This window comes from Erigeron canadensis, chromosome 9 (genome assembly GCF_010389155.1).
Source record: "Erigeron canadensis isolate Cc75 chromosome 9, C_canadensis_v1, whole genome shotgun sequence".
NCBI classification, from domain to species: domain Eukaryota; kingdom Viridiplantae; phylum Streptophyta; class Magnoliopsida; order Asterales; family Asteraceae; genus Erigeron; species Erigeron canadensis.
This window is the reverse complement of record NC_057769.1, coordinates 6,258,883-6,546,337: the sequence shown is the minus strand read 5'-3', so window position 1 is coordinate 6,546,337 and position 287,455 is coordinate 6,258,883. Positions and strand designations below refer to the sequence as shown.

Genomic DNA, 287,455 nt, shown 5'->3' with positions numbered 1-287,455 from the left:
TAATGTTGTATAACCCGTGTATTTGACACGAGTGTAAAATCTAGTTAGTTATTATGGCATAGGCGGTTTAGCTCGGTATGAACCTGATAGTAATGGCATTATGGCAAAATGTTATATAAAAAGACGATTTGTCAACCTCAAATGCTTTTAAGATGTTATTGTTGTTGATTATAAGTTTGGCCGGTAAAATGACAATTGACAAACGGGTGAATACTGAGTAATGTACTACGAGAAAACTATAGTATACCATATTGTGTGCAGTAAAACTATTTTACCAATTTTAGCAATATGCTTAAAATCTTTGTTTCCGCATTAGTTTTGTATATTTTTTTTAAAAACATATTCGGCCATTGACCATTTGTTCAGTGGGGTCCTAATTTTATTTTATTTTTCATTTTATGGTTTTCGTTAATTAATTTGCTTTTAGCTATCAAACTCATAAATCCAATTACACATTTACACAAACGCTTAGGCATCATAACACACCCAAAGTATGTTGATCGAGCCGTCATTCATGCATATACATGTTTGTTACCAAAAATTCTTTTCTATACTATTAGAGATCATTTCGTCGATAAAAGTTGAGCACCTTATTTCAATCCGAAAAACAAAGCAAGCCATCATGTAAATTAAAAAAAAAAATGGTTCAAGAAAGAAGTAGGAATCTGTCATGTAATATACAACTCTATCACCATTACTATGGTAAAAGAGTATTAGACATATATGAATCATATCAAGATTAAAATCTTCGTATTTTATTATATAATAACTACTTTTCTATAATGATTATATATGTCGTTACTTGTTCTTTGTATGTCTATCGTGATCCTAATTTATTCATAAATTAAGAAATAGAATCTTCTTTTTTCATTATCGATATACAAAAAGCAAAAACAAAAAAAAATAGAAATCAACTTGAGTTGTTCGAATTGAAATTAACTCATTTACACAAGTTAATATTCGTTTTTCTTGTGAATACTTTTACATTGTTGCCACCCTTCGATTTATAGAGAGGGGACAAGATTATCAACGCAATCATGCATATACTAATACTCTAACCACCAACTTTCAAGAAGCTAGCCGCACAACCGTCCCAACGTTTTTTCTTTTCTCTTTACTCGACTAACCAACACCTTTTTATATATATCCATAAATAATATGCTAATCCGAAACCTAATTCTACTCCTAATCCTAACTAATTTATCATACAATATGCACAATATATTATTAACATAATACTCTAATACGTGTATCATTTTAACTAACACCGACAAATTAAGGAGACAATTAGTCAATTAGTTGGAGAAGGGGATTCCCTCAAGTTGGGATCAACAACATATATACCTCAACTCAACCATAGTGTTATTGATCTAATCCAATTTTATCTTTGAAAATATAAATGATGATTACATGAATTTATTTTGCATATATCTCAAGAATATAATATATGGTGCCATCCTTATATATTATAACCATTGATACAATTTTGTAAATATCCTACTCAAAACACCCCTATTAATACACCCCTACAATAGTGAGAAGTAAGACTCGAAGCTAGCTGTATCCTTCCAAGATAAAAAACCTTATCAATAAGCCATTAATCCGATTGACATAACCATTGATATAGCAGTGGATGATAAAAAAAAATGTAAAATCAAAGAGTCACATATATGGTTTCGTAACCTAATAATTCCATTCACTCCAGCAGTAAACCCTTTAAATGTCCTTGGTTAATAGATCAAGTGACATTATTTGTAGGATAAGGATTAGTGATATCATAAGTCATAAAGTCTTAGGGTTCAAATATTTTCCATAATTATTGGGCTCCCTGTTCAATTGGGATGATCGTGTGATGACATCGATAATACGTTGATTCTCTTGTGGTATATTAGCGATTTAAATTAGCCTCTAAAAAAAAAACCCTATAAATAAAGTCATTAAGCAAGGTCACAGGAAAGACCGAATTACTCAAAAAAAATAATCCTTAATTACATAGTTTTTATTCCAGGGATTTGAATTCGGGGCCTGTAAAGAAGCAAAACTTTCCACCTCATCCTTGGATTACTATATCAAAAGCTCATTTACAAAAACTTAAAACGTGGAAATTGAAGCTTATACTCATTCTTTCAACAATAATATTAATTACAAACCCGGTTTCAATATATACTTGTACATATACAACAAACCATTACCTTCAATTCCAAAACAATCACACTACTATATATGTATCACAAATAATTAAATGGGGATTGTTCAATGTTTTTTCTATATCTATTTAAATAATACTTTATATACCTGATTAATGTAATCAAAACACAACTAGAAGAAGACCATGCCATTTTCCTCATGATTGTCATCTCCAAGTTCCATTGGTGAAGGGATGATAAAATCAAAACCAAGGTCAGAAAACAAACCAGATTCTTGATCTTGACACTTGGTGTTCGAGCATACAGTACTCTTTTGGTTTGTAGATTCTAGTAGTTGTGGTAGAACATAATTAAAATTATTGTTGATGAATTTATCATGGTGGTCGTGGAGCAATGGACTTTGATGGGAGGTGTTGGCGGTGATCTGGTGGTAGCAAGCACACGCGGGTGGTTGGTTATCAGTCATATGAAGAGGATATGAGTCTGTATTTGATGAAGTAACATTGTTTTGTGACTTGAATTCGTTGCTATTATCCCCTTTAGCCTTGTAAAATACTCTACATAACACCCAATCTTCCTGCCAATTGAAATTCAACCAAACAAAAAGCAAGAAAAGATTGTTAGTTTTCTCTCTATTTTCAAATATAAAGATACTTTGAAGTTAGAAATGCACAATTTGTTACGTACTATCAAATCTTAATCATGAATTGTCTAGTGCTAATTAAGTTACAGAAAATGCAAAATACAGTCCTAACGTATATAAATTGTACATCCATATCAAAAGTCACTACAAACAATGTGGTATTTGTTCACACTTTTAGTTAATGTAAATAAATAAAAATTTTTGTCACGCTTTTATGTGTGTAAAAATATATAGTACTAAAAGTGTGTAGAAATTTCTCCACACTAAAAAGTGTGTAGAACTAAAAGTTCACACTTTTTTGTGTGGACTTTCACAATTATTTTGTAACACCTCATTTGTCCACGGTAATTAAAAAGTTAGCGTGGACAAATGAGGTGTTACAAAATAATTATAAAAGTCTACACTAAAAAGTGTGAACTTTTCTTTCCACACACTTTTATTTCTATATATTTTTGCACACATAAAAGCGTGACAAAAATTTTAATTTGTTTACGCTAACTAAAAGTGTGAAAACATGCAACATTATTTGTAGTGAGTCCACCTCTTAATTTTATGGTAAGTGCGTATTTATTATTTTATAGACGTTAACTATAGCTTTATTTAACAAGATCCTAGTTATTAATTAATGTGTTATTTCTTGAGTACTTTGTGACTTGATTGGTGTTCACATAGAAAGTGAATAGCCTATCTAACGGTATTAACCTACCAATTGATTATATTATATATATATAACTCAAATACCTTTATTAACTACGTATAAACGTTATCAAGAATTGATCGATGCAAACCTTAGGAGGAATATGAGGGTTTTCAAGGCGAAATTCATGCATGATCCAACCAGTTTTAATCCCATTTGGAGCTCGGTTCTTGTAAAACACTAATGTCTTTCTCATCCCTACTACAACACCAGTATTAGGATCAGAAACCGTTCTATCTTTCCCGGTAGCCTTCCAATATCCGGTTTTTGTGGCCCTATTAGTTCGATATCCAGTTGCATACTTGCGATCACGAAAGCTAAAGAAATACCACTCGCTTGAATTCAGTTTCGCCACCTCTTCAAACCATCATAAACATATAAGATAAAGATATATTCCATAAGAGTCCCGGAAGAAATAAAATATATACATATATGGGAATTTAAGTATCATTATCAATAATATATGTTTATATATGCTAAACCTGAAATTAAGGAAAATAATTAAAATGCCTAAAGTGGCAAAAACATCTTAGTTAGATAAGGAATAATGCAAGTAATTCCATTTTTGCAAAAGAGGATTCAAATCAAAGACTAAAAATAAAGATGCAATTTGGTTTTAAGTCTATATCAGAAGTATATCTTAACTTTTTAGCAGTAGTAGTAGTACTCTTAACGCGTATGTATATATGTGTGCACCTAATTAATGTGTATATACGTTATATATATGTTTGTACGTGTTTAATGATCTTGTAACAAATTTGTAGATGTTGTACAAATGTATACGTACACCAAACAAATCATATATGCATTATTTCATCCAAAAACTTTTTATCATTATTATTATGGTGATCTATCGATATATCATATATATGTAATCCATTATTATTTCACATGGGAATATTTGACTCTATACCATATATGAAATCAATCAGTATGCATTTTGAGGGTGCTTAATTATCAGGTTGCTTAAACGAAAGAATTGTTTTTCATTAGGCTTATACGTACACATCACATGTCTTTACAATTATTATTATACGTTGTTTTTAGAAAAATGGGCGGATGACCAAAAAAGAAAATATATTTCTTTATGCAAATTACCTGGAGAGGCTAGCTAATAATAATTAAAAAACAAGATTAATTTCTTGATTGCAATCTAAAGAGAAACAAGGTGATTTATTACTATACATACAACATACACATATGTATTTTATTAAGAGGATTTATCATTTATCATTTACCATATATATATATATATATATATACTATTTATTTATTCTATAAGATTAGAAGGGGAGTATGCATGGTGGCAAACAACTGAAAGGTGATGGTTTTTAGCCTTTTTAATTATATGTTAGCCAAAGACTTGGGCAAGCTAGCTAGCTAGCTAGTCCGGTTTTCCAAAGATAGATCTTCGACTTTTATGATTCGACTTTTATTGAAGGAAATTGATCGAAGTTTTAATTAATTAATTACCAGGAAGTTGCCATGGCTCACAAATATGAAGATCAATCTCCTCAAGAGTAGTACCCTTTAAAGCATCTTGATCATTAGCAATAATCTTGTTGTAAAGATAGTGGCAAACCAACTCTTCATCACTTGGGTAGAATCTAAACCCTGGTGGCAGCTTTGCACCTATATCACTCAACCCCATATTAATTGATCAAGTGTGTAGTGTATTCTTTCCCCTAAAGAATTGAAGAATCAATTATTGGTAAATCTAATATAAAGTATCATGCATGAAGAAAAAGCTATATCATATCTTATATAATTGATATGTATAGTTTGAGTATGCAAACAAACTATTGGAATTTGGTGAAGAGGGAATATAGCTATAGTTCAATCTAAAGCTTTATAGTAATGTGGATTTATTGGAATATAATATTAAAGAAGTCTTGTGAATTGTGTATATATATATATATACATACTCATACATGTATATGCATTAAGAGAGATAATGGTTGAAAGGTATTTTGCCACCTATATCATTCCTTGACAATTATTTGAAGTATAATTCTAACTGTTTATGATTATGCTTCTACATTGAGTTATTGTTATCAAAGGGGGAACTTCCAAGAAAAACCAAAGTCACAAGGAATCCTGTACATACTTTTGTACATTGTCAAATTTTATAAGTATTTTAATTTTTTTTTTATATGGCGTGTACGATTATAAAATATACTAGCTAGCTACAAAGATTAGGTTTGTTACTGATATAATCTAATTGCTCAAAGGATGATTATTATATGTTCGATGTGGGGTTATAAAATAGGAGTATTGCCAAAAGTAGATTGGGTGATAATTGGCAGAAATTTCATTTTCATGTTTTGGTTTTAATATTTTATAGAACATCTAAACGGTTGACACCAACATATCTTATTCCTCGTAATTTAAACCGTTAACGATAATATGAATATAAATAATTAAATATCCATGGCGACAGTTTTTTCCCTCTATGGCAACACTTTGTTATAAATTACTATTAAATAATACACACTATACGCATGCTAGTGTCCCAATTTTATATGAAGGAGTCCTATTTAAATGATAATGAATCCCGTTTTTAATACCAGATCTTTTTAAACTACAACCGGATCCTTTTAGACTAATAAGACCGCCTCTTTCTATTATAACCCGTTTCTTTCTTGGCGACAACATTTGCACCATTTTTCTACTATTTGTAGAGTATTGAGAGAATGAAAACCATTTTCATTTCTTAATTATTGATTCTATTTTTGGATGCAACCAAACAAGAAAAACACTTTTCATTCTTTTTTTTCTTTTTCCATTTTATCATATATCAAATCTAAAAATGGGATTTTCAAGTAGCTCTTAAGGTGCAGTGTGTACCTGTGCAAATTACTAATTTAGAACTCCTTCCGTCCCACTAAATTTGTCTGTTTTTAAATTTTTACTTTGATCATAAATATATTTATTTGTGTTATATTGTGGTTGATAAAAGTTATATCAATGACAAACACGTACATTTAAAATACAATTAATTTATATAATTTTCATCAAATATTATATAATACAAACAAAAGTTATTTATACTCAAAGTTTATATTACTTGACTTTGAAAATTTAATAGTGGACAAATATAATAGGAATTTAATAGTGGACAAATATAATAGGATGGATAAAGTAATTAATTTATAGCTCGTATAAGACAAATTTGATGATTAGTTTATGATTGCTACAACAGATGGCCAAGTTCATGAATATATATACACAGAATCTTAATTAAGCCTATCAAATCCACTATATAATATTGATTATGCTTAAGCATCAACCTCAGTGACGAATAATTAATACTAATTATACTTTTAAAACAATTATTTTATATACTTTAACTACCACTCATAAGACTATGTCTATCTATAACCATATATAAAGCATATTGTCTCCTCCTCTCTATAAATTTTAAGACTTCAACTTTTAAGTTAAGACACGATCTTAGCTGTTTCATCTCTAATATGATAGATCAAGATCATTCATTCTTATCTTGTACTAAGAATAATATGAACAATATGGTCATTTGACACACTGATTGCATAGTCAAAAACATGACAAATGGTCTCTATGATCCTTTCATATTTCTCTCTCTTTATTTTAACGACTAAAAGCTTCATCGAAAGGCTAAAGCTCCTGAAACACAACGTTTCATTTTGCAAGTTTTTTTTATTCAAATAAAAGCTAAAGTTAGTTGCATCCAAATAAAGTTTTTAACACAATAAAAACTTTTTTGTTTAAAACTAAAAGTTAAATCTCTCTAAAATTTCTTTAAAAACTCTTGCCAAACATAACCACAATCTAGTCCGAATCCCTCGTCTCAAATAATAAAATAACAAATAAACCATATACACATGTACTTACATGGGCTAACACAACTCGTCCAAACCAAATCCAAATGTGGATAGAGGGGACGACGACGAGCTTAAAAAAGGATGGTGCCTATGATGTTGTCCCCGTCATGGATGAAGGTGGGCATGACAACCCATAAGAAGTACTATATTAATTAAGCTTACAATTTTCAATGATAATTAATTTATATGCTTATCAAGATTAAAATCGGTAGAATTTTTTTGTTACATTATTGACTATTAGGCTTATTTTCGACAGCCTCAAATTTCTTATGGTTTTTTTTTATATATTTGGAGTCGGCTTTACTAATGGATATAATAATTAGATAAGTTTTATTTATGGTACAATTGGAAATGGCAATATTAGTATATTACTGGGTGACATGTGAGGTTGGATAAAGGGTGACAAATTAATATTCCTTTAGCTTTTACCACGTAATAATACATATCTAGCTTTAATTTAATAAATAAATACGCGTCTATTTAGTTAACGTACGTGATTTACTTCCATAAGTTATGGGCAATCTTATATCTCGACTGGGGACACTTTGCCCCACAAACACAAAAGAAAATCCTTTCAATCACCATTCGCCTTCTTCTTAGCTAGATACTCGCTCGTATATATATTCACAAGAAAGATTAAGTTTTATTGACTTTAAGCAAAAAGGAAGATAAGTTTTAAATATCGTACAATACAACCCTAGCCTTTCTTAAAAATTAACAAAATGAAAATAAGAGCTATCAAGTTTTATATACTGAAGAAGAGTTTTTTATTTCTAGAAAACAAATAAAAATTAAAAAAAAAAAAGGGTTCAATTTTTTTAGTAGAATAAGATTTGTTGCTAGAATAAAGTATAAAGGACAATACCCGCCAAGAGCCAAGAGGACCCAAAAGGTCACAGTAACTAGTGCCATGTTGTTATCGTTGCTCAATCTAATTTTTTAGTATGGACAGAAAACGGATATAAAATGTTTACATGACTATAACGATCGAGTTAAACCACAAACACGCCCTACCTGGGCAATTATAAGAGGAAGACCACACGTATTATTTCATTAAAAACACAAATAAAAGCTTGTAGTAAACCTATAATATAACATCAAACAATGCAAAAAATTTAACTACAAAAATAGAGGGGTACCGTTTGCCATACGATGGCGGCGGTATGTGGTGGTAGCGACTCGTGGTGGCAGAGGCGGTATCAAGAAAAAATTTCAATGTGGGCCAAATTAAAAAATATTTAAAAAATAAATATAAAATGGGTCAACATGTTAAGAACCTATATAAAATTTTTAAAAATTGATAAATATGCATGATCAGATGGGATGATTGATGATACCACTGATAGTACGATAAATATTCTAGTAGTGTATCATTAATCCTTATTAATAGTTAATAAAACATTTAGTAGCACCAAAGTCTCTTTAAATTTCCCGAATTGCAATGATGCTTACATGTACCAGGTATGAAGCCGACAGAATGATAAATATATATACACACTAATTAATAATATACACCATTATGATTGGGGCTATGAAAACTGCATCACATAACGCCCGAGGTTTCTTGTCTATACAATTTGAAAAATGTAATGTCAATGTGATCGGGAGAAAATTGCTTTGAGATGAAATGATTTCACTTGCTACTACCTGATTTCAAGATTATCCAATCAATGGGAATGGGATTAATATGGATAATGTTTTAACATTTAATTAAAAATAAAATGCTCCCTAAATTACTACGTAACTATACCTAAATTATACGTCATATATTTGAATTAAAATCAACAATAGTTGTTCGATCTTTATCAAGAACACGACGTTATCTGATCTAAATATTTCATCGTATAGGTCATCATCTAATTTAATTTTATTCAATCATTAACGTTGGTATTAATCAAAAATAATAATGATAGTAAAAATAATCATTAATTCCCCGTCACCCTCATGTGACATCCTTAATTAGTTTCAATGAATATTTCGACATGACTTGTACATTGTTGTAACAACAATATGTGTTTCTTTAAAGAGTTACGAAGTTTTCACAATTCTATATTTTCAAGACGGGCTGCATATTGATGGTCAGACCATAATAGATAAAAAAAGAAATGCCAATTGAATTATTTTTAGAATTACATGCAAAAAATAACATACATATTACCATTTCGGTTTTAAAAGAAAGAAACTATTTGATTATTTGACGATTAGTAACTTTGATCGTTATGCTACTTAATTAATCACTCATATACATAAATGACACTACATTTTTATTCAATACATACAAAGAACTTTTATATTAAAGGTTGATTTTTTTTAAAAATGTGAGTCATATGCTCGCATAATGCGGCGGTGATGATGATAGTGCCACGGGGTGATGGTGGCGGTGTTGGGTGGCGGTGGCGGCATGTGGTGACGGGTGGTGGGCGGAAATGGTGATGATTGTGAAAGTAATCTATACTTTTATACTATATAATAAAAGAAATAGTCTCCCTGGGATGAAATGTACAAACTACCATCCCCATAAAAAACAGCTCTAAATCTAAAACATGGCAGCCATCAAAACTCTCTTTTTTACACACACCGGCTCCCTTACATGATTTCACACAAACCGTTCACACATAAGCTTGTACTATGATATCCCGCTGCAACACGCAAGTACCATGCTAGTTGATGTTAAAGAAGATAATGTTGTTATATTAATGATTGATAGATTCATGTTGTAAATTATTTAATTAAGGATATTATAGATATATTAAATAGAAATATTTAAATTAATGAATAAAGTAGACGTGTATTTTTAACGTTACAATTCCTTAAATGAGAATTGAAAAAAGAGGTTCCTATATAGTATTATAGATAAAACTATAAAATATTAGTATTTTGATATGAAACTAACTTCGGATAAAAATTGTTTTAAGTATTTTCATCTTTATTAAGCATCTGAATCCAAAAAAAAAAAAGAAAAAAAAGAATCAAGATTCAAAAATTATGTATATATACTGACCATTGATTATAATTTAATATTCCTTTCGAACTATTTTAGCTGTCCACTATTGACTAAAGTCTTTTTACTTCAACTTTAACCGTAAATATTTTGTTTGTATTATAATACTTGTTGAAAATTATATCATTGAAAAGTTCGTTTAAAATCAAATTTATTTATAAATTTTATGGTCAAGTGTTATAAAATATAAATAAAAATATTTATGGTCAAAATTGAAGTAAAAAAAACTTAGAAAGTCAGTAGTGAACAATTAAATTGGGACAGAAGGAATAATTAAAATTTCTAACTTTATTAGTTAAATTAAGGTGGGATTCCCTCAAGTTCTACAACTTGACTGGAAAATCTTCACCATTGAACTTTAATCAAAGGTCAAGATTAAAAAATCATCTTTAAATCTTAAACATTGATTATAATCTAATGGTTAAGATTTCTTTAACTTGCCTAATCAAATTGAAACCAACTTGAGAGAATGTCCACCTTTAAATTAAATTAATCCATAAACTTTATGGTGTAATTAAAAAGATCGACAAGCATTTTCACAAGCTTTGACTCTAATACACCCAACACCCAACAGAATAAAACCATGTACATCAAAGTCCCTACTTAAATTGCTTTTTGACAATCTCACACCTAGGAATCTATGTTTTCATTCAAATGCATGCTAAATTAACTTATTTATTCTTAAATTAATTTATTTATTGTTCGACAAATAACCTATAACACTATGTTTTTCATTTATATTTTTATCATTAATTTTGTTACGTATGTTCTGCTCTATTGTTAGAAAATCTAATTTAAGTCCCATGTATAATTATTAAAACAGTAATTAACCGAATAATTTTAGAGTTTTTTAAACCTAAAACTAGCTTCTAATATTGCCATATAAGATTTACTCCTATGTGTAATACTCATATTCTTCATACAATTACATTATTAATATTTATTATATATATCAAAAATTGAAACAAAATTATTGTGAAACGGATAGGATAAAAAAAGATTTGGCAACAAAATTTTAAAAATTATTAAAAAAACATACCATACGTATATGAAAAAAATATTAGTAGATTATATGTGACAAAACAATTTTGTTGTTCCTCTCATTCGTTCCCTTGGCCGAAACACATAAAATAAGTAACCAAAATTAATTGTTATTTTAACCACAAAACAAAGTCTATTATATAATGATAATAAAAGTTACGTTTGATTTGTTGTAGGGTTCATCTATCAGGTGAATATACTTTTACGCCATTTATGACTACACAAATGATGTTGTTGATGATATCAAAATTAGGTTAAATGTTCCGAGAAGGGTTGTGTAATCACTATAGTAGATTAAGTGAATGTGATATCGACATGCTTGAAAAGACAAAAGGTGTCTAGAACAATCCATGATTTAGGAATTAACCATAAACTATAACATAATCAATTTGTTCATAATAAACCTATAGAATAGCTATTTACTAATGCATAAAATAACCTTTATAGCTAGTCGTGCATCGCGCGGGGTAAAATACCTGGTATATATATATATACTAGTGTCCACACCCGTACAATGGATGGGTAGTCTTAAAATATATTAATCAAAGCTAAAAAATAAAACATAAAACGATTCAAATAAGGTAAAAAGTTGAAAATGTAATGCGTAATAAACCAATCTTTCGGGGAAGACCTACCATACATATCGGAATCATACTTGTTATTAAAAAAATAAAGAAGCATTGCGTACGAAGATCAAATAGTAATTCTTAATGGGTAAATTTTTGCTTCAAAAATCTCTATATATATTCTTAGTAAATTGATTCTTGATGACAACTTTTGATTATAGACGAATTAAAAATTTACACAGTAACGATATGATTCGAGCAACCATCAATATGACCAATATCACAACTTAATCAATACGAAAGCTAAAAAAGAAACATATGAAAATTAACTCCATATAAATATTGATTCTAGTTTACCTTTTTTTTTTTTTCAACTTTAGTTAAATAAAAAACATTACAATTCAATGTTAAATAATAATAATAATGATTAAATGTGAACAAAGTATATAAATAAAAAATTCTTTTTGGTAGTCGATTGTCGGTTGTTTTTTTTTTCCTATATTTTTTTTTTTTGATTGAGAATATGTAAGGGTTTTTTCTAGGTGGTATATAATAATAATAATAAATTGATTCCAGTTTACTCCTTTTTTTTTTCAACTTTAATTAAATAAAAAACATAAGAATTCAATGTTAAATAATAATAATAATGATTAAATATGAACAAAGTATATAAATAAAAAACTTTTTTTGGTAATCGATCGTAGGTAATAATAATAATAAAGATTTTTTTTATTAAAGGTCGGACATTATTTATTAAATAAATATTAAAAAAAAATAGAGGATTAATAAGAAGGGGGTATTAGACTAAAAGAAGGGATTAGAGGTGCCAAGTGTACCCCAACCCCCTCTTTTAATTATATTGTAGATATATATATATACGAGAATTGATAATCATATCATAAATTTTACTTCCCCCGTCCCACTAGATGTGTCAACTTTTAAAATTATAAAGTCAATTTTTTATAACCTTGACCATGAATATCTTTGTTTATGTTGTATAATATTTAATGAAAATTATATGAATTAATTGAGTTTTACATATGTTTATATCGGTATAACTTTCATCGAGTATTATATAACACAAACAAAGATATTCAAAGTCAAAGTTAGAAAAAATTGACTTTAAAAACTTAAAAGTTGACACATTTGGTGGGACGGATGGAGTAATTAATTTATCATACTATATAACTATGAGTATAATAAATTTATTAAAAAATGTCGGTACTCATACCCTCTCCATATATATATATATATATGAAAAACTTACCTAAATTTTTTTTACAGAAAAATAGTTTCAACTTTAATTTCAAAACGACCAAAATTATATATTAAAACAAAGTGACTAACTAGCAAGATGCTCAAATATGCATTAATTACACATCTAAATCCTACTCGGTATGTTATAACATTTTTAAATGTTGACACATTTAAAGTATTTTATTCGTAAAAAGCTTCAAGGGTCAAAAGGAGCTCATTGTTAAACACTCATAACTTTTAAGGCGCGTTTGGTTCACAGAATATTTTTGTAAGGAATGAAATTTCATCCAATAATCTTAAGGAATGGAGATTTCATCAAATGATGAAATATTTACATTCCAATGGAATAATATTCCATCATCTTTTGACAACCAAACGTACTACAGAATAAAATTCAACTCCAATTCCATCAAAATCTGTCAACCAAACACCAAGTTTTTAAAAACCTCCCAAAGCTCCTTGTCAACCAAACATTAATAGTGTCCAACTGTCTATCTACACACACCCTTCACCTTGTCCCTTCTTTTAAGTATTCATATAGTGATATCTACTACTTATAGGAATGAATACCAGTACTCCCCATCCAAACATACTTTCAAGTACCTATTACTTGCAAAACCCGTTCAAATTAAATGCATGACTTAAGCTTTATAGTATAGTGACACATCTGTTTTTTATACACTAAGCAAACATCTAAATGGCAAAAAAATTTATGGAATTGGTCCAAGCAAGTGAATGAACATGGAACACCAGAGACATGGACGGTACAGGCTCTATTTCACTTTCACAGAGGTAGACAAATGTCGTACATACCTGAGGCAGTTAAGAGGATACCCCATTCTTGACATATTCCTGTCCGTTAATAATGCGATACAGACTTGACTCATTCTTAGCTCAAACAAGTTTCCGGGCCCTTATCTTGCATAACGACATGTGGATTAGTCGGCTTTGGTAATAATACTTGATGGCCAGGTTGGTTGATGTTAGATATTTAATTAATGGGTCCTTAAATCATTGAGAAGACATGGATAGTGTAGAGCTGATATAATGCAGAGGTCATATATTAATAAAACTGTGCCAGATATCCTGTCATTCTCAATACGTTAATCTCAACTCTACAACATCCTAAAGCAGTTCGCGGTCACTTCCAACCCAGGCCCAAAATCCCATTTTGCTTTTGTTGATCTTTTTTGTATGTTCCAAGCATTTTGATTAATCAAAAAGAGATGGCTATCATGCACATTAACTTGACACTCATTCTGTAAAACTAATATAGTTAAGTTTTGTGATTTTGGAACTGTTGATCTTGCATCAACATATTTTCAAGAATCTATATATACCTATCTCTAACTTTAACTAAATGAAACTAATTAAGATTTCAAACTGACAATAACCATGACAAAACACAAATTTAGTCACTACTACAAACCAACTCTTCAGATACAAAAATTAGGGGAACGTTTTGAACTTGGTAAATTTGGGAAAAGAAAAATCAAGAAATTTGTCATCATAGACCAGAAAATGTTGGGTTTGTCCAAAATCTAAAGTAAACTATTACAACACGGCATTTCAGTTTGATGAGTCATGCAACCCAAATGATGTCTTGTTCCACATTCATGGCAGAAAAAAAAAATCAGAATGAATCACATGAGGATGGTCATCATGTCTGAATGTTTTGCAAAATTTAGATTTTGGGAACATGGATGGAGCCAAAAACAAGTAGGGCCGATTAAATAATTGGGTATACAGAATTACCGAAACAGCCTACGGACACATTTTGTTCAAGATTCCAAAAACTTGTAATTTTTATGAAACTTTTACATGTAAAGAATAAAACATGGATTAATGACAATGGACTGTTTCAACTCAAGTGGTCTTTGTTCTGAAAACTCTTTAACTTGAGTCTATAGCCGTGAATACATCAATCTGTATATTTTACGAGAAAGAAGTTACCCGTAAGCTCATGACACTACAAGATGCCAGCTCCATCATGACATCTGAAGCATTCCTGTAATTACAGTAAACGGCTCATTATTCAAGTTGCATCCAACAATACAGTCAACAACATCATCAAAACAGTATAATTTCACAGGCTATTCACAGGGTAGAGATTGTTCCAACAATACAGTCAACAATACATCATTCGTGTGGATAAACAATTATACTTCGGAATTCTGATAATATGATTATCTAGGTTTCTGTAATCAGTCTTTATAGCTAGTTTCATTACAGTTGCAACAAAACTAATAATATGCGGGCAAAATAGATAACTACTTACTGCTTCCTTAAACGTAGTTTATAAGTGTTTTAGTCCTGGTTCATAAGGGGCAGTTGCTTTCCAAAGAAAAGTCCTATTTAGTCATCTGACTCATTAACTTGACCATATCCAAACATTTCTAGAGTCAATTTATTTACACATGATTATCCAATTCTGATAGTTTAATATCCCACGATCACCTTAAGAACACACACTTTAGCACCCCCTCAGGAGTCAAGTCCACAACTTGGAAAAAGCGTGTTATGTAAGACCTTTTACATTTGAAATGATTCCATAGGAAAAGGATCATACATGAGTGGCTGTTTGTCAAGGCTGAGACCACCTAGGGGTAAATAGAGCTACACGCTGCATTCAATATTAGGCAAATACACTTGTAAACAGACCCATGTTAATATGATCCTAATTAATCAGTAGTTTCTCTAACATTTAAAGTCAACACTCAGTAAGACCACCAGTAACAACGGACAATGGAGGCATTTTTTTTAAGTTGTCCCCTTTTATTTAATGCCTTTCTCTAAGTTTTAATGTTGAAATGTTACATTCCTTACTATGGGCTACATCCTCATCATTACATCAAATAATTCACTTCATGTAATCAGGAGGCCCCATTACTCATGATTACAATAGTACAACTTATAGACGCTACCGATTTAACTAGACAGATTTTATTTTGTCATTATTTCAAAATCTTTACAGACTCGGATGAATAACCAACTACCTAAAATTATAAACGTTGGTATTTCTATGAGATGGAATATTTATATAACTTATAAGTAACATCCAATAATAACCGTTTGTAAGATTTATATAATCTACAAACAAGTAATCTACCATCTTTGTCATCTGATGAAGGGCTCCACCTGAAAGGCATATTCTCACTTCTCTTTCATCTATAAGCTATAATGGCACTATCAAAAGATTTAAATGACTTAATACATTGTTTAACCTATTTAAAGTGCTTAAACTTTTTATTTGATCACAATACAACACCTACGACATTCCTAAACAACCCATTGTACCCCTGCACATTGATGCTTACTAAGATCGATGTAACGCAACAAAAGTGAACAAACAAAAATGACATTAATAGGCAAACCTGAATTACCATTTATTTTTGTAAAAAGTGTACTTGTTTCCTCCCGAAAAATAACAGTTTTTATATTCCGTAGTTTCAACAAAAACTCAACAATTCCTTTACGAGTAAGTTATATAATCGATACTTTTTCCCCATTAGTATTCACACTAGAAGTAGTAGCCATTATTTGCATTAGGGTAGCACACGATTCAAACTTCTAAGCTAATGATGTTATTCTTGGATTGTATAACTACTAAACTATTTTAAATTTGGTTCTGATGGATGAAAGTGTTGGTGTGAGGTTTTAAAATTTACTCCCTCTGTCCCAATTTAATTGTCCACATTTCTTTGTTTAAGTTGTCCAAGTTATAATGTCCACTTCAAAAAGTAGACAAGTAAATCGCAAATTTAATTTAAATCATTGTTTACAAAAACAAGTGTAATTTTCAAGTATATTATATTCAAACACTTTTAGCGGAACTGCTATTTGGTGACCTGAAACAATTACTATACCTTTCTTTAACTTTGTGCTAAGATGGACATTTATTTGGGACAAAGGGAGTATTATATTTGATTATTCGAAATGAGCTTCTTCAAACTTTTCATACACATTCAAGATTTTCGATTCGATCTCGAATCCACCTCAAGCAAAGCTCAAGCCTGCATCATGAAGGCTGGTCGAACTATCAAGCAAAGTTCAAGCTTAGCCTAAGTATGTAAAGCTGAGTTCCACCTTGCCTAGCTTAAATCAGCTCACATGCAGCCGTAGTGATCCACAAGTTATTTTTATTCTGTCCTTACTATGAAGCATTTTTATATCTAGCAAAGGTTTAGATCGACGAAGAAGCATTTTGTATATCTGATCAGTAGCCAGCCATCCTACAGAACTACAAGTTAAGTCAAACATGGTAATTCATGATAGGACAAAAGGAGCCAATAATCATTTAATCTTCTACATTTTTAACACTGCTCATTAAAGTGTATATATATATATATATATATATTGCCTATTTAACTCCCGCAATACTTTTTATTAGGTTTAGCTTATATACAAAGACCAAAATTTCAGCATGAATCAAGGAAAAGGGAAAAAAAATCACAAATAAGAGCTGAAGACGAAAACCAATATAGAAGCATTTAAGTTTAAGAAATATGCAAACTGACAGAATAACTATGTTTGCGTAAAAGGAATCAAGTACACTTATAGAAGACGTAGAGTAGTGTGCTTACCTAATTTTAATCCTTCACGGCTCGAACGACTAACCCACTTGGTGTGTGGACAGTTTTGAGGTGACCGGAGCCTAGAAGATCACGAAGATGAAATCTTATATCCAAAGGCGATAGACGCAGACGTTTTTTCTCAAGAAGAGCCAACATCATCTCTTTGTATTTTTTACGGTTGAGTAGAGACAACAGCTCCTTTCTTCCCTATACGCACCATGATCCATTTCCAAATTAGAATAAATTTCCCAAAAGGCATAGCCTAACTTTAATATCAATTGTGGATCCGGGATTTACTGAAAAATGTTCCTTCCATCCTCATGTATATAAATAACCATTATCATTTGTAGAAACTGCTATCATACCAAATGGAGAATAACCAAGCATTGAAAGACGTTTGCTTTTTCCAACTTCCTTTGACAGTAAATATTTAAGAGCAATAGGAAGCGACAGTTCATATACAGGATTGGCTTGTAAATTCAGAAAGAAAGTTAACTAAACGTTGCTGATCATTTTGCTAAGTTTTAAACCATATGAGGTGTTTTTTAACAGAGATTTTATTTTCCAAATCAAACATTCAGATATTGAAACTCCATCAAATTCGATGATACCACTAGATGGAAGTATAAGCTAATGAAATTTACATACAGGCAACCACCACATACCTGCGTGAGGGCCTTCAGAAGTGACCCAATATTTGGAATTGCAAACCAGTACATATCAGGATCAATAAGCTGGCGAGTCTGGAAATGGCAAAACAATTAAAGACAGTACATAAAGACAGCTATCAGTGTTTATGTCACTTACCAATGTAAGATACCATTAAAACACATAAAACGATACTATATGCAAAACGCCTGACCGAAAATACAGCCCACTACTGATTTATGTAATACACTCAATGTACAGTCAGCATGGATTTTCTGCTAAGATTAATAGTTCAAGATTTTCTATAACATGTTGACTCACAGTTAAGAAATATTGTTATTTAATCTATGACAAAGCGATACTATATGAAGAGATAGTTGGTGTTTTGGTGCAAAATATAACAGCACTTTGGGGTCAGATAGAGCATAATATTATAGTATAGCATTTTTTACTACCAAAGCAAAAATTCAAATATGAGATCTCATGTATTATAAAGTAACATTTGAATCTCCATAAATAAGTAAATACACCAGCATGTATTTCATCCTCCTTCCTACGATGTAGATATTAGGATGATAGTTGTTCAAAGCATGCCTCAGGTGTGCATAGGCTCAGAGGCCCATCAGGCTCTGAAATGTGACGCATTTTCATGTTGAGGCAAGGGACACTCAAGAGACTCACCCAAGTGCAGCACCTTGGTTGTAAAACCCTTAAGGGCATAAGCATACCAGATGAATATTTGGGTCATTGAGCTCTTGTTGACTAACATGAGCAATATGGATTTTATTAGTACTCTTAACTCTGACAATCCTATTAGGGCCCAAAGGGAAACAAAAACCCTAGAATATATGTCCTCCATTATTATCATATCATTCTTAAATGAGACATCCATCACAAGTTTTGGTTTCTCATTTCTCAAGCTTTCTGACTTCTAGAAAATAAGAGCGAATAATGGACCTCATGATGATGATTGGGATTTAATGATCTTGATTGATGGCTTGATGTTTTACTCTACTTGTTTCTTACGTTCTTTAGCTTGTGCATTTTGTCATACTACGGAATCGAACTTTTTCAATATTATAAGTATAGATTAAATTATTTTTCGACATTTCAAGTGTTACAATACTTGTGAGTCGTATATTTATACTACAATAAATTTTGATATGATACCCCTCAGAGTCATGAAGCCCGCACCTGGGCCTCCATTTTTATGTAAGCCACCTCAGGAACCCCTTTGCACCTTGACCTTAGTACACCTTAATCCTTGAACAATTTAGCCAAGTAATACTAGAAAGTGGAAAGTTCAACCCATTAACTTATTAATGGGTTGACTCAGGATGTGGTTCATCTCTAATGAGTCAAATGGTAAACTAGATTTAGAATACAAGCACATTAGTTTAGAAAAAAGAGTCTAACAAGTTAAAAAAAAAGCGTCTCTTTTAATTCATAAAACCTCCTGCATCATTCAATTCAAAAATTAGAGTGTTATTGAGATGATAGAATTTCTTCAATCATATTTCACATCCTACTTATTCAATATAAAAATTAATGTGTTAAGTGCCCGTATGCAACCGACCCATTACTCGACCTGCCCCATTTGCTGTTTGCCCTCAACTTTAGACACAAAAATGAAATTAAGTAGTTGAGGATCACCAAATTGACTTACCAGAAGACCAGCGTTCATCAAAAGAGATATATCTTCATCTTTTACCTTTCCTCCTATTGATAGAAGTGAACACTACAATGCAGCACAACCAACTCTAGTCAAGAATAAAAATCAATATCCTATATTAGAGGAGTGCTCAGATAATTACTCATAAAATAAACGACTCAACAGAAACTATGATATGTGCATACATTATTTCTCACCACTCGTTTTATGACTACTTCTCACTACTCGTTTTATGACTACGCGTAAATATATAGTAAACTTAAAGTATCATAAACAGAGATCAGGTCATCCATAACTCATTACTCACTAGCTCTTGATGACCTATACAAGGTTCAGGCTTGCTATGAATGACATGCACTTCAAACCACTCAAAAACTGCAAAACCACTTTGCTTTTTTGTTTCCATGCTTTTAACAGCCTGTTTCATCTATCATGAAAGTAAAGTTTCGTTATTTAAGTACTAAAAGTGTAATGGTACTAGACGATTACTACTTTATCCAAATTTCACCAATAACATCCCCTCTATCCAGTAATCTACAGGTAGATAAACTATATATACTATGTAAAGAATGTTTTGTGCAACAAAATCAATACCATGTGACTGACCTGTTTCAAATAATCTTCCATGAACATTACAGCATGATCATCCTGTCCGCTGTTTAGTTTGAAAATACGCAAAACTTTATCCCTCCTCAATAACTGATCATAATGCGGATTTTTTAATCAATGGTGTAATTTCAGTTAGGCACGACAGACCTCAAGAGAAATAATAAATAAAATATAAACACGCATACGTCCTGTCTAAATTAAGTAAAGTAACAATTGTTAGATAGATAAAGCATAATATTCCCCACGGTATCTTTAGTAATCTTACTCCTTAATTTTAAAGAAACAAATTTACTCTTCCAGGATGTATCACAACATGAGGAAACTTCCTTCATAATAATTATTAATAAATATTGATTAAATCTGTGAGCTAATGCTTGTATCAGAGAATACACTAGATTGTTAAAATTCATAACATGACAGTAAAACAAACCTCCAATTCTCTATCCACTTGTGTCCTATCTTTGACACTGCTGTACAATTGTGATCGTAAGATAAACGGCTCAATGGTAACCTACAAATGTAACAAGAAACTACATTGAGATAACAATCGATGGCAGTAGCCAATAGTCAATCACTTGATTTCAAGTAAGCAAAAACATAAAAGTTCAGTTTCTAACAGCATACATATCAGTTCAGGAACGTTCCATGTGAAAAAAAAAACAATAATACTCGTATATCAACTAAAAGTATAAAACAAGAAACAGAAAAAATAACCACAGGCAAATAACTTATTGGGCGCTACACTCCTTTTTCTTGTTTACATATGTGAAGTACACAAAAATGTATAAAACTATCCCAGTTTTGCTATTGTATGTATTTCACTTTAACTTAAATTTTAAGGGCTAAGTTTAACAAGATGTACCCAACTTGTCGCATATGCTATTGTTGCGTATTAAATTTCCAAACGGTCTATCACTCTATTGTATGCACCAAACTGTCAAGTATTGCTACTGTATGTACGCATCTGAAGTCTGAACTATTATAACGTCACCAAATAAACCCGGTGAACGCAATATCAAAATTGCATACATACATCGCAAAACACGTTTAGAAGAAACCCTGCATTTTGAATCGTATATGGAGGTGGTGAATGGTTCAAAACTATAATTGAGAATACATATCTAAACTAAACCCGAGGTCACGCATTAAATATATAATAATTTTTATAGCAAAATACATAAAGTTGAATACATTTTCAAAGAATTATCCATAATTATTATTAAAAACATATATACCTTATCAGAATGAGGAAACTGGGCACGCATCATGTTAAGAGCAACCATTGTGTCACTGAATATAAGATTGTCTTCTACATCATTTAACATTAAATAATTTCATCATTATTTATAATTATGATTATATATGTATCTATTATATTAATTAACTATATAATTTTATTAAAAAAAAATTGGAAAAAGGGGGAGAAACTAACCAAGGGAAAGAGATTGAAGAGAATCATCATGTACGGAATTATCATCTGCATCGTCTCCTCGTTGTCTTTTTCGTGATGTTGATGAATTATTATTATTATTATTTGTTATTTCCATTTTATTTATTTGCTTGCTTAGGGAAAAAAAAAAAAGGCAGGCTGAATTCCAGAAAATAACTAGGTTCCGCTAGAACTAGAGAAAGCAATGACGCTGTTTGAACGGGAAAACAAATTGAGTTTTGAAAATTAAAACAGTTCGGTTTTGGTTTTTTTTTATGGTTTGATTTGATCGGTTATGTCCTATTCTGTTTTTGGTTTTGAGTCGGTTTTGACCATTTTTTCAAAGTTGACTCTAAAACCAACGACCAGATCAAAAATATCCAATTGATAAGTTACTACGGTTTTCTTAGTCGGGGACGATTTTTGCACATTTTCCTTTGCTACATAAGTACGTAATGATCAGAGCTGAATCGATTAAAAACAGAGGACAGGCGATGCCCATCATCAAAAATTGGCACTTTATATATAATAAGTCTGATTGCTACACAAGTTTACAAAAACACAAACCCACTACATATTTCAAATTCAACATATAATACATCAACACTACATGAAACAGAAACTTAATATACTTTTTGACCTCTACTCACTTGATGGAAGGAACGGAAACTTATAAATTCAAATTTTAGAGCTTCACTTGTCTATCAAAAATCCAGCTGAATGATATGGTTGGGCCTTCTTTTGCCCTTGCTGAAGCCCTCTCCTCGAGCTTTCTGATTCTCGAGGGCAGTCCACAAACATAGTCTTGGGCTCTACGCCCTTCACCAGATAGCCCGGTTAAATCTGCTACTTTCCACCGACCAACCAGGAATTCCAAAATGTCTGCATAGTCTTTGGCAGTATATACACCCAGTCTTTGGGCAACAGCCGAGAAATGATCAAAGAGGTAGTCATCACGCCCATCATACATCAAGTGGGCGGGCATGGCGATCTTCTTTCTCATCATGTCAGCAAAACAAAGAACAGTGCCATCAGGGTCGATCTCAAATAACTTTTCAACTATTTTGGTGTAGGCAGTTTCATGCCGTTTCTCATCAGCTGCAATTATACCACAGATTTGAGCCAGTTTTAAGTCCCCGTGCTCCTTTGCATGCCTGGCAGTGTTCCCGTGGGAGATGAAGGTGGCACGTTCTTGAAAAGACGTGTAGATGAACCCAAGGTATGGATTGTTTTCTGTGCGGGGATCCTGGAAGTGCATGCAAAGAAATATATATACATCAAGATAAAATGCTACAAAATTGTCGTATGTTGTGATTCAGTATGTTGTTAATTAACCGACTTGAAAGATGCTTAAAGTGTAACAAATTATTTATATTAAAAAATAAAATAAAAATTGGACGCGAATATTTCAGGTCTTGCCAGACCTAGCCATTGGAGTGACCAAAACCCTTTTTGGCTTGTTAGCCAACCCGCCCAACCTCCCCATATGCCAACTCAATGATTCACAGCAAAAGATAAAGAGGGTAAGATTTATAATAAAAGCGTAAGCTGAAAACAGGAAACTTACCATTCCAGACCCAATCAGATATTGGGTTGTCACATCAATCTGTCTCATGTCGACCCGCCCAGAAAGATAGAGATACTGGTGGAGGAGGTCACCATGTCTGTTTTCTTCAGCAGTCCAAGCCCGTGTCCACACAGCCCAAGGAGTAAGGCTGGCCCCTGTTTCATCCCGAACACCATCTAGGGTATTAAGCATAGTTTGGTAAGTAGGTAGGGCTTCCTCTGTAACCATATCTCCAACCAAAACAACAAAGTAATCATCAGGAAGTTCCTTTGCCCTCTCTCTTAGCTCATTCACTTCTTCAAAAAATCCATCAGATGCAGAATCTGGCAAGAAGTCTGATGCTTGCCAACATTTCTCCACTGGCTTGAGGAGAGTCAATATATTCTGCTCGGCCCAACCCTCTATAGATTTAAAAATCTCCAATTTTTGTGGTGGCATAGAGTGTGTCACTTGAACGTGAACCTCCCGTGGAGGGGTAAAGGGCTTTTTGGTAGTTTCAACCCTGTATAAGAGATTAAGAGATGGCCAAATGAGTATCAGCCCAAAGAAGGAATTACAGCTTCCATATTGACAAAGAATCCCTTTTATAATTTGACATGTCATAACAGTAGAAAGATCAACATAAGCACTACAGAAGCTCAATTTACCCATAAGTTTACTAAAAGAATCACAAACAGAACATATTATAATAAGACACATGCTAGTTTGATTGACACTTGCCGGCTATCTCACTGGAAACTTCTGATATCTACCTACACGAGGATACTAGTCATAAGATAAGAGCAACATGAACAAAATGGACACGAGCTTTTGGATTAGTTGAAGCCCAAATTTTTAGTATAATCGCTAAAGTATGTAGCCTGACAATCAGGATCAGTGACTAACGTAGAAAGGCTATAATCAATTAAGGAAATAACAATTGCGAAACGAAACGAATATTTGTATTGAACAAATTTTATAACTATGTACAGAAGTTTAGCAAACTATCATAACCCAGTTCCCAGTTACATAGATTGATGTGAAAATCAATTATTTAAGAGCATATATAAATTACCATCTACATATCTTACAAGTAACTAGGCTATAAGAGAAAGCCTAAAGATTTCAAAATAGACTTGGATCAAGTACATTCTACCCATTTCACGATGATCCGTGAAAAAAAAAAGGCCTCGGCTAAAATTCAATAATTTAAGTTATAGCAAAAGAACACTTGAATTCACTTGTATCGGAAGTAAGATGAAATAACATTGGTAAATCTTTCAGCATAATACGCAAAAAAAAAAAAAAAAAAAAAAAAAAAGACAGAGAATATGCCTCCATATCATGAAAAAATGTAACACTTTCAAATTCCTTACGCTTTATTTTTATTAAAAAAGAAAAAGGAAACCGGCACAATAGTTACCCGCGTAATGACTAACATGAAAAGGAATTGCATAACACTATGGTTAAAGGAACATGCGGACAAGATTTGGATAGTGACATCCAATTTTACATTGCATGTCCGCCACCGTTACACTACCATCACGCAAACACATTTGAGCTTATAAATATTTGGAAAAAAAAAAAAAATACATCCCTAAATAACTAGTTAAACTAAGCCAGATTAAATTTGTATTTTTGAAAATAACATCAGAATATCAAAGATATTTGAATTAGGTATTTAAAGGGATTTTTAAAAAAAAATCATACGAGATATAATCCAAATGTTGAAAACCACAAATATAACAAATAAATAAACTTTAATTACAATCACAATCACAATAAATATATACAGATACATATATAAGTATTTTATGTATGTATGACTATAATATACTACTAGTAATAACTAGAGTAGTTCCGTATGAGAAACAAATTAACAATCAAACACATTTCATGAGATATATATATATATATATATAGGGGTGGGTTATTTATAATACAAGCATTTAAAAAAGTACATGTCTAAGTTAACTTACACATGCTTGTTCCTTCCATCTCCGACCACCACCACCACCACCATAATCATCTCCGACCACCACCATGATTCTTCGGCGACGGCGACCATCTCCGGCGAGACTTACACATGTGTAACTACAACTTACACATGTGTAAGTTAACTTTCCGGCGAGAATCAGGTTCGTTTTCGGGTGGATACGGTACGGGCCAGAGGCCAGAGGCCCTCATCCGTTCTAAGTTGACCGTCAAGGGACGCATATGGGAATCATATGGATTTGATGGGCGGCGATCCAAGAGATGGTGACGGTTTGATACGGTACGGGCGAAAGCCCTTGATGCCGGCACCGTGGTTGGGGTGGTCGGAGATGATGGTGGCTGGTGGTGATTGTCTCGCGAAGGAAAAAACCAGGAAATTTTAGACCCTAAAATGCTAGAAAAAAAGTTGTACTTACACATGTGTAAGTTAGTTACACATGTGTAACTCTCGCCGGAGATGGTCGCCGTCGCCGGAGGATCATGGTGGTGGTCGGAGATGATCATGGTGGTGGTGGCGGTGGTCGGAGATGGAAAGAAGAAGGAAGAAAAAGGAGGAAATACCTTGTACTTTTTGTAACTCTTGTACTAAAAATAACTTTCCTCTATATATATATATATGTATATGGTAACACTCTGGTGAGAACGGTGATAACACTTAAAAATATCATTTTGATGTATTAAAAATCCATATAACTAACATAGTGCATAACTAATTATCATTATTTAAGTGTTTAACAAGACATTGATCCGTCAAAATCAAAAAAATCACGTTTTTTTTTTTTGATGCATCATTTTGAAGAATATGCATCCAAGATGGATGAAAAAAAAAAAACATGATTTTCTTTCTTGATTTTGACAGGCCAATGTGTTGTTATACACATAAATGATAATTAGTCTAACACCATGTTAGTTTTATGGACTTTTAATGCATCAAAATGATGTTTTTTTAAGTGTTGTCACCGTTGTTATTTTAAGAATGTTCTTAGAACACATATTAAAAAATGAAATATATAAATTTGATTGATTATATATATAGATAGATAGATATATAAATAAATGTAAAAACTTACTTAGGGGCGGAGGAACCAATGGTAGAAGCCATGGTGAATTTATGATGAGATCTTAGATGATTCGCTGGTTTCTGAAACGAAAATGATCGGTACTTCACCGATGGCATCGTCGTCACCGGAGGATTGAATCGTATCGCCATTTCTTTATGATTTCTTATTTTGATTTTGATTTTGAGATCAGTTGTGTGTGTGTGTGTGTGTTTTTGAGTGTCCGTGCTTTTTGTAATTTGTGCTTACTGTGCTTTCACACTCAACTAATGTTTATTTATTTATTGACAAACTATTTTATATATACGAGCATTATTTTATGTAGTACTAACTTAGACCACATAGTTATTTTAGGACAACATTTGTGGAATTTTATGTACCAAATTAATTTTGTTTTTTTTACAATGATTAAATCTATGAAGTTTTTTGACTCATGCGTTCTGATGGGCATTTTTATTTTGGAACTCATTTTATTTACTTTAAGTCCGATTAAAACAATATAGTTTATATTGAACGATGTTGTTCATGGGTCGAAGGTGTTTTACAATAATTAATTTTACTTCAGACTTTTGTTTAATTCAAAGCATTGGATTAGTGTTAAACACTTTAGCTTTTGAAGAAATAGGTCATGGGTTCAATCATCATCCCATATAAAGGTTGGATGATCCTTTCTACTATTTAGGTGAAAAATGAAAACAACATTCCTACTTATAACCCGTAAAAAATGGCATTGAGCAAAATCTTTCTTTCCTTACTTTTGTCTAATTCAATACCGAAACGGCTGAAAAACAAGTAAGAGCGGTGGGCAACAAAGCAACAAGCCAAACACGCCAATAGGCTATGAAAATGACACAACATATTCCACTTGGTTATTCCTCTTTATTTGCCAACTCACCCTTTCTACTCTCTTTCTCTGTTATCACGACATTTGCCTATTAATGTTGGATTATATATATTCATGACACTTGTAATTGATGCTTACGTGGTTACTACTTCAAGACCAAACTCGGAAGTTTGTAACATTTGTGAGTTGTGAGAACACTCCCAACTCCCAAGAGTGATTTATTAGACTGTTACTAATACTATCTCAGCATTTCTAAATTGACACACATTAGCAAATAGTAGCAATAACACGTTACTTCTTTTATCACATTATTTTACATACATACATGCAATGTAAAGGTTCAATTGAAAATCAAACATAGATAATATTAAGTATAATCTGTTCATATGTGAACGAATTTGCTCACATGTAGCTATCACATATTGAACATGAAGTTATAATATAGTGGTTATCATAGTTCTTACAATTAAAATAGTTCTCACATGAAGTCATGAACTATATATATATATATATACACAAAGAAGATTGATTCCTAAAAACAACTAACGAGCACAAGTGAAGAGGCGGTGTGAAACAAAATGCTAACTATGGATGGCAAAGAAACCTGTACCCGATGGGGAAATCCAAAACCCAACATTTTTGGGCCAAGTTCGGGCCCGAGTAAGTGGGTCTAGGGTCGGGTATCGGGATGATTTTAAATTTTTTTTGCGGATTCGGGTCCGGGGATGTTTTTAGATGAAAACTCACATACCCGAAACCCGTCACAAACCCATATACCCGACCCGTATATAATAATAAAAATCAAATAATGATAATGATAATAAAAATGATGCTAATAATAACAACAGAAGGCTCCTTTTTATATTTTAGTGCTTCAAATCATATATTCTAAAATACAGTAATATATTGGTAGCAAATTTCAGTATGGTTGTATGCCTCTACAAATCTATACTCTCTATATAAACAAACTACCCCCTCCCCATTTCAACCATCTACTTTTAAATTATCAAATATACCCTCTACATTTAAACTACCACCACACAATGCATCATGCAAGTACCGAAATTACCGTTAAAAAAAGGTGTTATTTATGTATTTTGACTTATTGATACTAATCCATCGTTATAAATTTTAGTACGCATCTGCCTTACTTTTAGATAAACAATTGTTATGATGATAGCTTCATATAGATTATTGTTTAAAACATTTGCGTTAATGAATTTAATAACCCATCAACATATAAACCCCTCCCCGCAAACAACGGCGGTTTACATCTTCAGCCGGACTAAAAAACACATGAGTTGAATAGCACATTTATGTAATAACATAGTATCACCACTTAATCACCATTTTTTTCTTCAGGTTTTGCCGCATCACGCGGGTACCACTCTAGTAAGTATACAAAGACACTAATGGTGTTAAGTTAAGATGTTATTTTAATAGAAGCTATCAAGTTATTGGATTGCTTTATGGCTGGTCGTTGTACACTGGTATTAAGGTCAAGTTTGAATACTTACTTTTTAATTTTATCATTTACAACATAATAATAATAATAATAATAATAACGGATCTCCGTTTACTTGTGAGGAAACTCGTTACCCGACGGTTAGTAAATAAACGGGGACTCGTCAGGTCCGGGTCCGGATTTGGGATGAGGATTTTTAATTGGGTCCGGGTTTGGGATTTGCAAAACCCGGACCATACCCGGCCCATTGCCAACCCTAAGGCTAAGCGTTGGAAGAGATTAAGCTCATCTGTTGACATCTTTAAATTATTTTAAAAAACTCAAACAATGTCATTTTTCATAAGAACTTTTGTTTGTAAACCTAATATTCCTCTATTTAAACGGTACACAATTAGTCGTTACAACTTTCAACACGGACTAATCACAATGACATAATAGCTTTATCTAGGGTAAAAGCCATCCAAGTTAAACAAAAAACAGAACGAACACCCAACCATGGCAATAATAATATTTGATATCATTTTCTTATAATCATGCTGCATTAGACTGAACAAAAGGTGTGCAACTACAAGTCTACAACATGTGACACCGTCAAAAGAAGGACAAAGGACAACACTCTGGAACTACGGCTAATAAAATTTAAGTAGCGGAAACCTGAGCTAAAAACATACATGATAATGATTTTCAAGAGTGGCAGATAGAGATCTACTCATCAATACTTCCTGGGTGGTTGTTGAGTCGGCGGTAATACAAAACACTTCTTCAAGAGAACTCTTTGTCTAGAGAACTTGTCATCAGGTGAAAAACGAGCTGCAGATGAAACAAAAAGTTAGCATTACATAAGGGGTGTTTGGATATACACTTAACCAGATGAAATATAAGCATATAAAAGTTAAATGAGGTATAATTTTATTGACATTGTGAGATTTTGATGATCCACTGTCCGAGCGTTTGAAACACCTTAAAGTTAGATTGATTCATACAATTACAGAATCAACTAATGTTAGCATGGATCTTGTAACTTTAACTTAGATTTATTGATTTTTTGAAGTCTATCTTATTTAACATGAACAGAACATACCCGGATGAGCAGATTGTGTGGCCAACCCAAGTGGTGATTCTTTCTGCAAATCAAAGGGAGAGCATGGTAAATACTTATGAGTAAACATCGATTTGGTTATGTACTAACAATCCAGTAAACAGAATACGTTAACTTAGTATTCCAGGGTAGAGATACTGTGGAAGTGTAGATCTTAATAGCCAAATGTAATGTTTATACTTTATAACATGTCCAGATTACACCAAATCATGAGTACAAAGTAAACACAAGAGGAATGAAGTAAAAGAAAGAAAAAAAAATAGAAGTATATTATGATACAACCACTTCATAATCATATCTCTACTGGTTCAAGTTTCTGGGCACTTAAATGTCTTAGAGGGTGTTTGGGAATACGTTTTGAATTGATTATCTGATTATTACGTTCGTAAAACGCAGATAATCTGAAAAAGTGTTTGTGTAAAAAAGTGATTATCTGCTATGAAAACGTAGTTTTAAAGAAGCATGTACGTACATGTTTTTTCAAAACGCATAATTTATTTTGAAAACGCAAAATCTGCTTTGCAATCACAATAACAAACACCCCCTTACACACAAAAAGTACTGACCACCGCAACCAAACAACACCCCCATCAGTAACCACCACCATTAAGAATCAGACACAAAAAGTAAAACATAAACCAAACAAATTGTAGAAATGCAAGTATGCAACTAAGCCGATAGCAATGAACTACATTGGAAAGAGTATTTAAGCAAAAGCAAGGCCATTTAAGTTGGCTTGATGGTGGAAGCGTGTATCGTCATAAGTATGCAGTACGACATGGAGATGGAGTGTGGACAAACGGATATATTTACCTCTTTATATATAGAGGCATATATTACTATGCCATCCCCTTAGGTACATACATACATGTGATAATACACCCTGCACCCACCCTAATTACAAGACATATGTTGTTTTTCATTTCAATTTTTCGAGTAATAGGCTTCGATGATAGCTTGGTAGTTGCAAAATGTTTTCGACAAACGATTTAGTTGCATAAAGGCAATTGACCGGTGGTATTCAAGTTATAGTTTATGGTAATCCTTAAAAAAAAATAACATGTGTTTTACAATTGCATTTTTGAACATATATATAGACTTTAAACACGTTATCTATCTATAATCTATAATCTATATCTATAATACATAATAAAGCATCTAACTCCTTTTTAATCTCAATTAAAGAGTTGAAGTACCTAAAATACCACTCTCCTTTATTCATTAATTTAACCTAATATACCTATAATACCTTTAATTAGATAATTTACAACATAAATCCTTAAATCCTTAAAATAACTACACTGCCTCGATTACTTTTACATTCACCACCATTGCCGCACCCACCACCCATCACCGCCGTCACTCATCACCACCGCCGTCACCCATCACCACCGCCGCCACCTCGCTATTACCTCCATCGCCACCACATTACGCGGGTATATGACTCGTATCTTATAAATACAACTCAAGACTCAGCCAGTCAAAATGACTAACCAAATTTACAATCTTGAATGACTATACACATATCTATCGAAAGTCGAAAGACAACGTGTAAACTTTGTCACCATTATCATTTATGTAAAACTGGAGATACATTTTTTTATCCGTACAAACTATTCAAACCAAAAAACAAAATCTAAAAGTTAATAATAATATATAAAACAATAATAAACCAACAATTATACTATAAATGTCATATTAGCTGAATAACAAAAAAAATAAAATAAATTAATATACTTTTTTTATAAAAGTGGCCGGAAAATTTATTGGGTTCCTTTGTTGGCTGCAAGTAGAGTTTTTTCTCTTTGGGTTTTAGGGGTTTCTGTATCTCATATTCTATTGATATGTTTAAAGAAGTGTAAATACCTTATACTTTAGATTGTTAACAGTTTGTGCCCTTCTTCTTTATGGTTAGAACATAACGCCCCCAAAGCTTTGCTTTTTCTAAGAAATATTTTTAAGTTTATATTTACGGGGATAACAGTAACAAGTATTCTGCTAGAAACATCATATTTTTATGATTTTGTAGGGGGGGGGGAGATTTTGTATTTATACATGTGATTTTCATGGGGGAGTTTGTGAGGGGAAAACATGTTTCTTCCCCGCTGTTGTTAGCATATTGGTTTTTCCCTATATTTATATATGGTTTGGTATCTAGTTACATATCTACAATCTAGATACTAAAGGCCTTAAAAAACCTTTTCGCCGAAATTGTTCTTGGACGTTTTCCGTCACCATTGATATCATTTTTGGATCAGCTTTATGTCGTTACGATAAATTGTGTGTTATTAAATTGTAAGTTGTGATAAACTTTAATAATGTTTAATTTAATAAACTTCAACATGTTTGCAATATGGCTGATATTCACATCTTTGGTAAGAAAGTTTTTGCAAAATCATATTCGTTTTTTTTTCCGCCGTTTTAAATCCAAACCCAATTATATTCAAGTCGTTAATTGAGTTACATACACAAAATCATGGACTTGTAGCTTTAGCACTATATACCAACAGAAATGATTAATAAATTGTTTGAATACGTATTTCTCATATACCACTCTTTGGTTGACTTGGAGTTACTCAAATCTTTAATCGAGTCAGATAAACATTTAAAATCTACAGGGTCTTGGTCTTAGTCTTGGTCTTGCCGTCTTGGTCTAGAATGAGTTGGGCTTCTTATATGAGATACAATATTAATTGGTCTTGGGTAAAAGAATAAAGAATATCGCGTCGGGTTAACTTAGTTAGTAGGGCCTCTTGTCTCTTGGATAAAAGTTCAAGATCCAACCCTAACATAAGATATTTAAGAATAGAGTAGAATTGTCATTCCAAAAGAAAAAAGAATATGATTGTAGTAATTAGTGTCAAAACATTTGCATACTACATGCTACGAGTATGAATGAGATGATTTGGAATTCGGATTGAAGTTTGGCTTCACAAAAGAAGCAATACTAGACAACATTCTTGGTAAGACCGTGTGAAAATATTGGTGTAGTTATCTATCAACAAAATATATCTGTGTATAAACTGTATTTAACAAAGTGTGGTAATATTGGTAAAAGGATTCTTAAAAAAGAAAAGGTAATGGAGGGAACCATAGCCCCGGTACCACAATGGATACCATCGACTAACCTCGTATGAATCATATGATGCCGGTACAATAGTTCCATCCTAATCCCCACATGATATACTTAGCTAAATACAATTATTAATTTAGTTGCATGACAAATACAATTTATAAGTTGTATAATCAATATAAAAGCTAATCAATATATAAGTTTATCATCGGACAATTTGTGAAAATTCTCGGTTCTTATATATATGTTCCTAAGTTGTATATTGCTTATAGGTCAAATTACTTAAGCGACAATATATATATATATATATATCTGTTCTTCTTAACTTAAGAGACTTTGATATATATGCTTAAATTTTCATTGTTACTACTTACTAGCTAGCAATATATAAAAACAGTATCATCATTTCACTTCACTTTATAATATTTATACTTAAAAACTTTACTTTTCATATATAATACGTACGTGCGTAGATCATATATATCATCAAAACTTCGTTTTGGCAAGACCCTAAATGCCGTAGCTAAAAAGTAAAACTTTTGGTCGTCAAACCATTACGCGTAAATAGAATATTCAAACCCAAAACCTTACGCTTTATGCTCTAACTAGGTTAAAAATGATGACAAATTAAATCAAACGAATCGGTCTACTTTCAAGAATTGATTTGTTAATATTAACATAATATCGAATAAATAACATCATAATCAAAAGCAATTGATATAAAAAGTATTATAAATCACTACCAAAACCAACGTGGAGTGTTTGTCCATTTGTAACTTAACTTGATGTATATGTCCTAACTCTAAACTATGCCGGCCATGGCTGCTCTTTACTTACTTACATCCCTTATTAAACTAATCTAGCTTTAAATAGTCACCATATATTCTTATAAGATTTCATATATATACACATAGATATAGATTCTTCATTTGGCCTGCAATTCCCATTATATCTATTGGGAATTAAACCATTTATGCATTTTTTCTTTCTTAATCACTCATCTTTCTAGCATAAGATATTTTTACATATTGATCACCACAGACAAAATGAGAGCAGGTTTTGATGTGGTTCAAGGTGATCTTGAGTTGATCCAACCCCATGAACAATGGGACTACAGCAACACTCATGGTCCTTATGTCACAAGTACTAATATAAATTCTAGCTCGGTAAATGGTTTTAGTGATTATAGTTCAAAGCCGCATGTGAACTTAGAGCGACCGAATGAGCTATCTGAATGGGTTGAGCAAGTCACTAAAACACTCATCGAAGACATGCCAGAATCCAACCCCGAAGAGAGCTTCCAGACGGATGCTGACGTGCCAACTACTTATGGTAGTAGTGTTTCCCCTCAAATGTGTGAAACAAGACCACGAAAGATGGCAAGGATGAATAATTGGTCGGAGGAGGTTCAAGTTGGTGATCAGCAAGGTAATCAAGGGTTGAGTTTGATAGCGCTTTTGTTTGAGTGCGCTGTTGCTATTTCGGTTGATAATTTAGGCGAGGCTCATAGGATGGTTCTAGAGTTAACCCAAATGGCTTCCCCTTATGCACCATCTTGTGGGGAGAGGGTTGTTGCTTATTTTGCAAAGGCCATGGCTAGTAGGATTGTAAACTCATGGCTAGGCTTTTGCTCACCTTTGACTAACCATAAGCTAATTCATGGTGCTTTTCAAGTCTTCAATAATATCTCTCCGTTTGTCAAGTTTGCTCATTTCACTTCTAACCAAGCCATTTTGGAGGCCTTTCAACGTCGAGAAAGAGTTCACATAGTGGACCTTGATATTATGCAGGGTTTGCAGTGGCCTGCATTATTCCATATTCTTGCCACACGAATGGAAGGCCCGCCACATGTCAGAATGACTGGAATGGGCGCTTCCATGGAACTCCTACTGGAGACCGGAAAACAACTCTCAAACTTTGCCAAACGTCTCGGGATGTCATTTGAGTTTCATCCCGTGGCAAAGAAATTTGGAGACATAACTGATCTCTCCATGCTACAAATTCGAAGAGGAGACGCGCTAGCAATACATTGGCTTCAACATTCACTTTATGACGCCACAGGAACCGATTGGAAGACCATGAGACTCCTTCAAGAGCTTAACCCTCGAATCATCACCTTAGTTGAACAAGATATATCTCATGGAGGCTCATTCCTAGACCGATTTGTTGGTTCTCTTCATTACTACTCCGCTATATTTGATTCTCTTGGGGCGTTCCTCCCTAGCGAAGACACAAGCCGTCATCGTGTAGAGCACTCGTTGATCCATAGAGAGATCAACAACGTTCTCGCGGTTGGTGGACCGGGAAGGAGTGGGGATGATAAATTTAGGGTATGGAGAAGTGAATTAGGAAGAAACGGGTTCTTGCAAGTGCCAATGAGTGGGAATTCATTAGCACAAGCTCAGTTGATTCTTAATATGTTTCCACCAACACATGGTTATAGTTTGGTTCAAGTAGATGGGACACTTAGATTAGGATGGAAAGAGACTGCTTTGTATACTGCTTCTGCTTGGACTTGTCATGTTTCAAGATAGGATGTTAATTAGTTTAACTATATGTTGAATATCACTTGATTTAACGTTTGATTTGTTGTGTAGTTTGATAATTTACTTTACTAAATAGTAGTATCACTTTTTATCGTTGGATTGTGACATGACAAATACGTATTTTTAGTGAATGCATGGGGTTTGTTAACTTATTATTCATACACAACTTATATATGTTGTATATAATATATTAAATAGTTATAATTGTTGTGTATATAAAATATCCAACACACTTTTATATATATATTAGAACGATAACTGTGTAATGCAGGGGTGTAATGGCTGCGGTAGTGGTGGATAACGGGTGGTGGTGGTGGAGCCGGTGATAGTGATGGCAGTGACACGCGGCGGCGATGATTGGTGGTGGTGGCAATGACGGCTAATAGTGTAAATTGTTTATGTGATTTGGTTTTGATGAATTGTTAGAAACTTTAAATTTAATGTAGAAAGTTTAAACTTAAAATTCCACCACCTAAGTTTACTAGTACGTATATAAGCTATTCAATATTGCCATTGTACAAATCACATGAATAAACTATTTGACGCAACAAATTCTTTTATTCTGAATTGACTTCACCTCAACACTGTTAATTAGCATGTTGGTTGCTTCAACAAAAAAGTTTAAACTTAAATATGTTGTCGGTGCCAAACCGCCGTCGTACCATCGGAGGTTGCGCAGCTAAGCGACTATAAGAGGATTTATTATTACCTCTTGAATCTGTGGGTAGGTGTGGTGTTTATGGTTGTTGTCGGTGGTGTTTGGTGCCCCTTTTTTTTATTGCTATATAGATGTGGTTTTAAATGTTGTTGGCGCCGGTGTTATTGATCTAGATAACCTTTGTTTGACGGATCTCCGTCGCCGCCGCAGCGGTGGTTGTTACCTGTGGTGGGTGTTCCGGGTGGTGAAAGGAAACACACCGCTGCTCCCGTTAATTGTAACCGGCGGTTGTTGATCGGTGATTGTCAACTGCGATGGAAGCAAACGATAGTGGTTACAACAACTACTGATGTTGGTTGTTCTAGTGATTGTTAACTTTGATTGAAGGAGACCGGCGGTGGTTACCGGCGATGGTTACCGGCGGACAACGGTGGTTAACGAAGATTTGGTGTTTTACATTTATCTGTATTGATATGCATATGTATATGGGTATGCTATATAAGTTGTACTTGCCGCTTTCAAAGTGTAAATAAGCAATGTTAAAAGTGTGTTGTAATTTATGCATATGTGTTTGTACCATTAACCAACCAAGCCAGTTAGGGTAACTAAGCCGACACTGTAGCTAACCGAACCGCTACTGTTGCAGTCCAAATTCGGATTGTTATATATATAATTAAATCAAACTTTTAAAAAATTATTTTAAAAATTAAAAAAGAAAAACACATATTCACATTAATGAAGCCCTTAAATGATAGGAAGACCATCAATTCTCATCATGATGATGTTTTTCACCCCAACCATTGTTAATTTCATTGGAAATGGTCTAACAAAGTTGCAATTTTGTTACAATTACATCTTACATTATTATCTCATGATATAGGTTATATTTCATACCTTCTTGACCTCCACATGTCCCTAAAGTTTAAACGTATTTTAAAAGTTATTTGTTTAGTTTGATAAAATAATTTTTGGATTGATCAGAAGATCTTTTCAATCGGCCAGAATCCTTTACTTAATTCCCTAAAGTTTAAAAGTGTTTTAGAAGTAATCTTTTTCGTCTCATGATAGTCTTTGTAAAAGAAAAAAAATGGTATTCAAATAATCGAAAATAATCGATTGAGTCCAGTAAAACTATTTTTTTAAATAATATTCTATTGGTTTCATGTACTTGGATACTTAAGCATTGTCATAGTTCTAGTAAGCCGTGGTCTTTATAGAAGTCTAGCCTGATTTTTGTGTATCTAAGATTTTCGGCATGTACCTGACTTTTAATATATTAATAAAAACTTGTTAAAAAAAAGAGGAATTTTTCTATGTTTATATACTTGTGAAAACTAATAGTTTGGCATGGTTATTATTTTATTAATTTTTAAAATTGGGACACACAAAAAGTTAGAATAAGACCGTTTGGATGAAGTCCAAATGTTCGACTAACAACTCCAACCATATTCTAGCTTTCAATTATCTACCTTTCTTTTCATAGAAAGTGATATTCTATACGAACAAACATATCGAATGTTATCGAGTAGATAAATATCAAGTTAAAAGTGTATATAGCCAATACTGTGATATATAAATTTACAACTTGTGGTTTTATCGGATGAACATTAAGATATTAAAACATGCATGTTACACACTTAACATATAAACTAAACATTTTAGGCTTAAAAGATTCACATTCTATGGAAGTACTTCCAATTGGAATCTAACCAAACTAAAACCAAGAATTAAAAATAATGACACAAAAGTTGAAATAATATGAAATACGAGTACTTAGTAAGCAAATAATAACAAGACGGGTCAGACGCTTAGTTGACAAGGTCCGAGCTTGATTCATTTTGTAACGTGTTTTAATGTTAGTAAAATTCAAAGAAAAATAAATATAAGAGACATCAATATGTCGTACTAAATATGAGTGTGTGGTACTGAACGCACTTTAATAGAAGCTTCGATACAACTATCAAATATATAGATTTATTAGTTTATTACATTTATTATCCATTGATGATTGATTCCGTTGAAAATAGCTCCATAGTCATTATGCTTTAAACCTTTAACCTTAATCATAATGCACAACACGATGTAAGGTGTGTTAAAATGATGATTATATCAAAATAGATGATTAAAACATTACTTGTATTGACCATTAACAAGTATGAAGTATCTCAAAAACTTTTGTATTGGAAGTAAAATAAATAAATAAAAATTACCTGAAGCATGGAGACAGAAAGGTAAAAAAAAGAAAAAAGAGAGAGAGAAAAGTGAAAAAAGACAGAAAAAAAGCAAAGCAAAATATTGACGCCTGCTTTTCTTTTCTTTCTTCTTCATCAACAACAACAACATCTTCCTCTCCTCACCTTTCCTTTTTTTCACCTCTCTCTCTCCCCCAATTCTTCTTCTTTTTCACGTTTCTTCAATTCCTCTTTATTACACACACACATATACATATATATACATACACCCCAATTTTCATTATATATCTACATATTAAAAGAAAATACTCTTTCTTTCACATCACATCAAATCCTATTATTTTTTCTCATAAAAATCTTGTCTTTTTTCTATTGCAACAACACCCACATAAAAAAGACAATTAATTTATGTATTTCTTGATCATTAAGGGCTAATTATGGGCTTAACTTTTAGTGGGTGTTGAAGAATTATGTAGCTTTTGTTATCAAAATCAAGATTAGGGCTTTTTTTGTATCTGGGATTTTGGAGAATCTTGAAATTTTGATGCATGGGATGATATATTTTGATTTTTGGATTAAATTATGAAATGGGGTTAAAGAATTTTTAGACCCTAAATTGAGGTGTAAATAAATTGAGGTAATTTATATATATATATAGATCTGAATTTTGGGCTTTGAAGAAATATAATCATGGATCATATTGTTGGTGGAAAGTTTAAGCTTGGAAGGAAAATTGGAAGTGGATCTTTTGGTGAACTTTATTTAGGTATCTTTTTTATTTTTGTTTGGATTTTGCTCACAATGGTTGATCATAATTAATGAAATTAACTCTAAATGTAATATATTGTGTATATATATAATTCAATTATATTTTGTATATATATATATGAATGATATTGTGTACTTTTTGTATGTTGATGAGATTTTTGGTATATTGTAGGTGTTAATATTCAAAGTGGAGAAGAAGTAGCTATTAAACTGGTATTATTGACTTCTATTCTTGCTACTGGTTTTTGGTGTTTTTCCCATTTGTAAATCTTGTCTTTTGTTGCAAATAAAGGAAATTATGTATTTTGCAACAGTGTAAAAAGAATTCACTATAATTTGCAAAAAATGTGCAAATTTGGACTTAAAGTGTGAAGTACCATTGCATTTATGATATTACTGTTTTGCCAAAATTGCTCAATCTTGCATGCATTTGTGTTAGTTTATAATGTAATGTATATGCAATGAAAACTAGGTACACTGATTAAGAAAGTGAGTAATGATTGAATGATGTTTTCATCTTAAAGGTAAATATTATATGAGTTTAAATTAGAAATAATTAAAAATAATATATAAGATAATAATGGTACATTTCTTATGGTTTGTGCTAATAATGCATCTATTTGTACTATGACTTTTTTTCTTTTTTTTTTTATCTATCATTGTATATGTATATATATGACCGATCACGGTGTTGATAAGTCAGTCATGGCTAGTTTATATCATGATACTTGTTAAGATTAACTGTCACGTATGGAGTAATAACTGTTGATGTGATACGTTCATCTGTAGTTTTGCGATTCACTTCAATGTCTGGATATCTTGATGTACAAATAACTTAAGCGGTTTTCTTTGCAGGAACCCGTCAAGACGAGGCATCCTCAACTTCATTATGAATCAAAAATATACAGGCTACTCCAAGGAGGAAGTGAGTTTATCTTTTTCTGTTTATGGATTTTTACATTTATTTGATTAATGAGTATCTCATCAGCTTCTCCAAAGCTAGATTATAACCCTAACAAAAAAAAAAAAAATTTAATCGGAATCATATTTACTCAGTCAAACACTCAAAATTGATTATTAAGTAATCGTGGCACAAACAGGCAGTTCGGGAAGGTTTGACATGGGTTAAACTGGTTTGGATCAGATGTGTCTGGTTGGTCCTGAATTCTTTTTTAGTTTAATTTTTCTACTTTAAGAATTTCTTTAATATCGATTTTGCCCATTTGGTCGTTAGAGATATAACATAACCTTAATGAACCCATTAATAAGTAATCGACTAATTGGTTAAAATGTCACCTCTTGTGATCTCTCAATGACGCAATAATCAATATATACGCACAACCAAACGCCCCCTATGTACCTTGCTGGTATGGTTGTATATATATGATATGACTGTTCTTACAAGTGTTAAATAATTAATCGTATCATTTTTTTGTCTTGTCAATGAAGCGGGAATACCAAACCTCAAGTGGTTTGGCGTCGAGGGCGAATACAATATTATGGTTATTGATCTTCTTGGACCAAGCCTAGAAGACCTCTTTAACTATTGCAATAGAAAGTTCTCCTTGAAAACGGTCCTAATGCTTGCAGATCAGTTAGTAAGTATTCATGGTTACACTTCTTTAAAATGCTAATGCCTTAAGTTTATAAATTATTTATCATACATGTTTACAATGTCACAGATAAATAGAGTGGAGTACATGCATGCAAGGGGTTTTCTACATCGGGACTTAAAGCCTGACAATTTTCTTATGGGACTCGGTCGCAAAGCTAATCAGGTAATTTTTGAACTTTTAGTGTTGTCCTAGCTTTGTTCAGCTTCTTTAACTCTCTTAATTATGGTGTTTGGCTTTGTCTTCAATTTGGTTCTTAGTGCTAGCTAATAGTATTTTATCTTCTTCATATGATAGGTCTACGCCATTGACTTTGGGCTTGCAAAAAAATATAGGGATCTTCAAACTCATAAACACATACCGTACAGGTAACGTCTCTGTCTTCAAGGTTCTTTATTTCATGTGGTGCTTTTTTGACCTTAAAGATTGCAATCTTTGACCCAGTACATAGTCTAGAGGTGACAAAATGGGCAGGTCTGAAGTAACCCGTCAAGATGGGTAAATATTAATAGGCTTAATTTGGGCATGTTGGAGTTGACCCATCTACACCTTTTGTTCATTTCAATTTTGTACATATTTAATATATAAAATATGGTTACAAAAGCCATTTTTTTGGTTCTAAACATTTGAATACAGTTAGTTAGATTTTAGGTTTTAATGTATTGTCAATGGGTCAAATGAGAAAATTTGAGAATTTAGTTCAAAAAGAAATGGGCTGGACAGTCTAAAAGTCACCCAACCTGTAGTTAAATGTTTACAGTATCTGAAATTGTTGTAGTAAAATAGTATGGCTTTTTATTTGGTAACAGTTTTATAACCATACATTATGAAGTGATTAAAAGCAGGACAACTATTGTCTGGTCAAACCAACCAGACCAAACCTGTTTCTTGTTTGACTTATGTGATATGTGTAATTCAAATTCGAGTGCTTTTTTAATGAGTTAATTTTGTTCACGTCATAACATTGATCAACTGATTCATGCTTTATGTGTTCACTTCTTAAAGTAATCTCTGTTTGCACTCGTTAGAGACTATTGTCAGTTTCTCAATGAACACGAGCTTATTTTAAATTTTTGTCAGGGAAAACAAGAATCTCACAGGCACTGCTCGGTATGCTAGCGTTAACACGCACCTTGGAGTCGGTAAGCGGTTCATCTCTTACTTCTAAGTATCATAATGAAAAGCCAGTTTTTTTAAGCTTTGATATCTTGTAAAAATTCAATCCTATTGTGAACATGCAGAACAAAGTAGGCGGGATGATCTAGAATCTCTTGGTTATGTTCTTATGTATTTTATAAGAGGAAGGTGAGTTGATGACATGCTGTTTTTTTGTCAGCAATTTATTTTTATCTTACACGCTATCTAATTCCATGCTTGCTTTTGTGATAGCCTTCCTTGGCAGGGACTGAAAGCGGGAAACAAGAAGCAGAAATATGACAGGATTAGTGAAAAGAAAATGTTGACTCCAATAGAGGTATCGTGAATATGTTTCATCCATAAATATTACCTTTTGAAGTTATCTAATAATTTATCTGATTATTACAAATTGTAGTCACAATAACCAGCATTTGATGTCTGGATAAACAGATCCCGCTTGTGAGTTAGGGATTAAACAGTCGGTTCAATCCTGGCCTCATCAAAACTAATTATAAAATGGCAAACTGGAAATAGTTAGTTACCTCTTTAACTTAATAAGAGACTTTTAATCTTAGCTCATAATACTTCTTCTTTGCCAAAAATCCAGAATGTCCTTTCTGGTCATTTTCATGATTTGTTGAATAGGCATTTTTCCCCCACAATTGCACTTCTAAACACAATCTTCTAAACGCAATTGCATTTTCATGATTTGGTGTATCATTTGTGTTTATGATTAATGTGCCACTAAAAAAGCATTTGAAATTTCTCTTTTGTTCTAAACTTAACTACATTTTTCACAGGTACTTTGTAAATCATATCCATCGGAGTTCATATCGTACTTTCACTATTGTCGATCATTGAGATTTGAAGATAAACCAGACTATTCGTACTTGAAGAGGCTTTTTCGAGATTTATTTATTCGTGAAGGTGCTCCCTTCAAATACTTTTAAATTTGGAGTCATTTCACCGTCATTAATCATTTTATTTACACTCTGTTTATGCTGCAGGCTATCAATTTGACTATGTATTTGATTGGACTGTATTGAAGTATCCTCAGATAGGTTCCAGCTCCAGAGGACGGGTCGGGCCCAATTTTGTATATTTTGTATGCATGTATGTCGGCTTTGCAAAGCATGTATTCACCCCTTCTGTTTGTTTTTGCAGCATCTTAGTGGTAGTGCAGGGTTAAATGCAGGAACATCGGCCGAAAAGCAAGGAAGAACCTCGGGTATTGCTTATAGCCATCTTGAGACTTGTTGGAGTGTACATATGCATATTCATATATGAACCGCTCTTTGCTCTTGTACAGCTGGACAAGATTCCCGTGCATTAGAAGGATTCCCGAGAAGAAATCCAGCTACAGCTGGGCGTTATGAACATTCAAGACACAGGACTTCTGAAGACGTGCCTTCATCAAGGGATGTGGTAAGTGGCAAAATGGGGGATTCAGGCGGGTTGGGTAATGTGTCAAAACAGGCAATTTAGGTATGCTTTCAAATATTTGATAATTTGAATTTGGGTTAATCTGAATTACTTGTTAGCTAAATCTGAAGTTACATATAACAAGCTAGTTTCTTATGGCTAATATAAGTAATATGCTATTAAGATTTTATGTTATTGGCTTATTTTGGGCGACTTTCTAGCATATGACCTGTTTCTTTTATAAGCTCCCTATTGTATTTTACCAGCCAACTGTTAGAGGTAGAGCACAACTAAAGTTGACCTATTCACTAAAATTGGGTCGAAATTGCAACTTCTTGTTATATATTATTTTTCAATTTATATGTTTGCACATCTACTTGTGTTGTCTTACTGCGATAATTATGTTCACAGCAAGCCGATTCTGAAAAAGTTCGATCATCTCGAAATGGGAGCTCTTCGAAGTTTCCTGGTCATTTGGGAACCAGACCAAGCTCGTCTGGTGAACGTACTGAAGGCCCCTCAAGCCGGATTGTCTCAAGCATTGGGGGTCGCACATCTACTACTCAAAGAGCACAACTTGGCCACGAGACCAAACCATCGGGATTTCCTCGTGCCACAAAGGTTGGTCGAGAAGATCCGCTCCGGAGCTTTGAGTTTCTCCAAATCAGGAAGTAAAGGTAAAAAGAAAATTAAAGGTATTTTTGTCAAAATGGGTAACTTCTGCCCTTCTGGTCTTCGTTTCTATATTTCAGAGATTTGGGTCAGTTGTGACTCGAGCACTCATTATCGTTATAAACACTATTGTACGGTTATATTTGAATACTACGGTGGTTATTTACTCGATTTTGCGTGTTTGAGTGATGTTTTGTTGATTCTTGAGAGGGTCATTTCATGTTGTTTGTTGCGTATTTTTTTGCTTGAAAATAAACTAACGATATGTGTATTTTGTACCAACTTCAGAAAACAACATTTCTGAAACTTGATATTCGACTAGAGATTGACCCTCAAACTGGATCTTGGGTACCTGGTAAGCCTATTTCAACACCCGAGTGTTCAACATGAAAGTTTACTCGATTAGTTGGCTGATCTAAACAAAGTCCATTTATTTTTATTTTTTGGTTTGAGCTCATTTCAATTAGCTTGTGAGCTTGTTGGACCCAGTTATAACCAAGGAACATTCCTAATCTAAACTACATTTCGGTGTTACCTAATCCTGTCATAGCAGGGTTTTGAGGATGGAATGTTGATGGTCGTGGATTTGTGTCAATGATTTTTTACAGTTGGCAATTTGTTTTGGTTTTTGTTGACGGGTTTATACCTAGGAGTGAAGGCAATTTCGGATATCTGATTTTAAGGATAAAATCGGATCGGATTTTCAGATTTTGTTATGGAAAGGATTGTAGTTGGTCAATTTTTTCCATGACTGCGTGAGTATTACGACTTTACGAGTAGTAACCAATGCCTTTTGGGCCATAACTTTTGATAAATATATTGCTCTGTATAGTTTTTAGTTTTGATAACATGAACATGGTAAGGATAAATTAATCAAAATATATGGTATTTTTATCAATTCCTAATGCTTTTCATGTTTCTAAACGTCTCAACTATTAAAAAAAAAAAAAAAAGGGAAGAAGAAACTCATGCAAAGCCTTGTTTGTAGACAAATTAACCCTTGATGTCACGTTTGGTAAGATAGAATTAGAGAACGTTTGGTAAGATGGAATTAGAAATAAAATGTAATAAATTATTCGTTGAGGATGAAAAACATGTTGTTTATTATTATAGTTTTTGAAATAGAATTATAGAACGGTCAACTAACAGAATGCCAAAATGACCCATTGCTTAGTTGGCAAATACAACCGCATGGAGCCCTTAAACGTGTCCCAAGTTACTTCATATGTAGGGAATATATTCAATAACTAGTCTGTCTATAGGTAAGTCTTTCTATTTTTCCATTTGAGCTCTTATATTTTAAAAGATGAAGTTATACAAGATCAATTAAGTTGTTCACTATATATTTTTTTATTTCTATTTTTTAACAATCTATCTTACCTTTACTGTTAAACTACACATATGTATATGATGCAACCTAAGACTTCCAAGTTCCAACCCCACCCAATAACCCACCTCCACATTCATGAAAATTGTCCAATGTCAAAGATCTTAGTAATGTGTCAGTGTGACACCAACCGTATCAACAAATTGTTCATATATTTATTTGAAACCCATTTCTTACGCCATTTAATCCACCCAAACTATAGTAAAACTTCTAACAAACCTTTTTGAAATTGCTCTATGAAAATCTGACTGAATGACCTATTTATTCCAAAAGATGTATAACCCGTTGATCACTAGATATTATATCACATGACCATTATTGATGAGCATGCAATCCGCTCTTCATTATAGTGATTGTATGTTTTTCTCTTGCATTTGACTTCTTTTATACTTCTTGTTTGTTTTATTCAAGTTCAAAATAAAATTTGTTTTTGTACTTGTTTAATTAATTTGAGAGTTTTGCTTTTACATGAAACAAAAGTTTATCTATATTTATATGTCTACATAGATATAATTTACATATATTTTTTTAATACTTTCTATAATAATCATGGAGATTGTTGAGAATCTTTTCATATTTTCTATTTATCTATTCGTACCTTCTTATATTATTACAATTATGATATGATTACTATTAAACCTCATGTGATCTATAATCATTAATACTTGTTGTTGCCTTCGTAGATGGGTAAAACCGGTTTTTTTAGAAACCGTCAACGTGATCAAAACCGGTTTTGACCAAATTGAAACCAGTTTGGAACCGGTTTTGGTCAACCTTTTGACTTTTTTTTTCTAGTTTTTTCTCAAAATTCGAAACTGAACTGATTTGGTAGAGATATGTATGGATTTGTCATTATTTGTTAAGGGTTTATTTTGTACTTAGATGATAGTTAGGGTACAATAATGTAGTTAATTAATTATCTTTTGTATTTAAGCCACTTAATGGCCTCACTTCCATGGTTAATGAAAATTTAATCATTCACCATTTTCTCTAAATTCCTTCATATTTCTCAGCTAAAATTCTGATCCATCTTCATTCATATTCGTAATACAAAGACTATTCAATTTGTTGTCTTTGAATCAATATATATCCATTTGATATATTGCCACCATCGATTCATTTAAATCATTCACCGTCCATTCATTTAATTTCTAGAATCACTATCCATTCATTTGAATCAATTATTCCATATATGATTTTGTGTCGAATTTTTTTTCTACAATTCCAATCTCACAGCCGCCACTCAATTCAATCTAAACCCCTTTATCATGTATCTGATAAAGCCTTTCTATACGTAGGTATTTCCTATACGATAGAATTCTTTTACTTCCCAAATTTCTTTACGTTGTTATCTCTATACGTAGTTGTAGCTGTGTTTCTATACGGTATTAATATCCAGTTTCTATAAGATACAATTCTTATACTTTCCCACCCCTATACGTATTCTATACGACTTTGAATCTATACGGGCTTCTTAACACTCATATACAATTGCATTCAAGATGAGTACGGGAGACAAGTCAGGTGAAGACAAAAACAAAAACAAGTTGGGTGATGGTGTCGATGCGATCAATGTTGATCATGAATTGTATGTTCATCAGAATGACACATCTGGTAATTTCTCTCTCGCAACGCAAAAATTAAATGGGGACAACTACAATGAATGGAAACGTTCTGCTGAGATTTTTTTGGGAGCGAAAAACAAGTTAGGCTTTGTTACGGGAACCTGTGCTCGACCCGATACTACTTCTCTTCTGTTGGGTGCGTGGGATAGATGTAACAATTTGGTCATCTCATGGATTCTGTACTCTGTGGAACCAGACATTCGCATGAGCATACTTTATTTTGGTACTGCAGTAGAAATTTGAAAAGATTTGAAAGAACGGTTTGCACAATCCAACATTCCTCGCAAGTTTCAGGTTTACAAGTTCATCACTACACTGACACGGGGAACTAATTCTATTGCTACATACTATACTCAGCTGAAAACCGCTTGGGATGAGTATATGTCTCTACTTGCTATACCAACTTGTACTTGTGGGACAAATAAAACTTTCTTGGAAATATGCAGTTTTTGATGGGTTTATATGATACATATATACCCATTCGTGGATCAGTTCTTCTGAAAAGTCCTTTGCCTTCCCTCAGTGAAGCGAAGAATCTCAGCGTAAATGCAACTCTTCATTTGTCGTTGGCGTTGAGTCCATTGCACTGGCTGCTCATAAAGGAAATTCTTCTAAACAACCACTCTCTTCTGGACAATCTAGGTGGAGCAACACTACCACTAATTCTCAAGGAGTTACATTTGGTATTGCACCGAATGGAAAGCGTTCAAGATTCCACGTGTAACATTTGAGGTCACAGCCTTGAACGATGTTACAAAGCCAACCCAAGCTTGCGTGAGAGGAAGATTGTTAATTCAACGCAGGTAAATGTTACTGAGAATTCAACTGTTGCAGGTACTTCTAATGCATCTGGCCCCGCATTCACCAAAGAGCATATGGCACAGTTAACTACGATGCTTGCCCAACATAATCTTACCCCACATAGTGGGACACCAGCCGGTATCTCTTCTGCATTTATGGCGGGTAAGCGTTTTTGTTTCATTTCTACGTGCTTATATAATCTATGGGTCATGGATAGTGGGGCTACTGATCATATAACGCTACATCTTCACATGTTTCTTGAATACAAGGTTGTTGACAAACCTTGTTTCATAGAGTTGCCAAATGGCATAAGGCTAAGGTTCATCATATTGGTTTCGTTCGTCTAAATAACGATATTGTTCTTAACAATGTTCTCCATGTCCCCGACTTTCATTTCAATCTGCTCTCTGTATACAAGATCTTGCTTCAATATAACGCATCCCTCACTTTCACTCTCACTTCATGTGTTCTCCAGGTTCCTTCCATGGAGAAGCCACTGGTCCTTGGTAGTGTTCGGCAAGGCCTTTATTTTGTTGCTCAAACAACCGCATGTGTTCCCACACCTACCCTACCTTTTTCTGCATCACCAAATAAGTGTTCTGCACAACTTTGGCATTCCGTCTAGGACATTTACCTTTTGATAGGATTAATTGTATTAGCTCCTTGCAATGTAATCCTTCTATTACTGATGTAATATGTGATACTTGTCCTAAGGCTAGAATGCATAGACTTTCTTTTCCCTCGAGTAATATTAAAACTTCTGCTATTTTTTAAAGAGAAAATAACCTCAATACCCAATTTTTTATAAAAGTTTATCAATTTACCCAAGTTTTTTTAGATTATCACAAAATACCCACAAAAATCGCAATAAGTTTGGAAAATCGCAATAAGATTATGAAAATCGTATAAAGATGATGAAAATCGCATAAAGAACATTGAAAATCGCATAAAGAACTTTGAAAATCTCATAAAGAACTTTAAAAATCTCATAAAGAACATTGAAAATCGCATAAAGATTTTCAGAATCGCATAAAGAACTTGATAATCGCATAAAGAACTTGATAATCGCATAAAGAACTTAGAATCTCATAAAGAACTTCGAATGTTACAAAATCTTTACGAGATTTATAAAATCTTTATGCGATTATGTTAAATCTTTATGCGATTTTGTTAAATCTTTATGCGATTTTGTTAAATCTTTATGCGATTTTGGGAATCTCATTGCGATTTTATATAATCTCGTTGCGAATTTGGGAATCTTATTGCGATTTTATGAATCTCATTGCGATTTTTGAAAATTATTGCGATTTTGTTGGGTATTTTGTGAAAATCCAAAAAAACTTGGGTATATTGGTATATTTTTTAGAAAAATTGGGTATTGAGGTCATTTTCTCTTTTTTAAATGATTCATGTTGATTTATGGGGACCTTATTCTCGTCCAACACACAACGGTTTACGCTATTTCTTAACTATTGTGGATGATTTTTCTCGCACAACTTGGATTCATATGCTTGCTACTAAAGGAGCAACTTTCCAGACACTTGCGGCTTTTATTGCTTACATTGAGACACAATTTCATGCTGCTATTAAGATAGTAAGATCTGATAATGGCATTGAATTCAAAGATACTAAAGCCACTGTTTATTACTCTAGCAAGGGTCTTATACATCAGACTTCATGCAATGCAACACCTCAACAAAATGGTGTTGTCAAGCGCAAACACAAGCACCTTCTTGAAACTGCAAGAGCCCTTTTCTTCCAAACCAATCTCCCTATTTCATATTGGGGGGGATTGCATCCTTACTAGATTAATTGTTTTCCATTGTCCATCCTAAAGAATAAGACACCTCACGAGCTTTTAACAAACGAAGTGCCCTCATATGAGCATATTCGTTCTTTCGGTTGCCTTTGTTATGTTTCAACATCTAAACATGCTAGGAACAAATTTGAGTCACGATCTGAACCATGTGTATTCTTGGGATACCCATTCGGCAAGAAGGCCTACAAATGCCTTAATCTTCAAACTCGAGAAATCATTTATAGTCGTGATGTCATTTTCCATGAGCAACATTTTCCTTTTCATTATTTGCCAAAACATCGTGATACGATCGTTTTTCCTTTTACCTCTTGATGATCATTTTTACAACTTTCTCCCTAAAGCCACCATTCCCACTACACCATCTGATTCAACATCACCACAAAACAACAATGATAACCTTTACAAGATGAACTATATGCATCTGTTTTCCCAGACAATCCTACTCGAAATACTTTAGATTCCACAAATGCTTCCGCACCTGTGACTTTTGCACCATTTAGCCAAACTAATGCTGAGTCAGATCCTGTTTGTCGTTCTGAGCAAATTCCCAAACAACCTGCTCATCTGAAAGATTTTGTATGTCCCAAATCTACTACTCCCAAACACTGGTGTAATCTGGTTTCTTTCTCCAGTTTGCCAGTTTCACATCAAGCTTTTTCAGTTCATGCTAGCACTTTTACTGAACCTAGATTTTATAATGAGGCTTCTAGAAACCCTATTTGGGTACAAGCAATGGATAAAGAAATTGATGCTCTTTAAGCTAATGGCACTTAGGAAGTGTGTGATCTTCCTCTTGGGAAGAAAGCATTGGGTAATCGATGGGTTTACAAGGTTAAGCTTAAACCTGATGGTTCATTAGAACGTTTCAAAGGCAGATTGGTTGTTCAGGGTAATCATCAATGCGTAGGCGTTGATTATTTTGATACTTTTTCTCCTGTTGTCAAAATGGCAACTGTTCGCAGTATTCCTGCTATTGCTGCTTCTTAGCATTGGAAAATACATCAGATAGATGTCAATAATGTTTTTCTCCATGGTGATCTTTTTGAAGAGGTTTATATGAAGATGCCTCTCGGTATTCCTAATCCTGTAAACAAGGTTTGTCAACTTCGAAAGTCTCTTTATGGTCTCAAACAAGTGATTCGACAATAGTTTAAGAAACTTTCCGCTGCACTTCAAGATCAAGGTTTCACACAGTCCAAAAATGATTATAGTCTTTTTTCTCAAGATCGTTGATGGTCAAATGACAATTGTCGCAATTTATGTTGATGACATCTTGGTTATTGGTTCAGATCCCACTTCTGTTTCTCAACTGAAGACTTTTTTACATAAGCAGTTCACCATTAAAGACTTGGGTTTTCTTAATTATTTTCTGGGGTTAAAGGTTCATTATCCTAACGATGGGATCGTTCTGACTCAAAGGAAGTATACTCAAGAATTGCTCGCTGAAACAGGTTTCTTGGATGCTAAACCTGTTGTTACTCAACTACCTCAAAATATGAAGTTTTCTGACCCTTGCAGCCCTTATTTAAAAGACCAGTCTACTTATCGATCATTGATAGGTAAGCTTAATTTTTTGACTTACACACGTCCAGACTTGGCTTTCGCGGTTCAGACTTTAAGTCAATTCATGAAAAATCCACAACAGATTCACCTGGACGGTGTTCATCATTTGTTAAGATACTTAAAAGGGACCAACGAGAAAGGTATTTTACTCAACGGTTCAACAAACCTGAGTCTTCATGCTTACTCGGATTCTGATTGGGCAGCATGTCCCGTTTCTCGTCGTTCCGTCACAGGCTATGTTATCTTATTCGGGGGTTCTCCAATTAGTTGGAAGTCCAAGAAATAATCTACCATTTCTCGTTCTTCTTCAAAGGCTGAATATCGTGCCATGGCCAGTGCTGCTGCTGAACTTACATGGTTGGTTCGTTTATTGGAAGAGTTGGGTGTTAACAGTTTAAAACCAGTCACTCTTCATTGTGATAACCAGTTTGCTCTTCACATTGCGAAGAATCTTGTTTTTCATGAGCGTACGAAACACATTGAGCTTGATTGTCACTTTACAAGAGAAAAAGTCATGGAAGGATTAATTGAGCTCAGCTACCTACCAACACAAAATCAACTGGCTGATGTTCTTACTAAAATTTTGCCTTCAAATCAGTTTCAAGAGCTGTTATCCAAGCTGGGGATGTCAAAATCCCATCCTCCGTATTGAGAGAGAGGAGGGGGGGGGGGTTGTAGAGATATGTATGGATTTGTCATTATTTGTGAAAGGTTTATTTTGTACTTAGATGATAGTTAGGGTATAATAATGTAGTTAGGTAATTATCTTTTGTATTTAAGCCACTTAATGGCCTCACTTCCATAGTTAATGAAAATTTAATCATTCACCATTTTTTCTAAATTCCTTCATATTTCTCAGGAACCGGTAAGGAACCAAAACCTAAAAACGGTTCCAAACTGACAGTACTTCTAAAATCGGAACCGTTTTTTTCCCGGCTTTTCTCCATTGTTTTTTCTTTTTTTAAAACCGTTTTTTTTCCCCATATAACATGTTAGTATATCCCAAAAAAGCCCAACTCCATTAAAAAAGGCTCGGATGGGCTAATCTTATTCCCAACAATTAAAATTCAATAATAAAAGCCCAAAACTGAAACAGGCCCAATGAATAGCCCGAAAATACGGGAGACAAAAACCCTAAACCAAAATTTAACTTCCAAGTAGACAACGTCTCACTGTTCGCTCATCCTCCTCGGCGCTACCTCTGCAATAAAAATGGTAAAAAAGAAAATGTAACATCATAATTTTTGTCTCTCTCTCTCTCTATATATATATATATATGTTATATGATATGATAATAAAAAAGGAATGAAATTGTGTTGTGTGTGTAGCCTTTCAAGAGATACGTTGAAATCGGAAGAATTGCACTTGTTAACTACGGAAAAGATTATGGAAAGCTTGTCGTCATTGTTGATGTCATTGATCAAAACCGGGTATTCTTTTTCTTTTTCTTTTTCATTATTATATATCTATCTATCTATTAATTATGTATACATCTTTGAGGTAATTATTTATGGCTCATTTTCTTGGTAGTTGAAGTTATAAAAAGTAACAATAAGTTTTTTTTTTTTTTTTTTTTTGGGGGATTATGTGGTTATGAACTTGAATAATAAGAGCTTATAACCCACTGAAATTGAGCTTATTGGCATTAAAAAATAAGTCATAATCAACTAAAATGAGCTTATTGAGATCAAGAATAAGAAGCCCATAAGCCACTAAATTTGAACTTTTTGGAATTTTGAAGTTTTACTAAGCTAGAAAGATTCGCCAAAAGAAGTGTGGTTTCCGGTGAAACATCCGAGTTTAAAGGCAAAAAAGTGGAAAAAAAAACCCATGTAAATATTCATATATTTTTGTCATTTGATCATGTTGTAAGTTTTATACTTTTATTAGTCGGTTTCAGAATGTAAGTCTGATTGCCCAGTGAGTAAATAATATTTTAAGAAAATTTTTGGCAACTTAAGTAGTTGAAACTTGAAAGTTTCTACTACAAATTTGGGTTGAAACTATGGAATTGTGGCTAGTTTGATGAGTTGTTTAAGTATGAATGTGATGCAAATGCATTCTGTTTTGACATAACTTTTCAATGACTGGCAGGCTCTTGTTGATTTTCCCGACATGGTGAGGGGGCAAATGAACTTTAAGAGGCTAACACTTACCGACATCAAGATTGATATTAAAAGAGTTCCGAACAAGAAAACTCTCATTGCTGCTTTGGAGGCCGCAGGTAGGTATCGTGATATTAGACTGATAATGGTTTATATTTTGCTTGTTATTGGTTTGATCGTTGGGTTTTTGGCTGTATGCAGATGTCAAGAACAAATGGGAGACCAGCTCTTGGGGACGAAAACTCATTGTTCAAAAGAAAAGGGCCTCACTTAATGATTTTGATAGGTTCAAGATTATGTTGGCTAAGATAAAGGTCAGCATCTGTTTTATTCTTTTTTATTGATGCACATTCACTTTATGATTTTTTACACAAATATAGAACATTGAATTTGTATGATTTTTTTATGCTGGAAAATTTGAAAAACAAGGATCAGGTCTAAACGTAGGTCAAATTGAGTGTTTTTTTTATCACATAATGATATGTGTTTGGCTGGGTTGCGCTACAAACAACTATTCCTTTTGAAGTTTTCTTAAAGCTACTTATGATAGTAGTCAAATACTACTGGTGTTCGCTTTCTTGATGACCTGTTGTTTTGGCATTTCACTTTTCTTGGTTTGTAAATTGGTTATTGCATTCTGACCCTAGTATCGCGAATAGTGATGCTACTACCACTTTTTTCAAGCAACGGAGTTTGACAAAATGAAACTGTATTTATGTATCGTTGAGACTTTCAATCAAATGTATAAATTTGATTTTATATCATGAGTAGACATTTTGACATTGTGATCAGCAGTTACTATTGCATGCACTAACTTAAGAAGTGTTTCTTGGGTGTTTGTATCAAACGAGGCAAAGGTAGCAAATTGTTATATATCTGATCCATGTTTAGCCACAACCCTTTGTTATATAATCAGACCTCTTAAATGTATATCAAATATATAACCATTTGCCTCAAATGGAATTCTTACTTTGGTGAGATGAATTTGAGAACAACTGCCTGTCACGATGCCTATAGGTCGTACATCATAAGAATCACCAAGTTTACACATTCAGTTACTATTTCAAAATACAAATTCAGTTCATCTTAGATGCTGGAATATTACAACTGGGAGTGGTCAGTGAATACTTATGTGCGAATATGGTTATATATTTTTACCCTTTCGATCTAGTAATATAACACAAACCAAAATAACCTTCTTATAAGGAAATCAGTAGAAATCCACTTTTGTAAGTTATGTTTTTCATGATGTATCTTTTACTTTTTTCACGTGTTTATTGTATGTTGTTTTATTTAGAATATAACTTGTCTTTATGATATATTTGTGTTTGGGTCTTGCAGAAAGCAGGAGTTGTTGGGCAAGAGCTAGCCAAGCTTAAGAAGGAGACTACAGTTTGATTTAATACAAACATTTAGGTTTTGCCGCAGTTTGTTGCATTGTTGTTCACTAGACACTGTTGATTCTATGTCTGACTTTTCACAAGGGATTTATAAAATTATATGTAATCCAGTTTTGAACTTAATGTTTTATGTTGTGCTTACAAGTTATGTGCCATTGTGTTTACAAGTTACCCCTGATCACCTCAAAGCTTTAACTCAATATGTAAGCTGCAGTATTTTTGTAGTGTAGTTTGTTTTCATCTTGAAGGTAAATTCTGATACCAAAACATTTATAAATTTTAATATTGGGAAACAGTTATGTATTACCTCATTCGTACAATCGTACTACTGATACTAGTCAGTAGCCACCATTAGAAGTTTGTAACTACTTGGGCAATCTCTAACATGGCGTGCCCATGGTGTTTTTCCCTTTTGCGCCCTAGTGTGGTGCACTCCGGGTCTGCCATCCTGGAAGCGTCGGGTGTGAAGGGGAGCATGGTAGGGAGTTGCAAAATTTTTTTCTTTCGTTAATAATTGTTTTTATGTCAATCATTATACATCAATTATCTACACCACTCGACGTCGACTCCACCAACAACAATCGTCTCTACCACAACACCGTCGCTGCGCGAGGACGGTACTAGTTTATATTTGTTTATTCATGCGTACTCTTTGTTATATTAAACGAAAGAACTCCTGTGGTCAACTTGGTATTTTTGATAATACAGGGGTCTAATGTAAAGACAGACAAAAAACACACACACACAGGCACACAAGAAAAACAGCAATTTTTGGTTTTTTTTTTGTTTTTCTACAAGATTTAAACCATTTGAATGTCTAGACATAAATTCATTTCATTTCATCAAATTTCTATTTACAAATTTGATCCTTGATTCTCAAATTTCTGGCTATCATTCCAAAAACATTTCATTTCATCGGAAAACATATTTTATCATTATATCGCCGGCGGGCTTTATACATCTCTTCAAAATTTCTATTCTTTATTTAAATTAATTAAAGGTACACACACACACACACACACACACACACACACATATATATATGATAAATTTATCTTATTATTATTTCACTATGTTTCCATATTATTTATGTACTGAATATCTGAATGGTTGTGATACTGTGTAGATACTAGAATTTATTTAGTATTTTTAGCATTTTTATTTGTAGGGTTTTATTAGTTTGTGGATTGGTGCTGGTGGGTCTTATGTTGAGGATTATTAGTAGTAATTTTCATAGTAATAGTAGTAAAAGTGAAAATGGAGATATGGAATCCTTTTTTCCGGTTAGGCCCGAGTGCCGAGAACATGTTCCGAATACCCGGTTTAAGCCTAAGGTTTGTCCGTGAAATAAAGTTAGTTAATTTCTTGGAAAATTGCATCAAAATGTAACGAACTTTCACCAAATTGACATTGTGTGTAATGAACTATTTATTTTGACTGTTTGATGCAACAAACTTTTATTATTCCGTTAAGTAACCTACCATAGCAGATGAAGAAATGGTGAACCGCCATGTCATCGGTCTGCTATACAAGGTCACTTACTTACATACATTCATAAAAGGATAATAAAAGTTTGTTACACCAAACGTTCGATATATAAAAGAAAGAGGCGGTTCATTACATACAATGCCATTTTTTTGGTGAGAGTTTGTTACTTTTTGGTGGAATTACAGTTTTTATGACTAAAACTTGGGGATTGTTTAATGTTTTAGGTTGGGAAAACATTAAGTGAAAGGAGATGGAATGCTGCATTTGATAAAGATGGTCGTTTGGATATAGCAGGTGTGCTTAGGAGAATACAAAGAGGGGTACAGTTGTTCACTTTCTTATTATAGTGTTCATTTTGTTTATTGATATGAATTTTCCTATTTTAAAGAGAATGATAATTGAGAATCGGGATACGATCAAAAATGTGGTTGTTAATGACAACCCTTGTGTGGTCACACCAGTCTACCCGTGGGAGAGATATACCTAGTTCGAGTTTGTGCGGCAGTGGAGTCAGGCCTCATGGTAAAGTTGTCCAGAATAAACTAATAGCCTGCTTTTAATCATTCCAGGGCATTCATCCATCAATTAAAGGGGCAGTCTGGGAATTTTTGTTGGGTTGTTATGATCCCAACTCTACCTCCGAGGAACGAGATCAACTAAGGCAAAAGAGAAGGTAGCAGTCTCAGCTAAAAGTTTTTTGTTATGTCATGTATTTATTTATATACGGAGTATAATACTAAACATATATATATATATATATGTCCCACCATTCTGTTTTACTAACTGACTTTTTCTAAAAGTAAGTATTAGAAAATTCAAAAAACACCATTATATGGAAGCGCAGTATCATTATATATTTATATAAGGGGTAATGATCAAAGTCAAAAAAATATTAAAAGATATAATTTTGTTTTAAATGAATATCTCCACGGTTCCACCACTTGATATTAGAGTACTCAAATGTACAGGACTTAAATTTGTGTGTGTGTATATATATATATATATATATTTGTTAGAAAAATTGTAACCAAGTACCAAATATTATGTTCTTAGGGAACAATATGCTTCATGGAAAGAGCAATGCAAAAAAATTGTGCCCATTGTTGGTAGTGGGAAGTTTGTTATGACACCGTTAGTGAATGAAGATGAAGAACCGGTAGAAGATAATGTCATTGTCGATACAAAATCTGTTGATGATTCAGACGAGAAAGTAACTCGGTGGAAACTGAGCTTGCATCAGATAGGTTTGTTAACTCGACTACAAGTTTCTTTTCATCTATGCCCTCTTGAGTTAAAATCCTCTTTGTCTTAGCTGATTCAAACGTAATTATATTTTCATTTTATTATGTCTTTTATAACTTTCAGTTAATATCTTTAATTATAACAATTAAGTGTAGGTTAATATTAGATTATTAGTTCCAAGAAAGCAGATAAAGTAACAGGAGATTAGTGGTTTGTGTGTTCATAGTAGAGGAGGCGAAATGGGAGGTTGGGTAACAATGAAAAAACTAGTTCTTTTACATGTTGAATTGGGTCAGGTAATCAGGTTGGGTTCACCGGAAATGTATTTTATCTAAGCTTTTATCGTGTACAACAGTACAAGCAGTTCGCTTGTCACGTAAGATTAAGGTATTTAATTGTGTTATTAGTTTTATGGATTTTTGAATATAACTTTAGGAACTTCTTATCCCTTAAAATTTCACTTTGGCTGACCCTTACTCGTTTAGCATTTTATGCCACCATTTTGATATGTTAGAGAAAAAAACCCAAATAGATCCGTTCATTAGTAATGGGTCAAAATTGTCGTCTCTAGTAGTTTGTGTTCTTAGTAACTATTACCACAACTGATAGTTCCTTTTGCAGGTCTGGATGTTGTACGCACAGATCGTTCTCTTGTTTTTTATGAGAATGAAGCTAATCAGGCCAAACTTTGGGATGTTCTTGCTATATATACTTGGGTAGATGATGATATTGGTTATGTTCAAGGTGAAGTTTTTTCTTGTTATAAATAATTTAAGATCTAAAGCATTTCAATTGCATGTGCTTACTATCACTTCTGTTGTTTAGGAATGAATGATATATGCTCCCCGATGGTTATTCTTTTAAAGGATGAAGCTGATGCTTTTTGGTGCTTTGAGCATGCAATGCGTAGAGTGGTATGCAGCTATTATTATGCAACAGACCTTTACATCTCATTTACTTATAAATGGGTCATTTTGGGTTTTGTTTGATCTCAAAAGGGTCAAATGAAAAAATTAGATAGAAGGGAGCTTATCAAAGTGGTTGCTTTGTTATCAATATCATTACTATTTTTTATGCAATCATGATTAACGCATTTATTGTTTACAAAAAGTGTGTGTGGTTCATCCAACCCAACGCTTACCAATTTGACCCCTTACTTGACCCATTTGTATCGTCAGCTCTACCTAGAAAACATCTTAAGAAGAAATGTTTTGTTGAATTGTATACTGAATTGAGCTGAATTGTACTTCCAAAGGTTTGCTTGTTATGAGTCTGGTTATTTTCTTTGGTTTCTTCAATATGCTTCATCTAAATGCTGAAAAAGATTGTCTAATAGATTGCATTACCACCAGTCTGATGTCCTGCTACTTTTGTATTCTCATGTAATGAATTGCTTAGCATGATATATTTCCATATGTAATTTATTGCTTATGTGATATTGTATTTCTCTAAAATGATGTTTATGTGGTTCCCGCAAAAATGATGGAGCTTAAAACCACAAGCGTGGTGGCTTAGTGGTAAACGTTTGGTCTATGTGGGTGAAAATATGTAATGGCCCCAAGTTTAAATCCTAGGAACAAAATAAATATACCCCCTAGTGGCCACGGTGGTTTACCCGTGATGACTCCTTTGCTACCTGCATAGTGGGTGGTCTCCCTTGGGTTAGTTGGCTCGCAAAAGTGGGCCGGATACTTATGTTAACAAAAAAAAAAATTGATGGGGCTTAAAATTTAAATTAGCATCTAGTGTAGTCTTGTGAGGCCAAGTGGTCTGACTCTTGACATGTTTATTTATTGATATGATCGTATACAACTCCTGTTTCCTTTATGAAGAGGGAAAATTTCAGGTCAGATGCAACTTCTATGGGAGTGCAGTCACAACTCGGCATACTTTCCCAAGTTATGAGAGTTGTCGATCCGAAGCTTCATAAACACCTTGGTAAGTTGCCTTATTCTTAGAGTTTTCATGCATACATGTACTGACTCAGGATTTACTTGTATTTAATGGGTCAAATGAATGTTTTCAGTTGCTAAAATGGAAATACATTGAACTGGTGGAAAGTCATCCAAATTGTATTTTTTTTTAAAAAAAGGGGTGGGTTGGGGGGGAAATGGGGAAGAACTTGCAATGGTACTCATTATGAAAATTGAGCATTAGGGGGGATATTTAGAATATTTACTGCTCATCTGAGGTAAGGAGAGTTGCTCTAAAATGAGTACATTATCAGGTTAATTTATTCTTAGATAGAGGTTGCAAGTTCGACCCATTTGCTTATAATAGTGTCGATTTTTGTATTCTAAATCTCAAATATGTTGGACAAAAACTTCTTTGAAAAAGGAATGTGCATTTTTGTTTGTTAAATATACTTAAATCTCAATGTTCAACTGGAGAGATCAATGATTTGAACTTTATTAACTTGCACAAAGCATGCATAGACTCTTTATTGAAGTATCACCTTGGCTTTAAATTTTAGATTTATAGCCAATGTTCTTATTTTATTGACTTGACCAGAGGGCTTGGATGGTGGAGAATATTTGTTTGCAATTCGTATGCTCATGGTACTTTTTCGAAGGGAATTTTCCTTCATAGATGCATTATATCTATGGGAGGTAAAAGAATTGCCCCTTGCTTTCAACTTAAATCAGCTTTTTTCTGTATTTCTCCCTGGTTTGCAATCTAGTAATTTCTTCAAAATGTAAAAAACAGGTTATGTGGGCCATGGAATATAATCCAAATATGTTTGCTGATTATGCTTCAAATGGTTCTCATGAAGTTGTAACAACAAAATTAAGCAAGAAAGTCCTCCAACAGTATGGAAAATATGAGCGGAAAAATGTAAAGAAGGGACGGACGGACCAAAAAAGTCTTCTTGCTGTTTTTTTGGTTGCGGGTGTTCTGGAGACCAAGAACAAGAAACTCCTAAACGAGGCCAAGGGCCTAGATGATGTTGCCCAGGTTTTTCCAGTAGTATAATCACAACAGCTTTCTTTTCCTTTTGTATAGGGGGCATAATGGATGGGTTAAACACATTTGGCCTAAAATAGTTTTTAAAAAATGATTATGTATAGTTAGTGATTTGTGTGTCAAATGCAAGTGTATTAACTAGATTACTACAATAGGATATGTATTCTTACATATAATGATTTATGTGGTTTTGTGGATTAAGACATTCCGCTTTTGGGCGACTTTCAACCCACTTGGTCTGCTTTTTTTTACGCTTGATCCTTTTGATTCAGTACTGATAAAACATGACCTGTAAATTAATGCGTTGTTTCACGGAGTTTAATATGGTTATTGTTGTAGATCATGGGTGATATAACTGGAAGTTTGGATGCAAAAAAAGCTTTGACAGAAGCACTGAGGATTCACAAAAAGTACCTAAGCAAGGTAAGCATCACATTTCTGAATATTTGTGGTTCACACACGTAGTCGCCTAAATTGGAAAACTAATTTTTGGTCAATTATGTTTATGATTTCAGGCAAGAAATCGATGAAAGTTTAGCTCTTTAAATGCCTTCAGACTCCAGGCAGGCAGCTGTCACCGATTCTTTTTTTTTTTTTTTTTTTTTTTTATCAGCTTGATTCTTGACCTTCATATCTATTCATTAGACGATCATCCTTTGGTGCTAAATTTTCCCCGAGTTAGCATACTATCTTAGGACTACAACAGTGACCCATATGTGGAAACGCTCGTGGGTGTTGATGTGTTCATGAATCTTCATTATATTACCCATATTGGGTTCAAATGCTATGTGATTATAAGTGCAGTATCAAAACTGACAGTATGTTTGTGCATTGGAAATGAGTTATTGTGATTCTTTGTATGATTGTATATTTGTAACCTTAAGCTGTAGATTGAATGGATGAATTTGGTACGCCCAATTTGGTCTAAGCTTAACTCTATTTGTGCTTTAGGAAAATTATTGAGAAAAGGATCCGTGCAGTTGAAAATGATCCATGAAAGATAGGTCTAAGAAGCAAATAAGGGACCAACTGTTGTAATACAAGTTATGGAGTATAATTATTATGTGATTAATGTGTATATTTGGTTAAGGATGATTAAAAACATGTATAAGTTGAAATATACTAGAAAACAAAACTGATATAAGTTAGGCCCATGTATGAGCGGGTCTGATCAAATAAACCTTGGGTGTATCCTTATACGCGCTTAAAAAAAAAGTAATTACACAGATATAATTGCTTCTTATTGGTAATTTCTTACCAAAGTTAACTAACAATATGCCATTTAGGTGCTTAGCCCAAACGGAACGAAGCCCAAAAAACGTCAAGAACGCCTTTGGAATACCTGCTACATTCCCCCCAGGAGCGTTCCTTGCAAATAAAACCTCCTTCCCGTTCGATTTTGGACGCCCACTTGCTTCTTCATTTTCTCATTGGTCCTTTTTTTTTTACTTATATAATTAGGGGTTATGGGGAACCCCTCACTTGAAAGGAACCCTGGGGAAGGAACTCCACATGTGATGAAACTAGGAAAAAGAGGGGTTCAAGCCCTCAACCCCCCCCCCCCCCCCCCCCGGCTTTTCATATATGATATACTAGACTGATGCCCGCGGATGCGGCAACGATAGTTGTGACGACGAAGGTGTGACGACAGTGGCAGTGGTGTTGGCGATGTGCCGCGATGACGGTGTTGGTGGCGTCGTGGTAAATGTAATCTAATTGATGTAAGAGGGGTTAATATGGTTATTAATTAATAAGGGTGGAGGATTTATGTTATAATTTATTTCATTAAGGGTGTTATAGATAAATAGGTGAAGATGTTTAAATTGGTGAATAAAAAAGAGGGGTAATATGATAATTTCAAAGTCTTAATTACTTAGAGGGGGAATAGTAATCTTTATATATAATAAAGAAATATTGTTTTTTAAACTATTTTTAGAAACAATTATGATGTGGCATGTATACAAATTTTTTCAACATGTTTTTATTTTATTTATGATGTCATATCTAATTAATAAAATTTTAAAGATAAATAGTCCATTAAATATTTTCAAAATATTTTATTTATTTATGATGTCTACAAATTTATTCTTTTATTAGAAAACAAAATAAATACTTTTTTTATATAATATCATAAATGTCATTTTATGTTTTATTAATGCAATAGGTACTAATATATAATTATTGTGTTAATCAATTTAATTAATATCTTCAAGCTGAGTTATAATATATCAATAACAAAAATTATATACATTTTTTTAGATTTTTATTGTTTTTAAAATTTTATTAAAAATGTCCGAGTTGAAGCCGAACTGATTAACTAGTTTGCTTTATAAAGTAATATAGATATAGATATAGATATAAATATAAATATAAATATGTGCTCCTGCAATTTTCCTTCTTCCAATCTTCCCTATAGTTCCATTATCATTATCATACACAACATATACTTGAATACTCTAACAAAGCATCCTTCTCCACTTACTTGCACTCCTTTTTTTAAATGCATTCTTATTTTCCAAGATAGTAATAATTGTGACGACTCAATATATAACAATTAGTTGTGATATGCACGTTCTCACACACATCTCCTTAGTGTGAATAAGAAATTCAAAATTAACCAGTATACATAATTATAGGTTTTAGAAAATGATTTGTGTTATAAGTTTTTTTAAGATTTTGTTCACAGTGAGTTCAAGTGTGGGACTAGCAACACTCATGCTAGATGATGGTGCACCATCTATGATTTTATCCACAATAATTTTTTTTATGGTTAAAAGGTATTGTAAACTTATCACTATCCAACATAAAAAGATAATTGATGCAACACACGTGGTCACTGATATGGATAAGAAGTTACAACAGAATGAAAGTCAGGGGGTTAAGTGTCGTTTTTAGTAATTAGTTAATTAACTATAATAATGTTTTTTTGGACAAGTTAGGTCTTTTCTGGTAGTTCTTTAAATAAGGCTGATAGCCAATTGTTTAGTTCGTGGAGAAATTATTATTATTGTTCTTAGGAATTAGGGCTACTGAGACATTAATCCAAAATAGGGAGCTACTTGAGCTATTTCTATTTTTTGCACTATCGTTTATCATACAGCTTCCGTGTTCTTCGTGTTATCACTGTCTTATCATTCTTTTCAGTTATAATCAACTTGGTACATATCAGTCACACATTCACAATAACTGTATCTTCACACATTCACCATCTATTTAACCTGAATAATATTTAAAATAAGGTTAATAGGTTATAGGTATGATCCGTACATTACTTTAGTTATACATAATAAAACATGCTTTGAGGTTTTGCATTATACAATAATATGAAACATGTTTGATAGTGTACGGCTAAAAATATGTATGGTAAAAATCACCGCCTCGTAAATTATGTAGATTCAAATGTTTATATTAAAATATCAGAGGGGTCTGAGTGTCAAAATTGAGAAACCAAAAGGACTTGTAAGATATTATTCTAAACTGTATTCTTATGAAAGCTATAAGTAGAATCGGTATTGACTGTTATCAGACTTCACACAAAAATCACAGCGTCCCTTTCAGGCCAATTTTCAAAACCTTCAAAAAAGGTTAATCCAAACTATAAATTCTTCTACTTATATATATATATATATATTGATCTGTATCTATATTTATGTTGATTAATCATTTGTGTATCAGATCTACTTTGCATTTTTTATAGTTACATTTGAGATTTAATTTTCATAATTTAGTTCAATCTAGGGTTTCGTATCGGATTTATACAGCTATGTATGTATATATATCTGTGTATATAGGTTTTTGTATATATATATAGGTTTATGCTAATTATTTTTGTTGTTGATCCGCATGTGTTTTACTTTAATTATATAACTCTTTGAACCGAATTTGTGAAATGTGATTCAGATGATCTGAAGTTTCTGTAGAATTCTGTGATCAAATGAGGTGATAATTTGGTTTCGGTGATGTGATTTTTGTTAACTGTTAAGTGGACGATCTTATGCTGTTATTTAGTTGTTGTGAAATTTGAAGTTTTTTAATCTGTAACGACTATTTCGGTATTTATCGATTTTGAAATGATGTTATATTCTCGTATACCATCAGAAAACTTTGATAATGGTGATGAGATCTTATTAGTTATCGATCAAAGTTGATTTCTGGGATAAAGTTTGATAATGGGCCTTGTACCTACATAAAGCAGCAGATTGTGTTAGTTTACGGCTGTTTTTGTAGGATTTTCATAGTGGCTGGAGATAGCCAGCAATGGCTTGTGGTCGTATAAGGGAGGGGAGGATATAGTGTTTGGTAACATGGATATGAAGAAGGATGAGAGGGCACAATATATCTGGTGGTGTTGAATCTTTACAGGTGGGGGGATGGGAGTGGGTAAATACTTTATAAGAGTAGTGTCGATTTTTCACCTGCTAATCAGATGGGTGTGTCATGTGTGACTTTGTAGAACCATCAACCATTTAGATTAAGCGTGTTTGCGAGGCATATTTTTGTATTTTGTATCCAAATGCTTACGATTAAGTTACTAAAAAAAGAAAAGAAATTTACACATTTTATCTTATCCACTGTTATCTTACTATTGCAGTAATCTCGACTGTTAGGATGGAAGGGACTGTGTTTGGTCCAGCTTTAGAAGGAATGAAACATGTCAAATCTGAAGAAGGAGAGATGCTTTCCAAGCCTTTCTTAGATGTCTGCAAACAGATATTACCCGTTATTGGTATGGTATTGCTTTTTTGCCATTAAGTTTTTATTGTTCTTTAATATAGGCATGAATTGTAAATTAACTAGTTATCAAATTATGTGGCATAAACAGATTGTATGCATTCTAAAAGAAGCGTCTCTACCCTCGGGTAGACGTATGACTGTCTACATCTCACCTTCCCAGGCCTTTGACGGGATTGAGTGTCGTTGTAAATGAAATGAATGCGTTGTTGGTGTCAATCTTTTAGAAAGCCCCGTAACTCTGTTTTATTGTACGGTATACAAGATTAATTCATAAGAGGAAAGCATCAATAACGCATATGAGGAATGCCTTAAAAGTATATACTCCGTACATGATAACAGAATAGTCTCTACTCATCAACTTCTATGTGTGTACTAATACAAAAAGTCAAAGAGTCAGTCACAGAACTAGTTGCTCACTTAATTTGTCTTTATTTCAACTATCTCAATTGGTTACAGCAATAGACGGGCCATCTGTCAACTTGACAGAATTACACTACGAGGCAGTCTGACTATAGGAACAATTTTAAGGATACAGAAACCTAATGTCAACTTGGTGAAGGCTTTTCTCTCGTATGCTAAAAGGCTCTTTTGTTGTGAACTTACAATCATCTTTCTTATTTGACCCTAGACAATTTTGGAGCAGCCATGGCACTTGTCAAAACTGATGTTGGTGGTAATATAACAGTAAGTAAAGTGTTCCTTCTTTATCTTCATTTGGATGTCATCTTTGTTTCCCTGTGATGAATTTGTCAAGCATGCTTGTCTCATTGCATTCCTTTTTTTTTAATCAGAGGAACATGCATGTTCTTGGTTATACGTATATCTTTATAGGTTATATTATGTCCAGTATTTGATATCCTCCTCCTTGCATATGCCCCCAAAATCATTTTTTCAGCTAATAATCTATTGATTAAATAAACATAACTTAATATGTGCATATTCATCTCTTTTTCAGAGGTTGGAGAACAAATATTTGTCCAACCCAGCTGAATTTCAGAACCTATATAGTATGGTTCGAGTGGAGGTTGAAGCAAAGAAAGCAGATGGCTCTTCAAGTTGCACCAATGGTCTTCTGTGGCTAACCAGGTGAAAATAGCTGATAGTCTGGCACTTCTACGGTCCTACCCTCACGGTTCTTACAACAAATAATAAAATCCAATACATCCCAGTATTCCATGCTCAGAAGTTGTATTCTTACAGGGCAATGGATTTCATAGTAGAATTATTCCGTAACATAATGGAGCATGAAGATTGGGCCATGTCACAAGTTTGTTCTGAAGCCTATACTAAAACACTGAAGAAATACCATGGCTGGTTAGCCAGTTCAACTTTCACGGTAGGGGCATTATTGCTTAACTTCTAGTCTTGATGGTATAGTTGTGGTCTTAGTTCGTCTTATAATCATTATAAACTGTTGCTAATGTAAAACAATGTTAACACTTTTTGCTCATTTTCTTGTAGGATAACTAATGTATTAAATATGATTTGAGTCACTACTTTACTGTATAAACAACATAATTTTTTCTAAATAGAACTATTTAGGAAGTTCTAAGCATATTGGAATACACATTTTATACTTCCGAACTTTTGTAACGTGTTTCAACTTCCAAATCTAGCTAGCCTTTAAATATTTGCAAGTCTGTCTTGTTATGAGTCAATTACAATCTAATATGACCCATTTTAATATACATGGGCTGAAATTGCCACTTATGTTTTCTATAACAGAGAAACTGAACCATGTACTTGTTTTGTATACTTCCATTAGTTTACTTCCAATTCTTAGAACAAGCTATGCTCTATTTTTCTTACTCCGAAATAACTGTCTGCTTATTATATCATACCGGATTCACAGATGGCAATGAAGCTTGCTCCAGATAGGAAGAAGTTCATGGCTGTTGTGGGTGGAAAGGGTGACATCAAGTCCGATATTGAAAAATTTTGCGCTACTTTCACCCCTCTTCTTCAGGAGAATCACAAGTTCTTGGTGAGATCATCTCATGAGAAAGCTCCCATCTTTGGTTGATTTATATTTATCTCACAAGTGATATGATTTTTGCCCCAAGTTAACTTCTGTTAATCGCTGTGTCTATCATGCAGGCTAGCCTTGGTCTGGATGAGATGAAAGCAAAGTAATGAGCGATAAAGATACTGTTTTCACTTGTTAAACTTCATGGAGGATGTGCTATGCACCAGATACCAGCTCTTATGTGTACCTTTTTATATTTCACAAACTGTCAGAACTTATATCAACATCTATATAATCTGTTTGGTTGGTAATGAATTTGTTCCTGGTTATACCCCAAATGTGTATGAAGTTGTTATTGCATTAGACAATATATGTGTTATCGACCTGTCGGCTAACTTCTTGATTTTATTTGGGTTCATCTACGTGGACCATGCCCACAAACTATTGTGCACAACCTTAAAATAGACAAGCTGCCCTTGATGGAAAAAGGCCAACCATAGATGCATAGAATACAAGCCAAGGAACCTGGTATTCTCTTTCCATTTCAACCACCTCTCTTTTGCATATAAATTTTGTCCACTAGTTTAAATTGGTTTTAATAATATCAAAGGTGATATTTTATGCTTCATACATGCATACATTTCCATCTTCGTTTTCTTTCTGTTGATTTTTCTTTTATTATCTTTTTCTTTTATCGTTTCTATCTTTATTGTTTCTGGTTTCTCCCACACCCAATTCATCTATCACGATCTATCTGGTTTCTGGTTTATATTTTATTTGAGTTTCTTCCAACATTTTGTGGGGTCAGATCATCGGATGATCTCATAATGATTCAAAGCAAAACTCCTTCAAAGATGAACACCTATAAGGTGAAAGGCCTTCTTAAAGGCCTCAGATATATATCTCAAGTTTTTGGTCAGTATCTCTCTCCTTCATTGTAAATGTGGAGGCACATGTTTATGTTAAAGCATTTAAGAAGCTCTTTTCTGCAGATGAAGATAAAAAACAAGAAATACAGATTGGTGCACCGACAGACGTGAAACACGTGGCTCATATTGGATGTGATGGACCATCTGAAGACTCTCCCAGCTGGGTATGTTTCTTGCCCTGTTAACTCCGATGTTGAAATGGTTCATTCATACTATGATTAATGCTGTATCTTTTGTCCCTCTTTTTTTTTGGGGGTACAGATGAGGGAGTTTGGTACACCTGTACAATGTCAATCTACTACATCATCGCACGCATCTGAAGCCCCAAGCGATGGCCATGAATGGGTTTCTGAAGGTTAGAGTAATATAAACTTCTTCATGCCAATAAATACATACAGATCATGGTAACAGTGTTAATGGACATCGACTCCTGTCTAAGAAAACCCATAATCATGTACGTAGATAGGAGCCATTCTTATGACAAAATATTCCCAAAATTAATGAATAGAAAGGAAATTACAATATGCGGCAAATGTGCCAATATCGACGTATTTACATATGTATGAGTCCCTTGGGGTTATGTTTTATTTCTAGCTGGTCAATTGGGTAAATAACAAATTTAGCTTATAAGAAAACGGGTCAAAGGGGTTAAGAGTCATTCAATGATTATTTAATGGATAAATCATCCTGTTTAATTCTATTTGAAAATTTAGGCGAGCATTGAAATAATATGAATTTTGCGATCATATTCGACACACGAATGATTAATACCAAAAATTGGACAAAAAGTTCGTGTCAACCTGGGCCCAGTGTGTTAGGATTTAGGATACGTAAAATATTCGATTTGACCCATTTCCCAGCCACCAGTTTTGCTACGTATATGCCTGTAACCATAAGACATTAATGCTGGATTTCTTTAAAATCAAGCTCCTGCAGCATTCTTACCACTATGGGCCCAGTCTGTTAGGAGTTAGGACATGTAAAAAATCGATATGACCCATCACCCAGCCACCAGTTTTGCTACGTATATGCCTGTAGCCATAAGACATTAATGCTGGATTTCTTTAAAATCAAGCTGCTGCAGCATTCTTACCACTATGAGGGTATGGGACTGTGTCGGTCCATTTGTAATTAGTTGATAACACCAATCCTTGGTTGCACTTATATTGATTTCCAATCTTTTAACGAAGTTTTTATTGAGCCTATAGAGTATAGAGGAACAAGGTGAGGTTCACTCACCTCCTAAGTTTGTCGGGACTCGGGCCATTGTAAATTGGTGTATACGTTGTACTTTTTTTTTTGGAAGATCATTAATCTCTCCTTTAAACTGTACCAATTGGCATATTCGATTTGAAAACCTTGAATTAGCAGCTAGTATTCCTATCATGATCATGTTTTAAAGTCATTGTTACAGATTCGGGCCAAAAGATGTCTCGAAGAGAGCGTCAAGACAGGATAAAATCCAGACATCGTCGTCATCGTTCTGTGGAAAATGCTCCGGACCCCGATTCCCAAACCAAACCAAGGCAACCAAGAAGACACCATACCAGGGGTGCTGAGGGACGGTGTTCCAGGGATGAGTCACTGCCAGAGGCCCAAAAAAGAACCCGGAAAAAGAAACCTAAGGATGAATTGGGTAAGGAGTCATCTAGATTGTCGAGGTCTAATGCAGACGATTCACATGAATCCGGACGCTCGGATACTGAAAAATGACATGAATGCTATCTATTACATGTGATTGTCATGATTTAGCTTAGACTACAGACACTCTTTTTAATTTTTGTTAAAACTACAGGCAATTTTTGTTACTTCCAACATGATCAAGTTTCATTGAAGATTGTACATCCAGCCATTTGCTGCTTATATCTTAATTTTTATACACTTTTTTTTTATATTACTCCATTATTATACAACACTCTGCTTCTTTATGAGATTAAGAACCCTCTCTCTTCCCATCTTGTCAAAAAAGTTATCAGTAAATTTGACAATTTCGTTGACACAATTTCCTGCTATATTAATATGCATTTCCCTTTTTAGAGTAAGTTTTGTTTTAAAAAATCTTGTGGGTGTTTCTCAAAATCTGATTTACTTTTATCTTGAATATGAAAACTCCCAATTAACTTTGTAAAACATTACAAACATGATTACTGCAACTTCCAACAACGATAGCCAATTTTACAGCATATCCAAATTATCCATTTTTCAAGAAGGGTGCACCTATGAGGACTTTGCCAGCGAGTAATGCCTAGGATTCAAGAGATGGTTTAGAATGGTTTTTAGTGTAATTACATCATCTAACATCTTTACTGGTTAATCATGTTTGTTGATCAAGATAATCAAGTTTATGGATATTAAGAAAGAGATTGTTAAAAGGGAGAGAGAAAACAATTATTAGGATAAATGCATAAACTAACATGTAACATCTATAAATTTGATTATCAAAATCTTCAAATCGCAATATTGAGTTCAAATATTGAACAAAAATATTCCAAGTAGACTCTACAGTCTTCAAAATAACCCAACTCTATAACTTTGAGAAGTTTAATTACATCATTTCCTTTCCTTGAAGGTAGCATGACAAAATGTGTTAGTTTCTATCCTTAACTACATAAATCATCTCTACAATAACAATATAAACAAAACCAATAGACAATAGACATGCCCACTATTTCTAGTTGAAGAACTAGTCCCATATAAAAAGGCATATCTAGGATCTTCAATCTTGCTGCATACCTTCACTTGACCCAAATAACCACTAACTTTATTAAATGACTTGATTACCCCTTCATCCATACACAACTCAAGGTTTCCTTCTACCTTTAACTTTTTACCAACTTTAACCATAAACTCTTTAGAAAATGGTAACTTTCCACTCAAACTATTGTTACTTAAATCCAACTCATTTAACATGCCTAATTTCTCAAACTCCTTTGGCACTTCTCCTATTAGATTGTTGTTATCAAGGGCCAAATAACTCAAATTCCCCAAATATGCCCCCATTGAAGTTGGAATCACACCAATAAGCCCAACCCCTGATAACCCAATTCCATTGATACCCCTCAAGTTTTCCCATATGTCAGGAATTACCCCTCCTAATTCATTCCCACTCAAATACACCCCCTTTAATTTACTCATGTTACCTAAAAATAAAGGCACCCCACAACCAACAAATCTGTTGTAACTTAAATCCAAAAACTCTAAACCCCTTAAACCCTCCATTTTCGCCGGAATCTCGCCGGAAAATTTATTATAACTCAAATCAATTTTCAGCAAGTTTTTCAGCCCATCAATTGACCCGGGCACTTTTCCGGTGAACCCATTTTGACTAAAATCAAGAATTTTCAACTTTTCCAACTTTGACAAATTTCCCGGCAAGACTCCGGTGAACCCATTTCGAGAAAGTGTAGCTTCTTCAAGATTTATCAACTCACCAAACCCCACCGGAATCTCGCCGGAGACATTACTTCCGGTGATGATCAACCGGCGTAGTGACTTCATTCCACCAAAGTTGTCACTTAATGAACCAAAAAGACCCGGGTTATCAATAAAAACAAGCTCCTCAAAACCCGACCCGACCCGGTAAAAGTCGGGTAAAGAAACAGGTTTATGAGTGAAACATTGATAGAAGAATAGTTTTCTAAGATGTGGAAAATTTGAAAACAAAACCGGGTCGGGTAATGTTGAGTTTGGTGTACAAGTCGGGTTCGGGTCAAAATCTGATACAACCCCGAAATTTAGCTCTACAATATGTAAAGTTTGTGTGATTGTAATGTAGTCACAAACAACGCCGTGCGGGCCAGATAAACATAAGTCATCAGGGAAAAGCGACCGCCATGAGATGTTTGAGTTAAGTGACTCGAGAACTTGATAGACCGATTCTTGCTCGACTGAGTTGAGAATCGGTTGTGAGTTACCGAGTTGGAGAGATGTGGTAGTGAGTGTTGTAAACAAGAAAGTGAAAGTGAAAGTGAAGCAGAATGTGGGTGTTGAAGAGAATGCCATTTGAGTGTTGGAATGAAAGATAGTGAAATGGATTTGGGGTGCACTGAAATGTATATGTATACATATATAGTGTGTTTGTATTTTTGAGAGCATGTGTTTGTATGTTGTATTGATTTGACCATATTTGTTTGTCTCACAAGAGCTAGCAAACAAAAGTTGTTACATTTTTTATAGTACAAATTTTGTTTTTTCAGTTTGATTCTTATTTGTCTAAATTAATATAAAAATAAGTTAGCTTTTTAAAGAAACTTTACAATTTATTCATAATCTGTTATTTTGTTGTTTTTGTAAAACAATTTATTACTCTATTGTAATTTTAATTAACTTTATTCAATAATGTATAACTACAATAATCCTTTCAAAAATAAAATAGTGTACAATAATAATATGTTCAAAAAGTACATTATCATTAAATCTTTAATAATATCAGTAGTTATGAGCCCATTTAATAGTATTTATTGACTCCAATAATACATAAGTACAACGGTACCACTATTATTGCAAGTTTACATTGTGTGTTTTGTGGATGGATTAGGAAGCAATTCATTCCATTAAATCTTATCTTACTCTTCAAAAAGGAAAAAACAAATGGAAAGCAATTCATATTTAAATGGAAAGCAATTCAAAAAACAAAGGTAAACACTTGAAACAGTCCAGAAGAGTTTTTTCTCAAAATATCGAAACAATAACTAAGTCTATGCAGTATGTTGACATTTTTGAACATATTTTAAATAGGGATTTGCTAACTAGTGCCCCTAGTGCATTAGTTAAGAAGCATTTAATGAAGTCCAATTTTTTTAAAATATGAAAATATGTATTAATTATTTATTTAAAATTAAAATTGCTAAGTTGAATTAATACACATTAAATACAATTTTTGATTAATAAGGAAATAACAAGTAATCAAATGTTTCTTAACTAGTGCACTAGGGGCACTAGTTAGCAAATCTCTTTTAAATAACTAGTTATTGACATAACTTTCTTTTTAAATATTCAATTATGAATTATGATATAACATCATGAAAATCTTACCGTATTATAACATATTGTCTATCCAATATGTGACATTTTTGAACATATTAACTTAAATAACTAATTATTGACAATAATTTTTTTTTTTAATATTCAGTCATGATACAATATCAAGAAAATCTCACTGTATTTTGGTAAAATTTTGCATTATCTTATAGAGTGAGATGTTGAACATGTTCAATTAATCCTTGACTTTCATTTATTTTTCAATTAACATGCGTTTTTGGTGAAGGAATAAGTGAGGGGAAAAAAACAAAAGTGGGTTTTGGTTTTTCGTTAGATTTTTCCTTTTGCCCTATTTTTTAATTATTTCTTAAAAAAAGTTATTTCATGATTTAAATAATTTTTATAGGAAAACAGTCTTCAAGATAGGTAAAAATTTTCTAAAGAAAAACATATGCATCCTAAATCACCTAAATCTTTTAAATACGAAAGAAAAGGTGACTTGAAATATGTAATTATAGTTAGATAGCTTTAAGTTGACAAAAATTATAGCTTTATGATTTATTGATTAATATTATTATATGTGATTAGATAGGGAAAAATAAATATAAGACTGTTAGTTATCTAAGTTTAGGTGTAAAACTTCCCGCATACAAATTTTTTAATATATTTTAATTAATAAATAAATATTTAGACCTCATTAATTTTATAAATTAAAAAACCAATATGTGAGTATTTTACAACCAACCAAATTTAAGTACCTAACAACTTTATATCACATCCTCCTATTATTATATATATAAAAGAAGTTATATAGTTGACTCAAAAAGTTATGTAGTTATAAAAAAGTAACAACATTTTATATACTCGTATTATTTTGTGGATATGAAAGGTGGGTATGCTTTAAAAAGAAAAAAACAATGCATTGGGTGGAAAAAGGAAAGACTGGAGGGAAAAGAGAAAACCGAATCAACGTGGTCCCAACATATGCCCGCCGTCGCCGCCGACCATAACTGTCATTCTTTTCCTGCCTGCCATTTGATAGCTACGTTTCCTATGAACTGGTCTAACTTTACAGTCACCTACATCTCTGTGACACGTGGCGTTTTCCGATTTGGTTGTGATATAAATGGGTGTTTGTTTGTACTTTGTTTGGGTAGAGGCAAAACAAAAGTAAATAATTTTGTTTTTACTCCATTTATTAATTATTTTTCTTGACAGTTTTTTACTAAATTACTGGGCAGGATGAAATTCGCTTGTCGGGTACCATAGACACCTGCCTACTTTTCTTTTCTTCTTTTCCTTTGTCAAAACAAAAGGTTAAAGAAAAGCTTTGGTATCCTATACAAAATAACCTCAATACCCAATTTTTCTTAAAAATATATGAATTTATCCAAGATTTTTCAGAATTTCACAAAATATCCATCAAAATTGCAAAAAATTTTAAAATCACAATGAGATTTATAAAATCGCAATAAGATTTCCAAAATTGCAACGAGATTATACTAAATCGCAATGAGATTCTCAAAATCGAGTAAAGATTTAACAAGATCGCATAAAGATTTAACAAGATCGCATAAAGATTTAACATAATCGCATAAAGAATTTTATAAATTTCTTAAAGATTTTATAAAATCTGAAGTTCTTTATGTGATTGTAAGTTCTTTATGCGATTATCAAGTTCTTTATGAGATTATGAAAATCTTTATGCGATTTTTAATCTTCTTTATGCGATTTTTTATGTTCTTTATGATATTTTCATCATCTTTATGCGATTTTAACAATCTCATTACGAATTTTCAAAATTATTGTGATTTTTGTGGGTATTTTGTAAAACTTTAAATTTTTTTGGGTAAATGGATATATTTTTTCTTAAAAATGAGTATTGAGATTATTTTCTCTATTAATTAAGGATGGATATGTCATGTGTACACTATCTATATTTGTTTTATACCACATGTATCACTTTATAAAACATAAATTGGTATTTGTTTTCTATAAACAAAAATAGTTATATGTATGTCACCACTGTTTTAGAATGGTGTGGCAATTCTTATACGAAGATATTACAAGACTCGAAAATTAACAAATTTTAATTGGACTTAAAGAGTTTCGAGCTATCAATAAGTCGATATAATTAGTATATTAAATAAGTGGGTTGGATTTGAGTTAATTATCTAAATTTGTTTACAATTCCTTAACTTGTTAAAACCATTAATAAAAAGGTTATGATATAAACTCAATTGATAAGATTTTTACTTATAGGTTTACTTATGTTTATTACATATTACCAGTAACTAATATGTATCTTAAAATCACTTTATGTTCAATTGTTTGTGTACTTAATCATGACGTTTATCATTTCTATAGGTATTATTTGAAGGTTATACCTGTTGATTTCATATAGGCGGTCAACAGGCCGGTCGACAATAGTAATTTGTCAAATGTATTGCAACTTTTAAGTTTTAACCATAACTTGCAACTTTTTAACCTTAACATGACACGATTATCATCCATGATAAACAACTTCAAATGACAATATTTGTGTCTATAAGTTTATGCTCACTGGAGTGAGGCGGCTCAACCCCCCCCCCCCCCCCCCCCCCCCCAAGACGCTCAAGAGTTGTCCACTACATTACCACCTTAAGTGACTTGAAGCTTGTTGAAGGCGATCAACTGACCAAAGTAATCTCAGTTCTACGCCAAATCATAAATTCGACTGAAGTTATGTGTTTTGGGGTTTGTACAATTTTTGTTTTGCGTAAACCTAACTAAAATATCTTTTTTTTGTAAATGTTTTAAGTTCATCTTTCATTTTCACTTTCTTAACTCTTAATTAGGGGGGGCGGAGTGGTAGTATGAAAATTTATCATACCTCCCAAATTCCACCAATAAAATCCTTACAACTCAATTTAACCTTCCAACCCTCCCAACCATACCTCCCAACCCTTTTTACTGGCGGCCGATAAATTCTCATACCTCCCAAATTATTTTTTTTCTTTTTCATTTTTTTTTCTAACTTAAACAATTTAACAATAATACATAACATTTTATTTAATATTTAAAGAACATAACATTACATAAACTAGTAAAAGAAAAATACGATGCAACATTTTTTTTAAAACTAAATAAACTACATAATACTAAATTAAATCCTCGATCGGTGGTGGTTGAGCTGCTGGGTCATCGAGGTATGCCAAATCCACTGTCGATACATGCTCCATTAAATCATACCGAAGACGATGATGGACGTTTTCGTCATGTAACTCCCGTAGGGGGAAACGGAGGGGGAATGATAAGTTCATCGGAAGAACTTGAAGACATTTTTTTGGTGAAATGGTTTTGGGTTTGAAGAGATATATGTTTTTGGTGTATATGTTTTGTTTGAGTTTTAATAGAAGTATGTGTATATATAGATAAAAAGATGGAAAAGGTGGTTTTTTTTTGGTTTTAATGCCTAACGGCTAGTCAAACACGTCTGGGCCCACCATCCCCCCGATCCTCCTTCTTTCTCTCTCCATTTATCACTAACGGCAATATAGCCTGCTCCCCATGCCGTTCAACCATGAATTCATAGGCGGCGACGGTGTTACCGCCGGTATGAGCTCCAAACCGCTGGGTTGGACACCCCACTCCGTCCCCCCTTATATCCATTTTTATCACTATCACTACTGATATCTATCATTTTATTAATGGTAATAGTTGTTACTTCTATACATGCTTCAATCTTTTATCGATCTTTCTAATTTTAATTCATGTATAAAGCAAGTCACGTACAACTTTACTCATTAAATTATTGTTTAATTTTTTATTTTATTTTTTGAGTTATTTCAAATTTCAATATTTTTCGTATGTTTGAAACTTAAGTCATGAATTTATTATTTACATGTACATTTTATGGGTTTATGTTGAAGTCTCTCTCATTTTTTATTTGTACAAGTACATATGCATTAGGTATAACACAAACAAATTTCATCTATACTACTCCAATTAATAACTTTTAGCCCTCTCACATTTTGTACTCTTCACTATTTTACATTTTTAAATGCAACTAGATTATACCCGTGCGTTGCACCGGGCTGAGAAAAAAAAACTCTGATACAAACTTGACGATGATATAGCAATAAAACAAAATATTTTGTACGTTGCTTTAAGTATAGGACACAAATGTATTTTACTTCATACATAAAATAACTAATCCACATAATAAATAGCAAGTGTGAAATGTTCAGTCCCAGCCACATCATTTTTACTATCAAATTCATGTTTTAGAAGTCAAAGTTACAAGGAACGCGTCTATCAAAGTTGAAAAGGTAATATAGTTGATACATAGTTTATCTTGCTTACCAATACGTTTTATAGATATACTCATATATATATTCTTATGGGAGCGTCTTGTGCTAAATGCAACCCTCTACCAGTATACAATTCTCGAGTATGTTCAACTGTTTGTGCCATCAAAATATCAAATATGTACACCATAACATTAACACTTTAGGGTAACCTTCTTAATTCCCATATAACGGCAATAGGTTTCTCCAATGTTAAATCACAGTTGCCAACCCATGAGGATCCACCATGCATCTGATATTAGACAATGATTTGTATGAGAGAAAAAAAATACATCTTTGCATATAATAAGTTATCAAATTGAGCATGAATCAGTACATCACAAAAAAAAATAATAATAATAAAAAATAAAAAAAAACTACCACACCAGAGCGAGAAGTCCAAAAAAAGTGCATACTAATTTATTATTCGTCACCAAACATGTACACCTAAATGTATACTCGTTTTAGATTAAACATATGTGGTGAACATAAAATCTACCCCAATTTCTTTAAGGTGAAGGGTAAAAGAGGCCAATTTGTCTCTAAAATCACAAACTAAACCCCCATATGCTATTATATTATCCATGTAAACTGATATATGGTAGGGATAACACAAAAACAAACCTTGGTCACCTACCAGGTCCACTGAATAAAACACACTAAGCCATTAGACCCCAAAGCACAAAACTTGCATTCTAAAACAGCGGCAAGAAAACTCCATTTCCTATTTCATGACACAAAACACTGCCTACTAACTAAATAGAAAGCAACATTAGAAACCAGTCTTCTAGACTGATCAAGATGGTGTTCCGCTAATTAAGGCTTGTCTAGCTCCAGCTAAAGCACTCGAGGAAAACCTGTATAACCATCAGAGATATTACAAGATCTTGAAACTGGCATATATTGATAAACATTCAGATTATAGTCTCAAGATTAATAATAACATTTACCCTCAACCCTAACCCTATTTATTTTGTTTCGGGAAGTCCCGCCCCTAATCTAAACCAAGTTAAAACATTACTTAATACTTCAAAACAACATTATACATCATAGATGATTAAACTTATTCAGAAATATCAAATACCTTTTGAGGTCTCCTTGAAGATTGTGATCCACCAGATCCCCATTCCTCATTCCTTTCATGATTCCCTTCCTAAACATTGACACACATAAAACATTGGACAAACTTAGCAACCTTTTTGCTTTTGCAAGTCTGCATCAACTTATGATATATAAAAGTGACTTAAGTATTCCCTTAGTCCAACATACTATATTAACATCTTTTGTTTCCAACAATTCATTAAGGTTTATTCTGAATAAGAGTAACTTACTGCAAATTTAGTTAGTTTGTTTTTTTGGTGAAAAATATATATACTAATAGTCAAATTAAATATGTACAATTGTAAAGAAAACATCAGTCCCAATTCACACAAAAACAATACTAAATAAAGACCATGTACCAGCAACACAATACAGTATATCGATCAGAGTTGAATGTACTGCAAATTCATTTTGTATAAACTATGTATATGTATGTAATCAATAAATGATCTATATAATTAATGATAAATTGAAAAGGCATTAACTAACCTTATATCAGAGTTGCGAGTCGTTAATATCTTCCAACATATCCATTAACAATATGTTTGATTGCCTACAAAAACACACAGATATCATATCTATTGGTTTATTCATAAACAATATTTTAATAATCACAATACAACTAATTACATTCCTTACCGCTGCGACATTTAGAACTTTGTAGACCTTATCAATTATCACTGGAATTCCATTGATAGCCATAGCGATTCCGTTGGTAGCGACAGTCTTGGCTCAGCCAAGCACAAAAGCACCAGCAGCCCGAACATCAACTGCACGAGTTAGGTTAGCGAAAAGAATGGAAGCCACACTGCCATTAACTACATGCCAATGATGGATATAAGATGTTCGGCGGTTATTATAGCAATCCTCGAGCAATTTCTTATAAAGACGAACTTGTTTAATCTGATTCTCAAGGCTAACTACATTTGCTTTCTCTGTTAAAAAAAAATGATCTATTAATCATTTCCTCAATATAGATAACGATTGAACTCCATAACATCATGACAACAATAAAAGAAATAATTACATAATTAAAAAAGACAGATAATCAGACACCTAGCTACAACGCATTACAAAGATACATTCAAACAAACAAACAGGTCAACTATCTGTATGATAAAACATACCTGGAACAAAGGATCAAAAATATGCGATTGACATTGGAAATAGAAAAACAACGCTATATATATAGTGAGTAAATCCACCCTAATTAAAACCCTACATCCATGAAGTTTTGGAATTATCGTCTCCAACTGAATTGATGGGAAATAATATAGGGGTTTATTTGCTTCGTTAGTAAATGGAAATAAGATAGGAAGTGAAAATCAAATTGTATGAAAAATGTATGTATAGGGATGTATGGAGTTGTAGGTATAAGAGATGGGAATTGATTATTAACTGTGGGTTTTCAACTATAAAACAAAACCGCTGGTTGATCAAGCGGTAAATTGTTTATTCACAGCAAATTCGCTGCATTAATTTTCAAACTCATAAGAACATGATTGTCTTCATATGTAACAACGTGAGTCTCTTCATATGTGTATCTCTCTCTATATATAACAATATTCATGATTTATATTTCTAAAACCCATACCAATATAAATCGAATATAGATACAAACTTACAAATAACGATTCAACTAATATATAGATACATTCAAACAAACAAACATGAGGTCGATAAAATATACCTGGAATAAAGGATCCAAAGTAGCGATTGACAGTGGATATAGAAAAACTCTGGATGCGGACTATATATATATTAGATCCACCTTATTTAAAACCCTATTTTTTTAAAAGTTTAGGGATTTGAGATATCATCTCCAACGTTTGTTTCCTGAAATAACAGATTACCAATTGGAATTCAAATAGTCTGGAGATGTATATATGTATACAGGATTACGGATGTATGGAGTTGTGGACATAAGAGTATGAGTTTGTTTATGAAACGTGGCTTTCCCCTTCAGAAACAAAACCTATATTGGTACAAGTGGTAGACGTGCCCTCACAAGAATCTAAAGGTCTCGGGTTCGGACTCGCCTCTAGAGTTTTTTTTACTAAAAGATGGTTTACTGTATATGGCTAAGTGGCATTCCACATCAGCTTAGAACTTGCCTACATCACAAATGACTTGACACGTTAAATCATTCTAGTAATGACACGTAAAAAAATGCTGATATGGCGGACTCAGGGATCGCCACGTGAGCGATTTCTGATAGCCTTTTATATATATATATATATATATATAGATTTATACAACGTTTTATGTGCAAATCTAGCTAACAATATACGCATCTATCTATTATATCAATAATGGTGGTAGATGTTGCGTACTTTTCATTTACTTCAATCTTTTAATTCTAATTTATTTACAAAGAACAAACAAGGTATAATTTTACTAAGGGGGAGGTGTAGTGCCAAGGATTTGGCTAATTGGCAAATTGACAAACTTTTTAGCCAATCGTAAAGTGATACGCGTCCGATCCAAAATTAGCCAAAAACTTGTCAATCTATATGCTATAGTGCAAATTTTTGCCAATTTGCCAATTGAAAAAAATTTACAAAACAAACCTTAAACTTTAATTAAACTTAAAAAACACAATACAACTAATTAAAACATTGCATTTATTTAAAACATAAAACACACAAATACTTAAAATTAAAAAACAAGATCACTAAACATCGATATCTAGCTCTCCCACTACCTCCGTAATATCACGACATAACATTTAATGCGTCTCTTCGTTACGTAAGAATATGCAGTGTCTTCTTCTAAGGCTGCAAGAGCAACAGACGCCAAAAACTCGAAGCCGCCAGAAGACGACGACGACGACGACGAGAATCCAGGAATTATATACACGGGTAGTTCATCGTCAGACATTTTGCTTTATGAAATTTGATGGTTTGGTGTTTGATGATAGTATAGATGTTTGTTGTTTGAAATGGTAAATATGTAATAAATGTGTATGTATATATAGAAGTTGAAAATGGAAAAAATAAAAATAAAAATAAAATCATAGACGCTCAACGTTCACATGTATGCAAGTCGATCACATGTAATCATAGCAATATTCGTGCACATGTGATCAAGAATCCAAATCTCCACATAATTGTATAACGGATGATAATACATGCCTCCAAACAATTATAAACTTCAAAATTACACATAAGTTATTCAGAAAACAATCAAAAAACAATTTTCATGTAAGGAATAATCATCGGTTGGACTTGATTTGAAAAGTTCTCAAAGGTTCTCGCAAAAAAAAAAGTTTCTCAAAATAACTTTTCAATATATATATATATATAACTTAGCATATTTCTATGATGCATATATATTTTGTTTTTAAATTTGAGAGCATCTTATTTTGTAGTAATGCTATAGAATTATCGGCTTTTTCGAGATGAACTAAATAGTGTTTGTAGATATGAAATTTGTTGTATTTATATCTTTTGAGTTCATATTTTTCATCCAATCTATTACTTTCTCCTAAAATAAACAAGACGAGTTTATGAATTTAATGTACAAAGTATGTTTTGCATCGACACAATGTTTAATTTTTTTTTTTTTTTTTTTTTTTTTTTTTTTTTTAACTAGTATGTTTTGGATTTGCGTAAAGACAAAGTTTGAGTATTTGACTAGAAATGTTTTTTTGATAAAGTACTCATGAATTATGATTGTTGTTTTTTTTTTCTATACAGGAGGGATGATATAGGCATGTTTGAGTTCTTTTATTTACGAGTATTTTTTAAGAAAAAAAATAAAAAAGATAAGAAAATTTAACGATTTCAAGTCCAAAGGTTTTTATTTTTTTCTTTTTGAAATTGACATGATTTTTTTCCGAACATTCAGTCAGTATGCGACATCAGGGAAACCTCACCATATAATGGTGAAGTCTTGCACGTACCCCAGACAACGAGATATTGATCAAAAGGATGGAAAAAAATATATAAATATATTGAAGATTTCATCCTTAATCTATATTTAATTCTTTTTTTAGTAATGAGATAATTATAAAGTATAAATTTATACCTATTCTTTTTGGTTTCCTTTCATCTATATTTCTATACTCCTTTATAATAACTATTCCACCATTGATTTTTGAAAAGTATTACATAATAATTACATTCGAGAGTATGAAATTGACTTTAATAAAAACCCATATGAAAAGAGTTATCAGATATTACCAAATTTGTTGTCCTTAATGAATTAAAATACAATCAACAGATTATTAGGATGTCATTGTCGATTTCTTTCAAACTCGATAGCCGATTCCGTGTCCCGTAACAGATACGGTATTAGCATAGATGGTGGTTCGTGTAGGAAAACGCATTCATCGGATTGTTTACCGCCCAAGTGTGCTAAGACATCCGCACATTGGTTCCCATCTCGTCTTGTATGAACTAACACACATTTTTGCTCCACCTTTAACGTATCAATATCTTCCAAGACCTTCTTCAGCGGATGATCCCTGTCCAGCGACTCGGGCCGAAGCCTTAAAATCGTTTCACAGTCGGTCTCGATCAATATGTTTGAAAGATTCTTGTCTTTGATTAAACACAATCCTTTATAAATGCTCCAAACCTCGGCGTCTAAACTCGTGTGAGACTTTCCTCCTTCCATCCTGCCCATATAACCCCATACCCATCTTCCTTTCGAATCTCGGATCAGCCCCCCGAAACTCGACGGGCCAGGATTCCCTTTGGAACTGCCATCCGTGTTCAGGATTCCCTTTATAATTCTGGCTTGGTTGCGAACTTGCGAATGAATTGATAATAATGATGAAAATTTAGTCGAAAGTGTAATGTAAGGGTTTTAACTAATTGGAATGAGGCCGGGTTTACTAGATCACTATCTATACATAACTACGAATTACTCGAGTCTCCACCGACCTTTCAAAACTAATATATGGAAACAAGTTTTTTGCTTGGAGATCGAACACTAGTTAAATATTTATGGAAACAGTTATGTATTCTAGTTCTCATAAGGAAACAAATTATAAAAAGTACTAGAATAAACCGTACCCCAACGTATACATAGATGCAAATTTTTCAGATTAAAAATAAAAATAATAAATGAGAATATCGAAACACTTATGAAATCATATATATTTTGATTTAATTTAATTTTAAATAGACAAAAGATGATTATTACAAAATAGATTATTTTTTTAAGAAAAATACGGTTAGATTCTAATATAAATTACTCGTATCTTTTTTTTTCTTTTAAAAAAAATGCTAAACAAAGCTCTTAGGACTTCAATTAACGTGCATAACAAAATTGTACATTTCCATATTAAAAGTTAACCCCTTGAATTTTATGGTAAATGTACAACTAATTAATGCACCTTAATGAAAGCTCTTAGGCCTTCGTTTAGTAAAACCTTTTTTTTTTAAAGGTTAAAAGAAATTACTGATCGAATATTACAATGGAGGGTATAGACTATGTTGTCTTAAACGAATCCACGTTAGAGAGCCCTCTCACCTACTATTTAATTGGAGGAAAATCTCCTAATAGTCCGCCTAAAGACACAAAAACATATATTAAAAGAAAACTTGTCTTCAAAGATTTGAACTTAATCTCCCAAAATCCAAACTCTCATTGAAAAACTTTCTTACTGTTAAGTTTTGTGCAAAAAAATTATTAATAAATTAAAAAAGTTTGATAGTCATTAAAGTTATAATAAAATTATGTCGACATAAATTGTCACTAAATATTATTATTATTATTATTATTATTATTATTATTATTGTACATAATTACATCTCATGTAAGTGAAAACTTTGTAAATTTGTTTAATAATTAGGGTCATATAAAATTGAGAAAAATCTATAAAATGATAATATTTTTACACATATTTCATATTAAAAGGAACCTATTTAATTTTCGTATTTTTAAAGGATCGCATTTTTAAAAATTTTGCAATACAAGAAACGTTGTTATTTTTTAATGTCAGTCCTCCATTAAGTGTCACATCACCACTGCCACACATCAACGTTGCATATTTGACCCTTACATCAAGTTGCATATTTGACCCTTGACTTTGACTAAAAATACATATATATATATATGTGTTTTATATGAGAATACATCTCAAGTAAGTTTATATATGTTATGTTAGGTTGCCGATGAGTGCTATTATTTTGATATCAAGTTGTACATCTAAACGGAGTTTGTTCACTTTATTGTATTTCTGAAACTCAAGTAAAATACTATCTCATCTTGTTGTAAAATATAACAGGTTCATTCAAGTTGTAAAATTATAGCCAAAAATGCAAAGATAAGCAATAATAGATAACTATATATCGATCAGAAAGATGCTTCCTATTTTTTGAAAAAAAAAGCAAAATGATAAACAAAATTCTTAGGACTTCACTTAACGTGCATAAAAAAATTGCATATTTCCATACTAAAAGTTCACCCCTTAAATTTTATAGTAAATATACAACTAATTAATGCAACTTAACAAAAACCTTTAGGGTTTCGTTTAGCAAAAACCAAAAAAAAAAAAGAAAAAAGATGCATGCTTCCTAAAATACATAAACAATATTTAACAATTATTTCAAGTTGTAAAACTAATACATATTAATGTATCAGTCATGGTTCACCTATGATATCATAGTTATTCAATGTACAGTTATTCAATGTTGTAAGAGGCTACTCAATGGGTAAGACTCATCCCTCAAGTATTAATCATTGTCAGCGTCATATCAGCAAAAAACACTACAAGGACTAACCCCCTAAAATGAACCCAATGTACTCATCCCTCAAGGACTAATCTTGGACCTACCAATTATTTAATTCTACCAATTTATCTAAACTTTACCCTTTTAACCTTTCAAAATTATAACAAACTAAAACATACACAAATTAAAAACACTTCATTAAAACTAAAAACAACCACAAATTTATTTAAAAAATAAACACAAAAAATGTCTAGTAAATTTATACATCATAAATTTTCTAGTAGAACATAATTTTTTTTGAAAAAACAAATAAATTTATACATCATAAATTTTCTAGTAAAAAACCACAAAACCAAGATTTAAGATTTGACCCTGTGTACATCAACACTAATCTCAAGTAGGGATGTGTATGGTCATAATGCAGTCATACCCGTATAAACTCGGATGCACTAAAACGGGAACTGTGACCCGACTCGTTACCCATTCCGACGGATCGGTTCAGACAGGGTTTGGGCAGATTTCGGTTCGGTTATTGGGGTTAAGAGACTTTTCTTCATTTACGTGTCAAAAACCGGCTGACCCGACCCCTCCCGAAACCCGAAAATGCACCAAAACGAAACTGTGACCCGACCCATTACCCTCTTGTCCGGGTCGGGTTCGGGTTCGAGCGGGTCAAAAACAGGTCGTGGATTTTCGGGTTAATTGTACTCCCCTACTCTCAAGCCCATTGATCTGGGCTAATTATGACATATTGTACTCACTTTTAAGAAGAAAAAAGAAAACGAAGTCAATAAAGAGACATAAAGTCATTTGAAAGTACTTTTCTCAAAGGAAGCTATATCCCACCATATATAAAAGAGAGAAGAGAAGAAAGATGCCAAATTCTGTAACTACTTTTTGAATCCGTTAGATTTACGCGGGTTTTATTCAGATCGTCGATTTACACACACACACACTCTCACGCAATCTGTTATACAAATAATTGGTGATCAGCAGGTGGACCGGTTAAGGATCCATGGCGGCTGCTATGGCTGGTTTATATAGGAGAGTTCTTCCATCACCACCTGCCATTGACTTTTCTTCCTCTCATGGCAAGGTCTGTTTTTCTTTTTGTTTTTTACTCTGCATTAAAACATTGGTAATTTGTATTGTTGTTTTGTTTTTTTGGAGAATAATAGGATTTGAATTTGTATAAGAACAAGGTTTGACAATAAAAAATAAAAACTTAATAAAGTACTTATGAATTATGATTGTTATTTTTTGCTTTTCGGGAGGGATTATTTAGGTACAACTATTACTATATACTGTAAAAACTAGTAATGTATAATCGTGGTATATAGAATCAAAAGTTGTGCTAATTATATCACCTCCTTGGCATCTTAGGGGGTATTCGAAATTGCGTTTTGGAGAGATTATCTGGTTATTGTGTTTGGAAAAAAAAAATAAGCAGGAAAAAAGGAAACAACACATAAGTCTTGAGATGATGATAACTTCTATATGTACTTAGTGTATAAAAAAATAAGGTGCCGTACAAAATGTGGGGCCCTAGATTTTACAGCTTTGACCTTCAGAAGCAGCTATATCAATAGGGTCTAATCATGTTTGAAGAATGAAAGAAGTTGCATTAAGGGGCAAGGGTGTAATGCCAAATTTTAGCAAATTGGCAAGTTTTGGATCAATAGAAACATGTCATTTAGTCTTCAAAAAATTTAACAAAACTTACCAAAAAGTGCCAAATGGTGAGGGTGTAAGGGAATCGATGTGCCAAAAGGCCAAAACATGCCAAAACACAAAAAACAAAAAGGAAAGAAAGGGTGAAAAAGGAAACCGATGTGAGCCTCAATCGGCTCCACTAGGCTGATGGAGTCCTTGCCACAAAGTACCGAAAATAAGGGTGTAAGGGAACCAATGTGCCAAATTGAACCGATGGAAAATACTGATGAAAAGAACCGCTTACACCCTTGCTCCTAAGGAAAAAAGAAAGAGAAGTAAGATTAGCTGTAAGCCTGTAAGTATTAACATTGAAGAAGAAAGTTATAAGTTATATAGTTATGATTTTCTTAAGTTGATTAATTTCGAAAGGTACATCTTATGATCATAACTAGCTGTTTAAAGTACATTGTTGGTTTATTGACTATATTTTGCTTTATGGGTTATGAATTTGCAGCAATTGTTCATGGAAGCTATTGATGGTGGAACCATGGAAGGTTTCTTTAAGCTGATCTCTTACTTTCAGACACAATCCGAACCTGCATACTGTGGATTGGCTACATTAGCCATGGTCTTGAATGCACTTTCTATTGATCCCGGGAGAAAATGGAAAGGTAACTTGTTTATTACATTATAATGTATTGCATTTACGTATACACATAGTAACGTGATGTATATTAGCACTCCATATACTAGGTCGGAATCTTCTTTTGGCAAACCGTCTCCAAAATTTTGAAATTTGCGGATTCAGTTCCTGTTATAACTGTATTACTAATTTATCCTAGTGTGGAGAAAAAGAGACCATATTTTCCCATTAAGGTTGTTCTTCGGCTTCATTTTAGTCCTTGAGGTGTTTGGATGTACGGTTTGAAAATCGTTCTGTATTTCTGTATATCTGACATCGAAATTAGCAGCTTTAATAAACATGATAGAGGAGATACTATTTGGATGTGCTTATGCTGTTTGAAATTTGTGTAATTAGATGTTCTAGTGTTGACATATTCTGTGGTTTAGGGATAAAACAAATGTTTAATATGTGATAATAAAAAGTTTCACATCTGGTGTTTTCTCCCTGCCATTCTACATGATATTGCTTGATAATATAAAGTTTAACCATTTTTATATATTTGCGATTTTTAGTTATTTGAGATTCAACTTAACGGTTAAGCGAGGTAGGATCTCTGCTTGTGTGTGTGTGTGCGCGCGCGTGTTTGTTTGCTGTTGTTACCAACTGTTTCTGTTTATCCAGCATTAAAAACCAACCAATCTGATCATCAGTTGCAAAATGCAAAGCCATTCACCCCCTGAAGCACGGATTTCACACTTGTATGATCCGCAGCCCCATGATGACTTTTCCGTTCGACATTATTTATTTACAGGTCCATGGAGGTGGTTTGATGAAACTATGCTTGATTGCTGTGAGCCATTAGAAAAGGTAAAGGCTGAAGGAATTTCGTTTGGGAAGGTTGTGTGCTTGGCTCATTGTGCTGGAGCAAAAGTTGAAGCTTTTCGGACAAATCAGAGCAATATTAATGAATTTCGAAAGCATGTCATTGCATGTACCAGTTCTGAAGATTGTCACCTGATCTCATCGTATAACCGAGGCACATTCAAACAGGCCAGTTTAAGCTCTCATATTTTTTATGTTTTCTCATCTATTGTGTTGTGAACCATCTTTATTGGAGGTGGCAAGCTGGACAGGTGTAATGGGTCAAAACAGTTTTTTGGTTGAAACATGCCGATGTTTCACGCATCAAGTTCGATTAAAAATCATTGACGTGTTAATCATGATCATGAATATAGTATTGTTGTCATAATAGTATAATTCCTTAATAAAATGACTAAAAAGATTGTATTGTATGCATTAAAACTAGACTTTGGGTGGGTTGACTACTCAACATGTTGACCCGTTTTATAAGGTTGATTCTCCAGAAACTCCAACCGACTCATACCAGATGGCTGGGCTAACCAATTGATCCAATCTCATTAGGAAGTTTCTGATGCACTAGGTTTCTCCTTAGCTCAGCTAGGAACTGAACCTGGGTGTATCCTCAATTCTCCTCATTCCTTTTCAGCTAACTTTTTTTTTTTTTATCCCATTTGGGACTAACGAAATCCAATTCAAATTCTAGATATTTGTATCTAAATGAATTACCACGTCTAATCTTTGATATGTGATGAAATTGATTTTCTTTTGATTTTTTTATAATGCAGACGGGTAGTGGGCACTTTTCACCTATTGGTGGTTATCATGCTGGAAAGGACATGGTTTTAATTCTGGACGTTGCACGTTTTAAGTATCCACCTCATTGGGTTCCACTTACACTCCTGTGGGAAGCCATGGATACCATTGATGATGCTAGTGGATTTCGTAGAGGGTAAGTTATGCAATATTTTCTCTCCTAGTAATTTACTGAATTGCATACTGTAACATGTTGTATACGGGTGTTTCTTCATTGACCTTGACAAGTTTTATATTTACTTTCGCATTTTGTGTCAAAAAATCAGCCTACCCTTCATTTCTGTTCATCGATAATATCTTGTTTTTGTTTCAAGATTCATGCTAATATCCAGGCTTCACCGTTCACCAGCACTACTTTACACCCTGGTACGTTCCGCGATACATTTCTCATTTAGGAGTTTAAAAGGAAAGTTGGGTGGGTTGGGTAACAGGTCATTTAGGGTCCCTGTGCCAGTCAGAATAGGCCGTGTGTGCTTTATCGGAATACATTATGTCCAAAACCTTTAAAATTTGGTGATAGTTAAAAATACACTTCGAGACTTCAGACCTTTTTTTCTTTTCAGCTTTCTTTTCTTACCCCCCTGACCCGTTAGTGATAAAACTTACCCAGAATTAACTTGTTCAAAACTGAGTGGATTGAAATTGACACCTCTCTACAGCAGTTTTACCAGTGATAGACATCTGATCAAATAGTACTTTTGCAACAACCTTACACTGCCTAAAAGAACAGTTTTTGATCCATTTAGTTGCAATAAAGTGTATTACAACCGGAAACCTTCTATACTTGTTGCTATATGCAATTATATTGGCACTTTTGGGTTTTGTTGCAGAGCTGTAAGCATGAGAGCTGGGCCAACATTGCAAAGTATTTGCTTGAAGATGTGCCAACTTTGTTAAGTTCAAAGAATGTGAAAGATGTGAAGGATGTTTTCTCCATCATTTTCAGTTCTTTCCCATCAAAGTTTCTTGAATTTATCAAGTGGGTTGCAGAAGTTAGACGTCAAGAAGATGGTGGCCAAGATCTAAGTTTAGAAGAAAAGCAAAGAATTGCTATCAAGGTATGTTATGAGGTGGAGATTTCGACTTGTTTAGGGACGATCAGGTTACAATTTCTCTATAACAGGTCAAAATGGAAAAATAAAGTAGTTTGCTAGTGGATCAGGTTACATATTTGTAGTACTTATTAACTATAAAAATGTTAAATGCAACTGTTTTGAACTAACAAAACAGAGACTTCTATTGATATATCTTGTTCTGTAGGAAGAGATTCTGAAACAAGTACAAGAGACTCCTCTATATAAAAACGTGACAGAATTGCTGTTTCTTGGAAAATCATGTTCATGTAAAGATTCTTGTTTGACCGATATTGCAAAAAGTGTCTGTTGCCAAGGTGCAAGATTGTTAGAAAGAGTTAGTGAATCTTCCTCTGCGAATGGATTTTGCTGCCGAGAAACATGTGTAAACTATCTTAAAAGCAACGGAGACACTCCCGTTACAGTAGTCTCAGGGACAGTGACTAATGGCATTGGCATCCAACAGGTGGATGTTATTGTCCCTTCATCTGGATTAAGTGGTTGCGTCGGGATGCACCCAACAAGTAATGATGTTCTCACGGTACTTTTACTGGCGTTGCCTCCACAAACGTGGTTTGGTATCAAAGATGAGAACCTTTTGCAGGACATTAATACCCTTGTATCAATAGATAATATTCCCGTTCTGCTTCAAGAAGAGGTACCCTTACATCTGCTTTGTGCATCTTTAGTAATTGTCACGAAATTGGTAGGCTTATAGGGTTAAATTGGGTGGGCAGTGGTGGCAAAGTGGCAGGTTGGATAACGGGTTCTATGTGGTATGTCTAAAATAGTAGACATTGAAATAACTTGGTTAGGTACACGTGGAAAAATGACGTGTTGGGTTCAGCTCAAAATGGGTAGTTCTTTGGTCTGGCTTGATACGGGCCCAGTTGGTTCAACCTAAAATCATGTTACCAATATTTTCTTCTAATTTATTTAACAAATAGTGTGTCAATATGATTACAGACATCGTATAATTTCAACATTAATAATTATAATAATGTAGCTTTTTGATCAAATTGATATAGGAGGTTTTATACATTAAGAATAAACTTTTTTTTGGCTTTCAACGCGTTTGCCATGTTGGCTGTTTGCCATATCTAATTTTACTTGTTTGACCCGTTAGGGAAAAAACGCAACCTAAATCAGACAAATTATATTCTGACGGGCTGAACTGCTCACTAATCATCAGTTTTAAGTACTTTACATGGATGATCTCATGAAATTGGCAAAAAAGTTTTATCATTCATTGATTGTATAAATCCTGCATCTTTTATGTGAATGCATATCTGTATTGCAGATTATGCACCTGCGTGGTCAACTTTATATTCTCAAGCGATGCAAGGATGATGAGATAGAGGGAGACTTCAGCGCACCACTCTTGTCTCACTGTGCTTCATAAATGCACCATCTCCATCCAGTATCTTGTTATACATTGTTAATACATTGATGAACCACACCCTTCATTAAATAAGCTCGGGCTACCTAAAGAACATACATTTTCGTGTATGTTATGTAACGATAATTTAAAAACTCTACGCTCTCTGAGATTTATAGAAACATTATTTATATTCTTTTTTTTTTACTTCCTCACACGCTCCCTCCATTTTCTCACATTTTTCCGCACGACACAATTTCAGATGACGTCCCAGAAAATTTCCAAGCCAACCCCTTTTTTCAGAAAATGCCCAGGAAACGGACGAGAAAACAAGCTGTTGGGTTAGACTTGATGTAATAGCAATATACATGATTTAAATCATGTATGTGTTACCAACATACATGATTTACGTACTTTTACTTGATTTTATTTTCCAATATGAAGCCACATATAAATTATAAAAGCTGCAATGAAAAGTTAAGGGGGCGTTTGGTTGCGGAAAACACCTCTTGTTTTTCAAGAAAACATGATAAACAGAATACACGTTCTAATCATAGTTTCTAAGAATGTTTTCCAGGAAAACAAAAAACAATATTTTCCACTTTTCAACAGAAAACTTGAAAACATATGAGTGCGTTTAGTTGTAAAAAATGTTTTATAGTTTTTCATTTTTAAATTCTCTAGAAAATGGAAAGAGTTTTCAATCTCTTGAAAACAAATAAAATTTTTGAAAATGTGTTCAAAACTAGAAAACATTATTTTCATTTCCCTTATTAAAGAAGATGTTATAATATACTTAGTTAAGTGAGAGGTTTGGAATCGGGTGGGGGGGAGGGGGTAACGGGGTGGGAGCGAGGGATTGTTGGGGGGGGGGGGGGCATGGACGGGGGCGTAGGTGAGAGTTAATATAATTTTAGGATTTCAAAATCAAGAAAATGGAAAATGAAAAGTAAAAAACAATAAAAAGGTGTTTTCTAATTTCTCATATAATAGTGGAAGGTTTTAGGTAAAATAAAATAACTATTAAAGTAAAACAATAGGTTTCCCTTCCCTAGAATCAGTGTGCATCATGAAAATTATCGTGCATCAATTGCTTCGTGAATCTTCGTTCATCAATTTAACAATGATTTAAGGGTCAAAATCTTGTCTTATTTGTTTTACTTTAATACATGTTTTACAATACCCAACCCCATAGTGGAAAACCATGTAAAGAAAACAGTTTTGGAAAACAATGATTTGAACGCGTTGAAAATGAAAATGAATAACAATGAGTGTTTTCTCAAACTAAATGTGCCCTATTTTTCTTGTTTTCCATATTCATTTTCCATTTGCTTCCTCTCCCTCTACTCACATCTCTAACATGTATTCTAGTTTTCTAATTAGAACGCGTTTCCATAATTTTTATTTGTTTTCTAAAATATAAAAACCCCTTTTATTTTCTTAAAATTTATATTTGAAAAACTAGAAAATATTTTCTAGAACCAAACGAGCCCTAATCTCCCGCATCGCCGACTGACGCAGTTATTGATGGTGGCATTAAATAGAGAGTAACGAGTTATTGTTGTTTTTGAAAAAAAAAAGTATTATCTTATTAAAATCTCATACTTTATAACACAAAGATAAGTAGATAACCCATTCATGAGTTGTTTTTATTGTGACTTCCATTAGATATACGTGTAGTAACGATCACGTTCTTGTCTTTTTAATTAACATAAGTGTTTCAAGTTTTAAGGTCTTGTAAATACTAGCCTACAATGTTGTTTCCATTTGAGACATTATGTTTATAGTACACAATATATCTTCAATTCTTTCACTTATTCAAATTAGCATGTTTAAATGTCTATACATGGAATGTTTTACCCATGCTGCGCTAAGTGGGTGTTGCTAGGATCTTTCAAGTAAGCCATGAAGGTTGAGTGTTAAAGATGTAACTAGATATACAATAAGGATGAAAAATGAAAATTAGAATACTGATGAAAGATAGTTAGATAGGTGTAAAAACTCAAAAAGTATTGAATTTGAGGGGTTAATATAGGCTAATGAGACAGTCATGGTAGTTGGATATTTTAAAAACCGGTTAGAATTCGTTGGTTCGACGGGTAAACCCAAGGGTTCTATCGACCGGTTTAACTTTAGGCGGTTTTTAGTGTATCTACACAATCAGAAAACCAGTAGATTTTGGCAATTTCATTCATTTAACAAGTGAATTGAAATATATTGTTTAGTTACTAATGTGACTTAATAATCAAGTATTTTGATGTATTAATATTGGAATAATGGAAGCACAAAAAAGATTTGTAAACGACTAAATGGTCAAGGCTCATAAGAATTATTATAAGGGATTAGTGCGCCGGAATGCAACAAACTATGCCCAAAAGGTTATAATGTGCACGAACTAACGTTTTTTTCTATTATATGCATAAACTTAGTAAAAATGTTCAAATCATGCAATGTGAATACGTGGCAGCCCGTATGAGCTGCCACGTGTAAATTATTATTATTTTTGAACAGGTCATGTTTAAGGTTTTTATTGGTCGGTCACAAAAAGTTGCATGATATAAACTTTTTTATTAAGTTTATGTATACAATAATAAAAAAAATGTTAGTCCGTGCACACTATAACCTTTTAAGCATAGTTTATTGCATTCCGGGGCACTAAACCTTTAATGTCATTAGGCCGCGTACATCGCCATCAATGAATAATCCAAAAAGAATAACCACCATTTGTCTTTTAATATATTGTTTGGCAACATACTTTAAATTGGCTTAGCAAAAAATAAACTATTGTCTATTGTATTTAAGGAGATGCTGGTAACCACCCCATCATATTATTAATGACATATTACCAAAAAATAATTAAGATAAAATGCTCCAAAACAAACAAATTTTTACAAACACTACTTACAAACTGATGTAAGCTATATATATAACATGCAAGATAGCAAGCTAAATTCTAACAAAGAACACGATATTTTCATAAGCAAACAACTATATGGCTGAAGAGCCAAGACACAGGCCTCATCCGTTGTTAAGAGGAGGAAGAAGAAGCGGCTACAAGTATACGCATGGTTTCTCATCTTCTCAGATCAAATCGTTGGCCGCAATTTGTGAAGCTTTCATTCCTCCGGTTCCTCTGCCCCCTAATTCTAACTCTAACGATGCCATCCGTTCGTTTTATGCTGCTTCTGGATCTCAACATCCTACTCCTCAAGAGGTTCAATCGTCGTTTCATATAACCATTGTGTTTGTTCTTTATACGTGAATATATAAACGAAACGTTGTGTGTGTTGAGTTAGGTTGCAGAAAAGATGGCAAAGAGATACCCATCACAAGCGTTGTTCGTTTTGAAGTTGATTCTGACGCTACTCTCTACGAAATTGGGAAGCCTTTTGTTCTGTGGGACAGTTTGTTTCGACACCAAGTGGCCATTTATTCACAGCTTTTGTGATATGGGTTGGAACAAGAGAGAAAAAATTCTTCAAAATTGGTCAAATACACCCAAATGGTTCATCCCTCAGCTTAGACTTGTGTTTCTTATGTTCAAGTCTATGTGCCTCTGCGTTTTCTTCTCATTCGTAAGTACTTAAAATAGGGTAATGATTCCTCCTAATTATTCATAAACCTAAAAAAGTTGAAAAATCAAGAGGTAAAATTAATTAAGAAAAGGAATTCATTTGTCACATTCATATGGTTAGTAAATTGTGCCCAAGAAAATATATGTCACGCTCATTTTCTGACCATTTAAGTAATCTAAGAAACTTTTATTATTTTTAGCCCCAAATCTACTCTAATTACTCTTAAGTAGCCCAAAAAATTCTAAACCACCCCATGTCGGAGAATCGGGGATTGAAACCAATACTTGTCATTTCATACCGAACTATCCAATTAAATTATGTGTTGATAGCGGAATTAAAAAAAAAAAAAAAAAAAGTACTAACATTTAATGGTGCATGAAACATTTGAAAATTGTGAATATGTTGTATGGATCAAAAGAGCCAGCAACCATAATATATATATTTTTAATATTTTTATTTTCAGACAGATGAAAATTCATATAACCCATCACTGGAAGCGATCGGGTATGACCATGTCGAATCACGATCCAATGACTCGGTCAAGTCACATAAAGCGAGACCGTTGGATAAGGGTGTGGTCGAAACCGGAAAGGAGAGTGATGCAACGTTCATGGAGTTGGTTAAAAGCAAAGGTCTTGAAATTGAAAATGGTGAAAATGGGGTTTATAATATCAAATGTGATGTAGTAATAGTCGGGTCGGGTTGTGGGGGTGGTGTTGCTGCCACGGTTCTATCTCGCTCTGGCTACAAGGTCGTGGTAGTTGAGAAAGGTCATTATTTTGTATCTGATGATTACTCGCAACTCGAAGGGCCGTCCATAGATGAGTTATATGAAAATGGAGGGGTATTATCGACTTTAGATGGGAAAATTACGATTTTAGCAGGGTCGAGTGTTGGAGGTGGGTCGGTCGTAAATTGGTCCGCTTCCATCAAGACACCGGATGATGTTATTGAGGAATGGGCGGTTGATAAAAAGATTCCGATGTTTGGAACAAACGAGTACCAATTAGCAATGGAAACTGTGTGTGAGAGACTCGGTGTTACGGGGAGTTGTAAAGAGGAAGGATTTCAGAACAAAGTGCTTCGAAAAGGGTGTCAGAAACTCGGGTTGGATGTGGAAGTGATTCCTCAAAATGCGTCGCAAAATCATTATTGTGGTTTGTGTACTTATGGATGTAAAATGGGAGATAAGAAAGGGACCGATTCTACTTGGCTAGCTGATGCTGTCGAACGTGGTTGCGTCATATTCACCAGTTGCAAAGCCGAGAGGTTCATGTTTGAGGAACGCCATGGTCGTAAAAGAAGTCAGGGCGTGATGGCTATTGCAGAAAGTAAAGCCATCACTAGGAAATTATGTTTCCAGGCACGAGTAACGGTTGCAGCTGGCGGTGCCTTATTGACACCGCCATTATTGGTTTCTAGTGGGCTCGGGAACCAACACATAGGCCGAAACCTACACCTTCATCCTGTTTTATTAGCTTGGGGATATTTCCCGTCAGTTTCAAGTGAAATTGGCGGGAAGAGTTACGAGGGAGGAATCATAACCTCCCTTCATAAAGTCAAATCTTTTGATAAATTATCAACGAAAGTCCGTGCAGTTATAGAAGTCGCTGCTATTGGACCTGCAAACTTTGCATCTTTCTTTCCTTGGGTGTCCGGGGTGGACTTAAAGGAGAATATGGTCAAATACCCAAGAATCGCGAAGATTTTCTCATTAGTAAGAGATCAAAGCTCTGGCGAAGTTCGAGAAGAAGGGAACATAAGCTACGATTTAAATGAGATCGACAAAGAAAATTTGAAAGCCGGTTTACGACAAGCTTTGAGGATACTAGTGTCTGCAGGAGCGGAAGAAGTTGGAACATTAAGGAACGATGGCCAGCGAATAAAATGTCGTGGCCTTAAAAACTCGGATTTGGAAGAGTTTCTTGATTCTGTTGGGGCGATTGGTGGGCCGACATCAGGAGAAGATTATTGGACAGTTTATGGCTCGGCCCATCAGATGGGAAGCTGTAGAATGGGATGCAATGAAGATGAAGGCGGGGTGGATGTAAATGGAGAATGCTGGGAAGCGGAAGGGTTATTTGTTTGCGACAGCAGTATACTGCCTTCTGCGGTCGGCGTAAACCCGATGATTACTATAGAATCGACTTCATATTGTGTATCAAACAAAATAGCTCAGGCACTTGACAGTGGGAAGTATACGGATTGATAGGACAATATTGCAAGTTAATGAGTACCAAATTGGGGTAATTTGGTTTTATATGCATTCATGTGTTGTGAAATTATGTAATAAGAAACTATGTGATATGTAATATGGTAGGTAAATAAGCCTCAAAGTGAATATAAATTTATGAATAACACATGTTAAAATTGTTAGTTTAGTTTATGACCTGAAATTATAAGTGACCTGAAGCATACTTTTTAAGGTGTAGAAGAAGTGAGGGTAAAGTCGTAAAAACATTTGCTAGTAAATACTCGTATTATTTTCTCTGTTTTCAAATATGTCAAACTATATATACAATTTATTTGTTTGTAACTTTGTACTGTCATGTCATGTTGAATGTGATGCTTAATTTGGTTTCAACCCTAAGGCTATTAGGCCGCGTCTTTGGCATGCATCCTTGACCACCTGGATGCTGGACGCTATAGACATCGAGCGTCCAAGTGCTTGCGTCCTCCATTTCAGTCCTCCGCAAGAAGTTCACGGGCGCTCTTATGTGGGGTCCAACAACGTATATGTAGACCAACTTTTTTAAAAAGAAAAAAAAAAAACTGTTTTCTTCTTCTTGTCAAATGCAACGACTACAGAGACCAAAATTGTTTTTTTCTTCTTTTGTTTCATTTTAAACCAACCGAAACCAACCTTCAATCTCACAACCATTCATTCTCACATACAATCAAACCAACACCATGTCTAAAAAAAACACCCAACACCAACATATAAAAAACAACCAAAATGTTGCCGACGACATGCTTCAAAGCCTTCTTAACTTTCCTCCTCCACCAACCGAATATGTTTTATCGTTATGTTTTTTTAATTGTAACTTTTTTCAAATAAATGTTGTGTGTTTTTCTAATTTTAATGTGTTTTTTTAAATGTGTTTTAATGTTAAATAAATATTTTGGTTAAATATATTTAAGAAGAAAATAAATGGTAAATTATTTGATGAGGTGAAATTCCAAAAATCTTGTTTTATAGATTGGAAGAGTCCTGATGAGAGTCATGAATGATGTGATACTAATATGGCACCTGAAGAAGTTCAAGAAACTTAAAGTGTGAACTTGGACCCCCGATCTTTAAGAATTAAAGAAATTTTTTTTTGCGAGAACCTTTGAGAACTTTTTAAATCAAGCCCAACTGATGATTATTCTTTACATGAAAATTGTTTTTTGATTGTATTCAGAATAACTTATGTGTGATTTTGAAGTTTATAATTGTGTGGAGGCATGATTATCATCCGTTATACAATTACGTGGAGATTTGGATTTTTGATCACATGTACACGAATATTGCTATGATTACATGTGATCGACTCCCTCGTTGATAATTTTTGACTTCCTTCTCTTTTTTTTCCCCACCTTTTCATCTACATTGAGGCGAGTTAAATTAACCAGAAAATCTAACTGAGCTTTAATATATATAGTTGTATATATAAACATCTACGGAGTATAACATTTCAGTCTTGTTGAGGGCCCACTTCAATGTTTTAAGCCCTGATAATGGTTGTGATTTCTTTGTTTGGCTTGATACTTACTGTGTACAATATGATCCGAATAATAAAATGTATGTAAATCGATAAGTTGTGAAAATTGTGAAAATATAACATTGATGAATTACATTGACAAGTGAGTGTTGTGTGTATACGTATGAGAGAAAGGGATTTTCTAAGGGTGTGTTAAAGGGGCAGTACTAAATGGGGGCAAAGGGGGTCCAATGGTCCATTTCAAATTTAAATTTTGTCATGTATTTTTAAATTTTTCATAAAATTTTAAAAATTTTCTATAGGTTTTTAACATTTTGCCACCTTTTAGATTTATTTTTCATAAGTTTTCTAAGTTTGCCCCCTTTAAAAATTTTTCCTGGTACCGCCTCTATGTGTTTGGTAAGATGGAAAGGAAAGGAGAAAAGAGAATGAGAAAGGCTTCCCTTGTTTTGTTGCACTGGAGAACGAAATCGAAAATGGAGAAGTGGGAATGGTTTTCATTCTCTCTATTAATTAAAATTTTATATTTTTCTTATATTCATTCTCTATTTGTACCAAATGACATAATCTAATTTTTTTTCAAATACTTATTCTTTTTTTCTGCTATTTTCATTATCTGTTACATTTTCAATCTTTATGATTATCTCATACCAAATACCCCTAAGTTCTAACATGTTACAACTAGGCACATGTTCAGACACATTTAATAAGCTACTCGTAATATTTTTATACTTGCTTATAAATACATTTAATAAGCTTTGATAAAATATAAACTTTACCATTTTAGGATGTTAGATTTTTATATTTTAAAAAACATTATGTATCTAGACATGTACTTTGTAGACACATGTTAGAAAGTATCTTCTTATTATTGGAGTGGTAATCACTTAATCCTAGCTTAATCAAATAAATACGATTTCAATAAAGGATGTGGTATGGTGAGAAAGATTATTTAAGATCCGCTTAGTGCGGGACTTTTTCATTGTGCGATTAGCACACATCATACGTGTCTGGGGTAAAATTTACTTTTCAAAAAAATACGATATGCATGAACATCCCAATATTTGCATGCAAATCCGGTTTTTACAGCTCAATTCTCCACGGAAAGTAAGATTATATATATAGGAGATCTCTTATCATATACACATTCTAGCTATATATAAGGATAAGGTTATTATCAAACAGAACACTCGATAACATCGGCTGCCCGATTGGAGATCCTAAATTAACATCCCTCAATAAGATGTGTTATGATAAACATTGATCCCATGTTATTTGTTGGTTTTGCAACAAAGATTTTATCCAATCTCCGGTGGTTATTAAACTAAGTTATTGATAATTGATTATGATAATATAAATTAAATAAAAATTTTTGTTAATTATAGCCCCTGAATGGTTTATGTATAAATGTAAAATGTTGTAGAGAACATAAACATTTTTTTAAAAAAATAGTTTTCCCATAAATGTTATGATTAACAAACTAAAATAATAGTGTAGATTTTGAACCAAAAAAAAAAAAAAAAAACAGTAATAGTACCTTCTAAACTGGGATAATAAAAAATCCAAGAAAGTCAAAATAGGACTACTGTATTGAAACCAGTCAAAAGGGGAATAAAAACGCACATTAGTCACAAAAATATGGTGACTAGCAGAAGTCACGAGACAATACTGTAACATTACCTTAATCATGGTTTAGCCAGTAGTCACGAATTCGGTTAACAAACGGTGTTGGACTTTTCATTTTTGCCACTGTCGAATTGACATATCCTTTAGAACATGTAAGAAATGCAATACTAACCATTAATTTTCAAACAAACTTACAAGACAAATCATGTACCGTTTTGGTACCAAAAACTAACGCCGCATAGAACTCATACTCAGTCAGTCAACATCCTCACACATGAATCATAATATATAGATTATTCACTTGCCTTTGATAAGTTTTGAACATACGATTTCTAACTTTCATTTATGGGCTCACGTAGTCACATGATGTCATGGTACCACTGTCAAACAAACTTAGAGTACGTACCATAATTAGAGTTGTTTACTAAGGTCTTAAATTTTTACAAGTCCTTAACATTACTAAAATTCCCAAATTTATATTATAAACGACATCAAATAAGAAAGTAGATGAAATAAATGTTTAAAAGTCCAAAAGGTTGTAAGATAATATCATTTTATCTACTCGTATGTTACAACCATTTTAGCAATATATGAAAGAAGTTTCTATGTATTTAATAGAATTTTTCGTGTTCTAATGTCCATCTTATGATATCCACTACTTCACTAGACCTCTAAAACCATCGGCCGGCCACTTGTGTTTGGTCACTTAATTAAATGTTTTGAATTGAGACTTGTTCAAAATACTCCGCATTAGCAATTGTTTAAGGCGACGTTGTCTTTTGTTTCGTCCGCTTTAGGAATAAATACAAATTAACCTAACCATGCATGTTTGTCTTCAAAAATTTGGTATAATTAATAGGGAGCTTGCAAATGAAGCCAATGTTGGGGAAATTCGTGAATAACGAACAGATAACCGGATACAATTAAACTCTGAAAGGCGTGTAATCACTTTCAGATTGAATCAATTTGGCGGTTCACCCAAACTATTCAATCGGATACAATTCAAAGAATTAAGAACGTTCTGTGTGTTTATTATTTGAGAAAAAAGAACCAGAAAGAAGGAAGAAAAAGAATGATCAGAAATCTTGTTACGGGTTGTATAAATCTACCAGAAGGCAGTTATTTGCAAGGTTTCGAAATTGCCATTTTTAGTCCCTCAAGTTCCGAAAATTAATTTTCGAAGGGATTTTTACTATAGCAACTTAATGGAAATAATTTAATTTTCGACCCCAGCCAGGGGCTCTGCCCCTTGGACCCCGCTCCCAGGGGCGCTGCCCCCGGACCCCCGTACGCCCCTAAGGTCATAATAAATTCAAATAGGCGTGCACTATGCACCATCAATCCTATATGATGTATTATTATGACAATACTGATCAAACAAGTTAACCCAATTACACTAAAATATCCAACAGCCAACATAGTTAGCGAATGCATTCAAAATTAAGCTTCATTTATGGGTTATGAGTTTGATACGTGGTGGACGGTGGTGGTATGCTTGTGATAATTTTATGGAAATGTTACTTAATTTGTGATAGTTCACGTCCAGTTAAAACAACTTAGTCTATTTTGAGTGATACTCATCATTATTAATTATATAGATTTGTTAGAGTGTAATTGAAATGCCTTTTTTTAAAAGAAAAAAACTAAATCTGAAAGTTATTTGGATATATCTACAAATAGATTATATGATACCGTAATGATTATATTATATAACTAGATTTTAGACCCGTATCAAATAGATGGGTTTATAGCATTATTAATATAAAAATTAGTATATGAAACAAAAAATATACTTATACGTTAAAAAGTAAAAATATACTTAAAAAATTAAGACATATAAGATCAAACATACTATTATTCTGTTGAATATATATTAGCTATTATTTGTTATTTAATATATTAAACTCATTAGTTATTAAAAAATGTAATTAAATAGTGTAAATTAAAGGTGGAAAATAAAAAAGTATAAATTAAAATCAAAATTATAAAAATAAGAGTCAACTTAAATAAATCAAGAGTTGTGATTGGTATCTAGTATATTAAAAAGAAAAATTAAGATAAGATAAGATAATAATAATAATAATAATAATAATAATAATAATAATAATAAATAATAATAATAATAATAATAATAATAATAATAATTTGTTTTACGTATCATCATCATATATGAATATATTATGGTGTTTAGAATTATTTATTTATTTATTTATTATTATTATTATTATATCAAGATTTTTATTAATACATAACACAATTTAATTGCAATGTTTAATAACTTAATTTAGAAAAATTAAGAGTTATAATTGGTCAATTTTATTATATTTAAAGATAAAGATAATGATAAAGACCTGTAAACATATATATCTGCAAATAGATCTATAATATAAATCTGGAAGATTGGATATATATCGCTTATCATAAGTGACCCGTGATGAACTATTAAAAAAAGTTATCATCACTTCAATATTGACAAGTTAATTGATTATGATTTTATTGCATATTAACTTTATTCACTTATCATATAGTGTTTTTAAGTTTTTAGATTTTAATCTAGCTATCGAACACTTCATTGCTTATATTTTATCTTAGTATCATATCGATCTGTAATACTGATAAACTAATTGCTGTTATTTTATTGCATCTTAAGTCTTAACTACTTGGTGTTTTTAAGTTTTTAAATTTTAACCTTTCTATCGAATATTTTATACTACTTTAAATATATTAAAATAAAAGTTAGACCATTCAAACAGATTATATGATATACTTTAAAAAACTTCAATTTTGACAACGAGAAAAAGTTCGTGAATAACACTAAAATCTCGTATAATCGTTCTTCGTTCTGATATAAAACAGGGAAATGATTAATCCTCCTAACTAAATAAACTAATAATCCTTAAAAAATTAGAGAAAAAGAGAATTATTTTAATAGGTTATGAGGATTATTAAATTGTTTAGTTAAAAAATTTATCATTTTCCTATAAAATAATCTCCAAACATATCCTCAACCGATACAAACTCGAATCATTGATGACATACAATATTTTATTGTCTGACCCAATACGAATACAATAAAGATTAGATGGGCCCCTTGACAATATATTCATCATTCCTTAATATTTAATATCTTTAAATTATAAATACAACGTCTAAAGAGAACAAACTCCATATTTTCCGATTCACAATTCTAAACACAACAACAACAACAAAAAAAACAATGACAGGAGAAGATGCAACAAACCATACTAATACTAATACTAATCATCATTATAATTATCATCCATTGTTAAGTGGAGAAAAAAGAGATGATAAAAAGTATACCAATAATGTTTTCTCACCATCTCATATCAACTCTTTGGAAGCAATTTGTGAAGCTTTTATCCCTCCTCTTCCTGTCCCCCTTGACTCGAATCCTAACGAAGCGATTCGTTCGTTTTATGCTGCTTCTGGATCTCAACATCCTTTTCCTCATGAGGTTAATTTGGCTTCTTTTTCTTTACTCGACGTTTGGTTTGGTTTGTGATATTTATGTTTTTGTTTTTTTATTTTATATATATATCTACTTGATGGATGATGCTGACTCTATATAAAATATGTTTAGTTACACTTTCTTATTAAGAATAGCGCATACACAAAATGGGTAGATATATGATTAAAACTATCGATTTTGCACATGTCATCTTAACAAGAATTAACTACAAGGATCGTTTTGTACGTCCTTTAATTTTCTCAGCTACACCTTTAAAGGCAAACAAGAATTTATTTTCTGTAAGTTTGGGCCAATTAACTTTGAAGCAGACTAATATATATAAAGATTTATAGACAATGTAGAGAATTGCTTGTGGCCAACTTTTGTCTCCTTATGGCTACAAGCCTACAATGTTACTATATACTAATAAAGTCTATCAACTTTAACTAATATATTTTAAAAAAGGCAATCCTACATAACAAATTTCTAAAATTGCTTATACTTGCTAATTGTGCATATATGATTTTTGTGGTTAATATATACTATAATAGAAGCAATTACTGTGTTCATCTAACTGATTTTTATTTTTTACATATACTAAGATCTAGAAAACCTTTGAATTCAAAATTGATATAGTTAAAATGTATTATTGATGCTTAGAATAGTAAGTCCATTGAGATGGCCAATAAAAGTCTTTGGCTACAATTGTCGTATTCATCTAATCTTAACTTATTCTTTGTATTACCGACATAGTTAATGAATTCAGGCAAATGAGTTTTTAGTTTATAATAATGGTTTAAAAGATTAGTGGGAAGTTTTGTTACCCCGATTTAAACTTAAACATGAGTATTTAACCTTTAATTGTAAAATGCCTTCAATTTTTAGTTATTGGATTGATTTTAATGAAATTTGGCGTTAAGGAAAAAAAAATTTATACTTTAAAAAGTATAAAATGAAACAGCTTTTAATACGAGGCAGTACGTGTACCGTCTCACAAAGTCATATACATGGGTAATATTATATCCCATGGTGCCTAAAATGAAACAGAGTTGGGATGTTGATTTACGCCTAATATTGATTGATTTATATGAATGACATACTTGTGATTGGGCTTTGAATAAATCCATGTCAATTTCACGTGATGAAGACTGAAAGACTTTTATTGAGATTGTCATTCCTATTCTTGAAACTATCGGTGAGCCTATCATTGTATTTTAGCTTTTATGGTAAATAATGCAAATAACATGATATAAATGGAGCCAACGATGATCAGTCCAGCTGGTCAGAAACACTTTCGATTTTACTTAAGTTTTTGAGTTTGATCCTTAGGGATAATAAGTGTTGGAGTTTTTCTTTCAGAATACTTGTAACGGTACATGGTCAACATTTCATTGTTTAAGATACGTGCAAGTTTTACCATTTTACGATGAGATTTTCTTGATGTTATATCCCGATTGAATTTTCGGAAAAAATTAAGAATATAAGTTTATTTTGTTGGCAAAATTTAGGGAAGACATTAAATATCTTAAACATTTATATACATCATTGAAATATTTGGCGGTGGTTGTAAAATTAACAAAACTTGTGACAAAATTGATCACGTGGTAAACCACTAGTCAGCAACTAAAACAGTAAAGAGAGAGTACTGATGTCGACGTTTTAAGTTAACATACGAGATCAATGGACTCGTGTCACGCATGAATTGTACAATGTCGTATATAATGATAAATGAAGATTAACTCATAGCCTAAAAATTAACCTAATAATAGGTGGCATATTGGCATGCGAAAGAATCAAAGGATAAAATAAGAAAATAGATTTAGTGGAATCTACGTGTCAAATCCTTAAGGTTTTAGATTGATTTTTAAACCTAAGGTTAGGTTGATTTAGCATTTTCCAAATTTTTCAAAAATAAATGTACTCATTTGAGTCATTTTTTAGACATATACATTCACACACAAAACTTTCTTGTTTCAATATGTAGTCATTCGAGTCATATTTGGGTACGAACCTGGTTATTTGTTACGTAATACTCCTGACAATGTATTCTCAATATATTTGATTGGTTTGTAGATATGAAATAAATTCATCTAACTGCTTTGACATTTTCACTCACCCTCTTATTACGACTCATCAATTTGGTGCATCATGATTTGTTAGACATCATAACAAATTAACACACTTCTAAGATTTTATTCTTAGACATTAGCTTCTTGTACTCAAGTTATTAATGAATTTATAAAAAAAGTTATTATTAGCAAGTAATGATAGAGTTAAGAAATGTACATTCACACAAGTATTATATTTGGGACTTAGATCTTGCTTGGAATAGAAGTGCTTCGAGCTTATATGTAAATTGTTGTAAATGTCACATTCTATATTCTAAGAAGAAATGTCACTGCTCATTTTCCAAAGATGTGGCTAGTTATGTCATATATTTTCTTTCACCTAGCAGATAAAGAGGTGTACGGATCATTACCCATTATGAAACTATCTGATATTTGGTCGGAATTATAACTAGCAAAATGAACTTGCACTTTTAACTAATGTAAATTGTTGTTTTGATATAGGTTGCAGAATTAATGGCTAGGAGATATCCAAAAGATGCAGTGTTCTTGCTAAGATTAATTCTGAAGTTACTCTCTACAAAAGTGGGAACCTTAATGCTATGTGGGTTTGATTGTTTTGACACCAAATGGCCATTTATTCACAGTTTTTCTGATCTGAGTTTGAACAAGAGAGAAAAAATTCTTCAAAAATGGTCAAATACGAACACATCTGTCCTTCCATTAAGAATGGTGTTTGTGATGATCAAGCTTATGTGCTTCTACATTTTCTTCACATTGGTATGTTTTTAAGAACTCTCATATTCTTGTTTGATAAATTTAGACTGTTCAAGATTCGATTTTTTTTAATTCTTGTTTCTTGTTTTAGACTGATGAAAATGGAAATAACCCGTCATGGGAAGCGATTGGATACAATGTGAAACCAGAAAATGATGCCTTGAAGAAAGCACGAAAAGTGAGACCGCTTGATAAGGGTGTGGTGGAAACCGAAAAGGAAAGTGATGATGCAAAGTTCAAGGAATTGGTGAAAAGCAAAGGACTTGAAATTGAAGATGGGGAAGATGGGATTTATGATATAAAATGTGATGTTGTGATAGTTGGTTCTGGTTGTGGAGGGGGTGTTGCAGCCGCGAATCTTGCTAGCTCTGGTTACAAGGTAGTGGTGATCGAGAAAGGTCGTTATTATGTCCCTGAGGATTACTCACTTCTAGAAGGTCCATCAATGGATGAGCTATACGAAAATGGTGGAATATTGTCTACTTTGGATGGCAAAATAACGATTTTAGCAGGGTCAACTGTTGGTGGTGGTTCTGCAGTGAATTGGGCTGCTTCCATCAAGACACCAGAGGATGTTCTTCAGGATTGGGCCGTGGCTAAAAAGATTGGAATGTATGGGACCTCAGAATACCGATCAGCAATGGAAGTCGTGTGCAAGAGAATCGGTGTTACAGATAATTGTAACGAGGAAGGTTTTCAGAACATAATACTACGACAAGGGTGTGAGAATCTAGGGTTGAAAGTGGAGGCAATCCCACAAAACGCACCAGAAAATCATTATTGTGGTTCGTGTTGTTATGGTTGTAAAACGGGAGACAAGAAAGGAACTGATTCTACTTGGCTTGTAGACGCTGTTGAAAACCGTGCAGTGATTTTTAGCGGTTGTAAAGCTGAGAGGTTTGTATTTGAAGGTGAAGATCATCAGAAAAGGTGCCGGGGAGTGATTACCACGGTGAAAAGTAATGGTATTACAAGAAAACTCCAGTTCAAGGCACAAGTGACGGTTTCAGCTGCTGGCTCCCTCTTAACACCACCATTGATGGTGTCAAGCGGGCTCACAAACCGCCACATTGGAAGGAACCTACACCTTCATCCTGTTTTACTCGCTTGGGGTTACTTTCCACCGGTTGGAACAGTTCCAGCCAACGGAAAGAGTTATGAAGGAAGTATCATTACCTCCATTCACAAAGTCAGGTCAACGGGAGAATCATCAAACCGTGCAATTGTAGAAGTTGCCTCTATGGGACCTGGAGCGTTTTCGTTGATGTTTCCATGGGTCTCTGGAGCCGACATGAAGGACAAAATGGTGAAATACCCAAGAATTGTGAAGCTTTTCTCATTAGCAAGAGATCAAGGCTCAGGTGAAGTTCGGGAAGAGAGAAAGATAACGTACCAGTTCAATGAGATCGACAAAGAGAATCTAAGAGTTGGTTTAAGACAAGCATTGAGGATTCTGGTAGCTGCTGGAGCTGAAGAAGTCGGAACATTCAGGAATGACGGCCAACGGATAAAAAGCCACAGCATTAAAAGTTCTGATTTGGAGGAGTTTCTTGATACTGTGGCAGCAGATAGTGGGCCAAAATCAAAAAGAGAAAACTGGACAATATATTGCTCGGCGCATCAGATGGGTAGCTGTAGAATGGGATGTAATGAAGACGAGGGAGCCGTGGATGAAAATGGAGAAAGCTGGGAAGCAAAAGGCTTGTTTGTTTGTGATGGCAGTTTACTGCCCACTGCTGTTGGCGTAAATCCGATGATTACTATAGAATCAACTGCCTATTGTGTTTCCAAGAGAATAGTTCAGGCACTTGACAATGGAGAGTTTTCTGACTAAATAAAGATTGCGATTTGCGAGTTTGATTTCAGCTGTATTATATTTTATGAAATTACAGAGAATTTGTTGTATAGATACATTATTTGAATCAAAACATATTCTTATATAATACGACTGTTATTACCACTTCACCACAAAAGAATACAGAACGCAATAATCATGTATACAATTTTGCATCTTTCATCCATGACGGTTTTCTAGCTTTGTAGTAAAAATGTGCTATCATCTGCACCAACTCATCTGCTGTTCGAATCTCTGCAAACCGCAAACCACAAACCAAACAAACTCGTCTAAATCAGAACTATAAACAGATCACCAAGATTGTTTGTCACTTTTTTTTTGTTTTAACCATAAAAATGAACAACTGTCTTACGTGGTTCCCTATAAATGATTCTGTTTCCTCGTAAAAACAAGAGTTGTGGACATTCCCTAATCTTGAGTGCATATGCAAGGTCTGTCTCAATGTTCATATCAAGCTTCACCGTCTGCACTCACAAATTATGAAAACCTGAATAACACAAACTGAATGATAGAGATGACAAACTCGACTTAGTTACCCACGAAGGAGATGATTTTGGTTATATATCTCTAACGAGTTGAATGGGTAAGCCTATTAAGTTTAGCTAACAAAGATATGGTTCAAACAGGTAAGCTTATAAATTTATCAAAAACAAAAAAAAGTGTCAATCACCTAAAATGTATTCAAATACAATCAGCCTCCTAAATTGCTTAAATTAGAAACCATATCGTACTAATGCATAGTGTTAAAGAATGACAGATGTGCTTTTGCGGGTCAACAAATCTGATTTGACCCAGGCAAATTATTACCCAACCTACCTAAACCCAGTGGTAAAAACAATTTGCATACCCGAGGTGGCAGCCGATCTTTTGCATTCCAGTACACCTTGGCAGCCTTCTCTAACTCCTTTAAGGCCCTCCAATTTTCGCTTGCCCTGTAAAACCAATGAAGAGAGTGGCAAACCAGCATTAATACAACTGCATTAACTATGAAAAAAAAGACCGAGTCTACTTCAGGAAAACAGAGAGCTTAAAAAGGCAATGCTCATCAATTTCCATGCATAAACTACTATAACAAAAAGTATTTATTAATCATTTGATGTAGTTTCTTAACGTTAATGTGATCCAAGTAACTTAAAGGGTATTTAGATGCAGTGTAAAACTGATTATTAAGTCTATTAAGAGTCACATAGCCTGAAATTTGACAAAATCAGCTTAGTTTGACTTTATAAGATAAGATTCTCTCCATTAAGCCTAATCCTAATATTCAGTGACTTGTTAATCAAATTAAGCATAATAATTAATGACTCTTAATCCCTATTTATAGAGTTTCCTAACTCTACACCTTCCTAACTTCCTTATTGAAATAAACCTTCATAATCGCTATCGATAGTGTCCCTGCTCAAAACAATCCGTTTGAAATGTTAGTCCATATGTGGTCCTAACAAGATACTTGCACAATATTATCGAGGATAAATCTACCTATACCTAACCTTTAATCAAAAGAAGACTATCTCTACTTTGTAATCTGATTATTAATTTATTATTCTTGAAGTCGCAATGATAACTATTAAGCGTACATCCAAACCCCTCCTAAATCTATGCATGTATAAACCAATCAGACAAACACCTAATTAGGAGAAAACTACAGTTCCATCATTTTATTTTACTTTTTGAATGGCAAAAGTTCCATCATTTACCCTGTTGTCTTTCCTTTTTCATTCTCAATATATGAGATACAACTCATCTTAGTTCTCTTCATGCCATACCAATTTAACCGATAAACAGAATTTAAACGCTAAAAAGGAACAAACTCTATATTTCTTCATCTTGGGCATCTGAATATCATGGATCCCTCTAGGGTATGACTTAACTTTATCAGAACACTCTAAACTTACTAATGGTTTCTACAACCATGATGGTCCGTTTAAAGTCCTTTCCATTGTTAGAATTAATACTGTTTTAGTAAAGTATCATTAGAAAGATCATGCTTTTGCATTACATAACTTGCGGTGCATCGTACGATTATCATCCCACAATAAGTCACAAAATCTTCTTTGCTTGGACCATGTCTTCAAGTTCACTAATTTTATCAACTGGTCTCTCTTTGATAAAAGAACCCATTGTTGTATCACATTGGTCATATCCATCACGAGCCATTCAAAATAACATTTGGCTTGCAAGAAATCGTACCTATGATAATTGAAAGAATTCTCTCTAGTTTATAGTTTCAGAGCATTAAAACACACCTCGAAGCTTTAAATAGAGAAGTCATTAAATAGTTGGGTTATCATCATTCATCATCTAACAGCGCGATGTCTATACCAAATCTACACATCGATAAGAATTATATATCCTCACTCCGTCCTACAATTTTCGTAGTCTAAGCTCTCATTGTATACCCAGGAATTTCAATCTGAGCTGTTTTATACTTTTATGATGAGAATAAGTTGTGCCAGATTCTGGTAAGCCACGTGATCTCAAGTGGCCAAGTTAACCGAGTCAGGGTCTGAAGTTAACTGTTTTTTTCAAAGTTAAAAGTAACATCCACACCTTTATAGTTCAGGGTAACAGCCACACCTTTATACTTCAGGATACTAAAATACCTGATTAGCCAAGTTCAGGACACTAAAAAAAACATTTTAGCCTTTATACTATCTTAAGATTAGAGTTATAATATATGTTACGAAAGTTGTAGAGTCAAGCATCTGATGGGATGCGAGGATAATGAATAATAGCATGTTTAGAAAAGGTATCAAGATTCAAAAATAACATATGTCTGAGTAGGCTATGCTTGTCTTTGTCTCCTCCTGTCACACCAAGTCCTTGTTGAAAATCTCGGCAATCGGGACTCACCGTGAATAACAAACATTTGCTAAAAAAGACAAGGCACAAGATAATATTGTTTTAATTTTAACTTGGAAGCTTGGTTACTACTTCCCGTCGCATTCAGTTCACTACTTAATTTATTTGTTAAATGTTTCTCTTTATTCTTAGTAAATGTTTTAAGCGTTTACAATGTTACACATGTTAATGAGTTATTGGTTTTTATTAGTAATTTAACTGGTGATTGAGTTAATGGAAATTTTTTTACTTGTCTAAGTTTTTTTGGTATTCTAATCCTAGTGTTTAACAAAAGGCAGTAACCTGATTTAAGTAAAACATCATACATCCATACGGACGTGTTTCATTAATTTTTTCTTTGGAGCTGGCAGATGGCAGTTTCCTTGACTCATTTAGTTTTGGTGCCGTTATTTGTACAACAGATTTACGCCTTGGCTACTATGCACTGAATTGAGTCAGTTTTGTAAATAAAGGTTACAAATGTAAATGTTAGATAACCAGGATGACAAATACCTAAAGCTGTTTGGTTTAGTGTTTCATTTCAGATGGTGAGGATGAAGAGTGGTGTGAAGATGAATCATCATAGAATGATTCAGACCTGACCTAGACAGGGAATGGCAAAGACAAAAATTCCAATTCAATGGCTTATCCTCGATGCATATACAAAATCCATACATCTAATATTGTGTCACAGTTTTGTTTAATTCTAATCATCAAATAGATTGGATATCGCGATGGTCTTAACCTTATAGCAGGAAAAGAAGCTTCATTACAAGAAGGTTTCAATGTTGGCTTTAAGGGGTCTGTAATTGTTGGATTTAACTTAGGTCTCGTCAGAGGTGTTACCAGGTACATTCCTTTTTATACTTCTGTATTCAACTAAAATGTGAGTTATACTATTAGGAGAGGATTGAAAAAAAACTCTCCTTATGGTAAAGAGTGTAGGAAGTATTCTGGTACTGGCGGGTGTCCGGTCATTAAACACATATCTATAATACCTCCTAAGAAGTTGCAAACCATGGTTCTAGTATTATCCTGTCTGCTTATTATTTATCAATACCCCTTTATACGCCCTACCAAATCCATCTATACTATAATAAAAAATCCTACCAACAAAAATGTAAAGAGTTATGATATAAATCGTTGAAACCAATATAAACAAACTCTGCAAGGCATATATAAGACATTGCATATGCACATTTCTATTGAATATATAAATAATTCAATTATGTATGCATCATTTAACATCTAACTTACAAATACACATAAAATTATAAAAATCAATCATTTATCATCAAAACCACAATTCTTCAACTTGAATCAAGATTTTAACAAACCACTAGGCACTAGCATTATCTAATAACTAAGAATATACTAAAACAGCAATATGGATACTAATTTTGGGTCAGGACAGAGTATAACTTACCGATTGTAACGTTCAAAAACGAGCACGATCAACGGACTAGGATGAAAAGCAAAACTCTCCCATTCCAAACAATTAATCTCCTTAACCAGATTATCATCCAACTCACCTTCCCAATCAATCTCAACCCCATCTTCCCCAATCACATTCTTAATTGGGTGCTTTTCAAAATACTCTGAAGCCCGAATTCCCCACCCAACTTCCGCATCCAACGGCCAATTTGGATCGTCTTCTTCCACCACCATCCCCTTTTTCTTCTCATCATCCTCATCCTCATCAAAACCATCATCAATCTTTTCCTTAAAAACACTCTCATCACCACTAAAAACCTCGTTATTTTGCTCGCGAATCGCCGCAAACGTTTCTTCCAACGAATTCCTCATAAAATCTTCAACTGCAGATGCTTCACTTCTTCTTCCTCTTCTGGGTTTTTTTGGGATTGTTGTAGGAAATGGTTTTTGGTCATCAAGTTTGGAACTTTGTGGTGTTTCAGTGTGTAATTTAGGTTTTGGTTTGTGGGTTTTTTCGGGTTTTTTGTTCTCTTCATATACTGAATCAGAATCTTTGGAAAGTGCAAGTGGGATTTGAAGATGTGGGGTGTGATTGAAGTTTGAGATAAATGTAGATATAGATACAGGGTAATGAATTGTATTTGTTTGTGTGGATAATTGAGGGAGATGGTGGAAATGGAAATAAGGGTTTAAGGCCATTTGCAGGGTTCAATGGAAGAGAGAAATTCACGAGATTTTAAGCTTTGTCCCATTTGTAAGAAAATTTCTATTTTGGTCTTTTCTTTTTTCATGTATTCTTCGCGGATTTTTGTTTTTCCACACTTAAAAGTTGAAACGATTATACTCGTAATACACAATCTATCTTTCCTTTCTCAAACTACTTACAATTAGCTATCAATAATCAAATTCTAATTCAATGCAGGGTAATGAACTGCAACTTTATGAGATTAATTAGTTATTAAGATAGTTTTGGGCCCCAACACAAGGCCCCTAACTTTTATAAATTTTGAACTTTTATATATACAAGAAAAAATAAAAATAAATAAGCGGTAGTCATAAAAATAAAAGTATGGGTACGAGAATTGAAAAATTTTCATCACTTACATAGTCACAACTCACCTCCTTGAAAATTAAAAGCCACTAATTTTTTCTTTCAATATGATGATTGATGGCAACGTTCAACTTTTGTGATTATGGAGCCTAATACATTTGTTGTAAGTTTGGTAACTGAATCTCACAATAAGCCTAAAAAACCTATAGTTGATCATCAATAAGTATAATTTATTCTTTGGGAAAATCCATTTATGTGTCCTTTGACTTTGATAATTGATGCTATTAGTACCGGCAGTAATACTTTCAATTGTGGCTTTAGAAGAATATCGACACCATTATAGAGTGTGTTACAAAAGACATCAAATACTAATTCACTACAACACTTTGTTTTAATAATTAAATAGCAGGTAACATTTCAATTATTAAAGGAGGAAGCAGGCGACCTCTAGGAGGTGTTGACGCCAGCACAAGATAAAAGGCAGTAGCAGCCGTGGTCCTTCACCATAACATATATCTTTTTTTTATTATTATTTCTTTTCTGTTTACGTTACTTTATATGCTAATAAATTAGGAGTCTACAAAATTGATCTCGTTTAAAGCCACTATAAAGCTTAAGCCGACACCTCCATCAATATACATGAATTATACCTTAATGAAACACCACACTAACTCAAATTATCCAAAACTTAGAAAAATCAAAACGTCACTATAAGCTGTTGATTATGTATCCAAAAACAACATCTTAGCCTCTTCAACGACCTTCCATTAAATGCAACATCAATTCTTCCCTTCCAAAAACTATATAAATAACCACCTATTTTATCTACTTCGACCTTATTAGATGTTTGAGAAATCTACCAACGAAATTAAAACCTCAAGTGAAAATATTAGGTCGGCACAACTTAGTTGACCAAAATATAACTCGGACAATCAAGGAATTTTGACTCCACTTTCCTCATTAAAAACAAACAAATCCCATCGATTTATCTATCTATCTATATATACCAAACACCCCCCTTATTTTTATTCTTCAATTTTATTTTTTTATTTTTCCTTTCAATTTTCTTCTTCTGGGTTTCTAATTTCATCTCATAAACTTCAATTTCATCACTCTACAGGTAACTTTTATTCCCGAATTTCTCATCTGTAACATTTATTGTTAATTAAATCTTGATTATTATTATTATTTTGTGTTTACTTCACAATTTTATAGTTCTGATTGCAAAAAGTTTCGATCTTTATTGATTATTTGATTGTTTGATCGTGAATTGAGTATTAATATATCGATCTAATGTTTAATTTTATAATCTTTATTGGATCTTAAATTATATTTGTTTAACAATTGATCTTAGCTAATTTTGAGCAAAATTGGGGTTCTATATGTTGAATTCATTTTTTTTTAAAAAGATAAATTTAAATGATAGTGAATTTGGATGTTTGGATATGTGATTTTAAAGTGATTATTTGTAAATATTAGAATTAGAATTAGCTATTATCAATAAAATGATGTATCTTGTTTTTTTATGAATTTATCTCAATTTGATTGTTCCAAGTTAGTTATTTATGAAAATTTGAAGCAATTTGTGGTTTTATAGTAGATCAAAATGCATTAAATTTGTCGGGTTTTGCGGGTTTTGCTATTGGGTATCATAACTTTCAAACCGGTGTATTTGTTGACGTGACATCCTTTTAGTTTGTTACACAATCAAATCAGTGCCAGTTTATCGGTTTGCAGCTCATAAGCGATTAGATACATATACATATACATACACATACATTTTGGAAGTAGGATACACACGATAGCAATACGTGACAAATTTAATGCTTTTTCGTGCGGTTAGCCATGTTGACTTATACATTTATCTATATTCGGATGTTGATATATTTTGTCGTGGTATGTAGGTGTATAAGTAGGGTAAGAAATGTTAGAGCAGTTACTGATTTTCACTAGAGGGGGGTTAATCCTCTGGACCTGCAAAGAGCTTGGAAATGCTCTAAGGGGATCACCAATTGATACGTTGATCCGATCATGCCTTTTGGAGGAACGATCTGGTGCCGCGTCCTACAATTATGACATCCCCGGGGGGTCGTATACTCTAAAATGGACGTTTCACAATGAGCTTGGGCTTGTCTTTGTTGCGGTGTATCAAAAGATTCTCCATCTTTTGTACGTAGATGAGCTTCTTGCTATGGTGAAACGTGAGTTTTCTGAAATTTATGATTCGAAACGGATGGTTTATGATGATTTTGATGAGACGTTTAGGCAGCTTAGGAAAGAGGCAGAGGCTCGGGCTGAGGAGATGAAGAAATCAAAGCAGGTGATGGCTAAGCCGGTTAGTAATTTGGGGAAGAAACAAGGACAACAAATGCAAAAATCAGGGTTTGAAGGAGGCAATAAAAAAAAGAGTGGTGGTGGGGAAACAGGCAAGGATGGTGAAGATAGTGATGATAATGTAAAAAATGGTACTTTGGAAAATGGTCATTCCAATGGGGAGGTGACTAGTAGGGGTAGAGTTAACGGTAAAGAAAATGGTAATTCCAACACTAACGCTGGAGCTTTTGATGTAAATAAGCTACAGAAGCTCCGGTCTAAAGGTGGGAAGAAAGCTAATCCTGTTGTAAACAAGGTTTCCAAAGAGGAACCAAAGAAAAAACCAACAAAAAAGAATAGAGTTTGGGATGATAAACCAGTGGAAACTAAATTGGATTTCACTGATCCGGTGAGCGAGAATGGTGATGGTCACATGGCTGTTGCACAAGTTGTTGAAGGGGAGAGTATGATGGACAAAGATGAGGTTGTCAGCAGTGATAGTGAAAGTGAAGAGGAAGATGAAGCAGAGACGGGTAAGAAGGAAGACTCGAAGAAGAAAGGATGGTTTACATCCATGTTTCAGAGGTAATTAATGTTTCTAATCTTTTTAGTTTTTTCAAACTTATTATTTTTGCGACCCCTCTATATAACAAAGGAGAGTTCAGTATTTTTTAATTGAATTAGTCATGGTCTTGTTTTCATTAGTGTCATTGAGATGAAGCTATTCTCTATAATTGTCATTTATGGATAGATACAATTATACTTGTCAATGTTTATTCTACATGCATCAGAAAAGGAAGCAAAGTTACGGGGTGTCAATCATATTACCATGCTTTGTCTTTAAGTATAATTAAATCATAAATCCAGGAACTAAGTTGTCATAGATAATTGTTTCACAATATTGAATTATATTTCTTTATTCAGTATTGCTGGGAAAGCAAATTTGGAAAAGGCAGATTTAGAACCAGCTTTGAAGGCTCTGAAAGACAGGCTGATGACTAAGAATGTGGTATGTTGTATATTCGTTCTCATATCTGTTGTTGCTCTTTTTTTAAAATTTCTTGATAAATCGTGAAGAGTTTAATTACCTGAACTTATGGGTTTTGCTTTGTAACATAGGCTGAAGAGATTGCAGAGAAACTGTGCGAGTCTGTAGCAGCAAGCCTTGAGGGTAAAAAGCTTGCTTCGTTTACTAGGATATCATCAACGGTGCAGGTGAGTGGACTTTTAGCAATCTCTTGGGAGAATAGTATTATTCTTTTCTATTATTTGATTGAACAAACTACTGCAGACTGCAATGGAGGATGCTCTTGTTCGTATTCTAACACCACGGCGTTCTATTGACATTCTGAGAGATGTTCATGTTGCTAAGGAACAGCGCAAACCATATGTTGTGGTTTTTGTGGGAGTTAATGGAGTTGGAAAGTCTACTAATCTGGCCAAGGTAAAGATCAACCAATTACTTTTTGGTTGATGTGGCAGTTTTTGACCCGAGTACCCACAAATGGGTCAATTTGGGTTCTATTTATCTATGAAAAAGAAATGGGTTAAGCTAAAGGATTTTATTTCTAATAAATAAAACTGATTCATATGGGTCCGTTCTGTCGAAAGGCATTCGAAGTGTATGTAGATGCATAAACCTCCAAAGATGAAGTTCTGTTAAAACAAAATTGAATTAATTTATCAAACTAACAAAAAGGATTATAAAAAAATGAAGAAGCCTGGGGCAGCCCTGGCCGACCTGACCCACCCGTTTTGACTATGGTAGACCTATTCGGTTTACCCCCTCTGCCTTTTCGCATACATACATATGTTCATAAAGCTATGGTTTAATCTTGAATACAACTTTTTAGGTGGCTTACTGGCTTCAGCAGCATGACATAAATGTCATGATGGCTGCATGTGATACATTTCGTTCAGGAGCAGTAGAGCAACTGCGTACTCATGCTCGTAGGCTCCAGGTATAATGACTGGACTAAGCTCTTAGAGTTGATGTTGTTCTTACCTCGTAAAGTCGTAATGTAATGCTAATGTATGTATTCTGCTTTCAGATCCCTATTTTTGAAAAGGGTTATGAGAAAGATCCTGCAATTGTTGCTAAGGAAGCAATTCAGGAGGCCACCCGCAATGGATCAGATGTTGTTCTTGTTGACACAGCTGGTCGAATGCAGGTATTTTTTATGTTCTAATTTGGATCATCTGCTCCAGATTAAGTTCATTGATAGTTCATAAATATCTCTTTTAAATTAGTCAATGTTTGTTATTCCTACTCAAACATTGGAATATATGAATACATGCATTGTTATTCCCGCATTTTTACTTGTAAAAAGGCATGTTTAGGCATATCAGTATTGCTGTAACCCCCTATATTTTTTGTAGCGTCAACATGTTTAACTGCATCTTATGCTTTTGCAGGACAATGAACCATTGATGCGTGCACTATCCAAGCTTATATACGTCAACAGTCCAGATCTGGTACTTTTTGTTGGGGAAGCATTGGTCGGTAATGACGCCGTGGATCAACTGTCAAAGTTCAACCAGGTACAGAGGCTGCTTTCATTCTTGATGCATCATCATAGCATAAGTATAGATTAATATATATTTTTAACTATACAGAAACTAGCCGACCTTTCACCCTCTCCGAGCCCTAGATTGATTGATGGGATCTTGTTAACCAAGTTTGATACTATTGATGATAAGGTAAAACTCAAAGTTATTGGACCACCCTTTTTTTTTGCCTTCTTTCCGAAAAGCTGGTTAATCTTTTTCCTCCTGGTACAATGGTGATGTAGGTTGGAGCTGCACTTTCGATGGTTTACATATCTGGATCACCTGTGATGTTTGTCGGCTGTGGGCAATCTTACACGGACCTGAAGAAGCTGAACGTCAAGTCAATTGTGAAGACTCTGCTTAAATGAGTGTCCACATGAAGTGCTTAGATGAGTGTCCACATGAAGTCGCGGTGAGTAAGTTGTGTGTCGTCTATTATCTGGCTCAACGTGCGATATGCATCTGCTTGGTCTCTTTACTTTTAGTTTGTCTGTGTTGAAACCTCATGCATCTTGTTTTGGATGAAATCTTGTTCTCCCTTGTGCTCACTATATGTGTGGATTAACTTGCAAACTTATATGTCAGAGTGTGGAATTAATGTTATACTTTTTATACTTATATGTTATCAACGCTTAGAGTGTGATTTACCGAAGCTAAGAAAAGGGGACGCTCTGTGGAGACTGCCCTGGTGCAGGATGAGTATAGCCCCTTGTTCTTTTAAGCAAATCCCAATCAAACATGCCCTTACTTCATGAAAACCGGCATTTTCTCCCAAGAGGCATTGGTGACACAACCCTGAAAAAATCAGCTTCATTGTTTTAATAGTGTCTTTCACCGTCTTGTTTTGTTTTCTGTATCTTGACTTTGATTTGTTAAAAAATGATGCGACTGATACGAATGTGACAGTTATGCACTTCTTTTCTGAAAGTCATGAAGGTTTACATCACCATTTGATACCGTGTTTGAGAAGATATTCTGAAACTAAATCATCAAATACATTAACCTTTTTTCGTTATATACATATTCTCACTCTATGAGCCTTTGAAACTGTGTAAATGGAATGGAAAGACAGCTGGTGGTGACGGGAGTAGTGTAGGTAATTGATGTAAAAGTAAGTAATGTTAAAAAGTCAAAATAGTTATTGGAGTAGAGTAGGTAATTGATGTAAAAGTAAGTAATGTTAAAAACTCAAAATAGTTATTTAAGGAGTTAGATAAATAAATTTTATAAATGACCTCATTTAAGGGTTTTGAATCTTTTGATAATAAAGGAAATACATACACGTAAAGTGAAGGGCAAATTAGGTAGTTTAAAAGGGGGGCATTTGCTTCATAGAGAGAGATAGACAGGTAGGTAGATAGATAGATGTAGTCTAAAAATGGATTGGGTCTATGAAGTCTGATTCAGCCCACGAAAAAGACAGAGGGGGGCTAAACCCGCTTATACTTCTGAGCCATCTCTTTCTGCAAATCAGCCACCTCCGGCCAGCTCAGTGGCCGACTGGCCTCTGTTGAGGACTTAGGTAGTGTGAAGTTGATGGAGGAAAGTGATGATTCCAAATGTTTGAATGATGAGGTTACTGATGATTCTTTAGCTAAAAACCTTGAACCCGTTGAAAACACTACCCGCACAGCACACCACCAGCGCTGGAAAAAGGGGAGGCTGATGGTGGTTTGGAGGTCGAAAAAAAGTAACGAGTGAATCAACAACTGTACCCAATTCCTAAGCGGGGTATGGAGGAGGTGGGTTGTAGACAGTCTTACCTCTACCAAAGGTAAAGAGACTGCTTCCATAAGGACTTCCAGACAAGAAGATGTAAAATCAGTAAAAGGGTATAGTGTTTATACCTGTCTGTCGAGAACATGATATGCCGATATACCTGTCAGTTGAGTCTGCTGGGTATGGCTACCTAAGAGTAGGGAAGGGTAGCAAACATACGGCCTAACATTACCTTAGCACAGTGCATAAACTCTAACAACCATAGTATGCAAATGACAGCATAAAATGTAGGAACATAATAAATATCATCTTTTGAATTAGAAGTTTCAAAAGAGTTAATTACTGGAGTTGAAATATCACTTGATACATTTTGATTTTTGAAACAGTTAGGAAAGAGCCCAAAAATAACCATAAGAATATAAATTTAGGTTATGTACATCAGAACTAGTAGTCCATTCCTTCTCAAATAGCAGAATCTCCCACGTATTTTGTCTTTCTTTCTTTTCTTCACTACTGTATGTATAAAATAAAAGGATTAGTACCTCAGAATATAAACAACTTTACACGAATTGTTATAGTGTGTATCGAACTTTAATCTCGTGCATTTTTTGTGATGAACTTTAAAATCTTGTGTGTTGTATGTATTATACCAATAAAAATGTACAAGTGACAGCTTATATGGTTGACACATATACCCGGATGCATACAATGCACATGAGTTGAAAGTCTATTACATCTAATGCACGAGATTGAAATCCGATACACACTATGACAATTCGTGTAAAGTTGTTACATTCTAAAATACTAATACCTAAAATAAATCACCCTTTTCCTCTTTAAGCAATCCAGACTTTAAAATAAACATATTATCGTTGTTCTTTATTCACTATTTCAAACATTTTCACATTATATACATATAATACCTTAAAAGAAACGAGAGATAGTGTTCGCACGTTGCGGCGGTGAGATAATGGGCGTGATAGATCAGGTCATAAAGTATGATAGCTAAATGTCTTAGCCGTACGAGCTTCACCCTCGGATTTAAAAATTCGTCGAAAATATATCGAATGACATCTCTAATGAAAGAGCATTAAATTTTAAGAACACCCGTACAATTTTTATAATTTATCGATATGCAGTTTTTGAGATAAAATATTTTGAATGAATTAGATGAATAAAATGATTTATAGATGAGAGAGAAAAACATGAGTGGTTGAGATTTAAGGTTATTATAGGTATTAGGTAGATATTTTAAATTAGTGAATAAAGCATAGGGGTATTTTTGGTAGTTCAAATCATATTTTCTTTTAAAAAATGGCAAAATGTTTTATAAAATAGTATTAGATATTAGATAATCTACAACACATATCCTCCACCCCTTAAATAACCATACAACTCTTTTTTCATCAATTAATTCTACATCCACCACCACACCGCCGTTGCTACCACCATCGACGCGATATCGTGCAAGCATACATCTAGTAAAAAAATATATAAATAATATATACAAATAAGAAGTTATTATGTTTGTGAAGGTATACTGTAATGTGTTCGCTGAAAAATAAATACACTTATGATACAAATCTATTATTGTTTGATGCATGAGATGGTCATATACTCACGAGACCTACTTGGTAGAGGTTTTTATCTTTTAGGTGAAGTTCAAGGTTTAATCCGTAACGTGTGGTAGAAAACGAAACAAATTTAATTATTTGTATGTTAATCTTTGACTATGCCAAAACTTCCGTTGATCACGTTTTATATATGTGCGTGTATAAATCATATTTAACTCGTACATTTGTTACGTGACCTCAGTTAACAACTTACAGACGGATATAGACTCAATAACCAAGATATGATGAACCTACTAGTTTTGACAAAATTTTAAAGGAATTCTTATTCTTAGGAGACTACATATGCAAATAGTTAATGAGATAATTTACTTTGTTTATCTTCAATATTTAATGATTGATTAAATGAACGCAACACAAAGGTAAATTAAGATGACATGAGGGCTTTTGTTTTTATTGTAAGGTGTTGCTCACATCAACAATTGACATTTTTGTGTGGTAGTTTCATATCTTATCAACAAGTTTACTTCCTATTAGTAGTAAGCAACACTAAGTCTTATTGCGATAAACCTGTGTACATCTGTAAAAGTTTGTACATCTGAGTGAACACTAGGTACAATATTGAGGATGGCCGTCGGGGTGTTGATGGGTCGAGTTATTTGGGTCGGGTTATTCGGGTTTTGGAAAATTATAAATCAACCCATAACTCAAACCAAATAAGCTTTGGGTTATATGGGTTCGGGTTTTTTTTTGTCGGTTTTTGGGTGACCCAAATAAACGTGATTGATTAATTTACGTGCAACTTAAAAAGATTTGATAGTTATGCAACATTGCAACAATGTAATTTCAATTTCAAAAATTTAAATAATATTGATATTTATTTATATTAACAAACTTTTATATCCAAAACGGTTGAAACACATATAATTTTGCGTTTTTTGAATTATTGAATGAAAAGATAGTTGTTTTATCGTTTATATTCAAGAATATATACTTTAAACAAATTTGATGTGTTATATATTAGTATATATAAAAGAAACAAACATCTTATTCGGGTTATTTGGGTTGACCCAAATTATTGAATTTTCACCCGTAACCCAAACCAATTAAGCTTTGGGTTATTCGGGTTAACCCAAATGACGACCCGTAAACCGAATAACCCAACCCATTTCACCCAAACCCATTCGGGTTGGGTCGGATTATTTGGGTTTGGTTATTTTTAACACCCCTACCGTGGAAGGTTTAAAAAATAACCACGATATATCACGGTTAAAGTGTTAAACTATGGTTGTGTTTGTTTTTATCTGAATGGAATGGTTCAGCACTTAGTGCTAAATCGGTCAGCATTCCATGTGTTTGTTTTGTCCTTCTGAATGCTGAACGAAAAAAATAAAACCCTGAACCATTCCACCCATACAACCTCTCTTAACCATTCATCATCCTCTCTTTTACTCTAATACCCTTCTTCCCCTTTTTTCATCATAGACGTTCTAATCCTTCCGATCCATCCATTTTAATCTTTGTTACTTTGATGTTCAACGACACCAAGGTATCTAGATCTTTCTTTTGCTATTCTCATCAATTCTTTACTTCTATTTTTTTTTCTGTTTAAAAACAAAAACATAAGAACCTCCATAACCCACATCTAAAATACTTCCATTGTTCTATCAGATCTATCTCTTGCACCACAAGACCTAGCATCTTCATCACCATCATCATCATGTTTACTTTTGAGTTCAAGGTCTACTGAATATTTATTTATGATTGTTATTTTTACTCTTATTTTTCATATTCATTTTTATCATTATTATTCTTTTTTTTTATTTATCAACTTATCGTTATTACTATTATTATTATTCTCAGATTTTTTTTTAAATGTTGATTAATTAATAATTATTAGGCTTTTGTTTTATAATTTGTCTATTTAAGTGTTTTGGTATATTTTTGTGTTTGTGTTGGTATTATGATATTAACGAGACTCTTTGACTTGTCAAGTGTCATTATTTTATTTTATATTATGTTTAACAAAACATACATTAAGAGAAAAAGTTGCATTTACGATCATTGTTTGTTGATTATGCAATTATCATCTATACATACAGAAGGTTAAAATGGTAATTTTCATCATTGAGAGTATCCATTCAAATTAGGAATCAAACATATATTTTTAATTCAGAACCAGAATCATTCAGAGCCTTTGAACCATTCAGGCTTTAAAATCATTCAGCACTAAATCATTTTGTGTTATCAAACACAACCTATGTATGTCTGATCCAAAAAGGTTCACTCTTTCTAAAGAGTATAAATAAGAAAACTCTCTTGTATTACTATTTACCATTTTCACCAAGTGTTATCCTCATTTTAACTTTTAACGTACCGTGAAGTTTTCAATAAGCTAAAGTGATCTTTTATTTATTTTATTATTATATTATTTTCAACGACATATTATTCTACTCCTACTTCTACACTATATCAATGTCTAAGATGAAATTAAGAACTCTCGAAAAACTCTCTATTAATTAATTCATCCTCATAAATATGGAAAGTGATACTCGAATTCAGATGGATTCTTTCATGGTCAAAATCATGATCAGTAGAGCACCAACTACATTGGAATAAGCTAAAGTCGTTGATTTACACATTTTTTTAACCATAAGAATCTTCACCAAATTATCTAACATCAAATTCATCACGGCCAAAATTACTTGGAAATTGATTTGGATTTTGGGAGATAGAAGGAAACTTATGTTGACTCGGTGTGAAGTCTTAGAAGTGAAAAAATAAAATTTTAATATAGAAAATTCCATGAGGCATAATTTTATACTGATCAACTACAAGTCTCCAGATACAAAGTTGAATAAACTCTTAGGGGCAAGAGTGTAGTGTTACAAATTGGCTATTTTGTAAGGTTTTGACAAATTTTTAACCAATAGAGTTGTGCCACGTGGATTTGCCAATAAGTAGCCAAATTTTACCAATTGATAGCCAATTGTTGTGGTATAGTTGTCAAACTTGCCAATTCTTGCCACAAAAAAAGACAAACAAAGAAAAGAAAAAGAATCTTGCCAATGCCACAATTAGCCAAGACCAGTCGATCCAACTTGCCGATTTAACTTGTCAATACAAATGTTATAACCTTGCCAAAGAGCTAATACTAGCCAAACCAACTTGCCGACTACACCCCTCCTTTTTACGGATCCAGCTCATGTATACAATCGGGTTGCATCTATTCCATAGAGTCAACCTCGAAAAATGCTAAATGTTAATCACTATGAAGAGTTGGATCCAATGAAAGATTGCAAGGTATGCTCGATCTTGAGTATCTATATCATATGTAGTTACATATTTTTTTACGAGAGAAATTTTTTTTTATTTTTTATTTACAAATAATTTTAGTTGTTATTAGTTAGTTTTTCCTAAGTAGTAATACACCAACACCCGGATTTGACCTGGGACCTGTAGAAAGGCAAAGCCTCCTATCTCTCCCTTGGATCACTTGACTAAGAGCTCAAATTGAAAGTGTTTTGAAGTATGTTGTGATTTTTGGGTGTGTTAAACACCGTAAAACTCTTACAAATGTTGACATTTACATCTTACAATTATGGTCGGGTTAAATGGTTAGAAACTAGGCCGGATTGATAGCATTTTACATGGTTGCATTTTGACTACAAGTCTACAAACGAATCCCGAGTTACTAATGAAGATAACTATGTAGGTAAAACCATAAAACTGTTAGAATATGAGTACATAAACATACATAATCACGGGTAAGCGCAACGGAAGAAATCAAAACATATATGCAATCAAATTAATTAACAAAGACTAGAATTGAGTCGTGTACCTTATGCAAGCTCCAATAAAAATAATAATAACAAGATTATTATTAATGATTAGGGTTTAAAGCAAAACCCCTCTATGATCGCACACTAGACACCCCGAAAAACGTATGCTAGTACTCGATCACAAACCAAACAAACCTTTTGCTTGAACCTTCAACTTCAAAGTCGAAACCCCTCAAGAAAAAGGAATCTCGGCCACTTCAAAGCAAGGAAGAAAAAGGAGAGAATTTGCTTATGTGAAAAAGTATATGAAAAACCAAGAATTAAGCCTCTATTTACAGGACTTAATTAGGGTTAACATATCATGGAAAATAAGCAACATAAAGGCTTAAAGAAGCCTTCATGTGACCGTCCCCCATAATGGACCTAAGGTCCAAGTCCATTTTCCAATTTTCACATTTTAATCCTCCTTTTTAATCAATTAAATATAATTAACCATTTAATTATGTTTAATTAATTATTTCGTGATCAAACTAATCAATATATTACTTTAATATATCAATTAATATTGTCGAGTTACTGTGTCATTTCATGTGACCCCGTAGGCTCAAAATATTCCCGGACATGCGATTTATAATAAAATGATCACACTCCAATAACTCCCACTTGAGCATGTTATTATAAAGGCAATAACATTGGTTGGCGTCTAGCAACACTCCAATGCTCCCGGAAATATTTAAGAATAGATTCTTAAATTTGCCAAGTTGAAATGATTTAGTCTTTAATATCCCTTTGTTCAGATACCCTTGTTAAATATGAATATGGATCAATGTCATTTCATAATTTAACGATTATGTTTCTCATTTCTACAATTAATCAAGATTACCAAATTAGTCAAGACTTCCTCTTGAGTTCATTTGGGTATGGCCATTCAAACATCTTAATTAATTAATGAGGGCACCAAATGGTATCATACTTCAGTTGCAAATTGAAGGAACAATCCTGTATTGACTACAAGTGTCTGGCCATGTCGTTTCCTAACATTTCTGAAAATAGCCCTTTAGTACTGCCTTGTTCAGGACAGTTAGGAACTATATCAAGAAATGCAATCCACACATGCATAACTCACTTGTATCTCAAGTCAAATGATAAATAAAGTAACCATTTCACGAATTTCATTTAATGACGCCGATCCATAAATGATAATTCGTTCTGTGGGGTAAGTCCAATATTCACCTTTTGAATATCATGTGAGTTTGGTACGATCCACCATCTTCAAAATATTCCCTTAAATATTTTCATCAATCTCTCACAATTGTCTTACTTTAATTATATTCTCATATAATTAATCGACAATAGACATTTAGAATATTAAACTAATATTCATGGATTTAAACATGCAAATATAGGACACAATTATTATAAAAATGAAACCACTTATACCGCGTATAAAAATTCATTTATGAAAATAACAATTGTTTAACATCCCATTATCCAAATATCAATCATAGATTTACATGATATAACTTAGCAATAACCTATGCCCACGGCATACTTATTGACCTTTCCTTTTAACAATGTCTTTGTAAAAGGATCTGCTAAGTTATAATCTGTGTGAACTTTGAGTAATTTGATTTCACGCAATTCGCTATGCTCACGAACATAGTGATATATTCTCAGGTAATGTCTGGCACCTTTCTGAACCCCAGGTTCATTGGCAATGATAATTGCTCCTGAATTATCAGGGTACAGTTCCATAGGTGTGCCATTTAAGGATTATCATATAAATCCAAAAATAAACTTTCTAATCCAGACAACCTTCATGTCGTCTTCTCTGAGACGACAATATACTCAGACTCTGTCACATACATAACAACTGTGGTTTGCTTTTAGCTTAAAGCATTCCATCGTGTCTTCATTTAAAATGAAGACGTATCCCGACTAATATTCTTGAAACATCTTCATCAGTCATGAAATCCAACATCACAAATTCTATTACCATTTGAATTTTGATCAGGATTTCAACCATACACCAAGAATAATTCTTTAGTAGCCCGCATGTACTTAAGAATACTTTTCAAAGCAGTTTACTTATCCACTCCAGGATTTTGCTGATATCGGCTAACAATATTCGAGCGAACACAACTTCAGGTCTAGTGCATCTTTCCGTGTACATGATAGATCCCACAGCCGAAGCATAAGGAACTCTTTGCACACGCTCCACCTTTTCAGGTGTAGAAGCACCGTTCTTGCTAGATAAATTAAGTCCTTCTTGCATAGGCAAATTCCCGCGCTTAGAATTTTCCATCTTGAATTTCTTCAAGATCTTATCTATATACGCACTTTGACTTAATCCGATCAACCGTTTACTTCTATCTCTCCAGATTTTGATTCCAAGTATGAATGCTGCTTCACCCAAGTCTTTCATAGCGAAACACTTTCCAAGATAAGATTTAATGTCTTTCAACATTGGAATGTGATTTCCTATTATCAATATGTCATCAACATACAAGACAAGGAAAGTAACATTACTCCCACTAGCTTTGCGATATACACATGGCTCATCAGGATTCTGAACAAAATCAAACTTTTTTATCTCTTCATCAAACCTTTTATTCCAACTCCTTGATGCTTGCTTTAGTCCATAAATGGACCTTTGAAGTTTGCATACTTTGTTGGGATATTTAGGGTCGACAAAACCTTTTGGTTGTACCATATAGACTTCCTCGTCTAGAAAACCATTTAAGAAAGCGGTTTTGACATCCATTTGCCATATCTCAAAGTCATAGTACGCTGCTATGGCTAAGATGATCTTAATAGCTCTAATGTCCGCAACCGAAGAAAAGGTTTCCTCATAATCAACTCCAAAGAGTTGAGTATAACCTTTCGCCCAAAGACGAGCTTTATAGGTGTGTATATTTCCATCCATGTCGGTCTTCTTCTTGAAGATCCACTTGCACCCAACGGTTCTACCATTTGGTGGAAGATCAACCAAGCTCCAGACTTGATTGTCTTTCATGGATTTCATTTCCACATTCGTAGCTTCAAGCCATTTGTCAGATCCCGGATCTGATAATGCAGCATTGAAATTAGGAGGTTTATTCAAATCTCCTACTACGTGTTCTTCAGACTCAATCATAAGATTTAACCTTTCACGAGCACGTATTGTCCTTAAGGACCTACGAACTGGAATCACTTTATCTTCAACTTGTAGCTCACCTAGAGATCCATCTCTTTGAACATTTCCCCCCAAGTTGAAGATTTGCCAGTACTTACAGAAGTTGACACATCTTCTTGAGTTTCATCAAGTTCAGCAATCCTTCCACTGTCCTCTTGAGATATGAGTTTCCTTTCAAGGAACTCAGCAAATCAAAAAATCTTTGACAATGTTTCCGGTAGGAAAGTAGAAGTAGTAACCCATTGTTTCCTTTGGGTATCCTACAAAGATGCACTTGCCAGATCTGGATTCAAGTTTGTCAGCCGTGTCTCATTTCACGAGTGCCTCACATCCCCAGACCTTTAAGTAAGACAACTTAGGAACACTTTCCATGCCACAATTCATGCGGTGTCTTGTCAACCTTCTTGGTTGGAACCATATTGAGAATGCATGCAACAATCTCTTGAGCATAATCCCAAAATAAAATGGGAAAGTCTTAAGGTTCATCGTTTTATCTTACCATGTTCAACAAGGTTCGATTCCTCCTTTTACATATACCCTTATATATAGGAGTAAGCTCTAGGATAAATCCACAAGCTTTTAAATGATCCTTAAACTTTTGGCTTAAGTATTCTTCATCTCGATCCGAACGAAGAATCTTGATGGTTCTATTGAGTTGATTCTCTACTTCACTTTTAAATTCATTGAATATTTCAAAGACTTCATGTTTATGTGTAAGCAATTAAACATAACCATAATGACTGAAATCATTCATAAAAATGATGAAGTAACTAGCCTTTCCTTGACACATGCCTAAATGGGCTACATATATCTGAATGTATTAGTCCAAGTAATTCCTTAGCCCTCTCTGGTTTTATGTGGAAAAGGTATTCTTGTCATCTTGCCGAAACCACAAGGCATGCATTTGTCAAATGATTCATCATTTGATTTAACGATCTCTTGTCAAATGATTCATCATTTGATTTTAAGATCCCTTCAATTTGAAGTATGCATTTCTTGCTAACGACAACACATTTATCAAATGATTCATCATTTGATTTCAAGATCCCTTCATTATGAAGATTTCCAATGTGTTTCTTGCTAACGACAATCCCAAAAAACACACAATTTATCAAATGATTCATCATTTGATTGCAAGATCTCTTCATAATGAAGATTTCCAATGCGTTTCTTGCAAATGATAATGTTAAATCCATGCATTTATCAAATGATTCATCATTTGATTGTAAGACACCGTCCCTTTGAAGTCTTTAAAATGCCTTTCTTGACAAAATTAAACAAGATGACTATGTCAAAGATAATTAGAGTCCAAGTTAAACTTGACTCTTTGCTATTGAATTATTATTTGTATAACAACGCATATAATTCAATTTTGAAGATACTTGAAGTACTTGCCGAACCAGCTTGCTTCTTCTTCACATTCAACTCAGCTAGATACTTTAGTTGTATGCTCCTTTTGCCAAAAGGGACTTTTAAGGTTTTGAGACAAACACAACTTGTTTTCTCTTACCAAAAATCTTGCCCTTAGCTTACGGTTGTTTTGCTTTCCGAACCTTTCCCCCCTTGATCATAAGAACTCGGGATGTAGCAGATTTCCTTGGAAGCTCTTTCTCATACTCAATTAATATGACATGAAGTTTAGCTGTGGTTTTACTAATGCTATGAATATTACAATTGCGCACGAACTCCTAAAAAATCCGCTTTTTAGGTTCATGCCAATAGTAATATGCAGATGATAAGCATAGTTTAACCTTTCCAATTGCCCATGAGTACCTCTTCAATTAGAGTACATGAGGACTAACCGATGTTCCATGCTCGTGTCGCAAGTCATGAAGTTGATCAACTAGGTCAAACAACTCCACTCCGGCTTGCTTTTAGTACAAAGACTTGAGTTCAGTGAGCATATCACATGGAAATGAATGCTCAAATTGCTTTTGAAGGTCGGCATTCATGCTTTCCAACATTAAACAAGCAACCTCATTGTGTCTATCGTATCGAGCATTGTATGCAGCCAACTTCCAAGTTGAAGCATTTGCTCCCGGAACAACGGTGTCTGCTCATCAATGACTTGAACCCAGTCATTGAAGTTTGGCTCCAGAAAGTCTTTTCCTTTCTAGCATCGACCTGAAAGCCGATTGGTATATGTTTTGAGAAGGATTTGTTGTTGCCATCTTCAAAACAGACAAAAGTTCAATTATCGGTATTTTTGATAATTAATCCTTAAGAAATGTAATTTACCCTTGTTAAATTCATCTAACAAATTACTTTCACTAAGGCTAGGATCCAACTTGACATAAAATCATTTCATCAGTTGATCTGCTAGAAATGACGGTATTCAAAAGGTAATCGAGAATCGATAATTGCATTCATGCAACTCCTAGAATTATGGGACTTACAACAACACTGTAAAGGGGTATTAAGTGTTTTGTAAACATGTTTTGTCCCATCTTATGCCATGGGTTAAGGTCTCACCTCTTAACTCGTTTTAAGTCGCCCAATTAAGAACATGTAGATAGTCCACCGCTGTCTCACAACGAGTGGTAATCCACCTTGAAGAGATACAATTCACCTACATCTCACGTAGAGCAAAAAGCACTGACAAGTGTTCTTAGCAAAGTGGGTGACATTGACTTAACTTTAAATGGGTAATGCATTTGATGTGAATCAAAAGTTTATGTTTGAAGACTCATGCATAATCTTCGAAACATAATATTTAATAAAATCATTTGTATAGTCTTAACAACACAAGAGAGCTCGGTAGCTCCATTTGAACGTACAAAGAAGCGCAAGGGCAAAGGTTGCGATGGACGCAATTAAAAACCCGCCCTTTTAGAAGGCTAGCGCACTCCGACTTATACCTCTCTTAGAGTTTGTTCAAATGGGTGAGCCGGTGTATCTCAAGGTTGCAAGAATCCAATTTTATTAATGAAATCTCTATTTCGATAGTTCTTAGTCAAATTTATTTCAAAAACCAATTTTTGCATTACTTTTATACAACTTATAAACAATACAAAAATTAATAAACTTACTAATTTCCGAACTACTTAATCAAGTAACAAGTTAAGGTAGGCCACCTAAACATGGTCACTATGGTTCATGCATATGTATAAACCCGGCTCCCCCTTCCGAAGAAGAGGACCACATGCATCAAGTTACCTTGATTGCGTAAGCCTTTAAACAAAATAACTAACAATTAGCACATAAAAACATGCTGACTGGAAATTTCAAGTAGCTTCACGACCAGTTTAAGCATGTTTCTGGTCCGATTCAGATTTCTACCAGAACTACAAAGTTGTAGCCCTATGAGTCGAAAATCTACAGTCCGAATTTGGGCTTCTAACTCATTACTGATTAAAAGATATTAATTTTTTAGTAAACTGTCGCAAACCAAAAAATTTACACGAAAAATTCACATTGTCACATAATTATCTAATAATCAACCCTAATTATTGGATCATCATGCTTTGCAAATATATCTCTATATATCCAGTAAAATCACAATAAATTTTGCATGAATTTCTTGTGATTTTACTATTATTTAACAACTTTAAATAATCAAGATACACATAATTATGCAATTCATCACATAAATCATGTCAATTCACAATTCAAAACTTGTTTGAGGGTTTCAATCTCCATTGAACAAGGTTGAAAATTTAATTAAAAAAAACCCCTAATTTTTATTTAATCAAGATCCGATTTAATTAATTAAAAGTAAGAAAAACTACCTTTTAACTATTTAACAATTAACTAAAATCAACTAACCCTTAAACCCCCCTTCAAGTTTTGATCTTTGTAATTAATAGATCACATATGTGGCTCGTGATACCACTGTTAGAATATGAGTACATAAACATACATAATCACGAGTAAGCGCAACGGAAGAAATCGAAACATATATGCAATCAAATTAATTAACAAAGACTAGAATTGAGTCGTGTACCTTATGCAAGCTCCAATAAAAATAATAATAACAAGATTATTATTAATGATTAGGGTTTAAAGCAAAACCCCACTACGATCGCACACTAGACACCCCGAAAAACATATGCTAGTACTCGATCACAAACCAAACAAACCTTTTGCTTGAACCTTCAACTTCAAAGTCGAAACCCCTCAAGAAGAAAGAATTTCGGCCACTTCAAAGCAAGGAAGAAAAAGGAGAGAATTTGCTTATGTGAAAAAGTATATGAAAAACCAAGAATTAAGCCTCTATTTATAGGACTTAATTAGGGTTAACATATCATGGAAAATAAGCAACATAAAGGCTTAAAGAAGCCTTCATGTGACCGTCCCCCATAATGGACCTTAGGTCCAAGTCCATTTTCCAATTTTCACATTTTAATCCTCCTTTTTAATCAATTAAATATAATTAACCCTTTAACTATGTTTAATTAATTATTTCGTGATCAAACTAATCAATATATTATTTTAATATATCAATTAATATTGTCGAGTTACTGTGTCATTTCATGTGACCCCGTAGGCTCAAATTATTCCCGGACATGCGATTTATAATAAAATGATCACACTCTAACAAAAACTAAACAAATTGATTAGAAAATTATAGGAGTTAATCGATCACTTGAGCTAATTAACCTTGGTTTATTTCACGTATCGATGAATGTTTAAGAAAATTGACCATGTTTTTTTTTCCTTTACGATATAGATAACAATATAACATGAAAGTAAAATCAAAAAAGATTTGTCATGTCAATGCACAAAGAATCCAACACATAGAATTTCATTTTCTTCAAAGATGTGCGAAAAAAAAAGGTCATATAAGAATATCTGCCCCTAAAGGAATAAAATCTCCCCTTCTTATTTGATGATTCTAAATTGTGTACATATTAAAAATAAATACCCTTTTTTTCTACACATGTTGTAGAAAACTACGAGAAATTATTGATAATCGTTATTATACACATGTATCGTGTTAATTTGAAATCATATATGTTTCTTCTTGTATCTGTAACTATCACATGTGTATTATATATGGTGTCACACGTCTAATTAATTAAGTTCCATTAATATCCTATAGCTAATAATACACATCTTTAGGATCTTAATTTTTACTTTTATAAGTCATTTTCTAGCTAGATCTTAAAGTTTGGCAGCTAAATATTCGTCTATGAAAAAAAAATATTGTAGGCATGAATATTTAAAAATAGAGTAAAAGGTATTCGTACAATTCTATTAATTAAGCCGTTATAATAGCTTTTAGTAAATATTAGTAGGATTTTAATTGAGTAAAAAATGAGTGGTCATGCTAAAAAAATGTTTTGTTTTTTTTTTTTTTCAAAACACGTTAAAAGTCCTCATATCCTTATTATATTCCTTAGGAATCGCTAAAGAGATAAAAAGATGTTGTACAATATGTGTTTTCCATGAGATATCCTCGATGCTAATTACAAGACTAGACACATTCCTTTTGGTTGTCATAAAATACAATTTCTTTCTTTTATCATTAGAATGTGATTCATGGTTGAAAAGTGTTTGAGTTTTTATATTTTCACTCATACATGATATACGTATAGATGTATGTATAAAGTATATAATTACTCCGTATATGTTATTTTACTACTATACTATACCATCTTATAATAATATAAAATTTTGTTATTCTTGGTGTACACTGGTTTCAGCACCTTTAATTATTTTTCTCATTGTATATAACGTTTTATTTTTTTGTAACAATCTTTTTATTTTAAAGTTATAGATATAATCGTTTATTGTTGTTGATAAATTAACCATGCTAATATATGATTTTGTTTTAATCAACCTAAACGGAACAAAGAATCCTTATCCTTAACCATCTCTTTTAAACTATGTTACCTCGTTTCCAAAGAACAACAATAGCATAAAAACGATAAACATATTTATGATTTCATCCCCGTACTATAGAATATTCACAATATATGCCCTTGAAAACAGGTCATATAAGCCATACTTCTATTCTTCAAGGGATAAAAAGAAACAATTTTTTTGTAGGAATTTAGGTCTTTTCAAACTCCAAAGGTTTTATTGTAATTATGTGCAAATACAATGGCAAGTATATAACTATTTCCCTATATAAAGAACCCACCACATTCTGCACTCCCCCACACCTTTTATCTCAAAACTTTTTTTTCATTTTCTCTCTGTTTCCTCTGTTCCTTCTTCCACACGCGCCGCCGTCTTCCGCCGTGGTCCGACGTCGCCAGAAAGCCATTCGTTTTTTTGTAACAAATTGTCTAACCCTGATCCGAAAATTTGCCAAACAAATTTTATGGTGGTAAATTACCATTTTACCCTTGGATGTATAATTAGGTTGTACTTGTATAATCCATTGAACAAGGGGCATTTTCGTAAATTTCGGATAGGATAGTCGCTGACGTGGCAAACGTACATGCAAAGTTACAATGAGCCACACGCCTAGACAATTAAATCCCATCATCAATAAAAAAAGAGATGAAACCACCTTTGACTTTCTCAAGCCGTCAAACATATACCAAGCCAAGTTAGCCAAGCCGTTTATACCACGAGCAGGAACGGCTCAAGCCAAGCCGTTTAAGCCGGCTCGACCGCCGAGTGACAACAAGCTTTTAGCTGGTTATTTGGCACATGAATTTTTAAACAAGGGTACATTATTTGGCCAGCCGTGGGACCCGGCTCGAGCCGATGCCGTGCCCGTCTCAGCCGCGGCTCGTTCGGACGAATTTAGAAAGCCGGTTAAACAAAATGTTGGACAAAAGGGGAAGCCGAGTGACCCGAAGCCGGGTGAGAAAAGAAAGTTTGATAGCTATGCCGGGTTATCGGGTATTCTAATGGGTAAAGATGGAGCATATATACCCGGCATTGTTAACCCGACCCAACTCGCCCGATTTTTAAATCAACAATGATAGTTATCTAATTTATATAAATATACATATATATATATATATACAGTTTTTAGATGTTTAGATTGCCTTGTTCTAAGCATGTTGTAATGTACTATTGGCAATGTTTAGTGATATTTACAAATTACATTGTTTTTAATAATGTAATTTTTAGGAAAATAGTGTTTAAATGTGTTACATGCCTATGTAATACACTTTGATTTTGTGTTGTTAAACATTTCATGTTTTGGTTGAAAATTGAATGTTTTGGAATCTCATGATCACTATACTAGGTGCAAAATGAAAAGTAGACACAATATGATTGATTTGGTTGATCTTATGCTTGCATATATTTGGTTTACATTCATGTAATATGAATATGACGCACACAATATGATTTGTTTGGTTGATCTTATGCTTGCATATATTTGGTTTAAATTCTTTGTAATGTAATATGGATATGACGAACACAATATGATTCACGTTCTACAAATAGTGTGATATATATTAAAAGGTGTATGGGACATTAAATTTATTAGGTAGAAAACATTATGTGCAATTTATGCGTGACATTAGTATATTACAATTGCTATGTTGTATTTGATCATGTGTAAATACGAGAATTTATTTCTTTTATAAATTATACTTTTATTTATAATTTTTTCAAGTGTTGTTTTTTAAAGAACTTTGGAAGCAAAGTTGTGAACAAATAAGCCATAACCTGAAAACGGTCGAGGGACACCTGATAAAGAGTTGTATTCGATCATGAACAAGCTTTGACCCCCATTTAAGTCTTGGTTCATGTAACTCAATACCCACTGGCCACTGTTAAAAGGACCAATATTGGAGTAACTTTTATTGACGATTTCAATCACTTTGTAGTTTTTACTCCATACTACTCTCTTATATTATAACTACTAGATTTTAGACCCGTGTCCGACACTAAACACAGACTTACGATATTCTCAATATTAGATCTTCATACATTTAAGTCATAAAAGCTTATAATTTTGAAGATGTAGGTTTCAAGTGTTATACTTTGCAAGTTGTTGTACAATAATCACACATTCGTCATTGTCATTATTAGCTGAGACATATTGATGAAATTGTTTGCCGTAGTCATTCCAAAAGTCACATGCTACAATAATTCCCTTATTATAGAATATTTTGAAACTAATTGTACTCATAATGTGTTATTATTATGAAAGATAATTAAGAATTAAAATATAAACATACTTGTGATACTATAATTGACATTCAAGTATATGTCTTTAACCATGCTGACCCATAACATGAATAGATTTATTTTTAATCATCTGTCATATGGTAATTAAATAACAATTAGGTTTGTTTTCATATTCTTTGATAACAATTAGGACTTTTAATTTGAGTTATGTAAACAAATTTAAAAGAATATATATTTCTAGAACATTGAAAACATATATTGTATTTCATCTTTGAAATAATTTTTTGTGAACAATATTTCATACGTTGAAATATTTTTTATTAGATAAATGATTAAAATTTTCAAAAAAATTCATCTCAAGTTGATGGCTAAAAATAAATATAAATTAAACATTAAAGGGTAAAAAGTGTAAATTATTGTTGGAAAACAAAAAAGTGTAAATTAATGAAATTTTTTATACAAATATTAATATAATAATATATTTGGATAATGATTATTAAGATTTTTAATTTATAGTTAATCTAAGTGATAACATAAGCGAGAGCCAATTTTATAAAATTAAGCGATTTGATTGGTTAATAAATCATTAGTTCAATTGTCTTATAGTATATACTAGATTATTGTCCCGCGTAATACGCGAGAGATTATATTTAATTAATGACATATTATCGTTGTATAATATCGTAAATTGACAAACATAGATAAAATATTTTGAAATGGACTAATTAATAATATGATGCAAGAGTTGTAAATTAATATTTTGCTCAAATGCGTTAATTTATAAATAAACAAAATTTCATTAAACAGTATTACATTTACAATCAAAGTTGAGATATGTCTCTATATTACTATATACAGAAAAGAAAAAACATGAAATTTTATGACTTTATCTCTACTATATTATAAAACATTTGTTCTCTACAAAATTTTTAACTTTTCACCAATATACACCTACTAATGCATAATGTACAATACATCTATATACATCTCAATAATTCATTTTTCACTTTTCTCAATTCTCAACCACTCATTTATCTCTCTTCCACTAAGTAGTTAATTACTAAAATAGCGGTGTAGCGGTCAAGGTCCGATATATGATATATTGGTTATAGCGATGAGATGTAGCAGTAATTAAAATATTATGCTATATATATATAATACTTAATATTTAATAAAAATATCAATTAATACTTTATACTTAATATAAATATCAAAATTCAAGCTTAAAAATGTCAATATTTAAAACATTAGTGTTAATACTTACAAAATTTAGTGTTTCTTTCAAGTTTGGGCAAAAAAAAAACGCTATAGCAACGCTATTTACCACTATTTGGACCGCTATAGCACCGATATTGGTAAAATACGCCGATAATAGCTGGACCGCTATTTTGACTGCTATTTTGCTTGAGGACCGTTGACCATTATAGCACCGATATAGCACTGCTATAGCAACGCTATTGATGACATAGCTCCTCCATAAATCATTTTATTCTTCTAAATCATTCAAAATATTTTATCTCAAAAATCGTACAGCGATAAATTATAAAAATTATATGGGTCTTCTTAGAGATGTCATTCGTTATATTTTCGGCGAATTTTTAAATCTGAGGGCGGAGCCAGTATGGCTAAAGCATTTAGCTATCACACTCTATGATATATCACCTCTTATGAACTATCACACATTGTGACCTATCACCTGTGTCATCTTATTTTTTTCACCTCTATTTAAGAATTCAGTTTTAAAAGTTCTTTCTTAAACTTTAAGCGTCAAAAAGTCTACTATATGTGCTCATAGTTAAACTTTTTTAAAAAAATTGAAAAAAAACCCGCTATAGCACCGCTATTTTACCATTCTTTGGACCGATATAACACCGATATTGGTAAAATAGCGCTGATAATAACGGAACCGCTACTTGACCACTATTTTGCTTGAGGATCGCTAACCGCTATAGCACCACTATTGATAACATAGCTCCTTCATAAATCATTTTATTTCTCTAACTAATTCAAAATATTTTATCTCAAAAATCATACATCGATAAATTATAAAAATTATATGGGTTTTCTTAGAGATGTCATTCGTTATAATTTCGGCGAATTTTTAAATCAGATGGTGGAGCCCGTATGGCTAAAACATTTGACTATCACACTCTATGATATATCACCTTATATGACCTATCACCCATGTCATCTTATCTTTTCACAAGTTTTTAGGCTCAAAAAGTCTATTATATGTGTTCATAATTAAATTTTTTATAGAAATTTGAAAGTAATTTTACATCAAATATATTGAGATTTGTAGATTCTGTATTTATTGTTAAATTTATAGAATTTTAGAATTTTGAATGGTACTATATTAAATGTCATTAACCTCCTATGTATTTGATAAAACATGTATTAATAAAAACCTTAAAATCTTTAAATAAATTTTCAAAGCTCCAAGTGTGAAAAATTAGCAAAACTTTTTTTTTTTTTTGTATTGTGTTAAGGGGAAAAAGAAAGTCCAAAAACTTTGCTTTTATTTTGGTGAAGTCGACTTCAAAAAAAAAGTAAATAAAATATTAAGTTGAATATACAACTTTTTTTTTTGGTATTGGGCTAAGGAAAAAAAAGTCCAAAAATTTTGGTTTTTCTTTAATGAAGTCGGCAGCAAAAAAAAAAAAAATATTAAGTTAAGTATACTAAGATTTAATTATACAAACTACAAAGGCTAATGTTGTGTTTTTTAATGATAAATTTGGTAATGATACAATTATTTTGATCTAAGGGTTGTAACTAAAAGTTTAAACTTATCTAACGGTTCTTGTTTATCCATAAAAAAATTTAGGACCTTCTTATATATATTGGTAGATTAAGATATAAAATAATACTCGTATAAGTCTAAGCCTTTTGAAATTTGGATAAGTTATCGTAGTACTTTTTGATAACCCATGAAATAGATATTTTAAGTAGAGAGGAACACACAAAAAAGAGTACTTAAAAATTGTTGAAACCAAAATCGATAAGCTCAAGATCTTATTCTGAATCATTTTTGTCTTTTCAAGGTTATCTAATTGAGTCCGGAACATCCTAGCTACATTTTTTTTTTTTCCATATATATATATATATATTTTTGAATTATTTATATGTTCAAACCCATATTGCGCTTCATAATTCATGTTAAAAATTTAAAACCTGTCACAAATTTATAAATTATGAATTATGTATACTTCAAATATCATAACAATAGTTTTGGGGTTCTGGAGATGAGATTTTGTCCTAAGATCCGGGATCGAATCTTAATTCTCCATGATTTTAAACATTTACCTTTTCGGACCCGTGTGAGTCGACAGTCGTGTCATCACACCCGTGGTCTCTAAGGGTGCTTTTGGGTTCTAACATCTAACATATATACTGCCCGCTTGGATATCACTGCTAGAGTTTGAATTACTAACTAACTAATACATCGTTGGATAAAATATAGCAATACTAAAAGATTATTGATTTAATTTTTTAAATTTGATGCTAAGGTTTTTAACCATTTGAAGTGGAATAAATGATAAGCTTAACTCTTACATTACTTACCGGTTAGTTTACTAGTTTTTTCTATTCAATATTACATATTACAAAAAACGGATTTAAACGCAATCCTGAATTCTACAATTAGGATGAAAATCATAGAGATATTATCATATACCTTCAATATCTTTTATACAACATCAAATCCTTTTTTATTATTTAAGATCAGTATCTAAATCTTAACCTTCGCATATCTACTTAGTGCAAAGTTATTGCATCATCCGCGTATGTTTTGAGTGTTATATAAAGTTACTCCAATTTTTTGTCTTTAAACCTTGTTGGAAGTGTGAATGATGATATAGATGTTGTCCTAACACCTAGTTGTTGCTGAAAGTATAAGTGGTAACCCTCTTATGATATTTTTTCTAACTGCTTTAAAATAAAACTAGTTAATCTAAACCGTTCTTCGTCACTTTATCTTTTATCTATTTACATCTGATAGCAGCAAATTGATTTCTAATGTATTACATAAGGTAATTAACGGTTATTTTTGTTCATTAAATTAAAAAGAAAACATAAAATTTGACTGAATAATTAAGTTATTAACTATTAAGTTTATTAAATAAAAACGAAACTAAGGCTAAGTATTTTAAACTACTACCCAAAGCTTAGAATTCAATTTTTCAATTGACATATATGCGTCACATTTATGTTCATACAATGAAAGTCAACAAAATGATTTATTGCACATACTTTTAAAAATAGTTTATGTATTGAATATTGATAGTGTTAAACTTTCTTTTTAAGGGCTTGGGCTTGTTGTCGAACGAGATGGGGGGCTTTTTTCCTGCTTAGTATCATTTATTTATTTATGAGGTTGTCTAATATGTTGTTAACAGCAAATGATTATATGTTGTTTCACCTCGCATTCAGGAGGGGGTTGCGTTTTTATTTCAACACATGTAAAAATTTATGTGAGGACGGGGCTGATGTTTGTAGCATATAATATTTTCCCTTTATTTATATCTATGCAATCCTTTATTTTAATTTTAATATAATATAAATTTAGATGAAAATAAAATTATTTACTCATATGTACAATTAGAACATGATTGAACAAATTATTCGTGTCTAATCAAGTTGATAATCTTAGTTTTAATGATTTATATCTATCATATCGTACAAGTATCAAAATATATACATTCTATTATCGGTACACTACATGTTGATTATTTCAGCCTTGTGATCCATTGGTCTTCTCGATGATCATTTCTCTTGCTCAAAAATCGCAAAAAACATCCTTGTAGTAGCTATATTGTCGCAAATGTTTGATTTCTACATTAATTAGTTTATTTTGGGTTTCAAAAGTTATTTCTTTTATAATTTGTTAAAAGTGCAAATCTCATCGTAACTAAATTTTTTTTTCTTTTCAACAATAAACATTACAACATATACGCCAATAATCATAAACTGTCCTTAAACCTTGGTCTTTTACACCAAGAGCAAAGGCTTCTACCACCCCAACAAAGTGATGATAGCAACGTAACTAATTAATAGTATTGATTTTTGTTTTCTATCGATTAAACGGTTTTTATAAAACCGTTGTAAATCTTGGTCTACAATTTCCCCAAAGCTACAAGAGGAGTTGACGAACTCATGACATAGCCACGAGTCGCAAATCTATACTGGCCGGGAGACCTACAACGTCAAATAGTTCAAAGAAACAATCAAAAATCGATAAGTTATCAAAGTTATTTCATCTGCATGTATAAGTAAATATATATATATATACTTCCTCCGTCTCAATTTAAATGTCATATTTTGACTTTTGAAGTCTTTCATTCGTAACTTTGACTGTAAATTGTTTCGTGTGTGTTATACCAAAATGAATGTAAAATATATGAATAGATTGAACTTTAGATGTACATTTCATTGATATAACTTTCATTAAGTATTATATTATACAAATAAAAATACTTATAGTCACAGTTAGAGCACAAAGACTTAGGAAGTCAAAATTGAACATTTAAATTGGGACGGAGAGAGTATATGTAAATACATTTTAATTCAAAATTTGATATATTCGATCCTACAAAATAAGGAGACTTATATATTGAAAATAACTAGATGGATGTCCTCGTCATCCACTAGTCGGCTACTAGTGGTGGTGATGACGACAATGAGTAATGTAGGTAATTGCTATATAAAAGGATAATGTAATTATTTTAGGAGTTAAAAGATATATGTCCATAACAGATAAAAAAAAATGGGCAACTGCTCGTGATGACGTAGTACATAATATTTTTATTTTTAAAATTATCTATGTGATGTTTTATAAAATTTTTCATAACTACAATTCTGTTATAACATATAACGTTATTTAAAAAAATTAATTTATATAATTTAGTTCCTTACGTCTAGCATAAGGGTCTTTTTTCTCGGTCTCCTGGACCATAAATCCTTTGGGTCAACCCATGTAGTGTAGCATAGTACTGTTTTCTTTCTTTCGATTTCCATCATATTACAGGTGTTGTTTCGTGCGCAACGAGTTTGGAATGAATGCTTCATGTTAGGTAAGCGGTACAAAGCAAAGGCTAGCTTGTTGCTTTGAGTTTAATAAATAATTTCATTATGACTTCATGGACATTATGATAATCGAACGTTTTACTATTTTTATATTTTAAATTTCAAATTTTGTATCATAAGCCCGTGTCTTCGAATACAATTCAATTAAGGATTTAATTATTTAAAGTCTGAATAAAACCCAAATACAGTATCTATCTAGAAGTGAAACTAAAGTCTTTTTCATAAAATTAAAATGTACAATTATTAAGTACAAATATCTTTGATGTTAAGCAATTTATTTATGATTTAAGAATTTTATCAAAAAAAAATTTATATTTATAATCTATAAATTCTTAAAAAGAGCTTACCTTTTTTATTGTATTTGTTTATAATATCTTTTCTAATGATGACAAAACTTTTTGATAAGTAAAACTCAATCAGCCCCTGAAAGGACAAAACTCTGAATCGAAAAAGATGTGACATTCTTTACCTATATATATATTTTTTTAACTGTACCCGTCAATCCCGATACAAACAGGGTATGGGGAAAAATTGAGTAATCGAAAACTCCTAATTCGTATTCGTAATAAGCAATGGAGTACCTTATGGATTGTTTGTCATGGTGAGTTAAAATATAGTATAACCATGAAACTTACGTTTTGAAGGAAAAAAAACTATAAATTCTTAAAAGAGCTTACCCTTTTTATTGTATTTTTTTATAATATCTTCTCTAATGATGACAGAACTTTTTAATAAGTAAAACTCAATCGGCCTCTGAAAGGACTAAATTAGGAATCGAGTAAGATGTGACATTCTTTACCTATAGTTTTTTTTTTTAACTGTACCCGTCAATTCCGATACAAACAGGGTATGGGAAAAAATTGAGTAATCGAAAACTCCTAATTCGTATTCGTAATAAGCAACGGAGTACCTCATGGATTGTTTGCCATGGTGAGTTAAAATATAGTATGACCATGAAACTTACGTTTTGAAGGAAAAAAACTATAAATTCTTAAAAGAGCTTACCTTTTTTATTGTATTTGTTTACAGGATCTTCTCTAATGATGACAAAACTTTTTGATAAGTAAAACTCAATCGGCCTCTGAAAGGACTAAACTAGAAATCGAGTAAGATGTGACCTTCTTTACCTATAGTTTTTTTTAACTGTACCCGTCAATCCCGATATAAACAGGGTATGGGGAAAAATTGAATAATTGAAAACTCCTAATTCGTATTCGTAAGAAGCAACGGAGTACCTGATGGATTGTTTGCCATGTCGAGTTAAAATATAGTATGACCATGAAACTTACGTTTTGAAGGGAAAAAAACTATAAATTCTTAAAAAGAGCTTACCTTTTTTATTGTATTTGATTATAATATCTTCTTTAATGATGACAGAACTTTTTGATAAGTAAAACTCAATCGGCCTCTGAAAGGACTAAACTCGGAATCGAGTAAGATGTGACATTCTTTCCCTATAGTTTTTTTTTTTAACTGTACCCACCAAACCCAATACTAACAGGATATGGGGAAAAATTGAGTTATCGAAAACTCCTAATTTGTATTCGTAAGAAGCAACAGAGTACCTGATGGATTGTTTGCCATGGTGAGTTAAAATATAGTATGACCATGAAACTTACGTTTTGAAGGGAAAAAAAAACTATAAATTCTTAAAAAGAGCTTACCTTTTCTTTTTTTTTTATTGTATTTGTTTATAATATCTTCTCTAATGATGACAGAACTTTTTGATAAGTAAAACTCAATCAGCCTCTGAAAGGACTAAACTCGGAATCGAGTAAGATGTGACATTCTTTACCAATAGTTTTTTTTTTAACTGTACCCGTCAATCCCGATACAAACAGGGTATGGGAAAAATTGAGTAATCAAAAACTCCTAATTCGTATTTGTAAGAAGCAACCGAGTACCTGATGGATTGTTTGTCGTGGTGAGTTAAATTATAGTATGACCATGAAACTTACGTTTTGAAGGAAAAAAAAATTATAAATTCTTAAAAAGGGCTTACCTTTTTTTTTATTGTATTTGTTTGTAATATCTTATCTAATGATGACAGAACTTTTTGATAAGTAAAACTCAATCGGCCTCTAAAAGGACTAAACTCGAAATCGAGTAAGATGTGACATTCTTTACCTATAGTTTTTTTTTAACTGTACCCGTCAATCCCGATACAAACAGGGTATGAGGAAAAATTGAGTAATCGAAACTCCTAATTCGTAAGAAGCAACCGAGTACCTGATGGATTATTTGCCATGGTGAGGTAAAATATAGTATGATCATGAAACTTACGTTTTGAAGGGAAAAAAATGTTTATAAGATAAGCAAACACCAGGGGATGCAAGGCATCAGGCTATGCGGTTAGGAACAACATATGTATGAACAGTTTTACTTATAGATAGCTGAGATCTCTATGATTGTTGATCCTAAGGTTATGGGTATGTTTGGTATGGAGCTTTTAAGAGGTTTTAGGAGCTTCAAGCTTTAAGCTTTTAACATAAAGTTCATATTTATTTAAAAGTCTTGTTTAATTGATTGAGCTGGAAGCTTTTAAAATTAGGAAAAAAGCTCTTTTTTCCAACGCTCCTTTCACTAGCGTTAGAAGATGGCTAGAAGCTTTTAGGATATACATTACATAAAAAACCTTCAAGATTTTATTAGCAATCACTTTGACAGTGCATAGTCAAATAAGAAAACTTAATAAATTACGAATACTTTGGTTGAGAGTTTTCACGTTTGAAGCCAAGTGTGATATATTGACACAAGTTTTCAATTTATCCTTGTTATCATTATTAATATCCTTTCTATCACTATCAATAAGTGCATTTAGAAAAATTATTAATACAATATGATGTACATGTGTTTACCAATTGTATTATAAGGATTAAATTTAGATATATTGTATACACATATATCATCATGTTTAGTATTAAGTACTTTTTATTTATGTCTATTTTTGTCATTTTATACATTTAATTAAAAGTTACATTTACTCTACCAAACACTTAAATATATATATATATAAAAAGTTATAACTATCAGCTTTTGGCTACAGCTACCAGCTTGCTATGTTTGGCATAAGCTTTTCAAGAGCGTTTCAGGAGCTTTAGCTTTTTATTTTAAACTAAAAGCTCCTAATAATTAAAAGCTTTGTTTGGATGCAACTAGCTTTAGCTTTTATTTGAAAGAAAAAGCTCCAAAATGAAACGCTGGTTGAAGTAGCGTTTCAGGAGCTTTAGCTTTTCGATGGAGCTTTTACTCTTTAAAAGTTACACAAATGCCTCTTAAAGTTGCAGCTACAGCTACCATACCAAACGCTTTTAAAAAATAAGAGCTATAACTTACAGCTCCAACTGAAAGCTACAGCTTACAACTCTAATTAAAAGCTACCGCTGCAAACTACAACTACTAGCTACATTACAATTACTAGTTACCAGCTAGTTTTGCCAAACATACCCTATATATCTGAAATGACCAATTATTATGGCTAGGATTGAAAGTCAATACACAATTGAAGGCTGAAATTTAAAGTGAAAATTAAATGTCATCAGTTAATTAACTTGCTGCCACCCATAGATATTATAGTTGTACATGTTTGTCGATACTTTCAAAACACCGAAGTAAAGTTACGGTGTATAAATAAATTAACCTGAAGCATTGAGATAGCCATATCTCCAAATCCATATCCTCAGTTTGAGCTTCTACCGTTACATGATTCGCTAGACATAAATGATTAGAGCATCGATTACGACCATAAAGCTCGTGTAGCATCATAGAAATGCAACAACTCTAAATAACAGCTTGAGATGACTTGTCTTTCAAATACTCGTATCAAACAAAAGCCTACAAGTTTTTTATTTGAACTCTTTCTGATCGCTTATAACGGATAATACGTCTTTTGATAATAAAATACGATTATATCACCCTTAAATATTTATACCTTGTTCTCAAGAAGCAACGAACTTTGAAGTTTGAATCAAAGTTATGGATGAAATAATTAAAGGACAAAGTGAGGATGGACGTGATGATGAAGATTTTGTTAACGAGACATATTATTATATATACTAAAAAACATGAATTGGTTTGCGTGCGTCATACATTTTCAACACTTTTAGTCTCTATCGTTAAATTTGTTGCAGCAATGGTCCTCATCAGCTAACGGCTGCTAATTTTTTCCTGCAATTATAGTCCCTGTCGTTAAATTTGTTACAACAATGGTCCCTATCAGCTAACTTTAACCTTTTAACTTTAGGTTTCTTAATATTTGCCACATAACTTTAACGTTTTAACTTTTGTCACATAACTTTAATTTCTTTTACTTTTAGCACAAAAGTTTGCTTTTATTTAGTTTTTAAACATATGTTTTTCTAACTATTGCCACGAAAATTTCATTTTTTTTTTTATTTTTTATGATGGAAACTTTTAACTTTTAACTTTTTGTCACATAAATTTAATTTTTTTTATTTTTGGCATGAAAGCTTTGTTTTATTTAGTTTTTAAATTTTTGTTTTTCTAATTTCTGCCACGAAAATTCATTCTTTTTATTTTTTATCACATAAACTTTTAAACTTTTATTTTTTGTCACATAACTTTTATTTCTTCTATTTCTTGCACGAAATATTTGTGTTATTTCCCCATTTACTTTTTATACATTTGTTTTTTTAACTTTTGTCACGAAAGTTTCATTCTCTTTACTTTTTATCACATAAATTTACGAATTTTTCGTCAATCTACTTTTTGCCACATCACTTTTATTTCTTCTACTTTTTACACAAAGTTTTGTTCTATTTAATTTATACTTTTATTTTTTCAACTTCAGCCACCAACGTTTCATTTTTCTTTACTTTTTATCACATCACTTTTCACCTTTTAACTTTTGCCACAAAAATTTCATTTTATATAATTTTCCACATGTTTACATGTTACGTAATGTCTCCCGGGGCAACGCCCGGATACAAAAAACTAGTTATCTACTACTTTTAAACATACACCAAAATATCAACCCAAAAACATTTCAATCATCACATTCTAGACAGAGGTCATGAGTTCGATCCTTATCCCATGCAAAGGTTGGAGGGTCTTTTCTACCATTTAGGTAGAAACTGGAAGCAACCTCTCTACTTTGGTAGAGGTAAGGTCTGCCTACATCTTAACTTACACCGTCGAGGTATTGGGGCTCAAAACCCGCGGAAGGCGGCACTGAGCAATTACTTACTTACTTACATTCTATTTTGTTTCTTTTAATTTGTTCTTCTCATATCTATATCTATCTATAACCCTTTTATAAAGCATATTGTTCTCTCTTATTTTAGGAAATTAAGCATTTTTTTATACCCAAAATACTCTTATTTCTTAATTCTAATTCTCCTATACACCTAATAAATAAAACAACTATCTTTTTAAAAATTATGAAGGAATTAACCAAAATACCATTAATGATTAAATTACAATATTAATTATTTATCAAAAATATCTTTATTAACCTTTTACATCAATTTCCTTTACATCAATTATCTACACCACTAACAGTCGCCCCCACTACCAAACTGTTACCTCCACAACTACCACTGCATTGTACGGTTACCGTGCTAGTCTCTTTTTACAAGTATTAGAATATATGTTTCGATGATAAATTTAGAAAAAAAAAAAGACTTTTCTCTTTAAGCCCCATTCTGGATCATTTTATAATTGTGGCCGGCCGGTTATCTAATTCTATACACGACTTTTATTCAATAATCCATCAACACCTTGCAATCTTGCATGCACTCTTTTACAATGATCGGGACCGACAAAAGCCACATCTTCAACATATAAAAGATTAAAAACATCTAAAATTAGTAAGCAAGAAATATTCTTTTCTTTTGACCATCTTTTTGGGGAAAATTGACAAATTTCGTTCAACTTAGTGAAATACAGTTTTCGATTTTCCAGAGCTATGTGCAACTGCTTCTTTTTGTTCAGGTGATTAGTTAATTTTCGGTGTAATATATTGCTTTAGGTTCACATCATCTTTGATTTTTTGGAAAGGCAACTATAATCCATTCACATTTACAAAGTGTCTATTATGAAATTTGCACCCACAATGTATAGATTGATGGTCATCGCATATATAACTGTTGACTATTATTTTATGTCGTGGAACAATGACCACTGTATGGTGGATGGATAATAAGGCATATCCCAATACACTCGTCGACAAGCCTTCGAAGGCCTCGTCGACGATGACACTGTTGTTAGTGTCTCGTCGATGGGGTTCTTCGTCGGCTCCCATTGATCCATCGACACGCTTTTGACGAGAAAAAAGAGAGGAGGAGCGTATGAGACAGAGCAAAGGTGTGGAAGAGGTGTTATTGTTAGTGAGTGTGGAAGAGGTGGATGAGGAGAGAGAAAAACTGACGTGACAGTGTGAAAAAGGTGTAAATGAGCTCCCTATTGGGGAAAGCCTAATAAAAAGATGAGTGAACGAAGATATAGTGGCACAAAGATGTCGGAGTGTAAAAAGGAGAGCCTTCGTGCCTTTTAGAGTATCTTGTGTAGTAGTTGTGAGAAGCTCGTGGGCATGGGCGGAGCCAAAATTCTTAATTTAAGACAGCCAAATAATTTTTATTATACTAACAAACATAAAATTAAGCTACAAAATTAAATTACACCAGTCTGAGTTGCCAATAAACTTTAGACTAGACAAATACAAATAAAAATAATGCTAAAAATATAGAATTTTATTAATATTACTAGATTATTAACCCGCGAATACCTGAAAAAACACATTTAAAACTTAGGGTTTTAGAAAGTTAAATAAAGAATGTCACTTTATAAGTCATTGTAAGTTGTATTAGTTGATAAAAAGGTCGAAATACAGAGAGGAAGTTCTTACGGAGAGAAAAGATAAAAAGGTCTTTTTTTTAGTTTAATTTCTTAATTTTTTTAGTTTTTCATTTTTTTTTAATTATCCCAATGCATAAAAAAAAATTTAAAAAATAATAAATTCTAACCCGATTTAGTGAGTTATAATCGTATAAGGTTTTTTTCAAGATGATAATTTATTTATCAAGCTGATTTGTAAACAAAGTTGATATTTTAGTTATTTATGTGATTTTAAGTTAACATTTGCTTTTATCTAGAAATTCAAATAATGTTTTATACTTGATGTTATTTTCGATACCATATATCATTTGATTAAATGTGAATTTTTACATACGTATAATTTATATATATATATATATTTTTTTCATTTAGCAAGGTTTTTCTTTATATTATCTATTGATTATATTTTGATTGATTTATTTTTTTATAATTTTTAATAACAGGTAATACTATTTTATCATTGTATTATGATATTGAATATTTTTAAACATGCTATTATATAATTGTTTATATGTTATCAATTTATTTTTTTATGCGAAATCTTATAATTTATCATAAAATCTCAGTACATATTGAAATGAAAATATACAAGACATATTTTGAATATACCCGTCCATCAGACAGACCAAAAACTTATAATATATATATATATATTATAAACCCTTATAAAGAGAATTGGATTTAAGACTTTAAGCAATTTTTACAATATCTCTAAATTACCCCTAACATTAAAATAAGTAACACATTCACTTCACACCTATTATACTCTTCACACCACTTATTTGTCTTTCTTTCTTTTATACTATCACTGTCCAGTGTGACAGTGCCTATCATCACCGACACCCCAACCATCATCTTCCATATCCATCACCGCCACAGTTAACCATCGCATTTTAAATGGTACCGCTACAACGTGCGGACATCCATTTAGTGTATATATATACGTCTTATCTTGTTTATCACACACTATTACATATAATTTGGTGCATTTTTTTGTTTTCAAAACTTAAACTTTGTTGATGGCTTCTCATGTAGCAGGTTTGGTTTTCTTGTTTGAGTTCCGTTTATTTATAAATGTTTGATTATCATTAATATTTGTTTTGATTATAAAAGTATAATTGCACTAATGTGTTTTATATAAAACTTGGAAATTAATAAGGAAATTGTATTCTTTATCAATTACAACACTTGTATCCTTGTTTGTATGTATGATATGAATGAATTGAATTTTTATGATATATATATGTGTTTTATATGAGATTTCAATAAATTAAAAAGGTTATGAATAGATTATTAAAGAAATTAAAAAAGTAAGAAAGAGAATCGCTGTCTCCAAAATCTGCAGTAGTTATTTTCATTATTAAATATTAATAGCTATATATATATTATTAAGGGGTTTGCTAAACACAGTCCTAAGGACTGTGTTTAAGTGCATAAATTGTTTGTACATTTACCATGAAAATCAGGGGGCATGCTTTTAATATGGAAAGTACAAGTTTTTTTATGCACGTTAAATACAGCCCTTAGGGCTGTATTTAGCATTTCCCTATTATTAATAATTTTTAAAGTATTCTAAATAAGGTCATGATGTCACCTTTATGATCGTAAGGTCATAATTTAATAAGTTTCTTTATCCAAGGGTTCTATCTTTTTTAAAAAATCTTTTCATGCCCTCTTTTTATTATTATTGGTAGATGGGCTAGATATTTAAGGTAACTAGACGAGCATGGTACCCGCGTAATGTGGCGACGACGATATTAGTTGCGATGTGGTGGCATCGGCGTCTAGTGGTATTGGTAATTGATACAATGATATTTGAGTTTTAGGGATAGTGAATATCTTTTAAAAGATTATGGAATGATTGTGTAAGTTAATTAATTAAGGGTTAAGTCACTGGATGAACAATGTACTTTTCTTCGTTTACATGGTTGCCTATTGAACTGGATTATTGATGTGTATCACCCATATACTTTTCAGTTTTTTACATGGTTGACCAAGTGCTGACCTGATGATCTGCTATAACAGGTGATGTATCTTAATAATTCAGTTCAATGGGCAACCATGTAAATGAGGGAAAGTACATTAGTCATCCACTTCAATGGGCAACTATGTAAATAGAGATTAACCTGTTTTAGCAGATCATCAGGTCAGCAGTTGGTCAACCATGTAAAAAATTGAAAAGTATATGGGTGATACACATCAATAATCCAGTTCAATGGACAACCAAGTAAATTAGGGAAAGTACATTGTTCATCTAGTGACTTAACACATTAATTAAGGGTAAAATGGTAATTTCGCTGTTCCAAAATTGTAAACTTTTCAACATAGGGGTATAATTTTTATATAGTAGTATAGATAACTAGAGTTATATTTATATGATTAATATTAGGTTATTAGATATAAGTACTTTTTAAAATTGAACTAGATGGATGTCCGCGAGATGTGACGGTAATTGTGGTAGCAGCGAAGGTGCAACGACATCGGCAGTGGTGGCGGCGATGTGCGGCGGTGACGGTGGCGGTGAATGTAAATTACTAGGAGGGCTTAATATTGGGTTTTAAGAGTTGGAGGATATATGTTTAAGTTATTTATTATAGGGAAATATTTAATGATGTTTCAATTAGTAAATAAAGAAGAAGAGTAATATGATTATCTCAAAATCTTAATTACTTAAGGAGCTTAATTTGCTTTATAGAATAATATAGATATTTAATTGGATGACCAATCCATACTCAAAATTCAAAACTAAAACATAACCATGAATATTTAGTTTAATATTAGATATAAATACAATGTGAACTTTATATACATATCCCAAACATAATAACAGATAACGATATACAACATCATTATCCTAAACACAATAGGAATCACATGACATGAGACGATCATAGAACCAAACACAATTTACAACAGAGGGTTACTTGAATCTTAAATCCAAATCAATAAATACTCCATTCAAGATTCATTCTACCTCCCAATCAAAAAAGTACATAATTTTCTCCTTTTTTGTATATTAGTTTTGCATTTTAATGTTTAAAGTTACAGTTGTCACTCAAATCAAGAGTCCTAATTGTTATCAAAAAATATAAAAACAATCCTAATTGTTATCATATTATCATAGAACAAGTGATTAAAAATAAACCTATGCGTGTTATGGACGCGCATCATGATTAAATACATGTACTTGAATGTCAAGTATAGGATCACAAATATGTTTATATTTTAATTCTTAATTATCTATTACAATAATATCACATTATGAGTACACCTGGTTTCAAAATATTCTATAATGGAGAAATTATTATATATAGCTTGTGCCTTGTGGAATGACTACGACAAACAATTACATCGATTTGTCTAGGTTAATAATGACAGTGACAAACCTATTATTATTGTACTACAACTTGCAAAATATAACACTTAAAACCGTATTTGTTCAAAATTTTAAGTCTTTATGACTTAAATGTATGAAAATTTTATATTGATAATATCGTAAATTCCGTGTCCAGTGTTAGACACGTGTCTAAAATCTAGTTCAAAACTAAAACATAACCATTAAAATTTATTTGTTATTGAATTTCGTTCAAAAACAATATCAAATCTAAATAACCTAGTCCGAATAATGTATAACCATAGTCAGGATTATTAGAAATTTAGAACAAGTTCAACCTTAACCAACGTGAATGCCTCATCTCTTACTTTTTGGCATAAGCCCAAATCAACTAAAAACAACTCTAAACATTTATGTGACAGCTAATATTCATTGAAATTTCCTTGCTTAGACGGCCCGATCATATTAATTTAACTTCATATACATTATTATTCTCATTTTTATTTTTATGACGCCATCTTACACACATGGGAAAACAATATTCAAAAAACCAAAATAAAAAAACAACACCCCATATGGGCACACAACAATAACTACAATAATTTTTGGATTCATCAAAAACCCAAATTGATGCCTTCTTCTTCTTTCAATAAAGATTGTTAAAGCTTCAAACTTTACTTGATTCCTTGTACATCCAACACTTTTTTACCTCAATTTGAAAGTGGGTTTTGATGCATTTTTACTATTTCAGTCTTTATCAAGAAAAAGGTAACATTTTTACTTTTACTGAAGTAATTCTTTTGGTGATCTTGATTGGATTCAGTTTGTGTGTGTGATTTTAATTGTGGGTTTTGGTCTCCGATATTTGCGGGTATGTAAGAGTGTCCACAATTCACCTCCATTGGGATTTTGGTATTGTTGACATTGACATGATATTTTGATTGTTAATTGTGAATTTGATCTTTGATTTAAGAATTTAGGATTTTAGTGTTATAGCTTGTTGTTCTGTTGAGAGTTGTCTTTTGTATACTTGATTTGGTGTTTTTGATCTGTTTTTATTTTTAATATGGTTTTTTCTTTTCTTTTTTGTCCAAGTGTTTGGGATCTTGTGGAATTAGTGAATATAGATTAAAGGTTCAATTGGGTGTTAGTTCTTATAGAAAAAGATTTCTGTATATGTTATAAAGACTCAAAATTTGAAGTCGTTTTTCAAATCTTTCTAATTTGGATGCTGAATTTTGTATTGAAATGATATAAAGTAGCTTAATTTAGATGATTATGCTTTATAAACTGTATATTTCGTAAGTGATCCCTTTTTTCTCTTCTACACGAGAACTTGATAATTTTAGAAAAAATAAAGATACCTCTTTGCTAGATCCCGTTTGCCTTCCACGAAAACTCAATTCATGATGGCCGACTGGTTGCGTATCTATCAAAATGCCTATCTTTATTTTTTCAAATCTTTGTGAGTGTTCGTGATTGGGGCTTTTGTTCCTTTTTGTTGTATTGTCATATAATTAATTGGTGTTATGCTGTTTGTTTTATAGAGTAACACAGTCACACATAAATTGGACAGAATAGTGGAAGAAAAGGAGATGAAGCTGGTAAACGAGATTATGCGTTCTTCAGAATCACTAGCAGTGAATGATTTCTCCTCAGATGCTTGTTATTCTCAAGCAACAGATGAAGTTGATAAGAGGATAGATACGGGTAATATTGAAGAAGCCGAGTCATCTCTTCGTGAAAATGGTTCTTTAAACTTTGAGGTTGTTTCTCTAAACCTTGGATATTTTCTGCATATCTTGTTTGGTAAATTGAATTCGTAGCCTCTTTTTCCTGAAAATGTGGCTCGTTATCTCGTACTGTTAGAGCTAAGTTAATTTTGGGTCATTATGAGCGTGGCTTTAGATGTGCATCTGAGGTGAATATCGTGACTTATGGTTGAGCTTTGAATGCTTGGCAAGAACCTCTATTGTCGAATTATATTTTGTCAATTTGCATTAATCATTTTGAGACGCCCATCCAAACTAATGCTGACTACTGAGATGATAATTTACAGATTTCAATAATCAAATAGCCGACAAAATTCAGAACTTAATCTTCTCTTTGTTTGACTTTTACCACTTCTCCTATTAATCCCATGATATCATAATATAGGAAGCAAGAGCATTGTTAGGGAGGTACGAATATCAAAAGGGAAATATAGAAGCCGCTCTTCACGTGTTTGAAGGGATAGATATAGCCACAGCAATTCCAAAGATGAAGATTAGCCTTGTCCAAAGAGCCGAAACTCGTAAAAAACTTTCCCATAGTTATGCGGAGCCGCCATTGTCGATACATGCTGTTGGTTTACTCCTCGAGGCAGTTTATTTAAAGGCAAAATCGTTGCAAGTTCTTCAAAGGTATAAAGGTACACTTTTGTTATATTATATATCGTTATTTATTTATGTGTTTACCTGATCTTAACATGCTAGGCTTAGTAAAGGCAGGGCAACTATTTGGAAAAGTTTAATTATATTGAGTTATTGTTGAGTAAAATGTTTAAATCAGACAATTTTTTGAATCTTATATAAAGGGTTAGTGAAATGGAAATAAAATTCTCTCAAGTTAACGTTGAAAAGGTGTAAACTGGTTTAATTCTTCTAGTTGATCAACTTCAAAATGCACATCAGTGTTGACAATAATCAGGTGATTTATTTATCAATAAAGAACTTAGAAAAGGCGATTTTTATATCGAAATTATGTTACTTTTGCGGATCATTAATTATAAATCTTGATTCAACATTTTGCAGAAGCTGCTCAATCGTGCAAAATTATTCTAGACATAATCGAATCCTCATTACCTGAAGGCTTGCCTGATAACTTTGGCGCTGACTGTAAATTGCAAGAAACTCTAAACCATGCAGTTGAGTTACTTCCAGAGTTATGGAAACTTGCGGGTTCACCCCAAGAAGCAGTTTTGTCTTTCAGACGGGCCCTACTTCATCACCAAAAGCTAAATGCAGAAACAACCGCAAAAATTCAGAAAGATTTTGCCCTTTTTCTTCTTTATAATGGAGGCGAAGAAGCTATCCCCCCAAATTTAAGATCCCAAATGGACACTTCATTTGTGCCAAAAAATAACATTGAAGAAGCGATTTTACTTCTAATGATATTATTAAGAAAGGTTTCTTTGAAGATGATCAAGTGGGACCCAATGATTTTAGATCATCTTTCTTATGCCTTATCTATTTCTAATGGACTAGGAGCTATGTGTTCACAGCTAGAAGAGTTGCCTGCAGGAATTATTGACAATAAAGAACGATACCTTCTTTTAGCCCTATGTTACCATGAACAAGGTGATGATTCATCTGCTTTACAGTTATTAAGAAATATATATAAACACGATGATTCACATTGTGGGCCTGCTTTACTGTTGGCCTCAAAAATTTGTGGCGGAGATTCAAATTCTTCCGAAGAAGGTGTAACTACTGCTAGAAGGGCCATTCGGGAGTTAGAAACAAGATGTGATGAGATGGTTGGTGTTGCTTATTATTTATTAGCAATTTCAATGTCGGTTAACTGTAGATTTGCTATTAGTGATCATGAAAGAGTCGAGAAACAATCTGAGGTGATTCTTTGTTTAGAAACAGCGGGGATAATGACGGGAATGAATGATTCAAGAATTCTTTATAATTTGAGTTTAGAAAATGCTGAGCAGAGGAAGTTGGATGCTGCTCTCGGCTATGCAAAACGCTTGACTAAATTGGAAGGTGGGTCTAGTGTTAAAGGTTGGATCCTATTGGCCAGGATATTGTCTGGTCAAAAACGGTTTTTGGAGGGTGAAACAGTCATTAACGCTGCTCTAGAACAAACCGGGAAATGGGATCAAGGAGAATTGTTAAGAACTAAAGCAAGGCTTCAGGTTGCACAGGGTCAAATAAAGTATGCCATCCAGACGTATACACAGATTCTTGCTGTTCTTCAAGTTCAGAATAAAAGTTTCCGATCTCATAAAAAGAACCATGAGGTAATGTTGACTTTTTGGCAATTATATCAAGAGTCTGATCTTGGTGTGAAGTTTTTAACTTTTTGTAATTTTTTTTGTTTTGTAGATTGGTGGAAAGCATCTTCGAAGTTTGGAAATGGAAATATGGCATGATCTAGCTATGGTTTATATGAAGTTATCCCAATGGCGTGATGCAGAGGCTTGTCTTTTGAAATCGGAGACGATTGATTACTACTCAGCTTCTCGATTGCATATCACTGGTATGTTCTTGATGTTTTCAAGTTTTAGTCCATCCCTATAAGGAAGTTAAATTGTTTTCATACCTAGTGTATCATCATTATTTGATGATTCTAGTAAAAGGCATAGCCTTAAGTAGAATAGCGGGCGATTTCAACCAATTTATGTATAAATGTTAAATAATCGTTTTTTTGTATGATTTTAAATACTCGCAAAAAATTAATAAATACTCGTTTTTTATAACTACTTAAACTCATTAAGCTTGCATTTTTCATGTTTTTTATAATCACATACACGAGGAAATTGTTCCAATCCTGCACTTTACCTGGCTAGTGAAAGAATTGGTCTGGCTTGGGCACGTGTCATTGAAAAAAAGTTATTTTTGCATTCATCCTTGACACTTATTTATGAAACAGTTCTGAAATTTTGGATAAAGTTTTCTAGGTCGACCCCCTCCTTGGAATGCATGGCTGATTGGCTGATTCTGTTTCTGGTAACTGCAGGTTTACTCTATGAAGCAAAGGGTCTCGAGAAAGAAGCCCAAAAAGCTTACGAACTTGCTTTAGATGTGGATCCTTGTCACGTGCAAAGTCTTGTTTCGATGGCTGTGATTACCCAGCGAGCAGGAGGCAAATCGGCTGCTACAGCCAAAAGCTTCTTGACAGAAGCATTAAGGCTAGACAGGCTGAACTCTTCTGCTTGGTATAATCTTGGCTTGTTTTACAAAGACGATGGTCCCATGTTCACAAGGGAAGCTGCCAATTGTTTTGAGGCAGCAAGCATACTCGAAGAGACCGAACCAATTGAGCCTTTTAGATAACTACCATCACATTGTTGATACGAGTTATTTATTTATTTTATTTATCATTGTTTCAATATGTACATTATAAAACTGAGAAACGCAACCAACGGGCCAGAGCAATTTTTTTGTGAAGTGTCACATTCACTTTGCTTAAGCAAATTAAACTTATATTAACATCTATAAGATATATTGATTATGCAGTTTCGCACGCAAACAAACGGCTCGAGAACTAAAGATTAATCAACGACGAAAACCCATTGACAACGTCAATTTTTACTCATAAACTTAGTAATATTCATCTGCTTTGTAAAAATCCTTAGGTATATAAAGAGTAACAGTCTTAGATAAACTAAGGAACATAAAATATAGTCTTATAATAAATAAGGGGAAAGCTTACATGTGTATTTTAGGAGGATATTATGTAAAATTAAGGGGTTATATATGTTTATCAAATTCAAAAGTTTGATTTGTAACTTTTTTTAACATGGCAGTACCTAAGATAGGTTAAGTTATGCAGTACGGATCATTTTTCCAATAAAAGAAACCTAAGGGGGGAGGGAGTGGTCGCGGGGAAGCGGGGCCGCGCGGGTACACCGCCGCTGGCGGTTACCCGCAGGAGAGAGAGTGTTTTTTTCGGTGAAGAACCCCGATGGGGGGAAGAAAGGAAAGAGAAAGGGGGAAGGAGCGAGGAGGGAGTTGATTGGAGGAGAAAGAAAGTGGTGGAACCTAATTCTTTTTTATATTTTTTTAGTTTTTATAGATTATGATATTATATAGTAAATGATGAAGTGCAGATGGGGAAAATGGGAGAAAGTGTCGCCAATGATTTGGAGAAGATTGAGAAAAATTGAGGTGTCAAGTTTTTATTGGTTAGTGTTGGGGGAGGATGGGTGACCACTCCCTCCCCCTAATATAGATAAACTCAAATAATATAGTAGTTTCATCTTGCACACTAAGAAATCAAACACGTCCTATAATCTGGTCTGTATGACCCGGGCCTACTGATGGGCCAACTAAATTTTCATAGCCCCATTGCATCATTCTCTCCGTCTTTAGAAAAACTCGTCCTCAAGTTTTCCGTAAGCCGTGATCATGAATCTGAACCACATCCGCCCGGGTCGAGAGGAACATCACCACAATTCCCATTCATTATTATCATTACGACCAGCCTAAATAGCTTAAATTCATGAGTCATCTTGCCCAGCTTGACACTTGTATTACGCGGATCAAATGGAAATAGACATAGTACAACATTCATCATTAATCGATTAGAAGTACTTGACTGGGCTAGGTTAGTCCCATGTGGCCCACCACAATATAAATTCTTCTCCAATCTTACGAGCAAGGCCACAGTTACATTAACTTTTTCAACACGCTTTACAACTCCACATGTAATATTCTCATCCTCGTGCATAGATAACTAACCTCCAACTTCATTATAAATATCTTTATTCTCTAAAGCATGTACGATTCTTTCATCAATAAATTTAAATTCACTTTCCTTTTTGAAATCCAACATTCCGACCTACTCTATTTGATGGCTGAAATATGAATACATCCAATTTCGGCAAATCACAATCCATAGCCACTCTAAAGCAACCAATAACCATCACCTCATCCCCCAAATGTATAGTCGGAAAATTATATCGGAAAATATATGTCTAGTCGGAAAATATATGCCATCGGAAAATATATGTCTAGTCGGAAAATTCCATAGGTTAAGATGATCGGAGAAGGTGATCGGAAAACAAAGAATAGAAAAATAAGTTTATTTGTATGATTTTCATTTTTCGTCCATCAAGGTGACTTGTTTTTCACTTTTTGACCCTCGAGTGTAACGTGAAATGACATTAGTGCGCTCACGTGTTTAGCACGTGCGTACGTTAACGACCAAATATAAACTCCGTCGAGAGGAAGGACCTTGATTGCAAAATTTTGCCAACTTTAAGGTCAAAATTAATATTTTTTAACTATAGGGATCAAAAGTGAAAAACGCATCAACTTCAAGGACGAAAAATGTAATTTACTCTGTTATTTATAGCGGGTTAATTGAGAGACCAGTAAATGACGGTTAAAAAACAACTTTTGGTTGATTGGGGTGGATTAAGGTATTACTTTCTTAAAATAGGATAAAGGAGAAAAAAAAGAAAACAACAATGTCGTATTTCACGGGTTTTAAGTCCAAATATTTATATCTAACCTATATTTCAAAGCAAATCTACTTTTCAACTTTCAACTTTTCAACATTCAATTTCAACAATGTACACATGATAATGCATGATGTATCATACATTAATGCCTACAACTTTCTCTCTCCTCCATAAATCATTTTATTCCTCTAATTTTTTAAAAATCTTTATCTCAAAAACCGTACATCGATAAATTATAAAAATTATATGGGTGTTCTTAAAATTTCATGCTCTTTCATTAGAGATATCATTCGATATACTTTCGACGATTTTTTAAATCCGAGGGCTGAGGCCGTACGACTAAGGCATTTGGCTATGACATTCTATGACATACACTCTATGACCTATCACCTTCACCATTCTTACCGTTGCAACGTGTGAGTACTTGCTCTCATTTTAATAGTGTATGGGAAGGTTGAGATGCAAACAACCTACCCTACCATGATGGTATGCAAATGCTAAGAAAAGAACCTCCAATCTTATAAGACATGTACCGCTGCAACGTGTGAGTACTTGCTTTCATTTTAATAGTGTATTGGGAAGGTTGAGATACAAACAACCTATCTTACCATGATAGTATGCAAATGCTAAGAAAAGAACCTCCAATCTTATAAGACATGTAGATGAAACCTTTGACCTTGTTAACTATTCATTTAACTTAGCTGGCAGCTGGTTTTACTTACTTTTGTAAAAATAACTTGTATCAAAACAATCTGCCATTACTGGAAAAAAAAACTCTTGTACATGAAAAATTACAATCAACAATTGGTTTTTCATTTGATGTCAATCAAATCAGCTAGCAATGTATCCTTGTTCGGTATACTTCACAATATCTTCTTGCAACTCGTTTTCCGACTCATTCACTTCAGTGTTGTAGACGAAGTATTTCGCGGCCACAAGGAAGAACAACAAGTTCAAAAAGCTCAAGATCGCATAAAATGCATAGTAGTAGTCTAACCGAGACTCGTTTAAGTTGTCTAGAATCCAACCTTTGTGCCCATTCTTCTTTGTAACGTCAGCCACAGTCGATAAAATGAAACTGCTAAGGAAATACCCGATTCCTATACCAGTCGTCCAGTAAGCCGTCCCTAGACTCTTCATTCCTTCGGGTGCTTGATCATAGAAAAACTCAAGCTTTGCCACTTCTAAGAAGCTATCGGCGACCCCCATCAATGCAAACTGAGGGAGAAGGATGAAAATACTAAGAGGGACTGTTTGGTCCTTTTCGAAGATCCCATGATCTCTAGCAACGTTAAGGCGTTTTCTTTCTACAATGCTAGCAATGACCATGATAACGACATGGAGAACTAGCCCGATTGCCATTCGTTGTAGTAACGTGATGCCTCTTGGGTTGTTGGTGTATTTTCTTATTGTGGGAACAAATAAGCGATCATAGAGTACAATGCTTATTAGGAGGAAGATTGTTACAAATACTGAAAGACATGCTGGTGGGATGTCGAAATGTGGCCCAACTGAGCGAACTAATGTCACACCTTGCTTGATGAAGAGTGTGTGTGTCTGTGCAATCAATGTACTAGGTATGAATGTTGCTAACAAGATCGGAAGCATTTTTACCATTTGTTTTGTTTGTTCGACTTGGGTTACTGGACTCACATTCCATTCTGAAACGGGTTCGTCAGTCCTCACAGCAGCCCGGTCAAGAAATCTGCATTTTTGTTGATATCATAGATTAGTAATCTGCACCAACACATGTAGAATGATTTAAGTACAAACATTATAATAAAAGGTTAACCTTAATGAAGTGGTATGGCCAATCATGTACTTTCCTGGGCCAGAATACTCATCTATGCTCAATTCATAAAGCTCTTTCGGGTCATCAGGTACAACCCGGTTCCACTTTCGTGTTGTAGCAACTAGTACTTTTGCCATCCTGGTAAACGGGCTTCCTGATGGTGGTTTATGGCGGTACATTGGTTTCCCGAGTATAAAAACTACCATTGATGCCACCAATCCTGCAGTTGGAATCCCATAGCCAAGTCCCCATCCAACATTGTCTTGTATGTAAACCAAAAAAGTGTTGGAGAAAAAGGTACCAAAATAGATACTAAACATCCACCAGTTAAAGAAAGTGAGTTTCTGGGCTCGTTCTTTTGGGTCAAAATCGTCAAACTGGTCAGCACCCATTGTTGAGATGTTGGGCTTGGTTCCACCAGTTCCGATAGCGATAATGTACAAAGCACAATAGAAGATACCAATCTGGAAAGATGATGCTTGTTTATCGCAGTCTGCGTAACTTATGTCTTTACCACAAGATGGTGGTTTTAAGGATGGCAACGTAACTACGAGGGTCAATAAGCACATTCCCTGTTTCCAAAACACATAAATCAAGTCATTTCATTAAAATCTATAAACATTATTTATAAAATTCCAAAAATGTGAACTATGAAGTGTTTGTGGCTCGGCCCAACCCTTTTAACATTTACTAGTTAGACTATACATACTTGACCTGCCATTACCCAAGTTGTCAATTTACCACAAATGTGACAGAGAATGAAGCTGTCTTACCACAAGGTAAATAGCCGAAGCAAACATGAAGGTCCAATATCGCCCAAGATAAGTATCCGCGATGTAAGCACCTAATATAGGCGTTATCCACACGGTCCCAACCCAGTTCGTGACACTATTTGACGATTTCACAGTGCCCTCCTTTAATTCCCGTGTTAAGTATAACACGAGGTTTGTTGCTATTCCATAGTATGCCATCCTTTCACATACTTCATAGCCTACAATCATATAATAAAAAATGACTTTTCTAGACAATGTTTTTTCATAGTTAAGTACTTGATAGACGTACTAATATCAAAAAAGGACTTGCCTAGCATAAAATAACAAGCTTTCCATCTCCCGGTTGTCGTTCTCAATACAGGTCTTCCCTTAAGATCTGTAGTCCCGTCTTGTGTATAATCTTCTCGTACTCCAATCTCTTCTCCTTTCGTTTCCATGGGATATAGTCACAAATGCACACAAGGCCAAGATACTTAAGATATAGGTGATATATTATAAGTAATTCGACGTTTTATAAAGCTTCATTATGGTCCAATATTTAGATTTAACTATGCACATAATTGTCATTTTCTAAGAGCTAATGAGACCATATTATGCAAGTTTTTAGCGTTTTCGTTGCTCCCATATAATTGGAATCTACTATAGTTTTAAACTGAAGTCAACTTTTTGTTTAGATAATCTACAGTTTATTTCTAACTGCAAAAATGATAATCTTAAGATCCTTTAGATTTCTAATTTTGTAAACCATCAAGATGCTGCTTGACCTTTAAAATGAATTATTCAGAATAATTATATTAAATTAGTTGCCAGCACTCTTTTTGATAATACTAAGGTTAAATTCAAATTCAAATTACTCGTATAACATATACGAGTATATATAATAAATTAAAAATGGCAATTAACTTGGCTTCCAATTAACTCTAAACTTCAAATTAAACTTCTCCTAAATAACTTATCCAATTAAATTAAAGTTACTAAGCACTTTTGCTTTGAGAGGACACATAACTTAGAAAAATCAAATTCTATATTCTTTGTACAATCAAAAATCATGTTTTCTTTTATTCAAATGACTTTGTTTAAGTAAATTAATTAGGTTAAAAACACGGCTTTTGAGACCAATGTGTAGTCTTGTTTACGACACTCAGATGCTCAAAAATTTGTATTTGAACTTTAGTTACACGACACACGAGCCTTGCATACACCTCAGCTATTATGTTTACATAGTTATAGTCTGCATTAAATGTTACGAGAGCAAGTACCCGTGCGTTACTGCGGTGAGAAGGTGGGGTTGATAGGTCCTAGAGTGTGATAGCCAAATGACTTAGCTGTACGGGTTTCGCCCTCGGATTTAAAAATTCATCGAAAGTATATCGAATGACATCTTTAATGAAAGAGTTTGAAATTTTAAAAACACCCATATAATTTTTATAATTTATCGATGTACGAATTTGGAGATAAAAGATTTTGAATGAATTGGAGGAAGAAATGATTTATGGAGGAGAGAGAAAAAAAATGATTGGTTGAGATTTGAAGAGAGAAAGAGTGTTATGTAAATATAAAATTAATATATGGACATTTTAGGAAAGTAAATATTGAAACTTAAAATGTAAACGATGTAGATTTGCTTTATAATATAGTATAGGTACATTCCGGTAGATGCCTTAAATGATTGTTGTAATTAGGGGTGATCAAAATACGGGCCAACCCGTCAAACCCGTTTAACCGGACCGAAAAAAACCGAGCCCAACCCAACCCGTTAAGTATATGGTCCGGTCTACGGGCCTATATTTTATGAAATCTCGGGTTGTGGGTTGGGCTGGGCTAACCCGGGGAAAAAACCCGAGAACCCGACAACCCGAACAACATTGACATTACATTGTTATAGGTCTCATGTAAACTCACAAAAATATATATTATATATTATAATAATGATTTTTACTAGTATTTTTATATATTTATATATGTATTTCAGTATTTGATTTGGTTTTGAATTTCATCCAACACACTTTTTTTTATGCAAAATCATGTTAATAATGTAATTAGGAATTCTCACATAATTTCATAACATTGTTGTTGATAGTTAAAGCACAACCAAAACAAAAACCATAATGAAATATTGTATTGTAGTTAAACCATTATTAAGAAAACCATAAGAACACAAAAACCATGAAATATATTGTTGTTCTCCGGGTTACGGGTTGGCCCGCAAAAACCCGAGCCCGCCTGCTAACCCGGACCGGACCGACCCAATGAAACATGGGCCGGTCCTCGGTCCACATATTTTGTATTTTTCGGGTCATGGGCCGGGCCGGGTTGAGATTGGGTCGGACCGGGTTGAGCACATGATCACCCCTAGTTGTAATGTGAATCCATTTTGCAATCCATATATCAAACTAACCTAATGACAAAACGTTCTAAAGTTCTTGAAAAAGGCCCGAGTTTAGATTGGATAAATCTCAAGATGATTAGAAAAAATTACTAAAAAATAACCACACCAACTAGACCGCATATATCAGATCCAAAAGTTTGGTTTTTTTTAGTCTAAACAAATATATCTCTCCGTTTACTCAATGAATTAGGATTTTATAAAGTTGGAAACAATTTTATTTGCAAGGTTGAAAACTTTTTGATATTTAGATTTAACGGTTAAAATCTCCCAACTTTAATTGTAAAGTTATTTTTAACCTCAAAAAATCCGTTCTCATTTTGAATCCGGTTGACCATATCCAAAGACCCAGGTCATAAGTTTAGTGACATCTGGCTGCTCTCTTAAATGTTGACCCACCCATAACTGGTAAGGCGCGTACAGTCACACAAACAAAGATGCAAACATACTCTCTTAAATGCAGTTGGAATAAAATACCAATTTAGTCCCTCAAAAAAAGAACAGTGGTCCAGCCAACAAACAGACCCCACAACCACCCCACGCCCAAATCACCGTGACCCATTAATCCTCCCCCAACCCAACGGTCACTTTTTACTCTATTTCATTCAAAACAAACATAAACCCTAACCCACTTTCTTCTTTGCCCCCACAAAATACCCATACACTTGACCGTTTTATCTTTTCTCTTTTAGTTGTACACATTTCAAAGTTTCAATACTTCAAATACCCATTTCAACACACAGACAAAATATATCCAAATCAACAACTGGGTGACCCAGAAACAGATCTGTAAAATGGGCTGTTTTTTCGGGTGTTTCGTTTCTTCAAAGGATAAAAAATGTAGAAAACAGAGGTACAGGGCCATTCGTAGAGATCAAGTAAGTTTCTTTCCTAACTCTATTTATATATATATATATATATATAGAAACCCACTGTTTGTTTGGCAAATTGTATCATCAAGTCAAACTTTTGACTTTCAAATATAACCGATTCGACCCATGTTACAATAAAAACTCAATTAGTGTCAGCCTAAATCAATTCTAGTAAACTAATAGATGATACAATTTTGAACTGCTTTATTATATAGATAGATAGACTAGATAGTTTTTGTATGTCTAATTTTACTACATGAAGTGTCTTACAAAAGTAAGAAATATAAGCTGAAAAGATTGGCACTTTATGTTGCAGAAACCTCGAATTCAGGATATTTTGAGAGCTGATGAATCTTTGGAACTCAGCATCAAGGAAACACCTTCTAACCCGATTCGAGAATCAAGGTAGCTTTTGTATCCTTATGTTTTTGTGTTATGTTTATGTTTATGTGTTTTGATATTGTGATTTGATTTCTTACAACTGTCTATATAAATTTAATTGGGATTTAGGGAAAAGACTGAGGCACCACCATTGAGCTTGAAGAGGCGTAAGAAGGTGACATTTGATACAAATGTCATAACCTATGAACATGTTCAAGTGTATGATAGTACAGAATCTTTGTTGGAAAGAAATGAAAAAGGAGAAACTTTTCCAAAGTCCAAAGATGAAGATTCAGTTGCTTTGAGCACGTCGAATTATAGGTATGGAAATTGCGTCGAAAGTGATGATGAGTTTGAAGATTTTGATCAAGAAGACTACGATTTTGATGAAGAAGATTATTATTCTGATTGTGATTTGGATGATGATGAGGAGGTTTTGGTTCCATCAATGGAATCAAACAGGAATGCACGCGATAACAATGGTTATGTTTTATCTGTGTTTAACCCCATCGAGAATCTTGATCAGTGGAAAGCTTTAAAATCAAAAGGGTCAACACGAAAACCATCGAATGCTATCGGGCAAAAGGAGAATGCAGCTGAACCCGGGAATCAAAATCAAGAAACAGTCGTTGACACCAGCCTCTCGAGTTGGATGATATCTTCTTCAGAGAAATGCCAAAGAAATAACAAGAGGGTTGCGTGCTAGCACAACAACAATGAGGTTCTTTGTTAAAAAAATGTAGATTTTTGGGATTGAAATCTTATCTTTTGACAAAAAAAAAAAAAAAAACCGTTTGGATCTTTTGAGGTAATTGGCTTGAATAGTCAGTCACTCAGTCTGTTTGAAACTTTAAAAAGGCAAATTTGAGATTTTAAAAAATGAAATTTTAATATTCATGTGAAGTTTGTGTATTTATTTTGTTAGAAAAGTTTGAATCTTTGGAAACCAATGTAGTGGCAAAGTACTGCATTTGTAACTTCAGAATGATTGGATTAAGCTTGTTTATTGGTGTTTACTTGGAAAATAATTAATTCTCCTAACAAATTAGCCTAATAATCCTTTTAATAATGTATAACTTTGACATGTGTAACCCACTAATTATCTTTCCTCATCACCTTTTGATTTTTCCATGTGGCTTATTCCTATAATTAAGAGGATTATTAGGATTATTAGGTTGATATCCATCATTTCCCTACTTTAAATTGTTACTTGTGTTTAACTAGAATGTCACCTGTGCGTTGGGGCGGGATTAATATACTTATACCGATGCATGTGAACAGAATAAACAACATCGCCTATACAAATGGGTCAGTGTGTTTGTTACATCGATAATGCAAGCAAAGAGATTCATATGTGCACCTCCACGCTGTCAACTGAAAGTAAAACAATAGGTCAAAGTCAACTTATTGACAATAAAAAATATTGACTGTATCTTTTTTTAGGCCTGTGCTTATAGACATGGAGTACTCAGGACTTCTTGTTTGCCACGTCAGCATCACATTTCTCAGGTCTCTCCCCAGGACACTCACTATCTATAAGGACAACTTCTTCACTACATTATCAATTCTTTTAACATTTTTTTATAACTTTATATATATTTAACATTAAAACACACTTAATTAATTAAAAAAACACATTTTATTATTAAACCATACCACATTTAATTAAAAAAAGTTACAACAAAATTAAGAAACATAACGATTGTTCATAACGACAATTTATTTTAAAACAAAACAACAACAACACAATAACATAATAAAGAACTACTCGTCGCTCTCGTTCTCGTCGTCACTGCCACCCATCTCTAGAAACTCATCCCCATACTTATCCATCAAAGACTTACGATAATTAAGAAGCGCTTTCAACTGCTTCCTAGGCATATCTGTGGGCGCCGGGTTCTGAAGAAAGTTAAACGCCTTCATAACTTCCTTCCTGCGACGAGAAGCTTTCATTGCCTTCCGATCCTCTTCAAACTTCATCCGATCTTCCTCTATTTTCTTTAGCGATTCCCTCTGTAACTTGAGCATCTTGTTGAGCTTCAGTAGCGCCTCTAACCCGGTGGATGATCTACTAGAACCTGCATCAGAACTTTGGGACAACTTTCTGCTAACATTACGCCCCAATGGTCTCTTAATGGGGTCATCTCCAAACAAGTCGTCAACAGCCGGGTTGTGTCCCCGACTCACCATCGTCACCCAAATCCACCCACACCGTCATTCCAAAACGTTGGAAAACCTCTTAGGATTTCCCAACACTTCTCAAACGCAAACCTACTCGGCCCATACTCCCGCTTGTATTGTTCATGAACGGTATCAAAAATATGCTTCTCGTCTGCCCCTAATTAATATGCTTCCCGTTTAATAAGATTTACCCTAATTAATTCGTTGGTGGTGCCGGTTTTCTAGGATTGATCTAGTTAGTTAATGGAATTGAATAGAGTTATAAGCTTGTTGGCCACCAAGTGAGTTTCTTTGTTCGAGTCTAGGTTACTTTGTCAACATATTTGGATTGGGTCTTGATTTAAATACAACCGGAGTTAATGTATCACGAAGTCGAAGTAGATGATCTTTTAATCTTTATTGATATAAGACAATTTTCTCTTCAATTGAATTATACGGAATTGCTAACTCTTTTTAATTAACTAACTTTTCAAAACAAAATCCAATATGACGGGAGTCTTTAAAATCCTACCCTTTTTCATAACTACTTAAAACTCGCTCGCTCTTATTAGTCTCTGTGGAACGATCATGGACTTACTTTGAATTATATTGCATACGGACGGGTCCACTGCCCGATTGTGTGTAGTAATCAGTACAAAGTATTTCTAGATTTTAATTTAACTAGATTTTTACATATCAAGTTTTTGGCGCCGCTACCGGGGACTAATTTAAGAGTTAAAGTTTGAGATTTTGTAGTTGATCATTTCTTGTATTCACGTACAAGAGAGTTAATTGCTTTCTTAGATTAATTTTATTTGTATTTTTTTTATTTAGTTTAAGTTTTCTTCCATCGTTGCTTTTCATGGGTTTTGCTAGTGTCCGTTTTGCAGGTTTAGTGACACCAATGGCATATCAAGCTTATGAATCCGAGGAAGAATATCCTAACGAGCTTCGGAACTTTAAGCAGTGTGCTGATGAAACTTACGAGGAAACTTGGTTAAGGATAAAAAGATTAGTTAATAAGTATGGCATGTATGGGCCTTTAATCCGTCAATTTGTTTCGATATATTGTCGTGGTTTGGATGACGAAACAAGGGAAATACTTGGTGACGAATTCTTCTCTATGAATCCGGATGAAATGTTTGATTATATGGAAGAATATGCTCAACCGGGAGATGATGAAGCAAGGGAATGAAGATCATCAAATGCCGCCATCTAAATCACACGAGTTGTTATCCATTAAAGATGAGCATGAGGATGACGTGGATGAGGAGCATGATTTTGAGATACATGAGATATCTTCCATGAGCATCGAAGATTTAAATGACATTGTTTATGAGGAAGATTTTACTTCACTTTCTAGTGAGGTGATTTCCGTTTCTATCTGTGTTCCAAGTACTACTAACTCTGTTTTGAGGGAAACGAAGGAACCGCACGAGTCAAGCAATGAGCATGGAAGTGACCGTTTTGATATGGAATTGGGAGACAAAAGTGAAGTCGTTTGGGATGAAGTTGAAGGGAAAAAGAGTTTGAAATCATATGGGATGAAGAGTTAGTGTCTACCCCGACCATGGGAAGCAAGCATGTATCCACCATAAGAAATTTGGTACCTGTCATTGAAACTAATAATGGAGATACGGGAGATGCCAATGTCTTGCTCGAGGGTTTCTCACTTTTCAAGTTTAGACCACCCGACACTTTAAGTATGGGGGAGTCTATGATACCACCAAAGAAAGCCAAAGCGAATTCCAGTCTCACTTATTTAGGTAAGCATTCTAGTTTGATTGATTTATTATATACTAAAGTGCTTTCTTTTCATTTGTTTGTAGGAGCGCCAAAGCCACTTACATCTATAATGAAGATCATGGCACGAAAGAAAGAGCCAGATAAGGAAGATCATGACACGGGTCAAGATGATTTGCATCTCAACTCGGGTTATTCAAGGAGCTTTCAAACTTTTTATGCCCTAAATAGTTTTCAATGCATTAACGTAGTTAGTTTAAGGGCTAGTAGTAACTTCATGCATTATTTCTTATTCTTTAAACTAGCCCCGGACCCCTTAGCTCCCGACCCTTTTGAATGGACGGTTATAAGCCTTGACATGAATTACTTGAAAGTTTCGTGCCATAATAAAAGTCTTGAAATTTTTTATGTTAGAATGAAAGGTTGGATTTTTAAGATGAGTTTTAAAAAGGAAACAAATGATTTTAACATCTTAAAAGCAAATTGTGACCAGGTGAAAAAAATGGTTTAGGTAATGATTAAGATAAGATTCACATTCTATTCACCTTTTTCGTTAAACCGCCTGACACTTTAAGTGTGAGGGCATTTAAGACCCCACCATGGTCAACTTTGGGTAAATTAAGCGCTTCTCAGGAGGCAACCCTTGTCTTTATGTTTTTTTTTTCTTTCTTTTTATATTTAGTTTTATTTTTGCATTTCGAATTTCTTATATTTAAAAATCCAAAAAAATTGAAAAGTTAAACCAGCCCCCCCCCCCCCCCCCCCCAAAAAAAAAAAAAATTGAAAATTCAAAAATACAAAAAATTTTTTGTTGTTAGTTTAGTTTATTTGTTTAGGACTTTTCTTTTTAGTTTATAGTTATTATTGTTCTTCTTTTTATTTTGGTATGTTTGTTGAGTGTGTGCTAGAGCTTCAAGGTATGAGTTAAATGCGGTCGAGATAAAGTTTATAGCGTATCTTTGGAATCAACCGTTTTGAGCACACATTAAACCCAAGAAGTTTCACTTTCTTACTCTTTTTATTTTCTTTTTCCTATTTCCCATAGTTTTCATTGGTTCCTTGTACATTGGGGACATTGTACAACTCAAGTGTGGGGGGAGAGGTCAATAGGAAAAAGCCGAGTGATTTTGGGTAAATTTGAAACTTTTACTTGCTTGTCCTTGTAGTTTAATTACCTTTTTCATATAGATATAATCATATTAGTAATTGAACTATAATTCCTTTGGTTAACACTTTTTAAATTGTGAAATTTGTTTTGAATGATTAATTAGGCAAAAATTCCTTCTGGATTGATAACATAACTAGCACACTTATATTCCAAAACACCAAATATGTGAAATTCTTGATTCATTTATAGATTGGCTAGGTGTTACGGTTTTGGTTTGGTAAGCCTTGTAAATTTGTCCTTCTCATAGACTTTTGGATTTATTCAAGAGTAAGGGTTATATTAGAACTTTGAACTATGATGTGCAAGTTTGAGGTTAATTCATTCCATTTCCGGATTATTTCTTTAATATGAGTGTGCCGGTGATTGCGTTGAATCTAGAACTTGTCCTAGTTGATCGTTCCGTGGTTTCTAGATGATGAAGAGGTAAATGTAGGATTAAACCCTTGTTCTTTGTTATTTCACCCTTGTTATGTTTATCATTGTTTAACCATGTTTGTATGCATGTGTTTAGTAGCTAATCACATTGGTTAGTGAATATCATTTGTTTAACCCTTGTTTGCATTTATTTTCATTGCAAGAAACACTTAGAAAACTTGTTTAGCCCAGCCTTTTCGTTTGTGTTAAATCCACTCAAATATGTAACCTTTCCTCGCCATACCGATATTCGAAATCCTTGGTTGGTCATTAGTTGCCTAAACTAGTTGGATGATTTGGGGTTGTCTTGGTTGTGTCGGGTTGGTATATTTTCGTTAATTGCGGGTAGATTGATTTCGTCATGATTATGGATAAAGTCTAGATTATTCTAATTAGTAAGACTTATGATTTGTCAACATGTTTCAAAGTTATAAAAAGGGGGTACCAATTAGGCAGGGTAAGAGTAGTTCATTAAAAAAAAAGAATAAAAAGATTGAAAAACCGAACTTGGACTGTCAGTTGGTATTTCCCTCGTTTTTGTCAAATCAAGTTAAGTTGGTAAGTTAATTAAACCAACAAAATGTTCTTTGATTGTTTATATTCTTAATTTGAAGTTGGAATGATTCGTTTAAGCAATATTGGTAAGATAAGGAGGATAGAAGTCATTTTGAAGGTAATACAACACAATGGTGTCGGTTTTTATCGGTCTATTAGGGGAGTAGTCTCGGGATAACGTCTTTTGTGCTATGGATAGATGGTAACTAGTGACACGGGTTGTGTTGAATTAGACTATAATGTAAAACTTTGTTAATTGTAGTGTTATTTCCTTTTAACACCAATTACATCCCAAAATTTCCATACACAATTGTTAATGACCCTAGTAAGCCTTCAGAATTGTATATTACAGCCGTTAAAATACCTCTTTTTATAGACGTTATATGGTTCTTGCGCCATGACGATGAAAGAACGATTCTGGTACAAGCCTATGGTAAAATAGTATGCATCACGACTAGGCTTCGAGTGATTGATACAATATTTCAACCCAATAGTTTGTTAGTTGGAGTAAGTTAGTTGAGATGTTCTTCTTTCATTTGATTAAAGTGCTTAGTCGTGTTTTCTAGGCTTGTGGATCATTCAAATATTGTCAAACATTTCAATTTTCATTTAAGATTAAAACTGCTTAACCATTCTCATTTATTTTCTAACTTTCATGGTTTAGTTTCTTTTTGATTATTGTCATGTTTTGCAATCGAGAACCAAGGGAATGATTGTTTTGAAATCTGAGTTTGCTTGAGGACAAGCAAGGCCTAAGTGTGGGGGAATTAAAAACTTGATGTGTAAAAATCTAGTTAAATTAAAATCTAGAAATACTTCGTACCGATTATTACACACAATCAGGCAATGGACCCGTCCATATTCAATATAATTCAAAGTAAGTCCATGATCATCACACAGAGACTAATAAGAGCGACCGAGTTTTAAGTAGTTTAGAAAGAGGGTTGGATTTTAAAGACTCCAGTCATATTGGATTTTGTTTTGAAAAGTTAGTTCATTAAAAAGAGTTAGCAATTCCGTAGAATTCAATTGAAGAGAAAATTGTCTTATATCAATAAAGATTAAAAGATCATCTACTTCGACTCCATGATACATTAACTCCGGTTGCATTTAAATCAAGACCCAATCCAAATATGTTGACAAAGTAACCTAGACTCGAACAAAGAAACTCACTTGGTGGCCAACAAGCTTATAACTCTATTCAATTCCATTAACTAACTAGATCAATCCTAGAAAACCGGCACCACCAACGTTTAATAAGATTTACCCTAATTAATTAATTTGTTTTGGTTAAGTATTAACAATTATGCCTCTTTGAAATTAATGTGACACCATCAACTATTAACCCCAATTAACAAGTCGTTTCCTGTGATTACTATGTCGTTTACTATCACTCCATAACCTAGCACCAATTACTCATAGACAAATAATTGAAATCATACTTATGTACTTCCGAAAAAATCGACAAAACATATTAATATCACCAACAAGCATAGTAATATTAAACAAGAAAATAATTCATTAAGATCACGACATAACGTTAATGAAAATCAACTTGGATTAAAAAGTATGCAACCATCGTTTTTGTATCACTCCATCTTAGTAGATGATGAAGAATTTAGCTACTCATAATCCTAAAAACAACACAAAGAGTAAAAGAATGTGAAAACATATTGTACCGATGTGTGGAAAACAATTGAAAGCTAAGAAAATCGATGTTTGAATGCCTTGGAACTCACAAGCAACCCTATGATCTTCAAAGATGTAAAAGCTGCTAAACATGCCTCCAAAAAACCCTAATTTCAACTGGTAATGAGAGTATCCCATTTCATAGGGGTTTGGTCTTGTATTTCTAGAGTTTCCAAAAGTCAATGTCTGACCGACCTAAACATGCGCCGCATCTTTCTTTGAAAAGTAAAATCAAATCCCCGTTATGCGCCGCATTTATTTTTACATGCATGATGTGACTAATTTATACCCATTACCCACATCGTTATTGGCCATTTTACTATATGTTTTAAGTCATTTTTGTATGCATTTGGCGCGTTTATGGTGTTTGTTAGTGTTTACAGGCTCTAAACAGGTTACGCGTTCATTTGTTGCATTTTCGGAAGACTTGTTGGCCCAGAGGTGATCTATGATGTCGGAGGTTGATTCGAGTGGAAGAAATGGCAGAGCGTGGCAAGTATACGAGATCGAAAGAAGTTTGCTTGTACAAGTGTTGACTGCGCCGCAGTGGGGATGCACTAGCCCACTGCGCCGCAGTGGGGATTTCAAGAGAAGGACTGCGCCGCAGTCAAGGAAAGAAGGAATCAAGTCGTAGATTCATACTGCGCCGCAGTGGTGGTCACGCAAGCCACTGCGCCGCAGTCAGCCGAAGTCAAAGTTAACAACACCTCACTGCGCCGCAGTGGGTGCACGGGAAAATGACCCCTAGGTCAGTTTTGCATCAGATTTGGAGAGGGTATATAAACAAAACCCTAGGTCGAAAATAAGGATCAAAAGTATTTCTAGGAGCTGTTCTACAAGGTTTCTTCACTCTCCAATCAAGATAATTTCTTAGGCGGATTCATTGAAGATTCACGGGCACCCATCTAGATCGTATCTACTTACTGTCATGCAATTTATTTTTCATCAAACGATTGGTACATCATGTTTCTCTTCTATTTTAATTATTATTTTGGATTGATCATGAGTGGCTAAACGTTTAATCATCCACCTTGATGAAATGAGACGGATAATGTGATTGCAATATTTTAATTCAAAGGATTGATTTTTATTTACCATTGTTCCGAGATCTTGGTGATTTAATTCTTTTAAATAATTATTATAATATTGGTTATGTATTAATTCTTCGTTAGTGGTACTAGTTGAATTGATATATGATTTGAAAAGAATTGTTTGTCTATAAGCAATTGTCACTAGTTCATGGTATGATAGTGAATTTTATTTTAATGAAAGAATTAATTTTGTCAACGTAATTTGTAACGGTTGGTGGTACCACGTTATTTTACATAGGTTCAATTGATAATTTGATAGTCAGTCAAACTAGTTATTGCAAAAAGTTGTCTTGGAACTGGTGGTACCGGTTTGGGTAATTTATCTAGTAATCTAGGTGATTTGGTGATGTGTTCGGTGGTACCACATGAGTATTTAACTAGTCACGATTATCTTGTCAGTTCTTGTGAATTTGGTCTTAATTAAATGCAATCACATTTGAAGTCGAAGGAAGTCAAGGTGGATGGCTTTTAATTATATTGTCTGAAGTTCTCTTAATTTTATGTTCTTGTTCAAAACAAATTTTATTTTCTGTTAAAAAGGAGATTTGAGTAACTCCTGGTTTTCCAAACTACTTTACTAAACAATTGATTCAAACCAATCCCCGCGAACGAACACGGTCTTACCTCTTAACTATATTACAAACGATCGGGTCCACTGCCCGTGAGTGCGTAGTAGTCAGTTTTTAGGTGAAACTAGTTTTATATTTTTAAGACTCGATTTTGCGCATCAATGCACCACATTTATCCTTGATCATACTCTGAGCAAAATATGTGCCGCACCTTTTTTCACATGCGCCACATTTCTTCGGATTTCACAAACCAAGTCTTCTGAGCAATTTATGCGCCGCATTTTTGCACTTTTGCTAAAATCTTCACTTCCTTCATACAAACTTGGTATAAACTCGTTCACAAACTTGATTAAACCCTCCTTAAGTTGTATAAAACCGTATTCTTCCATTAGACCTGTAAATAACCTGAAAACACTCGCACATACCATAAAGCCTCGAGATATATGCACAAATGACTAACAAATTAAGCATAAATGGTCTAAAACAATGTGGGAAATGTATATATAATTGGACACATCAGCAGGTGCTAACGGGCTCTTCGTTGCCCCTTCCACCACCTCTTCGATGAAGAAGAGGTTGGCACACCTCTCGTCGACGGGATCTTCGTTGGCGACCATCCTTGGGACGAATTGGATGGACGAAGAGAAAAAGAGATAGTGGGTCCAACATGTTTTATATCTTTTAAATAAAAGTTGAGGAAAAAGTGAGGAAGAGGTAGGGTTGGTAGTGAGTGAGGAAGAGGTGATTTAGGAGAGAGAAAAGTTGATGTGGCAGTAAGGAAGATGGAGGAAGGTGTCAACGATTGGCAGAGGCCTCATGAGTGCTACTATTAATGGGTGATGATTGTACACCAAACCGAGATTAGGTTTAGAAAAAGGGATGATGGGTGTTTTTGGTTGTTTGTTGGCGATTCCCCGAAGGTAGAGTTCATGTCTCTTTACGCCAATTGAATATGATTGATTAAGATCGTGCTAATAGCTCAGGTTTGATCTTATTCGATCGTGTGTAACGATATTAGAGTTCGGCTAATCGTTTTGAATGGAAGTATATTGTATGTGCTTGTTTTCTGGAGTGGAGGAGATTGTCCTTGAAGATCCCCCGCTTCCCTTTTTATAAGCAAGGCTCGACTTGGAGAGAAAGCCAAGTTCTAGGGTTTTCATGATAAAAGGTCAGGAGTATAACTTCCATAATTACCGGCTCTTCTTGATAAGAACAAATCCCTACTTTATAGGGAAACAATTCTTATCTTTTTCATCTTCTGTGCGACCCTTCGTTACAGACAGTCTTCGTGTCGTAACGTGCTATTGTTCCTTCTTCGTACCGCAGGAAGGATATGTCATCAGATGACCTCTCATAGGAAGTTGCTGAAGTTAATGGGTAGAATATATATTAGACACCATCTCGCATACATACAGGTCATTAATGTAATCATGCTGAATTATTAATCAGTAGATGTATAGAATTACTGATCAGTAGATGGTATATGGAAATAGAGGGTTCCCACCCACTTAGCCTCTCTTTTTTTTTTTACGAGTATCAAGTCAAGTTCGGATTAAGGGCAGAAAGTAGATGCTAAGTCTTCTCTAAAAGATCCCTAATCAAATATATTGCCTTATTTGGGGACGAAGTGTGCTCAATCAGCACTTTTCTTCCATAATTTTAATCAAACCTTCATCAAATTATGTTGTTCATTAAGTTAGAGTACATCATAAATTGCTAAAGGTCATATATATTCGTTTTATAAAGAAAACAAAAGCAAAAGGGAAAAACAATTTTTTTAGACTAAAGACTTCATATATTGAAATGTTTTTTTTGGTTTTTTTTTGTTAATGTTGTAGATAAACAAATTTGATGTAGTTTAGGGATAAGTACCCTGAAATGTAACTAAGTATGACCCAATGTCTATAGTAGGAATCAATTACGATTTTTGAATATTGTATGGTAATAACTTTTTTAAAACGTCTAAGTCGTGAATGAGGTTACCTACTCAACAAATAGCAGGTTACAGTTTGAGTTTTATTATCTAAATCGCGCCAATATATCATGAAAACAACCAAACCATTAATTTGACAAAATCAACAAACAATTTCAACATCATCAATAGCAAGAAACATTAAAACCCACTCATAGCTAATCACAACTACAAAACATGCATAATTATTGTAATTCAATAAGCAAAAACAAACAAAGAAGATGCAAAGGTAGTAGCAGCTGTATCATTTCTTCTTATTCATCTAATTCATAAAAAATTTTCAATCATAAATATAATGTTTTTATCATAATTATTAAAATTAAAATCCCTAAAAGTTGTGGTGGTTTGATGGAGAAGTTAGAGAAGATTTATGATCATATCCTTTAATCTAATAAGATTTTCGATCTGATTGCGCCACGAGATTAGAGAGGTTGTATACATGATTAAGTTTAGAAAAAGTATTGTTGGATGAAATTTTGAGGTTGTATACATGATTAAGTTTAGAAAAAGTATTGTTGGATGAAATTTTTTTAACATATAATATTTGATTTTTTGTTTGAATATTCTTGAAAGATGACAAAAGACATGAATATGATATAATTGATGGATAAAGAGAATGAATCTTGGTTTCTTAACGTTATATTGTATTGGTTATAATGAAAATAATGTGTTTTTGATCATATGCCATCGACGTGGACTGTGTACATCCGGTTCATACATAACTTAGACATTTTAATAAGTTAGTCACCATACAATATCCAAAATCCGTAGTTGGTTCCTACTATAGACGTTGGAGTATAGTTAGTTATATTTCAAGATATTTATTCCTATCTTTTATTATACTAAAATACAGTTGATCTAATAAATTATCGACCAATCACATTTCTCGATTTCTTAATGTTGACTTTTGTTTTCAATTTTGACTTTAATTTACACTTTTTTGTTTTCCATCACAAATTTACACTTTTTACCCAATAATTTTAATACAATAAATAAATAATAATAGCTAATATATATCCGATAGAATAATAGTTAATATTTATCCAATTAAATAATAACTAATATATATCCAATAATATATTCAATCACATATATATATATATATATAACTAATTAAAAATACATTAAATTTAATGTAAATATATTAATATCTTAATAATAATTGTACTATTTTAATTCTATTTTATTTTAATATATACTGAAATAAAGTTGAACTAATAACAATTATATCATTCAATTTTATCAAATTGACTCCTGTTGATGTCATTATTTGATTTTTTACATAATTTTATTTAATTAATAAAAAATAATAACTAAAATAATTATTTTTATAATATTAATAAAATTGGTTTCTATCTACAAAATCCAGTTTTCACACACGAACAATTGTACATTACAGTATCTTGAGTTAACTCGAGAAGGGCTTTAAAGTGTTAAATTGTGACAAAGATGAGAAGACCAAAAAACACTACAACAAATTTCATCTATAAAAAAGTCTTTCAAATGCTGAAGGAGGGTATATGTTTTTGTTCTTTTAGTACATTAATTTCTTTATATTAGCTTAACATTCTTGACATTTGAATTAAACACTTAGTATCTACTTATATCTTCAACATTGAACTTTTAAGCTTTTATAAGTTATATGTATTAATATCTAATATTAATAATGTCGTAAGTCTCGTGTCCAGTGCTGGACACGGGTCTAAAATCTAGTTTAAACTAGATTGACTTTAACAATAAAACTTTCAAGATTAATTAAAGCTAAGTTAGGACCAGGGGTGGTCATGAGAATTTAAGTGTCCAATCCGAGTCTTGAAAAAAATGCCCAAACTCTTAAGAATCCAATTATATAAGCAATTTTATATATATATATAATTGAGCCCGTTATAATAATAAAAATATTATTTCTTATTTAATTATTGTATTAATCTAATTAAAATTTATATTAAAGTCAACGATGAATAAATAAAATAATTTTAATCAAATGAAATTCTAAATAATATCAAATGATATTCTAAAAAAATAATTAAAATATGATCACGAAATAAAAAAATAATAATAACTAATCAATAAAAGATCATAACTAAGAGTAAAACTAAAAATTTTTAATGTTACTTTTAGTCTTTTAAAACACAATATGAACTCTTTATGGATGAAAAACTGCTATGAGAATTTACTCTTTATCTTCTATATTTCATTTAGATGTTTAATTATTAATTTAAATAAATTGGTATAAGTTATTATTAAGGACATAACTTTATATGTATATACACATTTAGTACCTAAAGTATTCTATATTTATAATTCTAACATTAACTTGTTATTACAATAACATATATCTATATCTTTTCTTTATAATATAATATGTTATACTTTTACATATATAATACACATAGAAAAATTTTAGAAATTTTGTGCCCCTCAAAATTATGCCCCAAATATAATAAGATAGGTAATAAACGGTGATATGTAAGGAATATAAGTTATTTCCGGGCATAGTAACTTTATTGAGGTTAATGAGTTTTTGATTTATTGGTCTAAAAAGAGATGTGAGAGGCTTTGGTTTATTAAAGGGTCCGTGGTTCAAATTTCAACAATGGCAGATAATTAACTAGTAACAGCCGACATTTTAGGGCATTACTTGGAAAATCCCTCAACTTGTCACCTAAATTTTTTCCGAGGCTCAAAAAAAGTTCAGTTTGAATCAAGAAAAACGGCTAAAATAACTATTGTGAGGACTCGAGTAAGTAGCCGGTCAAAAAAAATTTTAAGTAATTTTTATTTATTTTTATTTCAGTAATTGATTACATTTTATTTCCATGTCATTTTCATTTAAAAAAAAAATACTACACCTCATACTCCACTAACGCTCCATGTCATATAATACCAGTATTATTTAATCATTTTACATGTCATATCATCATCATCATCATCATCTATCATATACACACAAAACCAGATCTAAAAATAATCTGAGATTTTGTAGGATCATCATCAACATGAACAACAACACCCCCATAGCCTTCAACCATCTTATACAACCCTTTATATAAATAAATCTCATCATGAACAACACCCCATAACCTTGAATTATCATATACAACCATCAATATACCAAGTATCAAAGTTTCACATATCTAACATTCACATTACATTTACATATCAATCAAATCTTCTGTCTATATTTTTATTCAGAAACTATATATATATATATACACACACAAGCAAAACAATGATGATGATGAAGAAAATGGTTGCGCGACTCCGGTCACCACCACACCACCAAGATCTTGTTGTTTATTATGTTGCCCACCAACAACCACCATCTACCAACTACCATCTGAAACAACTTTTACTTATCAACAAATCTATCATGCCAAATAAACCATATGAAGGAAAAAGATGAAAGAGAAAAGGAGAAAACAAATCGATCCATGTAGCATCTTGAGAGTTATTCCGTTTTCCGGGAGGGTCCAGCGGCGGAAATGGCCGGAATCAGAATAAGATAAGTGTATGCTACAAGTCTTTATATGTTTCCAGGGATTGTCTTTTTTTTCTTTGTAACTTTTCCTTGGAGGTGGAGATACCTTCTGCACCGTTTCTTCGGTATCAACCGAACTTGGCATCGAATATACTTTTTGATTAGTTGAGCCACTTAATGTATTTTTTGATTATTTGTTTTAATTATGCTTTTTATTAGTTTTTATTTAAGAGGTAAAAACATTATTGATCTGTGTGAATGAATTCCATTTATGAATTCCTAATTTCTGGAAAAAAAAGAAAAAAAAAACAGAAAGGGGGAAGAACAAGAAAGATGGAAAGAAGAAAGTGAAATAACCAGTGTAATATTATTTTTAATTTAAGGGTGTAACCGGCTAATAATTGTCCACATAAGCATAATTCGGTCGAAGCCCCACAATAGTTATTTTAGCCGTTTTTTTTGATCTAAATAGATTTTTTTTTTTTTTTTTTTAGCCCCAGAAAAGGTTTAGGTGACAAGTTGAAAGATTTTTCAAGTAATTAGCCCAATATTTTAATGTTAAAATAAATAATGTTACCAGAACGAATGAAAAAACCCATAGTTTCTGAGTAACTTTGAGTGTTACTAGTGAAGTACAAAATTGAATGAAAATGGGTATGAAAGAAATATTGACTATATCCTTTTTTGAATTTTCACATTCAAAGTCAACTTTATCGAGAGCTTCCCACTACCGTGTTGAATCTTTGGCTCGTCTAATCTTAGATGTGACATAACTATCTAGTGATATACACGTATTCATAAGCCACTTTATGCTTTGTATGATAGAAAATGAAACATATATCTACTTCACGTAGCTAACAAAAGTGACTATAAGCCACTAACTTAAACCCAGATGGTTAAGAATATCTTTAAATCAGTTATGTGGATCTTAAGGTGAGTTTATCCAAAGTTTCGGGTTTGAACTTTTGGGTTCTCAACTCAAATTTTCCATGAGCAGAGGACCGGGGGTCAAGAAATATCTGATTAAAATTGTCTTTAACACGTCTGAATCGAAACTTACTTTGTATAAAAAATAAAAGAAAAAAAAAATGATAAAACAATAAAATAGAATTGAATAAAACGATAAAGATAAAACTACCAATGTGATGTCCCTGATCTCATTTTTCGAAGATATAACTTAAGGCAACGTAGTTAAATATGTAAATAAATCTTAAACAAGTCGTTAAAAATTAATGCTTATGTCTCAACTCTCATGTAAGTCATCAAGTTGACATAACAAAAACGCATTAGGTCATCCAATATTCCAATGTCTCAAACATAACAAATATAACAAGTTATTTATTAACTAAATAACAGCAATGTGCTGTGACCAATGGATCATCAATTTTTATTTAAGGTTCTTATAGTTGAACTTTTTTAAAATTTTGATTGAGACCATAATTATTATTTTAATAATTGTAAGTTGAGCTTTTAAAATCCTGAAAAAGACAGCCTAAGAAGTCAAACTTGTGTTTGATTCAAACCACTCGTTTACTCAATTATTTCCATGTGAACATTTGATTCATAAACAACCCATATGTGTCATTAGTCCCAAACATCAATGTAGATTTTTGACTTAAAAAACCATTTCAACCAATATAATGCCAAAAGTGACATTATCTTGCTAGCTTATCATATCCCTTCTTAGTTGCATTTACAAAACCTTTGATTCTCTGAACGTTTGAAGACATATATAATCATCCAAACAATGTTTTTGACTTTTTTTTCATCATTTTTGCAACTTTGATATATAGTCTCATTTAATTCTTTTCTGACATATATTTCTTAAATTTCACATATCCAACCACACACAAATTTATACTACATCTTATCTGCCCACTCTTCAACCAACATCATCTCCTCTTCTCTTTGGTTGCATATGGTTTTGGTCATAACTTCATATACATATTCTTAGCACAAAAAGAGCCAAAAAAAAAAACATTCATGAGAACATTCAAAAGCTTATTGACCTTGTTATATTGCATTGCCATTCTTGCTTTACTTCCATTTTTAGCAACATCATCAACAAGAACACAAGCAGAAGCTCTTGTCAGATGGAAAAACACATTATCATCATCTTCATCAACATTTTTGGATTCATGGTCTGCAAAAAACATACAAAATCTTTGTAAGTGGGATGGCATTGTATGCAATGAAGGTGGTCAAGTTTCCAAGATTAGTCTCCAAGATTCATCACTTTCTGGTACATTAACAGAATTTGAGTTTTTTACATTTCCAAATCTTACACATATTGATTTAAGCAGTAATGAGTTTAGTGGTGTGATTCCATCCACTATTGGCAACCTTTCTAGTCTCATTTTTTTGGACTTGAGCTCGAACCTTCTCGAAAATGAAATCCCATCAGAGATTGGAAGATTAAGACAATTAAGATATCTTAATCTTAATAATAATAGTCTTAATGGTGCTATTCCATTTCAACTTAGTACTCTTAAGAAGTTATGGTACTTGGATCTTGGAGGTAATTACTTGACTACTCCAGACTGGTCTAGCTTTTCGAGTATGCCATCGTTAAGTTTTCTTAACTTGTATCTTAATGAACTCGCGAATGGTTTTCCTGATTTCGTTCTCAATTGCAAGAAGTTGACTTTCCTCGATTTGTCGGTAAACCAATTCAATGGCTCATTACCTGTATCATTGTTCACAAATTTGGCCAATCTAGAATACCTTAATCTCACAGATAACTTGTTTGAAGGTCAACTGTCTAGAAGCTTTTACAATCTGACAAAGTTAAAAGATCTTAGACTAGGAACGAACCAATTTTCAGGACTAGTTTTGCAAGACCTTAATTTATTGCCAGATCTTGAAATTATTGAATTATTTGAAAATTCATTTATAGGAGAGATCCCTTCTTCTATAGGTCAGCTTCGAAATCTTTCACGCCTTGATCTCCACTCGAATCAGCTCAATTCTTCTATCCCTTCTGAGCTTGGATTATGTACTCATCTTACCTTCTTGGCACTTGCTGGAAACTCGTTTTCCGGTGTATTGCCATTGTCTTTGTCAAACCTTACTAGGATTTCTGATCTTGGTATTTCGGAAAACAACTTTTCTGGTGAAATATCTTCTGATTTCATCACGAATTGGACCGAATTAGTGTCTTTTCAGGTTCAAAACAATTTTTTCACTGGAAAGATCCCACCAGAGATTGGTCTTTTATCAAATCTTACTATTCTGTTTCTGTACAACAATAGTTTCACAGGCTCCATTCCATTGGAAGTTGGAAACTTGGAAAAACTTCTAAGTTTGGATCTTTCTGACAATCAGATTTCAGGCTCAATACCTTCTACAATTGGAAACTTGGTTAACCTTCAAGCATTGCAGCTATTCTCCAATAATCTTAGTGGAACTATTCCACCCGAGATTGGAAAATTGACTGAATTGACTAAACTTGACATCAACACAAACCGGTTGAGTGGAGAGCTGCCTGATACTATCTCCAAACTTTCTAACTTGGTACTTCTTTCGGTCTTTAGCAACGGTTTCACAGGTAGTATCCCTGCAGACTTGGGCAAGAACAGTCCTTCTCTAACAAATGTCAGCTTTTCAAACAACAGTTTCTCAGGAAAATTACCTTCCAAACTGTGCAGCGGTTTTCAGTTTGATCAGTTTACTGTTAACGGAAACAACTTCATAGGGTTATTACCAGATTGCTTAAAAAACTGCACAAACCTCGGTCGGATAAGGCTGGATGGAAACCAGTTCTCTGGAGACATATCACAAACCTTTGGTGACCACCCTAATCTCACATACATCAACCTCAGTGGCAATCAGTTCACGGGAGAAATCAGTCCCCGATTTGGTAAGTTGCAAAATCTAACCAACCTGCAAATAGAGCGGAACAGAATTTCAGGGAAAATTCCACCCGAAATTGGAGACTTGCATCAGTTAAGTGTTCTACGACTTGAAAGGAACCAACTTACTGGCGAAATCCCAAGTGAAATAGGCAAGTTAAACAATCTGTTTTACCTCAATCTCACCGATAATCAGTTAAGCGGACAGATCCCTCCAAGTTTAGGCAACTTAACCAGTCTCCAAGTTCTTGATCTGTCGGCGAATGATCTAAATGGAAGCATACCAACAACGATAGGAAACTGTGCAAGATTATTAAGCTTAAACTTAAGCAACAATGATTTATCAGGAGAAGTACCATCTCAACTCGGAAACTTGGGTCAGTTACAGGTTATGTTAGATCTAAGCAGCAATTCGTTCACGGGTAGAATACCTCAAGATTTGTCAAAACTTGACACACTCCAGAACCTCAACCTCTCACACAACAATCTCTCAGGTCAAATCCCTCAAGGACTAGCAACAGAAATGATTAGTCTACAATCTATCGATCTCTCGTACAACAACCTGTCAGGATCTATACCGGATGTTGGTATATTCAAAGAAGCACCAGCAGCATCCTTTACAGGAAATCCAAATCTATGTGGTTCCAAAAAAGGACTAGTTTCTTGCAATGGGAATGTTGCACCAAAGAATTCTAGAAACAATGAGCTGATTATCGCGATCGTTGTGTCTGCAATATCTATTGTTTTGATTGGAACAATTATTGCTATCTTCTGCATATGCACAAGAAAGAGACCAAGCCCTATCAATGAAGAAATCATAAGTTCAACCACAATGGGAGGCTCGGAATTAGTAATATGGGAACGCGAGGGTAAATTTACCTTCGGGGACATCGTGAAAGCCACCGGAAACTTCAATGAGACCTATTGTATAGGAAAAGGAGGTTTTGGAAGTGTATACAAAGCAAAACTAACAACTGACCAGATCGTGGCTGTTAAACGGATGAATGTATTAGATTCAGGGGACGTTCCGGCCACAAACAAGCAGAGTTTTGAGAACGAAATACGTGTGCTAACAGAAATCCGGCACCGGAATATTATCAAACTTCATGGCTACTTCGGTCACAAGGAAGGGAAGAAGCATTTGGTGTATGAATATATGGAGAAAGGTAGTTTGGGGAAAATGCTTTATAGTGAAAAGGCAAAATCAGAATTAGACTGGAGTACGAGGGTTAATATCGTCCAAGGTCTCGCACACGCATTAGCCTACTTACACCATGACTGCATTCCGTCCATTGTGCATAGAGACATTTCGATAAACAATATCTTACTTGAATCTGATATGGTTCCTAAGTTGTCAGATTTTGGGACAGCCAAATTGTTGAGCCCGGACTCCATTAACTGGACCGGAGTTGCAGGATCCTACGGCTATATGGCACCAGGTACTTCAAAATTACATTATTTTTTTCTAAAACGCATATCCAAACACCCTGATATATCTGTTTACTCAAACACGCTACGTGTGCTCTTGCCTTACGTTTCAGAACTTGCATTCACAATGAGGGTAACAGAGAAATGTGACGTCTACAGCTTTGGTGTCGTAACGTTTGAGATTATGATGGGAAAACATCCTGGGGAGCTTTTGTCGTCTTTACAATCATCAAATGCAACTTTGTCAGCTTCTCTAGATGATTCGGTTCTATTGTTAAAAGATATCCTTGACCAGAGGCTTTTGCCTCCAAGGGACAATGTTGTTGAGCAAGTGGTGCTTACACTTAATGTGGCTCTAGCTTGTATCCGTGAATCACCCGAGTCAAGACCTTCAATGCGTGCTGTTGTGCAAGAACTATCAGCAAGTACTCAGCCTCATTTAACTGTGTCACTGAGTCAGATTAGAATAGATGAATTATCAAGTTTCCACAAATAGAAAAAAAAAATGGCAAGTTACCTTATTGTACAGAATAGGTGAATAAGTAGCTGAAGTCAAAGTGGTTACTAGCTTCTTTGTTTTCGCTTTTTGACAAAATATATGAGAATTGATGTTCTAACACTTGACATCTCATTGTATACGGAAAAATTATGATTGTTTTAGCACAAAGAAAAAAAAATACTTTTTTTCTTTTTTTTTACAAGTGAATATTACCTCAGACGCGTATGATGTGTGCTAATCACACAACGAAAGGGTCCCGCACTAAGCGGATCTTAAATAGTCTTTCTCACCATACCACCTCCTTTATTGGAAAATACCGTCGAGGAGAACCTACCAAGGCTCGAACTCGAGACCTTGGAGTAAACTCCGCCGGGGCCCCGCATAGCAAGTTTACTGAAACACCCCTGGCCACTGGGATTTAACCGAGTGGTTAAAAAAAAATACTGGTTATTAATCATCAATATAAAATTATGATTTTATATTTATAGCTATATTAGTTTTTAAAATGAAACTTTCGAGTACTAAAGGGTAAAACAAAAATTAGCCATTTAAATGAAAGAACACAAATTTATTGATATTATTTTTATTTTTATTTTTTTGAAAAACAAGTATAATATGATGAACATTAACAATAGAATAGAAGGGGTAACAATTATTATCATAGTAGTTATAAATGTTTCTTACGATACTATTTGAAAGGGTGATTTTCATTCACATAAGCACACTCTCATAATGATGAGAAGTGGCCAAACGTACCTATAATACTTAACATTACGGGTGAGTTATATATAGTACAAGCAATCAAAAAAGTACAAAAAGGACAAGGTTCTTCATCCTTCTTCTCCGGCGAGACTGCCATCGCCAACCACCACCTTCTTCTCCGGCGACCGCCACACCTCCTCCTTTTTTCTTCTCCGGCGAGACAACCACCGCCATCACCTCCGGCGACTTTTCTGGCAAGAATCAGGTTTGATTTCGGGTGGATACGGTAGGGGCGTTGCCCTCATCCGTTCTAAACTGGTTGTCAAGGGACACATATGGGAATCGTATGGATTTGATGGGCGGCAATCCAAGAGATGGTGACGGTTTGATACGGTACAGGCGAAACCCTTGCTGCCGGCGCCATGGTTGGGGTGGTCGGAGATGATGGTGGTGGCGGTGGTTGTCTCCCCGGAGAAGGAGGTGGTGGCTGGCGGTGGCAGTCTCTTCGGAGAAGAAGGAAGAAGATTGATCTGAGCCGTAGAGATCTTTGATCGGACGGCTAGTACTTGTCCCCTGGTACTTTTTTTTCCATGTGTACTACATTTATCTTTCTCCTACATCAATATTCCCAACTAATCGAACAATGTTTAGATCTATTCCTATACCACAAGAAGTCTGGAGGAGAAATAATATCTAATTAACATCTACAAGCATTCTTATAAAGTAAACTTTTCTTTTTTTTTTTTTTTTTTTAACAACTCTTATAAAGTAAACTCTTGTTTACGAAATGAACATAAGCATTGATTAGTAACTAACTTGGGTGGAAATTTAGAAGTCAACTTGACAAGACCGAAAGAAGCTTCCTACGAAGTCTTTTCTTTCTTTCTTGCCCATCACATCCTAAATCTTTTTAAACTCCCCAATTCTTACTTGGTAGTTTCCTAGAATTTAAGTTTGGTTGTTACAACAGTTATAAACAACATTAAATAAATTGTTCACATGTATAATAAGTTAAAAGTATGAAGAGTATAATATTGCATTAGGACCATATAGACAATAATAAATGCTCCTTATGTTATTATATAACAGAGACTATCCTGAAAAGCGCAAAGTCAGTCAAGTATAAATAATAATAACAGAAGCAGTACAAAATATACAGTAAAGCATTATAATCTTGGATCATTTCAAGCTACGAACATTAAAATACCGCAAAATGAAGTTAATAATAGACCCAAAAGTATTTCATAGGGTATTTCATATGACTTTATGAAACATACACAGCATGCTTGGTAAAAGTATTCTGAAAATGGCAAATTTGATAAATATATATACTATACAAAATGACTTGAGATGAAAACTACTTATCTTGTCCTTTTAATCACCAGCTATGGAAGTGCTATATAAGCAATATACTTCATGAATCATTTTAAGTTATCAATCTCTTCAATCATCATCTTTTTCTCACAGAAATATAGATTTAAAGATCACACTAAAACCACGAAAAGAACTTACAAAAACCATCCATGGCATCATATGGCATCTTGAATATGCTCTTATGTACCGCTGCATTTCTTTCCTTACTTCCATTAAAGACCACATCAACATCCATAACACAAGCAGAAGCTCTTGTTAGATGGAAGACTACCTTATCTTCAACTTCTTCTTCAATGAACTCGTGGTCGTCAAACAACATTCAGAGTCTTTGCAACTGGACTCGTATCGTCTGCAATGAAGAAGGTACGGTTTCTGAGATTAACCTACACAATTCATCTCTCACCGGAACACTAGCTGAATTCAACTTTTCTTCATTCCCAAATCTAACCCGTTTTGATTTAAGCAAAAATAATCTTAGTGGTTCGATTCCATCCGCCATTGGCAACCTTCAAAAGGTATGGCACTTGAATCTTGGAGGGAATTTCTTTACTAGTCCAAACTGGTCTGATTTTTCAAGTATGCCAACTTTAACTTTCTTTGATTTGTCAGTAAACCAACTGAATGGCTCTCTACATGAATCTTTTTTCACCAACTTTCGCAATCTTGAATACCTTAATCTCACAAATAACTTGTTTCAAGGTCAGTTATCAACGAGCTTTTACAAACTTTCAAACTTGAAAAATCTTAGTCTAGGACACAACCAATTTTCCGGGGTACTTTTGCAGGATTTAAATTTGATGCCAAATCTTGAAGTAATTGAGTTCAATAACAATTTCTTTGAAGGAGAGATACCTTCCTCTATTGGTTATCTCCAAAATCTTTGGTACCTAGATCTCACTTCCAATCGACTCAATTCTTCGATTCCTTCTGAGCTTGGATTGTGTTCCAATATCTCCTTCTTAGCACTAGCCGAAAACTCATTCTCAGGGGTGTTGCCTTTGTCTTTGACCAATCTGACAAAGCTTTCTAACTTAAACATATCTGTAAACAATCTTTCTGGTGAAATTTCTTCTGATCTTATCACAAACTGGACAAATCTCGTCATTCTTAGTCTCTTTCAAAACAAATTTAGAGGGCCCATTCCGCCAGAGATAGGAAACTTGAAAAATCTTCAGAAGTTGATTCTTGCAATCAATCCTCTTTCTGGTTCAATACCTTCAACACTTGGAAACTTGGCTAATCTTCGAACTCTGCAGCTATTCAGAAACAATCTTACTGGAACAATACCACCCGAGCTCGGAAACTTGACGTCACTTGTTAAACTTGAACTAAACTCAAACCAGTTGACTGGAGAGTTTCCTCGTAGTTTCCTAAAACTATATAACCTGACTGATCTTTCGGTGTTTGGCAACAAACTATCGGGTGGTATTCCTGCAGAATTTGGCAAGAACAACCCTTTTTTGATAAATGTCCAGTTTGGGAACAACAACTTCTCTGGAGAACTACCTTCAGATTTGTGCAGTGGTTTTAAGTTCCAGAAGTTTACCGTGACCAACAGCAACTTCATTGGGTCATTGCCAGATTGCATTAAGAACTGCACCAAGTTATTTCGAATTAGATTGGATGGAAACCAATTCTCTGGGGATATTTCACAAGTATTTGGCATTCACCCAAATCTCGAATACATCAATCTTAGTGACAATAATTTTACAGGTGAAATTCCTCCTCAGTTTGGAAACTTAAAAAGCTTAACCAATCTGGAAATGCAAAGGAACAGAATTTCCGGGAAAATTCCATCTGAAATAGGAGATTTGCAACAATTACGTGTTCTAAGACTACAACAGAACCAACTTAGCAGTGACATTCCAAATGACTTGGGTAAACTCAAAAATTTACTCGATCTCAATCTTAGCAGCAATCAGTTAAGCGGACAAATCCCTCTAAGGGTAGGTGACCTAACCAGTCTTACTTCACTTGATCTCTCACAAAACGAGCTGAACGGAAGCATACCAACAACACTAGGCAATTGTACTAGACTATCAAGCTTAAGCTTAAGCAACAATCGTTTATCAGGAGTAGTACCACCTGAGCTCCGATACTTAGCCCAATTACAGGTTATGTTAGATCTAAGCAACAACTCGTTCTCCGGTAGTATCCCTCAAGATCTAGCTAACACACTCCAATATCTTAACCTCTCACACAATAACTTTTCGGGCCAAATTCCTCAAAGCTTATCTACTTTCATGATCAGCTTAGTAACTATCGATCTTTCGTACAATAACTTGTCAGGACCAGTGCCAAATGAAGGTGTTTTCAACAAAGCACCAGCAACATCCTTCAGAGGAAACCCAAATCTATGTGGATCAGAAAAGGAATTAGTCCCTTGTAAAGGTGATACTGCAACGAACAAGCCCAGGAACCATAAACTGCTTATTACTGTTCTTGCTATGATCATCATTCTTGGTTTGATAGCATCCAGCATTGCCATATTCTGTATATTCAAACAAAAAAGATCAAACCCAAACCACAAAGAGATTACAACTATAGACTCGCCCAGAAGCTCAGAATCAGTTGTATGGAAACGAGAATGTAAGTTTACTTTTGGGGACATTGTGAAAGCCACCGAAAACTTCAATGATGCCTACTGCATTGGAAAAGGAGGTTCTGGATGTGTATACAAAGCCAAGTTACCCACTGGAGATATCGTGGCTGTGAAACGGATGAATGAAGTAAATTATGGTAGTGATGTTTCGGCAACAAACGATCAAAGCTTTGAGAACGAGATCCGTGCGCTAACTGAAATCCGGCACCGGAATATAATCAAACTCTATGGTTACTGTAGAACTATTGGCAATAAGTACTTGGTTTATGAATATATAGAAAAGGGTAGTTTGGGAAAAATGCTGTATAATGCAGAGGCAAAATCAGTATTAGATTGGATTTCCCGGGTTAGTATCGTCCAAGGGATTGCTCATGCCTTGGCTTACTTGCATCATGATTGCCATCCCCCGGTTGTGCATCGAGACGTCTCGTTAAGTAATATTTTACTTGAGTCAGATACGATTCCCAAGTTGTCGGATTTTGGGACCTCCAAATTTTTGAACATGGACTCGAGTAACTGGACTGAAGTTGTGGGGTCCTATGGTTATATGGCACCAGGTATTTACACCAAACACTGTTTTCTATAGTCTCTGTCTCTGTCTCTCTCTTTGAAGCATCTGATATTAACATCCAATTATTTTTATATATATCATTTACTAAATGCGGTAGTCTTGGTTGTAAATTATTCTTCAGAACTTGCACTGACAATGAGGGTAACCAAGAAAAGTGATGTTTATAGCTTTGGGGTCATAACATTTGAGATTATGATGGGGAGACATCCAGGAGAGCTATTACTTTCTCTACAATCACAAAGCATGACCTCTGCCTCTTCGGATGATCTAGCTCTATGGTCGAACAATATCCTTGACCAGAGACTTTCACCCCCATCTGACTTAGTCATCGAACAAGTGGTTCGCGTGCTTAATATTGCTCTAGCTTGCACCCAAGTAGCACCAGAGACAAGACCTTCGATGCGCACGGTTGCTCAAGAACTATCGACTAGTAGTCGGCGCAATATACCCGAGGCTTTGGACCAGGCCAAATTATCAAGTCCCACGAAGTGAATGTATGATCATAATTTTATATCCTTGTATAATAGTGTTCTTTAGTTTCAAGTCATGCTTCTATTTCAATAATTTTAAAATCCCTTGAAATTAATCTCAAGAATGTTCACTCATTGGAAAATAAACTTTGTATAGACTAAGCTTTGCAATCACTTTTTAAAGTAGTGAATATTTTTTTACAATGATATAAAAAGTCCACTAATCTTCACAACTTTTCCTCCCTCTTGGCATGGAGCAGGAGGCCATTACATCAAACAATTTACGAATTTGACAGAACCCAAACTTCGTCGGCGAAATTTTCATGTGAAAATACCTAAGGAACACTGAGGAAAAACATAGATTTCCAACAACTTGAACCAAGTAGAGAACTGAAAACGAAAAGACATATGCCTTACATCATAAATGCCCATTGCCCAACCTTCCAAAGGTGGAAAATAGGCCGCGGCTTGTATGGAATAAGCGCTAGAATGCTTTACTGACCGAAGATACCAGATTGCCAGTGCCACTATACTAAAAAAAATATAGGCTTTTACCAACCAGCATGACAGAAACCGTAGACCTTCTCACAGATCTAACATATCTAATCTGATTAACTGAAAGCAGTCCTAAAATGTCCACGTTATACTTTGATTTTGTAAAAAGCCGTACCTGAATGGTGATCTTCACTTGCATTAGAAGATATCGGATTTCCATAAAGAGATTGTACACACCTGAAAGCGTTGAAGAAAATCTCATAATACAATTAAAGATTATGACATCTTCGATGATACATAATCCGATATCTGATTATGAAGCATAATCATTCCTAGGCCTGGTCTGGATAAATCCTGATGGGAGGGGAAAACAAGGCGATCGACTACCAAAACTCAAACGTCCCACGACATACCCAAGCATTCAACGATAGATAAAAAGATGAGCTATGACGTTAATGATCTATAAACCGACTACTGACGTATACATCTTTAAAAAGTATAACTAATTAACTATCATGGCATTTTGTCATAAAATGGTCATTGAGTCATTTCATCGAACACCTGGAGTGCATGCTAAATTGTCACTAACAATATTCTTAAAATAGAAAATGATCTCAAATTTAATCAATTATTAACACTATATGTAATGCTTTCATTCTAATATACTAAAAACCACTTAAAAGTGAACACCTGGGTACTTATTATACAGCATTTGATACAAAATATTAGTGAATTGCTATATATTCAAATTTAATATATCACTATTAAAAGTGTAAGAGAATAGATTCGAATGGCGGTGATGAAGCCGGAAGGTGACCGTGTGGCTATACGGCAAGTCGGCAACGATAGGCTAACCGGACCGATCGAAGACGGTGAGGCTAACCGGTGACGGTTAGGCGGATGGAGAGGTCTAGTTAGTTATAAGTTGTTCGCGTGTCATGTTCCTATTGGGTTCTATAGGGACGTTTTGTTTAATTATTTTGGTCGTCATTGTCTATTTAGTTTATCAAAATTAATGATCCGTATAATATTACTCCGTAATTTTTAGTCATGAATCGTTAAACATGTATTAAGATGTTATATTGTTATACAATACACTTTATTTAGTAAACTCACTCATTATAAATACTCTTACAAACAAACAAAGTGCTCTTACTCCCCATTGTTTCGCGTGCGGTATGTGATATCACAAAAGTGATTCCATGCCTCATACCACGTTGATAGAGATGTTCCGACATGGTATGGGAGAATACCATGGTATATGGAATATGTTGTTATCAGCCTTACAATTCAATCAAAATATAAAATTATAGGTACCGTGAAATTATACATACTATAAATACAACTATTAACAAAAATAAAAAAATAAAAGTGACAAATTCAACTCTCATGTATAATAAATATTTTTAAATCCCCTTAAAAATCAAATTTAACATTTAGTTTTAATTGCCAATGGGTTAAAACCGCAGCGGCATTCCGAAGCCCTGCAATAATGCTTGGATCCTGGGGAGACCAGGGTTCGAGTCTGAGCAGGCAAGGTTTTACCACCAATTTAACGTCGTGCCTTTTGTAGTGGTTAAATTGGTTGGTTTTCCCTTCCCTGTAGTCCCTGACTTTGTGGATCGATCGCTAGTGACCGTCTGCCCGTATGAATGTAACGGCTAGCCGTCCGGTGACATAAACATTATTTAATTTTAATTGTAAAAAGATGTCAATTCATATCTGATTGTACATTTGTATTTAATGCTATCAAAGCATTAACGGGAATGGAGATTGGTTATATACTTATACAGTATCTTCTACACAATTAGACATTGCAACAAATTTTATATTAAAAAATATTTTAAAAATAACTCTTTCGACGTTGGAATATATTACTTCACATATGTATTTATAATGGTAAACTACACTTATCCTTGCGTAATTCAGTGCCTGTGAGGGTAGTGGCGGCGACGACGGGTGATGAAGGTGATGGAAGTGTCAGCAGCGGTGGCGGTGACAAAGATGGTAGGGGGCACCAGTAGGAACGACGATGATGATAACTACAAAAGTAATTGATGTTAAAAGGGTTAAAAAAGCATGATAAGTGAGGTGATGATTCATGAAGTTTAGAAATTTGAATAGGAGGTTTATAAAATATGAAAAACATTAAAAGATTTCTGTCTAGTTCCGAATTACAATATAAAAATGGTGTATTCTACTATTCTTAGAAATCTCTACAAAGCAAGAATTTTATCGCATATTTTGTTTTTCTGGAAAGGTTTTGCTTCCAACTGATAAACCTTGTAAGTTATTGTAATTGTAATTGTTGTATTATATTGTTGTGTTATTGAAGGGATTTCAAGAGGCTTTATTTATAAAGTAGCCTAACCTAATACATGTTAACTAATATTATAGAAACTTAATATATAGAAACTAACCTATGTCTAATACTCCCCCGCAAGCTAAGCATAGAGCGATTCTAGCTTGAAAAACAAATAAGAAGAAACATAAAAAACTTAAATCTAAAAGAAACTTCTAAAAGCAATGTCTACATCTTCAACTCCTTTTCTCCCCTGTTTCCGCCTCCGGCTTGTATTTGTGCCGGGAAAAAAATAAATAAACTACTGTTGTTAGCGGCAGCGGCGAAAGATGAACCCCTTTGTGAGGGGGGTAAAAAAAAATTTCCCATGTTTTTGAGGGGGTAAATGTATATAAAAAAAAAAAAATTTAACTAAAATTTTAAGTAATTGCTAAATAATACCCAAATTTTTGGGGGGCTCTAAACCCCTTCTTGCCCCTTAAATGTTCCGCCCCTGGTTAGCGAGACTGCCTTTGTATGGCGGAAATTTGTTAATAGAAGTGGATAGGACCGTCATTAGTCAGAACGATCTCTAACCTAGGACCGTCGTTGTCGGAACGATCTCTAAATTATTATTTCATATGCAAATTGTTTCTACGAAGTGGATAGGACCGCCGTTAGTCGGAACGATCTCTAAACCAATGTTGTGTAGGACCGCCGTTGTCGGTACGATCTCTAAACCGTTTGTATAGGACCGCCGTTTGTTGGAACGATCTCTAAACCACTGTTGTATAACGGTAGATGGTGACGGTATCTATAAGCTTTGTCGACCATCAATTATGACACGAATTTCAACCTTGTTTAGTTTGAAGAGAAGAAGTTGAAGAAAGACAATCTAAACGCACACTTATCTTGTAACTAACTACTATGCTCTAACAAAAGAAGCTTCTCACGTTTGTCCTTCCTTTCTTGCCAATCAAATCCGAAAAACCAAGTCATCTTACTAAATTTCTAGGCATTCACATTGGTACTAAAAAAAAGTTTGGTTGTTAGAATATGAAACAGTTATTTATATTCAAAAAACTGTAATAAGGTAAACTATGAACATTAAAATATCGAAAAAATGAAGTTAAACATAGACCCAAAAAAAAAGAAGTCAATATGACTTAATGAAACATACACAGCCTAGTTGATAAAAGTATTCTGAAAATGGCAAATTTGTCAACTACATGTGAATACAAAAACCATACAAAATGACTTGAGATGAAAACTACTTGACTTGTCCTAATGATCACCAGCCATAGAAGTGCTATATAAGCATTATACTTTATGAATCATTTTAAGCTATCAATCTCTTCATTTATCATCTTTTTCTAGCAAAAAACTTAGTACATAACACTAAGAACACTAAAGGAACTTACGAAAACATCCATGGCATTATATAGCATCTTGAATTTGTTCTTATGTACTGCTGCATTTCTTTCATTGCTTCCGTTAACGGCCACATCAACATCCATAACACAAGCAGAAGCTCTTGTTAGGTGGAAGACTACCTTATCATCGTCTTCTTCTTCAATGAATTCGTGGTCGTCAAGTAACATTCAGAATCTTTGCAACTGGACTAGTATTGTCTGCAATGAAGAAGGTACGGTTTCTGAGATAAACCTTCACGATTCATCTCTCACTGGAACACTAGCTGAATTCAACTTTTCTTCGTTCCCAAATCTAACCCGTTTTGATTTAAGAAAAAATAATCTCAGTGGTTCTATTCCATCCACCATTGGCAATGTTTCAAGTATGCCAACATTAACTTTCCTTGATTTGTCAGTAAACCAACTGAATGGCTCCTTACATGAATCATTTTTCACCAACTTTCGCAATCTTGAATACCTTAATCTCACAAATAACTCGTTTCAAGGTCAATTATCAACGAGCTTTTACAAACTTTCAAACTTGAAAAATCTTAGTCTAGGATACAACCAATTTTCAGGGGTACTTTTGCAGGATTTAGATTTGATGCCAAATCTTGAAGTTATTGAGTTGAATAACAATTTCTTTGAAGGAGAGATACCTTCTTCTATTGGTTATCTCCAAAATCTTTGGTACCTAGATCTCACTTCCAATCGACTCAATTCTTCGATTCCTTCTGAGCTTGGATTGTGTTCCAATATCTCCTTCTTAGCACTAGCCGAAAACTCATTCTCAGGGGTGTTGCCTTTGTCTTTGACCAATCTGACAAAGCTTTCTAACTTAAACATATCTGTAAACAATCTTTCTGGTGAAATTTCTTCTGATCTTATCACAAACTGGACAAATCTCGTCATTCTCAGTCTCTTTGAAAACAAATTCAGAGGGCCCATTCCGCCAGAGATAGGAAACTTGAAAAATCTTCAAAAGTTGATTCTTGCAATCAATCCTCTTTCAGGTTCAATACCTTCAACACTTGGAAACTTGGCTAATCTTCGAACTCTGCAGCTATTCAGAAACAATCTTACTGGAACAATACCACCCGAGCTCGGAAACTTGACGTCACTTGTTAAACTTGAACTAAACTCAAACCAGTTGACCGGAGAGTTTCCTCGTAGTTTCCTAAAACTATCTAACCTGACTGATCTTTCGGTGTTTGGCAACAACCTCTCGGGTAGTATCCCTGCAGAATTAGGCAAGAACCATCCATTTTTGATAAATGTCAGATTAGGGAGCAACAGGTTCTCAGGAGAACTACCTTCAGATTTGTGCAGTGGTTTCAAGTTCGAGAGGTTCACCGTGAATAACAACAACTTCACCGGGTCATTGCCAGATTGCATAAAAAACTGCACCAGTTTAGTTCGGATTAGACTGGATGGAAACCAGTTCTCCGGGGATATTTCACAAGTATTTGGCTTTCACCCAAATCTCGAATACATCAATCTTAGTGACAATAATTTTACAGGTGAAATTCCTCCTCAGTTTGGAAACTTAAAAAGCTTAACCAATCTGGAAATGCAAAGGAACAGAATTTCCGGGAAAATTCCATCTGAAATAGGAGATTTGCAACAATTACGTGTTCTAAGACTACAACAGAACCAACTTAGCAGTGACATTCCAAATGACTTGGGTAAACTCAAAAATCTACTCGATCTCAATCTTAGTAGCAATCAGTTAAGCGGACAAATCCCTCTAAGGGTAGGCGACTTAACCAGTCTCGCTTCACTTGATCTCTCACAAAACGAGCTGAATGGAAGCATACCAACAACACTAGGCGATTGCACTAGACTATTAGGCTTAAACTTAAGCAACAATCGTTTATCAGGAATAGTACCACTTGAGCTACGAAACTTAGCCCAATTACAAATTATGTTAGATCTGAGCAGCAACTCGTTCTCCGGTAGTATCCCTCAAGATCTAGCTAACACGCTCCAATATCTTAACCTCTCACACAATAACTTTTCAGGCCAAATTCCCCAAAGCTTATCTACTTTCATGATCAGCTTAGAAACTATCGATCTTTCATACAATAACTTGTCAGGACCAGTGCCAAATGAAGGTGTTTTCGAGCAAGCACCGGCAACATCCTTCAGAGGAAACCCGGGTCTATGTGGATCAGAAAAGGAATTAGTCCCTTGTAAAGGTGATACTGCAACAGACAAGCCCAGAAATTATAAGCTTCTTATTGCGGTTCTTGTAATGGTCGCCGTTCTTGGTTTGATAGCATCCAGCATTGCCTTATATTGTATGTTCATACAAAAAAGATCAAACCCAAACCACAAAGAAGTTACAGCCTAAATGAAGTTAATTTTTTTTGAAAATTTGAATATAAGTTACAACTTACAACTAAACATCTGATTTTGACTGTTTAACGTAATATTTATATCTTTCATAATGCAAATCATTACGTTATGATAAGTTTTATATATGTTCATTTGGAAATCAAAGTAGTCCAGAAGCACAACCTCAACCTCTTTAGACGACCTACTTTTTTTGAAAGATATCCTCGACCAAAGGCTTTTGCCTCTGTCTAAGTGGTGCGTGTACTCAAAGTTGCTCTAGCTTGTACCCAAGTAGCACCCGAGACAAGACCCTCGATGTGCACCATTGTGCAAGAAATATGGAAATGAAGCCTGCATTTAGTCAATGTACTATAACCGAGCCTTTGGAAAAGGGCAAGCTATCAAGTCCGAAAAAGTAAAAGTAACATCGGCATTTTGTATTCTTGACTTCGCGTATGTAAGACTATAGATACAATTAGTCAAAGTTGGGAGGGTATTGTTTTCGTTGGTTTCAACTTTCATGCCAAACTTATATTTGTCAGTTTATAATATTAAATTCCCTTGGTAATTTGTCCCGAAAATGTTGTCATTAAAAGACAAACCAAAAAGGGGGTGTATTACTTTTTTTAGAATACATAACATTCACACCTCTTCATCCCAATTGACATGGCGGTCATTTTATCAAACACTATGTAAACTTGACGAAACATAGTTGTGGCAACCATGGTTTCCAATTTTCCATATGCAAATACCTAAAGACATACCGACTAAAAATACAGAGTTCAACAAACTGAAATTTTGTTCCTTGAGCAATTAACCCAAAAGAAATCCACCGGAAATTAAGCTCAGAATTGGGAACAAAACAACCGAGCCACTTACCATGAAAGGGCCACTACCAACCTGTGAAAGGAGAGATTATGCCTAGTTCATGTGGAGCAAGTACCTTGCACGAATTACTGCCCAACGATGTCGGTATCATACAGTTAATACTTAAAAGAAAGATGGCTTTAGCAACAGTATGACAGCAATCTTGAGCCTTTTGCGATATATCTAACAATCTGATTACTGAAAGGAGCCCTAAAATGTCAGCGTGTGGACACCCTTGTTCATGATTTCATGAATAAATAGAGTACATGATATTTACATATATGTACACTACATCCAAGCAATGCACTCTGGACCAAGTGTAGGTGCAGCTTTGGCAAATAACATAGAATTTCCGCTTTATATAGAGTATGAAAGCCTAAAAATCCTATAACTAACTCTCTCTCTCTAGGGTGATTCAAAACTACATCAGGAATTGTACCATCTGATTTAGGGTTCTTATTAAACAAAATCTATATAGAAACTGGTTATAAAAACAAAAGTTTCAAGACTTCCATCTCTTGTCATCGTTTTACTTAAAAACCTTTACATCCCATATAGAAGTTTAAGATGATTTGGCAGCTAAATAGGTTCTTACTCATTCAACTTTGCACGCTTAGTAGGTTGAGAGTCAGAGGGTCCTGACATGCTCGGGCCTTCTTCAGATTGTCCAATCACTGGGTCAAGTCCTAGGTCATCGGGGTTAGCCTGCAAGGATGTTAGTTCTGTTTTTGCAGGTGAAATTGGATTCTCATTGATTAGATCCAGGGTAGACGATGAAGCCTTGAACTTGTCCATTCCTGACTTGCATTGCTTCTCAAACATCATCTGAAGGTATCTACCTTGTTCTTCTATTCTCAGTTGTAAGTTTCTTTGGATCTACACAAAGATGGTCAAAGGGAAGTATATACCAAGAGTATTTAACAATCCTAAAATGTAGAATAGGCAATTTCGACCCATTTAAGTGAAACTGGTCATTTAGCATAATACTCGATTGTTAATGTGTCGAACAGGTAAAAACAAAAGTTGGCTAAAAGGGAAATGGTTGGAGAGATTGAACCATTTAGAGATCACTCAAGTCTCCCAAATAATGTGTGATCATAATACATTGATTACTTATTAAATTAAAATATAAATAGAAAAAAAAAAAAAAACAGTTTGGGCAACCAACTCGTTTTATTTCTTTTTTAAGGGGAAACTATCCTACTTCTACTCCTGAAATAACTCGAATGCCTACGAAACGTAGAACTTTCACGAAAATACCCTCCTCCCACGATTTGAACCAACGCATTTTCACCCAAACCCATAGCATTTGTTACCCAAGTACCCAACCTGCCAGCTTTGATGCTCTATATTTAAATTTTGTTGGATATTTGAGAATAAGCAAACACCATAAGTCCTTAAGTGTATATCATACCTCAAGTTGTTCATGTAGCCTCTTCTGAACTTCCATTTGTAATCGTAACGCCTCAGTAATCTCCAAACCCCTGTAATATGTAAAACTAATACTTAAGGACCAGCAAATCATCATAATACAAATGGGGCATGAACAAAGATGTCAAATGCCTAAAGTGAAGGAAGCGTTAGGTTACATAATAGCTAGCTTAAAAGGCAAAATTTTAACTACTAATGAATTTCAAGTCAAGTAGCAAAAGGTAACATGAAAGACAGATTGGATAACAAGTCAAAAAGAGTTTGGGATATAATGGGCAACTTTTAGTAAGGGCTGACCAGGAAACACTTGTTCACATTTTAAGGAATAAAATTCTGTAAATAAATAATGTGAAAAGTTTAGTTTAACTTTAACAACATAGATTTCTTATAACATAGCTCCCAAGATAAAGGGAGAACCAAATACAACACACCCCAAGCACGGATGATCCAACTATGTACATTACAATACAAGATAAAAGTATAACAATAGTGATATGACTAGTTTGAATAAAGATACATAGATCATATACATTAGAATTTGGGATACTTTCTATTCATCCAACATTTGACCAGTCTCGAATGAAACAAGACCCCAATCGACCCATCCATATGTAAATGGGTATAAATTGCCAAGCGGAGAAAGAAATCTAATATTGCTTATATCAAAACTTCCTTTTTCGATGGTAGGTCATCTGTACACCGCCTAATCTGTGTCCACCACCAGGCCTTTGCACACCATCTTTTGTTTTAATTGATTTAATGGGGTACAAAGGTAAATTTAGTGGTGCACAACTAACCTCACTTTTTCGGTGGATAGAAGAAAATTTGGGCCAAAAGAAACTCATGAATGGTGAAACATTTTATGAAATGCAATTTGTGATAAGTGGCTTTAAGTATATGCTTACATAACAAAGGTAGAAAGTAAATCGAAGTTATATTGAAACATAATCCAGTCGAACTTACGTTTTCAACTCTAGAGATGAGAAATCTTCAGCTTTAGTTAAATTCTCTGCAGGTCCTGCAATAAGTAATTGACCAATATAATTTGTAACAGTCTCAAATAATTTAAATTTTTAGCTACCACCATATATCAACTCTGTCTAATCATGATACTGCTTTAGAATACCTAAGAAGAATCAGATTCACAAGAAAAGAAAAAAAAGCAGGATTTATTACCTTCTACTGAAGGCTCAGGTCTATATCTAGCTGTTCGATATTTCTGCGAAAACAAAAAACATTCTGCATTAAATGAAGAAAAACAACTTCTTAACACTTGTAACTTGTATCAATTGAGAACTACCATAACTGCACCTGTAAGTGACTCTTTACATGATAGATAGTTAAGCCTTCAACTTTCATTTGCTTCAGTACTCCCTTTGGAGTAGCCCCTGCAGTTACAGATATAAAAGAGCACAATAAAACTAGTGTAATATAAAGGCAATTTAGACAGGATGATTCTGCCTATCAAAAGGAAACAGTTGGAAAGTTGACCGTACATCAAATGCCTGAGACCTTCAGATCAATTTATTTTGAAAAATGGATGCTACTGAAATAACATTTGTGTTATTATATTTCACACACTAGCTATTTAAAAATGAGAGTACAAGAAATATTTCATGTCACCTGACCGAACGAATTTTGACCCAAACCCAATTTTACGTGTTACCCACATCTATGATATAGTTAATACTATATTATGTCAAAAGCACATAATGGAAAAGATACTACTTTCACTGCCACCCAGTTTGTTGACTGCCTCGACAAAGGCTTCATGAAGTTCTGGAGTCCAACGCATCCGTGCTTTGGATTGAGAACCACTAGCAGAAGGTGATGGAACCACTGGAATGCAAACTTCACCAGATGATTGAGGAATCGACGTTTGTACTTGTATCGAGGTTGTAGATGACCCCCCAGCATGAAATGCCATCTAAAATAAAATACATATGACTCGTAACTATTGACAGAATGAACAAGTCTGATTGAGAAATATGCCAAGAACCAAACATAGATTGAGATCTTTCCAATAAACTGATTAACAAGCATAGCACCTATAAGGTTTAACTGCTTAAAAAGATAAGCAGCTTTTGTTCACCCACAAAAAGCTAAAACTTTAATAAACTTGGATTTTAGGTAATCCTTCCAGAATGCTATGTCAAAAAATGATGACGTCATAGCCAGAGTAGATAATGGGTCAGTGCTACGATTAAAAAATATGTTATTTTTTTAGGTGGCGCAGAAAATCTGTGACCTGTTTTCAAGGTTGAATACTCTTTATTTCAAAGACTTTGAAATAGTGACGGTTTTATATTGCTGGAAAAAAAAAATCGTTTAGGCCAAATTTAGTTACCGTTTTACGCTATTAACCCCACTTAGAACAAGCTGGCAAGCTCACCACTTACAATTGCTTCTTCAGTAACAGTGTAGTATGGCATGAGAAATGAAGATACCCCCATATCTATGTTTCATGTTTTTAGTATAAAAGTATAAAAGAATTCTTAAAGATGACAAAAATTAAGGGTTGAGAAAAAGTGAAACGAAGGTTGTAAAACTCGGCCGTCTCGGCCGTCAACTCAGTATCATCTTGTGACTCGGCTACCATAGGAGTCGATTTTGACCGGATCCGACAACAAATACGCTCAACGGGTAAAATCGAGTCAAAGTTGGTAAAATTTGGCAAGACTCGGTCAAACCCTATGATGTTAACGTTTCTAAGCAATTATGTTTATGTTTGATGTTTCTAGTCTATTTCTAAATTTTCTATTACATATAACTTTAAGATTATTATTGTTATATGTAAAAATCCCAATCCAATTTCCCCCAGAGCAAGTCCGGGAACCCAAAACCCCGTGACTCACCCCCTCTCCGAGCCGAGTTCAATTGTCCAAGTCGCGAGTTCCCCAACCTTGGTCACAACAGGTTAGGTTCGATATAGGTAAATCTTTTGTTATAGCCAAAACTAATCAAGTTGACCTAAACTAATCAGGGTGTCAAATGTTATTACAGAAGTTAAATTATTTGGAGAGTTATGTAGGATTTTTCTTAAAAAGACTTGCGAGGTTTTACGCTTAAAAAATACATAGTGTAGCACTTTCGACATGTTGGAAGAGTTTCCTTATAAGCAATTCATTTTTATGTTACCACTTTAACCTGTTAGAGATAATACGTAACCCAAACAGATCCATTTATAAGTGAATCAGTTTGAAACTGCGACCTCTAAGAAATCTAAAAATCCACAGCACTTTGTCTCTTACTTATATAAGCGGTTTTGCTCGTAGTAACCCATTTCACATTCGATAGTTTAATAACATATAAAATGCAAAGAACAAAAGTTCAACATACCTTTGGTTCTGGATCAATAATGTTGGTATCAATTAGAATATCATTCCAATCAGAGGTCATAGCATCATCTACAGTAATGAGGTTATCAGCCCAATCTTGCCAATCATTTTGTTTACTGAGATCGTCAGATGGCATTATATTCTGTTCTAAATTACTAGACTGAATGGGTACACTTTGTGGATAGTCAAGAAAATCAGTGAGTGAATCAGTACTCCATGAATTATTGTTGTTTTCTTTAATATACTGGCTTGATGCCGTAGACTGGAGAACTCCTGCGCACTGAGGTATGAAAGATAGCCTTTCTGAATGCTTTTCATGAGAAGTAACAGAAGAATAGTGAAGATCTGAAGACAGCCCTGAAGATGAGGAGAAAATGTGTCCAACAGCCCCGCTAGTGAAACTCGTTTGATGTTCGGGAAACTTGCGATAATTATCTTCCAAAGGAGAAGACCGAATGCTGGTGGCTCCATGGTTACTAAGTTGTCTGGCAGCCGGTCTTTGAAAGGACAATGCAGAATGTGCATCCATGGTTAAAAAGTTTCCTTGTACCTGATGTAAGATAGATATATAAATATTTGTGGTATTTTCAAATTGAAACAAACACAACATCTTAAACATGCATTCTAAAACTTCCAATAGTGGTCATTTTACCTATTAAAAGAAATGCAACATCTTCTTGGCCTAGCTTGAGAAGCCCATAGTAAAGGTAAATTAATCATTCGATTGACAGGCTTTAACTTGTCACTGATTCAACAATACTTAAACTTAATGCCTTAATGGATTTATGTAATGCCTCAAAGCTGTATAGCAAGTGCCTGATAATATATTTTCAAACTCGAATGCAATAGAAATTGATAGTAGATTTCATCGCAAAAGGAAAAAGGGTCAAAATAACATATAAGGGATAAGTCTCAGGTTTTGGGAGATGAATTTCCTACCATTTATCGATACTCTATATGCACACAGCCTAACCGGTATTCCCATCACCATTTCCAAGAATTTCCCCCTCTTGAGACCTCCAGACGACTCACCACTAGGCCATCTAGAAGATAGTTTCCTTGGTACTCAATATGGCACACCCAAAAACGATTATTACGTCCTTTCTTTCTTCGTATCTTATATAACTCCAACCCAGTAAGTTTTTGCTTATAGGCCAACCATCTAACTATTAACTAGAGAGCCGTCACTTTAGGAAACGTAAAAGATCTTAAGCAGTTTCAATCAAAAAAAATTTCTCTAATCACTCCGCATTCATTTTTCCGATTTTTGATAACCTTCCCTATTCTATATTCTTCTTAAACTCAATCTAAGGTTAACAACATATTAAGTACTAATAAATTCAAACAAAATACTTTATTTAAAAAAAAATAAAAAAAATCTAACATGCATCACATATACTAAAACTCATTAATCTTAATCTTATCTTAACTACCTTATAAAGCATTCAGCCCTCCTATTTTCTCAAAAAAGAACTTGATCTACCCAAATTACCCATCTCATTTATTCACTAATTTAAACATCTCTACCTAATATACCTATAATACCCTTAATAAATCATTTACAACATACATCCTTAAACCCTTAAAATAACTACAATACTTTATTTTATATCTCAATACTTTTATATTAATAACCACGCCACTATCTCCGCAGCCGCCACCCCCGTCGCCGCCATCCACAAAAAAATCCCCAATATAATTATTATTTTGAAGAATTGAACAATTTAATGCATGCAACAATTAAACTACACTATAAGCTTTGAACTATCATAATAATTTAATCAATTTCATAATTATATATATATATATAACAGAAACCCTAACCTTTTTTCTTCAAATCATGCAAAAAATGAAAGGATTAGTAAAGCTTAAAGAGAGATCCAACGGGCGTAGAGTGTTGGATAAAACGCAGGTTCGATTGTCGTTTTGAAATCCTGACCAGCAAAAGAATTTGGAAGGACGATTAATGACACCAAGTGAAAGGCGATGTTGTTGTTGTAATGCAAGTTGGCTTCTACTTTCTGGGCGAGCCAAGCGGAAAGAGAAACTTTGTTTTCATTCCCCACTCGCAGTTGGTGGTACACGTTGGATTGTTGTTTGTGAATTATTATTAGTAGTATAGATATAAATTTTCCATGGAAAATTCGTTTATGTTTGTGTACGTTTTTTTAATTTAATAAAATAAAACTAGATTAAAGACCCTGTGTCTAACACGAACCTCTAAACAAATATTAACACGGTATTCATGCAATTCAACGGTAGTGGCTGCGAGGGCCGTCTGGTGGTACACATGTAATGATATAATGAAAATCAATTTAAGTCAACTCGGGTTATAATACCGAGTCGAGTAGCAAAATTTTGGATTAGTTTAACATCAAATTAAATATTTTATGTAAAATTATTAGGGTTTTAGCATCATGATTATTGACTCGTTTATGCATCTACAAGTAGTGACGGAGCTAGTTAAAACGCTGAGGTGTCTAACCCCAGCCAACTAGTCAACTTTTCATGGCAAACCATTACTCAATCGAAAATATATAAGTAAATCACTAGAGATCTTAAAGTAAATCTTGGAGTAGACCTTGAAGTTGATTTGTAAATCTTCAGTATTATGATTTCGGTGGAGGATTTTGTAATGAAGAGGTGTTGTAGTAGTGTGGTTGTTTTTTACAGGGATGGTGTGGTGATGGTTATGTCAAAGATGATCTTTATGGGGAGTGTGGAAGCTTTTTGGAAGTAGTGGAATATATTATTATGGCTAATGATTAATATGCTTAATTGGTGTGCTTAAAAAAATGTTTAAAAATAAGATGATGACATATTTTATAATGAATGGTAAAGATTAAGAATATGAAAACTCATGATAAATATGTCAAATATCTAAAGTTTTAGACATATGTTTAAGTCAATGTATTAGGCATGTCAATCATTTTTTGTTTTAAAATCTATAATACCTTATAAAACAAACTGGTCTCTATTTTAAAAAATTCAGGACTTTTTTCAATAACATCAAACTACCTCTAAATAACCCTAACAAATATATTTAAAAAGAAGGTGATATTCGTACCACAGTTATATCTACCACAATGTACCATAATTTATGCACATCATACAACTGTTTAATGCACAGTTGTGGTACAAATATCATTGCCCTATTTAAAATGGTTAATTTTTGCACCTGATTATTTTTTTACATCTAATCATCGACTTATATTTAGAATGATAATCACAGTTACATGTCTCATTGTCGCGACTCGTGAAAGTAATCTTAACAACTTGCATTACCGTTATGACATCTCACGCGTTATAAACCGTTGTCGTTGCAACGCGTGAGCCACACTTCTAGTTATTATATATCTACCACTGGCATTATTGAAATCCGTATGATTTTAACTTTTTTTTCTTTCTATTTATTTCAATATTAATTTCTTTAATTGTTATTTACTACGTATTTTGTTTTAGTAATGCAAAGGTATAAAATTTGTTTATTAACATTTTTTTATTTTATTCGTAATATTTATTTTGAAATTAGAAATATATTAATTCAGTGTTGCAAAGGTATACAATTCCCAACGGATCCATAAGAAAACTTATTCGACATTTGATTTGGTTATGAAAACATTGACGATTGAGCCCCCGTCAACTTTAATATCTAGCCCCGCCTCTGTTTACAAGAATTTATTTGGAAACATTTTGAATTCATATTTACTTGTTTATGAGCTTGAATTCGGAAAAAGCATCTCAAATTTAAGCTCTAATAATCTTGTTATGATCATATATTATAGTATCTAACTAAGATAGCACTTGTTAAACCTGACTAGCTCATTTGATTCCGAATAATTCATCGAGATATTAAATGAGTCAAGCCAGATTTTACTCATTTAAGCTCGGCTTGTTAAACTTCTAATTTTTTGTTTGAACTCGAATTAAACGAGCTACTAGTACTCATAACTTTGAACTCGAGTAGCGTGTTAGAAGCTCAACTCATTTACGCCCATAGTTAGATTGGTTTTATTTGAAATAGATCGAATTTACTAGGATTTATAGGATTATTAATTAAAGTTAAATGATTAGAGTTCGCATACCAAGCGATATGTAGCCACAAATGATGATATGAATGATTTGGAACTTGGAGGTATATGTAGTTAGTCGAATGGAGGTGTACAATATAGATATTTTGAGTATTTGATATACACTACAGTACTTTTTTTAATTTATTAGGTACAATATCAAAATGTAAGAATGTCTTATGTTGTATCTTTATAACTTCTTATAGCATGTAAATGCTAATGTTGTGACCATATTGACATACCATTTTTGTTTTTTTTTTTTTTTTAAAGGCTGGGAAAGACATAAATACTAAACGAGGATTTAAATTGTCTCGGGGAATAACTATGCATCAACAGTGGCGGCCCTGAGAATTCAGGTACTCCGTCTGAGCCACGCAAAAGATGTCCCCTACTTTTAAGAATCTAATTATATACGAGTAAGAAATTATTATTATATATAAAACTAAAACGTTATAACAAAAATATTTCAATAACTTTAACTTCTCCTTTTGACAGATGTAATCGTGACTAGAATAGTCAATAATATTCAATATGCAATGGTTGCATTCTGGAAATAACCAAGTTATTTCAAGACCTTCAAAACATCAATAAGGTGTTAAGTTAGTCAATTTGTGACGTGTCAAATAACTTCAACTCCATATAAAGTTCATCGACATCAATATCCGATCTTTGGTATTTATTTATTGTTCTAATCTAATTAAACCTTATATCATATTAGAGATTAACAAATAAAAAAAATTTTAATCAAATGAAGTTCTTAATAATATCAAACAAAATTCTAAATAAAATCACCAAGATATGATCACGAAATAAAAAAGGGTAAATTACAAAAATCATACCTGAGGTTTGTTCAAAACTACACTGATCATACCTACAATTCAAAAATTACACGAAACATACCCATCATTGCCAAAAACTTACACTGACCATACCTATCACTAACGGTCGCCTATTTGGCCGTTAAGTCAAGTCATGTGTCGTGCATGTGAGGTATCAAAATCATAATTTTGTGTATACTTCAGGTATCATTTGTGTAAGTTACCCTAATAAAAAATTATTAAGATATTTATATTTATGTTTCATTTATTAAAGTGGGTAGATATTGTATATTAAATTCAGACACACACACACACACACACATCCCTACATTATATAAATCCCACTTCAAAATTTGTTAGTTATTGCCTATGTGGCATGCTTAAAAATGCAAGAAAGCCCAAAAATCATTACAATATTGCTCCTTAGAATGTCTACGGGTTAGTTACTTTTATAGGAAGTTCAAATTTTCGAAAATGGATTAGTTATGCTTTCAAGAAGTTCAAATTTTCAAAAATTTGAATATGTAACAGTTCGTGTATTGCTTGTGGCGGTTACTTCCTTGCATGTCTATGTCTATATAAGGCCACTTCCATTTAGGTTTAAGACATTTCAAAACGTAAACACATAACAGATCAATTTTAGCATGGTTTCACTAAACCATGTTTCAATTAGAAATTTGCGTCCAAATAATAAGCCATGTACGATAACGGTTAGAATTTGCGGCTATGGAAGCAACCTCTATATGGAGATGTTAATAACATAGGTAGTATTGAGATGATCCTGATGGACGAACATGTAAGTATTCATTGTTTGTGAATTTTTCTTTTTTAATTAGATTACTTTTTAACATAACTTTCTTTCAAATTTATAACTAGTTTTTTAACATTCTAATGTATAAACATTTTTATCTTGACAGTTTGATAAAGTGGTTGTTGTTGCAACAATCAGTTTCATTCCAACCGACCAGTTATGATATTCAATGGAATGTGTGAACTGTTCCCGAGAAATTTAGTTGACCGATCTCTACATGGATACAGTCGACATTATTGATGCATTAAGGGACAACAAAATGTGGATTTGTTGTTTATATAACAAGGAAGGAGTTCTCATCAATCCTAGGTATATATTTATATTTCATATTAAAACTCTATAATCATTAACTTGTGTGGTAAAATTGTATCTCTTTTTTTTTGGTAGGTTTAATGTGCAAGTTAGGATTGTAGATGTCATTGGTGCTATTGGAGTTAAAATGAATGATCAACAAATTTCAAATCTTATACAAAGAACAGCCTATCAAATTTGTGATGAAAATTATGAGGTATATTTGGTTTATTTTAGTGCTAACTAAGACTTTTCTATGCATTTTAAGTCATTAATTTTTTTTAAAATGGTCATTAGTTGTAATAGGAGTACATTTACTTCGTTACATGCATGCTTGAACTGTTATTAAAGAAATTATTTAAGGTTATAACGCATCCACGTGGGTCTATATATCAAAGTGGGGGAAAATTCATAATACCTATCACATCCAGGTAACCAACATAATCCTTCTTATATGCGTCTACTATGGGCAATCAATTTTATAATTTCTCTCCGGCATGCAATGTACGTGTTTTAAGCCCTCATGTATCATTAATAAATCCCAAGGTATATCTAGCATTCTTCTTCTTTAAATTAATCAACTTATAAGAATATTTTTATTATGTCCAACTCAGTTATATTTATTCATTGATATAATCTTAAAATAAAGTTTAAGAAAAATTATGTAGGGTTGTCCGTGCATCGCACGGGGTCTAAGCACTAGTGTGTATATATATATATATATATTAAAAACCTATTTCAAAATAAAAAATTTATAAAAAAAATGTCATCAAACGATATATGTTTAGGCTTAGGAATTTTAAGGTTAGACTAACAGCTAACCCTGAAACTCAAACCCAAAATGTTACAGGATTGCTAATTTGAGATATATTCTGAAACGGTGACGAGTCTTCGACTTTGATTTACCCCTCTAATATGAGATGGATGTCATCAAACCATACGAGAAAATTATATTATTTTTTTTTATATTTTTTGCTTTGTATCAATAGGGTTCTATTAAAAACAATAAATCATAAAAAAATAAAATATAATAATATAAAAGTGAAAATTTTAGTGGTTTTTATAATTTTCATCCTTGTTATATTCACTATACACGTATAACAAAATAATAATGACATATACAATAATAAACTAGATTTTAGACCCGTGTCAAATATACGAGTTTACATTGTTATAAAGATTAGAAAATATTACAATTAGTTTTAAAAAACTTATACCATTTATTATTCATTATCTATTATATTGGATTTAATGGTAAAAAAGTATAAATTTGTGATTGAAAAAAAAAAAAGTGTAGATTAAAATAGTTATAAATTAAGTATTTACTGAGGGTAAAAAGTGCAAATTATTGAAAACAAAAAAGTATAAATTAGTGATATTTTTTCTACAAACATTAAAGTGTAAAATATAATATTTTAATATATTTGGATAATGATTATTAGGATTTTTAATTTATAATTAAATTAATAAATGACATCATCAATTTCCAATTTGATAAAATCAAGAGATATGATTGGTTAATAAGCTATTAGGTCAGTTGTCTTTTAGTATAGATAACGATGCATTCTTGCATCAACTATTTTTCTTGATATATTTTTCACTAAAAAAATTTTTATGATGAATTACAAGAATAATACCTGAAGTATGCCCGAAATTACGGTTTTTATACCTCACATGCATGGCACGTGACTTCACTTAACGGCGAAATAGACGACCATCAGCGAAAGGTATGGTCAGTGTAAGTTTTTGGCAACGATGGGTATGTCTCGAGTAATTTTTAATTGTAGGTATTACCAGTGTAGTTTTGAACAAACCTCAGGTATGATTTTTGTAATTTACCCAATAAAAATAACAAAATCTAATCAAGAAAATATCATTAACATAATCATACCTCTAAGAATTAAGAGTAAATCTAAAGGTTTTTTTTTTTTTTTAGTCTTTTAAAACTTAATATAAACCCTTTGTGTGGATGAAAAAGTGTTAGGAGGATTTACTCTTTATCTTCTAAATTTCATTTAGATGTTTACTTATTAATTAAAGTAAATTAGTATAATTTATAAATAAAAACATAACTCTTTTTAATAGCTATTGTTTATTTATAATTTAAGCATTAACTTGTTATTAAAATCATATATATATATATTAGGTAAAATAAAACAAGTATTAAAGTAAAACAAATAAAACAATAGGTTTCTATTCACTGAAAATCACCGCGCATCAATAGCTTCGTGAATCTTCGTGCATCAATTTAACCATGATCTAAGGGTCAAGATCTTGTCCTATTTGTTTTACTTTAATACTTGTTTTACAATACTCAATCCCTATATATATATATATGGGAAAAGGGAATATAAGGATGTCCGGCACCTAAGCTTTGGTGTGGAACCTCTCACAGACTAATATTTTATTATTTCTTGTTTAATGAATAAATGTCTGGGCATCCATGATTTTTATGGTTTAAAAAATTAATATGTGAGTGTCCGACATCTAAGTTTAGGTACCTAACAACCTTATATTCTCAACCCTATATATATATATATATATATATACGAGCATAGTACCCGCGCAATACGACGACGGTATAGTGGGGTCGGTGACGCGTGGTGATGACATCGACAATTAGTGTCAAGTGGCGTAAGTTGATGTTAAGATAATAGAACTATTTTATAAGATAATGATTTAGAATGTAAATTAGCAAGATAAGAGTTTAGGATGTAAATTAATTCATCAAGGGCAAATTTGGTAATTTATAAAAACCCTTATATGGTGGGGTGTTTATTAAGGACATTTTAGTAATTTCGCATGTAACATTTTGGTAACACTTTCCATTTTGAGGGAGGTGTATAATCTTTAATAAGGAGTGTATATATATATATAGGGTAACACTCCGGTGAGAACACTTTTAAAACAAGAACGGTAAGAATACTTAAAAAATATCATTTTGATGCATTAAAAGTCCATAAAACTAACATAGTGCATAACTAATTATCATTATTTAAGTGTTTAACAATACATTGATCCTTCAAAATCGAAAAAATCACGTTTTTTGTTTTGTGCATCCATCTTGGATGCATATTATCAAAATGATGCATCCAACAAAAAACGTGATTTTTTTCGATTTTGACGGATCCATGTGTTGTTAAACACTTAAATAATGATAATTAGTTATACACTATGGCAGTTTTATGGACTTTTAATGCATCAAAATGTAGTTTTTAAGTGTTCTCATTTGTTCTCATTTTAAGTTGGTTCTCATCTGATTGTCACCCTATATATATATAACTTTATACTTTTACATATATAATTAATATACATAGAAATTTTTAAAATTTTTTGTGCCCCTTTAAATATTATGTCCCGGCCGGAAATCTTGCTTGCCCCTTTCAGGCCTCCCATGTGCATCAAACTTCAAAGTGGTCACATGGAAGCGAGAGTTTCTAGTATAATAAACTTACTAGTTATTACATCTCAAAAAACTTTAGGAAAATGATAATGACAATCCTAAGGGCTGTCACTAACAACATATTACATGCTTAAAAACTTGTACATTATATATTAAAAACCGCCCCATGATTTTTCTAACAGCAAGGTACAAATTTTAATACACCCAATTAGTTTTTACTGATAACCTCAAGGACTGTCTCTAACAAAACCCAAAACTTTATCCAAGTTTTATACAAAGGCTCTGGCTGTGTGTTTCACGAAGGAGGGTGAGCACGTGAAATGTGGAACGGAAAATGAGAATATTGAATTTACAAAAGAAATTATTTTTGACAAGGTAATGTCGCAGTTCTAATTTATAAAATTGGTGTGCTCCTTCGTCTGAACAAAGAGGCAAATTGGACCACTTTGATCCTTTTGTCTTTTCTTTTCAAATTCATATAATAATTAATAACATAAAAAAAATAAGTCTCTCTATAAACATTGAAAGTGATACTTAAACCATTCGTAATCGGTAATTCAGTTTAGAGAGATGTGTCAAGTGTCATTTCTAGCATTTCTTTTCAATTTATTCTTATTACATCACCAAATTATTGATCCCATAGATATAAACCATCTTTAACCGTAACTAATCATACTCAAAATTTCAACTTATTGATGACATATCGTGATTTATATATTAATAATTCAATTGAAAAATAAGTTATATTAAAGTAAAGCACATTTTATTAATGACAAAACATTTCACTAAATAAAAACATATAAACAAATAATAAGTTTTAAAACATAAAAACAAATAGAAGACATAGATAAATGAAAGACATAATACAAAATTAGACATGCTCAACGAATAAGTGAATCGAGATGAATGAATCCTTACATAATTCGAAAAAACATTGGAGGAAAACCTCCTAAATCCGTGTCTTTTGTGTTAATCATCCATCACACAAAGACAATACAAATACACATAACATTCACACCCATCACACAAAGACACACTAAAAAAAATATACGTATATTTAATTAACTATTAAAATAGAAAAAATAATAATAACTGAAACTAAATTTTTGTATTGCATTCTCAAAAGTAAACCGATCCCAACAAACTGTCCGACACTGAAGTCCTAAAGGTGACAAACCAGGGTTTGACTCACCCAAAGGTTGCACGTCGGGGAAAGATGACCATTGAAGATGGTCTTAAATATGTCGTTCTAAAAAAGAAAATGAATGAATAAGTGAAAGATAATACAAATACACATAACATTCACACCTATCATACAAAGACACACTAAACAAAATAGATGTATATCGAATTAACTATTAAAATAGAAAATTAATAATAGCCGAAACCAAACGTCTGTACTGCATTCTCAAAAGTAAACTGATCCCAACAAATTGTTCGACACTGAAGTCCTAAAGGTGACAAACCAGGGTTTGACTCACCCAAAGATTGCACGTCGGGGGCAAGATGACCATTGAAGATGATCTTACATACGTCGTTTTAAAAAAGAAAATGGTATTACACATTTAATTGAATTGAAATATCCATAAATCATAAAACAATTATGTACAGTTGTTGAATTGTCTCCATATAAGCCTTGAACATGAATAGCAAAGTGGTGACAAAAGCCCAATAAATAAAATAGGGTTATTTACTTAGAAAGTCACTCGATTTGTCACAAATACATGTTATGGGGCCCAAACAAAAAAGTCATCTATTGTGGAGATCAAAACCGGTTAAAACGTCGTTATTGGGTCCGCGATCAGGTAGCCGGTTAACTTTCTTTTTAAATATCGTTTTTCATTTTTTCTTTGCCTACGTGGATATTACATGTCATTTTATATTCTAAATAATATAAAATAAATTTATATAATAATACAAAATAAATTTTACATGTCATTTTTGTAATATTCTACTGATTGCCAGATTATATCTCATGTATTTAGGATTTTAGAGGAATAAAGATTCAATATATATCTAGATCATGTAAAACCCGTCCATATTCATCTATACATAAATATTTCACGGTGACCACCGGAAAAACGAGAAACCCACACCAAGATACCCCTGTCAGAATTTAAAGATATAAAGAAAGAACACTAGTGATAAAATTGATTAACCACTCTAGCCAAATCCACCAATATCTACACTATTTTCTTCTCACGGTGACCACTGGAAAAATAAGAAACCCGCACCATGTTGAATCGCCGGGAATCATGGTTGTTGCTACCAGCCTATCACCACCACCCCTTTTTGAAAATCTAGCTGCCGTCGAACAAACCTAGGCGCTGCCGTTGAAAAAAAGGTTATCTATACTACTTATTAAAGAAAATACCCTCATGTTGAAAGTTACATGAGGGGAAATGTCTAAAATGTCCTTCCATGAAATATTTTAATCTACTCCCCTTAAAATATATAATATTTTCACTTAGCACTCAGATATTTTCAGTTATACTACCCCTTAACATTAATGATTACGTTACACTATTAATCCTTTATCTTTTAAAATATCTCCATTAACCCTTTATATCAATAATCTACACCAATCGACGCCTCATCTGTCACCAACCGTCGCACCTGCCACCATATCGTCGCCGCCACGATCACCACCGCATTGCGCGGGTAACGTGCTAGTTTATATAGCGCTTTGAGGTGTTTTCCATTTTCCGGTGTCATGGGCAGCGGATCGGCGGTGGAGGTTGCCGGAATCAGAAATGGAAGAGAAAGAGGAGAAGAATCTTTGATTGAGGAATCAAATATCAATAAGACGAATTGATATTTGTTTGTTCAGATGTACCAATTCGAGAAAGAGGATAATAATTTGAAATTGATGTTTTGTTTGAATCTACCAATTCGATCAGATATTAGCAAGTGGTTTCTTAAATCTTCATAAATTTATATTTATATTTATATGAAGTGGGTCCTAAATTTATACACATGACTGTCACGTAAGAAATAACTGGATACACATCATCATCTAGCCGATACATACCCCAAAAAGATATTTTAGTCGGTTTTGTTCCCCACAATAGATAACTTTTTTGTTTGGACCCCATAAAAGATATTTGGGACAAGTTAAAAGACTTTCCGAATAAATAGCCCAATAAAATATTACGAGTATATGGAACACTTTATTCTAATGGATGGGTGGTGTTGTGTTAGGTCACACACAAAGAACACTTGGCATTTGACAACTATCTATCATGCAAAAAGGTATGTCCATGACTCCATTCAGTGGAAAGGAGCCCATTAAAGTGGTGAAATAGGAGTTACACTCCTCATGTCTAGTGACTCATGTCCATTCAAAGGAATAAAGGATTTGTCTTCTCATAAAGATTAACAGGTAAAAATTAAAATATTATTTTAAGAACAATTTTCTTAACAAAAGTTGTAAAAATATTTAGGATGCATATATCTTGTTGTGATATTCGATCTGTAGTTGTAAAAAACATGTATTCAGCCTTATTGATCTAACTTAAGAATTTTTTTTGCTGTTGGAACCACAACACCAAAAAAAACTATCACGTTAGCATAGGGCTGACCCACGTAATTAGCAAGTTATGATTTTCATTATATGTGTTATGTCGACCTTATGATAATCCAGTAACCCTTATTGATTATAACTCTTATATGATCAAACCGCATTATATTAGTAATCATTTATTTTTGATTATTTAAAAGTAAAAATTTTTAATAATTATAAGTTTTGAGTAAAGAGTTTTTAGTAATTGTAAAATTATTATGTCTTTTGGTTGTAAATTTAATCAATTAGTATAACATAAGAAAATAATCAAATATTAACTTGAAGAAATCAAGAATTATGGCTGGTTAAGTGTTCAACATTCTTTTTGTATGTATAAAATATATTGTAAATGTAGATATGAAAAAAATCACTAAACTTCAAACTAGTGATTAATATCCGTAATCATGTTTTAACCGAAGGACTGCTAGGAGAGATAAAATCTCCTACCTCTCTTGACGGGACTCCAATCCATAACATTCGTCTTAATATAGCAGTTTAGAACCTATTCAACTACAATTCCAAAGAAATAAGCAGAGATCTAGCAAAACATTTGAATTGTAGTATCAATAACTCCTTTGTAACTTGAAAAGTTAACAACTATATGTTAAAAAACAAAGTTATACAAGTAAAATATAAGTTGTAACTAATACACTTTTTCACATTTACTTCTTTTTTTTTTTTCAAATGTTGAGTAGAAATATATTTTTTTAATGGTATGAGTACTTTATACAGGGTTAACCATTACCAAATGATATATGGGATCAAAGGTTCTCATTCAATTACTTTTTTTTTTTTTACTTTATACGGCGTTTATACTCTAGAATGAGTGAACAACTCTGAACATAAACTTCATCAAACAACTAGAAAATAGGATTAAAATCATCTCTCATATTAAAATACAATGTAAGTAGGCTGTGTTGTGATTTTGAAATAAATTAAAAACTATATATATCTGATTATCTGGACACAAATTGTTTTTTTACTTAAAACGATCATTATCCAAGAAATAATAAGCTTGTGTAAATGAAGCCATTAAAGAAACTTTGAAACAAGTAAATCGATGGAACGTTTAATTAGATCCAATAATATCGTACATAACAACAGATCACTATAAACTTGTTCAAGAGGCAATATTAGAAGAGACATGATTAAAATAAAAGCAACCATCATCAAAGTTTTGAAAATAGCTTTGAGGGTCATAACCATAGCTTGTTGTGGTTTGCCTTGCCCATGCTTGTTTCCATCTTGATTTGAACCTACACATCAACTGCTTTAAGAGGCTACCGCCTCGCCTTTGACTGGCTACAAACACGACTGTGGCTTCGTTGCAATGGATCTTCCTCCTCCACCTCCACATTTCTATGAGTTCACCATCGAAATATCACCTCTGATTTTAAGGATCATAACTCAAAGCGACAAAGAATTTATGCCTAATAACTTAGGACCACTCATTGTTCCATTTATGTTGGAATCGGTCTTTATCGGTGTTGAATGTCATTTTCATATCTCTAGAGTCGTAATCAAATCTTTGTGTGGTCCTTTTCGACTTTATAAAAACTAGAATTATACTCATGGACTGTGGATAATTTCGTTAACGTTGTATGTCAGCACCATATTTTTAACATGTGTATCATGATTTTTAATTAAACATTAACATCATGTAGTGTATTAAAGTATCATGTCATGATGCTATGATGTGTTACATATTTTTTTAATTTAGTAAAAAGCTAGCAGTTTTGTGAAATTCTTTTTAATTTCTTTTGTATGACTCGGATATATAACGTGGTTATTTTCTATTAAAATGTTGCTAATTGCCAAGTGTGACTTTTATATGTGATTTAGCAATATTAAAATTCCTGTTAAAATGTTTTATTTGCTATTAGATTGAAATCAACAACCGTCTGATGAACAAGTTGACCCAATTGTTTATCAAAATATTTTTGAGTTCATCTTCGGGTTTTTATACTGAGTTGACGTGGAGATGTTTATTGATGTGATAGATGGATGATAAAGTGTTTTTATTTTGAGTTCATCTTCGGGGTTTTTTTTAAGATGTTTTTTTAAATAAATAAAAAAAGTTGTTTATTGTTGTTTTCTATTTGCGAATTAACCATTTTAAGTGTCTTTTATGCGTTAACAAGTTATTTATTGATGTTTTAGAGATAAGATGTATTAAAGCCACATTTGTGATATACCGTATGTCCGTATTTTAGGATTCATTGCAGTTTATGTTTGTCACTTGCTTGAGGAGGGACAGTTATTAATGGGATCAAAACTCAAAAGTGACATTTGCATGTAACATAAACAGGTTCCTAGTCATAATTATGCAAAAATTACATACAACTATACATAGATTCATACAAATGTTTTTCAGCACATAAATTCGACATAAGCTGACATCATCCATGTTTCATCGAGTCAGTTATTAGACCATCCACAACAAGAATGTCCATAGGAATTTTGTGGTGACATGGAGAACAAGGGCGTAGCTACATAGGGACCGGGAGGGGCGCCCGACCCCCCGAATTTTTTTTTGCGATGTAGGGGGTATATTGTTTTCGTGTAGAAAAATTTCGATATACTCGGTTTCGACCCCCCATCTTAATTGTGAATTTTTTTTTATAAACTAAGCAATAAAATTGATCAATTACATTTTACATAAGCCAACAAAATTACTTAGCCTAGACTAAAACTCATTACTTAATTAAAAATTTAGCCCACTGAATTCAAAGTTCTTAAAGGTCGAAAGATTGAACTCTAATATCTTCAGTGAATCAAACCAGGTATCAACCGTTTGTCTCCTTTTTAATGTTTACTTGTCTTGGACAAATGTTTAGTTTTGCCGTGATTGAACCTTTTTTTTATAATAATAGTATCTAATTTTTTACCGACCCGAATCGAATCACTGACCCGAACATATTACCTGAAAAATAGCGTTAGGAAAAAAAATTAGATCCCGACCCCCCACTCAAAAATTTCTAGCTTCGCCACTGATGGAGAATGTCCATCCATGGTTGTTTGTAGAGAAGGATGAGGAAGAATGAGGAGAAATAAAGATAAAAGACAAAAGTTACTTTGAAATTTATTTGGTTGTTTGTAAGAAGGATGAATATATTATTGTTGTGGGTAAAAAGTGTTTGTGGGAAGAATGGATGAAAAGCTGACGTAGCATGTTGATTATGATTTTGTTATAAGGATATCCTGAACTGATACGGATATTCTTACTATTTGGAATATGACGACGTATGTGAGTGTTGTCGTATTGAGTAGATTGATGTACAACTCACAGCTAAATAAATACCCTAATATATACCTAAAAAATAAGTACCATATGATGTGCAACTCATAACATGTAGTATTTAATTTGAAGTGTTTTGTTCGAATAATAAGCATGTTCAGCAGATAGACTTTCATTATTTTCTTATTTAGTTAGTTGTAGAGTGACACCCACAATTTTTCAATAGTTTTTCACGGGTTTTTAGTCCAAGCATCAACAATGAATTTGTTAACGGCTCACAGATCTTATATTCATGCTCCTTGTTCAACAGTCAAAGAAAGCATCAATGTCTACAATCAAGTAAAAATGAAAACAACCAAAAACTGATGGCAACAAACCAACCTAAACAACATTTCATCCTGAAAATTAAAACCCGGATCTGGAAAAGATCCGACAAGAATATGTTGCACTGGTGGTAATAAAGAGAAACACAAGTCAACCACAAGTCTCCAGATTAGAATAAAAAGTTTTCAGAAAAACAAGTCTTCTAAACAAAATCTTAACAGCCATCTGTTTGATATTCATTAAAACAAAAGCAACTAATATAAGAACCATAGACTGGTAGCAAAACTCAACTTCAGATACGAACAATGTACCTAGACAATAGCATTGGCAGCACTGGCAATCCTAGGCCATAAATCAGTTACGAAGTATATGTAATATCATTTTTTTTTAGAAGAAAAAGGATACTCTATTTTTGGTACTAACTGCAAAAAAGCTTCACATGAAGAATTAATGTATATATTTATATAACGAGACATTTAAAAAGAATCATGCGATTTATGTTAGTTTTTCAAAATTCGGTACTAGTCGGGATTTGGTACCGAAATCCTGATCCTGTACCGTAGTCTCGTACCTACTTATATGAGACCGGGATCGATACACATTTTTTGCCAATTTCGGGATCGGTACCATCGGTACCAGGATCAATACAGGATGGTACCAGTCCCATAAATCGATGGGAAATTAACTCAACTGTAATAACGTTGTGTCTTGTGTTTTCCAATGCCCCAAAATATAACTAAACTTACAATAAGTGTCAATTACCATTAAAAAGGCTTGAAACAAAATCCAAACAAAAATGTCGACTTCTACATCCCTCCTCCCTTCTCCACACTTCTCCTTCCGCCCCAAAACGACCACCGTCCGACCACCCCACTTCACCTCCAAACCCCACCGTCTCACCACCATAAAAATGTCCCTGAACACCCCACCAACTCCAACTCAGCTCCTAACCACTGTCACAAACCTTCTTTGGGGCAAATCTTTACCACCCCAGCTCTTAATCTCCACTGTCCGTACAACCTGGTCCACTTTCTGGCACCTCATGATGTCCCAACTCGCCCCATCTGACTCATCCGGATCCTACACCCGACCCACTTCCCAATTCCGCAACCCAAACCCGTCCCAACTCAACCCGACCTCCCTCCACCTCTACGCCGCCCTCCCCTGCCCTTGGGCACACCGTACGCTCATCGTACGCAACCTTAAAGGCCTCGAACACGTAATTCCGGTCTCAATTGCCTCCCCGGGTCTAGACGGGTCATGGGTGTTTGTAGACAATGAAATTCTGACCCGAAACAAGGTGGCTAGCCTTGTTCCAACTATCGATAAGGCGAACGGGGCGAAAACGGTTAAACAAGTATATAAAATGAGGAATGGTGGGTATGATGGAAGGTGTACGGTTCCTATGTTATGGGATGTGGTGAAAAATGAAGTTGTTTGTAATGAGAGTTATGATATTATTGAATTGTTTAATTCGGGTTTGAATGGTGTGGCTCGGAATCCGGATTTGGATTTGGCACCTGTTGAGCTTAAGGAAAAGATTGATGAGTGGAATCGGGTTATTTACCCGAGTATTAACAATGGTGTTTATAGGTAAATTTTGTATAACTGTAGTGTATTATATAAAAGTGGTTATTTCGGTGTAAATTAAGCATATAAGTACTTATTTATGAAGTTGATGCTAAGTCAGGGTGATACGTACGTAAGTTTACTCTATCGGTCGATAATCATGTTGTTGCAATTAGACTGACCCTAATTATATAGATGATTATAAATGTAAGCGTTAAAGTATGTTATCCAAACACTAGAGACTAGTAGCGATAAGTGATAACATTTTAGATGCGCGTTTTCATAGTGATTATAGTGACTGGGGATTTAGAAGTATACAATCAGTTTATTAAGTTAATGATAGTTAAGTAAATTATATTCTTCGTAAAACTCATATTGCTACTACTTATATATTTCTCCATCACAAAGTTATCATTGCCATCCACTCAAGCAGTAAAGCCTAATTTGTTCAGTTTAGACACACATCCTAACATTTCCAAGTTCAATATATATATATCAACCCATTTTCGTGATCACTAAGAACCTTTGTCTCAACCATGATGCATTTAGTTATTGGCAGAAACGAAAAGAGAATACAAATAATGATAGTTATATGAGACTACACGAGAGATACAACTATGGACTGATAGTCTTGATAATCCCACATAGTATTGATTTAAATAAAAGCGTGCCACTTGAAGTAAATGTAATCCTCTAATCAAAATCTAGTACTAATATATAGAATGATCAAAGTAGAACTAAAAGATTGAATGGAGATAGAGTCTCGAGATGCAGTTCACTTCATTTTATAGAGTTTTCGTATATCCTATTGAATGTAGATATGTTTTGATGCTCGAGGTTACAAAATGGTTGTAATGGGTACTATAAGATAGAACACACCCCCACCATCCTCTTTCTCCTCCTTCCCATAAGTGTCCTACCAGTGACCGCCGGGAACTTGTTCGATCATGTAAAGACAATGTCATTGATTTATCCATTATATGATTGATGATTCTAAGAAAGATATGTCGGTGGTCAACATGATTGTTTTGGACTTGTAGACGCAAAATCTGTTCATAATTTACCTTTTTGCAACAACTTTTGATTTCTAGCTGTTAATGCAAATAATTTGCAGATGTGGATTCGCACAGAGTCAAGAAGCATATGACACTGCTGTGAACGAGCTGTTTACTGCTTTGAATACTGTGGATGATCATTTAGCAGGTTCACGATACTTATGTGGAGATAGGCTTACACTAGCAGACGTATGTTTATTTACTACTTTAATCCGGTTTGATCTTGTATATAATGTCATGTTCAAATGTACAAAGAAGAAGGTGGTTGAATATCAGAATCTTTATGGCTATATGAGAGATATCTATCAGGTATGTAATACTTTCCAAAGAAGCCCATATTCCACTTCCTTGTATCATCTTTCTCCATTCTTCTTTGATTCTTTAATGAAGTAATGGGACCCATATACCTGCCTTATATATGGGACTCATACCGACCATGTTTAGTTTATATATCTTTTGCAAGTTTAAATATATTTTGAAGTTATTTCTTGTGAAAACACTGTTTGAAGTGATTTTCTCCAAAATGAAGAATCATAATGAAATAATAAGATATTTGATGCTTAAACTTAGGGATAATTAGGTGATTTTTATTCTATAAGGACCATAAATTCATGATGGGTTTTTGCCAAATTGCCACAATAATTTGCGTAAAAGCACATCTGAACTCCCTTTTAGTCCATTTTATATAGCTTTTGGTGGTCTTACGTCTTTAAAATGCATCTTTGTTTCTTCACTTATAAAGTATAAACAATGGAATTCATGGTCAAATCCTTAGTCCGTTGTGTATAACTTTTCGTGGTCTATGTGGTAAAATACATTTCTAATTACAAATCCTTAAGTGTTTGCGCATTTGTTTCGATTGTGCAGATTCCTGGTGTTGCGGAGACTTGCAATCTTGAAGCAATGATGGACGGTTATTACAAGTTCTTGTTTCCGTTAAATCCAGGCAACATTAGACCCATCATGCCCACTGGTTCCGTTCATGAATCCCTTTTACAAAGTCACAACAGGGAATCTCTTTCAACCTTACAACAGAGTGTACAGGTTCTTGTTTCATAGTATGTACATTAGTTGCATATGTATATCATGTTTCTAATTGTCTGTTAATTGTTACTCTACTCCAAATATTGATGACAGATTCATAGAATATAAGTGTATTCAAAATAGGCAAATAGTTCATGTTTGCGACTCTACGTTTTTCATGTGTTAACAAGGTATGAGATGAACTCTGTGTAAGTGTGCTTATGCTTTAGTTATTATCTCTGAGATGTGAGACACATGAGACGTTACTAAGTTTCCTGCGATATGGAGAATATAATAGGCATTTTTAGTGGACTGGTCGAAGCCTTGAGGGTGTGGTTGTGTGAACGGTCACAGATCCTATTTCACGTTGCTGCATCTTATCTAAAGAGATGCTGAAGTAGAGTTGTTGTCGGTGAAGCTTGGGGAGAATAACAACAATCGTGTATGGTTATAGCTTGTTTTCTTTTTCATAGGTTGATTTGTGGTTATAACTATGCTTGTCTAATAATTTTTAGTTTGAGTTGATCGGTTGATAATAATCGTAATTTAATGAAATTTTGAGGTTTTACTTGATAATATAGAAAGCTGTGATTTATATATGCCACTGGAATGATAAGGTTGGATAACTTCTTAAAAGTTAAATTGTTGTCGTTCTTGCGAGTTTTATAACACATCGAAAGTATGAGACATTTAGCCAAGTATCTTGTTGAGTCAGTCATGTACTTGTATAATAACATTAGGCTCATTTTTGTTTTTCTATTTATTCAGTCATGTTTAGAAAAAAAAAAAAAAAGTCTATAAATTAAACAGTATTGTTGTTTGGTCTAATTCGTTTATTCAGTCATGGATAAAGAGAACAAATGTTTAGTTAGTGACCAATTTGTTTGGAGACTAAAAGATTTGTTGGCTGCCAAGATTGGTATTCGTTTTTTTTTTTTTTTCAGCTGAAACGATGGATGAATGGGTTAGATTGCGATCTCTTCTGGATGATTTTGGATTAACAGATGCAAATGACAGGTGGGTGTGGCTTGGGGACAGGCAATCAAGCATGACGTTTTTTCGGTTCAAGTGTGTGAAGAATTTTATGAGGAGCGGCATGGATTATAGCGAGAGATTTGTACCCACGGATGGATATATTTTGGATATATATATATATCAACTAGGTTTTTAGTAGTTATACTAGATTTTAGGCAGACCCGTGTCTAATACACGAGGCGGCGTTATTAATATCGTATGTTAATTTACTATAGTTTAAAACTCAATATATATCATTTCGGGTAATAAAAACTTGATCTATATATCAACACTTTGAGATTTATATTGAAATTTTTATAAAAGAATATGTTTAGCGAAGTTGTAACTATGACATGTTTAGCGATATTTGAATATTACAAAATATAATATGTCAATCAAAGTTTTAAATTTTGACATACTCAGTGATATTTAAACATTAAAAAATCATAATATGTCACTATCATTTTATTTGTTTTATTGTTATACATGGTGTATTACATTTTAATTTTACACTGTTGAAAATAATATCTAATTTTTAGATGAAAGATATATCCATATAATAGAACATATTATTGGATATATATTAGTTATTATTCTATTTGATATATTCTATTGGATAAATATTAACTATTATTCTATCGCATATATATTAGCTATTATTATTTTATTTATTATATTAAAATTACTGGGTAAAATGTGTAAAATTTATGATGGAAAATAAAAAAAAAATGCAAATTAAAGTCAAAATTGAAAACAAAAGTTAACTTAAAAAAATCGAAAGTTGTGATTGGTCAATAAGTTATTGGAGCAACCGTGTTATAATATGATAAAAGATTGATTTTTCAAAACTTTTAATATTGACATTAATAGATTTACAATGAGGAACATTTTTTTTATAACAGTAAATTCTACTCTAACATATCAGCTCAAGTAGCGCTAAAAAATCATATCTATATTATTTCTTGTTTCTCAAGTGGATCGGGAAAAAACAGTTATAGTGACATGAAAGAGTAAAAAGCAAATAAATAATTGTATTGTATATATTAAATTTATATTAATATTAGTGGTATAGCAAATTTAGAACAAACAAAACCCTTGTTGGCATGTCTGGTTTGTTACAAAGTAAGGGGTGCCTGGTTGGGGGATTTTGGGATAGGGAATGGGAAAGGCAATGAAAATGTATGTTTGGTTGTATAAGGTAAAGGTATTGAATGCCTAGTAATGGGCAATGGGGCATTACCCAATAAATTGAGGTTTAAGGTAATCATTAACCACTCATCTCTTCTTCTTCCATTCTCTACCACCACTCTCGCCATACGCTACCAACATCCGTCACCCGACATCACCTCCAACAGCCGCCACCCGACATCATCACCAACTGCCGCCACCTGACATCACCTCCGACAGCCGCCACCAAACATCCTCCATGGACCACCACTAACACCCCCACAACCCATCCTTCTTCGGAAAACAAAAACCACCACACAAATACAACCACCACCCAACGCTACCACCTTCAACAATCACATCAACCACATTACTTCATCCATACTCGAACCCACTTCTGGCCACCACCAGTCAAGCAGTTAGCCATGTAACACCATCTCCATCACCATAACGCGACCACCACCCTGCTGTAAATATGTTTTGAGGTTTGCCGGATTAAATATAGTGATGGTGGCCGGAGATCATTCTGGTGGGTGGGTGGTGGTTGATATGTGTATTGTCAAAAAGAGAGGCATGAGATGTGTGAGGGCGGAGTTACAGTATATATATATTAGTATAATAATAATTATAATTGTTTATTTCCACTTTCTGAAAAGCTACGTAAAGAAAAGCATTAAATCTACTTTTTTTTTTGAACAACCAAAAAGCATCGATCTACGTTTTGGATCAGTGTAAAACTTTTGTTGTATATATGTAGTATAATATACATGAAGTATTATTGCAGACATCATTCCTTAGTAATAACCAAACACCTATAATGCTATAAAAGTATTACTTTATCATTCCTTTATATTCCCTTTACCTTTCCCATTCCTCTAGATGAACCAAGCATCCCCTAATATATAGTTTCCTAATGTATTAATAGGTACGTAGATGATAACAGTGTCAACAGATAATTAATGAAATAATCACTTTATTTTGATGTAGAATTAGTTAGGATTTAGGAAATAAAAGGGAGTAGGCAAATATATATAGGGTTTTGTTAAACAAAGCGGGCTTTTGTTAACATTCATTAATTAGTTGTACACTTACCATAAAAATCAAGGGACTGACATTTAATATAGAATTATACAAACTTTTTAAGCACGTTAAGTGAAACACGAAGGGTTTCATTTAACATTTTCCATATAATATTTGTTAATAATCAAAACGTACAAACTTAGAATTTTATAAGGGGGTGTTTGGTTCATTGAATTCCTAGGAATTCATTGGAATTGGAATTTGAATTCCTTGCTTTCTTATGTTTGGTTAGATTAAACAATGGAATTGAAATTCTAAACTTTCCTTCAAATTCCTTAAAACAAAGAATTTACAATTCCTTCAATTATCCAATGGAAAGTTTGAATTCCAAAGGAATTCATACATTTTGACAAAATAACCCTTCCTATGCAAACTTACAAACCTTTGTCTAATGATCCCACTGAACTTCTTTTCTTCCTTTCATCAATAGACATAACATCAGATTCTGTTCGTCGGCCACCATCTACCACCACCGCTGAACACCATCCACCACCACCAAACACCACCGTGGCTGTTCCTTCTGAATTCGGGCTATCAACCACCATCAACCATAGATCGATGTAACATGTAAACGAATATTAACCACCACAGAATATTAATTACCGTCAGCCATAGATCTTGGTAACCATGTAAACGGCGGCCGGAAAAATGGAGGAATAGAATTAGGTTTTTGTTACATGTCTGGAAAAAAACAATTATTTATGATGACTGAAATTGCTTGTTATTCGTATCAATTTACCATATTTATTTTTGCTTTTCGTTTGTACATGAAATCAAAAATATGGTTGAGTGAAGATCGAGAAAAAGTGGCCGACGAGGGGTTTGGTTGTGAAAAGAATTGGGGGTTGTGTGTTTATGTAGTCATATACTCATGGGATTAGTTTCCTAGAATGTAAGAAACTTTGAACGAATGTTTATTGTAGGAAATAACTAAAGTTGTGTGTATTGTATGTAAACAACTTTGAAATAATGTTTATTGTATGTAAGAATTTCATTTCAACCAATTAAAATCTGACAAGTGGCACCTGTATATGGTTGCCACGTATGTTTTCTTACATACAATAAACATTTTTTCAAGTTACTTACATACAATACACATAACTTTAGTTTTTTCCTACTATAGACATTCGGTCAAAGATAGTTACATTCCAAGAAACTAATCCCTATACTCATATGTATATATATTTATTCATAATTTAATATTAAATATATTATTTGAGATTATATTATTGTAGTATAGTATATATTTGACTAAAACGAAAAGAGAATTATTGTTTATAAAAAATATATAAAAGGTTAATTTTGTCTTTTAACATAACAAACATTTTAATTTTATTAATTGAATTCCGTCGAATTCTGTCAACCAAACACAAATCAGATTTTAAAACTTTCAGATTCCAATTCCTTCAAATTCCAATTCTTTTAACAAATTCCAATTCCTTTAAAAACAATCTGCGAACCAAACTGCCCCTAAGAATTCAAATCAAAAACATTAAATTTCGAGTATAAAATATTTGGTAAGTTATAGATAGGTACGGTATTTTATATATGCAAATGTTAATAAGGAAGTAGATAAACATTAAATAATTAATTAAAGATATAATATTTACAAATTAAAAAGGACACTTGTCGCGTAAAAATATGTCAATTGTCGGTTAAACAATATTACAATCCTATTTTAGTTTATTTGTAAATGGGTGACTAGGATGACTAAAAGTGAAACAGTTTTATTAAATCGTTTTAGTTAATTTCCAAACAAACATCAAATATTTTTTTTTTATCATTTAACATATGAAGGTTTTTTTTTTAAACAATAGTGATGATTAGACTCAGTGACATTGCTTCTTCATTGTTTGGTAGAAATCGACCACATCACCAACATAGTCAATCCGAGAACATGACTGGTGGTTGACGTCCCACTGTAAATTTGGACTTCACGACATGCCTTTTCATATACTCATCTCCAATTTCAACGGAAACTCATGCTGGCAAAACTGATGTCTCCATTCATGGGGGCATTTTTGCTCACATATTAATTTGAACCGAAGACCTTTCGGTCTCAGGCTCCACCATACACCAATCCATCTATTAATAATCTCATTTTTGCTCACATCAAAAATTGAACCTAAGATATTTCAATCTCAGACTCCACCATATACCAATCAATCTATTGATAATTTGATATATGTATCTTTAGTGTATAATTTGTTGAATAGTTTTGTTCGTAAAAATTAGCCAAAATTTAATTTATAAAACGGGGATACACTAATGGTTACGAGAACGATACCCGCGTGTTGCGCCGGTGGCAGTGATGTAATGGCGGCGAGGCGGTGATGGGTGGTGAGCAGCGGTAGCGGCGGCGGAGATTGGTGGTGGTGGTGGTGGTGAGTAGTGGAAGTTATTGATGTAATGTGACTATGATGTATTGTACATCATGCATTAGAATGTGTACATTGTTGAAACTTAAAATCAATATTGAAAATTTAAGTTCAATGTTAAAAATCAAAAGTGAATTTGCTTTATAATATAGTACATATATAGATATTACACAAACGGGTAGTGTACCATGTCGCATATAGTATAGCTAGTAGTAATTCCATGATCGTCCACACGAAATCTATAATCTATAATCTACAATACTTAATAAAGCAAACCTCTTTTTTTTTCTTATTAAACTTTAAGCTTTTGATATAACTAAAGCAGCCTTACATAAAATCAAACATCTTCACATATATCTCATATTTCACAAGTGTCCCTTTTCATTTAACTATACTATTTTTTTATGTCAACTACCTTTACATTAAAATCCACACCATTAATGCCACCAGCACCCGTCGTTGTCGCCCTGCTGCCACATTGTGGGGGTACCCCTCTCATAAACTTTAATAGTTATTAACAATATTAAATTAAATTTAGAAATAAGTGTATTACGAGGGTTGTGATCAAGTTGTCACGTTGTCTGACAACTACAAGTGATATTGTGAAAATTTTAAAATAACTTAAATTAAAATGGTTTATATGAAAATTTTTTATAACCAATGTGACGAGAAAGAGTAGTAAGACTATCTCAGGATATTATTAAGTTAAAAATAGTTTTTGATAAATTTTAATGGAAAATAGTTGTTAAATTGTTTACAACTCCTTATAAAGCACAGTGACCTCTCATGTTTTAGAAAATTCAACACTTTTATACCCAAAATATTCTTATTTTTAATCGTAATTTTTCTACACACCGAATCTATACTTTTATACTATTTAATAAATAAAATAACCTTTCTTAAAAAGTTATGAATGAATTATCTAAAATACCATTAAAAGTTAAATTACAATATCAGTAATTTATTTTTTAAAATATTTCCATTAACCTTTTACATCAATTATCAACACCACTCGACGCTGTAACACCCCAAGATTTTAAGGTAAAAGAAATTAACCCCTTTTCATAGTTTTGACATCAAATTAATATCCTAGTATTTTATTTTTATATATGGGGTTAATTTAGTTGGAACTTTAGCGGATAACGGGTAAAATACCCACAAAATATTGGGGTGGGTCGTGGCAGCTCCAAAGAGTGCCAGCCCTCCACCTTGTTGATGAATCACCCTTCCATTACTAATTTTCTTTCTTCTTCACCTTTCTTCCATGCATTCCATCTCATTCTTTCAAAATCAAAGATAAATCCTCTCAAGTTCAAGGAAGAATTTATAGTATTAATCATCACCAACATATCATCTTCATTCAATAATTCAAAAGTTAGGGTTTGTGGGTCTTGGTGGTGGTGGCCGAATTTGAAAGGAAAAAGGGGGGAGAAATTGTGAATTGAAAACCCTAATCTATTGTCTTCCATTGTTGAGGTATTGATTTCCCTACTTTAGTTTTATCCTTCTTGGGAAAATTAGGGTTCATAGAGTGAACCAATTTGGGGGTTTTTACTAGGAAACGAATTATGGTTAATTTTCTCCAATTCCTTAGTTAACCTAGTTGTCATTGACTTATATGATGTGTTTGATTATGAAATTGAAAAGTTCATGTGATAAATTGAGTTGTAAGAAAAGATGAATTTTTTACTAGTTATTGTTATGTGAATGAAAATGGTAGGTTGAACCACCTAATGTTATAGTTAAGATGAAAGTAACTCAATGACAAATGGGTTGGGTTTTGGGTTTAGAAAGGGCTAGTGATTGAGTATGACTAGGTTGAGCTAGTCAAGTGTGAATGTAAGCTTATGCATTTTTATGATATGATTATAGGTTGAAGCTTGCTTGTGCTTATTCGTTTTTAGCTTTATTGTCCTCTTGCGGAGGAGGTGAGTATATTTGCATACCTTTATGTTTATGTTGGATCAATTGACCACATCATGTTGAAGCCTTTTGTCCATGGTGGTTTTGACCATTTCATGTTGAAGTTTGTAAATCCATGTGTGGTAATTGATGTGGCATAAGCCCATGTGGGGCATTGTGATTATGAGGCCTAAGAACCTCCGGGGCCTAAGAATCCCGATAGTTGATATGATGTGAGGCCTAAGAACCTCCGGGGCCTAAGAATCCCGATAGATATGATTTGTTTAGCTTATATGGATCCATATATGTGTTGATAGTGTGCAAGGTGAATATGTAAATGTGACATGACGATGTCATAGGTTACATGTAAAAGTCCTTGTACTTTGCCCTCATTCGTATCCGTAAATGTATGCAAGTATATTCACTAAGCCTTTGCTTATATTGTAGTTGTTCACTCTCTTATAGGTAGTTCCGGAAGAAGGAACTAATGTGGTTGAGTTAAGAGACTTGTTAGAGCTTGAAGTTGACTTTTGCAAGAATTTAAGGTATTAGGTCATTCTTGGATGAATGACTACTTTGGTATTAAAGGCTTAGAAGTCCTCCCTTTGGCTCTTAATACATTATGTCTTGTTGGTCTTGCCTTTGTTAAAATTATGCAAATGGTCAAGTGAAAGTCTTTTGGAAAGGTTGTAAATTTGAGTTTCGGGCAAAAATTATGTCAAATTGGGTAAATGACCCATTTGATGGTCTCCTTGGGATTTGGAACAAGATATGTTGTACTCGTGTTTGAAATGTGTCTATAATGTTGTTAGTAACTTCTGGAATGTAGTTTGTGAAGTTCATGTTGATATGGAAAGGTTGCATTTTGGTCTAAGTGTTAAAATGGTTTGTTTTGCTGATCAGGTAGCCCATTGCGGCGCGATTTTGCCCATTGCGGCGCAGTGGAATACCACGGATTTTAATCTGGTTCCTCCCACTGCGACGCAGTGGGGATGGTGATAAATCCACTGCGGCACAGTGGGGTAAGTTCAATCTTTGGCCGAGGATTCCCACTGCGGCGCAGTGGGGTAAAAAAAAAAATTGCGTTTTCGGTTTATCGAGTCTGGTCCTTTCAGACGCCATGTCCACCATCAATAGTGGCCCCCACCACCACAATCACTGCCGCATTGCGCGAGTACCGTGCTGGTTTTTCCAAATTATGTAATATGCTTGAAGTTTTACCTTTAAATAAAGAGTTTTGTTAATGACAACCCTAAGGGCTGCCAGTATTAATTAATTTAATGCATTAAAATTTTTACTTTGTTTTGAGAAAATTCAGGGACACTTATTGATATATAAAATATCACTTTTTATGCATGTAATAAGCTGTTAATGACAACTCTGCTATCATTATCATTTTACAAAAATAAAATAAATGTTCGTAAACTAAAATTACAACCATGAAAATTTGAAATTTACTCGTGGTAAATAAATTAGAAAGATATTCTAGAGCTTGGTCAAAAACAAACTATAAAATAAAAACAAGGCAAAAATAGAGATACTGAATATCTTTTTCATATCTATTTAACTAGGGCAAAAAAAATAAAAATACAAATACAAATACACCAAACAGCAGGTCGCCGTCACTTACATATCTCTCCGGTCACCGTCGCCGTCGTATTATCTCACCGCCGTCCACCTTCTCTACTTGCGGCCGAAATCCACTCTTATCACTGCACCAAGTAATTTTCGAGTCTTTCGCATTATATACTATGTTACAATTATTATTATAATTTTAATACTATATGTTTCCAATCAAATTATCACTATATACATGCATATAGAACTATATATTATATATATATATATATATCTGGTACTGTATGTATTATAAGTGGATAATACTTGTTCAGTAGGTTATTATTTTGGCTCATATAATAGATTTAACCCTGGCTTCTTTTTTTTTTTTTCTTTTTTTTCTGTAATGTGTGATTTACATGTATTACTATTAATTGGTGTAAAATTTGAATCTCCGTATGTCTATAGGAATAATATCTGTATACACACACACACACACACACACACACACACATATATATATATATATATATAACTAATTAGATGATATATAACTAATTAAATGATATGTGTGTAATGTGTGATTTATTTTACTGTATAAACCTTGAAATCACGCAATGGTATCTAGTATGTGTTCTGTGTGGGTTGTTTTTGTATATAGAACGGAAAATAAGAGGGTGTTTGGTTACAAGGGAGGATCCAATGGCTGAACTTTCCTTTTTGTAAATGTGAAAAATTTTGTATAAAATTGCGTTATATCCCACAAATGACACACTGAGTCTGCTGCTGCAAAAGTTGTGAAATTTATTTTATGGTATGTTATAATATATGTTTTTCATCTGTTCCTTTTGGAGAGACCCTTTATTGAATATAGTGTGTTGGATTGGACTTTCTAAATATCATATCTTTGTAGCGTTTTTGTCGCTTATTATAGTTACCTTGGCTGTTGTCTTTTGTATAGGCTTAAGGTAAGTCAGCACCCTTTTTGATTATGGGAGATAGTGAAACAGCTGTTGGTCAAGCATCAGCTGTCCAGGAGAATCCGTCAGTTCCCTATTCAGCTTCGGAGCATAGTGACATGGCTAATTCTACTGTTACCAATGCCATGGAGGTAGAACATGGGGATGGGTCAGGTGCTGCTGAAAAATCAAATGCTACAAATGTTAATTCTGGTCATGAGGTTTCTCCTGTAGACTCATCTCAGCTGTCAGCTTACCATTCTTCTGTGAATGGGAATGATGGCAGCGATGATAAACCTATGCCAGATGCTGTTGTAAATGAGAATGGAGTTAGTTCATACACTACACATAATTCTGCACCTGTAACCCAACCAGAAGATGGTTCTGGTAAATTTTGTCACTTTGTTTTATTGTATATTGATCTGTAGAAAAAAAATATCATGTTATTACTGTTTATTGTATTCTTTTGTATGGCAGCCGTTGCTGCGTTATCTCCTGAGGAAGAGCGACTTTGGAGCATAGTAAATACCAATTCGTCAGATTTTAATGCCTGGACTGCCCTAATAGATGAGACTGAAAAAACACCTGAGGTAGGCAAATTTCCAAAGGATCAAATTGACTGACTGTTAGTGCTGTTGATTTTTATGACGTTAATTATGTTTTGTTCTTTTAACAGAATATTTTGAAGATCCGAAAAGTTTACGATACCTTTTTAGCTGAATTTCCCCTGTGTTACGGCTATTGGAAGAAATATGCTGATCATGAAGTGCGACTTGGATATATGGATAAAGTTGTCGAGGTCTATGAACGTTCTGTGCATGGGGTGACCTATTCTGTAGATATGTGGTTGCATTACTGTGTTTTTGCCATAAACACCTATGGGGATCCTGACACAGTACGGAGGTAATAACTGCTTGTTGGTCAACAATCATTGTTGTGGTCATCTGAGTGAATGCATCGATTTTGTCATTTTTTGTGTCTTTGTGATAGCATGTCGTTGCAATACAATAATTTTTCCACACCAATTACTTATTGTACATGGCAGAATATTTGCAGGGGAAAAGTTGGAAAACCAGAGAACTGTTTGAAAGTATTTTCTTTGTTTTTTGCATTTACATTTCAATTTTTTTACGGCCGAACAAGAATTGATGTTTTGGCTAACCTTTATGTTTTCAAAAGACAAATTCAGCTAACACAATTTTGTAAGCCATTGTAGTTATAAGTTTTGAACTTCTTAATGATGTTTCAAATGTTCCAAAACGCATGCGTCGACTGTTTTGACTTCAAAGTGTTCCAGCTATTAAATACAGTCTATATTCTTTACCTTTAAGTCTTTGTATTTGTTGGAAAAAGAAACTGTACTACCAAGCATGTCCTTCTATTTTATGAACCAATATTTACAACTCCATCAACATCACAGAGAAGGCATACATAAATTAGAAAACGGAAGTGGTACAACATGACATTATGATGGCTGAGTTATTCTGATGTGCAAACAATTTTTTGATTAAGGCGAGTTTTATAATTAGTGGTCAGACACTTTGGGGGATTGAAATATGTTTATAGTGGCCCGAACAGCATGCTTTCATCGATTTCTTTCTTTAGGGCTACACTATAGTCCATTTAGTACTACATGAGGTTTTGTGTTCCAAACCATGACCGATCGAGATGTACTAATGTGGAAATACTGAAATAGCGGCTGAGAAGATCTAGTCTAGTCAAGAAGTAAGATGTCCTGTCATTGTTGCTATTCATCTGGATTTAATATAATCTATATTTTTAAAAAGGTGAAAATACCATGATTAATAAGTATATATTGTGAAGCCGTTATGTGTTTTTGTAATGCATCTATAGCATTCTATCATTCCTTGATATAGTTAGCTATTACCGTGTTTCTTGATTTAAGATTATGATTCAGCTATAATTTTGTTTCAGGCTATTTGAACGGGGATTAGCTTATGTTGGTACTGATTACCTGTCTTTCCCCCTATGGGATAAATATATCGAATACGAGTATCAGCAGCAACATTGGTCCAACCTTGCTATGATATACACACGGATATTAGAGCATCCTAATCAGCAGTTGGATCGCTATTTTAACAGGTGATTAGCTTCAGTATAATCATGTCTATGCTCCCACACAAGTTTATTATAGTTCCACCATAATGTTTGAATGTATCTTTGTGCTATTTGTCTTGGGGTTGTAAATGAGCCAATCCGGTCCAAATTGCTGGGACTTGGGGCTATCTTGTTTATTAATATTTCAGCTTGAGCTAGTCTGAGGTGGATGAACTTCTCAAAATTGTGCTCAAGCTTGAGCTCGATGATCTTTTTTTTACATAGGAAAATTTATTTAACTAATAATATTCATGCTCGAGTTACTTGATTAAGAAATCAAGCTCTATGAGGTACTCCAATAGCTCAAACTCTTGCTAAACACTAATCTTATATGTGATCATAAATAGTTTTATTTTAGAGCTCAAAAGCTAATGAAACTGCTTTCAACTTTATTTTAATGCAAAAACATGGGTACTTTAAGAGCTTGACTTCTTTACATTATAAATAGTTTTATAGACTGAAGCTAACCATTTTAGAGTGAAGGTAAATATAATCTTCATTAGTTATGTAGTTTCTCGCTAAGAAATCGGACATATATATTTCCAAACGCATTAGTATTAGATGTCATTACTTATTGTATAATTCAGATCAAAAGAAAAGGTCGTGTTTGTTGCTTACTGTTCACTAAAATTCCTTGTGTGAAACTTATACTTTCGAAGTAGTAAAAATAACATAAACATTCCAATTACTGAAAATGATGATTCTAACATTTAAAGATAAGAAATGGATTAATTTTTGTGCTATACCTCCTAGTTATTTCTACACATGGAATATTTATGGCTGCTCACATTGGCGTAGCCAGTTTTTTCTCTGAATATGTGATATTCTTTGATATGTGGTTATGTATTAACATTTAAACTTGAGATAGAAATGGGTGAGAATCCTGCAATTATTGGTTTATTCACTTCTACTTTTGTGTGTATGTATGGTCATACAATTTACAGCTTCAGGGAATTAGTGGCTAGTCGTCCTTTGTCAGAATTGAGAACTCCCGAGGAAGTTGCAGCTGCAGAAAAAGCTAAAGTCGAGGTTCACAAAGAAGAAAGTGAAGGGGAAGTTCAACCAAATGCAGCAGAGCAATCCTCTAAACCATCAAGTGCAGAGTTAACAGAGGCTGAGGAGTTGGAAAGTTATATCGCCATTAGAGAAGAGCTGCATAAGAAATCTAAAGAGTTGGATTCAAAAATCATTGATTTTGAAACTGCTATTAGGAGGCCCTATTTTCATGTTCGACCACTTAATGTCGCAGAGCTTGAAAATTGGCACAACTATCTTGATTTTATTGAAGGAGGTGATGACTTAAATAAGGTAAATTGAGTGTTTATTTTCAAATGTTTAAAGGTTTTTCTTTTTGGCTTGTGCGTTTAGTTGTTTGTCCCTGTTACACATTGACTTACAGTTAAGTAATATCTGCCACCGCTCATATGATTTATCGGCTAAACTCGTTGGATGAAGCATCTTTTTAAACTGGAATAAAGCATGGGTCTCTATAAGGCTAAGTACTTCAAACTCTCAATTTTGTGAGTCGAGATTCTGGGTTCATCATGTGTTGTGTATGGTAAACTATTTGTTAAAAGTTGCAATGTTATGTATGCAGGTGTGTTCTTACTTAATCATCTCTGTCTGTGAGGCAAGGAGGGTCCCTCTTTTCTAATTTGAGGGGCCTCCCTATTCCGTCATCGGAGTATCTCTTTTGTGTTTCTTCTATGCCCTCTTTTTTGCATTATCTTTTATATTTTTAATTGGGAAATCTTGATCATCTGGATACGTGATGTTAATTTTCTGAACCAGGTTGTCAAGCTATATGAAAGATGTTTAATTGCGTGTGCCAATTATCCGGAGTACTGGATACGCTACATTCTGTGTATGGAAGCTAGTGGAAGTATGGATCTTGCTGAAAATGCACTTGCTCGTGCCACCCAGGTGTTTGTAAAGGTATCCAGTATTCTTCTTAGAGGGTGTCGGGATTTGTGATTTGTAAAATTATGGGGTTCTGGGTAATCTAATTCAGATGATCATAAACTGAAATTAGGCTGTAAGAGGTGGTGTTTTGGATGTATTTTTTGTTATAGTTATAAGCAATTAGCTGTTTGTGTTGGGAAATTTTGGTTTATTTAAAAACAAACCAATGAATTTGCCAAAAAAGAAATTCTTGTAAAATAAAGTATACATCATGTGTGATGGGAGTAAACTTTCTTAGTTTAGGGTAATCGAATAAGTAATTGTGTTACTTTATCCAATCCTCTGATAACAAGTTTTGTTGACATTAGTATGATTACCAACAGGGATATACAACTACAAGCCACAGTAGCCAGATAATAAGTTTCAAAATGTAAATCCAAGCTTTTCCTTTATCTGGCTGTTACTTGCTGTGTGTAACTTCCTTGAATGCCTGAAATTGTCTTTTGCGCTGTTTTCCAATCGATCTTAGTTAGTCTGTGTATGCATTTTGTTTGGTCTTGTTTTTATTGTTATTCACCCAATTGGTTGATAATGTTTACAGAGGCAACCCGAGATTCACCTATTTTCTGCTCGACTCAGAGAGCATGGCGGAGATATTGCAGCTGCCCGTGCATCATATCAGCTTGTGCACACAGAAATTTCACCTGGTCTTTTGGAAGCAATCATCAAGCATGCTAACATGGAACATCGGCAGGTAAGCTATTTAGAACTTAGGTTACTTGGCCAAACATAGGTATTGCATAAAAGAGGTGACGGGATGGGAAGGTTACTTAACATTCAAAAAGGGTTTGGGTCAAAAAGTGTGCCCTCGTTATGCAATAAGTAGGTGGAATTCATTGTCTCTAGCATAAAAATATTGATCTCATATTCTAATTGGTTTACTTTTCTATATAATTAGGGAAATTTGGAAGATGCTTGCTCTTTGTATGAACAGACGATTGCAATTGAGAAAGGAAAAGAACAATCGCAGACCTTGCCGCTTTTGTTTGCACAGTATTCTCGATTTTTGTACATGGTATGTTTTTTTAACATGCACCTTTTGTGCTCTTTGTGTGTGTGTGTGTGTGTGAAACCACTGTATTTTAATTATTTAACTAGGTTCCCTATTTTTGAGTTTGTTGTTTTTCTTTAAATGTCATTTTTAAATGGCAGGTTTTGGGAAGAGTTGAAAAGGCAAGGGAAGTTCTACATCAAGCCCTTGAGAGTAATCAAATCTCAAAACCACTCCTAGAGGTTTATATTTCTGCTGGTTTATACTCAAAATCTGTTTTATGTGCTACTATTATTTCTGCTCTTGTCTTACCTGGATCTAATTGTGTTCTGATCATGCAGGCTTTGATTCATATAGAATCAATTCAATCATCTCCAAAACAAATTGATCGTCTAGACTCGCTAGTTGAGAAGTTTATTGCTCCTGGTCCTGATAATTCAAATCCTGCAAGTTATGTTGATCGAGAAGAGTTGTCTAGCATCTTTTTGGAGGTATAGATATATTTTGATTTCTTTTTGATTAGTAAGATGACAATGTCAACCCTTGTATTGATTAGTTGGTCCAGTTAGTTTGTGTTTTATCTCAAATGGGTAAAATTTCAAAGATTTTTTCACTTGAATGATGTTATTTTGTTGCATATAGTAAGTTTTTATATAAAATGTACAAAAAAGAGCTCACCTGAAACCCGTTTGACCCCATTACAGTCAATCCCCTTGTAGACATGCTAACAGTTTCTTCTGCAGTTTCTAGATCTCTTTGGGGACACCGAGACTATCAAGAAGGCGGATAATAGGCATGTCAAGCTCTTTTTACATCATAAGAATGGCCCGGACTCCAAGAAACGTCACTTGGATGGTTATTTAGCTTCTGACAGAGCAAAGCTTGCCAAAACTGGTGCTGTTTCGCCTGCTCCATCAATGGTGGGTGGCTACCAGGGGTCACAGAACCAGTGGCCTACGGGTTACGGTGTCCAACCTCAGTCTTGGCCACAACCTACACAGGCTCAAGGACAACAATGGCCAGCAACCTATACCCAGCAGGTATTGTTATTTAATGAAATAGATCCCTTGAAAAATTTGCTCTTTTGACTCTGCTTCTGTCCTTGACTTATTGAAGGGTTGTGCCATTTCTGTTGAAATTGAAACTAGACAAAAACGTTTAGCATTGTCGGAATATTGGTTCTGAAGGCTTATAGTTTGCATTCCTGTTAAGTAACAACTATAAGTAGCTAGACTGGCAGATTGGGTAATGCATGCTGCTGTTTAAGATGTATACCCATGTTATATGGTATAGATTTAGTTTCTTTTCCAATGCATATGGTTATTTTATTTCCCACATAATAGCTGACCAACATTTTTAAAAACAGTAATACTAATTAACTTAATCGAAAATCATCAATTCATCATCATCTTCCTCCTCTCTGCTGTGTTTGACCATCGCCATCCAAATGGTATACTGTCTTAAATTCATTCTAACATGTACGGGTAACATTGTATGCTCCTAATGGACAATCCAATTCATGTCCGCTTTTGCCATATTGGCTCTATCTGTTTTAGGCCATTTAGCTGTTATTATGCAACATTCCTGATGGATTGCCGTATATCAAGGACAGTTTAGTCATCAACAATACTTAAGGATTTTGCATAGTTTGTGTGTGTATCTCTGGCTTGCCTGGAAATTTGAAAACGTAAGTCTGCTCTTGTTAGTCTTGTACTAATGTACATAAGTTCGTCCCAGGTCAATTCGGCATTAGCACAAATTGGCCCGCAATCTTATGTACACTGTACACATTAGCACCCCCATTTTCACCTTGCTCACGTAGTAGCTTTTGTGAGTCTTCCCAACTCCCAAAACTTTCATGCAATCCATAACTATGTACAGTACACGCGTGAAAATGGATCAAGATTCGGTCTTTGTTTTTTTTGCAGTCAACCCTGCCCATCAGTAAACCCTGACCAGAACCGAACCGGTTATATATAGTCCAGTTTCTGCTCCACGATATATGATGTTGTTGGTCCTCGGACCTTACAACCGGGCCAGGTCTGTTTTTGGCCCATTATGCTCTAAAAATAGTCTGGACCTCTTTTAACTTAGCCTCTATGTATTTTGTTTAACTCGTGTGACCTATTGTGACTAAAACTGCACCCAAATTAACTTATTTTTACCCTCGACTATTCGCTGATGCTAGGATGTTTCTCTAGTAACCACTTTCTACACTTTCTTAAGGATATGATTTCTTCACTCCATGTATTTTGTTGTAGCTTACACATTCAGAAATTTCTTCATGTTGGTGATTACTAATGAGATATTGATAACCAAGGTGATATATCATGTAGCTAGGTATTCTGAAAAAAGAATTGTTGCCTATGGGATATGAAGATAGTGTATTCTCAAGTGACTTCATATTGATTACCAGATAGTATAACACCTTCAATTTGACATAACTGGAGCAAGAATTTATGCTTTTACTTTTTGGTGTATTTTAGGCTGCTTATGGTACATACAACGCATATGGAAGTGGCTATGTCCAACCGCAAGCCCCAACATCTGTTCCTCAAGCTGCTGCCCCCGCCCCCGCCCCTGCTTATGCTGCCTATCCTGCTTCATATCCAGTCCAGGTATACTTATATATTTGCATATACAAAGGTTGCTTGTGAATCAATTACAATCACTTGAAAAAATACATTCGATCTTACAGCTGGCAAAACAGCGGGGTTGTGTAACGGGTCAAAACTAGTTTAAGTTTAAACAAGTCTTTCTTAGTACAGTTTTTTTTTGTGTTAAAATGTATAAAACATCTCGTTTTGCTATTGTATTTATTGATTTTTCAAGAGTCAAAACCTCTATTGTAAGCATATGGTTCCCTCTTTGTTCGCTAAACACATATTTTTGCTGATGTGGCAGTCTTTCTACATCATCAAAACCACATCAATAATTTTCAAGTTATAAGAGGTCATATGAATATAATAGCAAAAGTTTGATGGATATAATAGATTTTTAAAAGCAGGTTACAGACAATAGCAAAATGTCACAAAGTTTATATATATTCATGAAGTTGTCTCAAGTTATTAATCAACCTGTAAGAGGCAAACACAACCCAATTAGCCATCGTCAAGTTAATTTGTAAAAATGGGTACCTTTTCGTGTTTCTGCTGTTAATGACGACTTGTTTGGGAGTCGATATGGGGTTTAATCTCTTACATTTATATCTTTATTATCTCAGCAGGCTGTCCCGCAGCAAGTTTATACGCAACCTGGTGCTGCAGTAACAGCAGCACCGACATTGACACCAGCTCAGCAGCCTACTGCAGCTGTTGCTCCGCAGTCGTATTATGGCACTTACTATTAAAGCCACAACAGTTGTAGTATACCATAAAATCGATGGCAATTTGGTTCGTTTTATCCATCTTCTGTAAATTACACATGGCCATGGTACTATCATAATAATCATTGATATGGTCTGATGTCATGGTAGAAGATGCATGAAGAGAAAGGTAATTTGTCCAGTAGGAGGTCTCGTCTGAATATTACAAGCAGTTGTGGGACATTGAATTTGTGGAGTCGTTTTAGTAAGTCGGTCAAATTAAGCTATAGATGATTTAGTAGAAAAATTTGTAAGCTATTGATGGAATGTTTTGTTTTTTCTCGAATAGATTATCATTCTATCTACTTGTACCCGATTTCGTTTGCTTTTTGAGTTGCGTTCTATTTTAAGCTGCTTTGTAGCTTTTTTTTCCCCTATAATGTAGAAGGCTTTTCCACAAAATGTCTCTAATTTTTGTTATCAAATATTTTAGGTTATAGTTATTGCATATATTCTGAAAAAGGATATTATTTCTTTTTTAACTTTATGTGGACATTGCATTCTTTCTGAAAAAATATATATTATCTTTGTTTTAAGTTTAAACTAGTTTTTGTACCCCGTTGCCCGGGGATACGCTTTTTATATGACAAAGATTATGTCAATTATTCAAACCCAAAACTTAAAAAAAGACAACTAAACATGTAGTAATAATAATAAAAAATATGTTAGGGAGTTATTTTTGTGGGTTTAATGGGCTGTTTTTGGAATTTTTCTGGGCTGTTTGGAATTGGTTTATTGGAGTTCTTAGGATTATGCTGTTTAGAGCCCAATCTGGTTGTTTTTGAAAGAATACAGAGATTATTGGATCAACTGATCAAGGTTTAGTTCAAGTGACTACTTTTGAGGAAAAGAGATTTTATTTTAGTATTTTGTTACTTGTAAATATTTTTTTTCATTTGGTTTTGATATTTTTTTTTAAATAGATTTCTATAGTTTTGTCATTTGGGATGTTCATTAAGTTCTTGTAAAATGACATCTCTTATGGGTTTGTCCATAGTATTTTGTACATTTTTTTTCACCAAATAATAATAAAAAAATGTAAAAAAATAATAAGATGTATAAAAATATAAACAATAACTATATTCTTGTAAGACGTAACGATGATGGAAGTTATTATATATTAAAAACATTATTTATATAAAAAGACATGAAAATAATCGAAACCAAAATTTTGAAAATAACTGTAACTGTGTGGAAATTGTTTGATAAAGATCCAAAAGCTTAGTGTTAAGAAAATGAAAAAAAAAACTTTGACATATGCAAATAGAATTTGAGTTTGTTTTGTAGATTTGTAAGTGATTTTATAGGTTGGATATACGTGAATAAGAGAAAATGTATGTTCTTAAAGAATCTTGTTCAAGCGTGATATATCGAAGATTTATCTATCAAGACATTTCTTATATCATCATTTGAAGAAGACTCATGGTATTGGATTGCATCAATCAAGATATGATCATCAGTGGGAGACTACGCGTTACACTCTTTTTTCCTTCGTCATGGTTTTGTCCCATTGTGTTTTTTTCGACAAGGTTTTTAATGAGGCAACAACTACAAGCGTATTGTTCATAAACAACCAAAGGGTAGTATTGTAAATAAATATATTATGATATATATATATATATTGTGGATGGATGTTTATAGTGAAGATTTAGTTTCCTAATCTTTTATATTCTTAGAGCCTACTCCAAGCAAATTTATGTGTATATAAACCCCTATATTGTGAATAATGAGAATAAGAAAATCTTCCTTTCTACCTTCTTCTTTTCTATTTTATAACAAATTCATAGTTAATAACTTTTTTTTTTGAAAGGTAAGTATTATTAACATATCTCCTAACGAAAAAACTGGGATAACTTGTACAATATAGTTATATCAATTTGACATTACACCAATCTTTCCTTTCTATATTCACATTTTTCTTTCTATTCCTGTACCACAAATAACCCAACGATCTAATATCGAGCAACAACTTATCCACTTTGATATCAATGTTCGAAAACCTTTTCTCATTCCTACACTTCCATAAACACCAACATGCGACTATGATAATACCTTTGAGAGCTTTTCTTTCCTTCTTCTCCAATCCGACAAACTCATGTATCACCACCAAGTCTTTTGGTGAAAATAAAAAGAAAGGACTAGCTCTGCACCAATTTCTAATGAACTGCCACACAATAGTTGCCACTCCACAAGAACAAAACAAATGGTTAACGGTCTTGCTATCAGTCTCACAAAGAACGCATACCTCGTTGGGTAAGAAACAATTGCGGTTCTTCAAAGCATCAACAGTAGGAATCCGTTCCATAATCAACCGCCACATAAAGATATTAACTTTATTCGGTACCCAATAAGACCAATTGAACACATACCTAGAGGTGTAGTCTTCAGCACTTCTCATGAACTCTTTAACTGCCTTAACCGTCATGCCATTACTGTTTGGTCCCCTCCATACCCATCTGTCTTTGTCGCTATTAAGTCTCGCCCCACAAATCAAGGTAAACAGATTTCTCCATTCATCGAGCTCCTCCAATGAAGTTGGCGGTCTTGACCACCACCATCTTCCTGAGAACAGCCCAATGATGGCATTGAAACTATCACGAACCATACATTTTTTGTCTTTCTCAAGCTTGAACAATAAACGAAATTTTGACTTTAGAGAATCATCCCTTAGTCACACATCTAACCAAAACTTAATGTCACTGCCATCCCCACAATCTCCTCTTAAAACTTGTTGCAGTCCCAAACCATCCATTTTAATAGATTCTATAGATTTAACAATTGAACGCCACGTACACGGTATTTGATAATTCAATGGAAGTGACCCACCCCCAACTTCTTTTCTTGTCGTGGATACCAATAATCACCTCCTTCCATAAACAAGGTGGGTCGTTTTTGAATCTCCAGAGTGTAAGACCCCGCCTTACCACAACACATTATTGTCCGCTTTGCCCGCAGGCTCATGGCTTTGTTTCTGGTTACTCGAGCAAAGACGACCCTATCCCCTGAGACACAATTGATCTTCCCGTTGCCATCAGAACCCCCCCCCCCCCCCCCCCCACCATAGAAATCTTCTCATTATTTTTTCCAATTTGTCAATAACTTGAAGCCCTGAAAAGAGAAAATAAATAAGAAGGAAGACTTTTCATTACAAACTTAAGTAATGTGACCCTTCCCCCTATCGACAAACAAGATGCTTTCCAAATAGATAATTTTTCAAACATGGATTTCCAGTTTGACATTTTTTTTCATATTGGCTCCAATAGGGACACCAGGTGCTTAAAATGGAAACGTCCCCACCGAGCATCCCACAACCTCAGCCGCACCATTTATCTCCTCATTAGTCAAGCCCATACCAAAAAGATTCCGCATAAAGCAAGTGCAAGATCGAATATCCATCTTCATTTAACTTAATACCTTTAATATTACCAACCGCATTAGCTTTGTTTATTGTCACCGACAAGACTTCCATAACCACTAGAAACAAAAAAGGAGAAATGGGATCGCCCTGTCTCATGCCTTTGTGGCACTGAAACTCGAATGTGGGCGAACCATTGACCAGGACAGAAGTTCTAGCCGAGGCCAGAATCCCATGTATCCATTCACACCACTTTTTTGGAAAACCCATCAGCTCCAACACCTATAACAGAAATCTCCAGTTAATACTTAAAGTTGATAATTATAAGTAAATAGAAATCATCTCATTATGTTTAAAAACTAGACGAGTACTCGCGCAATGCGGCGGTGTAGACGGCGACATGTCGATGGTGGTAGTGGCGACTTGTAGCGGCAACGACGGCGAGTAAGATATATAATTGATGTAAAATAATTCATGTGTGATTTAAGGAATTAATAAATGTACATAATTTAGTAGATAAAAGATGTATGACATAAATATTTTAAAAGATTAAAGATTTCAAAAATAGAATTCCTAATTTGTATTATAAAGGAGTATAGATAGGTGTTATATAAAAATAAAACTTCTTACAACTAAACACAACCTAAGTTTATTGAACTTGTTTAATTCATAAAATTCGACTACCCTGTTCTTCTGAATATACGATTTAACTACCAAATACAAAGTTTAAATACCTTGTTGAAAACTTGACTCGTTTACTACACTCATTTTAGCTATTTTTGCCAAAACCTAAATTAGTTCGGTAAAATCATCATAGATATTTCCTTTCTATATTTAAACCAAACAAATCACACGAACATCACCACCACTATCACAATCTTAAAAATTCAATCACAACCGTCAAATACCAATGACTCATACACCAATCTAACGGACCACAATTCACTTTCTAAAAACTCTCTTTCTCAATACATTATACATACAGATCTCATCTTCTTTCTTCCGCTTTTCCCCCGTCCCTCTGTTAAACCCTCACTCTAATCCCCCCCAAAATCCATTTTTTAATTTTTCTCAAAACCCTAATTACACACACACACACACACACACACACTGTTCTATGTGTTCGATTTGAAACCCTAAACACTTCTGGTTTTCACTTTCGTATCTAATAATAATGGCTAGTGCTTACTCGCCTTCCGTTACCGCTTCTCAGGTTTCCTTCTTAATTTTTTTTTTTTACATACTGTATCTATATATATATATACATATATACATATGTAATAAATACAGTAAGGTTTCTGTAACAACACATCATATTTATTCATATGCATACTCATAGCTATACAAGTATAGATACAGTATCTATATCTAAACATGCTTATTGATATATTAGTATGTATAGATACCGTATATATATATATGTTGTATCTGTATCTATACTTGTATGAATATGATGTATTCTTACAGGAACCTTACTGTATCTATTACATGTGTGTGTCTCTCACTCTATATATTAATATATTATAATATATGTATGTATGATGTATCTATATTTGATAACTGATTAACTGATGTTGATGATTTGTGTGTGTGTGTACAGATTGGTTCATATTTTGTTCAGCAATATTATCAGGTGTTACAACAGCAACCTGAATTCGTGCATCAGTTTTATGCCGATTCAAGTACTATGGTTAGAGTTGATGCTGAATCCACCGAGACGGCTTCTGCTATTTTTGTAAGCCTTATTGTTTTGGTGAATAAAGTATTTGTATTTGATCGTGTGAATAAATCAGTGTTTTTAGTTCCGAGTGAGAATGGAAATGATTTTGATATTCTGTAAGGAGATATATGTAAAGTTGAATCTTTATGTTAGAGTTAAATAATAAATATTATGCTTTTTGATTATTCAGGATGTGGTCCGGACGAGGTAGTCACTTTATAGACATCCAAACACCACACTATTGATCTGTTTTTTTGGTATATATTATGTTGGGTGCTAAAACTATATGTCAAATTAAGTTACTTTATGTGATTTTGTTATGCGTGGGATACTTATTTATGACTAGATTGTTAGAAAAGGGGATGCTTTTCTGTATATCTAGTTGATGCCTACCGCCTACAATAAGAAGATGGATTTTTATTTTGGTTCTGAGTATGATTGAGTTAGGTTGTCTTGTTGTCCTTTATATTGCTTCATTATCTATGGACTAGATTGTTTAGAAGTTGAGAGATTTTCCAGTCACAATAATTAGTATACACTGTTTAAGAGACTGATATTGCTTCATGATCTTTTTACGACCTAAAATGATTGAACTTGAAGAAACATGCAAAGGTTTGCTTCAAAAGTACTGATTTTAGGATACATGTAAAAACATCTGTATATGACAAATGATGATCCTTATACCTATTTCTTATGTGTCAAGATGATCACACACATCCATGTATACCCTACTTAATGCCTTGGACTCTCGTCTGTATGAATGCCTTTCATGATTCTCTTTTGCTTTATGATGTTTCATTGAATTTTAATTTGTGTTGCGTATATTCAAAATCCTATTGCAAAATGAGTTCCTGTTCATGGTCACTTTCTGATTATACGATAGTGGTTCCTTTAGTTTACAGAGCATTTAAGATAAGTAAATAGGTTTTACCTTCAACTTTTTTTTCGTGCCTTTTTATGTTGGTTTTTTGGGAGCATCATTATACTCTTCTTATTTTGAGCGACAAGCTATCCTACTTTTAAACTACACGAATGCCTAGGATGCAACCTGACCACCCCCCCACCACCAAAAAAAAACAAAGAAAAAGAAAAAAAAAAGTAATATGTGAGAAGTGTCTCCTAGGTGGATTGACCAGGTGCATCATTTTATACTTATGTTTGGATTACTTTCTTGTCGCAGCAAATCCATACACTTATTCAATCACTGCATTTTAGTGCGATTGAAATCAAGACAATAAATTCTCTTGAATCATGGAGCCAAGGCATCGTTGTGGTGGTTTCTGGTTCGGTGAAATCCAAGCTCTTTAGTGGCTGGAGGAAGTTTGTTCAGACTTTTTTTCTTGCTCCACAGGATAAAGGTTACTTTGTCATGAATGACATCTTTCACTTCATAAGTGAGGAGGTTACCCATCATCGTCCATCAACTGTGGCTCCAGAGACCAAAGTTGATTCTCAACCAATTAGTTCCACTCCTTCTGAGTTGTTAGGTATTACTTATTTTTCATATTACACCGCATATGTTATTTTTTCAATCATGTAGAATGATCAAAAGACTCGTTTTTCTATAGAAGTTAAAAGATTATTGAAGAAATCTGTACGAGTTAAGTATTATTCTGCAGAGTGTCAAGTTAAAATGGACGCGTATGAGTTGGTATCTGATCATATGGATTTAGTGATAAAATCAGGACAGGTTGAGCTGACCCATTACAATACCAACGGTTATTTTGTTTGATATGATTTACTGAAGTTAGATTATTTCAATTGTGACATTACCATTGACTTCAACACTTTAGGAGGTTTTATGGATCAAAAATACGCTTTTGGGCTTTTCAGTTCGATTGATATGTTCAATACAGTTCCCTTTTAGCTATTTTCAGTAATATTTTTTGGCAACCCTAGTTTTATGTGACTGTCTTTGGACTTCTGAAGTAGACATTGGGCAATAGAGGTGGCAAAAGGGATGTGTCAATTAGGTTGATTAACTTGTCAAAGTTAGTAGATTGCTTCAGCTACTCAAGCTTTTTTCTTTTAAAATTTTTTTTTTATCTTCTGTGAATTTTATAAGTAATTTAGTTCTAAAATTTGATTCATAGAAACCATACTGCTAAAACAATAATCTAAAGGTAGTTGGGTAAGTTTCTAAGTTTACCGATCTGACTTGTTGGAGATGAAAAGTATACTTAAATCAACCTATCTAAGCACATCGACATTGCTAAGTCTGTTTGGCGTACTGCGTATGTCAAAAAAGTTATGTTTTATATGCATGATATACACTGTTTTTTTCTTATATAATACTTCAGTTTGAAATTTGATTATGGCTCAAGAGGATTTTCTTCTTTCCTTTAATGCATTGTTTTAGTATATCCGTTGGTTCATAATAGAAATTTTAAACACAGTTGGTGAAGATGCGTTGGAGGTTGAAGCGAGGGAAAATCTTAATTCGATACACTTAGATGAAAATGATGAAGCTGATTACTACAACACTTCCCAAGAAACTCAACATCTACAGCAACAGGAAGATTATGTGAGTGAAGAGTATGAGGAAGAATCACCGCCCGAAGAACCTCACAGCACCGTGGACTATGTACAAGAACCTAGCTATCAAAACACAGTGGATGAATATGTTCAAGAGCCTGCGCATCAGAATAGAGTAGAATATGTTCAAGAACCTGTGCACAAGCACAGAGTAGAATATGTTCAAGAACCAGTTTCTGCAGCAGAAGAGCCTGTTGCAGAACCTGTGAAGTTCACATACGCTTCTATTGTACGTAATATTGTACTATCGCCTTTTATATGATAGAGCCTTGAGGTGGCGAAATGGGCTAAAACACCTAATTTTATGTTAGGGGTCAATACCAGATGGATGGGATAGGTTAACCCAAAACACCTGTTTGTCCTAAACTTTTAAATCTTTGTTAAACAAATAAATCGTGTCAAATATGATTACAGAAGGCGGTTCAAAAAAAGAATGATCACAAAAGTTATATTATTCAACAATAATCATCATGATTAAGATGACGCAGGAGGGTTTTTATGCATTATAAATACTTAGGATGCTTTCAGCCTGGATTCTTTCGGTTTTTTATTTTATTGTTCAGACTGTTTACAGATTAAAATTAACCTGGGTTGACACATTCATCAGTAACACTTTTTAGATCATTGTGGGTGATTTGGATCAGAAATATTTTAAAATGCTAGGTTATCTAAGGTTGGATGGTTCTAGTAATAACTTTGAAGTTCAGTAAATAAACGAGAAATAAAGTGAATTTTTTTTTGCAATTGAATTGAAGCCCCAAACTATAATCTTATCGTTCTGTCAATGGTTACATTAAGATGAAATAAGTTGTTGATGGTAGGTTAGAAGTAGTGTTGCTTTTTTGGCTATCTGTATGTGTTGTGTAATGTGCCATATCTTGCAGAACTAGGATTCAATCTTGATTTTAGTTGAAGGTATTTCTGCCATGTTATTTGCTTTTTGTTTGTAATTAACATATGCATATCTCTCCATGCATGTTAAATTTTAAAAGTTGCGATCAAAAGGGAAGTCACCATCAGTCCCCGCCCAACCATCTGTCACCAAGAGTGTCACGCCTGCCTCAGAATGGGATCAGATTCCTGAACCCGTTGCTCCGCCAACACCTGTTTCTTATGTACCTGAATCGACTACTCAGGTGCCACAAGAATCTTTCACTAGCGAAGAAGGTAAATTAAATTGCTTTTCATTTTGTTTCTTGGTGTGTTGCAATTATGCTTGAAACAATTATATGTTAAGCCTCCCTAAAAGATGTAACGCCACTACGAGAACTTCAAGTTATAATATATTTTTGTGTTTTTGGATTTTCAGTAGACTCAAAGTCTGTTTATGTGAGGAACTTGCCAACTACTGTTACTAGTCATGAAATTTTTGAGGAGTTCAAGAATTTTGGTAAAATTAAACAAGATGGCGTGTTCTTGAAGAATCGCAAGGTGGTTGTCTTTCGTGTTATAGCTCTCACTATTTCTGTTAAAATTGTTATAATAATTTGTAATTACATGCAGGATGTTGGCATTTGCTTTGCATTCGTGGAGTATGAGGACTTAGAGGGCGTTCAGAAAGCAATTGAGGTTTGTACTCTATCTCCGTCTTTCATTTAAGGTTCAAGAGTGTGTGTAGTAGAGGTCATGATCTTAAATTATATACTTATGAATAATGTAGGTTCAGTTAGGTATCCTAGATGTTTGTTTTGCTTATGCCCCGGTCTTGGGTCAAAAATAGTCAGTGGCTTTTGTTTAATATGTTGGTAACAATATTCAAATTATCTGGATACTTGGGAGCATACTTGCCAATGGGGTAGACGTTGATAATTCATGATTTTTTGTATACTCCAATACGTCTGCATTACTGGGATCTGAAAAAGAATGTTGATGCGAACAAACAAGTCTTCAAAGATTATGGTATTGTTTTTCTTAAATGCCAATGTACAAGTTTATGATACGAACCCATCCCATAATATGCTCGCATCATGCCGTAAGCTAGGTGTAGAACTCAATCCCAAAAGCTAGCTCAAAGGAGGAGGGGACACCTAGGCTTGTAAACCACCAACCAATCTCATACTTGGCCGATGTGGGATCATATAAATACCCCACCCTTTGAAGAGCCAACGTCCTCGTTGGTCACGACTATGTTGGTCACGGTTGGCACCCTTCTCCTTGGGTCCAAGCCACCACTCCATAGGCCACCACTCCGAGCGCTGGAACCTTGAAAGGTTGGGTTGTCTCTGATACCAATTGATACGAACCCATCCCATAATATGCTCGCATCAGTTTACTAGCAGATTTCTATTAAAGTATACATAGGTTAGAGACATTATACATGTACAAGTTTACTAGCAGATTTCTATTAAAGTATTAAAAAGGTTTTTTTCCGTCATCAAAGATTATGGTATTGTTTTTCTTAAATGCCAATGTTTTACGTTAATCATGCTGCTCGAAGCATGTGTAGTGTGTGAAGCCTGATAAAAATGTAAATTAGATGGTTGCTCTTATTGTTGAGAATATATTGCATAGTGCAATCCTTTGCCATATAGCTTAATTCAATAATTTTTTCGGTTATGTGTTTTAGGCGTCCCCGATTCACTTAGCTGGAAGGCAAGTTTATATTGAAGAGAGGAGAGCAAACAGCAGTGGTGGCACTCGCGGGGGAAGTATGTGTTATTTCATATTTGAGTTGCTTTTGGTTACTCACAATTTGATGAATTAAAATAAATCTGGAACATTATTTATTAAATGTTAAAGACAGTTGGCTAATTTTATATATTTCTTTCACCAGTTAGACTTTTAGAGGGGATGTCTTTCTTAACTTCCCCATATCGTATACCTTTGACCTTTTAATCATCAAAGCAGAACCCATTTTGTCGAACCCTTAAAAGTATGATACTTTAGTGAATGTTGACTTATTGCGGGGTTATTTGAGCAGGAGGAAGAGGAGCTGGAAGAGGGCGGGGTGATGCCCAAAGAGGAGGACGTTACGGTGGTGGTTCTTATGCCAGAGGCAATGGGTATCGTTAGACATAATACCAATGTTTACTACAAAGACGGCATGCCAAGGTTCTTGGGAGGGTCTGTTTTTTGCGATAAAGGTTTTGGTTTATAAACAAACTTCTGGATTGTGGTTTTGTGTTGCATTATGCTCATCTTGTTCAACATGTTGAACACATGTTAGAGAATTGATATCTGGGTATTGATATCGCACAAGCGGTATCCATCTCCTGGCTGTTTTTTTAAAACTTTCAATTTAAAGAAATGCATGTTTTTTTTGTCATGTTGGTTCGATTATGCCTCTCTTTTTATTGTGTTTTAGCTGATGCAAAATTAGTTACGTTTCACCTGCATTATGGGTTGGGTTTTAAGCGTAATCATTTTTTCCATCTTGAATTTTAATTTAGTTTTGAAAAATCAGTTAAACTTTATATTCACTAGTTTGTAACATCGCATACATATGTATTTTGAACGTTACTTCCTCTATATTCTAGTTGGGAACTATGAGTGGTATGGCGCTAATCTTTGGTTGTTGCTTGTATAGTGAGGACTTGAGGTTGATGTAATTGTAATTGTAATTGTATAGTGAGGACTTGAGGACTAAGGGCTTTGTTTAGCATTTTCTTTAAAAGAAAAAAAAAAAGAAGATACGAGTAGTTTATATTGGAATCTTTAGAATATAGTTTCAAATTTTCATTTACTGAAATTCTATAAAAGGTATTTAAAGAAAAATGTTTTGACTAACTAAAAAGTTATTTTATAGGTAACCGTATTTTTCTTAAAAAAATAATCTAAAGAAATTATTTATGAAATATATTTTGTAATAATCATCTTTTGTCTATTTAAAATTAAATTAAATCAAAATATATATGATTTCATAAGTGTTTCGATATTCTCATTTATTATTTTTATTTTTAATCTGAAAAATTTGCATCTATGTATACGTTGGGGTACGGTTTATTCTAGTACTTTTTATAATTTGTTTCCTTATGAGAACTAGAATACATAACTGTTTCCATAAATATTTAACTAGTGTTCGATCTCCAAGCAAAAAACTTGTTTCCATATATTAGTTTTGAAAGGTCGGTGGAGACTCGAGTAATTCGTAGTTATGTATAGATAGTGATCTAGTAAACCCGGCCTCATTCCAATTAGTTAAAACCCTTACATTACACTTTCGACTAAATTTTCATCATTATTATCAATTCATTCGCAAGTTCGCAACCAAGCCAGAATTATAAAGGGAATCCTGAACACGGATGGCAGTTCCAAAGGGAATCCTGGCCCGTCGAGTTTCGGGGGGCTGATCCGAGATTCGAAAGGAAGATGGGTATGGGGTTATATGGGCAAGATGGAAGGCGGAAAGTCTCACACGAGTTTAGACGCCGAGGTTTGGAGCATTTATAAAGGATTGTGTTTAATCAAAGACAAGAATCTTTCAAACTTATTGATCGAGACCGACTGTGAAACGATTTTAAGGCTTCGGCCCGAATCGCTGGACAGGGATCATCCGCTGAAGAAGGTCTTGGAAGATATTGATACGTTAAAGGTGGAGCAAAAATGTGTGTTAGTTCATACAAGACGAGATGGGAACCAATGTGCGGATGTGTTGGCACACTTGGGTGGTAAACAGACCGATGAATGCGTTTTCCTACACGAACCACCATCTATGCTACTACCGTATCTGTTACGGGACATGGAATCGGCTATCGAGTTTGAAAGAAATCGACAATGACATCCTAATTAATAATCCGTTTATAATGTACATATATATCTATATTCGTTTTCCAAGTCTGAAAACATGTTGTTGTTTTTGACACTGTTGATAATATTACTCTATTATGGTCATAATCAATAATTGATATGTAGAAATAGAGTTGACCAACCATTGTTTGTATATTCCTGAAATACTTTCATGATGTTCACATATATATTAGCTTCATATATAGAAGTATTTTAGTACTCTGTGTTTAAGTTTGAAAACATGTTGTTTTGAATTGATTTTATTGATCTTGTTGTTTTTGACACACTGTTGATCATATTACGAGTAATTAATTTTTAGTGTTAGGAAATATTATCTTCTTTTACTCCATATTAAATATTTCTTGTCTTTAAAATATTTTATTTGCCCTTAAACTTTTTTATTTTTATTTTTTATTTACGTAACTACCTAAAATTCCTAATAAAACAGACCGCCTTTCCCACTTCTGTCGCCGCATTGCGTGGCTACCATGCTTGTAGACATTATTTAGTAATTGTATTTCCATCTTTAATAATTTGAGCTCATGTCACTCTCTTCTTAAAATAAACAAGATGAGTTTATTGACCAAGCATTGTTTGTATATTCCTAAAATACTTTCTTCAAGTTCACATATATATTAGCTTCATAAAAGTATTTAATTAAGTTTTATAATACTCTAAGCTAATTAAGAGTTACATTTGCGGAATTTTCTTTTGATTATAGATTAGAAGTCAAACTATCTTACAATTAAGGCTGACATAACAGGTCACATGAAACCTGTTAAGACACGGACCTGTTAAAACACGAACCTGTTAAGGTCAAACACGAACACGACCTCTTAACTAATCGTGTCATTTTTTTCAAACACGAACACAACACGAAAATTAACAGGTGCACCTGTTAAGACCTGTTAAGGAACCTGTTAACATGTATTTTATAGAATTCTTGACTAATATTGAAAAAAAAAACTTAAGGATACAAAACTTTTACAAATCTCAACTATTTTATAACGACAATAATCCTTACATTACAAAAGTTTATAAACATCTTACCTTATAAAAATCATATATCAAATCATAATATCAATTCTTGGTATTTTATATATATGTATAATCTTAACATGTCTTAACAGGTCCGGATCTGTTAAGACACGAATCTTAACAGGTCTTAACAGGTCCGGACCTGTTAAGACATGAAACCTGTTAAGAACAGGTTGTGTCGTGTCGTGTTAACAGGTTCCGTATCAAAATTGTCAACCTTACTTACAATATGTCAATATTTAGCTTGAATTTTGTTTTGATAATTGTAATTAGTTTATGAAAAATAGCAGCAACTTGAATCTGCCCGTTTGCAATGCTTTTGGGGTGGATCATCTCTTCAGGCTCAAGTAACTATTGATTTTGATTAAGATCTGAACTCATAATAATGAAAGTACTTCTACACATAATTAACAGACCAAAAAACTTTCAAAATGTGCATAATTTCTACACATAATGAGCAGAAAATCGCACCACTGATGCACAAATTCTTCTCGGGACTATTCTCATGTTTCAAACATGTTTGATTCTTTTAACACAGTTTTTGAAATGCCATTAGCCGGCCACCATGCCCATTCTACTCCTTTTCCCATCTTTGAATCTTTCTTCAAAATAGCCACCATTCGTGTACGGTGTACCATTTGTCATACAGAGCTTTTCCCACGAAAGCCATTATAAAAGAAGCTAAGACCACGAACAAACCAATAACCCATCCTGTGATCATGTGTTTCGTGTGTGAATGCTTGTGTCGCGAATTGTGAGTCATGTTTTCGGTGCATGGAGCTAGTCAAGTCGGGTTTATTGTTCTAAGCATCCCATTTTCGGGGACAGGACCTACAAGTCTGTTGTAGGATACATCTAAAGAGATTTTAAAAAGATTTTGAAGCAAATTTTTAAAAAAAATATACTTAAAAAAGAAATTTTAATAAAGTTATACTTGAAAATAAAAATAAGTACATATTCAATAGGGATAAGTACATGGGAATATAATGAACTATACATAAATGTTTATGTTGTGTAATGAATTATTTAGATGTTTATTGTATTCAATGAACTTTCAAATCCCGCTTATTGATGTATCTGAGTATATGTGACAACCATATAAGTTGTCACTTGTAAGTTTTTACTGGCCGGATAGATTCAATAGCCGGGATTTGAAAGTTCATTGCATATAATAAACATCCATTTAGTTCGTTACACAACATAAACATTTATATATAGCTCATTCCATTCTCTGGTATACTTATCCCTATAAAATATATAAACAAAATTGTTCAGAGGTGCGTTGTACCATTTCTTGTTTGAAGATGAAAAACATATCATTGTTATCCAGAAACCTTTTTCTTGTGATAATTGAATGTGTCCAAAATCAACAATGTACAACAAGTACTGCATGTATTGCAACTTTCTATTGCATGGACAACTTCCTCATTTGGGGACAATTTCAGTAAAAGGAAATGATTGAAAATATGAAGGGCATAAAGCAGACACCTCGGCCCCATCACCCCATGTCATTTTCTCCCAAAACAGAAATTCTTTTCTCTTCATATCTGTAACTGAAATAAGCCCATGTTTCATTTTTGTATAAAAGCTTTTGATTAGTAAAAAGTTTCAAATTCGTTCAGAAGTTTTCTAAACTTTTACTGAAAAGTTTGAATTTCACTTAAAGTTTCAGCCTTCTTGTTAAAAAGCTTGAATTTTTAGTAAAAAGTTTCAATTTTTACTAAAAAGTTTGTATCTTGGTAAAAAGTTTTGGAAATTTGTTAAAAAGTTTCAATTTGTGATTAAAAAGGTTCAATCTTTATCTTTTTTTCTTTGTGTGTGTTTGTGTGTGAAAATGGATGATGGTTTTGATGGGGTATCATCAAATGGGTCAACAACTGGTGGTGGGTCAATCTTGACTAGTAAGAATAACAATAAAGATATGTGTATGTTGTCTGAAGTTTCTTCACCATTTCCATTAGTTGATGATAATGATGATGATGGAAATCTTGAATTAGGCCTTGGATTGAGTATAGGTGGTGGTGGTAATGGTTTGAAGTCAAATGTATCTGGTTGTGTTGGTCAATATGCTAGAATTTTGACTGCTAAAGATTTTACCTCTACTAGGTAATTTATGACCTTATGTTTTTCTTTCTATGATTTTGCCTGTATGAATTTTTGAATTTGTGTTTTTATGTTACATATTATTAAAATTCCTGCAAATTTTGTATGTTAGTTAATTGTTGTGCTGCATGCCTACTAGTCTTAAGGGGGTGTTTGGCTTAGCTTATTTTTTAACGCTTATTGGCTTATTTGGGTTTGGCTTATATAGATAAGCCCATTTTTTGTGGCTTGTTTTATGGCTGATAAGATTATCAAAACTAAGCCAAAAAAATGGATAAGCCAACCAAACACTTCCCTAGTGGTGAGTTTGTTGCTATTTTAGTTACTTTCATGAAATAGAGTTATATGGAAGATAATAAATAGGAATTTTAAATTACTTATTGTATGGAAATTTCGTATCAAGAATAATAGGAGCCTAGGGATATAATAGTTTTGATCAAATGCTGAAGTATTGGAATTTTATATAGTGATTAAAGTAATTGTTGGTAGTATAAATCTTGAACTTAACAAACGGGTTGCCTAGTGGCCTTCAGAATCTCTAGTGGAGATTCTACTCGGTGTCCAAGGAGTCTGAAGAATGTCTTTCGCATATCTTCCTTGGTCAAGACATGTAGGCCGGTCAGCGTATCCTGGATTTTGTTTACTATGAGTTTGTGGTCGCCTGTTACCCTAGTGCATGGTTTTGTTTATAATGAATATGATTTGGGTTTTGGAATTGTATTATTGTAGTGTGGTTGGGTGGCCTCCGATAAGAAGAGGTCACAGGCTAGCTAAACAAACCAAGTCACCAGACGAAGAAACTAGCTCAACACCCGAACCAAACAAAACTATCAAAAACGACCTTTATTCTGAGAGGAAAAAAGGGGTTTTGAACAAAGGTTATCTAGCAGTGAAGGTGAATATGGATGGAAGGTTAATCGGAAGGAAAGTTGATCTCAACGCTCATAGTTCGTATGCAACATTAGCACAAACGTTGGAAGATATGTTTTGTCAAGAACGTAAGTTTGCCATCTGATTTTACTTGCACGCTTTTTATGATTTATAAGTTGTTTCACAATTGTTCATGTCTAAATTTAGAAGTGGAAAAATGGACTTGTTGAGTAATGGCCTAATGGGTCATGATTGGTCTGGGTCAAAACATGTGACTCTGCAAGTCAAAACATGTAAAATTAGCAAAATGGGTGGACTGTAACTTTGAGCAGACCTGCTAACACATTTTGTCCTTTATATTGAAAACTAAATAATGCCTTAATTGTAATTATAAATACAACATAATCAAATGATATGCCTTTGAATAATACAATTTGGAAGATTGTATGCATTAGATATAGACTTTGGCAACCTTCAGCCTGTTTCCTTTTCAGCTAATTCTTTTTCTTTGACCAGTTCATAATAAAATACCATCCAAATCAAATTTATTTATAAAATATGCTTTTAATTTGCCACCTATGTCGTAAGCTTTACATGTTGTGGTGTTTGCTTTTTTCTTATACAACCATTGTGCAAATTTCGATCCAAAAATGCTAAATTGACAATGTTTATGGTCTTTAGGGACACACACAGAAACAGCAACCCCGTCAAAACTGTTGGATGCAACATCTGAGTTCGTGCTCACTTATCAAGATAAAGACGGAGACTGTATGCTTGTTGGTGACGTTCCTTGGCAGTACGTTTTATCATTTGTTGCTCAAAGATAACAAATGGTTTATTTCAGTTAGTCAGTTACTTAAATTCGTCCTGGCAACATTATTTGATTTCAGGATGTTTCTAAGCACTGTGAAGCGGCTTAGGATCATGAGAAATTCCGAATCTATAAAGCTTGGTAGTCATAAACATATGGTTGCAACATCAATATGTCTAGAAAAGAATACAAGACGAAGAAGGAATGACATTTGATATTATGTGTACTTCATTCTACCTTCTGATTGGATGAGAACTCAAAAGTTCTTTCTAATGGGTCATTGATCCTTTTGGGTTTTCGGGTATCCTTTCTAAATCAACAGTCTGTTACAAACTCAAGAGGTATTTTTGATTTCTTTGATCTTGTAATTATGCTGTATATTCAATGAATAAATATTCATGTAGTCTAGATGGATAACAAGGTTCGGATATATAAGAAAACCATTATGTGCAGCTTGGGTGGCAAAATGGGCGGGTCGGGCAATTCGCTTACATGTCAAAAGAGTACAATTTTGTATGAGCCAAAAGGGTCTGTGTGATTAATTCTTTTAGCGTAACTCGTTTAACCCATTAGTAATAAACCACCAATCTAGTTCGACTTATATATATATATATATTAGTAATGCATCAAAATGATGTTTTTTAAGTGTTCTCACCGTTCTTATTTTAAGACTGTTCTCACTGGAGTGTTACCCTATATATATATATATATGTAAGTTGTTAGAAATTGCAACCTTTACATGTATCAGACAAGCTCAAGTAACTGTTGATTTTGAATAAAATCTGAACTCATTTTACAATATGAATGAGGTGGTATGTTTACATTATTTTCAGTAAGAATGAAACGACTTCTACACATAATTAACAGACTCAAAAACTTACAAAATGTGCATAATCTCTACACATAATTAACAGAAAATCGCACCACCGATGCACAAATTCTTTTCAGGACTATTCTCATGGTTCAAACCTGTTTACAAAAGGTCAGTTACAGGCGAGGTGCTAAAAACAGGTTTATCTTTATCATTAGTTGCGGGATTTAATCCGCCATTGTTGGTGTTACTGCTACTTTTTCTTCTCGGTCTTGCCTCCTCAAGCATGCTTATAACATCTCTCATGGAGGGCCTATCTTTCGGAAGCTTAGCCGTACAAATTAAGGCTATTCTGAGGACTAACAACATCTCTTCTTCTACATGTTTGCAGTTTCCTACATTCTGATCTACTACTTCTGTTAACGGTTTGTTTTCTCTGATTTTTCGACGAACCCATTCGACAATGTCTACTGAATCTCCAAACTCAGGTTCGATTGGATGTTTTCCAGTAACGAGTTCCATCAGAACCACTCCGTAGCTGTATATATCACTCTTCTCATCAACCTTTAATGTGTATCCGTATTCTGTAATCAAGATAAATAATGAGTTGTGTGTTTAATAAGTGATTTTTGTACTTTTGAAGAGTCAGTTTCAAAACACAGATCAGAGAATCACAAGATAATATAATAACTCACCAGGGGCGATATAGCCATAAGATCCAGCAACCATCGACACAGTCTCGTTCCTCTTCACCATCATCTTTGCCAACCCGAAGTCAGCAATCCGGGCCTCCAGATTTCCATCCAGCAAAATGTTATTAGGCTTCACATCACGGTGGATCACTGCTGGGTGACAATCGTGGTGCAGATAAGCCAACCCCTGAGCCACTCCAACAGCAATATTATATCGCAAAACCCAATCCACCAGCAACCTTCCTTGCCCGTGTAACGCTTCACCAAGACTTCCATTTGTCATATACTCGTAAACTATCATTGCGTTCTTATCGTTGTGTAAATATCCCAACAATCTGACTATGTTTCGGTGCCTCAGCTTGCCAAGTACATTCACTTCACCATCGAAGTCGCCTGCACTGCTTCCAAGCTCGATGTCGTTTTTAGTGCTCCATAGCTTTTTAACCGCCACAGTAGTGTTTGTGCGTTGAATCTCGACTTTGTAGACAACTCCAGTGGCTCCCATACCGATGACGTTTGATTCCTTAACACAATTCAGAATGTCATTGCTGCTAAAGTTGAGTTTTTGAAATGCCATTAGTCGCCACGGCCATTCTCCTTTCCCCATCTCGAATCTTTCTTCAAAACAGCCTCCGTTCGTGTACCATTTGTCATAAAGAGCTTTTCCCGCAAAAGCCAATATAAAAGCAGCTAAGACAACAGACAACCCAATAACCCATCCGGTGATCATGTGTTTTGTGTGTAAATGCTTGTGTCGCGAATTGTTGCTCATGTTTTCGGTGCATGGAGCTAGTACATTACCACATAGACCAGCATTTCCAACTAGATCACTCGGGTTTATGGTTCTAAGCATCCCATTTTCGGGGACAGGACCTTCAAGTCTGTTGTAGGATACATTAAGTGACTCCAGTGCTGGAGAATTCCCAAAGTTTTCGGGTATACCACCAGTTAATGAGTTGTTTGACAGATCAAGAACTGCAAGGGTGCCCATCATGGAAATTGGGACTGGGATCTCTCCGGTTAGTTGGTTGTCTCGGAGATTCAAGTAGACCAGCTTTTGGCAAGAGGCAATACTAGAAGGAACAGTTCCAGTGAACTGGTTTGAAGAAAGATCAAGGATTGAAAGAGAAGGGCAATCTTGGAACTGATTTGGGATTTTCCCAAGCAGCTTGTTTTCGGAAACCAGGAAGTTTTGAAGATTAGGAATAGAGAGAATTGAGGAAGGAAGTGAGGACTGAAGTTGGTTTCTGGAGAAGTCGAGGAACGAAAGGGAAGTAGACAATGATATGTCATTCGGGATTTGACCCGTTAGATTGTTGTTTGCCAATTCAAGCCTTTGAAGCTTTGAAAGACTACCAAATCCAACAGGAATCACCCCCGAAAGGAAGTTGTTTTGCATACGAACACGTACTAATGAATTACAAGTTGATAAACCGATAGGAATTGGACCCGAGAACTTATTATTGAATAGAATCAGTTTTGTGAGATTACCTTGATGACAAATGCTGTCAGGAATTCTTCCTGTGAAGGAATTCGACGATACATCAACCCATTCCAAGGGGGAATTAAGTCCAAGATCGTTTGGGAGAGAACCAGAAAGAGAATTGTTCCACAACTCGAGAACTCCCAACTGGTTCAGGTTACTAATTCCAGGCGGGACTGAACCGGTCAGTCTGTTGGACATCACATTGAAGAGCTGTAAGTTCTTCAATTCTGATATCTCGGCTGGAATCTCTCCAGATAACATGTTATCAGAGAGATCCAGTTGAGTCAGGGAAGTCAACTTCCCGAGTTCCAAAGGAATCTTTCCTTCTAAATTGTTCTTGTACAAGAACATTGCTTCTAATGCCTTTAGATTCCCGAGTTCCTTGGGAATCGAACCCCCAAAATTACCATACGCCAAGTCAAGATACTTCAAATTCGACAATTTCCCAAACTCCGCCGGAATACCACCAGAAAATTCGTTGTACCCAAGAACAATGCTCTCTAAAGACGAAAGCTCACCAATTTCTTTCGGTATCACCCCTGTTAGATTATTCCCAGAAAGCCCAAGAAACTTCAACTTCTTTAGATTCCTGAACGACACCGGAATTGAACCAACAAAGAAGTTCCCTCTTAAATCCAACGTCTCAAGAACCGTATTATTCCCAAGATCCTCAGGTATATCACCCGAGAAGTTGTTACTAGAGGCATTAAGTATAGTCAACCCTCTCGCCATTCCTAAACCTTTAGGAAACACATCAACAAAGTAATTCTGGCTCAAATCAACCGTCTCGAGCAAAGTAAGATTTGCAAGTGACTTTGGCAATGGAGAAGCAAACCCATTACAACATAGATTGATAGAAGTAAGACTTTCAAGTCTTTGAATGTCATCAGAAACCCGCCCACTTATATTTCGTCGTGAAAGGTCAAGCTTTTCGACTCTTCCCATTGAATTACACACAATTCCTGTCCAATTACAATGTACATTGTGTTCTTGAGTGATCTTCCAGTCTTTAAGTTGGTCTAGAGCATCGATAAGGTGTGACTTGATCGATAACAAGATCATAGCTTCATTATTCACCTCCACCACCTTTGCAAAAACTGAAGAACAGAAGAATAAGAATGAGAATATTGAGAACAACAAAAACAAATGTTGTTTGGAGATGATCATTGTTTTGTTGTTATGTTTGGTTTGTTGTAAAGAATTGTGTGTTAAGTTATGATCATTATTATGGATCTAATTAAGATTGGAATGGAAGTAGTGAAGTGGTGATATTATTATTTGTAAGTAGTGGTAGTTAAGCAGATAACATGGGAAAGATTTGTAATTATTTATAAATTTTTGTATCTTTTCTAATTAGATTAAATTAAAATTAATAAATAGTAGAGAAGAGGTTGAGATCTTGAAGGTAATGGGACAGACTGGGAAATTTTTGGAAGGATTGAATAATCATCCGACATGAACATGGGAGAGAATGTGTTTTCTTTCCTAGCTACTTTCATTTGTCAACTTAGTGACATATATTTTATTTTTACATTTATATTTATATACATTATCTTTATACATACAAGTTTTCAATCACAAATACACACTCCACACATTTGTTCCAGTGAGACTGAGAGTGTGAGACTACAACTTATAAATTTTGGTTGATAGATCATGTTGATAACTGATAGAGGAAGACCATTTTTGGTTATTTGTTAGTTAATTTGGTTGAATAAGCATAAATAACATATCTAATTACAAAAATGTGATTTTGAGAATGTAAGTATGAAATGTATAAATTCTTTTACTAAATGCCAATGTTCTGTTTTTTTGCTTTAAAAATGATGGCTCGTTGTGGGTATATTTGGAGTTGCTTATAAGTGAAGGCATGTTACAAAAGTGTAACACAATCTAAGCTAACAAAAGCAACACACAAAAGTTGAATCCTTAAGCACATTAATTCATTTAAGAAAATAAAAACATTCTAAAAGTTTCTTTAGGTTAAAATCCCAAGTTATGACAAAGATTCATGATTTTTGAGTCAAAAATACTCAATACCAAACCCCACATAGGCACATATGTTATATATGATACTCAATACTCATAATGTTATCAGTTTTTTTTAGTGGTTTGTTCTTTTAATTAGATTATAACAATCACTAAATGATGCTTATTGCTTAACTTTGTGTAATTGAATTTGACCCAATTTCTACTATTTTGTATTTTTATGACACTTATGAGCTTTACATTTCACTTTCATTGTTAAGGTTCTTTAATTTCTAAAGCTATGTTTAATTATTTAAATTAAAGTTGTATATTGTATATACATTGTTCAGCACATATAGATAAATGCAGAGTGCATGGATTCTTGAAGCAAAGGGCATATATGAAATAAATATGAAAATGGTGATGGGCATAAGATATGAATTATTGATGGTTGCGAATACATGTAAATGCATAATCTCACATGCTAACATGTGATTCATTTTTATATAGTAAACTTTGAGAGAGTGGTATGTCACTTTGGGGCATCAAAAGGTTATTACCCATGTGAAAAAGCCATCTTCTACCTCTCTTCATCATATTATTAGAGAGAGAAAACTATATCAATTTAGTTTAACCCAAATTATTATATGTATGATGTATCTACATGTTAATGTATGTATATGTTCAATTCATAAAATCATAAGTATATTTGTGTTTGTGTACGTGTATCGGTCTATGTATGGTAGAAAACATCACTAAATAAACACAAAGAAATAAGCTTAAGGCCCCATCCTTTTCACATCTTTTCTTTGTGACCAAATAGTGTAAAAATCGAACTATCTTGTTCATATGTCCACTAATCGGCGCATACATTGCATAAGTGGTTATATTATAAATCATTTGCATTTTGTCTTAAAAATTAAGAATATATATAAAGATGAGTGGGTGTTACAAATTTCTTGAAACTAATGTAGCACAGTATAACATTGGTGTTTTCACCTTATGTTAAAAAGATGAGTCTATTCCACATTGTTCATGGAAAAATTTGAAATTAAAAGCGAACTTTATAAATATATGGAAACATTTGCAATATTAAGATTATGGCATGGTAGGTTTTTTTTTTTTTTTTAAAAAATAATAATATATTTATCAAAAATATTTTAAATGATAGTTCATATGAAGTTTAATCAACACTGATATGAAAAAAAATCATCAATAGAAATTGTCAGCATGTATTTTTCTAGTATTCATTAGCCTTATGGCTTTTTCCTCTTACTTTTTCAGATTCACATATTGTCCCTAGATAATATAAAGTGTAATTTGAAAGATATATATATTTAAAATGGGTTAAGTGCGTTGAAATGTAACTTATTATGATCAAATGTCTATGTCTATAGTGAGAACTAAATATCAGATTGAATATTGTGTGTTAAGAACTTAGTAAAAATATACAAATCATGAGCCGACCAATTAAAAACCTGCACGTGGTAGTTCATATGGGTTGCCACGTATGTCATATTACATAATATGGACAATTATCAAGTTGTTAACATACAATGTCCAAAAACTTAATTCGTTCCTACTATAGACATTCAGTTATAGTTAGTTATATGTCTAAGTACTTTTAAGTTTACCAGAATCACTTACAAATATGTTCATAATAATACATGTATGATTTCATAAGTTAAAACATACATACAATATTTTTATTAATAGTTTAAATTGTATTATTTTATCATAGGATAAGTATCCTGGAATGTAACAAACTTTGAACGAATATCAATAAAATAAAATAAATAAAGTTGTGTTCATTGTATGTAATCTTCTTTAAATTATGTCCATTTTATGTAAAAATGCATACGTGACAACCATATATAGCTGTCACTTGTTAGTTTTTGATTAACCGGATACATTTTCTTACACACAATAGACATAATTTAAAGATGATTAGATACGATTAACACAACTTTACTTATTTCATACTATAGACATTCGTTTAAAGTTTATTACATTCCCAGATATTTATCCCTTTTATCTTCATCGGTATTAAATAACATGCAACAGTTTTAAAAGAAAATCATCGAGTTACCATCGATTTACAGTCGTTGTATTGTGTGGGCAGTGGCATTATGCTACCGTGGGCAGTGATAATACTTATTCATTTGATTTTAGTCGGACTAGAGAATAATATGCATATTGGGTGTTACAGTGTTACTAATTTTGAGAAATAGTATGATAAGCGATCACACAATATATTTTAATATATAACAGATAGTGTTTGTGCGTTGTGGCGGTGAGATGGTAGGGGTGATAGATCAAATCATAAAGTATAATAGCCAAATGCCTTAACCGTACGGGCTCTGCCCTCGGATTTAAAATTTCGTCGAAAGTATATCGAATGACATCTCTAATGAAAGAGAATAAAATTTTAAGAACACCCATACAATTTTTATAATTTATAGATATGCAGTTTTTGAGATAAAAGATTTTGAATGAATTAGAGGAATAAAATAATTTATGGAGGAGAATAAAAAAATGAGTGTTTGAGATTTGAGGAGAGAGAAAAATGAATTGTTGAGATTTAAAGGTATTATAGATATATTAGGTAGAGATGTTTAAATTAGTGAATAAAAAAGAATGGTAAGTAAGATAGTTCAATCACTTAATTGAGATTTGAAAAAAGAACAAAATCCTTTATAAGATAGTACAGTACCCGCGCGTTGCGGCGGCCGTCGAGTTAGTGGCGGTGAGATGGTGGGGTGATAAGTCATAGAGTGTGATTGGTCATAGAAGTTGATAGGTCATAGATTGTGATAGCCAAATGCCTTAGCCGTCCGCCCTCGGATTTAAAAATTCGTCGAAAGTATATCGAATGACATCTCTATTGAAAGAGCATGAAATTTTAAGTACACCCATATAATTTTTAGGCCATCCGGAGCAAGGCGTTATTTTACCTTTTTTTGTGTCAAGAAGCCTTATAAAGCCACGTACATTGCCCCAAGGGGCTTTATTGATTAAAAAAATACTCTAGGCACGTTGTACAAGACGCTTAAAAAAAAGGAACGTTGTGCAAGATTCCAAACGGCTACATGCTTTTTAATGTTTTTTTTTCTTCAATTTAACCCCTCATATTTCCTATATATACACATATTTATTTCACAACCATATTTTTACAACTATCTATCTATCTATCTTTCTTTCTTACAAATTTTTATACAATTTACACACAATTATTCACCTTACCTTTCATCTATGGATCCCAGTATTTCTTTCTCATCTTCATCATCGTCATCTTCTTTTAATTCTATAGACTCCGACGAATATGATGATGCCGTCGAAAGTTTTGTTAAACAAAACATAAAACAAAAAAATAAAAAATACATGTTTGACCCACAAAAAGGGCATTATGAAGAAGCCTTGCTCCATGTAAATATGGGAGAAAGCTCCTTGATGACTGGATTGACACTTGTCAAAAGATGCTTCTAGGAGGGGCTTTATGGGGAAGCCTTGCTCCGCTTAGCCTTATAGTTTATCGATGTATGTTTTTTGAGATAAAAGATTTTGAATGAGTTGGAGGAATAAATGATTTATGGAGGAGAGGGAAAAAAATGATTGGTTGAGATGAGATGAGGAGAGAGATAGAGTAATATATTTATTTTAGACTAATAGGAGTAAGGCTTTATGAGGAAGCCCCTCATAGGGGATCTCTTGACAAGTGGCAATCCACTCATCAAGGGGCTTCCTCTCATTTTCTCTTGGAGCAAGGCTTCTCAAAAGAAGCCCTTCTTGTGGGCCAAACTTGTATTTTTATTTTTTGTTTATGTTTTGTTTAATAAAACTTTGTTTCTTACAATTCTTTACCCTTGAGTTTTTATCTTTGTATATTTAAGCTTGAACTATGTATTGCAACTTAACCAACGTTTGTATTTTTAAGCTTGGAACAAGATATACACAAAAACAAAGATTTTAAGCTTGAGTAGCGATTATGATAAATCTCCTCGATTTCGTTACAGAAAATAACCCGATATACTTTTAAATGTCCGAATATCCAAAAGCTACTCCATCATATGTAACTGATTCAAGGCCACTGCTTCTCATCCTAACTAGCAGTTCAAGCTAAAATGCAATAACACAACACAATAAAAAGGACTATACCATATCACCATGACTTGTAGGTGTAATTGATGACTATAAAGAAGTTTTTTCTTGTAACACGTAGTATTCTATTTGTTAGAAGAGTTGGTCAGCGAGCAAGAGTCAAATACAACAAATCAAGAACTTATAATATACAGTTTGTTATGTATTGGTTGTGAAATATGTGTATATATAAGAAATAAAAAAGGTTAAAAAGAAAAAAAAAACATTAACAAACATAGATCATAGCCGTTCGGTGGTTGGCCAAGTTGACAACAACTATTTTGGAGTCTTGAATGAAGCGTCTCAAATTTCACGTTGCAGACCAATAGCGCCCCTTGGGCCAATATTCATGGCTTCTTTGGGCTTTCCAGGGCTTCCCCTAGCAAAAAAGTGGAAAAGAAAAGCATTCTCACGCCTTGTACCGTATAGCCTTAGGTAAATATAGAATTGATAGATGAAACATTTTGGAAAAGTAAATGTTGAAACTTAAAATTTAGACAATAGCTTTTTGCTTTATAATATAATTTAGATATAGATTAGATATTAGAATTGTATATTAATTATGAAGATAATATAAAACCATGTTATAAAACGTAAATTATACTGTTCTATTGAAATTTATGCACATAACCAAATTCACATCATAAAACAATTAGTACAACACTTAGGTAGCATATGATAATGTCTTAATTAAAAAGTCATGACTTAATTTTGATTGACTTAAATCATGAAGTCAATCAAATACGTTTGTTATTGACTTAATAAGTAAAAAAACAACTATATTGACTTATTTTTATTCAATCACTTTCTAAATTCAGTTATTTAATGACTAAATAAACAAACAAGCACTTAAGCACTTGGTAGATATAGTTTATTAGATTATGCAAATATTGATCAATGGAAAATGCACTTAGGATCACATGGGGTACCACAAAAGATACACGATTAACTTCCTACCCATCACCAATAAGATTTGCATAATTGTAGAGAGAGTGAGAGACGGAGATAATGGGTAGTGGCTAGTGAGGCACATGCTTACATTTTGATACGTATATAACTAAACTCATTATTGATAGTTTTAAATTAAATAAATTTTGATCACACATACATATATATTATAGAGGTACTCGCTCAATGCAGCGGTGATGACAACAACAAGTGAGGGTGGCGACGATAACGGTGTTTTTATTAATGTAAAATGATGTAAAAAAATTAATGTAGTTATTTTAAAAATTAAACGAGATTTATGTTTTAAAATAATTTCATTAAAAATATTATACATATATTAGGTGGGTAGATAGAGATTAAAAAATATTTGCGGGGTATATCAGGTAAATCAAATGTGTGGGTTGAGAAAAAGTAAAAAGTTTAAGAGTTATTTAGGTATTTTAAAAGCTAAAAAAAAATTTTAAATTTTTTTATTTTATTAGGGATAAAAGTAAAGATTGAAAAAAAGACCTTAAGCTCAACATACTTTTATAAAAATATCCAGTTTGTGTCATTTATTTTTTTTATTGATCAAAGTATTTATAAACTTTCAATATGTGTTTACATATAAATATCATACAAACCACTTGGTCTTAGATCAAGTAGCCAGCTGAGGCCCTATTTGAGGGACCTGACGGAGGGGATGTTGGTTTGGAGACCTTTGATCGAACCTTGATTCCTTATGGTTTCAAGGTTCTAACTTTTGAGCGTGTAGGCATATGTGTTATCATTTTTTTTTCTGCAAAAGTGTGCGGGGTCTAACTTCCAGCATATTGTTCACCTTAGATGTCATTGTTGCAATTCGAATCATTTATATCTAACACTTTTTGCTCTAAAAAGAATATGAACATCATACAAATTTGTTATTATCATCAAACTTGTCATTACTAATGGCATCATTTTTTTAAACTATTCAAATATAACGATTAGAATATTTTAGTTTTAATGACCATATTTGAACAATACTAGTAAGTTGCCGTTTTTTGATAACATATGAAAGTTTCATGTAAATTAAAAAATACGATGTGTATATATGAATATATTTAAAAGTTTGATAGATGTTTTGATCAATAAAAATGCATATGTTACAACTTACAATTGTATACATTCATAAAAGTACATTGGCATTTTGAATTTTAAATCTTGAAGAAAATTACTTGTCGAATCAAGAGTGTAGCTAGGTACATTATGTGGATAATTTTTATTTTTTGTTGTAATCGACTCATTTTTCGTGTTTTGTTGTAACTATCAGGGAGTCAGGACAAACAATTAGTAAGATTGGCTCGTTACACTACTCATTGATCGCCAAATTCATAAGTTATAATTTTAGTTCACAGGCCTAGAATGGTTTTAAGGCTTTTTAATTGACCAACTTAAAATATTCAAATTCATATGCCCAAAGAGTTTTAGCTCCGTCGTGTCCTATTATGAACAAAAAATTGTCATCACTTTAAAAATAAAGATTAAAGGTTCGATCCTTATTTTTTAGAACAATGTCAAAAGCTCTTTTGAAAACAATATCTTTTATCGTTTTACAAGGGTAACATCATAACTTCTCTATACGTTCTAAGTCACGGAATTAGGTACGTTGATTGTTTTTCTTTTATTCTATTTATTTACGAATTAAATATATGTGAAATGTCTGTGTCGTGTGTAGTGTGTCACGGAATTAGTAATTGGACCTTTTGATCAAAGTTAATAATAGCTTGGTTCATCACTTCATCGTATCTACAGTAAATATGATGAAGTGATAGAACCAAACTAACTTTGATTAAAGGGTCCAATTACGGATCAAGAGCTCAAGTACCCAATATAGTTTGGTAGCTCATAAATAAGTTGGATCACTTGATCACTAGAGAGCCCATCTAAGCCCAATATATATTATAATGAAGTGGATAAAAATAATTTTAGTAACACATATTTGATCGAAAACTTGTTATAAAAAATTTTATTTTCTTAAATTATGAAATAGTGTTGCTTTTTATAAAAGAAAGTCAAACTACATTCATACAAATTTAGTATTCTTTTACTCACTATATACGTTTATAAAAAAAGTTTCGATATCGTTAATACTGACAAATCTAGTAATAACTTTTTCTTTAAAAGTTCACGCAAATTCAATTCAAAACATATCTAGAAAATTATTTGTACAACTTATCATGTTATACATACACCTTAACAATTCACAAGTAGGCATAATAAGGGGTAAGAGTGTAATAACAAGAATTACAATTTGAATTTTTGGAAACAATGAGCTTTCGACTTGTGACACCTCTTATACTTGACAGAGAGCCAAATTATGCGCGTGTGAAGGAACTGATAAGTCAAAACGGCTAAAATTACCAAAACATAAAATACAAAAAAATAAAAAGTAAACGAACCAATATAAAAAGGTGTAGGGAAAGTTAGGAAACCAATGACCAAATTGAACTGATAGATAATGCCGATGAAAATTTATTTGGGATTAATGGTTGAGAATATAATGAACTATCTCCGAATGTCTATGTTATGAAATGATTTACTCGAGTGTTTATGTTATACAATGAACTCGTTATTTTGTTACATAAATGTATGTTACCAACTGAAAATCAATATTAGCCGGTTTAGACTTAATTATTCCACGTCAGCTGCCAAGTGTTTTATAAAATCAGTATATAAACACTTTTCCTTCGTTGTTCCCTCTCATTCTCTCTCTCTTACCTTCCCTCCACTTCTTCTTCCCTCCATTCTTCTTTTCCCTTCATTGCTTATTTTCCCTCCATCCTTTTCATGGTTGCTTCTTTTTTCTCATCAACAAACCAGACCCATCATTATGTGTATTGTAGTTAGTGGGGCAAAGATGTATATCCTTACATCCTGGACAACAATAAATTATGGCAGAAGATTCGTTTGATGCCCAAAAGTAAGGTTTATTTGATTTTCACTATCTTGATGATGAAAGTGGTAAAATGAGATTTATTTGTTGATAACAAATTGCAGGTGAAAGGTGGTACTTGTACAAGTTTTAGGTTTCTTGATGAAGAACTTCACCAGGCTCTGTTTTTTTATTTTTCTACCTCATCCCCTGGTTTTGGTTTTTCATAATATTTTCTTAAATTCGTAGTAATAATCAAAATAAACATTAGCTGGACCGCATGACCTCATAACATCAAAGAAAACAGCTACATCTTTCTGACCCAATAATGGCAACATGTGTTCCAAACTAGAATCATCAACACATTAGTATAGACCAGTTAAAGGATTACTAGTTTCGATCTTAATGAAGTGCACCAACTCATCATAATTTACCTATGGGGTAGTGGTAGTCATCATCTTGTAATCAATATAACTAAGAGGGTCATAGACGAATGCTCTATCATAAAAAAAAAAAAAAAAAAAAAAAAAAAAAACCGAAGACATGCTTCGATTACTCTGGATATGAAGAAAAAACTTATAAAATCCATAAAAATATGAAGTAATATGGATATAATGAGATTTCATGCCTCTAATTTCAAGAAACAAAGATTATGTATGGCTATTACATCAAAGATGAGTTCATTTTTTAGGGTTTATTTTATGATTTTATGGTTGATTTTGTAAGAATTTAGGCTTTATTTTAGGGTGAAATGGTGGTGTGTGGATCCCAATGTAATGATATATGTATAGACCCATTTTAAAAAAACCACGTAATAACGTATGGTCAAACTTGGTCAAAGTTCAATAAAATCAAAATGGTGACCGGAAATTGGTTGTTCAACCGGTAACATACATTTATGTAATAAAATAATGAGTTCATTGCATAACATAAATCATTATATAACATAAACATTATGGGATAGTTAATTACATTATAATTATAGAGATGTACTCATGTGAAACTACAAAAAGTGGTGAAACCAAAGGGCTGCATCTCAGCCCTTGGATCAAAAGTGATCAACGATTGTTATTAAAAAAAAAAAAAAAACAACACGGAGGGGTAGAAAGGTAATTTGACAAATTATAATTTTCTTCTTTCTCCCAAAAAAAAATAAAACTCAGTTGCTTCATGAAAAACACTTCCACCTTTCCAAAATTCTCCGATCAAAATAACAAAAAATCAATCAATATTTCCTCCGAAATCTCCGGCAACAACAACGGAAACATATTTAGCGAATTCAATGGAATCGATCGATCCTAATATTGTAACTCGATCTCCGGCGAAAGCTCCGTCATCATCTTCATCGAATTCGGTGGATTCAATCAATCCAACTAGATTTCCGGCCAAAGCTCCGTCAACATCAACATCCAATTCAGTTGATGAAAGAGAAATAATTTCGGAAGTAGAAAATTATGCAGATATTTCAAATATATTTTCCGGTAATTTTAATCTATTTTCTTCTTTATTTTAAATTTTATCATGAATTTTTTTAAAATTTATTAGGATTATTTATGAAGATTTTAACTAAAAGTATGTAGTAGAATCAAATATGATTATTCATGTTTCAAAGCACATGTGTTTGGTAGTTTTAAGTTTAGGATCAAAATTGATTTTGTGCAGTATAACTGTTTATCTTTGTGTGATTTCGTGTATTGAATCAAATATGATTTCGTAAATTATCTGTTATAGATAAAAAATTTTGTTCAGAATCATATTTGATTAATTATTTGTATCTGTAAAATCATATATGATTTTGTATGTACTTTCTATAGATTTTTATTTTGTAACTTTTATTAGTTCAATCAAATATGATTTTGTATTGACGTTTTACTTACGTGTGATGTTATTCCTGTAATCATATTTGATTTTACACGTAGATTGTGAAAAACATATACAAAATAAGCTATTGAAAATCAAAAATGATTTTACACAAAATCATATATGATTTTGTTCAAGTTTTAGGTTTTAAGGTATAATTTTCTATCTAAGACTATCAGTGTAAAATCAAATATGATTTCGCATTGAATGCACTTATTTCTGACCTGTATATTCTAATACAGTTCCCGTGCTGAAAGAAACACCTAAAACAAATGTTACTCAAACATTCCAAACGCCGGACGGATCGCAGTTTTTTGTCCCAATAGTTGATTACAAAAGACAACCAGTGATAGGAAGAAACTATGGATCACTTGAAAGATGTCGTAAGATGTACCACGAGTATGCTTATTATTCTGGTTTTGAAATCACAAAAGGGAGCCAGAAAACTAATTTGTCGGGAATAGTAAGACAAAAGTACTATCTTTGTCACAGAGCTGGAGAAAGAAAGAAGGTTAACATAGATAGTTTAGAAAGAAATGAAAAACAAGTTAGAAAAAGCAGCATGGAATCCACTGGATGTAAAGCTAGAGTGAGATTTGACTTGGATTACTTGAACGAAACATACATAATAGCTGATTTCCATGCAATTCATAATCATGAATTGGTTCCGCGAGAGTATAGACATCTATGCAAAACAGATAGACAACTAAAATATGCAGAGCAGCTATTTGTCTACAATGCCTCCATCTCAAACGTTGGACCAACAAAAGCTCATCAACTGTACAGTAACTTGAAGGGAAGCTCGTTAAATGTAAACGGGACAGTTGATGATTTCAGAAACTGGAAGAGGGACCTAAATGTGTACATCAATGAAAGTGACGCTCAAATTTTAGTTAACAAAATGATGGAAATGAGAGAACATATCCCTGGTTTTGCATTTGAGTATAAGGTTGACAACTCTGAATTGCACTCACTCTTTTGGGCCGATAATGTAGCAAGGCGTAACTATGAAGAATTCAGTGACATAATGTCCTTTGATGCAACGTATCGGACAAACAGGTATATTTTTTAGTTTTTAAATAGGTTTATTTGCATAGAACTCGTTTGCCTTGTCGCAAATTTATACATCAATCATATATAAATTTTTCATAGTGTATGCTTAAAATCACTTTATTGTCTATATGTATAAAATGATATATCATTTTGTATAGGTTTTTTACACCATATATGTAAATGATTTTAAATGGTTTCCCAAATGTATGAGTAAAATCATTTATGATTTTAAATATTTGTTTTTAAAATCAAATATGATTTTGCACATACAGATACAAAAACAGAATTCTGTATAATCTCTATACATAATCAAATATGATTATGAACATAAAATTAAACAATAACAGATTACGAATTGAAATTGATTGTACATGAATATGGTTTTTGATGACAGGTACAACATGATGTTTGTCCCTTTCACGGGAATAGACAACCATAACAAATGTGTAACCTTTGCTGCTGGGTTGATAAGAGATGAGAAGCAAGAAACATACACATGGCTCCTAAAATGTTTCATGGATAACTTCAAGAAAGAGCCAACAATGGTGGTAACAGATCAAGACAAAGCCATGGAGATTGGAATAAAAAATATATTTAAGACTGCAAAGCATAGGCTGTGCATGTGGCACATAACACAAAAACTGCCAACAAAGGTGACGTCTGTTATCAATCAAAAAAGGTGGCACATACACTGTTTTTCTCATTTATGATTTTTTCAGTGAATAATCAATTTTGATTATATACAGATAAGAGAGGCAACTCCAAGTATAGAAGATGAAACTGAGAGAGACTTCAAGAGCAGGTTTGACAGTATAGTTTGGAATATTCACATGGAACCAAAAACTTTCGAGGAAAAATGGGAGAAGTTGATGATTGATTTTTCATTACAAAATGACAATTGGTTCAAGTATATGTTTCAAATCAGATCAAAGTGGATACCAGCTTACTTCATTGACACTCCAATGTGTGGCTTGATGAGAACAACATCAAGGTCAGAAAGCGAGAATGCTTTTTTTTCTCATTTCACAAGATCAGCGTCAAATCTGGTGAGTTTCATGAGTGGATTTGAATCAGCAATGATGAAACAAAGGTCAAAACAAGAAAAGTTAGATGCTGAAACAATAAAGAAGACTCCAATATTGAACACAAAACTCAAAATAGAAATGCATGCTTCAAAACTGTACACAAAAACAATTTTTGAGATGATACAGAAGGAAATAGAAGCTGGTCTATATGATTGTTTAGTTGCCCAAATGACTGCTGAAGAAGAGTGTCAAATTTATATCATTAATGAGATGTTAAAGAGGAAAGTGAAAGAGACTGGACAAAATGTGATTCAGTATAAGGTAAAGCTTTTATTTTATTAAATAAATGTTATATTTAAATCAAATTTGATTCAAAACTGAAATAATTTTATGTCAATGAAGGTATTGCATAACCTTGAGAATAGTTCTGTTATGTGTACCTGTAGACACTATCTCCGTTTAGGTCTCCTTTGCCGACATTGTTTTAGTGTTTTGAAGAACAATAATATAGATGAAATACATGCACAATACATTATGAGGCGGTGGACAAAAGGCATCATACCACCTGATTTGAGATCAAGCAGAAACAGATTTGACAATGGAAATGTTGGTACTCAAAAGATGGTTGCTGAAGCAAGTTCAGTTTTTGAGGACTACTTACATCTTGTTGTGAACGATGATGAAAAACTTAAAGAGTTTCTGGAAAAAGTCAAATCGTTGAAGTCAGAAGTTGAGGCTGATATGGCAAACCAACCACCAAAGAAAAAAAATGAAGTGATATCAAGAATGATGGGTGTTGAAAAACCAGATTCAAACGAAATAAAAAACCCTCCAGTTGGAGTGTATAAGGGATGTGGAACTGTTAACCGTATAATGGGCGGTAAGGAGAAAGGACTAAAAGAAAACAATAAAAGAAAGAGAAAGTGTACTACATGCGGAGATACGAATCACAACAGCAGGACATGTGGAAAAAAGAAACAAAAACTCAATGAAAAAGTGAATACTGAAGGAGCTTCAAACAATTAGACAAGTATTTTATTTCTTTATGACAAATATTGTATTCATGGATTATAGTTTTAATTGGTTGATCAATTGTCTAGAGATTGTGTATTAAAATTTGGTTCTGAAATATGATCAATTTTGATTTCTTCTTTGATAAATTCAAATATGATTTAGAGAATGTTTTTTCATATGGACTTCTTTTAAATGTTTCTTTTTTTCTAATATTATTCTCAAAATCAAATATGATTTTGAATGCGTTTTTCGCACACTATGCGTAAAATCAAATATGATTCTGTGTATTTTTCAGACAATATGCTTAAAATCATATATGAATTTCTATAACTTACTCACACAATACGCTTAAAATCAAATATGATTTTGTATACCTTTATTACACTGCTTAAAATCAAATATTATATTCATTGTTAACAACACATGCTTCATTGAAAGAATCGACATAAGACAAAATAGTAAGATGAGTAACAATCTATCTTTAAATAAAATCCAATTATGATTAATTTTGTTTTCTTCTTTGATAAATTCAAATATGATTTAGAGAATGTTTCTTCATATGGACTTTTTTTAAATGTTTCTTTTTTTCTAATATTATTCTCAAAATCAAATATGATTTTGTATGCCTTTTTCACACAGTATGCGTAAAATCCAATATGATTCTGTGTATTTTTCTTACAGTATGCTTAAAATCATATATGATTTTCTATACCTTACTCACACAATACGCTTAAAATCAAATATGATTTTGTACACCTTACTCACACATGCTTCATTGAAAGATTCTACATAAGACAAAATATTAAGATGAGTAACAATCTATCTTTAAATAAAATCCAATTATGATTAATTTTTTTTTCTTTTTTGATAAATTCAAATATGATATATAAAATGTTTTTCCTATCGAATTCTTTTAAATGTTCCTTTTTTTCTAATATTATTCTCAACATCAAATATGATTTTGTTTGCTTTTTTCACACAGTATGAGTAAAATCCAATTATATGTTTTTCACACAGTATGCTTAAAATCATATATGATTTTCTATACCTTACTCACACAATACGCTTAAAATCAAATATGATTTTGTATACCTTTCTTACACATGCTTCATTGAAAGATTCTATATAAGACAAAGTATTAAGATGAGTAACAATCTATCTTTAAATAGATTTAGAAAATCTATCTTTTAAATGTTTTTTTTTTTTTTAATATTATTCTCAAAATCAAACATGTTCTTTATACCTTTTTCACACAGTATGCGTAAAATCAATATGATTTTTATACCTTTTCACAAAAGACGCATAAAATCAAATATAATTTTGTATATGTTTCAACATATGGACCTCGCTTGTATATTTCATTGAATAGTTTATTCTCAAAATCAAATATGATTTTTATATCTTTTTCACAGAGTACGCATAAAATCAAATATGATTTTCTATATGTTTCTACTTATTGACTCCACTTGTATATTTCATTAAAAACTTTATTCTAAAAATCAAATATGATTCTGTGTATATTTTTCACACAGTATGTTTAAAATCATATATGATTTTCTATACCTTACGATTAAAAACAAATATGATTTTGTATACATTTCTAACATAACATGTTTAAAATCAAATATGATATTCATTGTTAACAACACATGCTTCATTGAAAGATTCTACATAAGAAAAAATATTAACATGAGCAAAAATTTATCTTTAAATAAAACAACAGTTATAAAAAATATTCATAAAGGTCTTCCTCCTGATTCAGTGAAAATCTATATGTTCAACTAACTCGTTATCAGATAATTCATTATGAATGTAATTAGGTGAAGAAACATCTACACCAATCAAATTTGATGGCAAAACAAATCCTTTGACTTCCAAACGAGACAGAGCCTGCAGATTTTGGTCATTTTAAACAAATCAAATTTGATTTCTAAAAATACATATAACAAAGAAAACAGATACAAACACGTACCGCATAACAAGAAACACTTATTCTGACATGTTTCACATGTTGTAGTTTTATTAGAAGCATTTTAAGCAACTCTTCTTTATCATGCTTGCGAGCCATCGGAAAAAAAACGTGGCAAAACATAACCTAATTCCGCTTCGAGTATACAAGATACATCTTGTAACAATATATTTGAGATCCACAAACTACCAATTATTTTTAATGATGATATAAAAGGAGCATTGATAGTAAGATACGATCGATCGTCTTCAACAATATAGCCATCTAAAACCAATTTCTTAACACTAGTGCAGCTAATATCAAGCAATTCACCAATACAAGAACGTAACGTCAAACTGTTTAACAAAGGGCTTCCAAACATAATATTAGCAATCAAATTTTCATCTAATTCTGAATTTTCTATAGTTAAATGCCTAAGGTTGCTCCATCTTATAGAAACAGTCGGATGAAGAAGACAGAAACCTAATTCAATATTTGTGAAATGTGAATTCAAATAAAATGATTGAACAACGATTGAGAACTGATCTTCATCTTCCACATATCTCAGATAATTTTGAATTCTTTAACATTTTTACTAACAACAAACTCTATCCAACTATTGATATAAGAGACAAATCAATTATCAAAATTAGCATCTAATTCAAACTTATTTATAATTCCCAACTCATATTGATTTAGGGTTTTATCAATAGCAACATAAAAACTTAAAAACGGTTTATCACAAACTTCAAAAACATCAAAACCATGAATAGGAGAAGTATAAAATGTAAAATCATCAAGAAAAAGACAAGGAACAGATTTCCAAAGGTGTTCCCATCTTTTAGAAAGAGTACCTGTTCGAATTGAGAATTTAGTTTTATCCAAACGAGATAGAATTTGATCAGTAATTAAAGAATTAGGTAAGCAACTTAACCGATCTAACATTTCATAAAAATCAAATTTGTTAAAATAAATTTAGATATGTGCGTATATGTGTGTGTGTGTGTAATTTCCTTTTTTATATTTTCTTTATCTTTTTGGATTGTATCATTTTTGTAGTTTTCCTAAAAAATAAAATATATCAAAAATACTAAAATAATCTTTAATTATAAAAAATATAAGTAATGAAAATAAAAAATGATTTAAACTAGTAGGCGACGGGTGCATTCTAAAACCCTAAATGCTCAACCCTAAAATGCTAAAGCCTACAAGAGGGGGACAGGTGCATACGGTACGCTTAGGGTTTAGGGTTTGAAGTCGTAGGGTTAGCCGGCTACAAAGTAAAACTCGAGGAGAAAGTTACATTCTAAAAATTTAACCGTTTGAAATCATATATGATTTTAAACATAGTGTGAATTATCCATACAAAATCATATTTGATTTTATTCATACTTATATAAAATCATTTTTGAATTATCCATACGAATTATTTTACTTATGAATGGGGGATAAGATATACAAAATCATATATGATTTTATTTATAAATGAAGACAAAAAAAAATGAGTTCGATATCATTAATCGTATTCAAAATCAAATATGATATTAGTCGTAATTAGTCAAACAAGTATACAAAATCATATATGATTTTCTATAACTATTACGCATGTATAAATAAAATCATTTTTGATTTTCAGTAGTTGATCTTGTATAAGTTATGATTCTGTATGGAAAGCATATAGAAAATCATATATGATTTTAGTCGTAATTAGTGAAGCAAGTATACCAAATCATATATGATTTTGTGTAGGACATTTAGGTAACTTCCATATCATTCATAAAAAAACAATACGAAATCATAAATGATTTTATGCATCATTTACGAATCTTATGCAAAATCAAAAATGATTTTACAGATACATTAGAGGAAAACGATAGAAATCATAATGATTTTGTATATTTCATGAGCTGAAAACCAAAAATAAGTTGCATAATAATATAACCGTTTAAAATCATGTTTGAAATCATATATGATTTTAAACATAGTGTTAATTTATTCATACAAAATCATTTTTGATTTTATTCATACTTATACAAAATCATTTTTGAATTATCCATAACAATGATTATACGTATGCATTTGGGAAAACATATACAAAATCATATATGATTTTATTTTAGTTAAAGCAAATGGCTTCCTTAAAGAGATCATTTATAAAATCAAAAATGATTTTTAGCATACACTTTCATATTCGAAATCTATAATGATTTTACAAATGTGTTAAGGTAAAACAATACAAAATCATATATGATTTTGTTTAGAACATTGAGTCAACATCAAAATGAATTCCATAAAAAGATACCCTTTTAAAATCATATATGATTTTAAACATACAGAGTTAAACCCATTTCATCATAATTCGTGAAAATATTACATCATTTATCATTACATAAAATTCTAAAGCAAATAATAAACATTAAATCTAATACTTTGGAGCATAGCTTATAAGTTCTTCAACAATTTGTTTCCTTCTTCGAATATAATTCTCTTCCTTGTTGAATTTTTCAATCTTTTCTTCAAATTCTTTCCTTTTTTTTTCCATTACATTCTTGAGCATTGAAACCCAGTATTTTTTTTCTTCAACAATCTCTTCGGATATTGGAACTAGATAACTACAAAAAAAAAAAAATTAAAAATTTAACAGTTTTTATAGTATATAAGAAAATTATTTTACATATAAAAAAGAGAAAAGAAAAACCTTTTCATAACAGTATCATGTTGACGATTTATATCATCAATTTCTAGTAGAATATTTTCCATTTCATTAATAAGTATAATAGATCGGTCTTTAGCATTATTTATGAATTCGGTATGCTTTCGAATATCTTGGTTGTAGTGATCACCCCTCAAAGAATAGTAGTTTCTGATTGAAGTAATTGGCACTTTTAGGGATGGTGGACGTGGCAAAACAAAGGAAGGATCCATTTTTGATATTTTATCTAGAAAGATAATTTTTTTTTAAAAAGGTTATTTCAAAGAATGGTTTATATAGAGAAGTTAAGTACAAGAATATAACGGTTAGTATTCAAAATTTAAGAATACAACGATTGTTTTTTTTTTTTGAAATGTCAAACGGTTATGTGCATTAAATACGTATTCAAGTTTTTATTTTTGGTTGTTACATAATTACGTAATCAAATTTTTATGAGTAAATTGTGCTATTCAAAATCAAAAATGATTTTAAACATTAATAAGGGAAAAACTATAGAAAGTCATACATATATTAATATGTGAATCATGTAGAAAGAAAAATGAGTTTCATACAAATAAACCTATTTAAAATCAAAAATGATTTTAAACGAAATGTTTAAAAACCAATAAGTGGTATCATATTCTTTAATTCATAAAACTGTTGTGAATCATATATGATTTTACACATATCTTCTCAATAAAATATATTAAACGTAGGGGTAGTATTGTATTTTTCACAGAGTTCATTATATATTTCTTTTCCCCGCATATTCGTTCATCTTCACACACCTATACGCAAACGCATACAAACATAGGGTTTCTGATAAGTTGCATAAAAATATAACCGTTTGAAATCATATATGATTTTAAAAATAGGGTGAATTATCCATATAAGATCATATATAATTTTTTATAGGTTTCTGATATGTACAACGTTTGTTTTGTATATCATTTAAAAAGAGTTACATAGAAAGAAAATCATATAAAATCAAAAATAATTTAAAGCATGAAGTTTATATCTATACAAAATCATATATCATTTCATTTATAAATATAGACAAAAAAAAATGAGTTTGATATCGTTAATCCTATTCAAAATCATATATGATTTTGTGTAGGACATTTAGGTAACTTTCATCTCATTCATAAAAAAACAATACGAAATCAAAAATGATTCTATGCATCATTTAGAAAACCTATGCAAAATCAAAAATGATTTTACAGATACATTAGGAGAAAACTTTAGAAACTCATTTATGATTTTTTTTATATTAAATAGAGTCAAAACCAAAAATAAATCGCATAATAATATAACCGTTTGAAATGATATATGATTTTAAACATAGTGTGAATTATTCATACAAAATCATTTTTAATTTTATTCATACTTCTTGAAAAAATAATGCTTTTAGGAGGAAAAAATGTTTAAAAACCCATAAGTGGTATCATATATGATTTAATCTATAAAAATGTTGTGAATCATATATGATTTTACACATATGTTCTCAAGCAAATATATAAAACGTAGGGGTAGTATTGTATTTTTCACATAATCCATTATATACTTTTTTTCCCCCCAAAATTCTTCATCTTCACACACGTACACACAAACGCATACAAACACACACTAAAACCGGAGATTGATTTTGATCTCTTTTTCTCTTCATTATACTTCCATTATATTATTTCTTACCGTCGTACCACCGATACAAATCTATTATATCCTACCGTCGTACAATTATTTCCGTCCCTTGTACAATTCCTCCACTATCTCCGCACTTCCGTAAAATATTATATTTGTTATCTTAAAAAATCATGGCTGAACAGTCTAAATCGTTAAATATGAAAAGGAAAAATGTTATTGATGATTCTGAAAAGTCAATTTCAAATTCAGGTACATTTAATCTTTATTTATTCATATTTTAATATTTTTTTATTTTATATGATTTTTTTAGGGCTTTAATTTATTTTTTTAGGTTTTTTTTTTTTTAATTTTTAATTCTATGCTTGCAATCCACTGATTATGTAGTTAACTATTTCCACTGAATCATATTTGATTATTTATAGAGGTTTTAATGGTATATGTTTTTTTAAATCTATGTGTAAAATCATATATGATTTTGTATATAGATTTTAGTTTTTTATCTTTCATTCTACAATCAATTATCATTTTGTATTGATGTTGTTGTTAGCTGTGTCCTTATGCCTACAATCATATTTGATTGTGTATATAAATTTTAGAGATATAGGTTTTTTGTAACTGTATGTGTAAAAACATATATGATTTGGTATATATATTTTTGAATTTTGTAACTGTATGTGTAGTATCATGTTTGATTATAGGTTTATAGTTTATACAACCCAATATTTGATCATGTATAAAAATTTTAGAGGTTCTGTTTTTGTAACTTTATGAGTAATATCATGTTTGAATTTGCTATTTTTTAAGTTTATGTCTAGAATAAAAAGTTATATTATGTTGTTAGTTATTTGTGTTATCCAAATATAATTTATTTAGTTTTGATACATTAAACATATTATGTAGATGATGAAAATGTCAATTTGTCGAAATTAGAAACGATGAAGAAAGGAATTGTGAACTGGCTGTTAAAAGTAGAAGAGTTTCAAAAAAGAAGAAGGTTGTATTCGCTGATGATAAAAATCAGAACGATGATAGTGATGATAATGATAATGATGTTTCATGTCCTCAAAAAGTTAAAAGGAAATACAACCTTCTTGGTTTTCAGTTTAAGTCAATTGTCATCAGGACTGCGCCATCTCCTTTCGCTAAAATGATGTCCTCACTTAGTATATCTCAGAATAAGATGGTTTGTCAAATGGGATTAGGATCCTTACTTGGATTCTCAATAAGCGAACTCAACCCTAAACTTGGGCATTATATAGTGAGTTCTTTTAACGGCTCTTATATTAAGACTTTGAAAGGCAAAATTTACTGTAACCGTGATGCTGTATCTCAAGTTTTTGGGATTTCGAAATCAGTTGGTCTTGCGTTCAGTTCCTTAGAAAAGACACATGAGTTTGAAAAAGTTTGGGAAAAACAATTCAAAAATCCTAGACTGATAACAGCAAAAGACATTGCCAATGTGATGAGTTACGATGTGGCAGATTACATGTTCAAGATGAACTTTCTTATGGTGTTTTACAACACGATGATAGCTTGTGAAAGTGATGGTCATATTTGTAGGGAAGTGTTGAAATATATAAAAGATGACACCAAAGTTGAAGAAATTGACTGGTGTGGTGAGTTGTTAGAAGCTTTGAAAGTTAGTAAAAATAGATGGAATCCAGAAAATCCATTACAAAGTGCATATGCTGGTCCTTACACATTTTTATATGTAAGTAAATTTTTCTTTCAACATTGACCTAATTACACCTATATATTAATGTTTGTATCATTTACACTTTTTTTTTGTTTTATTTAATTTTTAGTTGTTGTATCTTGATCGTACCACATCTGACTCCCAAGACTCAACCCGTCAATATCCAATTCATAAGAATTGGACTGATGCTAACATACAAGCTCGAGTTGTTGAGGATATGAGAAATAAATCTTTCGGTACATTTGATATTGTGATGCCTTCTGTGGACAAAAGTGAAAAACAAAAATGTAAGGAGGATGGTGGCGAGAAGGACTTAA

The 287,455-nt window shown here is 33.2% G+C and overlaps 33 protein-coding genes and 1 long non-coding RNA gene across 49 annotated transcripts; 23 read left to right on the top strand and 11 right to left on the bottom strand.

Annotated features, from left to right (window-relative positions):
• Positions 1-2,197: 2,197 nt before the first annotated feature.
• Positions 2,198-5,301, bottom strand: LOC122582991 (protein CUP-SHAPED COTYLEDON 3-like). The gene is made up of 3 exons (XM_043755424.1): positions 4,961-5,301; positions 3,579-3,844; positions 2,198-2,724 (listed from the first exon to the last, which is right to left on the bottom strand). The coding sequence occupies exons 1-3, from the start codon at positions 5,136-5,138 to the stop codon at positions 2,320-2,322; spliced, it is 849 nt and encodes a 282-aa protein (XP_043611359.1). The 5' UTR covers positions 5,139-5,301; the 3' UTR covers positions 2,198-2,319.
• A 3,455-nt stretch (positions 5,302-8,756) lies between these two features.
• Positions 8,757-22,444, bottom strand: LOC122582220 (serine/threonine-protein kinase 19). 8 transcript variants are annotated; one of them, XR_006321133.1, is made up of 11 exons: positions 22,151-22,444; positions 21,954-22,027; positions 21,149-21,229; positions 20,716-20,808; positions 20,417-20,536; positions 20,104-20,175; positions 18,455-18,532; positions 17,799-17,996; positions 15,169-15,223; positions 14,029-14,133; positions 8,757-8,997 (listed from the first exon to the last, which is right to left on the bottom strand). XR_006321133.1 is itself a non-coding variant. In XM_043754581.1 (9 exons), the coding sequence occupies exons 1-8, from the start codon at positions 22,263-22,265 to the stop codon at positions 17,805-17,807; spliced, it is 825 nt and encodes a 274-aa protein (XP_043610516.1). In that variant the 5' UTR covers positions 22,266-22,444; the 3' UTR covers positions 14,991-15,223; positions 17,799-17,804. The 8 variants fall into 8 exon arrangements, 1 of the variants encoding a protein (XP_043610516.1); XR_006321132.1 differs by lacking the exon at positions 8,757-8,997 and having other exon boundaries at positions 13,822-14,133; XR_006321134.1 differs by lacking the exon at positions 8,757-8,997 and having other exon boundaries at positions 13,822-14,128.
• A 177-nt stretch (positions 22,445-22,621) lies between these two features.
• LOC122581888 (stearoyl-[acyl-carrier-protein] 9-desaturase, chloroplastic-like) lies at positions 22,622-27,001 on the bottom strand. The gene is made up of 3 exons (XM_043754204.1): positions 26,759-27,001; positions 23,715-24,216; positions 22,622-23,393 (listed from the first exon to the last, which is right to left on the bottom strand). Exons 1-3 carry the CDS (start codon positions 26,896-26,898, stop codon positions 22,833-22,835), a joined length of 1,203 nt encoding a protein of 400 aa, XP_043610139.1. The 5' UTR covers positions 26,899-27,001; the 3' UTR covers positions 22,622-22,832.
• Positions 27,002-34,273: 7,272 nt separating this feature from the next.
• Positions 34,274-35,761, top strand: LOC122583110 (protein SCARECROW-like). The gene has a single exon (XM_043755547.1). It carries the CDS (start codon positions 34,274-34,276, stop codon positions 35,759-35,761), a length of 1,488 nt encoding a protein of 495 aa, XP_043611482.1.
• A 3,164-nt stretch (positions 35,762-38,925) lies between these two features.
• On the top strand, positions 38,926-44,406 carry LOC122581108 (casein kinase 1-like protein 9). The gene is made up of 14 exons (XM_043753258.1): positions 38,926-39,389; positions 39,564-39,604; positions 40,247-40,316; positions 40,841-40,989; positions 41,074-41,169; positions 41,302-41,372; positions 42,085-42,146; positions 42,246-42,309; positions 42,394-42,478; positions 42,942-43,068; positions 43,149-43,222; positions 43,306-43,369; positions 43,451-43,566; positions 43,975-44,406. Exons 1-14 carry the CDS (start codon positions 39,314-39,316, stop codon positions 44,236-44,238), a joined length of 1,359 nt encoding a protein of 452 aa, XP_043609193.1. The 5' UTR covers positions 38,926-39,313; the 3' UTR covers positions 44,239-44,406.
• A 6,662-nt stretch (positions 44,407-51,068) lies between these two features.
• Positions 51,069-51,716, top strand: LOC122583109 (uncharacterized mitochondrial protein AtMg00810-like). The gene has a single exon (XM_043755546.1). It carries the CDS (start codon positions 51,069-51,071, stop codon positions 51,714-51,716), a length of 648 nt encoding a protein of 215 aa, XP_043611481.1.
• Positions 51,717-52,556: 840 nt separating this feature from the next.
• Positions 52,557-55,058, top strand: LOC122582298 (60S ribosomal protein L14-2-like). The gene is made up of 5 exons (XM_043754669.1): positions 52,557-52,645; positions 52,759-52,860; positions 53,525-53,654; positions 53,737-53,849; positions 54,877-55,058. The coding sequence occupies exons 1-5, from the start codon at positions 52,643-52,645 to the stop codon at positions 54,931-54,933; spliced, it is 405 nt and encodes a 134-aa protein (XP_043610604.1). The 5' UTR covers positions 52,557-52,642; the 3' UTR covers positions 54,934-55,058.
• Positions 55,059-55,842: 784 nt separating this feature from the next.
• On the top strand, positions 55,843-61,489 carry LOC122582029 (rab GTPase-activating protein 22-like). Of its 2 annotated transcripts, XM_043754373.1 has the most exons (12): positions 55,843-55,935; positions 56,104-56,269; positions 56,648-56,743; positions 56,993-57,096; positions 57,477-57,667; positions 58,287-58,409; positions 58,491-58,579; positions 59,498-59,603; positions 60,177-60,274; positions 60,372-60,620; positions 60,969-61,052; positions 61,145-61,489. In XM_043754373.1, exons 2-12 carry the CDS (start codon positions 56,141-56,143, stop codon positions 61,157-61,159), a joined length of 1,284 nt encoding a protein of 427 aa, XP_043610308.1. In that variant the 5' UTR covers positions 55,843-55,935; positions 56,104-56,140; the 3' UTR covers positions 61,160-61,489. The 2 variants fall into 2 exon arrangements, with proteins under 2 accessions (XP_043610308.1, XP_043610309.1); XM_043754374.1 differs by lacking the exon at positions 55,843-55,935 and having other exon boundaries at positions 56,049-56,269.
• A 2,648-nt stretch (positions 61,490-64,137) lies between these two features.
• LOC122582109 (glycolipid transfer protein 1-like) lies at positions 64,138-67,667 on the top strand. The gene is made up of 7 exons (XM_043754466.1): positions 64,138-64,213; positions 65,221-65,355; positions 65,992-66,047; positions 66,319-66,449; positions 66,564-66,699; positions 67,216-67,347; positions 67,461-67,667. Exons 2-7 carry the CDS (start codon positions 65,238-65,240, stop codon positions 67,494-67,496), a joined length of 609 nt encoding a protein of 202 aa, XP_043610401.1. The 5' UTR covers positions 64,138-64,213; positions 65,221-65,237; the 3' UTR covers positions 67,497-67,667.
• Positions 67,668-67,744: 77 nt separating this feature from the next.
• On the top strand, positions 67,745-70,093 carry LOC122582108 (CRIB domain-containing protein RIC7-like). The gene is made up of 4 exons (XM_043754465.1): positions 67,745-68,244; positions 68,322-68,422; positions 68,520-68,613; positions 69,673-70,093. The coding sequence occupies exons 1-4, from the start codon at positions 67,950-67,952 to the stop codon at positions 69,969-69,971; spliced, it is 789 nt and encodes a 262-aa protein (XP_043610400.1). The 5' UTR covers positions 67,745-67,949; the 3' UTR covers positions 69,972-70,093.
• Positions 70,094-70,765: 672 nt separating this feature from the next.
• Positions 70,766-72,260, bottom strand: LOC122583108 (protein TOO MANY MOUTHS). Its single transcript, XM_043755545.1, has one exon. The coding sequence runs from the start codon at positions 72,258-72,260 to the stop codon at positions 70,878-70,880; it is 1,383 nt and encodes a 460-aa protein (XP_043611480.1). The 3' UTR covers positions 70,766-70,877.
• Positions 72,261-77,460: 5,200 nt separating this feature from the next.
• Positions 77,461-80,584, bottom strand: LOC122582728. Of its 2 annotated transcripts, XR_006321235.1 has the most exons (6): positions 80,358-80,581; positions 79,307-79,602; positions 79,157-79,220; positions 78,651-78,719; positions 78,191-78,423; positions 77,461-77,819 (listed from the first exon to the last, which is right to left on the bottom strand). It is a non-coding gene; the product is annotated as an uncharacterized LOC122582728 (long non-coding RNA). The 2 variants fall into 2 exon arrangements; XR_006321234.1 differs by having other exon boundaries at positions 77,461-78,423; positions 80,358-80,584.
• A 2,319-nt stretch (positions 80,585-82,903) lies between these two features.
• LOC122583107 lies at positions 82,904-83,296 on the bottom strand. Its single transcript, XM_043755544.1, has one exon. The coding sequence runs from the start codon at positions 83,294-83,296 to the stop codon at positions 82,904-82,906; it is 393 nt and encodes a 130-aa protein (XP_043611479.1).
• A 2,894-nt stretch (positions 83,297-86,190) lies between these two features.
• On the top strand, positions 86,191-91,960 carry LOC122581761 (glutathione gamma-glutamylcysteinyltransferase 1-like). 2 transcript variants are annotated; one of them, XM_043754036.1, is made up of 8 exons: positions 86,191-86,446; positions 87,518-87,674; positions 88,440-88,678; positions 89,275-89,438; positions 89,635-89,668; positions 90,133-90,360; positions 90,563-91,033; positions 91,676-91,960. In XM_043754036.1, exons 1-8 carry the CDS (start codon positions 86,366-86,368, stop codon positions 91,775-91,777), a joined length of 1,476 nt encoding a protein of 491 aa, XP_043609971.1. In that variant the 5' UTR covers positions 86,191-86,365; the 3' UTR covers positions 91,778-91,960. The 2 variants fall into 2 exon arrangements, with proteins under 2 accessions (XP_043609971.1, XP_043609970.1); XM_043754035.1 differs by having other exon boundaries at positions 89,617-89,668.
• A 2,785-nt stretch (positions 91,961-94,745) lies between these two features.
• Positions 94,746-97,653, top strand: LOC122583106 (long-chain-alcohol oxidase FAO2-like). Its single transcript, XM_043755542.1, has 3 exons — positions 94,746-94,967; positions 95,050-95,328; positions 95,792-97,653. The coding sequence occupies exons 1-3, from the start codon at positions 94,746-94,748 to the stop codon at positions 97,535-97,537; spliced, it is 2,247 nt and encodes a 748-aa protein (XP_043611477.1). The 3' UTR covers positions 97,538-97,653.
• A 6,193-nt stretch (positions 97,654-103,846) lies between these two features.
• Positions 103,847-108,897, top strand: LOC122581901 (long-chain-alcohol oxidase FAO2-like). The gene is made up of 3 exons (XM_043754217.1): positions 103,847-104,133; positions 106,698-106,973; positions 107,062-108,897. Exons 1-3 carry the CDS (start codon positions 103,876-103,878, stop codon positions 108,802-108,804), a joined length of 2,277 nt encoding a protein of 758 aa, XP_043610152.1. The 5' UTR covers positions 103,847-103,875; the 3' UTR covers positions 108,805-108,897.
• On the bottom strand, positions 108,818-113,856 carry LOC122581902 (thioredoxin-like fold domain-containing protein MRL7, chloroplastic). The gene is made up of 4 exons (XM_043754218.1): positions 113,093-113,856; positions 109,673-109,757; positions 109,178-109,289; positions 108,818-109,059 (listed from the first exon to the last, which is right to left on the bottom strand). The coding sequence occupies exons 1-4, from the start codon at positions 113,797-113,799 to the stop codon at positions 108,962-108,964; spliced, it is 1,002 nt and encodes a 333-aa protein (XP_043610153.1). The 5' UTR covers positions 113,800-113,856; the 3' UTR covers positions 108,818-108,961.
• A 1,329-nt stretch (positions 113,857-115,185) lies between these two features.
• Positions 115,186-119,632, top strand: LOC122581247 (signal recognition particle receptor subunit alpha). The gene is made up of 10 exons (XM_043753429.1): positions 115,186-115,271; positions 116,056-117,049; positions 117,389-117,473; positions 117,584-117,679; positions 117,756-117,908; positions 118,318-118,425; positions 118,516-118,635; positions 118,880-119,005; positions 119,081-119,164; positions 119,257-119,632. Exons 2-10 carry the CDS (start codon positions 116,076-116,078, stop codon positions 119,380-119,382), a joined length of 1,872 nt encoding a protein of 623 aa, XP_043609364.1. The 5' UTR covers positions 115,186-115,271; positions 116,056-116,075; the 3' UTR covers positions 119,383-119,632.
• Positions 119,633-135,379: 15,747 nt separating this feature from the next.
• On the top strand, positions 135,380-136,298 carry LOC122582480. Its single transcript, XM_043754874.1, has one exon. It carries the CDS (start codon positions 135,663-135,665, stop codon positions 136,140-136,142), a length of 480 nt encoding a protein of 159 aa, XP_043610809.1. The 5' UTR covers positions 135,380-135,662; the 3' UTR covers positions 136,143-136,298.
• Positions 136,299-154,160: 17,862 nt separating this feature from the next.
• On the top strand, positions 154,161-158,772 carry LOC122582892 (protein NPGR2). The gene is made up of 6 exons (XM_043755321.1): positions 154,161-154,345; positions 155,125-155,343; positions 155,735-155,987; positions 156,370-157,586; positions 157,672-157,825; positions 158,306-158,772. The coding sequence occupies exons 2-6, from the start codon at positions 155,173-155,175 to the stop codon at positions 158,620-158,622; spliced, it is 2,112 nt and encodes a 703-aa protein (XP_043611256.1). The 5' UTR covers positions 154,161-154,345; positions 155,125-155,172; the 3' UTR covers positions 158,623-158,772.
• A 2,795-nt stretch (positions 158,773-161,567) lies between these two features.
• Positions 161,568-163,651, bottom strand: LOC122583993 (protein NRT1/ PTR FAMILY 5.2-like). Its single transcript, XM_043756363.1, has 4 exons — positions 163,630-163,651; positions 163,320-163,537; positions 162,547-163,118; positions 161,568-162,459 (listed from the first exon to the last, which is right to left on the bottom strand). Exons 1-4 carry the CDS (start codon positions 163,634-163,636, stop codon positions 161,586-161,588), a joined length of 1,671 nt encoding a protein of 556 aa, XP_043612298.1. The 5' UTR covers positions 163,637-163,651; the 3' UTR covers positions 161,568-161,585.
• Positions 163,652-166,357: 2,706 nt separating this feature from the next.
• On the top strand, positions 166,358-167,851 carry LOC122582760. The gene is made up of 3 exons (XM_043755191.1): positions 166,358-166,583; positions 166,894-166,982; positions 167,088-167,851. The coding sequence occupies exons 1-3, from the start codon at positions 166,500-166,502 to the stop codon at positions 167,662-167,664; spliced, it is 750 nt and encodes a 249-aa protein (XP_043611126.1). The 5' UTR covers positions 166,358-166,499; the 3' UTR covers positions 167,665-167,851.
• A 15,754-nt stretch (positions 167,852-183,605) lies between these two features.
• Positions 183,606-187,776, top strand: LOC122582967 (MDIS1-interacting receptor like kinase 2-like). Its single transcript, XM_043755403.1, has 2 exons — positions 183,606-187,090; positions 187,193-187,776. Exons 1-2 carry the CDS (start codon positions 183,784-183,786, stop codon positions 187,573-187,575), a joined length of 3,690 nt encoding a protein of 1,229 aa, XP_043611338.1. The 5' UTR covers positions 183,606-183,783; the 3' UTR covers positions 187,576-187,776.
• A 2,027-nt stretch (positions 187,777-189,803) lies between these two features.
• Positions 189,804-193,506, top strand: LOC122583105 (MDIS1-interacting receptor like kinase 2-like). Its single transcript, XM_043755541.1, has 2 exons — positions 189,804-192,813; positions 192,949-193,506. Exons 1-2 carry the CDS (start codon positions 189,804-189,806, stop codon positions 193,317-193,319), a joined length of 3,381 nt encoding a protein of 1,126 aa, XP_043611476.1. The 3' UTR covers positions 193,320-193,506.
• Positions 193,507-197,504: 3,998 nt separating this feature from the next.
• On the top strand, positions 197,505-199,838 carry LOC122583104 (probable leucine-rich repeat receptor-like protein kinase At1g35710). Its single transcript, XM_043755540.1, has one exon. The coding sequence runs from the start codon at positions 197,505-197,507 to the stop codon at positions 199,836-199,838; it is 2,334 nt and encodes a 777-aa protein (XP_043611475.1).
• A 1,046-nt stretch (positions 199,839-200,884) lies between these two features.
• Positions 200,885-207,543, bottom strand: LOC122581092 (protein PHOSPHATE STARVATION RESPONSE 1). Of its 2 annotated transcripts, none has more exons than XM_043753240.1 (8): positions 207,283-207,543; positions 205,460-206,008; positions 203,849-204,047; positions 203,432-203,508; positions 203,297-203,339; positions 203,084-203,138; positions 202,104-202,173; positions 200,885-201,565 (listed from the first exon to the last, which is right to left on the bottom strand). In XM_043753240.1, exons 2-8 carry the CDS (start codon positions 205,985-205,987, stop codon positions 201,281-201,283), a joined length of 1,257 nt encoding a protein of 418 aa, XP_043609175.1. In that variant the 5' UTR covers positions 205,988-206,008; positions 207,283-207,543; the 3' UTR covers positions 200,885-201,280. The 2 variants fall into 2 exon arrangements, with proteins under 2 accessions (XP_043609175.1, XP_043609176.1); XM_043753241.1 differs by lacking the exon at positions 207,283-207,543 and adding an exon at positions 206,111-206,146.
• Positions 207,544-222,736: 15,193 nt separating this feature from the next.
• On the top strand, positions 222,737-225,792 carry LOC122581518 (glutathionyl-hydroquinone reductase YqjG). Its single transcript, XM_043753748.1, has 3 exons — positions 222,737-223,568; positions 224,659-224,908; positions 225,467-225,792. Exons 1-3 carry the CDS (start codon positions 222,772-222,774, stop codon positions 225,656-225,658), a joined length of 1,239 nt encoding a protein of 412 aa, XP_043609683.1. The 5' UTR covers positions 222,737-222,771; the 3' UTR covers positions 225,659-225,792.
• An 8,933-nt stretch (positions 225,793-234,725) lies between these two features.
• Positions 234,726-244,447, top strand: LOC122581084 (pre-mRNA-processing factor 39). 2 transcript variants are annotated; one of them, XM_043753231.1, is made up of 14 exons: positions 234,726-234,884; positions 235,682-236,066; positions 236,157-236,269; positions 236,356-236,582; positions 237,615-237,782; positions 238,742-239,105; positions 239,589-239,732; positions 240,301-240,453; positions 240,658-240,774; positions 240,912-240,992; positions 241,092-241,241; positions 241,494-241,790; positions 243,237-243,368; positions 243,977-244,447. In XM_043753231.1, exons 2-14 carry the CDS (start codon positions 235,712-235,714, stop codon positions 244,097-244,099), a joined length of 2,424 nt encoding a protein of 807 aa, XP_043609166.1. In that variant the 5' UTR covers positions 234,726-234,884; positions 235,682-235,711; the 3' UTR covers positions 244,100-244,447. The 2 variants fall into 2 exon arrangements, with proteins under 2 accessions (XP_043609166.1, XP_043609165.1); XM_043753230.1 differs by having other exon boundaries at positions 243,974-244,447.
• Positions 244,448-245,981: 1,534 nt separating this feature from the next.
• On the bottom strand, positions 245,982-246,719 carry LOC122583102. The gene has a single exon (XM_043755539.1). It carries the CDS (start codon positions 246,717-246,719, stop codon positions 245,982-245,984), a length of 738 nt encoding a protein of 245 aa, XP_043611474.1.
• A 1,747-nt stretch (positions 246,720-248,466) lies between these two features.
• LOC122582603 (nuclear transport factor 2) lies at positions 248,467-254,989 on the top strand. 2 transcript variants are annotated; one of them, XM_043755017.1, is made up of 9 exons: positions 248,467-248,682; positions 249,070-249,204; positions 250,370-250,676; positions 251,586-251,953; positions 252,717-252,891; positions 253,037-253,155; positions 253,228-253,293; positions 254,291-254,372; positions 254,645-254,989. In XM_043755017.1, the coding sequence occupies exons 1-9, from the start codon at positions 248,644-248,646 to the stop codon at positions 254,734-254,736; spliced, it is 1,383 nt and encodes a 460-aa protein (XP_043610952.1). In that variant the 5' UTR covers positions 248,467-248,643; the 3' UTR covers positions 254,737-254,989. The 2 variants fall into 2 exon arrangements, with proteins under 2 accessions (XP_043610952.1, XP_043610951.1); XM_043755016.1 differs by having other exon boundaries at positions 248,468-248,682; positions 253,034-253,155.
• A 1,068-nt stretch (positions 254,990-256,057) lies between these two features.
• LOC122583101 lies at positions 256,058-256,441 on the top strand. The gene has a single exon (XM_043755538.1). The coding sequence runs from the start codon at positions 256,058-256,060 to the stop codon at positions 256,439-256,441; it is 384 nt and encodes a 127-aa protein (XP_043611473.1).
• Positions 256,442-258,975: 2,534 nt separating this feature from the next.
• On the top strand, positions 258,976-262,704 carry LOC122582167 (auxin-responsive protein IAA13-like). Of its 3 annotated transcripts, none has more exons than XR_006321127.1 (5): positions 258,976-259,593; positions 260,320-260,588; positions 261,142-261,256; positions 261,351-261,612; positions 262,474-262,704. XR_006321127.1 is itself a non-coding variant. In XM_043754525.1 (4 exons), exons 1-4 carry the CDS (start codon positions 259,322-259,324, stop codon positions 261,484-261,486), a joined length of 792 nt encoding a protein of 263 aa, XP_043610460.1. In that variant the 5' UTR covers positions 258,976-259,321; the 3' UTR covers positions 261,487-261,723. The 3 variants fall into 3 exon arrangements, 1 of the variants encoding a protein (XP_043610460.1); XR_006321126.1 differs by having other exon boundaries at positions 262,220-262,704; XM_043754525.1 differs by lacking the exon at positions 262,474-262,704 and having other exon boundaries at positions 261,351-261,723.
• On the bottom strand, positions 262,046-265,438 carry LOC122582166 (MDIS1-interacting receptor like kinase 1). Its single transcript, XM_043754524.1, has 2 exons — positions 262,778-265,438; positions 262,046-262,666 (listed from the first exon to the last, which is right to left on the bottom strand). Exons 1-2 carry the CDS (start codon positions 265,425-265,427, stop codon positions 262,245-262,247), a joined length of 3,072 nt encoding a protein of 1,023 aa, XP_043610459.1. The 5' UTR covers positions 265,428-265,438; the 3' UTR covers positions 262,046-262,244.
• Positions 265,439-275,488: 10,050 nt separating this feature from the next.
• On the top strand, positions 275,489-279,170 carry LOC122583100 (protein FAR1-RELATED SEQUENCE 5-like). The gene is made up of 5 exons (XM_043755537.1): positions 275,489-275,687; positions 276,309-277,125; positions 277,514-277,772; positions 277,866-278,465; positions 278,547-279,170. Exons 1-5 carry the CDS (start codon positions 275,489-275,491, stop codon positions 279,168-279,170), a joined length of 2,499 nt encoding a protein of 832 aa, XP_043611472.1.
• Positions 279,171-287,455: the final 8,285 nt, after the last annotated feature.

Bases quoted from the DNA above. Each gene is read 5' to 3' on its own strand.
- LOC122582991 (XM_043755424.1), bottom strand. From the start codon at position 5,138: ATGGGGTTGAGTGATATAGGTGCAAAGCTGCCACCAGGGTTTAGATTC. The intron at 3,845-4,960 runs GTAATTAATTAA...GATGGTTTGAAG, and splicing joins TGAGCCATGGCAACTTCCTG to AGGTGGCGAAACTGAATTCA. The intron at 2,725-3,578 runs GTTTGCATCGAT...TTCAATTGGCAG, and splicing joins ACCCTCATATTCCTCCTAAG to GAAGATTGGGTGTTATGTAG.
- LOC122582220 (XM_043754581.1), bottom strand. From the start codon at position 22,265: ATGGAAATAACAAATAATAATAATAATAATTCATCAACATCACGAAAA. The intron at 22,028-22,150 runs GTTAGTTTCTCC...TAAATGATGTAG, and splicing joins TCTTCAATCTCTTTCCCTTG to AAGACAATCTTATATTCAGT. The intron at 20,537-20,715 runs GTCAGTCACATG...CTTTCATGATAG, and splicing joins TGGAAGATTATTTGAAACAG to ATGAAACAGGCTGTTAAAAG.
- LOC122581888 (XM_043754204.1), bottom strand. From the start codon at position 26,898: ATGGCGATACGATTCAATCCTCCGGTGACGACGATGCCATCGGTGAAG. The intron at 24,217-26,758 runs GTAAGTTTTTAC...TCTCTTATACAG, and splicing joins ATTGGTTCCTCCGCCCCTAA to GGTTGAAACTACCAAAAAGC. The intron at 23,394-23,714 runs GTAAGTTTCCTG...ATGCACTTCCAG, and splicing joins ATCTGATTGGGTCTGGAATG to GATCCCCGCACAGAAAACAA.
- LOC122583110 (XM_043755547.1), top strand. From the start codon at position 34,274: ATGAGAGCAGGTTTTGATGTGGTTCAAGGTGATCTTGAGTTGATCCAA.
- LOC122581108 (XM_043753258.1), top strand. From the start codon at position 39,314: ATGGATCATATTGTTGGTGGAAAGTTTAAGCTTGGAAGGAAAATTGGA. The intron at 39,605-40,246 runs GTATTATTGACT...TTTTCTTTGCAG, and splicing joins AAGAAGTAGCTATTAAACTG to GAACCCGTCAAGACGAGGCA. The intron at 43,370-43,450 runs GTATTGCTTATA...GCTCTTGTACAG, and splicing joins AAAGCAAGGAAGAACCTCGG to CTGGACAAGATTCCCGTGCA.
- LOC122583109 (XM_043755546.1), top strand. From the start codon at position 51,069: ATGATTATAGTCTTTTTTCTCAAGATCGTTGATGGTCAAATGACAATT.
- LOC122582298 (XM_043754669.1), top strand. The intron at 52,861-53,524 runs GTATTCTTTTTC...AATGACTGGCAG, and splicing joins ATGTCATTGATCAAAACCGG to GCTCTTGTTGATTTTCCCGA. The intron at 53,655-53,736 runs GTAGGTATCGTG...GGCTGTATGCAG, and splicing joins TGCTGCTTTGGAGGCCGCAG to ATGTCAAGAACAAATGGGAG.
- LOC122582029 (XM_043754373.1), top strand. From the start codon at position 56,141: ATGTTGAGGATTATTAGTAGTAATTTTCATAGTAATAGTAGTAAAAGT. The intron at 58,580-59,497 runs GTATGCAGCTAT...TCCTTTATGAAG, and splicing joins AGCATGCAATGCGTAGAGTG to AGGGAAAATTTCAGGTCAGA. The intron at 59,604-60,176 runs GTAAGTTGCCTT...TGACTTGACCAG, and splicing joins GAAGCTTCATAAACACCTTG to AGGGCTTGGATGGTGGAGAA.
- LOC122582109 (XM_043754466.1), top strand. From the start codon at position 65,238: ATGGAAGGGACTGTGTTTGGTCCAGCTTTAGAAGGAATGAAACATGTC. The intron at 65,356-65,991 runs GTATGGTATTGC...ATTTGACCCTAG, and splicing joins ACAGATATTACCCGTTATTG to ACAATTTTGGAGCAGCCATG. The intron at 66,450-66,563 runs GTGAAAATAGCT...GTATTCTTACAG, and splicing joins GGTCTTCTGTGGCTAACCAG to GGCAATGGATTTCATAGTAG.
- LOC122582108 (XM_043754465.1), top strand. From the start codon at position 67,950: ATGCTTCATACATGCATACATTTCCATCTTCGTTTTCTTTCTGTTGAT. The intron at 68,423-68,519 runs GTATGTTTCTTG...TTGGGGGTACAG, and splicing joins CTGAAGACTCTCCCAGCTGG to ATGAGGGAGTTTGGTACACC. The intron at 68,614-69,672 runs GTTAGAGTAATA...TCATTGTTACAG, and splicing joins CCATGAATGGGTTTCTGAAG to ATTCGGGCCAAAAGATGTCT.
- LOC122583108 (XM_043755545.1), bottom strand. From the start codon at position 72,260: ATGGCATTCTCTTCAACACCCACATTCTGCTTCACTTTCACTTTCACT.
- LOC122583107 (XM_043755544.1), bottom strand. From the start codon at position 83,296: ATGGGCAGGATGGAAGGAGGAAAGTCTCACACGAGTTTAGACGCCGAG.
- LOC122581761 (XM_043754035.1), top strand. From the start codon at position 86,366: ATGGCGGCTGCTATGGCTGGTTTATATAGGAGAGTTCTTCCATCACCA. The intron at 88,679-89,274 runs GCCAGTTTAAGC...TTTATAATGCAG, and splicing joins ACCGAGGCACATTCAAACAG to ACGGGTAGTGGGCACTTTTC. The intron at 89,669-90,132 runs GTACGTTCCGCG...GTTTTGTTGCAG, and splicing joins CAGCACTACTTTACACCCTG to AGCTGTAAGCATGAGAGCTG.
- LOC122583106 (XM_043755542.1), top strand. From the start codon at position 94,746: ATGGCTGAAGAGCCAAGACACAGGCCTCATCCGTTGTTAAGAGGAGGA. The intron at 94,968-95,049 runs GTTCAATCGTCG...GTGTTGAGTTAG, and splicing joins AACATCCTACTCCTCAAGAG to GTTGCAGAAAAGATGGCAAA. The intron at 95,329-95,791 runs GTAAGTACTTAA...TTTTATTTTCAG, and splicing joins TCTGCGTTTTCTTCTCATTC to ACAGATGAAAATTCATATAA.
- LOC122581901 (XM_043754217.1), top strand. From the start codon at position 103,876: ATGACAGGAGAAGATGCAACAAACCATACTAATACTAATACTAATCAT. The intron at 104,134-106,697 runs GTTAATTTGGCT...GTTTTGATATAG, and splicing joins AACATCCTTTTCCTCATGAG to GTTGCAGAATTAATGGCTAG. The intron at 106,974-107,061 runs GTATGTTTTTAA...TTCTTGTTTTAG, and splicing joins TCTACATTTTCTTCACATTG to ACTGATGAAAATGGAAATAA.
- LOC122581902 (XM_043754218.1), bottom strand. From the start codon at position 113,799: ATGGCCTTAAACCCTTATTTCCATTTCCACCATCTCCCTCAATTATCC. The intron at 109,290-109,672 runs GTATGCAAATTG...TTGTGAGTGCAG, and splicing joins AAGATCGGCTGCCACCTCGG to ACGGTGAAGCTTGATATGAA. The intron at 109,060-109,177 runs GTAAGACAGTTG...TGCGGTTTGCAG, and splicing joins AATCATTTATAGGGAACCAC to AGATTCGAACAGCAGATGAG.
- LOC122581247 (XM_043753429.1), top strand. From the start codon at position 116,076: ATGTTAGAGCAGTTACTGATTTTCACTAGAGGGGGGTTAATCCTCTGG. The intron at 117,050-117,388 runs GTAATTAATGTT...TTCTTTATTCAG, and splicing joins TTTACATCCATGTTTCAGAG to TATTGCTGGGAAAGCAAATT. The intron at 118,426-118,515 runs GTATAATGACTG...TTCTGCTTTCAG, and splicing joins CTCATGCTCGTAGGCTCCAG to ATCCCTATTTTTGAAAAGGG.
- LOC122582480 (XM_043754874.1), top strand. From the start codon at position 135,663: ATGAGCCACACGCCTAGACAATTAAATCCCATCATCAATAAAAAAAGA.
- LOC122582892 (XM_043755321.1), top strand. From the start codon at position 155,173: ATGAAGCTGGTAAACGAGATTATGCGTTCTTCAGAATCACTAGCAGTG. The intron at 155,344-155,734 runs GTTGTTTCTCTA...ATCATAATATAG, and splicing joins ATGGTTCTTTAAACTTTGAG to GAAGCAAGAGCATTGTTAGG. The intron at 157,826-158,305 runs GTATGTTCTTGA...TGGTAACTGCAG, and splicing joins TTCTCGATTGCATATCACTG to GTTTACTCTATGAAGCAAAG.
- LOC122583993 (XM_043756363.1), bottom strand. The intron at 163,119-163,319 runs GTAAGACAGCTT...TTTTGGAAACAG, and splicing joins CTTCGGCTATTTACCTTGTG to GGAATGTGCTTATTGACCCT. The intron at 162,460-162,546 runs GTTAACCTTTTA...ACAAAAATGCAG, and splicing joins GGCCATACCACTTCATTAAG to ATTTCTTGACCGGGCTGCTG.
- LOC122582760 (XM_043755191.1), top strand. From the start codon at position 166,500: ATGGGCTGTTTTTTCGGGTGTTTCGTTTCTTCAAAGGATAAAAAATGT. The intron at 166,584-166,893 runs GTAAGTTTCTTT...TTTATGTTGCAG, and splicing joins GGGCCATTCGTAGAGATCAA to AAACCTCGAATTCAGGATAT. The intron at 166,983-167,087 runs GTAGCTTTTGTA...ATTGGGATTTAG, and splicing joins AACCCGATTCGAGAATCAAG to GGAAAAGACTGAGGCACCAC.
- LOC122582967 (XM_043755403.1), top strand. From the start codon at position 183,784: ATGAGAACATTCAAAAGCTTATTGACCTTGTTATATTGCATTGCCATT. The intron at 187,091-187,192 runs GTACTTCAAAAT...CTTACGTTTCAG, and splicing joins CTACGGCTATATGGCACCAG to AACTTGCATTCACAATGAGG.
- LOC122583105 (XM_043755541.1), top strand. From the start codon at position 189,804: ATGGCATCATATGGCATCTTGAATATGCTCTTATGTACCGCTGCATTT. The intron at 192,814-192,948 runs GTATTTACACCA...ATTATTCTTCAG, and splicing joins CTATGGTTATATGGCACCAG to AACTTGCACTGACAATGAGG.
- LOC122583104 (XM_043755540.1), top strand. From the start codon at position 197,505: ATGGCATTATATAGCATCTTGAATTTGTTCTTATGTACTGCTGCATTT.
- LOC122581092 (XM_043753240.1), bottom strand. From the start codon at position 205,987: ATGGATGCACATTCTGCATTGTCCTTTCAAAGACCGGCTGCCAGACAA. The intron at 204,048-205,459 runs GTATGTTGAACT...ATTTTATTTTAG, and splicing joins TTATTGATCCAGAACCAAAG to ATGGCATTTCATGCTGGGGG. The intron at 202,174-203,083 runs GTAAGTTCGACT...TACATATTACAG, and splicing joins TCATCTCTAGAGTTGAAAAC to GGGTTTGGAGATTACTGAGG.
- LOC122581518 (XM_043753748.1), top strand. From the start codon at position 222,772: ATGTCGACTTCTACATCCCTCCTCCCTTCTCCACACTTCTCCTTCCGC. The intron at 223,569-224,658 runs GTAAATTTTGTA...AATAATTTGCAG, and splicing joins ATTAACAATGGTGTTTATAG to ATGTGGATTCGCACAGAGTC. The intron at 224,909-225,466 runs GTATGTAATACT...TCGATTGTGCAG, and splicing joins ATATGAGAGATATCTATCAG to ATTCCTGGTGTTGCGGAGAC.
- LOC122581084 (XM_043753230.1), top strand. From the start codon at position 235,712: ATGGGAGATAGTGAAACAGCTGTTGGTCAAGCATCAGCTGTCCAGGAG. The intron at 240,993-241,091 runs GTTTATATTTCT...CTGATCATGCAG, and splicing joins TCTCAAAACCACTCCTAGAG to GCTTTGATTCATATAGAATC. The intron at 241,791-243,236 runs GTATTGTTATTT...GGTGTATTTTAG, and splicing joins CAGCAACCTATACCCAGCAG to GCTGCTTATGGTACATACAA.
- LOC122583102 (XM_043755539.1), bottom strand. From the start codon at position 246,719: ATGGTTCGTGATAGTTTCAATGCCATCATTGGGCTGTTCTCAGGAAGA.
- LOC122582603 (XM_043755016.1), top strand. From the start codon at position 248,644: ATGGCTAGTGCTTACTCGCCTTCCGTTACCGCTTCTCAG. The intron at 248,683-249,069 runs GTTTCCTTCTTA...GTGTGTGTACAG, and splicing joins CTTCCGTTACCGCTTCTCAG to ATTGGTTCATATTTTGTTCA. The intron at 254,373-254,644 runs GTATGTGTTATT...TTATTTGAGCAG, and splicing joins TGGTGGCACTCGCGGGGGAA to GAGGAAGAGGAGCTGGAAGA.
- LOC122583101 (XM_043755538.1), top strand. From the start codon at position 256,058: ATGGAAGGCGGAAAGTCTCACACGAGTTTAGACGCCGAGGTTTGGAGC.
- LOC122582167 (XM_043754525.1), top strand. From the start codon at position 259,322: ATGGATGATGGTTTTGATGGGGTATCATCAAATGGGTCAACAACTGGT. The intron at 259,594-260,319 runs GTAATTTATGAC...GTATTATTGTAG, and splicing joins AAAGATTTTACCTCTACTAG to TGTGGTTGGGTGGCCTCCGA. The intron at 261,257-261,350 runs GTACGTTTTATC...ATTTGATTTCAG, and splicing joins GTTGGTGACGTTCCTTGGCA to GATGTTTCTAAGCACTGTGA.
- LOC122582166 (XM_043754524.1), bottom strand. From the start codon at position 265,427: ATGATCATCTCCAAACAACATTTGTTTTTGTTGTTCTCAATATTCTCA. The intron at 262,667-262,777 runs GTGAGTTATTAT...TCTTGATTACAG, and splicing joins TTATGGCTATATCGCCCCTG to AATACGGATACACATTAAAG.
- LOC122583100 (XM_043755537.1), top strand. From the start codon at position 275,489: ATGGAATCGATCGATCCTAATATTGTAACTCGATCTCCGGCGAAAGCT. The intron at 277,126-277,513 runs GTATATTTTTTA...TTTTGATGACAG, and splicing joins GCAACGTATCGGACAAACAG to GTACAACATGATGTTTGTCC. The intron at 278,466-278,546 runs GTAAAGCTTTTA...ATGTCAATGAAG, and splicing joins AAAATGTGATTCAGTATAAG to GTATTGCATAACCTTGAGAA.